The 288,358-nt window shown below is 41.9% G+C and overlaps 1 protein-coding gene across 3 annotated transcripts; it reads left to right on the top strand.

Moving 5' to 3' along the window:
- The first annotated feature begins 46,855 nt into the window (after nt 1–46,855).
- Nucleotides 46,856–287,103, top strand: LOC126442783 (ankyrin-3-like). 3 transcript variants are annotated; one of them, XM_050090818.1, is made up of 5 exons: nt 207,590–207,679; nt 225,610–225,760; nt 264,058–264,631; nt 268,854–269,000; nt 286,695–287,103. In XM_050090818.1, exons 3-5 carry the CDS (start codon nt 264,069–264,071, stop codon nt 287,080–287,082), a joined length of 1,098 nt encoding a protein of 365 aa, XP_049946775.1. In that variant the 5' UTR covers nt 207,590–207,679; nt 225,610–225,760; nt 264,058–264,068; the 3' UTR covers nt 287,083–287,103. The 3 variants fall into 3 exon arrangements, with proteins under 3 accessions (XP_049946774.1, XP_049946775.1, XP_049946776.1); XM_050090817.1 differs by lacking the exons at nt 207,590–207,679; nt 225,610–225,760 and adding an exon at nt 46,856–47,032; XM_050090819.1 differs by lacking the exon at nt 225,610–225,760 and having other exon boundaries at nt 207,615–207,679.
- Nucleotides 287,104–288,358: the final 1,255 nt, after the last annotated feature.

Here is a 288,358-nt window from a genome sequence, read left to right as displayed (position 1 = left end):
AATTGCACCTCATCAATATTGAAACACACAGCCTTCCATCCCTGCCTAGGCCTACAGTTACACTACTGGTGAGTCTCTCACTATTACCAGCATTTCAAGGCAAGATGGAGAGAATGCCAATAAAATTCACTGACAAGTATTTATCAGTAAATACAGAACAAAGAAATTTGCAGATCTGACAGCTACAATGAAAAGAGAACAGAAGTTTCATTAATTTCTCACAGTGTATTTCATATTTATCATCCCTTTTTAATTCACAGGACGGTAATATTTACCTGAAGGATCTATAATTTCTACTGTTGGCAATTGCACTTCTTCAACATTAAAACACTCACCCTTCCAGCCTGACCTGGAGTTTAATCTATGCTACAGGTTAGTCTGTCATCACATGCTAAAATTCAGGGCCAGATTGACAGACAGACATCAAAACACTCTGAAAAGTATGTATCAATAAATACACAACAAAGAAATTTATGTATCTGACAGCTAAAACAAAAGGAGAACATAATTTTCATTATTTGCTCACAGTGTAATTCAGATTTATTTATCATCCCTTTTTAATTCACAAGACGACAATATTAACCTGGTGGATCTGTAATTTCTACTATTGGCAATTGCACCTCATCAATATTGAACACACAGCCTTCCATCCCTGCCTAGGCCTACAGTTACGCTACTGGTGAGTCTCTCACCATTACCAGCATTTCAAGGCAAGATGGAGAGAATGCCAATAAAATTCACTGACAAGTATTTATCAGTAAATACAGAACAAAAAAATTTGCAGATCTGACAACTACAATGAAAAGAGAACAGAAGTTTCATTAATTTCTCAGAGTGTATTTCATATTTATCATCCCTTTTTAATTCACAGGACGGTAATATTTACCTGAAGGATCTATAATTTCTACTGTTGGCAATTGCACTTCTTCAACATTAAAACACTCACCCTTCCAGCCTGACCTCGAGTTTAATCTATGCTACAGGTTAGTCTGTCATCACATGCTAAAATTCAGGGCCAGATTGACAGACAGACATCAAAACACCCTGAAAAGTATGTATCAATAAATACACAACAAAGAAATTTATGTTTCTGACAGCTAAAACAAAAGGAGAACATAATTTTCATTATTTGTTCACAGTGTATCTCAGATTTATTTATCATCCCTTTTTAATTCACAAGACGACAATATTAACCTGGTGGATCTGTAATTTCTACTATTGGCAATTGCACCTCATCAATATTGAAACACACAGCCTTCCATCCCTGCCTAGGCCTACAGTTACGCTACTGGTGAGTCTCTCACCATTACCAGCATTTCAAGGCAAGATGGAGAGAATGCCAATAAAATTCACTGACAAGTATTTATCAGTAAATACAGAACAAAAAAATTTGCAGATCTGACAACTACAATGAAAAGAGAACAGAAGTTTCATTAATTTCTCACAGCGTATTTCATATTTATCATCCCTTTTTAATTCACAGGACGGTAATATTTACCTGAAGGATCTATAATTTCTACTGTTGGCAATTGCACTTCTTCAACATTAAAACACTCACCCTTCCAGCCTGACCTGGAGTTTAATCTTTGCTACAGGTTAGTCTGTCATCACATGCTAAAATTCAGGGCCAGATTGACAGACAGACATCAAAACACTCTGAAAAGTATGTATCAATAAATACACAACAAAGAAATTTATGTATCTGACAGCTAAAACAAAAGGAGAACATAATTTTCATTATTTGCTCACAGTGTATCTCAGATTTATTTATCATCCCTTTTTAATTCACAAGACGACAATATTAACCTGGTGGATCTGTAATTTCTACTATTGGCAATTGCACCTCATCAATATTGAAACACAAAGCCTTCCATCCCTGCCTAGGCCTACAAATACGCTACTGGTGAGTCTCTCACCATTACCAGCATTTCAAGGCAAGATGGAGAGAATGCCAATAAAATTCACTGAAAAGTGTTTATCAGTAAATACAGAACAAAAAAATTTGCGGATGTGACAACTACAATTAAAAGAGAACAGAAGTTTCATTAATTTCTCACAGTGTATTTCATATTTATCATCCCTTTTTAATTCACAGGACGGTAATATTTACCTGAAGGATCTATCATTTCTACTGTTGGCAATTGCACTTCTTCAACATTAAAACACTCACCCTTCCAGCCTGACCTGGAGTTTAATCTATGCTACAGGTTAGTCTGTCATCACATGCTAAAATTCAGGGCCAGATTGACAGACAGACATCAAAACACTCTGAAAAGTATGTATCAATAAATACACAACAAAGAAATTTATGTATCTGACAGCTAACACAAAAGGAGAAAATAATTTTCATTATTTGCTCACAGTGTATCTCAGATTTATTTATCATCCCTTTTTAATTCACAAGACGACAATATTAACCTGGTGGATCTGTAATTTCTACTATTGGCAATTGCACCTCATCAATATTGAAACACACAGCCTTCCATCCCTGCCTAGGCCTACAGTTACGCTACTGGTGAGTCTCTCACCATTACCAGCATTTCAAGGCAAGATGGAGAGAATGCCAATAAAATTCACTGACAAGTATTTTCCAGTAAATACAGAAGAAAAAAATTTGCAGATCTGACAGCTACAATGAAAAGAGAACAGAAGTTTCATTAATTTCTCAGAGTGTATTTCATATTTATCATCCCTTTTTAATTCACAGGACGGTAATATTTACCTGAAGGATCTATAATTTCTACTGTTGGCAATTGCACTTCTTCAACATTAAAACACTCACCCTTCCAGCCTGACCTGGAGTTTAATCTTTGCTACAGGTTAGTCTGTCATCACATGCTAAAATTCAGGGCCAGATTGACAGACAGACATCAAAACACTCTGAAAAGTATGTATCAATAAATACACAACAAAGAAATTTATGTATCTGACAGCTAAAACAAAAGGAGAACATAATTTTCATTATTTGCTCACAGTGTATCTCAGATTTATTTATCATCCCTTTTTAATTCACAAGACGACAATATTAACCTGGTGGATCTGTAATTTCTACTATTGGCAATTGCACCTCATCAATATTGAAACACACAGCCTTCCATCCCTGCCTAGGCCTACAGTTACGCTACTGGTGAGTCTCTCACCATTACCAGCATTTCAAGGCCAGATGGAGAGAATGCCAATAAAATTCACTGAAAAGTATTTATCAGTAAATACAGAACAAAAAAATTTGCAGATCTGACAACTACAATTTAAAGAGAACAGAAGTTTCATTAATTTCTCACAGTGTATTTCATATTTATCATCCCTTTTTAATTCACAGGACGGTAATATTTACCTGAAGGATCTATAATTTCTACTGTTGGCATTTGCACTTCTTCAACATTAAAACACTCACCCTTCCAGCCTGACCTGGAGTTTAATCTATGCTACAGGTTAGTCTGTCATCACATGCTAAAATTCAGGGCCAGATTGACAGACAGACATCAAAACACTCTGAAAAGTATGTATCAATAAATACACAACAAAGAAATTTATGTATCTGACAGCTAATACAAAAGGAGAACATAATTTTCATTATTTGCTCACAGTGTATCTCAGATTTATTTGTCATCCCTTTTTAATTCACAAGACGACAATATTAACCTGGTGGATCTGTAATTTCTACTATTGGCAATTGCACCTCATCAATATTGAAACACACAGCCTTCCATCCCTGCCTAGGCCTACAGTTACGCTACTGGTGAGTCTCTCACCATTACCAGCATTTCAAGGCAAGATGGAGAGAATGCCAATAAAATTCACTGACAAGTATTTATCAGTAAATACAGAACCAAAAAATTTGCAGATCTGACAGCTACAATGAAAAGAGTACAGAAGTTTCATTAATTTCTCACAGTGTATTTCATATTTATCATCCCTTTTTAATTCACAGGACGGTAATATTTACCTGAAGGATCTATAATTTCTACTGTTGGCAATTGCACTTCTTCAACATTAAAACACTCACCCTTCCAGCCTGACCTCGAGTTTAATCTATGCTACAGGTTAGTCTGTCATCACATGCTAAAATTCAGTGCCAGATTGACAGACAGACATCAAAACACTCTGAAAAGTATGTATCAATAAATACACAACAAAGAAATTTATGTATCTGACAGCTAAAACAAAAGGAGAACATAATTTTCATTATTTGTTCACAGTGTATCTCAGATTTATTTATCATCCCTTTTTAATTCACAAGACGACAATATTAACCTGGTGGATCTGTAATTTCTACTATTGGCAATTGCACCTCATCAATATTGAAACACACAGCCTTCCATCCCTGCCTAGGCCTACAGTTACGCTACTGGTGAGTCTCTCACCATTACTAGCATTTCAAGGCAAGATGGAGAGAATGGCAATAAAATTCACTGACAAGTATTTATCAGTAAATACAGAACAAAAAAATTTGCAGATCTGACAACTACAATGAAAAGAGAACAGAAGTTTCATTAATTTCTCAGAGTGTATTTCATATTTATCATCCCTTTTTAATTCACAGGACGGTAATATTTACCTGAAGGATCTATAATTTCTACTGTTGGCAATTGCACTTCTTCAACATTAAAACACTCACCCTTCCAGCCTGACCTGGAGTTTAATCTTTGCTACAGGTTAGTCTGTCATCACATGCTAAAATTCAGGGCCAGATTGACAGACAGACATCAAAACACTCTGAAAAGTATGTATCAATAAATACACAACAAAGAAATTTATGTATCTGACAGCTAAAACAAAAGGAGAACATAATTTTCATTATTTGCTCACAGTGTATCTCAGATTTATTTATCATCCCTTTTTAATTCACAAGACGACAATATTAACCTGGTGGATCTGTAATTTCTACTATTGGCAATTGCACCTCATCAATATTGAAACACACAGCCTTCCATCCCTGCCTAGGCCTACAGTTACGCTACTGGTGAGTCTCTCACCATTACCAGCATTTCAAGGCCAGATGGAGAGAATGCCAATAAAATTCACTGAAAAGTATTTATCAGTAAATACAGAACAAAAAAATTTGCAGATCTGACAACTACAATTTAAAGAGAACAGAAGTTTCATTAATTTCTCACAGTGTATTTCATATTTATCATCCCTTTTTAATTCACAGGACGGTAATATTTACCTGAAGGATCTATAATTTCTACTGTTGGCAATTGCACTTCTTTAACATTAAAACACTCACCCTTCCAGCCTGACCTGGAGTTTAATCTATGCTACAGGTTAGTCTGTCATCACATGCTAAAATTCAGGGCCAGATTGACAGACAGACATCAAAACACTCTGAAAAGTATGTATCAATAAATACACAACAAAGAAATTTATGTATCTGACAGCTAATACAAAAGGAGAACATAATTTTCATTATTTGCTCACAGTGTATCTCAGATTTATTTGTCATCCCTTTTTAATTCACAAGACGACAATATTAACCTGGTGGATCTGTAATTTCTACTATTGGCAATTGCACCTCATCAATATTGAAACACACAGCCTTCCATCCCTGCCTAGGCCTACAGTTACACTACTGGTGAGTCTCTCACTATTACCAGCATTTCAAGGCAAGATGGAGAGAATGCCAATAAAATTCACTGACAAGTATTTATCAGTAAATACAGAACAAAAAAATTTGCAGATCTGACAGCTACAATGAAAAGAGAACAGAAGTTTCATTAATTTCTCACAGTGTATTTCATATTTATCATCCCTTTTTAATTCACAGGACGGTAATATTTACCTGAAGGATCTATAATTTCTACTGTTGGCAATTGCACTTCTTCAACATTAAAACACTCACCCTTCCAGCCTGACCTGGAGTTTAATCTATGCTACAGGTTAGTCTGTCATCACATGCTAAAATTCAGGGCCAGATTGACAGACAGACATCAAAACACTCTGAAAAGTATGTATCAATAAATACACAACAAAGAAATTTATGTATCTGACAGCTAAAACAAAAGGAGAACATAATTTTCATTATTTGCTCACAGTGTATCTCAGATTTATTTATCATCCCTTTTTAATTCACAAGACGACAATATTAACCTGGTGGATCTGTAATTTCTACTATTGGCAATTGCACCTCATCAATATTGAACACACAGCCTTCCATCCCTGCCTAGGCCTACAGTTACGCTACTGGTGAGTCTCTCACCATTACCAGCATTTCAAGGCAAGATGGAGAGAATGCCAATAAAATTCACTGACAAGTATTTATCAGTAAATACAGAACAAAAAAATTTGCAGATCTGACAACTACAATGAAAAGAGAACAGAAGTTTCATTAATTTCTCAGAGTGTATTTCATATTTATCATCCCTTTTTAATTCACAGGACGGTAATATTTACCTGAAGGATCTATAATTTCTACTGTTGGCAATTGCACTTCTTCAACATTAAAACACTCACCCTTCCAGCCTGACCTCGAGTTTAATCTATGCTACAGGTTAGTCTGTCATCACATGCTAAAATTCAGGGCCAAATTGACAGACAGACATCAAAACACCCTGAAAAGTATGTATCAATAAATACACAACAAAGAAATTTATGTTTCTGACAGCTAAAACAAAAGGAGAACATAATTTTCATTATTTGTTCACAGTGTATCTCAGATTTATTTATCATCCCTTTTTAATTCACAAGACGACAATATTAACCTGGTGGATCTGTAATTTCTACTATTGGCAATTGCACCTCATCAATATTGAAACACACAGCCTTCCATCCCTGCCTAGGCCTACAGTTACGCTACTGGTGAGTCTCTCACCATTACCAGCATTTCAAGGCAAGATGGAGAGAATGCCAATAAAATTCACTGACAAGTATTTATCAGTAAATACAGAACAAAAAAATTTGCAGATCTGACAACTACAATGAAAAGAGAACAGAAGTTTCATTAATTTCTCACAGCGTATTTCATATTTATCATCCCTTTTTAATTCACAGGACGGTAATATTTACCTGAAGGATCTATAATTTCTACTGTTGGCAATTGCACTTCTTCAACATTAAAACACTCACCCTTCCAGCCTGACCTGGAGTTTAATCTTTGCTACAGGTTAGTCTGTCATCACATGCTAAAATTCAGGGCCAGATTGACAGACAGACATCAAAACACTCTGAAAAGTATGTATCAATAAATACACAACAAAGAAATTTATGTATCTGACAGCTAAAGCAAAAGGAGAACATAATTTTCATTATTTGCTCACAGTGTATCTCAGATTTATTTATCATCCCTTTTTAATTCACAAGACGACAATATTAACCTGGTGGATCTGTAATTTCTACTATTGGCAATTGCACCTCATCAATATTGAAACACACAGCCTTCCATCCCTGCCTAGGCCTACAAATACGCTACTGGTGAGTCTCTCACCATTACCAGCATTTCAAGGCAAGATGGAGAGAATGCCAATAAAATTCACTGAAAAGTATTTATCAGTAAATACAGAACAAAAAATTTTGCGGATGTGACAACTACAATTAAAAGAGAATAGAAGTTTCATTAATTTCTCACAGTGTATTTCATATTTATCATCCCTTTTTAATTCACAGGACGGTAATATTTACCTGAAGGATCTATCATTTCTACTGTTGGCAATTGCACTTCTTCAACATTAAAACACTCACCCTTCCAGCCTGACCTGGAGTTTAATCTATGCTACAGGTTAGTCTGTCATCACATGCTAAAATTCAGGGCCAGATTGACAGACAGGCATCAAAACACTCTGAAAAGTATGTATCAATAAATACACAACAAAGAAATTTATGTATCTGACAGCTAATACAAAAGGAGAAAATAATTTTCATTATTTGCTCACAGTGTATCTCAGATTTATTTATCATCCCTTTTTAATTCACAAGACGACAATATTAACCTGGTGGATCTGTAATTTCTACTATTGGCAATTGCACCTCATCAATATTGAAACACACAGCCTTCCATCCCTGCCTAGGCCTACAGTTACGCTACTGGTGAGTCTCTCACCATTACCAGCATTTCAAGGCAAGATGGAGAGAATGCCAATAAAATTCACTGACAAGTATTTTCCAGTAAATACAGAAGAAAAAAATTTGCAGATCTGACAGCTACAATGAAAAGAGAACAGAAGTTTCATTAATTTCTCAGAGTGTATTTCATATTTATCATCCCTTTTTAATTCACAGGTCGGTAATATTTACCTGAAGGATCTATAATTTCTACTGTTGGCAATTGCACTTCTTCAACATTAAAACACTCACCCTTCCAGCCTGACCTGGAGTTTAATCTTTGCTACAGGTTAGTCTGTCATCACATGCTAAAATTCAGGGCCAGATTGACAGACAGACATCAAAACACTCTGAAAAGTATGTATCAATAAATACACAACAAAGAAATTTATGTATCTGACAGCTAAAACAAAAGGAGAACATAATTTTCATTATTTGCTCACAGTGTATCTCAGATTTATTTATCATCCCTTTTTAATTCACAAGACGACAATATTAACCTGGTGGATCTGTAATTTCTACTATTGGCAATTGCACCTCATCAATATTGAAACACACAGCCTTCCATCCCTGCCTAGGCCTACAGTTACGCTACTGGTGAGTCTCTCACCATTACCAGCATTTCAAGGCCAGATGGAGAGAATGCCAATAAAATTCACTGAAAAGTATTTATCAGTAAATACAGAACAAAAAAATTTGCAGATCTGACAACTACAATTTAAAGAGAACAGAAGTTTCATTAATTTCTCACAGTGTATTTCATATTTATCATCCCTTTTTAATTCACAGGACGGTAATATTTACCTGAAGGATCTATAATTTGTACTGTTGGCATTTGCACTTCTTCAACATTAAAACACTCACCCTTCCAGCCTGACCTGGAGTTTAATCTATGCTACAGGTTAGTCTGTCATCACATGCTAAAATTCAGGGCCAGATTGACAGACAGACATCAAAACACTCTGAAAAGTATGTATCAATAAATACACAACAAAGAAATTTATGTATCTGACAGCTAATACAAAAGGAGAACATAATTTTCATTATTTGCTCACAGTGTATCTCAGATTTATTTGTCATCCCTTTTTAATTCACAAGACGACAATATTAACCTGGTGGATCTGTAATTTCTACTATTGGCAATTGCACCTCATCAATATTGAAACACACAGCCTTCCATCCCTGCCTAGGCCTACAGTTACGCTACTGGTGAGTCTCTCACCATTACCAGCATTTCAAGGCAAGATGGAGAGAATGCCAATAAAATTCACTGACAAGTATTTATCAGTAAATACAGAACAAAAAAATTTGCAGATCTGACAACTACAATGAAAAGAGAACAGAAGTTTCATTAATTTCTCAGAGTGTATTTCATATTTATCATCCCTTTTTAATTCACAGGACGGTAATATTTACCTGAAGGATCTATAATTTCTACTGTTGGCAATTGCACTTCTTCAACATTAAAACACTCACCCTTCCAGCCTGACCTCGAGTTTAATCTATGCTACAGGTTAGTCTGTCATCACATGCTAAAATTCAGGGCCAGATTGACAGACAAACATCAAAACACTCTGAAAAGTATGTATCAATAAATACACAACAAAGAAATTTATGTTTCTGACAGCTAAAACAAAAGGAGAACATAATTTTCATTATTTGTTCACAGTATATCTCAGATTTATTTATCATCCCTTTTTAATTCACAAGACGACAATATTAACCTGGTGGATCTGTAATTTCTACTATTGGCAATTGCACCTCATCAATATTGAAACACACAGCCTTCCATCCCTGCCTAGGCCTACAGTTACGCTACTGGTGAGTCTCTCAACATTACCAGCATTTCAAGGCAAGATGGAGAGAATGCCAATAAAATTCACTGACAAGTATTTATCAGTAAATACAGAACAAAAAAATTTGCAGATCTGACAACTACAATGAAAAGAGAACAGAAGTTTCATTAATTTCTCACAGCGTATTTCATATTTATCATCCCTTTTTAATTCACAGGACGGTAATATTTACCTGAAGGATCTATAATTTCTACTGTTGGCAATTGCACTTCTTCAACATTAAAACACTCACCCTTCCAGCCTGACCTGGAGTTTAATCTTTGCTACAGGTTAGTCTGTCATCACATGCTAAAATTCAGGGCCAGATTGACAGACAGACATCAAAACACTCTGAAAAGTATGTATCAATAAATACACAACAAAGAAATTTATGTATCTAACAGCTAAAACAAAAGGAGAACATAATTTTCATTATTTGCTCACAGTGTATCTCAGATTTATTTATCATCCCTTTTTAATTCACAAGACGACAATATTAACCTGGTGGATCTGTAATTTCTACTATTGGCAATTGCACCTCATCAATATTGAAACACACAGCCTTCCATCCCTGCCTAGGCCTACAGTTACGCTACTGGTGAGTCTCTCACCATTACCAGCATTTCAAGGCAAGATGGAGAGAATGCCAATAAAATTCACTGAAAAGTATTTATCAGTAAATACAGAACAAAAAAATTTGCGGATGTGACAACTACAATTAAAAGAGAACAGAAGTTTCATTAATTTCTCACAGTGTATTTCTTATTTATCATCCCTTTTTAATTCACAGGACGGTAATATTTACCTGAAGGATCTATAATTTCTACTGTTGGCAATTGCACTTCTTCAACATTAAAACACTCACCCTTCCAGCCTGACCTCGAGTTTAATCTATGCTACAGGTTAGTCTGTCATCACATGCTAAAATTCAGGGCCAGATTGACAGACAGACATCAAAACACTCTGAAAAGTATGTATCAATAAATACACAACAAAGAAATTTATGTATCTGACAGCTAATACAAAAGGAGAAAATAATTTTCATTATTTGGTCACAGTGTATCTCAGATTTATTTATCATCCCTTTTTAATTCACAAGACGACAATATTAACCTGGTGGATCTGTAATTTCTACTATTGGCAATTGCACCTCATCAATATTGAAACACACAGCCTTCCATCCCTGCCTAGGCCTACAGTTACGCTACTGGTGAGTCTCTCACCATTACCAGCATTTCAAGGCAAGATGGAGAGAATGCCAATAAAATTCACTGACAAGTATTTATCAGTAAATACAGAAGAAAAAAATTTGCAGATCTGACAGCTACAATGAAAAGAGAACAGAAGTTTCATTAATTTCTCAGAGTGTATTTCATATTTATCATCCCTTTTTAATTCACAGGACGGTAATATTTACCTGAAGGATCTATAATTTCTACTGTTGGCAATTGCACTTCTTCAACATTAAAACACTCACCCTTCCAGCCTGACCTGGAGTTTAATCTTTGCTACAGGTTAGTCTGTCATCACATGCTAAAATTCAGGGCCAGATTGACAGACAGACATCAAAACACTCTGAAAAGTATGTATCAATAAATACACAACAAAGAAATTTATGTATCTGACAGCTAAAACAAAAGGAGAACATAATTTTCATTATTTGCTCACAGTGTATCTCAGATTTATTTATCATCCCTTTTTAATTCACAAGACGACAATATTAACCTGGTGGATCTGTAATTTCTACTATTGGCAATTGCACCTCATCAATATTGAAACACACAGCCTTCCATCCCTGCCTAGGCCTACAGTTACGCTACTGGTGAGTCTCTCACCATTACCAGCATTTCAAGGCAAGATGGAGAGAATGCCAATAAAATTCACTGACAAGTATTTATCAGTAAATACAGAACAAAAAAATTTGCAGATCTGACAGCTACAATGAAAAGAGAACAGAAGTTTCATTAATTTCTCACAGTGTATTTCATATTTATCATCCCTTTTTAATTCACAGGACGGTAATATTTACCTGAAGGATCTATAATTTCTACTGTTGGCAATTGCACTTCTTCAACATTAAAACACTCACCCTTCCAGCCTGACCTGGAGTTTAATCTTTGCTACAGGTTAGTCTGTCATCACATGCTAAAATTCAGGGCCAGATTGACAGACAGACATCAAAACACTCTGAAAAGTATGTATCAATAAATACACAACAAAGAAATTTATGTATCTGACAGCTAATACAAAAGGAGAACATAATTTTCATTATTTGCTCACAGTGTATCTCAGATTTATTTGTCATCCCTTTTTAATTCACAAGACGACAATATTAACCTGGTGGATCTGTAATTTCTACTATTGGCAATTGCACCTCATCAATATTGAAACACACAGCCTTCCATCCCTGCCTAGGCCTACAGTTACGCTACTGGTGAGTCTCTCACCATTACCAGCATTTCAAGGCAAGATGGAGAGAATGCCAATAAAATTCACTGACAAGTATTTATCAGTAAATACAGAACAAAAAAATTTGCAGATCTGACAGCTACAATGAAAAGAGAACAGAAGTTTCATTAATTTCTCACAGTGTATTTCATATTTATCATCCCTTTTTAATTCACAGTACGGTAATATTTACCTGAAGGATCTATAATTTCTACTGTTGGCAATTGCACTTCTTCAACATTAAAACACTCACCCTTCCAGCCTGACCTGGAGTTTAATCTTTGCCACAGGTTAGTCTGTCATCACATGCTAAAATTCAGGGCCAGATTGACAGACAGACATCAAAACACTCTGAAAAGTATGTATCAATAAATACACAACAAAGAAATTTATGTATCTGACAGCTAAAACAAAAGGAGAACATAATTTTCATTATTTGCTCACAGTGTATCTCAGATTTATTTATCATCCCTTTTTAATTCACAAGACGACAATATTAACCTGGTGGATCTGTAATTTCTACTATTGGCAATTGCACCTCATCAATATTGAAACACACAGCCTTCCATCCCTGCCTAGGCCTACAGTTACGCTACTGGTGAGTCTCTCACCATTACCAGCATTTCAAGGCAAGATGGAGAGAATGCCAATAAAATTCACTGACAAGTATTTATCAGTAAATACAGAACAAAAAAATTTGCAGATCTGACAGCTACAATGAAAAGAGAACAGAAGTTTCATTAATTTCTCACAGTGTATTTCATATTTATCATCCCTTTTTAATTCACAGGACGGTAATATTTACCTGAAGGATCTATAATTTCTACTGTTGGCAATTGCACTTCTTCAACATTAAGACACTCACCCTTACAGCCTGACCTGGACTTTAATCTTTGCTACAGGTTAGTCTGTCATCACATCCTGAAATTCAGGACAGGATGGACAGACAGACCAATAAAACACCCTGACAAGTATTTATCAGTAAATACACAACAAACAAATTTATGTATCTAACAGCTAAAACAAAAGAATAGCAGAATTTTCATTATTTACTCACCGTGTATATCACATTCATTTATCACCCCTTTTTAATTCTCAAGTTGACCATATTTACCTAGGGGATCAGTTATTTCTACTGTTGGCAATTGCACATCATCAACATTAAAACACACAACTTTCGAGCATGACCTAGACCTCAGGCTGTGCTGCAGGCTAGTCTGCCATCACCATCTAAACTTCAGGGCAGTATGAACAAACTGACCAGTAAAATGCACTGACAAGTATTTACCAGGAAATACACACCAAAGAAAGTTACGTATCAGACAGCTAAAACAAGAGTAGAACTATTCATTCACAATGCATTCCACATACATTTTTCCATGTTTTTTAATTTGACAACACGGCAATATTTAACTGCGAGATCAGTCATTTCTAGTGATGGTAATTGAAATTCTCGCACATTGATGATGACGGTTCAATCCTGCGTCCGGCCATCCTGATTTAGGTTTTCCGTGATTTCCCTAAATCACTCCAGGCAAATGCCGGGATGGTTCCCTTCAAAGGGCACGGCTGACTTCCTTCCCCATCCTTCCCTAATCCGATAAGACCGATGACCTCGCTGTCTGGTCTCCTTCCCCTCACAACCCATCAAACTCCAACATTAATAAACACAAACCTCCAGGCTTACCCACAGCTATTGCTGCGCTACTGGTCAGTCTGCCTTCATAACCAACATTTCACAGCAAAATAGATAGACGTGCCTATAAATCACACTGACAAGGATTTATTGGTAAATACACATCAAAAACATATGCGTACCTGACATGTAAAACAAAAGGAGAACCGATTTTTCATTATTTACTCACAGTATATGTCACATTTTTTTAACATTCCTTTTAAATTCACGAGGCAGCTATATTTACCTGGGGAATCTGTAACTTATACTGTTGGAAATTGCATATCATCAATGCTAAAACACACAACCTTCCAGCCTGATATAGACCTTGTGATTAGGTCCAGGTTAGTCTGCAATCGCCACATAAACCTCATTGCTGTATGGACTGACAGACCAATAAAACACTCTGACAAGTATTTATCAGTAAATACACAACAAAAAAATTTGCATAACTGACAGCTAAAACAAAAGGAAAACAGAATTATCATTAATTACTCACAGTGAATTTCACATTTATTTATCATTGACTTTAAATTCACAAGATGACAATATTTACTGGGGCGGGGGATCTGTAATTTCAACTGTTGACAACTGCGCATCATCAATGTTAAAAGACACAACCTTCTAACCTGAGCTAGACCCTGAGATTTGCTACAGGTTGGTCTGTCATCACCTCCTAAACTTCAGGGCAAGATGGACAGTCTGACCAATAAAACACCCTCACAAGTATTTAACAGTAAATACACAACAAAAAAATTTGCATAACTTACAGCTAAAAAAAAAGGAGAACAGAATTTTCATTATTTTCTCACAGTGTATTACACTTTAACTTATCAAACCTTTTAAATTCACACTATGACACTATTTACCTGGAGATGTGTAATTTCTACTGTTGGCAGTTGCATAACATCAACGTTATTACACACAACCTTCCAGCCTGACGTAGTCCTTGGGCTTTGCTATAGGTTAGTCTGTCATCACAACCATACTTCTGGGCATGATAGACAGCCAGACCAATAAAACACTCTAACAAGTATTTCTCAGAATATACACAACAAACAAATTTGCTTATCTGACAGCTAAAACAAAAGGAGAACAGACTTTCATTATATACTCAGAGTGCATATCACATTTATTTATAACTTGTTTTAAATTTACAAAACACAATATTTAATTGGGAGATCAGTAACTTATACTGTTGGCTATTCCATTTCATCAACATTAAAACACACAAGGTACCAGCTTGACCTAGACCTTGGGTTTTGCTACCGGTTAGTTTGTCATCACCTACTAAACTGCAGGGCAGAATGGACAGACGAGGTAAAGCATTAAAAGAACAGACTTCCATTATTTACTCACAGTGCATTTCACATTTATTTGTTGTTGTTGTTGTTGTTGTTCTTGTGGTCTTCAGTCCCGAGACTGGTTTGATGCAGCTCTCCATGCTACTCTATCCTGTTCAAAATTCTTCATCTGCCAGTACCTACCTACAACTTACGTTCTTCTTGATCTGCTTAGTGTAGTCATGTCTTGGTCTCTCTCTACGATTTTCACCATCCGTGCTGCCCACCAATACTAAATTTGTGATTCCTTGATGCCGCAGAACATGTCCTACCAACCAATCATCTATAAAAGTTGTACCATTTTCAGTTCACAACACAACAATATGTAACTGGGCTGTCTGTAATTTCTACTGTTGGCAATTGCACTTTATCAACATTAAAACACACAACCTTCCAGCCTGACCTAGACCTTGTGCTGTGCTACAGAACAGTGTGTCATCACATCCAACAATTCAGGGCAAGAACCACAGACAGACCAATAAAATGCTCTGACAAGTATTTATCAGTAAATAGACAACAAAAAATTTGGTACCTGACAGCTAAAACAAAAGGTGGACAGAATTTTCATTATTTACTGACAGTGTATTTCCCATTTATTTATCATTGCTTTTAAATTCCCAAGACAACAATATTTACCCCAGCCTGACCTAGATGGTTCAAATGGCTCTGAGCACTATGGGACTTAACAGCTGAGGTCACCAGTCCCCTGAAACTTAGAACTACTTAAACCTAACTAACCTAAGGACATCACACACATCCATGCCCGAGGCCGGATTCGAACCTGCGACTGTAGCGGTCGCACGGTTCCACACTGAACTGCCTATAAGAAGCACTCGGCCACACCGGCCGGCCCTGACCTAGACCTTGGGCTACACTATAGGTTTGTCTTTCATGAGAACCTGAACTTCTGAGCAGGATGGACAGACAGACGAATAAAGCATTCGGGCAAATTTTTATCAGTAAGTACAGGACAGACAATTTTGGGGTACGAGCCAGCTAAAAGAAGATTACAGAAGTTTCAATATTTACCCACAGTATATTTCACATTTATTTATCATCACTTTTAAACTCACATAATGGCAATTTGTTCCAGGAAGATCAGTAAATTCTAGTGTTTTCTTTTGCACAACATTAACGTCAAAACACACCGCCTACCAACCTCACCCTGACCTTGGGCTTTGCTACGGATTTGTCTTTCATCACAACCAACATTTCGCTACAGGATGGACAGACAGACCAATAAAACACTCGGACAAGTATTTGTCAGTAACCTCACGACAAAAAATTTTGCATATCAGACAGCTAAAACGAGAGGAGAAAAGAATTTTCATTATTTACTCATAGTGTTTTTCACAATTATTTATCATCCCTTTTAAATTCACAAGACGACAATATAAACTTGGGGAATCTGTAATTTCTTCTGTTGGCAATTGCACATCATCAACATTAAAACTCACAACCTTCCAGACTGACCTATACCTTGGGCTGTGCTACAGGTTAGTCTTTCATCACAACCAAAATTTCAGGGCAGGATGGACAGACAGACTAACAATACACTCTGACAATTTTTTATCAAAAACTACACGCTCTAATATTCATGCTCCTGTCCTCGGTGCGATAGCAGTGTGAATGAGTAAGAGTCTTTCTGTATTTGATGATATGTGTGGTAGTTTGTAAGATTTAATTGCCAGCGCAATATGGCGAACTGTGTAAAATAATGGCTGGAAGTATCCACTGCAGAAGGAAAAAGGGCGGACAGTGCTTTGATACCAGCGGCATCATTAATTCGATGAGTAAATTCGATTAGATGCGATCATAATGCTCGATTCATTCACATCCTTTGTGCAGGGATATAGGAGCCTCTACATAGCGAAGGGGACGTTTGTGTGTGCTGAAAGCAGGAAGAGAAACCTCATTAGGTCCGCAAGGAAGACTGCATTCGATGTTATTCTGCGCTATTTTCCTAAACAGGTTCTATTAGGGCAAGAATTTCCGTGCATACAAGCTGACACATCAAGAAAGAGAGCGTTAACTATTTATGGGACACTATACAATTTCCGTGAGGTCGTCTCGGTTCTTATTTTTACATGGTCATGTGACATGAGTATAAGGTTGAGAATGTCGTTAGATGCGCTTGCGACGATCGCCCCGTCTGTGCTTAGACAGTGATCTATTTCCAAACAAGGAGAACGCTCTTACTATTAAGGGTGTTTTCAGAAGCCTGCCACGTTGTGGCGCCTGTGCTTTGAAAATAGGTCTTCGCTCCCGTACGATCGCAGCATCAGCGGCGCCTAGGCGACCACGCATTTGGAGAGAAATTTCTCAGGTGTGTCAAGTATGATGGGGATGCTGCCACGTCATGCGTGCGGGACCCGAACCCCAGACCACGTAAGATTCTTACGTGATATGGGCCCAAACGGACACCTGTGTGTGGTTTGACAGCTGACGGCGGGTTGGCCCATGGACGTCACAGAGATGCTGTGGCGGCCGCGGCCGAGGAGGTGTCGGGGCCGCGAGCTTCAGTGCCCGAGTGTTCCATTTGAATTGCGTTCAGATTTCTGCTGCACGATCTCTCACGTCGATATGCGCGTCACACACACACGTCACGAGCAGTGGAACAGCACTATCTGTGACATCGGTATCCACGCGTCAGAGGTGTCCCATTAGAAAGGCGATAGAGAGAAAGCTGTTGAACAGACGGGAGGGATGATAGCGCCATCTGATGCCGGTACTGTGTACTAGCTCAGTTGGGCTCTGGACCTCGTGGCAAACACGCCGGATGGCGGTAGTGCCTGAAATTGATTAAGTAAAGACTGGTCTTTTAGTGGTTCGCGTGTCTGTTGGCTCTGTGACATGACCCCAAGCATGTCAGAGTGTGTTTTTTTGTACCAGTGTAATAAATATACTCCATCCTTAAATAAATTGTTCCAAAATAAATAAAGCACACTCCTTCCTCTCTCCACCATCCCAGTGCAGGCTGAGTCCTTCTCCCACGAATCCCTAGGAGGAGGTGGCAGTCGGGTGACAGGTTAGTCCAAGTGTCCTTTCTTTCCCGCCATTTTCTTACGGTAGCAGAGGTAGCCCAATTCACCTCTCTTCCCGCCAAAATTCAAACCTCCCACCAGCTCCTAGGATGAGGTGAGAGGTTGGTGAAGGTAGTCCAAGTGTCCTTTCTTTCACATCATTTTCTTAGCCAAAATTCAAACTTGGCGCCAGTTCCTAGGAAGAGGTGGCGGTCGGGTGGCTTAGGTTACTGGAGGTAGCCCAAGTGACATATCTTCCCGCGATTTTCTTAGCTTAGTAGATTTAACTGTGGTCTGATGAGTTATTCTGTTTTAATTTGAACTTTCCGCCATGTTGGTGATGGAGAGGTGTGTGGCACTTTCCCGCCAGGGGCTGTGACAGGGCTTCCGACACTTGCGTCATCAGTGACGTCACGGACGTCATTTGGGGTAACCTAGTTTGGGGCGACGTCCTGTTCTGGGGTGACCTACTTTGGCGCGACGCCGGACTTGCGGTGATGTCCCCCTTGTCCGCCTACTGGCAGGATGTTAGAAAAGGAATTATGAGAGAAATCTGAGTCCGATCCTAGAATTTAAATTATTGTATTATTATGCGAGTGCATTCTTATGTATAAAATGTTTGTTGAAAGCCGTGTGTCACCAGTTTTCCGTATTATTTATCAAGAGATAATGCCTGGTTTGCCTACTCCCTATTCTTCGATAATACTGTGACTTGCCCCCCTCCCCCACCCAATTCCACTAGTTCATATCGTGGGTACGCCCTTCGCTATCACATTCATGGGGACAAACCGTAAGGATAAGGAGTCGTATGAATAAACAGAGGTTATTCACCAAAGCAGTTTCTCAGAGCAAAAGAATATTCTCTGAGAAAGTTTGCAGGTTCGGATGAATCAAAAATTGGGAGCGTATTCTCTGACGAGAGAGTTTCATCCCCACTTCCTCCCCACCTCCCTGAGAAGGTTCTCTGTGTGCGTCGTCTGCCGTGTCACGCACAGAACGCACGCGTAACGTCAGACTTCATTCAGCTCGCTCAAACAGGCAAACCGTTCAGTGTACGAAGATGGGACTGGCCTCAGTGTGTTCTGTAAAGAGTTGCACTATGTTTCGATTTCACTTTTACTTGCGACAACGAACTGTTCAGGCGATTAATGACAATTTAAAAAAAATGGGTTTTCTGCTATCTTATCGTATTAACGACATGCGGGAACCTCTTCTGTTACTGAAGTTAGGTGAACACATTATGTGAATGAAATCTTAAAATTACACTATTTTTCATCTACTCCAAACCAGAACTGTGGCAGAGTTTTCTAACACGAGATAATTTTGGTTGAATACGATGCGGAATGATCTGCTCGCGTGTCAAGGACGCAAGCGATCGCCCGTGGGGTTCGTTCCGAGAAACAGATCGCTAGGTTTGTAATCAACCAGCTATCAATTTTTCTGATCCGCCTATATTTTTAATGTAACAAGACATAAGATTTATGCTGTGAGAAGACATGATGAGGAATATCCGGAAATGTCAGCGGCACATTTGTTCTGCTGACAGACCGCAGTAATAGTTTCAAAAACAAACTGAAATAATACCTCCTTGACAACTCCTTCTATACCATAGATGAATTCTTGAATATGAGTAAATAAATCTGGAGATATAATATATGCATTTTGTGCCATTTAAGGGAATGGGATAGATAATAGAAATATTTAAGTATAGCACTACAATGCAAACAAAAAAAGACTTGTTTCCGGTGCACATTTCTTATGCATTTTACATGTTCCACATAATAACGGTTTTCCGTGCTATTGATCAATGGAATACGTAACTAACTAACTGTGTACACCAAAGTCTTCTCGTGCATCACTTTGAAAAAATGTTGTAATATTCACTTCGTTTGGAAGGTCTCCCCTCTTTTTTTTCACGATTTTCTCGAAGGAAATTCGCCAGGCAAGTGACGTTTTTTGTTGCAACACCCGTATAAGCTTCTACAGTTTCTTTCTTCTGTATTTCATCGGGTTACTTATACCTTCTTGCCTTCCAGGCAATGTAAACTCTGGCTTTACTGCCAAAAAGTCGGTAAAAATTAACCTCAACAGAACTTACTCAGATCGATGTATGATACAGAGATCACTTCAAAAAACGGAGAATGTTCTCGGCTTGTGATACGTTCTTCTAGATTCACTGATACGAAATCCGAGTGTTTTCTTTGTTTTGAGCGACTTTCCCCACCCCTTTACTCAAGATGAGGACGTTCTTGGATCGAGTGTATCCTCCGACACGCTTTATTTGTGCGAACCGGGGAGTGTTCTCCAAAATTTGGAATATAAAGTAGACTCTCCGTTTTATTCATACGACCGAAGGTCTCGATTTTGTATGTTGCACCAAACCATGATGACGCACACTCAGTGAGGTAATTCGGCTCAGAAATTTTCCCACTGGTTGGCGGCAAATATTGGGCTTGCAACAGTCTGTTTCAGAAATTGTTACGTTATTCACTCTGAAGCTGCAAATCGAGATGTATAATTCTATCCCAAATACAGCAACACTGCTTGTAACCAACGTTTACCCCACATGATGCAGTGTACTTTTTTCCGAGGTTTATACCTTATACCTGTGAATTTCTGAGGGCTTTTGGCAGAATCGCGTGGTGCCAAGACTTACTTAGGGCCTTTTCAATTAATGGGGCCCAACACTGTATCGTCAATCGGCAGAAACGTTGTGTTACATAGTGCTTGCGTGTTTATTTCTGTTTCATTTCTCTTTAATCTTCTCTCCTCCCACTTTGGGTGGAATATGACTGAGTAAGTTCTACCAAGCTTAGCCCGAATTATGCACAAATTATCTCCTGTTTTTTAATTTACGATTTCCCAAGACTATTTACAATTAATTTTCAAAGTTACTAAGGCCCCATATCGTGATTAAAGTACTTTAAAGAGAAAGCGCGTAATCCATTTGGAGTTGTGAATAATAACAAATCCAACACCACATTGCATTCCAGCATTGCCGATGGGGGCGCCACCAACTTGTAAGTCAGTTTCAGCCAGGTATCCAGATACTTTTGACCACATAGTGCATGTGAAGGCATCGTCAAGATTTATTGAAATTGATGTCCCATCCTGCAGATAGTGCAAAATCGCCTAAATCTACGACAGCAGGTAGGAAATGTGTTGTCCAGTCATTAAACAATCGAGCCACAGAATGAACATCAGTACAGTAGTTACATGTGTAGTGAATTTGATCTGAATATATGCTATGGAGGATACTGTTAGACATGGCCAAAGAGGAATAACATGTCTATGTTGGACAATCCATGTTCACAGGAAGATCATAAAACATCTTTGGAAGAACTATGTTATCAGTGAATACATTTATAAATAAATACATCTTTGGAAGAACAGTGTTATCTGTGACCACAAGGTGTAAACAGTATGTTTGTAGAAGAAGAATATGATATCATTCGTAAAGGAATACCCACGTCGCATGCAGGTTTAAATGAGAAACACGTCCATATATCATACATACCATGCTACAGAGAATTGCGAAAGTTTGCCATTAAAATATTTTTCGTTGTAACCAATATGTTGCAGAACACTATAGTGTCAGGCCTATGGCCTGAATGTCAAAGTTGATAGTGTAATGAATGAACATATTAGCAGCTCGAATTCGTACAGTCTCTGCTAATTCAGTTCTAGCGAGATGAGAAGCCGAGATAACGTGCAGTACTGCACTGGTGTTAAGGATACGAATTACATTGGCACAAGGACGATAAGGATGCCCCATTTAATGATATATTAACAGAAAAAACAATGAATAAATTCTAGTGTCCGATTTCACCCTCGGCTTTGACCACAGAATGAGGATTCAGATGCACAGAATTTATTTTCTGTTGTCGATATACATTGCCACCGCGGACATATGATGGTGGGGCGGCGTAGGTTTCTCCATAAAACGTCCTATAAATTTTGAATGCGGCCATATCGTTAGTACAGATAGATTCCCTTCGTATGTGTTGTGTATTTGGGACAGGTGTTTTGTAGACACCTTATCAATTTGCATTTGATACCTAGAATAAATTATTCTCAGAGCTTTGATGAGCAAGATGAGCTGGCATCACGTCACAGCACCGTCACATCAGCTTGTAATTACACTGTCTCTCTCGTCATGTAACATCAAATCGCTTAGTCCGTGTCAGAGTGTAGTATTGCAACTGAGAAACTACGGTTATTAATGGCCGAACCAAACCTCATAATGTATGTTCTTGATCAGTTATGTTTGTTGAAATGCTGAGACGTGGAGCAATATTTCAAAACATCGACATTTCTGTGCTATGAAAAAGAGGGCGTCTGTTCTGTTATTGTCATACCTGAATAATTTGCTTCCAGATATCTCACATTCCTTGTGTTAAAACATCTAGTGGAAATAACTCTAAACATTTACAATTTGCCACGAAAACGAAGTACAATAATTCAATGAAGATTAAGAAGATGCAGAACCACAAGATCCACTACTATAAGACGAGCGAGCGCCGCAAAATAGGTTAACTTACGATGATAGCAGACGATGATACCGTCGACACTTCCTTCCCGGGAAACCTTGGCCTGCCGTGACGTGACGTGACGTGACGGTCTGTTGATGACTTGTCTGAAAGCCGCCATTTCAAATGCATTGTGGAATGTTATGACTTGATATTACACGACTTGACGGCCAACGTGAACTGGTCTTAAAAAGAGTCATCCCGAGATCATGTGACAATTTCAGTTTAATGTTGACAACATGCGTAGCACGCGATGCACACTCCAGAGATTTTTCTACTCTGTGGCTTTGACCGACGTCTTATCTGAGTCACAGACGCTACTTAGAGGCGTCATCTGAAGGCAATGAGGTTTATTCCTAAACCAGAGAAGGTATCTCAGAAAAGAAAGATAATACACATACATACAATAACATCCCATTGCAGCTCACGCGATTAATTACATTGTTGAAATTGGGGTGACAGAAAAGAAAGTAACAACATAAAACACATACATGCATTAAATAAATTATTATCACAGTTTACACGAGCAAGTGAAAGAACCATAGACGGCCTTCAAAGTCCACTGCAATATCACTCGTAGTAAACTCGTAATCTACATCTACATGCTGGCCGAGTGGTTCTAGGTGCTTCAGTCCGGAGCCGCGCTGCTTCTAGTCGCAGGTTTGAATCCTGCCTCGGGCATGCATGTGTGTGATGTCCTTAGGTCAGTTAGGTTTAAGTAGTTCCTAAGTCTAGGGGACTGATGACCTCAGATGTCAAGTCCCATAGTGCTTAGAGCCCTCTACATCTACATGGACACTTTACAAATCACACTTACGTGCTTAGCAAAGGGTTCATCGAACCACCTTCACAATAATCCTCTATTATTCCAATCACGAACAGCGCGCGAAGAAACGAACACCTATATTTTTCCGAGCGAGTTCTGATTTCCTTATTTTATGATGATGATCGTTTCTCCAGATGGAGGTCGGCGTCAAAAAAATATTTTCGCATTTGGAGAAAAAACTTGGTGATCGAAATTTCGTGAGAAGTTTCTAGAACAACGAAAAACGCCTTATTTTTAATGATGTCCGCCCGAAATTCTGCATCACGTCTCTCCCCTATTTCTCGATAGTACAAAATGAGCTGCTCTTCTTTGAACATTCTCGATGTAGTCCGTCAATTTTATCTGGTAGGGATCCCACCCCGCACAGCAGCGCTCCAAAAGCGGACAGACAAGCGTAGTGTAGGCAGTCTCTGTAGTCGATCTGTTGCATCTTCAGCCAGTAAAACGCAATCTTTGGTTCGCTTTCCCCCACAACATTTCCTGTGTGTTCTCTCCATTTTATGTTGTTCATAATTGTGATTCCTAGGTCTATCTATACCTGGATCCCGCTCCAGCTACTGCCAGTTCTGGGTGCTGACGAGTCCTCTCCATTTGTTTCGGTCCTCCCACCACTTTTCTTCCTCCACATGCTGCCAGGTCACACCTCTCCTTTCCACAGATATTCTCACTCCCGTTTTCCACCGTGTTCTTGGGCGCCCTCTAGGTCTTTTTCCATCCATCTTTAGTTCTTCCATAATTTTGGGGAGTCTCTGCCCACACACCCTCTTAGCATGCTCGTACCATCTTAATCTCTTTTTTCTGTTTCTTCTCTCATGCATTCTTGTTTAAGGTCCTTTCTGATATCTACGTTCCTTACTCTGTCCATTCTTGTTTTTCCCTAAACTCCTCTGAGAAATTTCATTTTCCCTGCTTGCAGTTTGCTCCAGTCCCTTCCTGTCATTGTCCTTGTTTCTCCTCCATAGGTAACAATAGGGAAGCAATAACTCCCATACATAAGGAGTTTTGCTTTTTCTGAAACTTCATTATTCCAAATCAGGTGTTTTATTGTTTAGTAGAAATTACTTCCCTTCTGTAACCTCCTATTAATTTCGTTTGTTATTCTTCCATCACTAGACATTTCACTCCCTAAATAAGTGAAACTGTCTACCATGTTGAGGGGTTCTCCGTTCAAAGTAATATATCCATTGATCCCTCTGTCTCTTCCAAATACCATTACTTCACTCTTATCTTTATTTATTTTTAATCCATACCTTTTCATTATTTCCTTCCACACATCAAGTTGTAACTGTACATGTGCCTCTTTATCGCCCCATATTACCATATCATCTGCAAAAATAATCTTTCTGTCTTTTTCTTTTACCATATCTTTAACTGCCCTATTCATTTCTCCATCACAGCATTAAAAAGTGCAGTAGGTAGAATACTTCCTTGTTGAAGTCCTTGTCTTATTTCGAAGTATTCAGAGTTCCCTAATGATGTTCTAATTCTATAATTGTGTCCTTTGTACATTGTCTTCATTACATTAATTTATCCATGTTCCACATCTATTTTCTTCATTTCTTACCAGAGTCTTTCCCCGTTAACTGAGTCATATGCCTTTTCTATGTCGATAAAAACAATTATCACCCTTTTGTTACATTCCCAACTTTTTTCCATCAGTTGACAGATAGAAAATATTAGGTCGATTGTGCTTCTTCCTCTCCTAAACCCATGCTGTTCTGCACTCAGCTCCTTTTCTATCTTTCACTTATTCGATTTAGTAAAATTCTTTCAAAAATCTTGGCTATATGACCCATACATGTTATTCCTCTGTAGTTTTTACAAAGTCTTTTATTGCCATTTTTTAAGATGGGAACAACGCCTCCTCTTCTCCAATCATCAGGTACTTACTATTTTACACTTTGAAGGGTGTGTATTGTGCCACCACCTATCGGGTCTTCATGAAACTATGAGGGCTCAAGCGGAAGTATTCCACGATTCCCCACAACATATTCCTCATTTCTTTCAAGCAAAACTGGTGGAGGAAATCAAATGTGCTGCAAAACTTACTTAATGCCTCTGGTTAACCCTAAATTACAAATACTGTAATTACTCCGAAAGTACTAACTAGATTTTGAAGAGCGAAATGCTGTAGACTTGGTCTCTTTCAGAACTACGATACTAACAGCAGAAACTACAACAGTCGTATTGCAAAAAGCTAAATTGATACCGATATCCCTGCGATTGATATAACTATGAAAACAAACTATACGTCGTTCACTGAAGCCTTTCTCACAGTATTTAATATGGGGCAAATCGTATTACAGTATCTTAAACGAGTCCATAAATGTGACTTGTGGTGCTCAGCTGTATCACTGTGTGTCTTGGGATGAATGATCAGTGTGCTAGAGGTGGCTTCACTCTCTTTATGGGCGACTGTCGACAGCTCCACATGTGAGCGATCCTTCGTTGATTGGAGGCAAAGTGACTCTGGCGTCGGAAGGCTACGGCCTCTGTCATTTCATCACTAACACGTATTATGCACTTTGCTCACGATACAAAAGACAACCAAAAAACCCAAGATCTGCGGAGTACATGACATTCCTTCAGAGTCACTAAGATGCTTGGCTACGCCAGCCAGGATAAAACATTCCCCCCCTGGTGTGCAAGACATATGAGGCAAGCAACGTATCCTCAGAGTTCAAGAAGAATGTAACGATTCCTGTCCCAAGGGAGGCAGGTGGTTACAGGTGCGGAGACAGCGAAACTTCACTTACCCGGCCCTCCTTAATTCAGATATGTCGCTCATCTGAATAACTATATAGTATTGGATACTGCAGAGGGAACAATCGATGGTGACAAACATTAAATTTAAATACAGCCACTGGCATACAGAGATCCAAGCGCAGTGGCAGTTAACAAGTCAACATAGAGTTGTGTAGTTTCCTCTATTGGCCCGTCTGTTGCGAGTATACAGGGACATCAAAGAGAAGGGACGTGCTTGTGTCCACGGTCAACAAGATAGTTGTCTTGCAGAGGATGGATAAAGTAGAACTGTTGAACCAAATTGTTGTTTAATTTGTTGTTGGAGCTTCAACGATATCAGATAGGAAGAGGAAACGGAAAGAAATTGAACACCTTTGTTTCGACATGTTGAGTGCTTATGGTGATATTACTTCCTTTTGTTCGTCTTTGGCCAATGTAAACAATTCAGCAGCGACACCTGTGTGGTCCTGATGAGCACAAACAATGTACGAATACGTCTGAAATTAAATCCACCGGTTATTTCACTGTATAAAAGCCATTGAACTTCTTCTGTATCTTGGGAAAATTTAAGTGAAATGAACTTTCAATTTGTATGTTGCCATGAAAATAAATTTAACATGTTTTAATGGCATTTAACCAATGTCTTCTGTTTTTTTCATTTCCTGGTTACCCCTGTCCCACCTACACACACACCTGCGTCCACACGACTGCTCTGCAATTCACACTTAAGTGCCTGCCAGAGGACTCGCCGGACCGCCTCCGCACTCTGTCTGCACCGTGCCTTTCTCGAACTCCACGTGGATAAAACGACCACTTAAATCTTTCCGTGCGAGGTGTGTTGTCTCTTAGTTCAACACGGTGATCATTTCTCCCTGTGCACGTGAGCTTCAACAAAATATTTTCGCCTATCATATCCGTGTCACTCTGGCCCTATATCGCGATAACACGAAATGAGCTGCCCTTCTCTCAAACTTTTCGGTGTCTTCCGTCAGTCCTATCTGGTAAGGGTCGTATACTGTACAGCAACACTCCAGAAGAGAATGGACGAGATTCGTGTAGGCATTCTCTTCACAAGACCTGCTGCATCTTGTAAGTGTTCTGTCAGTAAACGCCGACTTCAGTTAGCCTTCCCCGTAACATTATCTAGTTTAAGTTCTTCGTAACTGTAATCTCTAGGTATTTAGCAGAATTGACGTCCTTCAGATTTGTGTGAGTTAACGTCTAACAGAAAACTACCGGATTCCATTTAGTACTCGTGTGGATCGAGTCAACTGCCGCTTCTCGCTTCAGACAGAAATTTTGTACTTTCCAGCTTCGTGTGGCGAGTGTTTCAAATTGAAAACTTTTGTTTATCGTAACTTCACACAAACGGATTTTTTCCAATAGCGTGAGAGATGTTGAATTCTTGGGCAGCATTTATACTTGCTTTGAGCTACATGCGGCTCGTGCGATGTGCGTTGGACACCCCTGATGTAGATTAACGACAACAGTGGGCGCTGTAACACATTCTTGGGTAACGACAGGTAGGACACCTGTTTTAGTCGATGACGTCTCGTCATTTACTGCGAACTGTGACCTTTCTGACAGGAAATCACGAATCCAGTCGCTCAACTTGGACGGTACTCCGTAGGCGTGCAGTTTGATTACAAACATGGTGTGTGTTCCAGAATCCTATAGCAAATCGACGCCACTGCTATGGGTCCGTAATTCAGCGGATTATTCCTGTTCCCCTTCTTGTGTACTGGTGCGACGTGTGCCGATTTCCAGTCTTTAGGTACGGGTCTCTCGTCGAACAAGCGATTGTATACGATTGCTAAGTACGGGGCAGTTACATCTGGAGACTAATTGGTGTACAATCTGGACCTGTGGACGTGCCCTCATTAAGTGATTGAAACTGCTTAACTACTCTGAGGATCTGGACTTCAAAGTTTCTCATACCTGCAGCTGTCATTGACTCTAATTCTGAAATATTTACTTAATCTTCGCTGACTTTGGGAAATCGCTTTTAGTGACTGTCATTGAAAACATCAGAATTCCTATCGCAGAGTGCGGGTGGTGGCTGTGTCTTTGGGCTGGTGTACTTTTACTACGACCAAAATCTGATTTTCTGCCAGTTTTCGAGACACACTTTCCTTGTGGGAACTATTTAACTCATCTCACGTAGTAATTTCCAGCTCCAGTAAGGACATCGCCAGTCATGATTTTGCGTTTTTTCTGTGTTGCGACATCGGTACCACACTTCGTAGTTTTCATGCACCAACAGAGTACCTGTCAAGTGAAGATGTCCATGACCCTAATTATTAGAAAAGCCAGTTAGTCCTGAGTACACATTACATTTTTACCGTTTCTGTTTGATCAATGTAAACCGCGTCTGAATCGTCTGATAAAGAATAGTGCCATCAAAAGGAAGTGAAGAAAGGCGGGGGAGAGGTCAGACACATTACACCAAATAGCTAAAACGGTTGTGACTAAGACGATACCTGAAAGTAACTCGTACAAAAACTTTATGATGCAGCCATGTTAAAATCTCAAGCACTTTGGAATTGCTATAAAGGTCCCCTAAAGCTTGGGAAACCTATATAGAATCGACTGGAAAGTCCACTACTTATCCATGTCAAAGACGATGGAATACACAACATAACCGCGGGACCTGTGCGAAACATCCTCGCTGTTACAGTTTTAAATAATGTATGTACTTTAAACTGTCTAGAAAACAAAAAGTCGAGTACTCCGGAATACTTAGCCATTTGGCGAAACCTCTCTTTCAAACTTTTTAACACTGTCTCAACGACAGGGTAGAAAAAATCGCTCCTATATGTCTCCTCCGACGGTTGAGCTCTGCAAACTAAATCGTCACCTTCATAATCAAATTGCTTCGCCTTCTTGCCAGTTCTCCTTTCTCCAAATTTTGGTCAAGTCTGCGAAGTTTCAGTTATCTCTTTCGCTGTTAGCTGCACATTAACGAAAACTCCTTCGCGGAAATTCCCAATAAACGTAATTAGACTTTCGAGAGATTTAGTTGCTACTTTCACGTCAACGTTTGCTGCTCGAACTGCCTTACTTGTTGCGCTAATGGCAAAGAGAAGACCGTACTATACGACAACGCCTACAATAAACTCGAAGCTTTTCAAACCGTTCACAGCAAGCGAGTGAGCTCCGCTCTTTGTTTTCGCTTCAACAGCGCCGTCGCTCACCTCAGGAAGGGCGCCTCTGACTTCTCTCGTCTGGCACTTTAACAGCTTTGACACTCTACACCATACTTTGACATCGACTATCTGAAAGATTCTTCACTGTTAAAGTTGGCGCCCTGCGCAATACGATTTCCCATCTCTGAGTGGATGCACTGAAAATAATGTATATTCTTTAAATTACACCAGAAAATGTGACTGCTTTTGCAGTAGATTTCGCCGCATCTAATAACACAAGACTGTGGCTGTCACATGGCGTATAAAATGCTCTTGGTTTGCACCTTGATATTCTGGCTTGAACACCACTTCGATAACCTTTTATAATCGATAACGTTGGCTTCTGCAATCATGAATATCGAGTCCTAGTTCATCTAGTTCCGACAAAACGGTTCCAGTCAAACTTTCTCCTGTTGTTGAAGTGACGCTCAGGAAGTCGAGGAAGTGTTATTCTACAGTCGCTGCGTCTTCTGATAAATTACAGACCTAACAATCAATGTCATTTGTTCCTTTGTGGCATGTATCAGGAGTACAATCAAGCACGTCAGAAACATATTTCCTTTCCTTTACAGAATTAACAATGGTGTTTTTTACTTTGTTGGCAACCAAATTTATGAGTTCGTTTTGAATGTTTTTTTTCCAAGACAATGGTCATGATTTTCTTGGGTCTTTACCACCTATAATGTTCATGCAAAACGGGGTCAAATTCTGCTGTCAATTCGATCAAACCAAGAAAACTACCATTATTTTCTTGATAGGGCACGTCGCTGCTTCCCTTTAAGGCCATAATACGTTGAACTAGGTACCTGATGGTGAGTGTAATGCTTCTTAGAACATGACGCTAATGTACTTTCTGTGACGCTTGATTGTTAGCGACAACAATGAGTAGAAAGGGCGCGGAGAGGGGCTGCGAAGCAATGAACCGAATATACGCATCGGCAACAGCCATGTGTTAATAAGCAGTACTGCAGTGCGTCGGTATCACAATAACCCTGGTTCCCTCGACTCTGGTGCGGGCATAATTTTCTGAGAGGTAGCCTACTCCAGAGGCCACAGTCGTGTCACAGTGATCGTAGAATTGAATTAAATTACCTTAAAATTAGTTTCACAAACATGTTACTTAATTTTTTCAGCTCGTCCGCAATAACAAAATTAGGACGACAGTCTTCGTATTACATTCGCATGTTCTGCGCGGGGCCCCTGGAAGCGCTGCCCCCTGTCCGAGGCCCCCGTAGCAGACTGCAGTTGGTACCTGCCGGCCTCGCAGCCGTTGGCAGCACTGACTGCGTGCCACAGCCCTGCCGCTTCAGGCTTCTGTCGCATTTGTAGCGAGTCGTGTCCAGTGTGACGTTCTGCGTTGGGGTTTCGTGCTGCTGCTGCTAGATCCGTGTCACACTCACATACTTAATAAGGTAAGGATTACTGTAACCATGCTTTCCCGAGGTCTTGAATTATTTCTTTCTGTTGTTTTTGCAAAGCCATCGTAGCTGTACGGTCTCATTTAATTCCCAATGGAGCCTATTGCGTATAAATCAAACCGCTTTCGGTCATTATACTCTCAAAATACTAGCGAACTTCCTATTATAAATCCTGGTATTTTAAAGTCCTACAGACATTCCCATTAATTCTGCTGTTTACAGACTTCAGGCATGAGTGAAAAGCATAGGCCTGGACGAGATTTCTTCTCTTATTCGCGCAATTTTGTTGAATTTTGTTTTGTTGAAATATAGTATTGTATTCGTACACATTTGATGCATAAAAGGGCTATTCTGTTTGTTAGCAATAACAGAACGGAATGGTGGAACATTGCTTCTGCAAGTACATACTGTTCAATGATAGAACTTGGACCACTTATGTATTAAGGAATTACTTTCCGCCAGGATACTGCGTAGACCTGGGACAGCCTGCTCCTATTGTTTTGTGGCTCGAAATCAAATCAAGTGAGACGCGTTTTGACAGTTCCGTACTGGTGCATTAAATCAGGTATATTCGAAGCAGTCAGCCGAATTTAGTACAACTAATCTGCTAGCTTCTTCCTCCCAGTCCCATGTTAGCAAACATCAGCACGTTACGTCACGCAAATGTGTTGTAGTACAGAACGCTTTTCCATTTAATTTCGATATTTGTCACTTTTCTAGAGTAATGTTTTTGGTGAAAGTCTGATGTGTAGTCAATAAGATAGATAAGGTTATCCTCCATTTCGTCTTTACTGAGTATGTGTAAGTGCAGAAATTAATGAATTCTTAAATTGACCCAGAATTGACCTTCTTGCTACAAATGTTGTCAAAATGCCCGTAGTTTTCACTTCTGTTAATAGTGTATCTCCAGACACTGACTGGCTACAAATATAAAAAAAGGAGCCGCTTTTCTAATAAGGGAGTATCTGAATGAAGAGTGCCCCACGTAAAGGACCAGTATTGAAACACTTTTACAGTAAAACCATCCATCCTCAGAACCTTTTCTGATAAGTCTTTGTCGTTGCTCAGAACGTTATCAAAATACAGTGTATCAGTTACAAGTCTTCGTGCAGAACTCAGATCTAACAGCCCACAGGTGTACTTCCGGTTCATAGTGTGTCCATTGGACACTACGAACAGGCAGTTCACCTGTGGACTGTTTCATTAACAAATACGTTGGGAGAAACTGAAGATTCACATACATGTTCTTGTCAAACCAAACGGGTCCTCCTGAGTAATACTTTATTAGGATAGATAATTATTCAACTGTTGCGGTTTTAAGAAGAACGCATTGTTACAGCTGTAGTTACCTACAGTATAAAGCGTGTTGCTGTTACGTAGAGAAAGCTATACATAGTTTATATCAGAGCAAGCAGGTATCTTGACATTAATACGTTAAGAGTAATTTCATCGTCTTTTGTGGAAGTAAATTAAAAATAGCAATGCAGGTGGTTGTAGACAAACTTCCGGGAAGAGGGGCTGATACGATAGCTTCTTCCCCACCTCTGTAAAATATTGGTTGTGCAGACCAACTGGTCTGTATACATACATACATACATACGTTAATCCTTATTCCATAGGTCATGAATACGACATTTCGTAATGACGTAGAATGTAACTTCAAGTTTACTTTACACAGAATAATTATTTTTTATAGTTAGTACTTCATATCTAAAAATTCATCTATTGAGTAGTTGTCATTCAGAAATGTTGTTAATCTGTCTTTACATGATGGTTGGTTATGTCAGACTTTTAATGCTATTTGGCAGATAACCAAAGAGTTTTGTGGCAGCATAATTCACCTCTTTCTGTGCCAAAGTGAGATTTGATCCAGACTAGTGAAGATCGTTTTTCCTAGTGTTGTAGCTATGCACTTCACTGTTATTTTTTAATTGACGTGGGTAATTAATGACAAATTTCGTAAGTGAATATATGTACTGTGAATATCCCGACTTCCTTAAATAAATGTCCTCAAGGTGATCTTTGGTGGGCTCAATCCGTTATTCTAATTACACGCTTTTGTGCAATGGATACTTTCTCTCTTAACGACGAATTCTCCAAAATGTGATGCCACATGTAAGAAGTGAATGAAAAGAGGCATAGTAGGCTAGTTCACCAATATGTTTCACCAAAATTTTCAATAACCTAAATAGCACAAGTAGCTGAACCTAACCATTTCAGCAAATTATGTATGTTTCTTCCAATTCAATTTCTTGTCAATGCAGACAACCAGAAATTGAATATTGTGCCTTAGCAACAGACTTTCGCTTATAATCTACACTCCTGGAAATTGAAATAAGAACACCGTGAATTCATTGTCCCAGGAAGGAGATACTTTATTGACACATTCCTGGGGTCAGATACATCACATGATCACACTGACAGAACCACAGGCACATAGACACAGGCAACAGAGCATGCACAATGTCGGCACTAGTACAGTGTATATCCACCTTTCGCAGCAATGCAGGCTGCTATTCTCCCATGGAGACGATCGTAGAGATGCTGGATGTAGTCCTGTGGAACGGCTTGCCATGCCATTTCCACCTGGCGCCTCAGTTGGACCAGCGTTCGTGCTGGACGTGCAGACCGCGTGAGACGACGCTTCATCCAGTCCCAAACATGCTCAATGGGGGACAGATCCGGAGATCTTGCTGGCCAGGGTAGTTGACTTACACCTTCTAGAGCACGTTGGGTGGCACGGGACACATGCGGACGTGCATTGTCCTGTTGGAACAGCAAGTTCCCTTGCCGGTCTAGGAATGGTAGAACGATGGGTTCGATGACGGTTTGGATGTACCGTGCACTATTCAGTGTCCCCTCGACGATCACCAGTGGTGTACGGCCAGTGTAGGAGATCGCTCCCCACACCATGATGCCGGGTGTTGGCCCTGTGTGCCTCGGTCGTATGCAGTCCTGATTGTGGCGCTCACCTGCACGGCGCCAAACACGCATACGACCATCATTGGCACCAAGGCAGAAGCGACTCTCATCGCTGAAGACGACACGTCTCCATTCGTCCCTCCATTCACGCCTGTCGCGACACCACTGGAGGCGGGCTGCACGATGTTGGGGCGTGAGCGGAAGACGGCCTAACGGTGTGCGGGACCGGAGCCCAGCTTCATGGAGACGGTTGCGAATGGTCCTCGCCGATACCCCAGGAGCAACAGTGTCCCTAATTTGCTGGGAAGTGGCGGTGCGGTCCCCTACGGCACTGCGTAGGATCCTACGGTCTTCGCGTGCATCCGTGCGTCGCTGCGGTCCGGTCCCAGGTCGACGGGCACGTGCACCTTCCGCCGACCACTGGCGACAACATCGATGTACTGTGGAGACCTCACGCCCCACGTGTTGAGCAATTCGGCGGTACGTCCACCCGGCCTCCCGCATGCCCACTATACGCCCTCGCTCAAAGTCCGTCAACTGCACATACGGTTCACGTCCACGCTGTCGTGGCATGCTACCAGTGTTAAAGACTGCGATGGAGCTCCGTATGCCACGGCAAACTGGCTGACACTGACGGCGGCGGTGCACAAATGCTGCGCAGCTAGCGCCATTCGACGGCCAACACCGCGGTTCCTGGTGTGTCCGCTGTGCCGTGCGTGTGATCATTGCTTGTACAGCCCTCTCGCAGTGTCCGGAGCAAGTATGGTGGGTCTGACACACCGGTGTCAATGTGTTCTTTTTTCCATTTCCAGGAGTGTATATTTATCAATGGTGTAATGCCATTTACTGTACAGAATTGTGTAAGCTGTTTGTTCTCAAAATTTAGTGATTCCATTTGCAGAGAACCACTTACTAATTTTCTGAAATAAATTAGCCTATTTACAATTTCTGCAGCTGATTCTTGCTTGTCATGTGTGATTACTTGTATCAATAGCAAAAAGAACTAGCTTTGCATCTTCATGAATATAGAGTGGCAAGTCATTAATATATATTCTGTACTGCTAATTTCAGCCTTCTGCATTCTTAGAGTTAAATGAGTCGAACCATATGTGCACCGTCCCACTCATACCACAATACTTCAGTTTATCTAGAATAATTTCATGATTTACACAATCAAAAGCCTTCGAGAGGGGACAAAATATCCCAATGGGTGATGTTTGGTTATTCAATGCATTTAATATTTGATCACTGAAAGCATATATAGGCCCATTGCATCTTCTTTTGAAAAGCCTTTCTGAAAACCAAATTGACATTTTGTTAGTACTTCATTGTTACAAATACGTGATGCTACTCATAAATACATTACTGTTCAAGAATTTTGATTAAAGCTGTCAGAAGTGAAATTGGGTGGTAGTTAGCATCAGACCTATCTCCTTTTTTTATGCAGTGGTTTAACAATAGCGGATTTGTCCATCTGGAAAAATTCCCTGTTGCATTGAGCTACTACATATGTGGCTGAGAATCCTTCTTATTTGTTGGGAACAAGCTTTAAGTTCTCTGTAGCAAAGCAAGAGGTCTAGGTTGGTTTGGAAGAAGATGGTATGGTTGAAAGACGAATAAGAGAATGAACGTGTACGCGAAATTGTACCGGCCATGACCTTCTTCTGTGCGGATGCACACACATTCCCTGAACTCTTACGGGACTCGGTAAGAAATCGACGAGTAGTGAGTGTGTTGGGGGTGGGACACTACGAACGTAGTGTGTGGTCATACAAGGTGAGAATGTGGGTCTCGCGGGAGGCGTGCGCGAGATAGGCCCTGCAGTCGCGCTATCCTCTGTGCCCTCGGTGGCTCAGATGGATGGTGTCTGTCGTGTAAGCAGGAGATCCCGTGTTCTATTCCCGGTCAGGGCACACATTTTCACTTCTCCTCGTGATATATATCAACGCCTATCATTAGCTGAAGGTATTAATCATTCTAATTTCGAAATAAAGGGTGGGGCTATGAATTCGTGTGTAGCATATACTTCATCATTAGAAGAAACCAGATGTAAACAAACACAAGCGCGATGATTGGTCAGCAGCCGTAGCTCTCGTACACTGGTGGTGTTCCACTCTTGGAAGTAGGGCCAACGTAAGTGTTCGATAGGTTATTACTATGTCAGTGTGGAAGAACCTTTCAGTCATTCTGACAAATTAACATCCATTAACTTCTATACTAATCGTACTTTACCTACGTAACTTTTATCTTAAAAATTGTGTACAGTCACATTCTCTAACCAGTACTTGTGCTCTGATGGTCTCGCTGTTCATACGTACCGCTAAAATGGACGACACTGCTTTGCGCTCCGTAGTGAAACGCAATTGCCGGAACACTGTCAATTTCGACAAACAAGTTGTTAATGTTCTTCACAAGATTACAGACAAAATCAACTTTTGACTTTTCTCGGGTAGGTCTATGTATTAGAAGCAAGGGAGGTGTTGATTATAAGCATGGCGTGATCGATAGCGTCGTAGACTGACCACAGTGTGTGCCGGCGGGCGGTGGTTCTACACTCGATGTGGTGCATTATTTTGTTTTTGTTCGGTTTGAACACCTAAATCATTTAAATATGGGATTAATCAAATGTATGGTAATTAACTCATATGTCACAATCATTTTTAAGAAAAATGCACATCTTGTAGTTTACAATTACATATCACACGAAAATTTCTGGTTTTCATTGCAAGTATACATTCTTAGTTACAGATATATTATAAAAGATTGCAAAAGATGGTTGACGATAAAACATAACGTGATTAAATTTTTTGGAGAAAAATTAAAAAGTACTGTTTGAATATGCCCATTGTTTTGTAGGACAGATGTGGTCTCACATGAGCCAGAGCGATAAATGTCGCAGAAAGATGGAAGACAATTTTGATGGCGTCGAGCACGCTGTACAAATGGATTATATTTAGAGTTGTGGTCGTAACACTGCAGTCTGAACCCGACAGAATCGATATGGAGCAGAGTTAAGGGAATTGTCGCGAGGAGTAACAAGACATTACGCTGTCAAACGTACTGCAACTAATGCGCGAAGCTTTGTGACACGTCGCTGCCTAACGATGGCGAACTGCAGAGCAGCACGTCACGAAAGAGTAGGAGGAGGAAATGTGGACATTTTTCTGGCTTGGGGTTCTGTCTCCGATAGACTCGTTATCAACCTAGCTGTACTGAAGTGTGTTCAGCGGTGTCAGATGTGGAAGGAGTTCAGAGATTACCAGACAACTGACTCCGATACCTTCAGTGGCTTAGTATTTTACTACATTGCGCTTTTACGCCACGCACAGCTCAAGTAGAAAAATTACCCTCGTTAGTCACGAATTTTCATCACTCCTGCTTTTAATTAAAATACTATGTTCGCTAATATCGATGGCATGTCATACTTTCCGTCCGGTCATCTGAGGAGAAAATCACCTGAGTTTTACCATATATTATTTCCTTCTGTTTAAAAATTCACATCCAAAGCTGTATTGTCCTCTGCTCGTCTCTTTCTACGTCTGAACCGCCACTGATCACACCAGTGCACGTTAGCTGGACCACTTGCCCGGCCAGCGCTGTCAAAGCTAAACGCGCCGGTAAAGCTGTTGTCCCGTATAACCGCACAAGTCGATAGGCACAGCATAAAACGAAACCTCATTATCGTACTTGATTGCACTTGTGACCGCTTGGCTTCCGCTCCACCTGAAACTAAATCCAATGAGGCTCCAGCAAACGCGGAAGAGTGCATAGTGTAATGTTTACATGAAGTTTATTGTGATAAACGGAGTATATTCCGATGTCCAGATTTGCAATACAGTCAACGCACTTTGCCGTTTATATCATGCCTTCCAAACTAAAACCTTAAACTGCTGGGGCACAACCACGTACCGTAAAACAAGACTCCGCACAGAGTGTCCCAGCGATGGCAAACACTGGCTTTGACCTGTGTCGTAGTTTCACGGGCTCTCTCTCTACTCTCAGTACAGAGGCAGAACACAACACTGACCTTTGTTTCCCTCCCACATTGTTGCTTCAAAGGCAGGGTGTGCTGACACTTTTCCGCAGCTTAGACTGAAACGGGAGAGTTTGTGATCTGCGAACCGTATGAATGTGTTGTGATAGAAATAATAGTCCTTGTTACTACACGTATTTTACGCATACTGCGTTTTCGTGAGTGGTTTATCCGGCACCTTCGTCGTCGGTCAAAGAAGATGGGCAGCGGTAGCAACAGGTGCGGTGTTTTCTTATTCCTAGTGTGGACACATCTCGTAGAGTACTGGTCCGTATTTCCTTTCACCAAATTCGTGCAGCAAGAATCGTCATGTGCTGTTAAATGTGCATTCAGTCTGCGTCGGTAAACAATATCTTTACTATTCACTCTTTAGGTGTTTCTTCTGATAATGTGATCTTCTGATGCAAACCTGTAAAGTGTCCTATGGAACCCAGAATTCAAATGATGGTCAACTCATCAGTATGCAAATGGACAGACAGTAATAAATTTGTCATCGGGATGGAAATTTCATTTTTAGCTACGTAATGCATACGAAGTTGTACGGAGAATTTTCCCGTCATTTACAATTAGCGGTAAGTCGGTGATTTCTCCCAAGACGTCAGTTGTGTCGTGTTGTGGTTGGTTGGAAACAGCAGTCGCGGTAGACGCCAGGTTACATTCAGCTTCCGCGAAGTGTAAATGGTGCATTTCGTAGTCCTTACTAAATTGCACGCCACGAAACACTTAGTGACACGTTTTAGGGTACATAGGTATTGGAAAACGGAAACGTCCTTCGCAATTGTGCAGTCCAGGCATGCAGTACGGAGCATTGGACAGCGTCTCCAGTACTTGGAGCTGGAACAACGGTTCTGCTCGCTTGGTCGGCTGTCTTCCTGTGAAGACAAACAAAGGAAATGGCGGAAGACCAGACTTTATGTGGGCCGTCAAGACTGGTTAAAAAAAGAAACTTATCGCACTGTTACCCCGTGAGTTGACGACATTTGCACGTGACCGTTATAATTATTTATGCATCAAAAAATGTAATCATTTGCCATGGCTCCTACTGGATATGAGGTCCTAAATTCCGTATTATGAAACAGCACCGTTTCAAGGCAACTGTACATGGAAGATTTTTTAAAACACGACACTTTCTTTCTGATGTGTTACAATCAGACGTCATATAAGGACGTATCGGCTGCTAAAGCCTTCATTACATTCAGTTTACGGTGCGGGGGCTGATCTTCCAGCGGTTGATTGAGGCAGCGGTTGTAAGCGTTGAGTTACAAAGCAGAGGGTAGCTACGGAGGTGACTCGCGTCCTACCATCTCACCTTCACGTTTCTTTATTAAGTTAATTGCAGTTAGTTCTTAGATATTAGACATTGTGTACATACAGTAGTTCCCTTTCTCTGGAGGCGTGCGTCTCAGGTCTGGGTTGTCATTGTCAATAATTTACAAATCTACATATTAAGTGTGAAACTCGCAAATGTGAATAAATATTCACACGTTGATCATCTGGAAAAGCAAATTGCCATTCAAAATAAAAAGCATAGAACTGAATGACACATTTGCCACAGAATAAAAAGGTAACGTAGTCTCAGCTATACATAAAATTTAGCCATATGTGAAGTGTACAAAATACAATTTACGGGCTAGTTTTTCTAGGCCACTTCTTTCCCAGACAAAAATCTCCCATTAAAGGCTGTCTTCAACCACCTATATTACGCTTTTCTTGATTTTATTACACAAAATGCTACAGATAGTGGCGTGTTTTCGAGAGATGCTAGCTGTGTTGAGGTTTCGAAAAGGCTTTACTTACTGGACACAAGGTAAGTGAGCTGATCGTTTACCTCACTTGTTAGAATGACTGCCCCTCCCCTTTTTTTCTGACTACGGACCAACTCCACACATCAGTTTTCAGATGTTTTAAAAATAAGTTTATTTTCTTGAGAAGCTTGAATGAGCAGGTTATTGCAATATGTGCTGGCTGGCTTAAGATTCTTTTTGCTTGTAAATCAGCAAGTGGTCTCACTTTTGGTGTTGATGAAGGTGTATTAGCAAGAGCAGTTGGCACAACTTTTTCAGTAAGTTTCGGAGCTAATTCTTGCCAACATCTCTCCCTTATCCACAGCCCGGTCCACATGAATGCAATACTTATGGCGTCAAAATAACGTCACGTTTGCAGAAACTCCTGTGAACTGTAAGTTGCCCTTAACACAGCTCCGAGATCACACCACAGCGCTACGGAAGGCGAAATACACTACTGGCCATTAAAATTGCTACACCAAGAAGAAATGCAGCTGATAAACGGGTATTCATTGGACACATATAATAGAACCCACATGTGATTGCATTTCCACGCAACTTGGGTGCATAGATCCTGAGAAATCAGTACCCAGAACAACCACCTCTGGCCGTAATAACGGCCTTGATACGCCTGGGCATTGCATCAAACAGAGCTTGGATGGCGTGTACAGGTACAGCTGCCCATGCAGCTTCAACACGATACCACAGTTCATCAAGAGTAGTGACTGGCGTATTGTGACGAGCCAGTTCCTCGGCCACCATTGACCAGACGTTTTCAATTGGTGAGAGATCTGGAGAATGTGTTGACCAGTGCAGCAGTCGAGCATTTTCTGTAAGCAGAAAGGCCCGTACAGGACCTGGAACATGCGGTAGTGCAGTATCATGCTGAAATGTAGGGTTTCACAGGGATCGAATGAAAGGTAGAGCCACGGGTCATAACACATCTGAAATTTAACGTCTACTGTTCAAAGTGCCGTCAATGCGAACAGGTGGTGACCGAGACGTGTAACCGATGGCGCACCATACCATCACGCGGTGTGATACGCCAGTATGGTGATGACGAATACACGCTTCCAATGTGCGTTCACCGCGATGTCGCCAAACACGGATGCGACCATCATGATGCTGTAAACAGAACCTGGATTCATCCGAAAAAATGTTTTGCCATTCGTGCACCCAGGTTCGTCGTCGAGTACACCATCGCAGGCGCTCCTGTCTGTGATGCAGCATCAAGGGTAACCGCAGCCATTGTCTTAGAGCTCATAGTCCATGCTGCTGCAAACGTCGTTGAACTGTTCGTGCAGATGGTTGTTGTCTTGCAAACGTCCCCATCTGTTGACTGAGGGATCGAGACGTGCCTACACGATCCGTTACAGCCATGCGGATAAGATGCCTGTCATCTCGACTGCCAGTGATACGAGGCCGTTGGGATCCAGCACGGCGTTCCGTATTACCCTCCTGAACCCACCGACTCCATTTTCTGCTAACAGTCTTTGGATCTCGACCAACGCGAGCAGCAATGTCGCGATACGATAAACCGCAATCGCGATAGACTACAATCCGATCTTTATCATAGTCGGAAACGTGATGGTACGCATTTCTCTTCCTAACACGAGGCATCAGAACAACATTTCACCAGGCAACGCCGGTCAACTGCTGTTTGTGTATGAGAAATCGGTTGGAAACTTTCCTCATGTCAGCACGTTGTAGGTGTCGCCACCGGCGCCAACCTTGTGTGAATGCTCTGAAAAGCTAATCGTTTGCATATTACAGCATCTTGCTGTCGGTTAAATTTCGCGTCTGTAGCACGTCATCTTCGTGGTGTAGCATTTTTAATGGCCAGTAGTGTATTAATAATAATAGTAACCTCAGAGTTTTTCAGATGATCCAGTTATCTGTAATGTACTGTCTGCAAGAAGCTGCATAAATATTCAGTCAGATCTTGATAAGAATTCAGAGCGGTGAAAAAACGGCAACTTGATTTATATGTTCATAAATGTAAAACTGTGCCTCCAGAAAACTAAAAAGTAATATTCTACGACTATATCATGGAGTCACTGTTGGAGTTGGCCGACACATAAAAAGTACCTGGTATGAGAAGGAATGAAGACATACGCTTAGTTGTAGGTAAAGCAGGTGACAGACTGCAGTTTACTGGTGGAGAGCGGTCAGCCTACAAAGGACTTTGCTTACAAACCACTCGTACCACCGGTTCTAGAATATTGCTCAAGTGTGTGGGACCCGCACCAGATACGACTAACTAGGGATACTGAACGTATACAGAGAAGGGCAGCACGAATTGTCATGGATTTGTTTGACCCGTAGGAGTGTAACGGAAGTACGCAAGTAACTGAACTTCCAGACTCAGACAGACCCAAACTATCCCGAGAAAGTCTATTAACAAAGTTTCAAGAACTGCCTTTAGATGGTAATGCTAGAAATATACTTACAACCCTCTACGTACCGCTCAGATAGGGATCGTGAGGATAAGATTACAGTAAGTACTAAGCGTACAGAGGCATTCATTCTTCCCGCGCTCCATACGTGAATGTAACAGGAACAAACCCTGACGACTGGTACTGTGGGACCTACTCTCTGCCGCGGTCGTTTGCAGAGCATGTAGATGTAGATGTAGATGAAGATGCAAATGTAGAAGATGCTGTTTAGCATCGTATTATCACAGCGTCTTCCGTAGTTTCGGGCAATTCTCGTTCTCATTTTCTTTTCTTTTTTCATCGCAGTGCATCTTAGTTTTCGTTACATCACAGACGCAGGATTTCTGCTGCAGATTTCTTCTGCACTTTTTCGAGCCGGCCTATTCATCCACAGTTGTGCCTACTTGTACTTCGGTCGATTCCAAGTTGAGCTCCCATTTTCTCTTTCAAAATTACCGAATGCTGTTTCTAATTTCAGCTCGCAAGTACTGTGGATTCCTATAAAATTTTAATGATTCCAGTGTAAGTGGATTGCCTGTAGCTATTTGTTATGATTTGCCTAAGGCTTCTGTGCATGTACTGTATTTGCAACATCGAGCGTTTCCTTAACTGTACTTTCCAGTTCCAAAACTCCTGCTGTTTATTCCCTCCAAAGTGTCTCGATAATGTCCGTACTTGGCTTACATACAGGGTGGCGCACGAAATGTGTTACCATTTTGTTTTTGAATATAAACTTTATTGTCAATACAATCTGAAAGGAACATATACTACAATGAGGAGCCGTCCATGGAGATTTGTTCTAACTGAGCACATGCTCAATATGTCCGCCATTGGGGAGCCAATTTTGTCCGTCATTGAAGCGAGCTGGAAGCCTGAGTGAAATGATCTGTACGTCGAAATGCTCGTGTAAAAACTCATAGTCCAGACCTCAATCCATGTGACTTTCTTCTTTGGGGGTACCTAAAGGAAAAAATTTCCCCGAAACGTCCACTTGATTTAATGGAGCTCAGAAAACTTGTTTTTCAAGCTTGCACTGAAATTGCGGAAGACATGTGCCGTAGGTAATCACTAACTTCAGTATTCGTTTGAAGGAAGGTCGGAAACGAACTGGCGGACATATTCAGTATGCGCTGAGTTAGAACAAATCTCCATGGGCGGCTCTTCATTGTAGTATATGTTCCTTTCAGATCGTATTGACAAAGTTCATATTCAAAAACAAAATGGTAACACATTTCGTGCGCCACCCTGTATGTTGCCAGTGAACATGGGCATTCGTTTTCGTAGATTAAAGAATTCCCTATGATCACCATCAGTCACATCCCCCATGCTTCTGTTCTAGCCACCTGGCAACCAGCCTTTCCCGCTCACTCTTTTCTGTTCTCCTTCTATCCCACTTAACCTGTTTCCTGCCTCTCCAAGTGCCGCGAGGTTTGAGGCGCCGTGTCACGGATTGCGCGGCCCCACCCGCCGGAGGTTCGAGTCCTCCCACGGGCATGTGTGTGTGTTGTTCTTAGCATAAGTTAGTTTACATTAGTTTAAGTAGTGTGTAAGTCTAGAGACCGATGGCCTTAGCTTCTTCAAATTGCGCAGTGTCGCCCTTGATTTTAAGTTCTGAACGTTTCTTCCACATCATCATCAATTTCTGAGCTCAGTGATTCTACTGTAGTCGTTAAGGTGCCATATTCGGCAACTAAATCTCAGTTCAGCTCCTCCTTTGACGCCAGCAAGTCTGCAGTCTGCCTTTAACTCTTCGCTGTGTGCTTATTCTTTTTATCAGCGTGGCCAAATTGGCCAATCATGTTCTGCTCAGAGCTACATGCTCTGCTGCCCTCTGTTCACTTATCGTTCCTTCAGCCTCGCCCGCACTCACACTTAGTAAATTGTGCACTCGACCCGAAACACTGCTAGCTGTGACTGGAACAGGCTGTGCACGTCCTAAATCTAAACATCTCCGCTGCACCACTGAAGTCTGGCTCACTCATTTGCCTCGCATCGGAGGAACCTGCTGTTTCATTTTGCACATTTTCGTCGCTAAAAGTGGGGAGAATATGTCCCTACACTTCTCTGTACCTTCGAAGTCTCTTTTCTAGGCATTTCGTCTACTCACCACCTTTTTTCTTTTCTCCTCGTACTGCTTTTGGAGCGACTACACGTAATTATTTTCGAATAACGCAAATGAAAATCTTATACAGAAAAAACACTATCTGAAACGGATTCACTTAAATAACATGCTAATTTTTTACCAAGTTCATCACACTGGCTAAACAGGAGCATTCATCACACGCAACCTAATAGAATGAAAATGAGCTTCACACGCAATTCCCAGCGCAAAATTATCGTCACACGAGCATTAATTACATTTAAAAAATCCACAATGAAAAGGATTACGACGAAAAGCTCCCGGAGTACCATAAACACACTTCACACAAAATTCAAAACAGACAACAAAGACGACACTTTCATAAAGCAAGCAACGACGCTGATCAACCACAATGAAGTATTTGTGTGAGATCTGTAGAAAATAAAATTTACGTGTTAGTGCACCCTAACAATGTTACAGCATCAACGTAAGATCCCTGGGGTGACCGAAATCCTGTGCAAAAGGGTCTCGCCATTATGAAGGCTACCTGTTCTCCGCAAAATTCAGATTTAATGGCAAAGTCGGTGTTCCGAATGAAACCTGTTCCTGACTTCAAATACCAACAACCACCAGGCAAACAGAGGTTATTTTCGTTTTCGTTTCATTGAGCACGCACCAGACACACAAACTTAGATTGTGGCTGAAATTCGTTCAAGTACTGGAAAAATAGCCGAGAAAACCACAACCTGTCAGGCTGTTGTATGAGCTAAGGAATGAAATATCCTCGTACTGGATACACAAGACAACATATTACAATTTTATTGATTGATTGCTATTAAGAACTGAATGATTTGAGGGAGCTTGACTAGGAAGCAGAGTGGCTCTATGAGGTGGTATGTAAAGAGCCACTCGACGTTTGTCTGAATTAAAACACACGAAAATATTAAATGGTGCTTAAACTTCGACATATGGTACGTCTCTCTCGAATGCAGCCTCCAAATGCGGAACCCAATCTGCCAAATATGGGGTAGGATTTACTTGATGCAGACACTGACCATCCATACATTATATAGTTTTGAAGAATGCTTGCTTGTTCTGCTTTTAAGTACACTGGGACAGAGAGCAACTACTTTCGGCAGTCAACTTCTGAGGACAAAGGCCCATTGCAAGAATTCACTATAAATCCAATAATTAGACAGTACAATTACTGAATAAGAGCACCTCTACTCTGTACTTGACAAAGAATTTTATGTTCGTTTTTGGCCTCTAATATGAGACACACAACTCGTGTGGGGAATGAAGTGGTTCTAGCACTACACATTCCACCCTCCAAAGGGACTTCACAGTTGAAAATATTCTTTCCACAACAATATTTGTGTATAGTACAGCAGGAGCAAAATTCACAAGCGTGTCTATATTTTTACATGAAGTACCTGTACTTTTAAGTGTGTGGAATATATCACACAGTCTCTTAACTGTTTCCAAATTAGCTTTTTCCAATTCCTCAAATTTCTGGGATACAATGTTCACGCATCGTATCTCGTCTGAAATGTTGCACATTAGTCTACTGCCTTAAGAATTATCAGAAAATTTAAAAGTTCAGCCCAAGAAACAGTATTTTTTTTTTTTGTGTTATCCAATGAGATGATTTCAGAGGTTGAGGTGGAGAACTCTACTTTTCCAAACAAGTCACAAAAGTGTCTTAGAATTGGTAAAAGGCTCGTATTTTGACTGAGTGAAAGTACCTTCTTTTCCAAGTTAATTAAAATGGTATTATTTCTTGAAGCAAGCTGAAACTGTGGTTATTTCCAACTTTTGGATTGAATTTAAAAAAACATTTTCAATGGGCATTGTGTGAAATGAAGCCAAAGAAGTGACTGACGGTTCTCGAAAATTTGTTTCAGCAACGTGGGACATGTATTCTGAGATAGAAAACAAGATTTCAAAGGTTCATACGTGTCAATAACTTTTGTAACTCCTGGCAACAATGACAACCATCTAGTTTTAATACTACCAAGAACTTTCCCGTATCCAGTATCAACGAAATCACAGAAAGATTTCAGTTGGTCCACACGTTGAGGGTAAATGTGTGTCGTGCTCAGTGTAACTTGTTTTAAGTTAGAGCAAGTAGTACGTGAGCCCAGGCACCGATGACCTCAGCATTGATATCCCTGTAACGTTCTTTAACGACAACTTGTCACACTCGTCCGTCATTTCTGGAGTAGGAAATGATCGATACGAATCGCGAAGCTCGCGCGTAAGTCACTGGCACTCAGCACGATGACGGAAGATGTGTTCACACCTCTCCTCGTCCCGTGACCAAAATGCAGCGTCTTTGTTCCATCTTTGCGTTCACCAAAAGCGGTACTGGGAAATCGGTTGACGAAATCCGGTTTTTGGGGCGCCAGGCGAAAGGGGGGGGGGGGGTGTTGCCAGCTGTATAGCGCGGTTCGAGATAAAGGACTGCGGCGTGGATGGGACGCAGGCGGTCCGGCAGTGCCGACACAGACGTAGACGCCCTGCTGCAGCCGTTCCCTCGCCTGCCGCGCGAGCTGGCAACGCCGCCCCGTGACGTCAGCGCTGGGTGGGGCAGCCGGCTGTCTGTGCGGTCCAGTTGTGACGCAGCAGCCTGGAGGGAAGCAGCGTGCCACGTTGTCCTGCCTGCCCAGACAGAGCTCGTGTATCTTGTGTCTCCACGGGAATACCTCAGAAAGGTAAGGCAGGAATTTATGGGAGCGGCGGATGTTCTGCACGCTTTTGTGTGGTTTTTGTCGCGTAACTCACTTACTGCTCTTGTCGAATACTTGTCTTAATTTGAAAAATTACGACCGCTACGAACAAAGGGGTGGCTAACAGTGTGTTAAATTACCGTCTTGAGTGTTCAGTACTTTATAGGTCGTTACTTGTGATATTGCTCCAGTCTGTGAAAACTTGAGCGAGAATAACGTGGAACGAATGGAAAATAACGCCACATTCAGTCGGCTAGTGTTTCGATGTGCCAGTGTAGATTTCCACGGAATTCACGTACAACAGGCATTTAAAATGAAAACCTCACGTTCTTGATTATGTTCGTAGGACGCAAGTTTACGAAAACCATCAAACGGAGAACTTTGTAGTAAGCGTGTTTTAGTGCGACAAGGCGTGTAGCGGCTTGCAGGCGTGGCAGAAATTTATTTTTTTATGTTTCGCGTAATGTGGCCGAATTCAGACATGTAAAATGTTGTCAAGATGTACTCATTCAGAGGTATAATCTCAAATTGCAGTTGTCACGCAGTAGGAGAAGTACCGAAGTTGGAAACATTGCGCGTCGCGAGGTAACGTGACTAAGGGCGCTGAAATACGCGGACGTTAGTCGGACAGTATTTCAGAATGAGGGCAGTTACAGACTTCCAAGAAACTGCACGCAAGACTACGAGAACTGGAGAGATTTTTCCGCTACCCCCCGGCCACGTTGTAGCTGTTCATGGAGTCAACTTAGACATCAGACGTATCGTTGTAGTTTATCAGTACCTACCTATTCGCGACGCAGTTTGCAGACAGTATCCCCACACCCTGTAGGGTATCTTCGTGGTTTAGCAATTTTAATGGCCAGTGGTGTATTATTCAGACAACATTCTGCATCACTAGAAATAAGTCTTCTCGCCACGGCAACTAAAGACAGTCTCTCTAATTTAGATTTTTTTCACAGTTTCCGGAAAATATTGAAGTTGCTTTTTTGAATTTGTACTGAGGCACAATTTTACTTTCACTGTGTAAAGGAGTGTTGTCGCTTTTTGAACTTTCATCAGGTCCAGTGTGTAATTTTGATTATGTGAGGCAAGTGTATGTGACACCCATTGCCCCGGGGGGAGGGGCGGTTTGAATGGAATAAGACGATTTCAAATGTGAAGAAACAGGACACCTGTTGCGTTACACAATTTTTATCGGAACTAGTGTGCTCTTTCTTCACATCGACATTCTTCAAAAACAGACGTTGAAAATGAACAAAACTCTAAACGACAAAACTGGTCGCTGCAGTGGACTCGGGGAACTGCTGGCGTAATCGGCGCCCAGCGCTACGAACAGAAACGGCAAACTTTCAGATTCACGACCCAGTTCTGGCGCTACAGCTGCAGGGTCGATGGCGTTTGCAGAAATGAAAAAGCAGGGAAGTCGACGTGAAGTGTTGCGGACAAATCCGATACGTGACGAAACCGAACGATGGACCCACGAGACACCTTTCAGTGTGCCACTTACATGCAGTTACCGCAGCTTGCACGGTGGTTGTCGGGAGGCGTGGACATCCGTCGTTTTCCTTTCAGTTCTTGCTCTGAGGGGGATAGCTTGTTGATGTACAGAGTATCCAATAATAAATCAAGACTCCAACGGACAGCTCTAAAACCGGCAGTGTACTTACAACGTGCAGCCCATATTTTTATAGGCAGGCACGTTGATGATTTGGCGCTGATATATCGATACTTTCCTCGATACATGGGGAGCAGATAACGGTATTTTACTAAATATCGATACATTGGATACTGTACATTTTAAAAATATCAAGTCATAGGCAAGCTCTATCATTCCGCAATCGACGTCTGTTAGAACCCGTCGTGCGGCCATCAGGACGTCGGAAACCCTTTCCCAGGAGCCACCTCAGTACAGGTGACAGCGGCGCCAACCCGCCGCCCTTTTATACCTTGTATACGCGATACTGCTGCAATCTGTATGTGTAGATATCGCTATCCCATGACCTTCTGTCAGCTCAGCCTGTCTCTGCCTGGAAGCACCCGGGTGGTTCTACAGCGCAAAAGACCTGCTGTCAATTAGAAATCAGACTACTCGAAATTGTACGTAGACGGAATAGATTTTAAATAAGCTAAACATTTATTCAAAACAACTGATGCCTTGTCATCCACAAACTAAATACTTTCCTTAGTGAAGTGTGGTTTCACATTTTAATGAACAATATGATCAAATAGCACACCATCGACTGCTAGACACATTTGGAATCGCTGTTTGAGCGAGAGAGATGTACTGGACTAGCTACATTGGATGATACGTTGTCGTGTGGTCTGGCGCGTATCATCTGACATACCTGGGGTTCATGACAGACTCTATCTTTCAGTGCTCCCCGTAGAAAGAAATCCATTTGAGTCATATCAGGGCACCTGGCTGGCCTTTGTACTGCAGCATTCCGTCCCATACAACGGCCAGGAAACTTTCCATTCATTGGTCGCTTTGGAGCAGGCGAAGAGTCTGGGCAGTGGTCGTGTTCGATCCACATACAGTGTCGCTTGTCCACGGAACTACCTCCAGAAGAATAGGCTCGATGTTAGTAAGAATATGTGCATACGTATTTCCATTTAATCACCCCGTGGAAGAAGTAAGGTCCCACAGTATAATTTCGTATCGTGCCAAATCATACATTGGTAATTCAATACCGCTAGTATTCTACCTGATGAAGCGAGCGCACATTTTCAGAATCGTTTGCCATGCACTGCAGCGCAGAAAGACAAAATTTTGAGCCACGTTCAAAATCACGTCCTCAGGAGTTCCCAGTGGAGTGTCAGATGGTAAGGGTGGCATTAATGTAAATGCGGGGTGCGAGAGACACTCGTCTGCCTGACCCCTCATTCAATGAACACAGGATATCTTAAAGAATACCCGGTCTGCATTTAAATTCCTTCGTCCGTTTCTGAAGGGTTGCCCTGCAAGGCAAAGGAATTTCTCGCTTTCGCAAATAAGTGTATGCTTTAGGTGACAGAGCTCTTAAAGTTAATGGATGGGCAATGTCCTCCGAATTCCACTTTGCCCTTTTATTTTCATTTAATAGACATCTTATTTGTGCCGGTGTAAAACACTTTGACAATACACTATTTACACTTTTGTGCAATACGGCTTTTGCTTTCACGTCAGATGACTCTTCTGCCCGCTTCAGCGGAAGAACACGTCGGAGATCTTTCGTTTTACTTCGTAAGGCTGCATCACATTTTTTAGTGCCGCTTCTTTCTGTGCATTCAGTTTTTTTAAAAGTTCAATCTCGGCCCTCAGTTCCTTAATTTCCAAATTCTTATTCACTACTTCAGTGGGTTCATGAACGCAGTCTGTACATGCGGTTCGGTCGACTTTCTTTCTTTCGGCGGCACAGTTTCTAAAGCTGTCAGAGATAGCTTTTGCAAACTTCTTACTCCACAGCATTGTGCACGTCTTCCGGATCTCTAAAGCATAAATTTAATTTTAATTTTATTATTCGTAAAATTACTTACCGAGTAGGCCTACTACTCCTAAAAATTACTATACAACTGCATTAATTTCTCACTAAAAATCAGATCAATTGACAAAAGCGATTAAATATGAGTGGCATAAGCGGCTGCAATAGCCCAGTTTGATAAAATGTAAATATACAATGTAAGAGGAAATACAGGTATACGAACCCTTAACCTCAAAGACGGGAGTCAGAAACCATACCACTACGCTGCGAAGTCAACTGGTGAGCATCAGCTATTGTTACAGAAGTAAATGTAAACAAATTACGCGAAATATGATGGTTTTGTCATTTTAACTATATACTAGCTTTAAAATACTCAACATATCGAGAATACTTAAAGAAACGGCTATTTCTAAGACAAATGTAGCTATTACATCCAGGAGGAAAAGCAAATACACTTGAGCAACATTATTTATTGCCTGTACAATATAGCGAGTCATTCACTCCCGTAAAGCAATATAGTAATGCGTCAAAAGGCATTGCATTTATGTGAATTCGTTTTTATTACGGTAATTTTTCAGTTTCAATTATTGAAAGTGTTATGTATGTGCAGACGTCTTACCCTTTCGTTTACATCGCCGCTTTCCGCAATTTCTTGTCCACGCCAGTTCTGAATGTTTATGCAGGGGATTGCTGCTGGTAATAACTTCTTTCTTGAAGGTAACCCCAGAAGCTCATTTCTCAAATCCCGTTCACAATCTTCTGGCCGATAAGGAGCTGACCACACACGTGCAGTTTTCACATTCACTTTGTCCTTGCGTTTGCACCGAACCATCCATTCACGTCGCAAGTGCTCATCCTTGGGAAACACGTGATAAGTAGCATCAGTCGTCGTCCGAGCACCATTGATGCAATGTGCCGCGGCACACTTACAGCGAGCCTTGATCGTGGCTGTCTCAAAATTGAATGCTCGGCGCTGCAGCCTCCTCCCCTCTCCGTGACGTCAAGGCGCGCGAGGGCGTCTGCGAGTTTTTTACTCGCTTGGGGCCGGAATGGCCTGCCTGCTTTTCCTATATGCCTCGGTTCCGAAATGCCGTGTCGGCGTTTCCGCGGCGCGCGCCTTAAATCGGTGGCGACGCACTGTGCATGCCCATCCGGGCAGCGTTCATTTTTGGGTAAATGAGTTGGCACCACTGCGAGACAGCAGACGATAGCCATCTCCCGAAACACGACATTGTGGAGTAAATTACATCAACACAGGAACAGAAATCAAAAGCCAAGGTTGCTACATAAATTACGAATATACATCAGTACCGAATAGCTGTTCATCTAAAGGCATTTTCATCTACAATTCCCTCCTAAATGGATGGATATATTCCAAAGCGATTATAAACGAAATGTGGTGCAATTATACCGGAGAACTGAAGACTTGCTCTTCCATTGTGTTTCCTCTAAGAGGTAAAAGTTCCCCTTGATTGGGTGGATTGAAGCGCAACCATTCTTGTGATACGAGTAATTTTTTTTGTTTTTACGGCAACAACTAATTTGTGTAATGTCGGCACTAGTTTTTAGCCATACAAAAGTCGCTATGGTTGATCAAATTACCTATTTTGAGAAACTGCTTGCAATGATGGATTTATACTCCAAATTTCGTAGTGCACTTTCTTGGCGGCTCTGGCAAACCGCGTGGTTTATTTTCGGTCGCCTTTGTCATGCGTCCAATAGCGGTAAGGCTGACTTGTGTGTAAACTACAATCCTTTCTCTTTGAGACGGGCAACATTAGCCCCCAGTTCTCTCTGTGCCGACTGTTTAATACAATCCGTGATTGCAACAGAGGTGACTGAGCCATTTTTACCCCAAAGATCGCAATTCTTTGCATTGTGCAGATTTTCCTGTGATGTGGTGCGCTTGTCGATCATCTCTGAATAACATATTCGTACATGTCCACAGAGCATTTCACACGGTGGATTACTGTCGACTGTTGAAGGAGATGGAAACGTGTGGAATAGGTTCCCATGTATGTGAGTGGACCTCAGCTCTTAAGTGACAGAACCCAGTATGTTGTCCTCAGTGGCGAGTGTTCGCCAGAGGCAGGAGTGCTCCAGAAAAGGGTGGTGGGGCCGCTGTTACTGTCTGTATACATAAATGGTCTGGTGGACAGGTATCTGCAGCTGTTTGCTGACTGTCCCCTAGTGTACAGTAAGATGTCGTCGTTGAGTGAGTGTAGGAGGACACAAGGCGAGTTGGACAAAATTTCTAGTTGGTGTGACGAATGGCAGCCATCTGTAAATGTAGAGAAACGTAAGTTGATGCAGGTGAGTAGGAAAAACAGACACGTAGTGTTGAGGTGTTCCGCTAGACACAGAGGCGTCGCTTAAATGTCTGAGCGAAAATTCGCAAAGTGATACGAAATGGGACGAGCGTGAGAGGACTGTGGTAGGGAAGGCGGGAGGTCGACTTTAGTTTGTTGGGAGAATTTTAGGAAAGTGTGGTTGGCCTGTAGATGAGGCTGCATGTAGGCCGCTGGTGCGACCTATTCTCGAGTACTGCTAGAGTGTTTGGTGTTCGCAACAGGTATAATTAAAGGAAGACAGCTATAGGACTGAGAGCTGAGCTGATATTTTTGCTACCGGTAGTTTAGAGTGACGCAGAGGTATTGTGCAGAAGCTTCAGGAACTCGAATCGGAATCACTGGAGGGGAGGCGAAATTCTTTTCGAGGAACTCTGTTGAGAAAATTTAGAAAACTGTTTTTTGACGCTGACTGCAGAACAATTCTAGTTCCGGCAATGTACACTTGAGACAAGGCGTGTGAAGATAGGGTGAGAGGTGTTGTCGCTCGTACAGAGGCATACAGGCAGTCGTTTCTCCCTCGCTCTACTTGGGAGCGGAACGGAAAAAGCAGTTGAGAACTTTTTATATGTACCAGTTACTAGTATTGTTTCATATGGTTGCTGCTCCACCTACATTGATTATTTTGTTCTGAATGCAGCAGTTTTATTAGGTCTGTAGTTTCTAGTTGGTATTTCACTTGTCTTTGAAGCTTCTTACTGGCTCTCTCGCTTGGCATCAGCCTTTAACTTGCATCAGCTGTGGAGAGAGGTTCCCGCGACATTGGTTAAAGTTCAGCAATGCCAGATCTATACAAGTATTTTGATATTTGTAAGTGAACATGCGATAATGAATCAACACTGTATTTCTTACAGGCACCTGATTTCTTTCTGGCATGATCTAATTTATGCATTGCATTAGATACAGGAAATACAGTACTTTTTTGAGACTGGTCTAAAGTTACGGTTTAAGTGTTTGTACTACAACTGAAAGAGAAATTTTACTCGGAAGCAGCGTAGCTGGTGTACACATTAAGTTTACTTAGACCTTTCTAAGTATAAATGTAAAGTTTTACGCCTTCTGTAGTGGTGTGTAACTTATTTTGTGTCCAGAATTTTCAGAAAATGCAAAAAGTTGCACAAAGTTAACACGACTGAGTATAGTAGTTGTGCAGGATGCCGCCTGCCACAGACCATATGGTGGGTTGCAAAGTTTGTAAGCAGATGGAAATGAATGTTCCAGTGGATGTATCTCTTGTTGCATGCATGATTATATGAGCACATGTGATGATTATTATGCAGCGGGTAGTTTGTGTGTGTGTGTGTGTGTGTGTGTGTGTGTGTGTGTGTGTGTGTGTGTGTGTGTCTGTCAGGGAGAGTCGACCTGGTGCCCTTGTTGTATTTGAAATATGTCGACCGACTTATTGTGTACGAAGGAGTGACTTTTATATCTTTTGTCGGTATGTCAGGAAATTTCCATGTTACTGGTCTGAATCACTTAGCTGTCTGGTGAGGAAATTGTATTTCAGTACTTAGAGATACGTTTAGTTTCTAGTGTTTTCTTCCTAAGTGACAGAAGGAATTGGTACCCAGAGAAGGTAGTTTCAGGGGTGTGTTTGAATGTAGATGAAGGATTGGGTGGCAACTGCATGCCGAGGTGAAAGGAGGCGGATCTGTGGAGTGAATTATGAGGAAAACCAAATGAATTTGTTAGGAGATGGAGTGCCCCTATTTTTAATGGGAGAAGGCTGAAGTTTTTGATTATGGGCTAGTGCTGTGGGTCTGTCTGTAATACGCTGGTTAACCCGTATCGCAGAAGCGAGATTTCTAGATTTGTGACTTGTCGCTCAGAAGAAGTGTATTCCGAATTGTTGGCAGTTTTGCGGCTGTGACAGTTTCTTTCATTTGGTGTGTGTGTGTGTGTCTCGATAGTAGAGAGTAAGTGTGTCGATGTTTTGTGCAGGAGCCTTTCTGATGCAGAGCGAGGCCGGAGGCTGATAGAGGCGGCTAAGGAGGAGGCGGTGGAGGAGGTGCGGGCGTTGCTCGCGGCTGGGGCGGACGTGGGGGCGAGGGGCGGGGGCGGGTGGACCGCCCTGCACTGCGCTGCATGGAGAGGCGACGCGGCTGTGATGCGGCTGCTGCTCTCTGCGGCGTCCGACCCCAACGCCAGGACTCAGTGGGGGCTGACGCCGCTGCACTTGGCGGCACTGAATGGCCAGGCAGAAGCGGCGGCTGCGTTGCTGCAGGCCGGAGCCGACAGGGGGGTGAGGACTGATAGTGGGAGCACCGCCCTGGACTTCGCCCGGCAGCGAAACCGGCAGCAGCTCGTCGAGATGCTAAGAGAGCATTAATACGTGCCAGTAGTACTTCATTGTACAGGGTATTAAAATAAAAAATTGAAAAAAAAAAGATCGCTTTCTCTATTCATTTCTACCTTTTGCAGTCCACACAATTACTCCAGTAACACCACAACTACTGCAACAACAGGAGACATCTGTAACCCAACGTGACAAACCTTCCTTTTCAGAATTCACTCTGTAAAACATTTCACAAGCAATTTCTGCAAAAGCTCGGCAACAATTGCAAAATACTCCCTCATTCATAAACTGCACTTCTCTCTCCCTCTCTGTCTTGTGTTTCTCGTCCCACATACAATATTCAAACAGCTTACAAGAATACAGCCGACCTCTCTCACAACCGCCTGCATTTCGAAATGTAAACACCCAATCTCTTCCAAGACACAAATGCGAGAATACCGGTTGTTGTGCGTTAATGTTAGTTCTTTGCACCAGTCTCCTACATTACCTAAATACTGCAAACTATTTGCTAGCAGTGTCTATGGTGCTACATCACATCACTGTGAACTGCACCATTCTCATATTACTGCCATATAAGCTGTTCAGTTAGAATGTATCTTCTCTTGCGACCTCACACTGAATTCACTTCTGTGCGTGCACTGCACAAGTACTTTTCATGTTTAATTGCAATGTCACATTGGTAGCAGTGCTCACACCACATCATGCTCACACCATCTGGGGCCTTCTTGCCAGCTCACCTTCAAATAAAGAGAATTGAAGAACCACCTAAAATCATTCGACTCCCAAACACCTCACTTGCTGCTCTTACAGAACAACCTACCATCTCTCAAGGAATTACACTCAATCACGTGGGACATGCAGCCATCACTGGAATTATACAGCAGTTTCGCCAAATTACACTTTTGCGTCTCTGTACACGCTTTGGAAGCAGACCACATTTAGAACATTCATTCCCCTGTCCGCTGTGATACAATTAGACTTGGCATCCCCGTGCGAGCATGTGTGACCAAAGCGGCAGACTGCATTCTGAACAAGAGCTTCTGTGGCCCTCATGTGGCGGCGTTACACACGGAAGCTCCTCAACATTCTCTGTGAGGAAGCAGCGGCGCCAGGAGACAGTATTGACTTGATGAGTGACCTCCGCGGCATTGATGAATACTTCAGGCTCTGCCAGTTGATCCTCAACATAAATAAATGTAATATACTGTGCATACACAGGAAAAGAAATCCACTACTGTACAATTACGCTGCTGATCACAAATTGCTGGAAACAGTCAGTTACGTAGGAGTAACTATCCAGAGCCAGCCTACGTGGAATGACACCACTTACTAAGAAACTGCGGCAGGTCTTTCCTCAGCAATTCCATAATCATATGTTTTGGGCTCCTAAATCCAAATTTAATGCTTCCTGCCCTGTAGTATGTCGACTTAAGAACGAAAGCTCAAAATTTTCCGACTTTTCTCAGATTTTAATTTCTTTCACAAAGACTACGTGTTTCTCAAAGTTGAAAACCCGACACAAAATTAAATTGGACAAACTCTTCTACAACATGCAGCAATCAGCAGTGATTTTCTGACAACGAGTGGTGACCGCGCTAGAGCGTCCTGAAAAAACGGTGACTCCCCAAAATTCGGATCGCGCCTAACGCCATTCACCTGTTGCACTCTGCTATTACGGCACTTTGGAACGGTAAGGCACGCGTCAGCAGACGGAAAACAGCCCAGAACTCCATCTGTGTTCTTCGCATCGTCAAACACAATAGCACTCACGGCAGACATCTGCTGTCCAAACAGACGTCATATATTTTGAAACGTGTTCGCATTTATTTAAACTAGTGCTTGTAAGTGTGTGGTTGGTATCTGAGAAATGGCTAAAATTTGTTTTGATAACGAAATACGTAAATCTCAGTCCAGTGCGACAGAAATGTGTAAAAATTAAATTTTGAACGGAAGTATGCGAAGCACATGCTACACGATGCGAAATCCAGGCTAGCCCGTACAGTGACCAATTTGCCTGCGAGAGCGCAGGTGGTTTTCAATGTAATTTATACATACCATTTATCTGCAAAACAGATAACTCGATTTAAAATATTGGTCCTGAATATTGTAAATCTTTATCTTCAGACTTGTAAACAATAACTGCACCAGATCTGCTATCGTATTAATAGTGCAAATGAAGATAAAATGTAACGCATCCCGCTTTGTGTCAAAACTGCTCCAAAATTCACAAGATAACGCCTTTCTGAAATAATTTAGGGATTCGGAAAGTCTGAAATGATAATTTCACAGATACATTCTGGTGTGAGGCGGAGGACAGTTAGAGTACCACAGCTGTTCCGGCCTTTTCCTGTTGCAGTCGCGATGCTAGAAATATCTTTGGACTACTCGTCTATTAAGAGCTCTGAATGGAAAGTAAGAAACCCGGAGAACATCTGGCGTGCATTTCGTCGCCATGTTACAGTTTTAGGTGGAACCTTTAACCTGTCACCTCTGCAGTGGGCGACATAGGTGGCCGAGACTGACGGCAGGGCCAGGGAATCGTGAGAAACTGATCCAAGTGCTTTACTCAAAAACTACCTCGGGCCATTAATCTGAGAAACGAGTCTTGAAGACAGCATCTTAGACATGCAAGTGACAAATAGACCCGAACTTTTCGAATCTGTTAGGGTAGAACGGGGAATCAGCTATGCCAAGACCGTTACAGTGTTACCGAATACGACCGTAACCATAAATAGAAAATAAGTTGGGAATATTATTGTGCTTAGCAAGAGCGACGAGAAACAGGCTTCAGGTTACCTTTCCTCTGCAGCAGCAACAGCGCTGGTATCAGTGGAAGAAGTTGAAGAGCATTGTGAAATACGCTTCAGACAGGTGTGTACCGACCAAATGCGTTTCAAGCCCGGTTTCACAGCGATGAGTTTACAGCACTTCTTTTCATTTAAGTATGCGTCTGCGCACGCCAGATCACGAGACAACAAAGAAATTTCCGAGATCCGAATTTCATCGATAAAAATGACGCCAAAGAAACAGTTATTTCCGGAAAGAGCAACATAATTGTAACATGTTGCATTACTCCCTACGTAACGAAAGCCCGTGTAAACATTCGGTCTTGTCTGTAAGGCAGAAACGCTTACGACACTGTTATTCACGTGCAAACAGCAACAGGTGGCGTCAGACAGCCCGCGCAGACGGCCGGCGCAGTCGCCGAGGGGAAACTGGCAGGTGGGGGAGCGACGCAGAATGCGGGCAGCGAATCCGGCAGAGGGTCGCGCATGCGCAGAAGCAGCGGCGGGGCGGGAGCAGGCGGTAGGGGCGGTCCGACCACGGCGGCGGAGAAAAGACCGGCCACACGACAGGGGGGCCGAAATTAAATCAGGACGATCACTTCCGGCATAAAATGTGTAATACTGTTTAGCGATTACTGCTCCAGTTGTACTCAACAGTTCCAAAGTCGGTGATGATCGCAGACACCAGCGTCCGGCTGCCATTTAATGTCCCAATATTACAAAGATATTTTCACCCGCTCTCGCAGCAATTTCGCAGTTATGTCAGAGCACGCTACATGTATCTAATGGCAGCCCACGATGTACTAACACTAAACATAACTTCGATAACAACCTCTGTTAAAATTAGTGCTCTGGATGATTTAATACATGTAATGTTTTATTTTTGCAGCAAGTCTCTCAATGACATCGTCTGACTTTCAAGCTGTCATTACTATCCATGCAGAAGTAAACAGCGCAACGGCAGTTCTTTTAAGGGATGGGTTTACACCTGAAAACGTCCAACTTTATCCCAGCAGACGTGCAATTGCATGTTCTGTCGCTGAGACATTCCGCTTAAATATTTACGCGCCATCCTGGACTGACGTTACACATGCACGATCGGACTATTTTTTTTAATCAGGATGTCCCACGTCTTTTGGTAAATGTGTGTATGCTAAGCACACGCTACACGATGCGAATTAGAGGCTACTCAGTATATCGAACAATTCGCCTGCAAGAGAGCAGGCCGATTTCAATCTAATTTGTATATGTCATTTGTCTGCTAAACAAATTACTCTGATTAAAATGTTGGCCCTGAATATTGTTAAGCTTTGTGTTTAGACTTCATTTACCTGTTTGAAACATCTGAAATGATATATTTTCACAGATACATTGTGACAGTCACTGTACCTTACAGTGGACATGAACGTTGATTCTAATTAAATTTGTTGGCCTAGCTGTGTGAACGGAACGCTCCTCTGTTCTGGAACCAGTTGCTATTAAGAGAGTGACGGAACTGTCAAAAACGTACGGCACAGGTCCAGCGCGACAGCCGTCTGGAGGCAGAAACGGTGCCAGCATCACAGAACCGGCAGACGGATTCGATACGCCCGCGCATGCGCAGAAGTACGCCTTCTGCTTCTCGCTCGGGTGGCCACCGGCCAAGTGGAGAGCTTCGTAATGCAGATTTTGCGCCTTTTGCGGTGAGTAACTCTTCACGAACACAGTAACTAAAGGATGCAGAAAAAGAGCCTGGAGGACGCATTGTCAAAGGCGTTGCGAATGTGGTCACCTCTCTAAACCTCTGCACTCCCTCCGCATCAAACAAGAGAGCTCCAAGGGAAAGATTTTTCAGCCATCGACTCAGAAGGTGCGACACCCTTCTGTGGCGCCCTGAAAAATCTGACTGCAGGTCTGGACACGGAAGCCGTAGGTGAGCGGCGCGCCGTTACACGCACTCACTGCACGCACTTCTCGCCAGTGTCGGCTTCGAGGCCTGACAGACTCCACACCACAGCGGGCTGTGAGTAGCTGTGCAGGATTACGACGCAGCCCCTGTCAGGTTCTCTGACCGTGACACTGTAGTTGTGAAAGCAAAAGGTCTACCTCGTCCCAAAATAATTGGCAGAGGATAATGGAAATTAAATTGTAACCTCCTCCACATAACATCGGTGAATATACATTTCATTGCTCGGTACAAACGCTTCTTCCGTAACGCGAGTGCGTCGCGGCTGAATCTTGCAAAATCCGGTGTTCGGAAATTATTTACAAATGTCGCCTACAGGATTGAAGTAAAGCGTGAACTTCATTTTGAATTATTTGAAACGTGTAAGAATAATTAGTAATTCTCACTACATCATTCAAAAAAATAATTCGTTCACGTGACATATCAGACAGTAAATAATACAAAACATGTTGGCAAGTCCTAGATACGACTTACTTATCTACAGAATTTTCATTTGGGGAATAGTAAACAGTCATGTATAAAATGCTATACAGGCAGCCATGTCCTCCAGATAAACTCATGTGTGTTAACTGGAGAAACACTGGCCACGGTGGCTGGAAAGGAACAAGTAGGGGCGAAGCCTTCGACTGCAGGCGACGGACTAACTGGGCGACATTTTGGAAGAAAATTTCCTCCAACTGACAGCAAAGCGAGGCCGTGGAGATGGTGTAAAAAGCGTGTGGTGACAAAGTTAAAAAAGAAACTGGAGAGTCGAAACGGAAAGAAACAACATACTGATGTTCAGTGTGTGATGTTGCGCTGTGCAAGGCAGAATGCTTTGAATCGTTTCACGCTCTAACAATATACCAGCACTTGCAAAGTAAGTTAGAAATCAGATTAATAATGTTGCTCACGCAGCATATGTTATCTTTATCGGGCAACATCAAAGTTATTCACTTTGGATGGTATCGTCAGAATGGAAATAATGAGGTCACTGCAAGAAGAGTCATTAATTTGGCACTTACGTTGAATGGATTCCCACGTAGATTTCGTCCAAGTCGTTATGGCTCATCTTGTTGATTCTAGGGTGATTCCACTTTGACTGCTAGAAGGTCCAGATCTGTGTTTTAGCAATATTTGAAGACCTAACAAATGCGTTTTTGCGGAAATTCTTAATGATCAAACAATCCCAGATCAGAATAATGGTATGGTAGAAGTAATTTTTGACTTGGTGTTCACGATCCACATTCTTATTAAACTTCTTGTAAATTCACATATACTTCTTCTTAATTGTCAAATCAAGAAAACGGTTTTGTATCAATCTTCGTATACTTGATTTCCACTTTAACGAAATACAAGACTTGACTGTTCTTTTATAAAGAGAAATAACAACTTCTGCCAAAGCGAAACAAAGACTGCTCTGTGCGCATTCGCGCCAAAGTGGTTACAATTAAGTCAAAGATTATGACAGTCTCACAGAAAAGAATACACACAAGAACCATATCACTGTAATATATCGATACATCAGAGTAGCTATACATTAATAAAAAAATGTGAATATTGTCACAAAAATATGTCTGTTACTTCGCAGAAAAGCAGTACGATATTACTGGCATCGAAAACTGGGGTTGGAATGCCGTAATGGTCACGTAAATAAAGAACCATTACAACACGAAAGCCAATTACGTATACAAATTATTTATAAAAAAATGTAAATTAATTTAGTTGTGTATTGCGATATTTTTTAATAAATACATTTGTTTGTTTTTTATAAAACATAAACCAGTCCAATATTCTTTCTACCTACAATAAATACTGCTGTAAAACTTTTTTTTCTTGTTTCAGCTACAAACTTGCAATAACAGTGTAAACTTAAGTGAAGTTGGTTACTATAATGTGTTACTTCATTTTAAAGTTTAATGTACAAGGTTAAAACGGAACATATGCGACGATTTATCTGTAACCGTTCGTGAATTTTGATTTTTTAGGAAAACGACAGAAAACCCCAGTCCGACGAGCTAGAATGTTGTTAAGAGTCCCAGACTTCGAAGTGTTGACTTGTTGTTCCGGTGAGAGGCAATAAGGCCAGGCTCACTCGATTACGGGGCCAGCGTGTGTGGCGGTGGTGTTATGACGTCACCACGGTGTGTCGGTTGATGACAGACTGAGGCAAAGAAACTGCAGGGACACTCACTGAGGTCTTGGTGACGCGACACAAAATAACAACTTTTTTCTTTTCCATTATCGTCACAATTATTGTAACATTTTCAATATGTGGAACGTTATACTGAAAGTCTAAACCGGATGTAATCACTTACCAAATGAAAGAAGAGGCTTCTGTACGTTTCAAAGCGTGCTTTTGGGCAGGGCATCTCCACTTAGCAAATAAAACACAGTTGTTGGCAGAGGAAATGGTGGCAGCCAAAAGACATTCATAACGTGCTGGAAAAGGACAGTGCCATTACTACAATTCATGTGGGGCTCTGTAGAAAACATTTGAGGCAGCAGAATGTAATGTTTAAAACGTTAATCAGATGTAATTTGTTATAAAATGAAAGTAACGAGTACTCATGATCCCTACTTCTCAAAAAGATTGTTCGAGTAGGGCATCTTCCATTTGCAGATAAAATGCAGTCATCGCCAGAGTAGACTGAAAGGCGTCCGTTAAATGCTGATAAAGAACAGGAGAATACCCCCTGTTACCACATTCCAAATAGGAAGCTGTAGACAATAGCCTTTGACGTTGCAGAGAGTAATATTAAAAAATGTTAACCACATGTAATTACTTATCCAGTGCTACAAGGAAGTACTTATTTCTCTTCATTTGGGCATCTTTCCTTGGCAAAAAAAAAATTTTAAAAATGCGGTCGATATCAGAATAAATGGCGGCAGCGACGTGGCGCTCATTAACCTGCTGGTAAGGAACAGGAGACAGCATTTGAGGCAGCAGGGTCCCATATGAACAGTGTCTGACCAGGTCTGTTTACCTACCAAGCGGAAGAAGGGAGGAGCAGCTGCGTCGCTGGAGGGTGTCCACGTGTTTGTCGTCGCTGCCGGGGGGAGAGAGGGGCGCTGGAGTTCCAGCGCCAGGAGGGTAGTTGTGAGTTGAGACGCCGAGCAGGGGACTCTGGGCAGTGCAGGCGTAAAGTTAAGAGCACCTGCGTTTGAATAAAGTGGTTTGTGTTTGAATGCTGTGAAACAGAGGAGAGAGATACGATTAACGGTTCAGAATGAAATGAGGTGTAAGGACATGAGAAGAGAGTGTGAAGAGGAATGAACGTAACATTTTTTTATTTAGTGGCACTGCAGTCGCGCTAGTTACATTAGTTTCATTGTTGAATTAGACAGCCATATCAAGGAAATTGAGATTTTTCATTAAAGATTGTTTCATTTTCACTGTGAGGGTTTTTTCATGTCTGTCAATTATTTCACTGACGTTTGTGGGAGGAAGATTTTGGTATCGCTGTCTTTCTTTGACAATGTTAATAAATGTTGTAATATGAAGTGCATACAGGTATTAATATATCTGATAATGTAAAAACATTTTGCTAAAGGCATATTTCACCAATTCCACGGTCCAAGCCATTTTTATTCAAAGCAGTGTCTCACTCAGTGGTGTGTATAAAACAGTTTGCTCGCTGTCTGGAGCATTCCATTAGGCTCTCAGCAACTGGAGTCAGAAATTTGCGACTGGAGCGCAGAGAGCAGCCAAGCACTGTGCTTCCAAGCAATTATATTACGAGGTGAGATGTTTCCATTTCAGGATCTGTTTGCTACGAAAATTATCAACGGACAGGGAACATTTCACGAACAGCATTACTTGCAGACCATTAACACACGGGGACTACTTTGCTTTTATTAATGAGATTAATAGTAAAGTTCAAGATTTAATCAGTTTACAGTTTTTACGGTATCAATACAGTAAGACAACATATCATCACGTTGGAACACATAAGAGACATGTTATTGCAGGGAAAAGAACAGCCACAAAAGAATGTGCATCATGCGATTAGAAGCATACCAACTGACTTACATAATTTCACCGCTCTGACTGACTATGGATCTTCAGTTACATCTACTAGTGATGCAGCGGGCAATAAACAAAATGCGAATAATTCTTGCTGTACAATCCCATTACAAAGGACTAAAGTTGGAGTATCAGTTTCACGAAAAAGTGTAGATGTAAAAACCACACACACACACGCACACACTTAAAATTTCTTGTTCACAGCCACACAATTTATGCAGATTTTTCGATCGTCCCACTTTTAACAACTGAAGTTAAGCTGCGTATGGATTTGTTAATAGAACGTGATGCGATTTCGGACTATGAAGGTGCATTACACTTTTAGCAGAGCATTTCAATACACGAATAGGAAATTAACGGATTAGACCTTTTTTCATACACAAAAAATAACCAATGGTACACATCATTTTTAACTGACACGTCTTTTGCCACCGACAATGCAGATGAAGGATTAAATTTCGACGTTTCGCAGACAGTCAAAGCCAAGGAAGACAGTCGTGAAGCAGCAACAGATGAACCAAACAACACACTCCATTGGACAGATTTTTCAGATCACCACTAATTCTGTCCCTACTGATGCAACTTAGCTCTCGCAACATTTAATTTTGAAGGATAAAAATCAGCCAGACAAAGTAAAAAAACTTGTTTCTTTCTCCAAGTCACAGCGTCTATGTCATCGTAAACCGACAGACACTGCAAAGTTAATACAAAAGAGGCAGCTGAGAAAAGGAAAACCCTACAACAGAAGGTGAGTCACATTAGAAAATTCGAATTTGACAAAAACTTTTATTTCAAACATGCCCATTGTCTTGTAAAGCAAAGAACAGGTGTCAGAAATTTGCATTGCTTTATAACGGACCATTCCGGAATCGACGAATCTCACTTCGGAACGTAGGACATCTTGAAACACTCACAAGGCAACCTCGCCATCGCACCCCCCTCAGTTTTAGTTATAAATTGACACAGTGGACAGGCCTTGAAAAACTGAACACAGATCAATCGAGAAAACAGGAAGAAGTTGTGTGTAACTATGAAAAAATAAGCAAAATATACAAACTGAGTAGTCCATGGGCCACATAGGGAACATAAAGGACAATGTTAGGTGATGAGCGCCGTGGTCTCGTGGTAAGAGTGAGCAACTGCGAAAGGTCCTTGGTTCGAGTCCTCCCTCCAGTGAAAATTTTACTTTCTTTATTTTCTCAAAGGTATGATCTGTCCGTTCGTTCATTGACATCTCTGTTCACTGTAATAAGTTTAGTGTCTGTGTTTTGCGACCGCATCGCAAAACCGTGCGATTAGTAGACGAAAGGACGTGCCTCTCCAAAAGGAACGGAAAACATTTGATCGCAAGGTCATAGGTCAACCGATTCCTCCACAGGAAAACACGTCTGATATATTCTTTACGACACTGGTGACGGCATGTGCGTCACATGACAGGAATATGTTGTCGACTCATCTAACTTGCACACTTGGCGAATGGGTGAAAAGATTCTTCTACCTTGCCCGATTTAGGTTTCCTTGTGGATGTGATAATCACTCCAAAAAAAGTGATGAAAACATAAGAGTTTGTCACATAAACTGCATCAAATGAATGCAACAGTTTCAGAGTCGCACAGTTTTCCCTGTGCTGTGTCAAAACATATGTTTTTTTTTTTTACGTTTTCAAATGTTTCCGTGCGAAGACCGTCAAATTCTGTATATGTCCAAGCAAATCTGAACATGTCCTCGAATTTTGGAGAGCGAAGTTGATTATCTGTGAGTGCCTGAACTTTGATAATTATCTGAAAATAAAAAATTAAAATTTTCACCCGAGAGAAGATTTGAACCAAGGACCTGTCGTTCTACAGCTGCTCACGCTAACCACGGCGCTCGTGAGCTTACACTCTGCTTGATGTTGCCTAACTTGTGTATGGACTACTCAGTTTGTATATTTTGCTTATTTTTTTCATAGTTCCACACAACTTCTTCCTGTTTTCTCGATTGATCTGTGTTCAGTTTTTCAAGGCCTATCCACTGTGCCAACTTATAACTAAATCTGAGGGGGGTGCGATGGGGAGGTTCCCTTGTCACAACGAAAGCTCCGAGAGGTCTTCATCACATCACCAATACAAAACCGTTCACTGTGTAATTGTTTGACTTTGTACTGCTCATGAACACAAAACCATACCGATACATAACACTTCGTTTGCTTTTATGTCAGCCGTTTGTAGGTAGAAATTAAACTTTTTCTGTAGGTTTTCTTTCATTGACATGTATGTGTACATGACAATAACATTTTTATCTCATACAGCACAAGCCATTTCGGATGTTTATTTTCACTGTGTCATGATTGTTACAGAGTATATACCATTCCGTGTTCTAACATAACTGAACCCGATCATTACAATACATCATTTTAAAAGCAAAAGTTACGTAAAAGAAGACAGTAACGACTCCTTCGCCAAAGACAAACGCATCACAAAAGATAAAAGCAACATGTGAAACAATAACATCGAATTTTGCCCGTGCTAATACATTTTCTCTTACAAGTTAAGGTACAGAAGTATGCAATAACGGATTCCAGATAGTACTGATTAAACAGGTATACAATGTATATTTGCGCAGGTATGACACGTACTGTCAACTATCGGAGAAGATATTTAATTTCTTCGTCTTCCACTGGGATACTCTAATCCTGAGCTATAACCAGGGTTTCTTCATTGACTGTAAGAATTTTACTCTGCGTCGTATGTGAAGACTTAAGGATTAATTTTAGATGGAGCATGTGTAGCAATGATTTATGGATTTTTGCAACAAAGATATGGTGAGATAATAGGAAGTGAGGATAGCGAACTTTTCATGATTATTATGCAGACGTTTATGATTTATAATATGAAGTGTGGCACACTGATGTTTGGGAGTGTTAGGTATTACGAGATGATTTAACCTTTGTAGCATGTTTTGATGATTGTGTTTTGGTGTGTTTCTCTGATGAATAGAATTTCTAATGAAACTTGCGAGCAGATAAAAACTGTGTGCCTGACAGAGACTCGAACTCAGGACCTTTGCCTTTCGAAGGAGAGCGTCTAAAAGTTTGGAAGGTAGGAGACGAGGTACTGACGGAAGTAAAGCTGTGAGGACGGGGCGTGAGTCGTGCTTGGGCAGCTCAGATGGTAGAGCACTTGCACGCGAAAGGCAAAGGTCCCGAGTTGGAGTCTCGGTCCGGCACACAGTTTTACTCTGCCAGGAAGTTTGATATCGGCGCACACTCCGCTGCAGAGTGAAACTCTCATTCTGGAATGTCTAATGGTTTGCGATAAGGTGTTACAAAGCGGCAAGACAAAACTATGAATTTACGGGAAGATAAACACTTTCTTTCAAACATTTACATGTTTTTCTTTGGGAATAACAACCTGAAGGATTGAAGACACTTATTACGATTTACTTGCTTTGATGAAAGTTGTGACTTTGCTCCCACTAATCGATTTTCTTCTCATTCACAGAATAATATCATTTATCATTCCTTTTTGCCCACATTTAATCGACTTCATCGGAAAGAGATAATTTCTTAATTATTTTTATTCTGCACGTTGACCATGACGACGCACACTTAGAGAGGTAATTCGGCTCAGAAAGTTTTCACTCTGGTATGCGGTAAGTACTGGGTGTCCAGCAGGCTGTTTCAGAAACTGTTACATTATTCAATCTGAAGCTGCAAATCGAAATGTACAATTCTGTCCCAAACACAGCAACACTACTTGTGGGGAACGTTTACCCCCCAGGAAGCAATGTACTGCTTTTCTACGACGTTAATACCACATACCTGTCAATTTCTGCGGGATTTCGGCAGAATCGGGTCGCGCCAAATTGGGTTGCCAATCGCCAGAAACGTTGTATTAGATAGTGTTTCCGCGTTTATTTCTGTTTCCTTTCTCTTTAATCTTCTCTCCTCCCACTTTGGGATTCCGAGATTAACCCCTTTTCCTCTTCCACTTTCCTCAGCAGCGACGTCCCTGCAACAGTGCCGCTCTCACTCCAGCCTAGCGACTGGAGAACTGAAGTCGGCGTCTGAACGAGATCTCTGTCACGGCTGGAGTTTAGCGTGGAATACGACTGAGTAAGTGCTGCCAAGCTTAGCCCGAATTATGCACAACTTTTCTCCGGTTTTTTTAAATTTACGATTTCCCAAGACCATTTGAAATTTAATTCTCAAGGTTACTGCGACCCCATGTGGTGATTAAAGTACTTTAAAGAGAAAGCGTGTAATCCATTTGGAGTTGTGGATGATAACAAATCGAACACCACATTGCATTCCAGCACTGCTGATGGGGGGCGCCACGAACTTGTAAGTCATTTTCAGCCAGGTGTCCCGATACTTTTGACCTCATAGTGTGTGTGAAAGCATCGTCAAGATCTAAAATGGATGTTTCAGCATCAAGAAAGTGCTTAATGGTCCAAGTCAACGACAGACAGGCAGCAAATATGGTTTCCAGTCATTAAACAGTCGAGCCACAGAATGAACATCAGTACAGTAGTTACATGTGTAATGAATCTGATCTGAAATTATACTATGGAAGATACTGGTTGACATGGCCAAAGATGAATAACATGTCTATGTTGGACAATCCAAGTCCACAGGAAGATCATAGGTACATAAAATCAAACATCTTTGGAAGAACTATGTTATCTGTGAATACATTTATAAATACATCTGTGGAAGGGCAGTGTTATCTGTGAGCACAAGGTGTAAAAAGTATGTTTGTAGCACAAAAATATGACATCATGCCGAAAGAAATACCCACGTCTTTACTGGTTTAAATGAGAAAAATGTCCATGGTTCACACATACCATGGTACAGAAAATTGCGAAAGTTTGCCATAAAAATAGTTTGCGTTGTAATCAATATGTGGCAGATCATTACAGTTTCAGGCCTATGGCCTGAATGCCAAAGTTGACAGCGACATGAATCAACACACCGGCAGCTCAAATCCGCGCAGTCTCTACTAATTCAGTTGTAGGGAGATGAGGAGCCAAGATAACATGGGAGTACTGCACTGGTGTTAAGGATGCGAATTACATTGGCACAAGGATGATAAGGACGCCTCATTTAATGATACATAAACGGAAAAAAACAGTGAACATATTCTAGTGCCCGATTGCACCCTCCGCTTTGACCATAGGGTGAGGATTCACACGCACAGAATTTATTTTCTGTTGTCGACACACATTGCCACAGTGGTTGTGTATCCTTGGGTTGGCATAGGTGTGTGCGTAAGATAGATTCCAATCGTATGTGCTGTGTATTAGGGACAGGCGTTTTGCAGACACCATAACAAGTTGCATTTTATACTTGGAATAAATTGTTCTCTCAGCTTTGACGAACAAAATGAGCAGACATCACGTCGCAGCACCGTCACGTCAGCGTGTATTCACACCGTCTGTCACGTCATGTAACGTCAATTCGCTTAGTCTGTGTCAGAGTACAATATTTCAATTGAGGAACTAAGGTTACTAATGGCCAAAGCAGACCTCATAACTTGTGTTCTTTATCAGTCTTGTTTGCTGAAGTGCTGAGGCGTGAAGCAACACCTCAAAACATCGACATTTCTATGTTATGGGTGAGTGCGCGTCTCTTCTGTTAATTCCAAACCTAAATAATTTTTCGCTTTCACATATCTCACATTGCTTGTGTGAGAACATCCAGTGCAAAAAAACCTCCAAGTCGGCATCGAACATTTACAATTTGCCGCGAAATCAAAGCACAATAAGAAAATGAAGAGAAAAAAGTTACAAAAGCACAATATCCACTACTATACAACGAGTTAACTTACGCTGATAGCAGATGATGATACCGTCGACACTTCATTCCCTGGAAACCGTGACCTGCCGTGACGTGACGTGACGTGACTTGACGTGGCGGTCTGTTGACGACTTGTCTGAATGCCGCCATTTGAAATGCATTGTGGAATGTTTTCACATGACGAGACTTGACGGCATCCCGAGATCATGCGACAATTTCAGCTTAATGTTGACAACATGCACACCACGCAATGCTCACACCAGAGATTTTTCTACTCTATGGCTTTGATCGACGTCATATCTGACTCACAGATGCTACTTAGAGGCGACATCTAAAGGCAATGAGGTTCAATCCTAAACCAAAGAATGTATCACGAAAAAGACAGATAATATACATACATACAATAAAATTTGATTGCAGCTCATGCGATTAATTACATAGCTATAAGCTATATTGCAAATAAATTGAGGTAACAAAAAAGAAAGTAACAACATAAAAAAACATACATGCATGAAACAAATTATCACAGTTTACGCGTGCAAGTGAAAGCACCATGCATGTCCTTTAATGTCCACTACAATATAACTCGTAGTAAACTCGTAATTTACATCTACATGGACAGTTTGCAAATCACACTTACGTGCTTGGCAAAGTGTTCATCGAACCATTTTTCACAATAATCCTCTATTATTCCAGTCTGAAACGGAATGCGGAAGAAACGAACAGATGTACCTTTCCGAGCGAGACGTGATTTCCTTATTTTATGATGATGATCGTTTCTCCCTGTGGATGTCGGAGAAAAAAAAATGTTTTTGCATTCGGAGGAGAAAGTTAGTAATTGAAACTTCGTGGTAAGGTTCTGCCGCAACGAAACATGCCTTTATTTTAAATATGGCCGCCCCAAATTCTGTATCATGTCAGTGACACTCCCTCCCCTATTTCTCGACAATACAAAATGTGCTGCTTTTCCCTGAACATTCTCGATGAAGTCCGTTAATTCTACCTGGTAATGATCCCACACTGCACAGCAGTATTCTAGAAGAGGACGGACAACCGTAGTGTAGGCAGTCTCTCTAGTAGATCTGTTGCATCTTCAGCCAATAAAACGCAGTCTTTGGTTCTCCTCCCCCACAATATTTCCTATGTGTTCTTTCCAATTTATGTTGTTCGTAACGGTGATTCCTAGGTATTTAGTTCGATTTCCGGCCTTTAGATTCGACTGATTTATCGTCTAACCGAAGTCTAACCGATTCCGTTTAGCACTCATGTGGATGACCTCACACTTTTCATTATTTAGGATCAATTGCCAATTAATACGAATTGTGAACTCTGTGACAGGAAATCACGAATCAAGTCACTGGCCAGCCTGTGACGATATTCCATAACCACGCAATTTGACTACAAGCCGCTTGTGACATACAGTGTCAGCTGTCTTCTTGAACTCCACAAAGACGAAATCAATCGGAAATCCCTTGTCAATGCCACTCAATACTTCGTGTGAATAAAAACTAGTTGTGTTGACTTCGAGATAATTCATAATGTTCGAACACAATATATGTTCCAAAATCCTGCTGCAAATAGACGTTGGTAATATGGCCCTGTAAACTGATGGATTACTCCTACTGCGTTTCTTAAGTATTGGTGTGACCTGTGCAAGTTTCCAGTCTTTGGGTTACGAATCTTTCGTCGGGGAGTTTCAACACTCAGTTTCGCTACATTCCTGTGTTGACTAATCTCAGTATATGTTTTGGTGCTCGTTATGCGAAAGTGGGTGTTTCGGGCAGGGACAATTTAAAATCAAACACAACAATGGCAAAATGACATAATTAGAAACATATGGGGAACGTATACATACAGATTCCAGACAGAACAACACAAGGAATTCTAAAAAGTTTTCAAAGCAGAAATAACAGGTTACAAGCAGTTGTACTTCAAAGATTCAAAAGGCAAACTGACTATCAACAACAAACACAACTCTGAATTACTAGCAAAATGCTCCAACAACCTTCTAAACTGCGAGGAACCAACACAAAGACAATCTTTCAGACAGCCTCTAAAGGAAATCCCGCCTTGAGAATCATATAACTGCATTAGACTGAACAATACACTGGCCAGCCGAAAAACAACAGGGCGCCAGAAGAAGACGGAGTATTGGCTGAGATGTGAAAACTAGGAGGGAGCGGGCAACTGAAACCTTTTACGAGGTTACGAAATACTGCTGGGAGAAAGGAGGAGTACCGGACGACTGGAAGCAAGCCACAATCCATCCGCCACGTAAGAAGGGAGACAGGACAGGCACACACATATGTTGTTCAAATGTGTGTGAAATCTTATGGGACTTAACTGCTAAGGTCATCAGTCCCTAAGCTTACACACTACTTAACCTAAATTATCCTAAGGACAAACACACACACTCGTGCCCGAGGGAGGACTCGAACCTCCGCCGGGACCAGCCACACAGTCCATGACTGTAGCGCCTGAGACCGCTCGGCTAATCCCGCGCGGCACCCACATCTACCGAGCTCCCTAATGAGTAAGACAGAAGACCAAGCAGAACGCACAACTGGCGAGTACCAAGCGGGGTTGAGGAAAAATAGTTTTTCCCCAGTGCAAATTCTTAACTTGAAAACACAGAACAATGAAGAACCTCAATACAGTCGTTACATTCACTGATTTCAAAAAATCTTACAGTTCTGTAAATAGACAGAGTATCCTTAACACTGGAAGAAGCAGGTGCTGACAAAATCAGCAGACAGTCAGTCAAACAGACACTTACAGACACAACTTCTAAAGTTAAATTACTAAGGAAATTTCTGAAGCCTTCAGAAGTAGCACAGGAGTTGGGCAGGGCGACGGCGTCTCACAGATCCTCTTCAGTATGATCTCAGACAAGGTCACGAGAGAGAGGAATAAAGAACTACAAGAGAAAAACATCGACCGAATCCTTCTAGTAGATTGGGCAAGAACTGACGTGGAATGTCTTGTTTCTTTTCTGACTATATTGCTATGATTTCTAAGGATAAAACAGATGCAAAGATAATGATAGGAACACTGTACAAAACTGCATCTCCGACCTGACTACAAATACCGAAAACGAAAACAGAATCCATTGAACATAAACACAATAGAGAAAAATATATACAAACACAAGATGGAAACGTCCAAAGAGTTGATACGTTTAAGTATCGAAGAGAATGGATACAATCAAATGGGTTAGATAACACTACAAGCAAAGAAAGATCGAGGAAAACGGAATTAACAAACAAAATGACCGAAAACTGATATAATAAGAAATCAATATCATTCCAGGCAAAAACTTAACGCTACGCAACAGTAATTAAACCGGATGCAATATGCACATTTGAATGCCCAACACCGAGTACAAGAGGTGAAGAAGAAGAACTGGAAAAGCAGAAAAACTTCAGAGCCACAAAAGAACAAAGGTAACAGCTTGACGAAGAGGAGAAATGAAAAGCTACAGAGAAACATAGGAACAATCGCAGACATAATAAGAAAGAGGAGATGAAAGTTTTACGGTCATATTTATAGAATGAATGACAACAGGCTAACGGAGAAAATCTTTAATTTCATTTCGAAATTAAGAAACACCACGAGATGGCTGGAAGAGACAAGAAAGAGCCTGAGAAAACTAAACCTCACAGAAGACACCAGACAGGACAGGGAAAATTTCAGGCTAGTGATCAATGCTGTGAAATTTCTTATCCAACAACAAAACTCACAACCTAGGACAGTGATGCCAAATGAACAGAGCCGGCCGGTGTGGCCGAGCGGTTTTGAAGCGCTTGAGTCCGGAATTGCGCGACCGCTACGGTCGCAGGTTCGAATCCTGCCTCGGGCATGGATGTGTGTGATGTCGTTAGGTTAGTTAGGCTGAAGTAGTTCAAAGTTCTAGGGGACCGATGACCTCAGATGTTAAGTCCCAATGTGCACAGAGCCATTTGAACCATTTTTGAACCAAATGGACAGAGGCAGGCCGTCAGCCAATGCATATAGAGATTCTGGGAAGGATACAAATAATGTACCACTGTCTTGGGTTCCAAGCTGTCTATAGTTGACCGAATTCAGTAATAAAAAACTTAGCAAACTTAAGCTGGACACAAGCAGGAAATAAGGAGTAATCAACACAGAATACCTAAAAGAAGCGCTGAAGAGGTAAGGAAAATTCACGAGAAAATGCCAAATGTTGGAACCGATCACGAGAATTGAGCTACATATTTCAGTTCAAGATATCGAGTCCAAGTTTCACTATTTTCAGCGTTTCTGCACTAAGGGAGTGCAGTTCTTTGTTACAGGATTTCTATTCTTGATGTCGCACTCTGTACTACTGCGACAAATAAGAAATTCTGGAATCAACAACTAAACTTGACGTAGATATCTCAAGTGCAGAGACAAGAAATAAAAAATCCTAAAAAGTAATAACAATACACACTTAATGAAATGTCAGGGAAAATAACGCACCGTGCAGTAGAGACCTACAATTTACCTATATGGGCCTGGCTGTCCTCTTAGTCTCCTGCCTAACCTCGCCCTCATAAATCGTGCAGTTTGCGGAAAAATACAGCCGAATATTCGTGGGAATCAAGATTATAAATATGCGAGCTAACCGTTCCATTCGCACCAATTATGCTGTTCTTTCGATTCCTGCCCGACCTCACATTCGGAAATAATATCTTATTGGGAAATAAGTAGCTAAATATTTTATGAAAACCAAGTATGAAAAATACGATTGCTGCTTGATTCACTGGCATCAGTTTAAGCTGCGCGCTGAGGTTGCGGTGCTGCCTAACCGTACTCTCGGAAATCGCGACATATTTACAACAATCGGCACAGTTTACTTCAGGCACTGAGACAACCACAGATAACATTTAATGACGGGACACTTTCATCTTTCGCATCGTACACCGCTGATGTCACACACGACATCGCTGGTCAACGCTGACGGGTGGGATAGGACACTAGAATTGAACCAAAGTAGTACTTAATGCCTGAAATTCATATCTAGGCTGGTGGAAAATCTTGTAAAAATAAATTATGCCTTACGATAGGTCCATGGAGGACGCGTGTTTCAAGAAACCATGGCGATGTGCTAACGTTGTCGAGCATTATCCAAAAGATGGAATGAAGAAAGCACTTGGCATGGTAGCTTTGTAGGAATATTTATAATCTGCAGATGCCCGATCTTCCTGTAATTAAAAGATACATAAAATTAATCTTTCTCCTACACAGACTGCCTTAGACAGATTCGTATGAATTATCCGCTCAACTGATTTGTAAAATTATATTATTCTTAATATAAGTGCTGTGTCTAAGATCTCCATATTTATTAAACATGCAGGAGTCGAGAATTCATGTTACGCATGCGCAGGAAGGTGCAGTCATTTCGGGGGCCGTGCTTTGGCAGACAGCAGACGCTGGTCGGTGACTCGGCACAGACCGCTGCCGCTGCTCCGCGCTGTTGCCGCATTTCTCTGTCTCTGCAGACTCTGCTGGCAACGGGGACAGCAACGGCCGCCTTGCTCGCCTTTAGACTCAAACCGTTGCTGGGATACGGCGTGGGCCGATGACGAGAGCCGTGTATTGTTGACAACTGTGTCACGTCTTCATTTGTCTTGTTTACTGTAATGGGGTACAGTTGATTGAACAATCATTTTTGAGACGACCTTAGTGCAAATTTTGACAAAATGAGTTAAGAGCGGTAACGGATCCTACACACATAGATACATTTTTTTTTTTTTTTTTTTTTTTGTATGAGAAGAGCTTTATTCCAGATATTGTAAATGTGTTACTGTGACTCGTTATAGCGGCATCATTTATGAAAGGGCTTTACTCCTGGAACAGCGCCCTTTCAATGGTGATCATAGTAGCATGCCATCTACCGAATACTTAATGCACTATATCTTTACGTTTCTCTTTCCGTAGTTGAACCGTTGCTATTTCTGAAGAAGCGTTGTGAAATGTAAAAATGACTCCAAGTATTGTGTTGGAGAGTAGTGACAGTACCAAGAAAGAAATAAAGAAAGAAAGAAAAACGTATTGTTGGAAAACATGAGCAGAACACTGTAAGAACAGCCACAGTAATTTGTCATGAGTACACTAACCCTTTCAGCCATCTTCCTTTATACATTTTGAACACAGTAGTTACATTCAGACGTGGCTTCTAAACACACACATTCACGTCCGATTCCAAAGTTGAGGAATTTTTGAAGGCTGTCGCCCTGTTTCCTGTATCTTTTTGTTTTTCGTGTTCTGTGCTGTACTCTACGATAATTCATCATTACTTGGGTACGAATTAGGGTTGCACAGTCTCCTCAGACACGTAGATAGCGGTTGCACAGAATGTATTGTTACAGTAGAGCAGTGCAGGGCCGATGGGGGTCGACTACTCAAGTCGCATACGTGACGGCGCAGCAATAAATGCGCCGTGAGTGGCAGCGTTAGGCAAAGTGAGAGGCTTACAGCGCGTGTCACGTGACACGCCACTACAGCGCGACACGCACGTGCCGCACGGGTGTCCAGAGCACACTGCGACGCGCACACCACACCTCACACGCGCCGGCTGGCGACGCTCTGCGCTGACAGAACAGAGGCGCGCGCAGCCTGTTATCTTCCTCAAACGATTTTACAGAAACTATTCACTGAAAATGTTTGATTTTTGCCTTACTTGTATCGTTGTATGTCAGCTTCGTGGCGAAGTGCCCATCACCTCGCTAATGACCATTCTTATAGTGATGTACACAATTTTAGTAAGACACTACGCAAAATCAAAAAGTTTGCAATCAAAATTAGGGATCGCTGTGATTTTGCGTTTGGTGAGTATTACACCATATGTTGCTGCATATGAAATTTAGCTAACATGTAGAATTTTCGCTTAGATTTCTATCTGCCTCCGATCTCGAGAAAATGGATCCCACGTAGTGCGCTCACTCCCGATCTCACGCCCGCGAGAATGAAATACTCACAACATTTCTCGTATCTCATGTCTCGAGACATCGAAACGAAAGTTTGGCGAATGATAGCACACAAGGAGGAGAGTGTTTTGCCAACTCTTAAGCACACGGAACTTTCTAATCTATGGCGATATATCAGTACTTATACTTCCCATTCTATTTACTTCATTCCAGTGACTGTAATTTTTTAAGAGTTATTGGCAGCTAGCGAAACAAGAGCTTCCTAGTATGAAAATAAACATGAAATTTCTTCTTGTATGTTACTGCAAACCGACTGTTGCTCTGTGATTGCCAATTACTTGTTTAATGAGGCACTCCGTTTCGGAATTCTGTCTCAATAGCTGCTGTGAGATGAGTTTGGCAAATTACACTGTGACAAAGGACGTACAATTAAACCAGTCACCAAGAGAAATGTGGCCGTTACTCACGAACGGTAATGCTTCTTCGAAGGAGAATAGGTTGACAATTAACACAAAAATAGATTGCCAATTCTGTTGGAATTTAGGTGGAATTCCAGTAACCCTCAGTCGTTTAATGATCAAGGTAAGAGCATATGGACTATCAGAGCAATTGTGTGATTGGATTGAAGAGTTCCTAGATAACAGAACGCAGGAATGTCATTCTCAATGGAGAGAAGTCTTCTGAAGTAAGAGTGGTTTCAGGTGTGCCGCAGGGGAGTGTCGTAGGACCGTTGCTATTCACAATAAACATAAATGACCTTGTGGATGACATCGGAAGTTCACTGAGGCTTTTTGCAGATGATGCTGTGGTATATCGAGAGGCTGGAACAATGGAAAATTGTACTGAAATGCAGGAGGATCTGCAGCGAATTGACGCATGGTGCAGGGAGTGGCAATTGAATCTCAGTGTAGACCAGTGTAATGTGCTGCGAAGATCCCTTATCATTTAGCTACAATATAGCAGGCCAGCAACTGGAAGCAGTTAATTCCATAAATTATCTGGCAATAGGCATTAGGAGTGATTTAAAATGGAATGATCATATAAAGTTGATCGTCGGTAAAGCAGATGCCAGACTGAGATTCATTGGAAGAATCCTAACGAAATGCAGTCAGAAAACAAAGGAAGTACGTTACAGTACGCTTGTTCGCCCACTGCTTGAATACTGCTCAGCAATGTGGGATCCGTACCAGATAGGGTTGATAGAAGAGATAGAGAAGATCCAATGGAGAGTAGCGCGCTTCGTTACAGGATCATTTACTAATCGCGAAAGCGTTACAGAGATGATAGATAAACTCCAGTGGAAGACTCTGCAGGAGAGACGCTCAGTAGCTCGGTACGAGCTCTTGTTGAAGTTTCGAGAACATACCTTCACCGAAGAGTCAAGCAGTATATTGCTCCTTCCTACGTATATCTCGCGAAGAGACCATGAGGATAAAATCAGAGAGATTAGAGCCCACACAGAGGCATACCGACAATCCTTTCCCCGAACAATACGAGACTGGAATAGAAGGGATAACCGATAGAGGCAGCACATGACAGGCATTGAATTCAATTTCTAGTTTCTGTTTGAACGTAAGGAATTCATTTACACACGAAATGCAGAAGGTGTTACAGGCATAGAGAACAATGACTACGTATACAAGTAATGAAAATCCACATAATTATAAAAAAACCTCAAAAATTAACTATAATACACAGAAATAGAAAGGGCAGTTTTAAAATGCAGGCAGAGGCATGATTTGAGTTGCTTTTCCTTATACAGGAAGATAAAGCTGCTTGGAGTATTAGTGGCATCTACAGTAAAACTTGAGCAGGATAAAAAAATCAAGAGAAGGTACACGTAACCTACAGGGTGGCTGCTATTAAGGTTTCTGCTGCTTGGGCGGGCCGCCACGAGAAAGGAAAGGAGCGACCGGAGGACAAAGACACTTTGCGAAAACATTCGTAGGAGACATCTGGCAGATAGTCCAGAGGGATTCTTGTGGCATGTGGATTACACCAGGTGCAAGACACAATCCGTACCTCCTCTGCGTGACGTCAACCGTAATGTTACCGACGACAGTGACACGAGATCGGAGACATTAGACACAGTTTCCCGAAATTCCTTCAGCAAAGAAGACCAACTAAGTATTCCAGCTTTCGAGTCAACAACAATTGACATCCTGAGTAACATGGAATTAGATATCCTTCATGTACCGAAGCAGCTTCAAACACTCAATAAGGACAAGTCTTCCGGTCCACATAGCATGTCATTCAGGTTCCTATCGAGAGTGTGCTGGTATAACAGCTCCGCACTTGAGTCTCTCTACGAATTATCCGTACCAAAAGATATTAAAATACATACAGTCTGTGCCTTTGCACAATCTGAAATTATTCTGTGGAGTGGAGCATATTGTCAAGCAAATGTGATTTGAGTTTGTGTATGGAGTTCATTTCCGTATCTAGATTTGTTTTTCTTCACTCAAGGTTCAAATGGCTCTGGGCACTATGGGACAGAACTGCTGTGGTCATCAGTCCCCTAGAACTTAGAACTACTTAAACCTAACTAACCTAAGGACATCACACACATCCATGCCCGAGGCAGGATTCGAACCTGCGACCGTACCGGTCGCGCGGTTCCAGACTGAAGCGCCTAGAACCGCTCGGCCACCTCGGCCGGCTTCACTCAAGGTTTATTCGGCTGAATAAGTCATCCCTTTCATTGTCACTAGATGACGGATAGTGTAAGTCATTCCACATCCTACTATTACACTCATAAAGGTTTTTGTTGCTTCCAGACTGTTGTTAATCGCTGATAACAAACTCCCTAAGTGGATAAGTCTACTGTGAAGGTGTTGACAGAATCCTCAACTACGTAGAAAGCTGGCTAAAAGAGCGCTAATCGACGTATGTACGAAATACTAAATAGTACTAAATTGCTAATATTTACTATGCTCTTTCAAGCTAAGCAACCGTTAAAGGAGGCCGTACTTACAGACGATGTGAGAGTGGTGTTTGAGGAACCCTGATAAACGTTCTGTTTAACTAGCACTGCTCGCAGAGTAGACGCAGAATGCGTGCTCTCCTCTCCTTCAATCCACGCCAAACACAGTACAGAACGATATGCTCCTCCGAGTGAAATGAGGAATAATTTGTTACATTGGGCTCTGTACCGGCATGTATGCTGCTCTGTAGACCTGTGAGCTTCGCTTTACATTCCTGTGACGGCATCCACATGTGTAGTACTTTACCAGAGCACTTTGCTTTATCGAGACGCATGGTTCATTTATTAATAGCGCGATAGCTACACATGCGACATAACTCTCTATGTAGTTAAAGTCTACATGCACTGTAGACTTAAAATCTCTATCAGTGCATAAGATCGTTTTTTCTTTCATTAATATACCACACCTTATGTTTACACTTCCAAGTCGTTTCTAGTGGATTCGTTTCGCTAAATAATACGCCTAACTTCTGGGGATTGAGTTTGACAGTCGGTGGCGTCACATCGGCCGTGTACTCGCGTTGTGTAATGTTCCTCCCTCGATATGGGGTGGACCCCCGCAGCACAAAACACTGTCTTCTCCCATACGTCACACTTACGACTTTAAATGACTAGCAACTGGGCGTTGTTCAAATGTTGCAAGCACTCGAGTACCCGCGACACAAAAACTGCGAAACAAGCCTCGAATTGGCACAACGTCGCCGTGTTAATTCTGCAGACATTTTGACGTCAGCCGCAGACGCAGGTCGCAGCAAAGCAGAGGACGATTTCACTTCCAGGTCCGCTCCCCGTGTCCTGCCAACCACGCAGCTTTCAAGCTGCTCCCGCGCTTGCTTGTTGCTGCTAAAAGTGAATGGAAACGGAAAGAAATAGAAAATTCAGAACTATCAGTCAGACTTCGTTTATTACATTTTCAAACGTGAAATTAACTCTCCCGATCTCGGATATGCCAAAGTCGAAAAAGTTTCCTTTCTTCGCACCCGAAATCATGTTCCGTGTTCTTCACAGAGTACTATTACTGACCTCCATTGGACTGGCACTCAGTACAAAATAAACAACACTGTATCTCAGGCAGTAATTAGAGTTAAATTACGTTGAAACAAGCTCAGAGCAATAACAGAAGACGGTTTTACAGTTTCTGGCGATAATATTTACAACGTATCGTTTCATTGTCCATAAGCTACACTTTGCAAAAAAAAAAAAAAAAAAAAAAAATGGTTCAAATGGCTCTGAGCACTATGGGACTTGACATCTATGGTCATCACTCCCCTAGAACTTAGAACTACTTAAACCTAACTAACCTAAAGACATGACACACATCGATGCCCGTGGCAGGATTCGAACCTGCGACCGTAGCAGTCGCACGGTTCCGGAATGGAAAGGCTAGAACCGCACGGCCACCGCGGCCGGCCAATACTTTGCAGTTTGTTGTGATGAACATTGAGCAATAATTTCAAAACGTAGCAGATAAAACTTTCTTCACAGATTTAGGTAGGCTTTTATTTTCTCTTGCTTTCATACAGTTATCCTCTAAGTGAACTAACGGAATATTGTTGCTTATTGTGAAACAGACAGTTGTAGCTACTGAGATACCATGGTGAAAACAGGAACGAACGTAACGTTATATTTAATGAATCTGGCAAACGTAAGAGGACCAAAGCAAAAGTCTGGAATATTTACAGAGGCATCTGTCGTTATGACTTTGTAGATTTTTCTGTTTTGTCGGTGACAGTGTGGTGAAGACCGATGACATGAATTTCTTTTCTACTGTAACTTTAAGGTATTTTTATAGGTTTAGATTTCCGTTGCACCATTTTAAACTCAGGGATTTTCAATTACGAGGTGAACAATTCTTTTGGCGTTACTTGTGACTGGCCAAGCTGTTTGCTCGTCATCTGTTGGAGACTTGTTTTCATTTTAGAGCTGACCGTTCCTTTACCAGTCGGTTGTGTTGTATCTGACAAATACGTAGCATCTGTAATGACTGTCCTTATGGTAATGGGAAACAAAATGTTGCTAATAATTAATGCTTTTATTAGGTACTGTAATTAGAGCCATTAAGGATTGATACTATTTCGTGACGCATTCGCATGTGTGACGTGTGTTCCTCCCCGGACACAGTGCCAGAAAGGTGCCCCTGGCTGCCCCGGAGAGCGGCTGGGGTTTCCCCCGGCAGGGCTGAGCGGTCAGCGGCGGCGGGGCGTACGGCTCTGCGCACTGGCGGGAACCCGACTCGAGGCAGGCGGGCATTCTTAAACACGGTACCAGCTGCAGCTGTTCAGCGACAAACGGCGCAGCAAGTGCGATCACATGAAATAATCACCGCAATGCGCTGCGTCTAATCAAATGTCAACCACAACTGCATCAACAAAAACATACGAGTTAGGTGTTACAGCAAAACTAATAACAATTCAGATATTGAATGCTGTACTCGAGCACCGTCAAACACGTGTCTGGCCAGGCTATTGTCGCAGCCGCCACTGAGCTGCGCTTTACCGACAGCGTCCTCTCACTGAGCGGACGCGTCTGACATCGGCAGATGGTCTCTCTCCACTGCGACGCACCTCAGGTCGCCCCCAAACACTACGTGTTTGTGGTTTTCTGCCGTAAGGCCGCAGATTTGTAGCCTAAATAACACAGTTCAGGCTGCTTTGCTTTCGGTTCCTAAAGGAGCGAACGGAAAAGTACACTGTGATCTGGTGCAGGACACAACAAACGAGCAGCCTTCAAATTGTGGAAAATATGCTGTACTATGAAAGAGTACAGTACTACCCGACATAGAAAAGGTTTGCCTCGTTCGGGACAGTAATACCCATTGTGTAACAACATACTTCGTTGTTCTCGTCAGAACAGCTGTTTCATTGTAACACAACTGTATTCACTACACTTAAACCGGTTACTAGTGTACAAAATAAGGACAGTTTGTGTATTTGCTTATCCGTATGCGCACTTCCTTCAAAAATAGATCCCTATATCTAGTTTTGTGATGTTTGAGAAATGAGTGAATGGTTTGTTGCTTGCTGACCACAGATAGTGGATGTAGAACCTGTAATTATCTTTGATACAGTCCTCTGGTCGCCTTTGGGAGAGCCAAAGAAGCATTCCAGACCACTGGAGGGCCTGGAGTGTGTGGCTGGCCAGTACAGTAACAGGACCCTCCCCCACTGGTGAGGGAGCGTGGGGTGGCCTGGCGAACGGCCGTGTCCCGGCACTCTGGCGCTGGTTCCCCAAGTTGAAACACCTGTTTTCAGTGCGCTCCGTAGAACCACAGAATACGGGAATGGTATGCGTGTGGAACATTTAAGAGCAGCCAGAAACAATGATTTCCCTTTTCAGAATATATATATATATATATATATATATATATATATATATATATATATATATATATATATATAAAAAACGTTATGGTGGGAGATTCATGTAAAGGAAGGTAGGTAACACTCATGGGGAACTTGGGATTTTTTGCAGTGGGCAATGGTCTCAATGACACCACGTGTGGTAATTTTAAGCTGAGATACTTGCGTGTATAAATTTAAGCTGAGAATATTTAAGAATTTTCTTGTACGGAATTTGAATCGGAAACAAGCACTTCCACATGGTGAGTACTGACTGTTTCAATCTGGCGAAGAGACAATGGAAAACGGATGTGCGTGTGCAAACCTTCACTTGAGGACCCGTGTGTGAGATAATTAACTACTCAGGGCACCAAAATAACCATTATTAACTAGATTCGTGTAAAGCAAGCTAGAAATTTTGATTGAGAGAGAAAAAGGTTAGTTAACCATTTACCCAGCAACACAATGAGGCTTACAGTGCAGTGGGAGATGAGTATAAATCCTCCAGAGTCTGTGGCAGGTCCGTAGGAACGGTTTCGTCTGAAATTTAATCCGAAGCTCTCTGACTTATTAATCTGCGTAGAAATTTAATTGTTGGGAAGATTTGATACGTACAGGCTAAAGTCGGTTGTTCTGTTTTACTTACATGTTTAACCTGTGTAATTTGAATGCAGAAACTTAGTTACAAGTACTGTACCAAAAAGCAATAATTATCCTTGAATAACCTAACCGTTAGTAAATTCTCTAGGTTATTAATCAATCAGTATAGGAGAGTGTGTGTGTGAGAGAGAGAGAGAGAGAGAGAGAGAGAGAGAGAAGTAATGGATATCCGTCCCATTCCAGAAAATCCAGAAAGTGCACTATAGTAATAAGGGAAAACAGTAAGAGACCACAGGATATTGAAATGCGTACGTAATATCATGTCCATGGGGCAGACAATTCCTTGTTTTCTCCTATGCTTGAATGTATTGAACGAAATTCTTCACCATTGTGGTGGTAGAATTTCAGAAAATAAAAGATGATTGCAGCTGTCCTTGACGATGTGAACTCACCAGACTTTTTGACAAGTAGTGCAGAGTATGCATTCCTTACGGACGCCTGTGAAATCGTGAGGAGCAGATTGCACGTAGAGGGATGTTCAAGAGTCTCGTGCACGGCCAGTGAAGGCTTCGTAGATGATTTATTAAGCGGCCAGGATTACGCTCGTTGTGCAAAGAAGTGCGGGATGGGAAGTGCTGCAAGCATATTACACCAAAAAAAGACTGGGCGTGTAGGGATGGCGACAAAACTTCTCAAAGAGTAAATTGCAATACAATTACGTAGCAAATTATAAAAAGATGTAATCGTTTCTTTACATGTCAAAGCCAGCTACCGACTAGGGCACCTTCCCTTTGCCGAAAAAATCCAGTCGATGGCAGGATGAACGGTAGAAATCTCAACGCGCTCATTAACCTGATGAAGTAGAGGAGAAGAACCGTGTTATTATATCCCAAATAGGAATCTGGAGATAGTCTTTGACGTAGCAGAATATAATATTAAAATCGTCTACCAGATGTAATTACTTACCCAAAGATAGAAGGCTCATTTCTCTACATTTAAAAGCCTCCTCTCAAACACGGTATCTTCCCATTGAAAATAAAAGGCAGTCGATGGCAAAGTAAATGGTGGCAGCTAGAATACACTCGTCAACCTGCTGACAAAGAACAGGAGAACAAACCTGTTACTGGACAGGTCTACTGGGAGTTTGTTATTTGCATTTCTGGATTTTGTACGCACTTCCTTAGCGTATGGCTCAGACACTAAGCGACAACTGTGAGTCGCTTATTATTCGCGTGCAGTCTTTGGTCAGAGCAGCTGCGTCGCTGGAACGTGTCCACGTATTTGTCGTCGCTGCCGGGGAGGGAGAGGGGCGCTGGAGTTCCAGCGTCAGGAGGGTAGTTGTGAGTTAAGACGCCGAGCAGAGGACTCTGGGCAGTGCAGGCGTAAAGTTAAGTGCACCTGCGTTTAAGTAAAGTGGTTTGTGTGAAACAGAAGAGAAAGATAAGGGTTCAGAAAGAAATGAGATGTAAGGATATTAGAAAAGAGTATGAAGGTAACATTTTTTATTTGGTGGCACTGCAGTCAAGCGTAGTTAGATTCATTGTTGAATTAGACGGCCATATCAAGGAAATTGAGGTTTTTTTAAAAAGATTGAATGAGTTTCACTGTAACGGTTTCTTCATGTCTGTCAATTGTTTGTCCCACATTTTTGACAGTGAGCGTCTGATAACAATATTGCCATTTGTCAATGTTAATGCGTGTTGTAACATGAATATCATACAGTTAATTACATATTAGATAATGTAAAAACAGTTTGTTAAAGGCATATTTCACCTAAGAGCATTTTCATATAAAATCGTGCCGCACTCAGTGGTGTGTATAAAACAGTTTGCTCGCTGTCTGGAGCACTGCACTGGGCTTTCAGCGACTGGAGTCAGAAATTTGCGACTGGAGCGCAGAGAGCAGCAAGGAGCGCGTTTCCAAGAAATTACATTACGAGGTGAGACATTTTCATTTCAGGACCTGTTTGCTACGAAAATCGCCAACGGACAGGGATCATTTCAACAATAGGATTATTTGCAGATCATTAACGCACGGGGACACTTTGTTTTTATTAAACAGATTAATAGTAAAGTTCAGGATTTAATCAGTTTGCACATTTTTACTATATGAACACAGTAACCGAGCGTGTTATCCCGTTATTGCAGCAAAAACAACAGGCACAGTGGAATGTGTACCATCCGGTTGTAAAGACACCAACTGACTCACATAATTTCAGCGCACTGACTGACTATGGCTCTCCGGTTACATCGATTACTGATGCAGCAGGTAGTAAACGCAATGCGAATAATTCTTGCCCTGCAATCCCATTAGAAAAGACTAAAGTTAGAGGAGCAGTTTCAGGAACAGGAGTAGATGTAAACCTACAGAAACATCTAAAATTTGCTCTTCATGGCCACAGATTTTATACAAATTTTTGGATCGACCCACTTTTAACAAATGAAGCTATGCTAGGCATGGACTCCTTGACAGAACACGAACCGATTTTGGTCCTTTAGGACTCTTCTATTGTACTACGCAACAATAACGAACAAGTTGCATTACAGTTGCAGCAGAGCATTTCAACGGACGAACAGCATATAAACAAATTACAGCTTTTTTCATACTCGAAGAATACACAGTGGTGCACACTATTTTTCACTACCCGTCTTTTGATACTGACACTGGACATGAAGAATTTAATTAGACGTTTCGCAGATAATGGAAGCCAAGGTAGACAATTATGAAGCAGTAACAGAGGAAGACAAACAACACACTGAATGGGACAGACATATTCAGATTTTTCAGGACAGCATTAATTCAATTCCTAGTGATTCAGCTTTGCTCTCGCCACATGTAGTTTTGAAGAATATAAATCGACCAGACAAAATAAAAGAACTAATTACTTTCCCCAAGTCACATTTTTTACGTCATCGTGAACTGATTGAGATTGCAGTTACTAATATAAAAAAAGCAATTGGGAGGAGGAAAATGCTACAAAAGAAGATAAGTCGCACTAGAAAATTCAGAGTTGGACAAAAAGTTTTGGTTCGAGTATATCCATTATCTTGTGGGGCAAACAAGTGTCAGAAACTTGCAGTACTTTATAACGACCGTTTCGGATTCGACGAATTCCACTTCCCAACGTAGTACATCTTGGAACTCTCAGAATGAAAGCTTGGAGAGGTGTTCATCACATCACCAATACAACATCGTCCATTGAACAATTACTTGACTTTCTACTCCTTAATGACGACAACACCACACCTTTATACAGGGGAACTATAATCAAAGTTAAACTTTCAAAACGCTGTCGAAATAACACCACTCGTGAGAATAACGTCGAATTGCAACGGAATATTATAGGAGAAGGGGGGAAACGTATGGCAGAAGAAAAAAACACGTCGCCCTGCAGAAGTTTCGGACACTGAAGGGTTTGAAAAAAGGCGATGACTGCCGTGGGTCTGGAGAAAAAGATTCCGAAATTCGAAAGACGGATTATTTTGGTGTGCAACCTGGTAGAGGGCGGAAACGAACTGGTTCGACGTCAGTGGAAGCAGCGGCCACAGCAGTGCAGGAGGAGGCGAGTGGCGGAGTGCAAACGTGTGGAGCACGGAGAACTGCCAGAACGTTGGACACACCCGAGAGCACGGCGCGTAAAATCCTACGAAACATCGTTCTTTGCTATCCATTCAGAATTTCCCATGTGCACGAGTTGCTTCTTGCTGATCTGCCAGCAAGAGAGACCTTTGATTTAGAATTTCTTGTCCGCACGGAAATGGACAATGATTGACCGTGGAAGATTTTGTGGATAGACGAAGCCCACTTTCTTCAGACAGGATATGTCAGTACACAGAATTGTCGAATATGGGCAACGGAAAATCCACACGCAAACTAACCAGTACCACTTCATCCTGAAAAGGTCTCTGTGTGGTGCGGGCTTACGTCATGGTTTTTCATAGCACCATAATTTTTGGAAGAGACAGGTGCTTCCGGTCCTGTTACCTGTGCCGTCACTGGAAAGCGCTATCAGTGTCTTTAGCGCAACCACGTCATTCCAGCTCTCCAACAGCGTGGATGTGTGGATGGGATCATTTTTATGCAAGATGGCGCACCTCCGCACACTGCAAATCCAGTTAAGCACCTGCTGAAGCGCCATTTCGGAAATGCTAGAATTATCAGCCGCCATTTTCCTACAGCCTGGCCGTCCAGATCACCTGATCTCTTGATCCGTGTGACTTCTGGCTGTGCGGCTGTCTGAAAGATGTTGCGTTCCGTGTTGAGACTGCGAACTTAGCTGCACTGAAGGCACGCATTGTGCAACACATTCTGAACGTGATCCCGGAAACGCTTTGAACAGTTGTGGAACGTGCTGTTTCTCGACTTCAACTTGTTGCGCCGGCCGAAGTGGCCGTGCGGTTAAAGGCGCTGCAGTCTGGAACCGCAAGACCGCTACGGTCGCAGGTTCGAATCCTGCCTCGGGCATGGATGTTTGTGATGTCCTTAGGTTAGTTAGGTTTAACTAGTTCTAAGTTCTAGGGGACTAATGACCTCAGCAGTTGAGTCCCATAGTGCTCAGAGCCATTTGAACCATCAACTTGTTGCACAAAACGGTGGACAGCATATTGAATATGTTTTGCGCCAGTCACAAGGAAATTAATAGTCAGATTTGATTTTGATTCATGCTTTTTATGCTGTTTTTGGCCTCAGGACAATTAAAAACCGATTTTTCCCAATCCATGTGATGTGACCTTGCCCCGGTGGATGGGCTTACGTAGCTAACAGTACCACACCGGTACACACTGACTAGTACAGTTTCTTTGGCATCAAACGTACTCCTTAGGCATTGTTGTATAATTCATTTGTCATTTGTAGTCGACCACATTAAATTATGATGCCTACAGCGCCATGTATTGCTATATTTTGTAACTATTTATTTTTCTACTGCCATGCGATTTCCCCTTTCTCCGATAATATTCCGTTGCAATTTGACGTCATTCTGCCCAGCGGTGTTATTTCTACAGCACTCTGAAAGTTTGACTTTAATTATAATCACACAGTACATCAGGTACGTTCTGACAACACGAATCTCATTTTTTTCATGACATCAACCCTTTGTACACAGTAGTTAAACTTTTTCTACAGGTTTTCCTTCATTGACATGTAGGTGTACATGACAATAACATTTTTCCCTCATAAAGTACCATAAGTACAAGCCATTTCGTATGTTTAATTTCACTGTGTAATGGCTTTTATGTAAATAGATACAACGATTCTTACAGAGCATATACCACATGATGTTCTAAGATAATTAACCCAGATCTTTACAGTCCATTGTTTTACAAGCAAATCCTACGTAAAAGAAGACAGCAATGATTTTTTCGTCAAAGACAAAGGCATCACAAAAGATAAATTCAACATGAGAAAGAATAACATCGAATTTTGTGCGTTGTAATGCATTTTCTCTTACAGGCTAACGTACAAAAGTATGCAATAACGGATTCCAGATAGTACTGATTCAACAGGTAGACAGTATATATTTGCACAGGTGTAACACGTACTGTCAACTATCGGAGAAGATATTTAATTTAATCGTCTTGCACCGAGATACTGTAACACCGTGGTAGAATCAGGGTTTCTTCATTGACTGTAAGGATTTTGCTGTAGGTGTCGTATGTGAAGTGAAGACTTAAGGATTAACTATAGGTGAAGTATGTGTAGCAATGATTTATGGATTTTTATAATGAGGATATGGTGAGATAATAGGAAGTGAGGATAGCAAACTTGTTATGATTATTATGCAGACGTTTATGATTTATGATATGAAGTGTGGCATACTGATCTTAGGGATTGTCAGGGATTACGTGATGATTTTACCCTTGGTGTGTGCTTTGTTGATTGTGTTTTGGTGTGTATCTCTGATAAGTAATATTTATAATGGCTTCTGATAAGGTGTTGCCAAACGACAACACAAGGCTATGAAGTTACAGGAATATAAAACTTTCTTTCAAAAATATGAATTTTTTTGTTTGTGAACAACAACGTGAAGGATTGGAGACTGTTATTGCCGTGTACTTGCTTTGATGAATTTGTCACTTTGCTTGTGCTAATGAGTCTTTTCTCATTCACAGGATAGTACCGTTTCTCATAACTTTTCGGCTGTTTCTCATTCGCAGGATAATACCGTTTCTCATAACTTTTCGGCTGTAGTTAACTGATTTCATCGGAAAGACAATATTTCTTAATTATTTTCATTCTGTACATTAACTTTACTTGTTCATAGTTACTAACTACTCGTCTTGATAATACTTAAATTTTGCATTTGGGGTAATTATAAGTAACTGGCACGTGCGTAGGTTAAGGTTTTGTGAACACATTTTTATTTTATTTTCTTTACTGACTGACACACAACAGATAATTATAACAATTCCAATTTTTCTCTACAGCAATAAAATGTTATTCACACTCGCTCCCTGTCCTTCCCTTTAGCCTGTATTCTTATGCGCATTTACTGGAGTATATAAAAACATACACTCTGCAGAAATCACTATTGTACTCTTGCATAACAACACCAGTGGTCGACTTGTGCTCGTGTAAAAAGTAAGAAGACTGATAACAGTGTTTGCCTGTTGATATTTCCCAATGCACTGTACATGTAATGCATTACTTCATTTTAATGTTTCTTTTCTTTCACAGTGTAAAACAGATTTCGATTATGATGATTATGTTTGAGATGTCACTACCGACATATCTGTAATTTCGATATTGGTAAGAAATGTTTGTTATTTTTTGTCATTTAATCTGAGAATTCACCATATTTAGATAAATCTGTATGCTTTATTTTCTTTCACTGTATTGTAACAGAATATAAGTACTTTGTGAAAACAGCACATTTATGGACTTGAGTAGAGTTATTCTGTGCACTGTGAGAAAGTTCGAAATATTATAAATATTTTCTTTACCACGACATGCCAAGTCAATTATCGTGATTTTAGATGACTTCATAGACATTTTACTAAAGTGACATGGAGGTGCCTTTTGTGAGCGGTGTCGCTCTGAGTTGTCACTGGATTTATTATAGACACGTACTGCACCCACTAAGTGTGCTCTCAGTCGCCTCCCAAACAATCGCGATACGACGCTTTCACACGATGGGATATTACAGCGTCATAAGTGCTGGAAGACTCTTCAACATGTGTCACTTCGTTTACTGTGCACACTCGTGTCAACAGCTTCGCGTATGAAAACCACGAAAAGTTATTGCTTCGATACATATTTGCTACGACTAAAAGACAATGTAATCACAATCAGTTACACGAGATTTTGTGCAAAATAACGACAAAGAAAAATACCATGAATGTCATTTTTTCCCACAATTAATGACTTTGCTGCTACTGCACACTAATGTAGTGGACATTTTTTTTACCCTGTGCACACTTCTTTCAAACTGGATGTAATGTATTCTAAGTACACCTGAGCACCAATATAAACAACATTTGTAACTTTACTTGGAGTGTACCTGAGCACGAAATGTACATAGCCTTCTGCAATTTATAAGCGACTTAGCACCACTACTTTTTATCACTTGTTTACAGTGAATATGTGCACGTCCCATGTATATATTGCATATTCCATAATCTTTTTTATGTTTCTTTACAAAATACAATACTACTGCGTGGCTTACTATTATTTTCGTATAATATGACACAGGCGAATGTTTCAGTACAATCTTTGCCATATGTAAAAATCCTCCTGCAAAATTCTGGCCGGAGAGGCTGTGGAATAGTGAAAGAGATCTACTGGGAGTTTGTTATTGGCATTTCAGAAATGTATACGTACTACGTAAGTCTCACTTTTGATTTGTCGTGAGTAGTTCTTTCCCAGGGAAATTTTGAGAAAAATTAACTGACAACCATGTCATACACCATGAAATATGCTATAAAGACATATAAGCTCCAATGGCGTAATCCTGAGCCCTTGTTAGGAATGCCGAAACTGCCTTTGTCCCCCACCACTCACTCCAAAAATTGGGGGAGGGTAAAAGGTTGGCAACAGGAAGGAGCATCCCGCGACCCTAAACCACTGACAGATTAACGTACTGACGCCGAGGTAGGGAAAAAAGAAAAAGAGCAGACAGTTTAAATCTCAACACCATTTTAGTTGATATGTTACAGTGCCCAGTCGGTAACATCCCAAAACAACTGTAATGCATTTCAACTCTCGTTTTTCTACGGGTATTAACCGAAATACGAAATCTTGTTAATCACCGCAGATAATTTTTGATAGCAGGTGTTCCAGACGTAGTGACGTTCGAATTACTGATTAAAATTGCTATATAAATCGCTGGTGTGTTTTGTGACCAATTTCTAGCGACATTGCTAGCGATATATCGGTCGCGTGTGTGCTGCTAGATGAACTCGTCGTCGGCGAACCTGTCACATCGTGGGATACACAACTGTGCAAATGACGCTCACTGCTATAAGTTACGCATCGCCGAAATGAAACACAGCATTAAACAATGACGAGTATAGCTTTTGGATGATATTTCCACCTTCTGACGGTATAAAACTTCCTTATTCTATATTAATATCATGATTTTGGTCTTAAGTCAACAATGTTGGGTAAAATTAGACATTGTTAAGTGATGTCATGGCCAAGATCTATTGTAATGGATGCCCCAGCGTGCAGAAAGTGCAGAATCGTAAAAATCTATGGCAGACTGGTAGCAAATAAGTTTTCCAGTCATTAAACAATCGAGCCACAGAATGAACACCAGGGCAGCAGTTACACGTGTAGTGCGTTTGATCTGAAAATATACTACGGAAAATAATGGTTGACATGGCCAAATACGAAAAGCATAGGTTGTAATTCCATGATGGACAATCCATGTTCACAGGAATATCATAGGTACATAAAATCATCTGTTAATAGTGACCACAAGGTGTAAATAGCATGTTCATAGCACAAAAATGTGACAGCATGCCGCAAGAAATACCCACATCATATACCGGTTTAAATGATAAAAATGTCCATGTGCCATATATAACCATGGTACAGACAATGGCGAAAGTTTGCGATTGCAATATTTTGCGTTGTAAGCGATATGTTGCACACCACTATAGTGTCAGGTCTATGGCCTGAATGGCAAAGCTGACAGCGGAATGAACCAACATATCAGCAGCCCGAATTGGCGCAGTCTCTACTGATTCAATTCTAGGGAGGTGAGAGGCCAAGATCATGCGACAGTACTGCACTGGTGTTAAGGATACGAACTACACTGGCACGAGGACGATAAAGACGCCTCATTTAATGATACACAAACAGAAAGAAACAATGAACAAATTCTAGTGTACGATTTCACCGTCGGCCTTAATCACAGAGTGAGCATTCAGATGCACAGAACTGATTTTCTGTTGTCGACACACATTGCCATCGTGGGCACGAGATCTGGGGTCGGCATAGGTTTGCCCGTAAAACGTCCTATAAATTTTGAATGCCGCCGTATCGTCAGTACAGATAGATTGCCCTCATATGTGCTGTGTATTTGGGACAGGCGTTTTGTAGACACCATAACAATTGGCATTTGATACCTAGAATAAATTGTTCTCTTATCTTTGATGAGCAAAATTAGCGGGCATCACGGCATGGCACCGTCACGTCATTCCGCTTAGTCCGCGTCAGAGTACAGTACTGCAGCTGAGGAACTGAGGTGATTAATGGGTAAAGCAAACCTCATAACTTGCGTTCTTGATCAGTTTTGTTTGTTGAAGTACTGGGATGTGACACAACATTTCAAAACATCGACATTTCCGTGGTTTGGGAAAGCGGACATTTGTTCCGTTATCGTGAAACGTAAATAATTTTTTGCCTTCAGATATCTCACGTTGCTTGTGTAACAATATCCAATGCAATAAACATCCAAGTCGTTATGGTACATCTACAATTTGCCACGAAAACAAAACACAATATCGAAATATAGATTAAGAAGTTACAAAAGCACACAATCCACTACTACAACACGAGTGAGCGCGGCAAAATAGGTTAACTTACGATGTTAGCAGGCGATGATGCCGTCGATACTTCCTTCCCGAGAAACCTTGAGCTGCTGTGACGTGACGTGACGGTCTGTTGACGACTTGTCTGAATGCCGCCGTTTGAAGTAAATTGTGGAATCTTTGGATCTGACATGACAGGACCTGACGCCCAAGGTGAACTGGTCTTAAAAAGAGTCATCCCGAGATCACGCGACAATCTCAGCTTAATGTTGACAACTAGTGCAGCACGAAATGTTTACTCCAGAAATTTTTCTACTTTATGGCTTTCACCGACGTCATATCTGAGTCACAGATGCTACTTAGAGGCAATATCTGAAGGCAGAGGGGTTTATTCCTAAACCAAAGAATGTATGACAGAAAAGAAAGATAATAAACATACATATAATAAAATTCCATTGCAGCTCATGTGATTAATTACATAGCCAAAAGTTTTATCGCAAAAGAAATTGGGGTAACAAAAAAGAAAGTAACAACATAAAAAAAACACATGCATTAAATGAATTATTACCACGTTTATGCGAGCAAGTGAAAGAACAATAAACGGCCTTTCAAGTCCACTATAATATCACTCGTAGTAAACTCGTAATCTATATCTACGTCTACATGGATACTTTACAAATCACACTTACGTACTTGGCAAAGGGTTCATCGATCCACTTTCACAATAATCCTCTGTTATTTCAATCTCAAACAGCGCGAGAAAAAAACGAACACCTACATCTTCCCGAGCGAGTTTTGATTTCCTTATTTTATTATGAGCACAGTAACCAGTCGTCGCAGTGCGTGTGTGGAGATACACTGAGCTGTAAGAAAAGGAACAACGGTTATGCATGGTCCAGTTGTTTACATTCTGTGTTCTTTACATTGTTTCCATTTTACTAACGCCCGTTTACACTATTTTGTGGCAAAATAGATGCAACCTCGCAAAATACCCAACTGTTGCTTCACTTTTGGCCAGCAGGGTATTTGCAGTTTGTACTATCACATTGTGAAGTGTGGTGTTCAGTTGTGACAGTCAGAGAGCAGACATGTTTACACTGAGTGGGCCTCCTGGCTTGATGAGTGGTACCCTGAGGAGCTGCTGTGTGATGGACTGAAGTGGATGTAGCTCTTAGAGCGAATTTTTCAGGCTGCAGTGGAGTGTGCGCTGATGTGGAACTTTGTGGCAGATTAAAAAATTGTGTGCAGACTGGGACGTCTGCATTTCTCTGGCAAATGCTCTACAAACTGAGCTACCCGGCCACGTCCTGTGACCCGTGTTCAGGGCCTAGCGCGCCCCCTGATTTCCAAACACTCCACTGCCAACTGAAACATTCATTCCCGAAATGATCTCCTGCCTTGGCTGAGCCGAGTCTATGCAATCTTTCAGGAGTGCTAGTCCTGCAAGTTTCACATGAGGATATATGTGGAGTTTCAATGGTAGGAGATTTACTGGTGAAAGTAAGGCTGTGACGACTGGCTGTGAGCCATTCTTGGATAGCTCAGTAGGTAGAACACCTGTCTGTAAGCGGCACAGCTCCCTGGTTTGAGTCCCAGTTCGGCACATTGTCTTACTGATTTCTGAGAACATTTCTCGTGGAGAACAGTGGTCTGGCAGAAAGTAAAACTGACACGGAAGACAGCAGTCTTTCGCGGTGGGGAAACTTCCAGAACAGCTCTAACCTCTATGGATTAGTATTGTAAGGTAATAATGGTTCGTGCAAGTCCGCACTGAAGCTCAATACGGATGAAATCACTGTCGTCCTTCACTACTGAACGTAAGCCGCTCACATTCTATTATCTGTTAAGTGGTATCACCATCAACCGAACCATACTAGAGTATAAATGGGACACGGGATTGCTGCTAGGTACACGATCGCAGAGCTTAAACTGTCTTCGTTTACCTGTATGCAAACATTTTTCGATTGCTTTTAATTAAACTTGTGACTGCAGATCTTCACTGAAATATCAGCAAGATCAGGTGGAATGTTACAGTGTGCGCTCTCCCCTGCATGATTTTTACTATTTTTTATGTACTGATAAGGGAATATTTTCTGTATTGTCAATGCCAGCGTTTAAAATTTATGCAGTGTTTCCCTGCCTCCCCCCCCCCCCCCCCTCCTCATCTCAACAGGATTGCGTATGAAGGAAGACTTCGCTAGTCACACTAAGCATTTGTTTCACATTTGCAAGAACACTGGTAATTTATGTGTATATATGTGGAAATAACCGTGTCTTCCAGTGCCGTGAAAACATTGCCGTAGCCTGACATTGAGGTGGTGAATAGCACAGTTAAACCTAAATTCAATCTTGTTATTAGCGAGAGATATCATTAAGGAATGTATCTATTGGCATGGAAGTGTAAAAATCGCTAGGTCCTTAATGAAGGTTGTGTCAAATGTTAGATTATCCAGCCAAATGCAAAATATTCTTCCAAGTACTTAACAACAACTTTTCTTTTCCTGCATCAGAAAACCTTTATATCAAATTACATGTTGTACCACCGTTGCCAACCTGTTCATGTACACTGTACGTTTAATGTAACAAACTTGCAGGAGGATGATACAGTTATTTAATCATCAATTTTAGTGGGAGATCGATATGCCATTTTCTTCATTTATTGTAATGTATGAAAATGTGTTTCTTTGCTTAAGTGTGTGTGTGTGTGTGTGTGTGTGTGTGTGTGTGTGTGTGTGTGTGTGTGTGTGTGTGTGCATATGAGAGAGAGAGAGACATAGACAGAGAGAGAGAGATAGAGAGAGAGATAGACAGAGAGATAGATAGATAGATAGAGAGAGAGAGAGAGAGAGAGAGAGAGAGAGATATATATATATATAGAGAGAGAGAGACAGTAATGGTACTAATTCAATGTTTCCCATTTTGCTCTAATTTTTAATGATCAGTTCAAAATGGTTGAAATGGCTCTAAGCACTATGGGACTTAACATGTGAGGTCATCAGTCCCCTAGACCTAGAAGTACTTAAACCCAACTATCCTAAGGACATCAGACACATCCATGCCCGAGGCAGGATTCGAACCTGCGACCGTAGCAGCAGCGCGGTTCCGGACTGAAGAGCCTAGAGCCACTCGGCCACTACGGCCGGCGAAGAACGAGTAACAGATAGCATCAGCTTGCGTATGGAAAGGCAGAAGACACATGTAGGCAGTGACAAGTTATGTGGCTTTAAAGGTAAAATTGTCGATGGTATTAAAAATATAAATAATGGAACATAATAATAAAGTGCTGCTTACTTTGTGGGAATGTGTGTTACTCATGACGTTGACAACAGTCGTCCCATTCGTTGCAGGTGGGTCCAGAATGGAGCCATCGAGTAATTCTGATGCTCGCTGTATCTAAAAAAGTGTTAAGTCATCAGTTACAACATCGCTCCTCGTCGTCATTTACACATTTATACTCTGCGAATTGGGTCTTCTGATGCGCCACTTACACCGGATCGTAAGAAAGCAAATACGAACGTAAAAGCATCTGCTGACAGTTCCCAATTGTTTGCTTGTATCCGTGAACGTTTGTATACACTCTAGGCAATAGAAGAGAACACGATAAAATAAGCATATATATACACTTTCACTGACTCCCACACAGATTTGACTCAATTGTTACAGCTCTGGTATAAAACTCTGGTATTCACGTAAGATTATTCCGCATGCTGGGTGTGTTGTTCTACGTCAAGCAAACTAAATGTAATAGGAAAATAAAAATGTATTATTGGATGTCTCAATTTTTATGCAAGTGTGCAGCACTTGTCACTAAACTGCAGCTCCCTTCTTCCTTCGCACTAATCCAAAGTCTTGCAACTACGTCACTTGACACTTTAGCTTCTCGTTACAACTAATGAGAAAATTTGAAAGTGGAACACTAATTTCTGATGAGCGACATAACCTGAAGAACAGATAGAATTTACACACTGCAACTGGAGAAATTTATGCCAGCTTCTGTGCCTCAAATAGTTCCTGACGCCTGCAGTGACATATGCAAAGCACAGATTTCATTAAGGTACGCGTAAGGAAGATAATGCCAGTAAAGTACAGTAACTGAAATGTGAAATGCACATAAAACCTCTCAATAAGGCTATTTGACAAAACTTACCGCACTGTCGATGGAGCACAAGGCGTGAAACGTCATCCATAGAATGAGATGTTGCTCATCCTTGATAGTCATTGTCCATTGAAAGACGTTCGTGGGTTAAGGTAGTTGGTAAGCAGGCAGCGTTCCACTTTCGGGGGCTTATCTGACGCTTTGTGCAGATCGTGGTCGTGGCGATACTGTGCTGCCAGCGATGCGGGCCGCGGACGGCTCCTCCACCTGCTGGGCGGAGTCGTTTGCCGTGTGAGGCTGTGAGGAAGAGCCGTGGAGTGCACGTGAGCTCCGTGATGCTGGAGGAACTGTCGTGGCACTCATGTTCTGTTTTGGTTACACTATTGTTTTGGGTCTCGTGTGAGACTGACGCATGAGAGCGTCCAGCTGGAATATAACGTGTAGCCGATTCATTAAGAGAAGTTAGAGTTGTACGTTGTAGGAAATACATTGAGATGAACTTCTGTGAGAGTGTTATTCCAACGGAACGAGAAAAGTCTCTTTTGGCATGTTCAGTACAGTGGATTGAAGTTCACAGGAGAGAAGCTGTGTCACGGTTCACGGGTGCTGAGCAGCAGCACCACTGCAGCGTCGGTGTTACACGGCGACACCGAGAGGAGCACGACACCCAGTCAGGTACGGAGACTGCGGGTCTACGACTTGTGGACTGTTTCAGTGGCCTGTTCCTAACACCACCATTAGGGACATAAAAACCAAGCAAACATTCAAAGCAGGCATAACATGACCGAAAGAAAAAATATTTTGAGGTATTTGGTTACGACATCAAAAGCGTATAAAATCGGTGACACACGCATTATGTAACTACAGCTGATTTGAACATAGGCCACGAGACTGATAAGCTTCTTCACAAATTTTTAATTTTGAATTACTCAGCACTACACATTTTTGTTTTTGTAGACTTGCAGGAAAATTTATTGTGCTGTTCCTCTTTAATAAAAAAAAAAATACGAAAGCTTGTGGTTCTTCAGACTGTTCCCTCCTAACAGGATGCATCTAATGAATTTATAATCTTTCTTATGTCTCTGGTTGGACTTTTTAGTGTTCCGACTGTTTCCTATTGAGCATGTTTCCCTTATGCAGTAGTGTTACATTATCGTCTGACCATTCCATAGCTCACACTAGAAAACTTCAACAATAAAAGTAGTTTGTGTGCAAAACAGCACGCAAACGCAAGTGCAAGTCAAACAATGGTATGAAACTTGCGTGGCAGATTAAAACTGTGTGCTGGACCGAGAGTTGAACGTGGGTGCTCTGCCTTCCTCAGGCTGGGTCTCTATTGACTGAGCTACCCAAGCATGACGCGTGATCCATCCTCACAGCTTTACTTCCACCAGTGCCTCATCTCCTACCTTCCAAACTTAACAGCTCTGCTGTGAAACTTGCATGACTAGCTCTCCTAGAAGAAACGATATTGCACAGACATGGCTTAGCTACAGTGTGGAGGATGTTGTCAGAATAAATTTTCACTCTGCAGTGGAGTACGCCATGTTCAACCCGCCAGGGCAGCCGAGTGCGCTGACGCTCTGCTTCCTAGACTCGGGTAGGCCCGCCGGCCGCGGATCGAATCCAACCGGCGGATTAACAACGAGGACAGGTGTGCTGGCCGGCCTGGATGTGGTTTTAGGCGGTTTTCCACATCCCGCTAGGTGAATGCCGGGCTGGTTCCCACGTTCCGCCTCAGTTACACGGTTCGCAGACATCTCAACACGTTCGCACTATTCCACGGATTACACTAGTGCGCTAATTCCACGCGGGGGGGGGGGGGGGCGGAAGGAAGGGCATCTGGCCACCTCTTGAAATTAACATGCCACACCCGCTTAACCAGCAGAGCACGCCAGTCGGGATTAATTCTTGGAAAGAGACAGACTGGAGGTCGCCGTGTTACACTATACCCTACCTAACATACATGTGATTAATACGGTAGTTCACTAAAATTATACACAACGTACAAGAAAGAAGCAACAGAAAGACTTTATCCGTACAAGTGTTTGATATAGAGCTACCTTACTGCATGTCGCAGCCACAGACTCGGCGTTTTTGGTGCTACATTCAGTGTGGTGCACTGGGAAATCATGTCGCAATGCGACTGCAGCATAATCTTTATTCACACAGAGAAGCGGAAGTCTGATCATGTGCATTATAAATTAAATAGCGGTGGCTATCCCTATTTTTCCTGTAGCGAAAAGACGGACGACATATGAGCTGCGACCATTTTTGTAAACAAGCGAAGTGGCCTTCCATTTATCTCTACGCAGAATTAACCCAGATACTTTCTGTGCATCAAATGGAGGTTGTTAACCTCCATTTGACAAGCCTGTACAACATCTGCCAAACTTCAGAACGGGATTCGACTCTTCCAGCGACGTGATGACATTAAGAATCTGCAGAGGCCTTACTAGTAAACGACACACAGCACCTCTGTGTCACTGTCCGTGTGATTCCTGTACTGCGTATCTGAATGCTGGCTTCTTAGGCATTGCTGTCCTGCGATTATACCTTTACACAGCACCCTGTCTCCCTCCAGTAGCCAACGCACATCACCTGTCTCCTAACTGCAGATGTGTGAGTACTGCCACCATACAAACTTCGCGTATGTTGTACGAAAACACATAACAATGCAACCTGGCTGATACAGACACTAATGCCGAGAAACCACGAGGAAAGAGAATACATATATGCCTTTCTCCATACCAACTCCCAAATATAAATAAAGAATTCGAACTCAGGATTTCAAACATAAACGAACGCAGTCGGGGAGCCGTAGTGCAGATGCATTCCCAGCTGCTGATTCTCAAACACATCGCTGCTGCAGAACCGACTGGTCAGATGTGTACAGTTACCGTTTCCTGTGAAATACATTAGTAGTTTCTCCGTGAATTCGTCGGGAGTCTACGGAACTGATGAATAAACCCTCCACTTGTTTACTCAATGCCGATATTCAGCCTGCGTAATTAAACGATTTACAAGTAGGACCTGAAGAGAGTTTTGAGGTGAAGCAAAGTCAGAGCACAGTTTTCAGATTACACTACGAATCGAGTGGGTATTCTTTAAAAAAAAAAAAAGAAATACACTGTGGACTGTGCATCTGAATGCAGTTTGTTTATTGGCTGATGAATCCATATCAGGTGAGTGAAGCGAGTTAGTCAGCCGAAGTGGCCGAGCGGTTCTAGGCGCTACAGTCTGGAACCGCGCGACCGCTACGGTCGCAGGTTCGAATCCTGCCTCGGGCATGGATGTGTTAGTTAGGTTTAAGTAGTTCTACGTTCTAGGGGACTGATGACCTCAGAAGTTACGTCCCATAGTGCTCAGAGCCATTTGAACCATTTTTGAAGTAAGTTATTTTTCCCCATAGCTGACCAGAAGACATGGCAGTACTTCTTAATTGCTAAATATGAGTAGGAATTTGATGTATAACGTAAATTCCTTCCCCTCTTCTCTCTGTCCATCTCCTACTCCCTCTCTCTTTGTCCATCTGCCACTCCCCCCCCCCCCCCTCCCCTCTGTGCATGACCTCCTCTCCAAGTCCTCCTCCACCCCCTGTCTATTCCCACTTCTCTGTCCTCTTACCCCCCTCTCTGAGCTCAAGCCTCGTTTATTGTTATTGAGAACAAAACCTCGATTGGGAACTGAAGCCACTTATAATGAACATGTACGCTAGTTGAGACCATTGGTATACAGTGTGTTAGAGACAGCTGTCCCCATGCTGGATCTGTGAAGACAGTAGCTGTAATGAGAGTCTTTGTCATGGTTTTAATTTGTGAGTGGTTAGAATTACAAAGTTAAGGATTCTGTAGTGTTTTCCTAATAATAAGCCGATAAGCCATAAATACCAGTTTCTTGTTTCTGTAAAAACGATGGCGAAGAAGAAAACAAAACAGTACAATACTGTGTACACAATTTGTCTTTGAAATTATACATAAAGAGAAAGAATATATAAGGGAGAAACAATTTGTCTAATGGGTTACACGCCCCCTTATTGTAGTTCAAACTGTGGGAAAGATACCGAAACAACACATTTTCACAGTACAGCACACGATTTTCTTTCACACAGTCGGTTTTAACAGAAAACCTACATGTTGCCATTTAGAAAAATATGTAACCTAAACCTGACAAAATGTTTGTTAGGGTTTAGTATAGAAATTCGAAATAAATCGCTCAAGCACTTTTCGAGGGTTTTGGTAACAAAGTATCCCCTTTTAATGTTCATTAGAGCATTGTGCATAAATTTCAAGTAATTCACTCAAGAACTTTTCCAGGTATTTGGTAAATATATTTATGTATCATATATATTAAAATTGGTTGTTTGTTAGAGTATCATGTAAATATTTGATGTAATACACTGAAGATTTTTGGCAACAACATTTCCCCTTTATAGATTAAAAGTATATTTGTTTGTTATATACATTAAAAGTATATAGCCTATGTCCATTCAATAGTTCATGGAAGTATTGTGTAAAACATTGAACTATATCAGTTGAGAACATTTCGAGATGCTTGGTAACCTCCTTTCCCCTGTAAATGTTAGAGAAACATTTATATGTTATAATTGTGAATGAAGTACATAGTATATATCCAACTAAATGCTGATGAGAGTATCAGGTGCAAATGTGAAGTATATCAGACAAGAGCTTTTAGAGACTTTTAATAAAAACTTTTCCTCTTTACATGTTATGTATGTCCTGTATCTGTCTGACCATTCATTAGAGTATCATGTGATAAGCAATGACTTGTCCTTGTATAGTAATACAGATTAAAATTTGCGCCAACCCCCTCTTAAAATTTCTTTGATGTGTGGCCCTTAAGAAGTATTGTGTTTCAAACTTTAAAAAAATTAACAGCAAATTTTTATGCAATACAAGAAGAATTTAGATAAAAGTCTTTAATCACAAGATTTGTTGAGTGCTAAATAGTTGTACCGTGTCTGCTTCTGCCCGCTGTTACCCCTTATGTCCCTCCTCGCACCGGCCAGTAGCAGTGCCTTTGCTGCATATGCACACCCCCATCTGGCAGTCACATGGAGTCTCCCCCGCATCGTGCTGGACATCTGCACACGCTGATGCCGCCAGTAGCATCCATACAATGTGCTGCTCGCCACCTCTACATGCAGCCCAGTGCAGAGGCGTCATCCCATCCGAGTCCCTGACGTTGACACCTGCCCCGGCATCAATCAGGCACTTGACAGTTTCTTCGTGGCCATTCACCACTGCTTCATGCAGAGCAGTGTCGCCACTGGCGTCTGTCGCGTTGACTGGCGACCCTGCATCCAGGAGTGCCCGCACTTGGCCGGTCTGACCCTGAGATGCTGCAATGATCAGCCTCCCAGCCAGCATCTGCTTCTGCTCCTCAGTCAGGATCCTGTAAATCACATTATGATTTACATCAGTTTTAGTATAGCAGCAGTGACATGAACATGACCTCCACAACGTATCTAAAACAAACACACACACACACACTCACACACACACACACTCACACTCACACAGAGAGAGGGGGTTCGGAGATCCAAAATGTTACTCTGTGGAAACCTTGTTTGAAATCAGTCATATAGGTAGTCAAGTAATGGCTTGAGTGTCAGAGCTGAGAAGGAAATGAATGCACTTATCAGCAGGTCGAACTCGTTCAGTCTCTACTAATTCAGTTGTAGGGAGATGAGAAGCCAAGATAATGTGACAGTAGTGTACTGATATTGAGGATGCAAACTGCATTGGCACAAAGACGTCAAAGACACCTTATTTAATGATACATAAACAGAAAAAAATAATGAATAAAGTCTAGTGTCCGGTTTCACGCTCTGCTTTGACCTCAGAGTGAGCAGTCAGGACGACGTGGAGTTGGTTGCTCGTAAAGCATCCCATAAATTTTGAATCTCGCAATGTAGTTAGTACAGATAGATTCCCTTCGTATTTGCTGTGTATTTGAGGTAGGAGTTTTCTAGACACCAAAGCGTTTGCATTTGGTACCTGTAATAAATTGTTGTCTCAGCTGTGATAAGCAGAATGGGCGGGCATCACGTCACGACACGGTGACGTCAGCCCGTATTCACACTGCGCGTCACGTCATGTCACGTCAGTTCCATCTCAGAGCACAGTATCGCAATTGAGGAACTAACAACGACAAAGGTTATTAATGGCCAAAACAATGTTCATAACCTGTGTTCTACATCAGTTTTGTTTGATGAAGTGCTGAGCAGTGAAACATTTCAGATCGTCGACCTGTCTGTGCTACGAGAAAGTGGGAGTCTGCTCTGTTATGGTAAAAACTAAATAATTTTTCGTTTTCAGATGTCTGACATTGCTCGTGTAAGAACATCCGAAAGAAAAAACAATGAAGTCGACATGCAACATTTGGAATTTGCCACAAAAACAAAGCATAATAATAACAATAAAGATTACGAAGATACAAAATCACAGTATCCGCTGTTATAAAACGAGTGAGTGCGGTAAAAATAGGTTAATTTACAATGTTAGCAGACGATGATGCCATCAAAACTTTCTTCCCGAGAAACCTAGACTAGCCATGACGTGACATGACAGTCTGTTGACAACTTGTGTTAATTCCGCCGTTTGTAGTGCATTGTGGAATGTTTTGACGTGACGTGATGTACTTGACGGCGAACGTGAACTCACCTTAAGCTAACAGCGTCGTCCCGAGATCGTGTCACGGTTCCAGCTCAATGTTGACAACAGGCGCAGCACGCAGTGCTCACTCCACAGATTTTTCTTCTCTCTGGCTTTGACCGACGTCATGTCTGAGTCACAGACGCTACTTAGAGGTGACATCTGAAGGCAACGAGGCCTATTCCTAAAAAAACGAATGTACCACAGAAAAAAAGATAATGCACACAAATACTATAAAATTGCATTGTAGCTCATGCAATTAATTACATAGCCACCAGTTACATCGCAAAGGAATTGAGATAACAAGAAAGCAGGTAACAACAGAAAAAAAGCATACATGCATCAAATAAATTATCACAGTTTACGCGAGCAAGTGAAAGAACCATATGCCGCCTTAATAAAATCCACTAGAATATCACTGGCAGTAAACTCGTAATATTGTGGAAGAGCGGTAATACTTAATAATAGGGACTGAATCTAAGGGGATATCGCGAAAAAGTGGGAGTTCTTGCCGGGTACAAACTAAAATCTAACGCAACAACCGCGAAATGAGATAAATAGTAGCGTGCAGGAGACGTATCGATACAGACTTCAGTCAGAAAAATACAAGGGAATTTTAAAATGCTTTCAAAGAAGTAATAACAGCGAACAAGCAGGTGGGCCTTCACTTCAGATATTCAACAGCCAAACTGATTATCAACAACAAACACAACTCTGTATTACAAGCAAAATACTTCAAAATCTTGTAAACTGCGAGGAACCAACACAACCACTAATTTCCAGACAGCCTCGAAAGGAAAACCCACCTTCAGAGCCACTACACCGCAGTAGACTGAACAATACGGCCGGCCGAGGTGACCGAGCGGTTCTCGGTGCTTCAGTCTTGAACCGCGCCACCGCTACGGTCGTAGGTTCGAATCCTGCCTCGGGCGTGGATGTGTGTGATGCCCTTAGATTAGTTAGGCTTAAGTAGTTCTAAGTTCTAGGGGACTGATGACCTTAGAAGTTAAGTCCCATAGTGCTCAGAGCCATTTGAACCATTTGAACAATACGCTGGGCAGCCAAAACACAACAGGGTGCCAGAAGAAGACGGGATATTGGCTGATTTGTGAAAACTAGGAGGGAGTGGGCAGCTGAAACCTTTTACGAGGTCACGAGATACTGCTGGGAGGAAGGAGGAATACCGGACGACTGGAAGCAAGCCACAATCCATCCGCCACGTAAGAAGGGAGACAGGACGGGCACACACACTTACCCAGCTCCATACTGAGGCCTCTGCTGAGTAAGACAGAAGACCAAGCAGAGGACACAACTGGCGAGTACCAAGCGGGATTGAGGGAAAGTAGTTTTTGCACGGGCCAAATTCTTAACTTGAAAACAGTCCCCACGATCACAAAAATGCAGAACCTGAACACAGTCGTTACATTCGCTGATTTAAAAAAAGCCAACGATTCTGTAGACAGACACTGGAACAAGCAGGTGTTGACAGAACCATTCAAACAGGCACTTACAGACACAACTTCTAAAGTTAAATTCCTAGGTGAAGTTTCTGAATGCTTCACAATTACAACAGGAGTCCGGCAGGGCTATGGGCTCTCGCCGATTGCCTACAGTGTGATCTCAGACAAGGTCATGAGAGAGAGGTCAAGAACTACAAGAGAAAAACATCGAAGGAATCCATGTAGAACAAGAAAGGCCAAGATCTGACGTGGCATATGTTGTTTCTGCTGACGAAATTGTAATGATTTCCAACGAGAAAATAGATGCAAAGGTAATGATAGAAACACTGTACAAAATTGTAGCTAAAACCGGACTCATGTAATTGAAAGATACATATAATTACTGTTTCTGCTACACAAACTGCCTTACACAGCTTAGAATCAACAATCATCTCGACTAGTTTGCAAAAGTATATTACTCTAAATATAAGTTCTGTGTCGCAGATCTCCACATTTATTAAACATACAAGAATCGACAATTAATGTTATGCATCAGCATCGGTGCGCGTGCTTTGGCAGAAACCAGACGCTGGTTGGTGTCTCACCAGATGTCTTACTGCTGCCGCTGCTCCGTGCTGTTGCCGCGTTTCTCTGTTTTTTAAGGATTATCTGGGAATTTGGACAGGAACAGTCGTCTTGCTCGCCTTTCCACTCCACTCAAACCGTTGCTAGGCTACGGCATGGGCCAAGAGGAGAGGCATGTATTGTTGACAACTGCGACACGTCACGATTTGTCTTGTTTACTATAAAAGAGTAAAGGTCATTTTCGAAGGGGCCTTACTCCAAATTTTGATAAAATGAGTTACGAAAGGCAACATATCATATAGACATAGATACATATTTTTACGTGAAATGGGCTTTGCGACTCAGTCAGAGTGACGTCATTTACAAAAGGCCTTACTCCTGGAGTAGCGCCCTTTCAATGGTGAGCATATTCGCGTGCCATCTACCGAGTACTTAATGTACTATATCTTACGGTTCGCCTTTCGTAGCTTAATAGTTGTTATTTCTGAACATGTGTTGTGAAATGTAAAACGAATTCAAGTATTGAGTTGGAACATAGTGAAAATACAAAGAACAGAAAAAAAGAGAGACCTAATGTTGGAAATTATCAACATAATGTTATAAAAATAGCAATAGTGAACTGTCATGAATGTACTATCCGTTTGAACCATGTCTCTTTGTGCATTTTGAACATAGTACTTTACGGTCACGTGTTGTGGCTTCCAAGCACGTAGAAGGATTGCACAATGATACATCCGAAGCTTTATTTCCAGGAGGGTCTGTTGTTTTTAATTTTCATAATATTTGCACTGGACAATTAGCTGTTAACAGGAAAAAACATAGACATTCAACATTTGCTTGATCGATGATAATGATCGATGAATCCATTTTATAAACTTTGATTAGAGTTATACAACTGAGAAAATGAATGGGTAAAAACAAGAAACAATTGAAAACACTACTAAAACGTAACTTGACTATGGATATGAGTTACTTATTCAAGAAAAGGACGTTACTCCAAGATTTTGGACTCATTATGGATTGCAAATCTTAATAACTGCAATAATGGCAAACTATCCATTTCGTCCTGTTCTTTAAACAGCGGAGAGCCCGTCCTGTTACATTCAACATACTCACTGGCAGAATGTTTTCGTTCGCTCCTGAAAACTTACGAATTTGTAGTAATGCCTTTTCATGGATAAAAACACAGAAATCGCTCAGTCAAGGCGAATCCTTCACTACGTTCAAGTTATGGAAGTCGGTTATGAATTTCTGGTTTGTTGCACACGTCTAGGCTGAGGAGCAAGTCTGTACGGTGATGGAACGAGTCTCTACATCAAACTAACGTCTGAAACCTTAAGAACAGATAAAATTCCCACGAATAGTACCCAGATGTCAAACCGCTAATTAGTTAACAGTACAACACATGAATTTGCTTAATTTTTATACAAGGAGCCACATCAGTGTGCAAGGAGTGAGTCATGAAAAATTCTTCAGATTAGACTTGAAAGTGCGTGAATTCCTGCTGAGATTTGTTTATTCTTGCGGTAGTTTACTGAAAATGGAGAATACTGCACGCCCGAGTCAAGGAGATGCGGTCGAAATGCAGGGTGGATTTCTGTCTTGTATCAGCTGAGTCAAAGCTGTTCATCCTCGGGGAAAAACCACGCGCTGTTAACTACAGACGAAGTGGAAATATACATTTAGAGGGCCGCGTCGGAGCTCCCACACTCTCGAACAGGGGTCAAATGGTTCAAATGGCTCTGAGCACTATGGGACTTAACTGCTGAGGTCATCAGTCCCCTAGAACTTAGAACTACTTAAACCTAACTAACCTAAGGACATCACACACATCCATGCCCGAGGCAGGATTCGAACCTGCGACCGAAGCGGTCGCGCGGTTCCAGACTGAAGCGCCTAGAACCGCTCGGCCACACCGGCCGGTGAACAGGGGTCGACCACAGTTTCGTGAACTTACGCCACATTTTGCGCGAACTGCCGTTTTCTGAGCCAAGAAGAGCCTTTGAGAATGGAAAAAGCTACACCAGAATATAACGTTGTTGGTCATAAGCTGATCAGAGTAAGCAATGTAGATTAATTCTCGTGTTGGGCTATCACTTATTTCAGATACTCTTCCAGTGATAAATACACCAGTGTTAAGTTTTTGAACAAGATACTGAACGTGCGCTGTCTATGTCAGTTTACCACCTATGAATTTGGATTGTTCGGACTGAGTAATGATATGCATATTACATCTGATCAATATGTCAGTGTTAGTTCAGTTGTTCTCCAGAAACCGTAAAATTTGAGTCTTATTTTGATTTAGCATCAGTTTCTTCTCTACAGCCAATGAACTTACACCATCAACTGCCCTCTTTGGTTCAGTGCTTATGTTGCACTCAGTATCCTTCACCACCAAAAAATCACTCAGAAAGCAGGGGTATCTCAGAATTTGTTGTAATATCCAGACCTACATTAATACTCCGCAAGCCACCTGATGGTGTGTGGCGGAGGGAATTTCTGGTACCACTAACTGATGTCCCCTTCGCCGTTCCACTCGTGAATGGCGCCTGGAAAGAGTGATTGTCACTAAGCCTCTGTGTTGGCTCTAGTTTCCAGAATTTTCCCGTCGTGCTCATTTCGCGATATGTCTGTGGAAATACGTAATATGTTGACCGACTCTTCCTGGTAAATCCTCTTTCCAAATTTCGGCAGTAAACCACCCGTGATGCATAGCGCCTCCCTTGTACCCACCGCCACTGGAGCCTGTTGCGCATCTCTGTAACGCTCTCTCGCCGACTTAGCTGTCCCGTGGCGAAACGCGCCGCTCTTCGTTGGATCTTCTGTCAGCCCTACCTGGTAAGGGTCCAAGGTGCAAGAGTCGGTCGAACAAGAGTGGGTTCCTTATCTGCGTTCACTCTTTGCCGCTACTGTCGTTGCTCGTGACGAATACATACAAGTCCTTTTCGGACCTGTTTTCTTACGGACGGCTTAAAAGGTCACTTGTCCACTATTGTCACTGTGTTAGATAATTAATTCACTTAACGCTATTATACCCTAATGATTCACGCACCTTATGAACCCCCCCCCCCTCCCCCCAATTGCAATCAATTCCGAAACGAAGAAAGCCACATACGCAAAAACAAAAACCGCAATATCCGTCAAGGAATCGAACACAGAGTCATCGCTCATGAACCAGGTGTCTTGGTCACTCGCTTAGCGCCGCTTTCGCTGGAGCGTGTTTACCTTCATGCGTGTAAAAACGGCAGTCGTAAAAGTTTCTTTCCTTGATTTTTCGAAAAATACACGTTTTAGGACAGCACATATAATGATCAAAAATGTTCAGTTTACAATTATCTGCCGATCCAGTTCACTTTGAGTCCTTTAGTGTCATGTACTTTAATAGCGATTTTCTCAAAATATTGGAGGCAATGAGCCTAAATATCTTACAGTCCTTACTTTCTGTACGTACACAAGGGACTGTCAACAATGAACCGGTTGGCTGTGCCTGACGTTCTTCCCTTGTATCTGATTGTCGTTGTTTCCTGTTCAGCGATCAGTTACCTCTGTACCTACCATTTCGATATTCGCGCGATGATTGAAAGGTGGGCTCGTGTTCTGATCTTCCGCAGTGAAATCATTTCGGAAGACTGAATTCAGTATTTTGGCCGTCTCTCTGTTTTCCCTGTTTTCTCTGGTCTCTGAGTGACTGAATAACTGATTTCGAACCGATTAATGATTGTACGGAGGACCAAAACTTATCAGCACTTTTATTCAAGTCGGTTGATAAAATTTTACTGTCAAGGTCATTAAACGCCTAATTGCCCTGCTGATGCTCATTTTCGCTTCATTCAGTTTTTGTTTGTCAGGAAGATTTTGACTTCTCTTGAGTACTTGATGAAAGTCTCTTTGCTTACGTAGCAATTTCCTAATGCGTCTATTAAACGACGGTGGGTCTTTCCCATCCCTTAACACCTTGCTCAGAACATACTTGTCTAAGCCATATTGAAGGACGGTTTTGATTTTTTTCCATTTGTGCTCCACATCTTCGTTCTCAGAATTAATGTTTGATTACACACACATTCTACAGTGTGTATCTTCTCGTTCTTGCTAAGACCTTTCTTGACTTTCCTTGAGATATCCGTAGTCATAGTTGCTATCATAGCATTATTATCACTGACACCCTCCGCTCCGTTATCTGATCGATGAATTTTGTGACTAGGAGGTTTAAGACGTTAGCTTCACGATTTAGTTGCCTAATTACCTGCTCGAAATAATGTTCGGGTAAGACATTCAAAATAATATCAACAAATGCCTGTCTCTGGTACAGTTTTAATTACGACAAGTGGGCAGTGTATTGTAGTATGCGTTACTGTACAGCGTTTAAAGTTAAAGCGACTGGTTAAGAAAGTTAAGACTGACTTTACTGTGGTCATAGAAAACTAGATCCCAACGTTTGTTATTTTTTGAAAGAATAGAAGTGGAGTCATAGTGTATTCGTTAATGGTGTTTTGTGATTACGTTGGTTTGGTATTTTCAATACTTTATGTACAGAATACTGTCTTTCCATTTTGGTACTGTCGATTAAATTCTATAATAGAGTAACTGAAGCGGAAGTGTGTCCTTCCTGACTGCTGTACCTCGCAGCACTCACTGCAAGTTTTAAAAGTGCTCATCACTGTATCTCCTCCACTGTCCAAGTTCGACGTGAGTAAACAGTTTACATTGTTTCTACTTCTTTCTTCACTTATTAAAAGTTTTTACATTTTGGTGGCATTTTCTTGCTTCACATACTGCAAAAGCGTAAGAAAATTCATCTTCAGTCTCTCTTCACAAATACTGCATTGTAAGTATTGTAGGTGTACCGTATTTCTGCCGCTCTTTCAAGAGTCAGCTCTATGTGAGCTAAAATTTACAGACGTGAAATTTTTATCAAAACCAAAGAAAAAATCGATTTGTGCGACAATCGGCTATAGTTACCGTAAACCCTCGGTCCCTTCTACACCGTTATAACCGGTTTCTACTGGATTAGCCGGCCGTTGTGGCAGAGAGATTCTAGGCGCTTCAGTCTGGAACCGCGCGACCGCTACGATCGCTGGTTCGAATCCTGCCTCGGGCATGGATGTGTGTGATCTCCTTAGGTTCAAGTAGTTTTAAGTTCTAGGGAACTGATGACCTCAGATGTTAAGTCCCATAGTGCTCAGAGCCATTTTTCTACTGGATAATGTTGACAGGAGTCTACTGGGGCACATTTGTGTGTGGCACCCGTATATGATAATAATATTAACGTAAACTAAAATGAAACTAGTATATTGTAAACGATGTATGTCTCTGACTGCCTTATAATGCGGATCGCTGACTGCGCGACCGCAGAGCCAAAGTTACTGCTTCTGGTCTGAGGTTGCAGTGTGGGAGTAAGGGAGCGCTTGGCTCACAGTAGTGTATGAGGGAAGGAGGATGGAGTAGGCAGTGTTTGTGGTGTGTGTGCTCTGTGAAGCCACCAAGTGTAAGATTAACGTAGGAATTACGAGAACATGTAAGCAGAAGTCTTTTCGCAAGCAAGATAAAGCTGTTAAATATTTATGATGACTCTCGTTTTGCCAGCGCGTTTGTGTAGATGAGTTGACTGATAGTTTGTAATTGTTGAGTAGCCCCACGATGTGGTTAAACTGATTTGATGAAAGGGCTAGTTAGATATTTCTCCTTTCTAATGGTTCGAAGATTTGTTAGCACAGCTGTATGTAATCAGATGATTTGTATTTATGCCTTTTTAGTGATGTTAGATGATATTTGCTGTATAAATCTCGTCGTTTGTGACTCAATTGGTAAATATGGTGTATTTTTCTGAGAAGTGTAATTTCACGCGTCAGATGTTTTGAAAAGCGAAAGTTAACTTGCAATATAATTTCACAAAAAAATCTGTGTTAGTAATCCACGACAGTCAGTACCAGCAGCGTCCAAGTCATATGTTTTTCAAAGACGTTGGATTTTTCGTGAATGTTTTATCAGCCGAAAGAATTTCACGTACATTTCAAAGTATTGCGTCCGGCATTGCATACCACTGAGCCAGTAGCTAGCACATTTTTATTTTTTTGCATAAGAGACAACAACGTATCGCATTCCACCGCTGTTGTTTTGGAAGTAAGGCAATTTTATTTGTTTGTTACGTGCACAGGCGCTCAGTTAAGTATCACACAGATTTTAAAACAACGTTACAAATCCCTGACGCAGCGTACAATGTAGTAACACACAAAGCAAGAGTTTTCCTCAGCTCAGGCATTCGCTGGAGCAAGCGAGAGGACCATCTCCAAAAACGAATAACAAAAAAGGATCGTTTAGTGGTGGAAAGGCGCCAGGGCCAGATGAGACACCTGTAGCATTCTACAAAGACTGTGCGCAAGAACTCGCTCTCCTCCTAGCAGAGTTTATCGTACATCGCACCGGAGAGCGCCTGGCGATTGGGAGAAAGCGCGGGTCTTTCCCGTTTTTAAGAAGGGCGGTAGGACAGATGCACACAGTTATGGACCTATATCGTTGACGTCAGCTATAGCAGAATTATAGAACACGTTTAATGCTCACGAATTACGACGCTTTTGGAGAACGACAATCTCCTATAAGACACGAATTTGCAAACAGAGATCCTGCGAAACTCAGATCGCTCTGTTCCTCTATGACATCCACAGCGCCGCTCAGGTTGACGCCGTTTTCCTTGAATTCAGGAAGGCATTTCACTCCGTCCAGCAATGCGCGTTCACTGAAAAAAAAAACAGCTTATCAAACATCGGACCATATGTGTCCTTACAGACAGAAATCAACACGTCGCTCTTAACAGAAGAAAATCGAGAGACGTGAAGCTCATTTTCGGAGTGCTCGAAGGGAGTGTGAGGCGATAGTTAATGTTGCAGCGTATGTAAGTGATGTAGTAGAAAGCGCCAGAAGATGTTGAAGACTGTCTGCAGGTGACACGTCTGTCTCCAAGGAAGCAGCGGCGCCAGAGGACGGTATCGGTTTGCAGAATGACCTGCTGGTTATGAAACTAAATAAATGTAATGTGTTGCTCATACATTGGAAAAGAAATACTCTACTTAGAACTGCACCATTTATGACAAATTGCTGGAAACATTATCCACCGTAAAATGTCCGGGGATAAGTATGCAGAGCGACCTTAAATTGAAAGATCACACAAAATAGACAGTAGGAAAAGCAAACGCCAGACTGAGATTTATAGGACGCATCTTCCGGAAATGTGAGTCATCCATAAAGGTTGTGGCATATAACGCACTTGTTCGACAGAACCTTGAGTACTGCTCGTCAGTCTGGGATGCTTCCTGGGTAGGGCCGGCAGAGGAGACAGGGAACACCCGACCAAGACACGCCGCAGCGTCTGGTCCCCGCAGCACAGTCTTGGCAGACGATACAGGAGAGGCAGGCGTCATGCGTCGCAGAGAGGTTTACTATTCCAGTTTCCAGGGAGCACTTCCGGAAGAGTCGGGCGACGTGTTGCAGAGCTATTTACGTCTTCACGTATGCGCCAGGGACACTTTGAAGTAATGGTGCGGTATCCCATCGGGTGGTCTCAAAGAATCTCCTGCTCCCTTTTCGCCGTATTTATAATAGTATGACTGTTACGTGGTATTAAAATTCATGGAGAAGAAATAAAAACTTTGAGGTTTGCCGATGACATTGTAATTCTGTCAGAGACAGCAAAGGACTTGGAAGAGCAGTTGAATGGAATGGACAGTGTCTTGAAAGGAGGATATAAGATGAACATCAACAAAAGCAAAACAAGGATAATGGAATGTAGTCTAATTAAGTCGGCTGATGCTGAGGGAATTAGATTAGGAAATGAGACACTTAAAGTAGTAAAGGAGTTTTGCTATTTGGGGAGCAAAATAACTGATGATGGTCGAAGTAGAGAGGATATAAAATGTAGGCTGGCAATGGCAAGGAAAGCGTTTCTGAAGAAGAGAAATTTGTTAACATCCAGTATTGATTTAAGTGTCAGGAAGTCGTTTCTGAAAGTATCTGTATGGAGTGTAGCCATGTATGGAAGTGAAACATGGACGATAAATAGTTTGGACAAGAAGAGAATAGAAGCTTTCGAAATGTGGTGCTACAGAAGAATGCTGAAGATTAGATGGGTAGATCACATAACTAATGAGGAAGTATTGAATAGGATTGGGGAGAAGAGAAGTTTGTGGCACAACCTGACCAGAAGAAGGGATCGGTTGGTAGGACATGTTCTGAGGCATCAAGGGATCACCAATTTAGTATTGGAGGGCAGCGTGGAGGGTAAAAATCGTAGGGGGAGACCAAGAGATGAATACACTAAGCAGATTCAGAAGGATGTAGGTTGCAGTAGGTACTGGGAGATGAAAAAGCTTGCACAGGATAGAGTAGCATGGAGAGCTGCATCAAACCAGTCTCAGGACTGAAGACCACAACAACGACTGTTACGTGTTATCGTTCACCGTCATGCACGATGCAACCAAATGGCTGGTTAAAGTATTGTTTGTACTATTTTTAAGTATATGGCATTTAATGTTTGTTATACAAAATTCTGCGGAACTGTATCCATATTTTGCTGCATCCAATGTACGTTATATCAGTTCCTTTTGCGACTGTAATAAAAGTCTTGTTACGAGAAAGCGAATTTCGCTTTATTTTAAACCATCTCCAGCAGTGTTCGCGTGAATTATGAACAGTTCTCATGCTTGAACTCAGTACTATAAAAGGCATTAACTATTATCGATATTCATGGTTTGTTTCTTACCCCATTCTTCCCGCTCGTCTACACGTGTGTGGCTGAATTTTGCACACTACGCTTTGTCCAACGCTAAGCATTGCATTGGGAAGAACCGTTTCCGTCTCGCCATTTCGCTTAGTTTATTTTGTATACTGTGGGATGCATTCGTTTTGGTTTAGTTTTGGTGGTGGTGGCAGCTCCGACTGTCGGCCTCGTCAAGGAGGGCGGAGGAGGGGGCAGAGGTCCAGGGCGCCCTCTCGCCCTCGACTTGAGAAACTGCTGCAAAAAGGCCGAAGAACCGGCAGTGGTCAACGGCATGAGGATGCAGGAGGCAGTGGGAGCCGGTTGTGTTGGCACTTAGTAGGCGATGAAACACCTTGTCACTGCAAACATTTGTAAGGGGAAGTACGTATTTGTTGGAAAAACGTAACTACGGTTGTATAAAACAAGCATTACAGTCACTGAAAATGACAGAAGCTTGAGTATGAAAGGGAATCTTATATATACGATATATACTAAGATGTCCGAAAGAACAGATACCATCTTAGTATATATATATATATATATATATATATATATATATATATATATATATATATATATATATATATATAAGGCTCACCGGCCACTGGACCATCTTCTTCTTCTGTGCGGATGCACAAACAGTGCCCGAACTCTTACGGGAATCGGCAACGCGCCGCGAGTAATGAGTACAATGGTCGGGGGCACTACGAATGTAGGTTTGGCGGGAGGCGCGCCACAGATAAATCCCTGCAGCCGCGCTATCCTCTGTGTCCTCGGTGGCTTAGCCGGCACGGTAAGCTCAGCGTGTTCGGTCAGAGAGGCGCTAGCCAACTGTAATAAAAAAACTGAGTAAAGGAAACAACGATCAACTTGAACGGATGTCCAGACCAAACGCAACGAACGATACCGAACAAAAATGAAAAAAAAAGATGGATAGAGCGTCTGCCATGTAATCAGGAGATCCCGGGTTCGAGTCCCGGTCGGGGCACACATTTTCATCTGTCCCCGTCGACGTATGTCAACGCCTGTAAGCAGCTAAGGGTGTTCATTTCATTGTCATAAAGGGAATCTTGGCGATACTTTTTTGTTACTCTTTTTCGAGATGGCCTTCTCGCTTGTTCGAGCGAATGTCTGGACTGAGCAAAACTCTTGATTTGTGTGTTAATATAATGTACACTGCATCAGAGCCATGGTAGAGTCGAAACCGTTTATAACGACGTAGAAGCGACCGACGATTTGCGGCAGTTACAGCCGATTGTAGCACAAACCGGGCAGCTAAGTTACAGTACACTTACAGTATATACAACGCAGTATTTGTGGAGAGGGACTGAAGAGGAATTTGTCTTATGTTTGTGCAGTACGTACAGCAATAAAATGCCATCACAATGCAAAAACCTTCAATAACTGAAGCAAGAATTAGCAACAATGTAAACTGTTCACTCATGTCGAATATGGTCTTGGATACTGAATGAGATAAAGTGTTGAGCACCTCTAAAACTTGCAGTGAGTGCTGTGTGGTACACCTCGGCTTCAGTTACTACATTATAAAATTTAGTGAACAGTACCAAAACGAAAAGACTTTCGCCTACGTTGAATGTGATGCAATGTACCTAACACACTGGGAACGTTTAACACTGGTAACCACGAAACATCAGTAGCGGATACACCGACCGCATAGACACCCCGTCCCCACCCCACCCCCAAAGAACGAAGTTGGAGCTCGGCAGTTACTCGCACTGCCGCGCAGCACGCCCCCGCTGCAGAGGGTGCACGGCTATGGCTGCCGCCTCCCGGGTGACCTCCTCCATCTTCGCCTTCAGCGGTCCTTCTGACACGCTGCAGCCACCTCACCTACCAGCAGCTACACAACTGCACTTTTTCTAACCATTGTACGTCTGCAAACCTATGGAGTGCAAATACGTTCCACCCCTTACCGCTATTCCTATTCCGCACAGCACGTGTCAGCCATGTGAGCATTATATAAGTATCGCGTGTGTTAATTGGCTCGGAGAAGAACGTTTTGACGGTATTTTTTGCCGGTATCTACTCACGTTTTCCGGAAGATTTTCTCACACAATCGGCTTCTTCTCAGCAGTGTAGAGTAACATCAGCTGGAGGCAGCAGAGACAGTGAATGTGCCGGGTGCGAAACAGGGGCCGTGCGGATGCGTTAAAATACTGGAACTGTCCAGCGACTGGCAGTGCGACTCACACGTGGCAATGGACGTGCATTTCGAAACTGGAGGGATTCGCGAAGCTGTGCTGTGGCTGGATTTTAAAAATCTAACGCTGCGTCAAATTTCGATTCACTCTCATTTCTTTATCGTTCTCCTTTACTTCATACAACCGCCATTACTCGCGGGAGAAATAAAACTGCCAACATTCCGCGATGCAAACAGCAGCGACAAAGCTCTGTCGGTTGCAGGAGACGGAAAGTTCACGAAGAAATAAATTCAACGTATACATTACTACTATCTGCATTTGCGAGTTACATCTAAATGTGCTCATAATCGGTACACTTTAGTTATGCGGATCTGACGCTGGTTTCACGATTTTGTGTGTCGCGTGCTTCCGTTCTAGCGACGTGGCGGAATATAGGCGGACGATCGGGCTGGGAGTCGTTCAGTGACATATGTGCAGCGTACGTAAAAACTGAATAATTAAAAAAAAACAATTTGATCAAAAGTGCAGGGCGGAAAGACAGTATGAAGATAGGAGTTTGAGTACCCCAACTAAGGGTCGCAAATCAGTATTTTCGGCGCTCCAGGAACACAATTAAAATCTGACATGGGGACGTCTTTTCTCAAAATGAAAGGTAAGTCACAGAAAATGTACACCTGAACACAGTCCTTGGACTAGCCAGTCTTCAGGATGAGAACAAGAAAAAATTAAAAGATCACATACACTTTTGTCATACTTAGCCGACGTACCAGATAGTACTTCTCTAGAAATGAAGACAATCATATATCCATGTTTAATGTTTGAAGGTGTCTTAATAAGATTAAAGTAAATGAAAAATGAGCCAAAAAATTAGTCACCACTTAATTAACGTAAGTATGTCGTAGCAAATGACATAATGATAATCGAATTCTCAAGAGTCATAGAAAGTGCTGGAAACGGCAAAATGACGGAATGCGTTGGTAGCAATGTACAACTTTAAAATTAAGTAGACGGTAAGTACGTGAAAGAAAATGCGATACATTTAACCAAGGTGTTACTACGTAAGATGTAAAATACGTTTCTTGATTACAAAAAGTCCTCGACCGAAGTAGTAAATGTATAAATGTCGTGACAAAAGCGTCTGTCACATTATTATGGGGCGACATATGAGCCGCTACACCATCGGTATTAATGAAACGAGAGACAATGCACCATTGATCAGTTCCCAATGCACTGACAATGAAACACAACTTTTAATGGCGTCGGTCGCATTGCTCCTATCATCGTGAGTAGAGACGAAATAATTTTATGGCGTCTGTGATGTGGAAGTGATGACTCAGAGAGCGACGAATAGTGTGAGATCGACTGCTCTCTGTACCTCGATGTATACCTGCGACACAGTAACCTACGGATCCCAGTTGCCCTCATTTGTTCTATTTACCTACAGTTTTGACTGAAATGTGGTGAATTTTGCCTGAAGTCCTCCATATGGGTATCTGATACCTGCTGCAAGTTTCCATTGTTGGTACTGAGCAGTCGAGATGAACAGAACTACAGAGACGAGGACAACACGGAACACAACATTCAGATAAGGAAAATTTCGGAAACCGTTTTTCTCTAATCATGTGGTTATATGTTAAACAGTAATCGGCTTTGATAGGGTCAACAAACGTCGATGTCCCGAGCTTCATAAATTTTACACGCATGGTCTCTGCAATGCAGCTGTCCTTGACGAAGAGAACTCATCAGTCTTTGTGTAATATGAAGAGGAGACATTAACAAACAGTGCAGAGTACGGATTCCTGACAGACGCCAGTGAAAACATGATGTGGTGGAGGGGAGATTGGAAGTAGAAGAATGTTCAAAGTCTCGTGCACGGCCATTGAAGCGTTCACAGCAGATTTGTTAAGCGATCAGGATTACGATCGTTGTGGAAAGAAGTGAGAGATGGGCGCTGCTGCAAACACATCTCACCAAAAAATATCAGGCGTTCAGACATTGCGACAAAACTTGTCAGAGAGTGAACACACAGTCACACCGCTGTGCACAGAGTCAGGGGGTGTCTTGTCTCCGGCCACTGTTTGCCGTGGCCCTCCCCACTAAGCGAGAGGCTGGCTGTGGCTATAAGCACATTTCCAGGATCGATATAGCAGAGTTTGCGTGATAAGACAGAACTTCTATTGGCAGATCGGCTTGCAGAGACTGCCCTAAGTACTACGTAGTAGCAGTCCTTCTGTTTGACGTTCACAGAAACGGACTGAGTACCAGATACGCTTCCCTACGTAAGTAAATTACTGGGAAATCGGAGGTTCGAATACTAGAGAACAATTTTATCATCGCAAATGTACCACAGATGTGTTTGTCCCATATTGGGCAATGACGTCAGGAGAGTATGTAGATATACAAATCTCGCCAATGTGTGGTACAGCTTTGCGATGTCGACTGTTGAAACACGAAGCATAGCACGTCTAATAAGAGGAAATATAAATGACAGCTTTGGTTTTCATGGTCATCAAAAAAATTGCGGGGTTGTTTCGATATATAGCAAGAATGTGAAACCGACTACGGTAGAATTTCGAGATGTACTACGCTACAGGAATAGTACCAGCATGTGGCCAACAGAGATCACGTAATCCGTTAGCCGAGGCGAACACAAAGCCATGAGGAGTATATGTTTTGCGCTTGTAGCGAGGTGAGCTACACACGATCGGACAGATATCTACCATTTACACGCTTTCAAAGCTTGTTAATATCAATACTAACAAAAAGAGTCGTATTGAATGGCGAAAAAAATAATCTGTCCAGAAAAGCGTGATCTTTTTAGTGTACTTAATGTATTGTTCTAGTGAGAAGCTAAAAGGCCCTGCTCACTTGATTCCAGGGCTAGCATATGTGGCAGTGCAGAACTGTTCGTAACGAATGAGACGCGAGTCTGGATGTTAGGACGTCACCATAGGGTATCAGCAAGAGACGCCTGCCGTTGCCTTTAGTTAATGAAGTACTATAAAAATAAATAAATAAATAAAATAAAAATAAACTGCACTCACTAAACTCTTGATAGTACGAGAGAAAATAATAAAAACTTTTTCTTTTCGCGTCAGAATGGAAAATGCCATAATAAGGACAACATATCAAGCTATCAGCTCCTAGAAAACGAGTAAGGCCAGAATAATTACATGTAGGCGACAGAGTTGGAAACGGTTACAAACAAACGGATGAGATGCTTTTAGAGTGTATCGAAGCTAGAGCCAGACGAAAAATAAGCTCTCGAAATTCCTTAACTTCCTACAACGACGGAGCTGCTCGGGTGCTGAATGTATTGTCTTAGGGTGGCCAATAATAGACCAAGCTCTGTCGCTTCCAGAATACTTGCAAACTATAATATCCAGTTTTCTATGCTAGCAAATTCGTCTCAGATGCTGGTTTGACGGCGGTGAGTTTTCTGCACTGCTAATGGTGCATTTGCTTGCCGAGGGCCAAAAAAAACACATGGGAAAACGGTGAAGATATTATGAAACCTGAATATGTTTAGGACGACAATGCGAGAAAACAGTTAGTAATAAATGTAAATATTCGCTGCAGTGTTTTAGGGAAAATTAATTACGTTGTTTATATTCAGGTACAACCAAGCGACATCAGTTCCGTGAACAGACAGGCCCCAGAGATGACAATGTGCGGCAGCGACTTGTACCGCCACGCCTGCTGTTGTCTTTAGCGTCGAGAAGCTACAAAGGATCTCCGAGACCTGATGACGTTTCAAGCATGGTGTAAGCAGCGTCGCAGACATCGTCACCTTGTTTACCGTTTTAGTTAGTTTGATGGGGGAGGGAACCAAACAGCCAGGTCATCGGATTAGGGAAGGACGGGGAAGGAAGTCGGCAGTGCCCTTTCAAAGAAACCATCTCGGCATTGACCTGAAGCGATTCAGGGAAATACGGAAAACCTAAATGGGGATGGCCGCATGCGGGTTTTAACCGTGGTCCTCCAGAATTCGAGTCCAGAGTGCTAACCGGTGCATCACCTCGTTCGGTCTACCGTTTTAAGCACATTCATTTTATCGAGGAATGAGTGCGGAGCTCTTGAGATTGCGGGCAGCACGTCATGTGTAACGGTGCCGGATGACAAAACATCGCTCCAACAACACTGCTCACGTTTGCTTTTTTTCACATACGTCACTGAATGACTTGTAGAAGAGACGTCCGCCTATGTTACTCCACGCCACTCGAACGCCAGCACGGGTTCCACAAAATCGTAAAAGCAGCGTCGGATTCACAAGGACACGGTACTGACTTTGAACGGATTTAATCGCGATCGCAGACCGTAGAAATATAGAAGGTTGAGTTTATTTTTCCGTTAATTCTCCGTCTCCTGCGGCCCACAGAGCTTTGTCGCTGCTTCAGCGACTGATTGTTGCTGCTGGCGCTCCACAATATCGGCAGTTCATAACATTCTCGCGAATGATGGCGGTTTCATGGAGAAAATGAAAACGGGAAAAAAATTATAACAAATGCACAATCACCAGTCAAACTTTATCCAAGTTGTAAGCGAGTAAACTTTTAAACTGTAAATTACCCCGGTGGGGCATGCCTAACTGTATGTAATCTATATAAACCAGCATTTAGAGTTAGGTCTTCTACACACAAACTCGAAAAGGTATCGCTCTGTCCAATCGAAATTACGCGTCGTATTCTTCAATGAAAAATGCTACTGACTTCTACTAATGACTTGTGGTGTCTTGCTCGCATAACACTTCAACCTTTCGACAGCAAACGATTGTGTACTACTTTACACACTCTGTCCGCACATAAAAGCACTGCAATATTTCGCAGTAGTAATGGGCGAACTATAAAGATTTATCGCTTCTTAATTATCATGTCGGCATTCTCATACGTAATGTGAGCTTCGAGCACCGGTTTGTTAACATGCAGTGATAACGTTTTATTGCTGTGAAATAGCGGTTAAAACTCGATTGCAGACGTGGAAAGCGAAAGTCGTCGTTCGTTCCAACAGAAACTACCTACCGTATTCATCACTAGAAAATGATATTAACTGATATAAGCCACAATAATCTACATAATCGTTCTCTTTCCAAAGCTAATTGGTTTGTAGGCTCATCATCGTAGAATGAGGAAAGTCAGGAACTAACCAATAAGTACCCGACATAAATTGAATATAAAATTGTTAATAATCATTCCGGTCGTAACAAAGTATTATAAAGATCGTTTAAATTGATGATATTGATACCTACAAAATATACTGGTGTTCGAGTGTGATGATATGCTCGATAAGGAGACATAAATGATTAGATACAGCGAAACACGTCGCGCGTGCTCCAGGGAGACAAGACGTGAAATACGTTTCTTGATTACAAAAAGTCCTTCTAGTAGAGTGGTGCACGCAGAAATGTCGGACAAGAGTGTCTGTCACGCTATTGTAGGGCAACGCATGAGGCCCCACAGAACAGGTATTAGTGAAATCAAGCACCGTTGGTCGGTTGCCAAAGCGTTTAAAATTAAAGACGAAATAAATTTATACTGTCTATGATGTTGAAGTAATGTTTCGGAGCAGCATGAATACGGTCAAATTGATTACTCTTTCTTAGTTCGATATATATCTACGACACAAGAACGATACTCTATGGAACCAAGTAGCCCCTACTCCTTCTCCTGACCAGAGGCAAACACTATTCTACTTATTAACTGTTTTGACAATACTGAAATGTGGTGAATATTGCTTCTAGCCCTGCGTCAAGGTGGGCTAACAGAATCGGATACCAGCTGCGAGTTTCCATGTTTGTACTGAGCAGTCAAGACGAACGGCGCGACACAGACGGCGTCCACGCGGGACACAACATTGGGATGACCAAATTTCGGAAACCACTTCTCTGTAGTCCTGTTTACATGTTAAACCTTAATCGATTCTACTAGCCGGAACAAACGTCTGCGGTACGTTCCAAGATTCATACGTTTCAGACCCATGGTCTCCGCTGAGCAAACTATCGACGATGAAACGAACTTGGTGGTGTTTTCGTATTGCGAAACGAATAGGTCAACAAGTAATGTAGAGTACGAATCCCTTACGGACGCCAGTGAAAATATAAGTTGGAAGAGTATGATGAGGTCAGACGTAAGGGGATGTTCAAAAGTCTTATCCACGTCCACTACATCGTTAGCGGCTCCTCTGTTAACCGAGCAGGATTACGCTCGTTGTGGAAAGAAATTCAAGGCGGGCACTGGTGGAAGGGTTTTGCACCTGAAAAGATTAGGCGTTTAGGGATGGCCAGAAAACTTGTGATCGAGTAATCAATCAGTGTTGTGTGCTGGAGCCTATGCCCCTAAGCGAGAGGTTGGCTGTGGGTATAAGGACATTTGCAGCATCGATATTGCAGTGATTCCGTGATAAGACAGAACTGCTATTGGCAGATCGATTTGCAATGACAGCCCTATGTGGAATGTATTAACAGTCCTACTATTTTACTGTCAAAGAGACGATTTGAAGACGTCACGCACATCCCTAAATATGTATATTACCAACAAATCAGAGATTCAAACAGTAGACAATAATTGTATGATAGCAAATTTCTCGCAGACGTGCTTGTCCCAGACTGAGGAATGATTTAGAAAGAGTGCATAGATATACAAATCGCACTGACTTGTGGGACAACTCTGCGATGCGACACGAGGGACAGCTCATTCAATAAGAGGAAATGAAAATGATAACTTTTGTTTCACGTGATAATAAAAAAAAATTGTCAGAGTGTTTTAATAAATGGCAGGAATATGAAGGACACTACGGCAGAATTTCGAGGTCGGCCTAGGGTACGGAAAATAGTGTGTGTCCAAAGTTTTACACTGGCCAACGAGCGGCAAATAACGCATTCAGGCACCGTGAATGAAGCTTTGGTGGCGTTCGATCACGCGACCGGCTCTGCCCAGCAACAGGACAAAAGAATATGGATGACACAAAGTTTTTATTCTAATTTTCTACCGCCGTTTGTCTTGAACGTGATCTTTGTTCTCATAGATGCAGTGTGTGAAGGTCCTGGATAGATCTTTTTTTTCAGTTGCCTTTTACTAATGGAACGTGTATAAGCAGAGAAGCAACTACTGGACACATTGCCCCAAGGTAGGAAACAGTTTCTCACACGGCCTTTAAATTCCGCATCGGCACAAAACAGATGATATTGTATACTGTTTTTATTACATTTTCACAATCCATGCCTGTTGACAAAATACACGTTGATAATACATATACGATTAAGATTTCGCCTCGACTTAAGACGAATCTTTCTAGCCATTGCAAGTCTTCATAATCTTGGGGCGTAAAAATACGTTACACCTCTTACCACGCATCGCGTGTCATCCAGGTCAGCATAATAAAGTAGAATCAAATGCGTTACCTGGCACGGATAAATATGTTTTGACGGTATTTTTTGACGATTTCCATTCGTGTTTTCTTGAAGATTTTCTCACAAAACCTCTTCCCCCTACTCCTCAGAAGTTTAGGATACCATCAGCTGGAGGCAGCTGTGACAGAAGGCCAACCATGAATGTGCGGACTGCGAAATAGCAGTGTCCGGATGCATTAAAACAGTGCAACTAGCCAGCGACTAGGAGTTCAAAAATGGCTCTGAGCACTATGGGACTCGACTGCTGTGGTCATAAGTCCCCTAGAATTTACAAGGGAACCCCCCCATCGCACCCCCTTCAGATTTAGTTATAAGTTGGCACAGTGGATAGGCCTTGAAAAACTGAACACAGATCAATCGATAAAACAGGAAGAAGTTGTGTGAAACTATGAAAAAAATTAATAAAATATACAAACGGAGTAGTCCATGCGAAGATAGGCAACATCAAGGACAATGGGGAGCAAGAAGCGCCGTGGTCTCCTGGTTAGCGAGAGCAGCTACGGAACGAGAGGTCCTCGGTTCATTTATTCCCTCGAGTGAAAATTTTAATTTTTTATTTTCAGTTTATGTGACAAACTCTTATGTTTTCATCACTGTTTTGGGAGTGATTATCACATCCACAAGAAAACCTAAATCGGACAAGGTAGAAGAATCTTTTTACCCATTCGCTAAGTGTACAAGTTAGGTGGGCCGACAACATATTCCTGTCATGTGACACACATGCCGTCACCAGTGTTGTATACAGGGTTATTACAAATGATTGAAGCGATTTCACAGCTCTACAATAACTTTATTATTCGAGATATTTTCACAATACTTTGCACACACATACAAAAACTCAAAAAGTTTTTTTAGGCATTCACAAATGTTCGATTGTGCCCCTTTAGTGATTCGGCAGGCATCAATCCGATAATCAAGTTCCTCCCACACTCGGCGCAGCATGTCCCCATCAATGAGTTCGAAAGCATCGTTGATTCGAGCTCGCAGTTCTGGCACGTTTCTTGGTAGAGGAGGTTTAAACACTGAATCTTTCACATAACCCCACAGAAAGAAGAAAGAAATCGCATGAGGTTAAGTCGGGAGAGCGTGGAGGCCATGACATGAATTGTTGATCATGATCTCCACCACGACCGATCCATCGGTTTTCCAATCTCCTGTTTAAGAAATGCTTCTGCTTTAGCCTTTTCCGTAAGATTTTCCAAACCGTCGGCTGTGGTACGTTTAGCTCCCTGCTTGCTTTATTCGTCGACTTCCGCGGGCTACGCGTGAAACTTGCCCGCACGCGTTCAACCGTTGCTTCGCTCACTGCAGGCCGACCCGTTGATTTCCCCTTTCAGAGGCATCCAGAAGCTTTAAACTGCGCATACCATCGCCGAATGGAGTTAGCAGTTGGTGGATCTTTGCTGAACTTCGACCTGAAGTGTCGTTGCACTGTTATGACTGACTGATGTGAGTGCATTTCAAGCATGACATACGCTTTCTCGGCTCCTGTCGCCATTTTGTCTCACTGCGCTCTCGAGCGCTCTGGCGGCAGAAACCTGACTGAAGTGCGGCTTCAGCCGAACAAAACTTTATGAGTTTTTCTACGTATCTGTAGTGTGTTGTGACCATATGTCAGTGAATGGAGCTACAGTGAATTTATGAAATCGCTTCAATCATTTGTAATAGCCCTGTAGAATATATCAGACGTGTTTTCCTGTGGAGGAATCGGTTGACCTATGACCTTGTCATCAAATGTTTTCGGTTCCCATTGGAGAGGCACGTCCTTTCGTCTGCTAATCGTACGGTTTTGCGGTGCGGTCGCAAAACACAGACACTAAACTTATTACAGTGAACAGAGACATCAATGAACGAACGGACAGATCATAACTTTGCGAAAATAAAGAAAGTAAAATTTTCAGTCGACGGAAGACTTGAACCAAGGACCTCTCGTTCCGCAGCTACTCACGCTAACCAGGGGACCACGGCGCTCCTGGGTTTATGTTCTCCTTGATGTTGCATATCTATCGCATGGACTACTCAGTTTGTATATTTTACTAATTTTTTTCATAGTTCCACACAACTTCTTCCTGTTTTCTCGATTGATCTGTGTTCAGTTTTTCAAGCCCTATCCACTGTGCCAACTTATAACTAAATCTGAGGGGGTGCGATGGGAGGTTCCCTTGTTAGAACTACTTAAACCTAACTAACCTAAGGACATCACACACATCCATGCCCGAGGCAGGATTCGAACCTGCGACCGTAGCGGTCGCGCGGTTCCAGACTGTAGCGCCTTTAACTGCTCGGCCACTTCGGCCGGCCCGACTAGGAGTGTGATTATGACATGTGGGAATGGTTACGCATCTCGTAAATGGCAGGCGACGCGACGTTCTTCTGTGGGCATATTCGAAAAACTTTTCCCGCTTTCCTTTAGGCCAGGAAACCGCCGTCACTCGCGAGGGAGTGGACCTGCCGACATTTCGGAGCGCCAGCAGCGACAGTCATCAGCTGAGGCAGTGGCAAAGCTCTGTCGGCCGCAGGGACGGAGAACTGGCGGAAAAACGTATTCGGCTTAACTGTGTATAGAAGAGTGTATTGGGAGAGCAAGCCATGACAAAACTCTACCATCTGGTGAGGAAGATGTATGAGACAGGCGAAATACCCTCAGACTTCAAGAAGAATATGATAATTCCAATCCCAAAGAAAGCAGGTGTTGACAGATGTGAAAATTACCGAACTATCGGTTTAATAAGCCACAGCTGCAAAATACTAACGCGAATTCATTACAGACGAATGGAAAAACTGATAGAAGCCGACCTCGGCGAAGATCAGTTTGGATTCTGCAGAAATGTTGGAGCACGTGACGCAATACTGACCCTACGACTTACCTTAGAAAATAGATTAAGGAAAGGCAAACCTACATTTCTAGCTTTTGACGATGTTGACTGGAATACTCTCTTTCAAATTCTAAAGGTGGCAGGGGTAAAATACAGGGAGCGAAAGGCTATTTACAATTTGTACAGAAACCAGATGGCAGTTATAAGAGTCGAGGGGCATGAAAGGGAAGCAGTGGTTGGGAGGGGAGTGAGACAGGGTTGTAGCCTGCCCCCGATGTTATTCAATCTGTATATTGAGCATGCAGTGAAGGAAACAAAAGAATAATTCGGAGTAGGTATTAAACTCCATGGAGAAGAAATAAAAACTTTGAGGTTCGCCGATGACATTGTAATTCCGTCAGAGACAGCAAAGTACTTGGAAGAGCACTTGAGCGGAATGGACAGTGTCTTGAAAGGAGAATATAAGATGAATGTCAACAAAAGCAAAACGAGGGTAATGGAATGTAGTCGAATTAAGTCGGATGATGCTGAGGGAATTAGATTAGGAAATGAGACACTTAAAGTAGTAAAGGAGTGTTGCTATTTAGGGAGCAAAATAACTGATGAAGGTCGAAGTAGAGAAGATATAAAATGTAGACTGGCAATGGCAAGGAAAGCGTTTCTGAAGAAGAGAAATTTGTTAACATCGAGTTTAGATTTAAATGTCAGGAAGTCGTTTCCGAAAGTATTTGTATGGAGTGTAGCCATGTATGGAAGTGAAACATGGACGAAAGATAGTTTGGAGAAGAAGAGGATAGAAGCTTTCGAAATGTGGTGCTACAGAAGAATGCTGAAGATTAGATGGGTAGATCACATAACTAATGACGAGGTATTGAATAGAATTGGGGAGAAGAGGAATTTGTGGCACAACTTGACAAGAAGAAGGGACCGGTTGGTAGGACATATTCTGAGGCGTCAAGGGATCACAAATTTAGCATTGGAGGGCAGCGTCGAGGGTAAAAATCGTAGAGAGAGACCAAGAGATGAATACACTAAGCAGATTCAGAAGGACGTAGGTTGCAGTAGGTACTGGGAGATGAAAAAACTTGCCCAGGATAGGGTAGCATGGAGAGCTGCATGAAACCAGTCTCATGACTGAAGACCACAACAACAACAACTTTGTATAATATTTCGCACTTGTGTTTTAGGCAAAAGTATTTAAAGTACTGTTATCAACGCTAAACTGAGGGATGCAAACTTTTTTATTTCATACAAAGGCTTTACGTATTCTGCCATCAAAGAGACTGCACACATCTGATTTTGCAACAGTAATTACAACCTGGACAGCAGCTGTAATCCAGAGCAACTCGTCGAATCATTTACGTCCCGGCGCGGGGAAACAGAGTCGGAGACATCGGCATGTTCCCTGCCAGCACGACGGCAGTGATACGGTACCCAAAAAAAAGGGCGATGGACATTTTAAAAATAATCCTGAACTGCCACTAAAGTTTACCTCGGCAAGAACACGGACAGCGTCTGACGCAGGAATGCCGTTGCGAGCCACTCCCTTCCCAGTTGTAACGGAATTCTCGGCCCTCAGGTTTCGTGCCAATTTATAAACACCGCGTCATTTTGGTTGTTCGTTTATCTCGTACTGACGAATGACAGAGGTGTGACGCGGAGGGAAATGCGATTACGATGATGAGCTGCACGCTTTTCTTAGCTGCGGCGTAATCGGAGGAGCGCAACACTTCTTATCGTGTTTTCTGTGAATTAAGGAGGACAACACTGTGCTCTTTCATCCTGCAAGTTTTGATATTTACTTCGAAGCATCGTTCTGAACGAAACAAAAGTAGTAGGCGACATTCACTGAAATGTTCTGACTACCTGTGACGCTACCTATGTACAGTCAGGCAGATGAAAGATTCTAATAGTGCACAGTAGTTTCGACTCAGTGACTGCGTTTTCCCTAATTGGGACATGGTTTCCAAAGATTTGCATTACATATACGGCGTGTGCCAATTTGTAGTACAGATTCCTAGTAGTATGGACTTTTCGGACACGTCGGGTAGAGGACACCAAACTTCGTACGAGAACCTTGAAATGATAAATCTCTTCTCTATTGTCATCCAGGCAACTTTCATACTGAGCTGATACGTGGCTGGAATGTGTAAGAAATCACAGTACTACGTCGCAGAGGAAGAAGCAAACTGCAACGAAAACTCTTTGGCAACGTTCACAGAAACGGGCTGGGTACCAGATACGCTTCCTAATGTAAGTATATTACGGAGAAATCGAAGATTCGAATACTACAGAACGATTCTATCATCGCAACTGTCCCGCAGACGTGTTTGTCCCATATTGGGCAATGAATGACTTCGAGAGAGTATCTAGGTATACAAATCGCACCGATGTGTGGTACAGCTTTGCGACGCCGTCTGTTGAAACACGACGAATGGCACGTTTAACAAGAGGGTATAAATAATGACAACTTTTATTTTCGTGGTTTTTCAAAAAATATTGCGGAATTGTTTTCATATACACCAAGAATGTGAAACAGACTACGTTAGAATTTTGAAACCATAAGGAGTATAAGGTTTGCGCTTGTAGCCCGGTGACTTAAAAACGATCGGCCAGATATCCGCCATTTGCACGCTTTCAAAGAGGGTTAACACAGACACTAGAAAAAAAAGTGTCGTACTAAACGGAAACAATCACCTCTTCAGAAAATCATGCATCAAGGAAAACATGTCGAGCAGTCAGCCCTTGCAACACAAGTAAGGCCTGAATAAAGACATGTAAGCGACAGAGTTGCAGACGGTTACGTACACACCACTGAGATATTTCTAGAGTGTACTAAAGCTAGAGACAAACAAAAAGTATGCTCTTGAAATTCCTTAACTTCCTAAAACGACGAAACTTTTCGAGAGCCAAATGTATTTTCTTAGTGTGGCGAATGACAGACCAAGCTGTGTCGGTTCCAGAATACATAATTTCATAGGCAGCTTTCCAGGTAAGCAAATTCGTCTCAGGTTTTACGGTGGTGAGTTTCCTGCTCTGCTAATGGTGCAATTTGCTTGCCCACGGCCAACAACACGTGTGAAAACAGAGAGGGTATTACGAAACCTGAATATGCTTTGGACGATAATGCGATAAACAGTTAGCAATAAATGTAAATATTCGCTGTAGTATTTTAGGTAAAATTAGTTGCGTTATTTATATTGAGGTAAAACCAAGGTACATCAGTTCCGTGGAAAGGCAGGCCGCAAGAGATGGGAACGTAGAGCAGAAACTTGCAACGGCACCGCGGCTACAGTCCTTCCTTGAGGGGCTGCAGAGGATTTCCCCGACTTGGTTGCGATTCGAGCATGGGGGGGAAGCAGCGTCGCAGACATCGACGCCTTCTTTGGCAGCACGGCTGCAGCCGGCTGGAGCAGAGAGAGGCGATGGAGAGATTCGTCCGAATCTAACGCGCCAAACACGCCGAAAGCATTTGTATCCAGAATGCCGCTGCGAGACACTCCGTTCGCAGTTGTAACGAAATTTTCGGCGCAGTACTGCTTTCGCGACATTTCAAAAATTCACCTCTTTGTAATTGTTCGTTTATGTACTGCTGAAGAAACGAAAACCTCTGAACTAATTACGATGGTGAGTCTATGAAACATTTAGTTTTGGAAAGAGAACGATTATGGAAATTATTGTTGATTATATCAGTTAGTATCATTTCCTGGTGACGAATAAGATAGATTGTTACTTTCCACGTCTGCATACGAGTTTTAGCCGCTGTTTCAGAGCAATAAATCATTGTCTCTCCACGTGAACAAATCGGTGGTCGGCACTCACATTATGTATGTGAATGCCAACAAGATAAGTAAGAAGTAAGAAGACGTTGAATCTTTATAGGTCGTCCATTACTATTGCGAAAATATTGAAATGCTTTCAAATGCGAACAGAGTGTGTAATATAGCACACAATAGTTTGCTGTAGGGAGGTGGAAGTGTTATGCTAGCGTGACGCCACAAGTGATTACTGGAAGTCAGTAGTATTTTTCATTGAAGAATACGATGCATAATTTCGATTGGACAGAATGATAACTTTGGCGAGTTTGTATCTGAAAGGCCTAACTCTAAACGTGGGTTTATATAGATTAAATACAGTCATGTGCGCTCCACCGACGTTATATATCGCTTAAAGGTTTACTCGCTTCTAACTCCGATGAATGTAAAGTTTGACTGATGGCTGTGCATTTACTATCATTTTTCCGTTTTCGTTTTCTGCATCAAACCGCCATTATTCGCGAGAAAGTTAAAACTGCCGACATTGTGGAGCGCCAGCACCAGCAATAGGTACCTGAGGCAGCGACAAAGGTCTGTGGGCTGCAGGAGACGCAGAATTAGCGGAAAAATAAACTCAGCTTCTATATTTCTACGATCTGCAAGCGCGATTAAAAGTGCCCAACGTCAGTACCGTGTCATTATGCGAATCTCACGCTGCTTTTACGATTTTGTGTAATCCCTTTTGGTAGGCAGTCAGTGACGCGTGTGAGAAAACGCAAACGTAAGCAGTGGCGGTTGAGGGGGTTTCGCCATCCTGCACCGCTACACATTATCAGACATGACACGACAAGGGTGCTGACCGCAGTCTCAATTCTTCGATAAAATGAAAGTGCTTAAAAGCGTAAAATGATGGAATGCTGTGGTAGTGTTCTTTTCCTTCGAAATACAGCAAGAAATCCGGCATCGGTGACCATGTTTCGGCAGTCGATATGATAGCGTTTACATGACGAACCAGAAACGGTAGCGGCAGATCGGTTTATGAAAAGCACATTCGTTAGCCGTTTGTAGAACTGTTACATAACGTTTTATATTTTGTTTGACACAATGAAAGCGATTATTAACATATCGTTACATTTTCGAAGCAGAAACAGAGAATCAGATATTTTATTTTTACGCTGAACATTTCTCCTCCGTTCGGCATTTACAATTTTCTGCAAAAAGATATAAGAATTTCCGTGTCCATTACTATGTACAAGGTCCTTGGTCGTTGTGTGACAGAATGGCCCCCGTAGACATTTTTTTCGCGCTGTTTATTCCGTTCAACGTCTTATTCCTTATATCAAAGCTTACGACGGGAAGTCGCATGCTGCCATCTGTCGGCCATCGACTACACTGCGTCCTCTGTAACTCCTTTCGCAGTTACTTTCTTCTGCAACACTGGGCGCCATCACAACGTCTTTTGATAGCGCTCTTTGGGGTGCGAATCACGCACTTCCAAGAAATAAAAACAGAACATTCGTACATAAAAATCTCTTGTGGTGGGCAACGAGGGAGGGCTGTAGCCTATTTATATGAAAGAAGGTAAATTGAGACAACTGTGAGCCGACAAGACCGCCACACCAGAGAAACAGGAAGTTGCGAATTCAAATCCGCCTCCACACAGCACCAGAGAATATCGTATAACGCAGTCAGGAGTCGTAGAATAAATTTCGGACTGTTTTCGTTCTCGAGCGAAGCGTTGCTCAGCCCTTTCAAATAAGTAGTAGCATATTAAAGCATAAAATAAGTTTATATTTCGTATTTCTTTTGAAAAGAATGGAAATAAATAAAGTTTTTTTCGTCACATTCCAACACTCCCCGGAACATCTTTTCTTTTTTCCTGAGAGGAAAAAAATTGATTTCAATGTCAGGTGCAAGTATATTGCCTACGAAGTGTACTTTTCAACTACTCAAAATAATACGTGGCATTAATTTTTCTTCAGTTCTTCAGTAAAAGGTCACAGTTCGTAGCATGGAGTAACAAGAGGCATAAGCAGTTAGGTGCGACACTGGAAGATACATCATCTGAATGGAGAAAGAGCCAAATTAACAACCGGCGGCAGTCTTCAGAGAAAGCGGTCGCGGACCGCGTGTTACGAGCGATCGACTGTCTGGCGGATCTTGAAACGGCAAATCTGAACTACATCGACAGCAGCGGGAGGCAAAGAGCGGAAAAGTTCTGTTACGTAGGAGGACTACCCAGAAATCTGTGGGCGGCGATATGGCACCGGGTGGACAGATTAAAATCTGCGTAACTGGTCAGTGAGTGGGACACGTTACTGGAATGCATCTTACAACCGGCAGCAGACGCGAAATGACGTCTGCCTTTTTCATAGAGGATCAAGTTTTGCACGCAAATCATACAGACGTGTTAAGCACCTAATACTACTAGAGATGTACCTTGTAAAGGCGGGCCAAGTTTCATAGGTGAACGTAATTTGCTTGACGCTGGGTTTAGAATGAGGAAATACAGTAACTAACGAACAAGTGCCCGACAAAATTGAATGTAAAATTGTTAATAATCGTGCCGCTCGTAAAAAAGTATTATACAGAGCGTTTAAATTGATTGTATTGATACCGAGAAAATATACTGGAGTTGAAAGGTGAGTAAATATGGAAATGCTGGACAAAGGGAAATAAGTGATTACATACAGCAAAACACGTCGTGCGTTGTCTTGGAGACAGGGGTGCCTTGTGACGTCACCCCACACTGTGGGCTGCTGCTGCATCTGTAGACGAGTCTCGGCAGCCGTGGCCGCCATTAAGATTTCACGAATGACTCAGCTGCCACTGCAGCTCGGTGATGGCAGATATCTGAAGCCGAGTCTCAGTATTTTGTGCCCGTTGTTCTTTGTTGGAAAATCGCAGCATTCATTCACACTATGCAGTACTTAACTCGGTTTTCGTGTGCACTATTATATACAATGTCCGTGATCGCCGCGTGTCACAAGATGCCCAGTAGACATGTTACTCTTTTCCGCGCTGTTTATTTCTTTTTAGCGTCTTATTGTTTATATCACTGCGGGACACTGCAAGTCGCCTACTGCCATCTGTCGACCAACGGCTACACTGCGTCCTCCGAAACTCCTTTCGCAGTCAACGTCTTCTGCCACGCGAGGCGCCAATAGAACGTGTCTTTCCGTATCGCTGGTTCGGCGCGAATCACACATTTTCGTGAAATGAAAAAAAAAAGTAGAAATCTGTTTTTGTGTACGTGGAGAGAAGGCTGCGGTCTTTTAGCATGAAAGGAGGTAACACGAAATATGAAATAACTGTGAGCGAACAAGACTGCCACGTCACAGAGACAGGCGGCTGCGATTTCAAATCCGTCAGCACACAGCGCCAGAGAGTATCGCGTAACCCAGTCTGGCGGTGTGGAATAAACTTTGGATTGCCTTCGTACGACCGTAGCGATGGCCAGCGCTTTCAAATAAATTTGTATTACAGATATGGGATAAGTTGATTTTTTTGTACTGCCTTTGTAGAGAATGGAAATAAATAGATTCCTTTTTTCGTCACAGCGTTCAACACTACACAGAACATTTTTTCTCGTCCGAGGTAAACTCTGAATTGAATATCGGGTTCGAGGCTACTCGCTAAGAACTGTTACTTCCATCAGTTTAAAATAATAGTCTACGTTGCATTAATTTTCATTTAGCTCTTCGGAATGCAGATAACCATTCATGGCATGGAGTAACAAGAGGCATCAGTCATTAGAATAAACGTTGGAACAAATGTTATGTGACAGGAAAAGGAGCTAAGTTCACAATCGGCGGCAGACTGCAAAGAAAGCGGTCGTGAAACACGGACTGGGAGCGACTGTCATTTGGCAAACCTTGAAACGGAAAGTCTAAAATACATAAACTGGATATAAAGGCCGTGCACGTTCTGTAATAATCTGTGGACGGCGAAACAGCTCACTCTGGACAGATTACAATGGCGTAACTGATCAGTGACTACTGTGCACGCACGTTGCAATCGGCAGTATATGCGGGGATGAGCTATGGGCGGAGTTTCGGACATACGTTCGCCGCTTCAAGTAGGGAGAGATTCCGACGCGTATCTTAAACAGAGATAAGGATTGACGTCTGTCTTTTTCGTAGAAAATTAAGTTCTGCGTGTAAATGACAAAGACATGTTATGCACCTAATACTTCTAGAGATGTACCTGGTAAAAAGGTCCAAGTTTCGAAGGTACGCGTGATTTGCTTGACGCTACCTGAGCGTAGAAAGAGGAAATGGGGTAACTAGCAAATAAGTTATTGATAAAAATTGAATGTAAAATTGTTAATAATAATGCCCCTCGTAGGGAAGTATTATACAACACGTTTCATTTGCTTATACTGATAACAAAAAAAAAAACAACATACTGACGTTTCAGGTATGAGCAAATAGAGAATTGATCAAATGCAGCGAAACACGTTGTGGGTGGTGAACCGAGACAGGGGTGCCTTCTGACGTCACACCTCAGTGTGGGCTGCTGTGCGGTTGCTACGGCTGTAGATGCGCCTCAGCCGCTGTGGTCACGGCCAAGGTTTCATGAACCACTCGGCTGCAACGGTAGCTCTGTGTTGCCACTATTCTACAGCCAAATCTCGGCACTGACTGGTTGTTTGTTGTTGTAGCCACCAAAATTGCAGCAATTATTCACACTGTGCAGTATGTAATTCGGTTGGCCCTCTTACTAAATATTGAGTTCATAAAGTTACAGATGAATTCCATGTAGATGTAATCACAAAATCATTCTTATGCCGCAACAGAAAATGCTCTGACTGTAGAAATTGTATCCTGGATGATGGCATGCTAAACGCAAAACTGCTATTTTGCTCGTTCTTTACCTAAGAAAGATACGATAGTAGTAATAGAAACAGACAACTTGGACATGAGTTATGGCCTCAGTTAAGTGCAGTTCACAAGAAGTAGTCAGAATCAGTTGTCTGTAAAATGAGAAGTGGCAAGGACGAAAACTTTAATCAGTTTGTCCATCGAGGGTATATTGCAGATTTCTGTGATAGCTCTTAGTTCCACTGCGCAGTTTATTGTTTAAAATTGTCATAGCATTAAACCGCCAGGAACGTTGAGTTTGACTGCTAGTTGCCGTTTTCGTTACTTCTTTTCATTTTCGTTTATATCGTAGAATCCCTTATACTTGGAGGAAATTTGAATTTAACTGCCATCATTCCGTGGCGGCAACAGCAACAATCGACCGCTGATGCAGCGATAGAGCTCTGTGGGTCGCACAGTACGGGAAACGGCCGGAGAAACGAGACGAGACATATTCATTGCTGCTTTCTGCAATTGCGATTAATATCGACAGTAGCACACGATTAATACAATAGTTTTACAAGAATGTGATGCATGTATCGTAATCAAAGTCTTAACTGTATTGTTCGCCGAAACTTTCAAAAATGACCATTCTACGTGAATCTATTGTGAAACGAATCAAAATTATATACACCTCTTAACCGAGCCAGTCAATTTACTTCCTCGCATAGTCAGTCAGGATGCCCGTGTGTAAATAGTGTCTTTGCATTAAGCTTTTAGAAGATGTTCACTACAACAACACCTTGCAATGTCATTTTACTTACGAAATTTATCTCAGCAAACTAGAAGTGAATCATGTCGATGTGTGTAGGTTACCTGGCCCCATAAACTGAGTGGCTGTGACGTAAAGTCTTAATGTTATCTCGTTATATGCATACGACAGAGTAACCAATCTGACCCTTGGATGGGACAGTGTGCTGATACGAATTGTTAACCTCTGTCTGGGGAAACAAATAATCGCTTTTAGTTTCTCCTGACCAGAGACTTCTATCATTCTACTTACTAACAATGACAACAATATCGGAAGGTGGTAAATGTTTCCCACATTCCTTAATGTAGGTGAGCGACAAGAATAAAATACTTGCTGTAAGTTACACGATGGCGATATCGAGACATCAGTATGAACCATGCAACAGAATTCTTTGCGGAGGTTTCAAACACATGGTGGCATTACACTAGGCCCTGAATCACAGCTATCGAACTGATTCGGTCAATTTAAGAGTTTAACATGTGTGTCTGTGCACGATTTTCGCTGCATGCTTACTAAGATTGCAAGGGGGGACGGGAATGGTTACCTCATCCAAACCAAGCGACAGACGTGGATACGTATGGGACACTTATCCATAGCTTTCATACTGACTGCATGCGATGAAAGAGTTGAATTTATGAAATGTTATACATTATGAATCCATAAACAGCATAGGGAGCTCCCTAAAAGCAAGTAGCTTGAAAGACTTTGTGTACGAGGCAAACGTTGATATTATTCTAGTTACAGAAGTAAAGGTTACTGCACTACACGATGTATTGGGATACAGCGCTGTAATTAATGCTGGAACTGGAGATGAATTAGAGACCGTGATACTCGCGAAAGAGGGCATAATAGTGGATCACGTTGAAAACTCACATGTAATACAGTTGTAGCTTGTACTGTTTACAACACCTGGCTATTTAATATATATGTTCCACCTGGTAGCAGTAAACGAGCAGAGTTTCTTTAAATACGAAATTGTCCCTCTCTTCAGATTTCATTAAGGTAATATCATTTTGGCAGAAGATATCAAAGGCGTTCTACGTCCAAGAGGTCAATCTCCTAATCGGAACCCTTCTATTGAATTATAAAACGTAAGACAAGTGTACCATTAAATTAACACGTAGAGCACAAAACAGCGACATGGCTGGGTTTACATTAATTATTAACTGCTTGGAAGGTCGCTCGTACAGGCTACACCTGTGGAACAGAGACCAACGTGCTGCACACAGAAGTGTGGCGCAGCAGCTGCACTGAGCACGCTGCACTCGCGTGCACAGCTGATGTGGAGCGACAGGGCGCCCACCACACCAGGAGTCATGACGGAACCTCAACCCTGCACACCTACTGCCACATGCCGAATGCTGCGACCGTTCCCGCAAAAATATGCAGGAATGGGAAGGTAACTTCACATCCTATATTTCTTTCCTCAGTTTGTGGACAATATGCACGAAAGTAAACTGTCTCCAGAAGGTGTGCTGCCTTTGGGATATGTGCTGTCCTTTGGAGGAGAGCTGTATTTAGGAAATGTGCTGTCTTTGCAAGGTGTCCTGCATTTGCAATGTGTGCAGCCTCCACAAGGTGTGCTGCCTTTGCAAGGCAGTTGTTCTTTGCAAGGTGTTCTCCTTTGCAAGATTTTCTGCCATTGCATTCTGTCCTGTCTTCGCAAGGTGTGCTACTTTCGTGAGGTGTGCTGCCTTTGCAAGCTGTTCTGCCTTGACACAGTGTGTAGCCTTCGCAAGGTGTGCAGCCTATGCTAGGTTTTCTGCCTCTACTATCAGAAGATGTGCTACCTTCACAAGATGTGCTGGCTTCTCAAGGAGTGCTGCTTCACAAGAAATGCTGCATTAGCTAGGTGTGTTGCCTTCACAATATGCGCTGCCTTTGCAAGGTTACCTTGCGGAAGCTGCATATCCGGTGAAGGCAGTCAACCTTTCGAAAGTAGCAAACCTTGCAAAGGTAGCACAGCATGCAAAGGAAGAAGACCATGTGAATAAATAAGACACTGCAAAGGCAGTACATATTGTGAAGGAGGACCAACTTGTGAAGGCAGCACACCTTGTGAAGCCAGTACACTGTATAAATGCAGCATACAGTATGAAGGCAGCACACATTGTGAAGAAGCCGGCCGCGGTGGCCGACAGGTTCTAGGCGCTTCAGTCAGGACCTGCGCAACTGCTATGGTCGCTGGTTCGAATCCTGCCTCGGGCATGGATGTGTGTGATGTCCTTAGGTTGGTTAGATTTCAGTAGTTCGAAGTTCTAGGTGACTGATGACCTCAGATGTTAAGTCCCATAGTGCTCAGAGCCATTTGAACCACAATGCGAAGACAGAATCACTTGTGAAGGCTGCAAACATTGCAAAGGCAGCACACATTGTGAACATAGCACACTTTGCTAAGGCAGCATACCTTGTGAAAGCTGCACAGATTGCGAATGCTACACATCTTGAAATCACTGCAAGCATTGCAAATACTACAAATTTTATGAAGGATGCACACCTTGTAAAGGCTGCATACCCTGCAAAAGCAGCACATGCTGCAAAGGCGGCACACAATGAAAATGCAACACATGTTCAAATGCAGCACAGACTGCAAAGAGGCACATGCAGCAAAGGAAGCACATGCTGCAAAGGCAGCACATGCTGCAAAGGCAGCACACATTGAGAAGCCTGAAACACACTGGAAAGGCAGCACAAACTGGAAAAGCAGCATATACTGGAAAGGAAGAACACACTGGAAAGGCGCAGACATTGGTAAGGCATCACAAGCTGGATAGGCAACACTCACTGGAAACGCAGAACACACTGCAGAGCCACATCACTTGAAAACCACACACAGTGTGAGGCAGCACACGCTGCGACTGCAGCCTTACCAGTGTGTGATGCCTTCCAGTACGTGGTGCCTTTCTAGTGTGTGGTGCCTTTCCAGTGTGGTTCAAAATGGCTCTGAGCACTATGGGACTTAACATCTATGGTCATCAGTCCCCTAGAACTTAGAACTACTTAAACCTAACTAACCTAAGGACAGCACACAACACCCAGTCATCACGAGGCAGAGAAAATCCGTGACCCCGCCAGGAATCGAACCTGAGCGTGGGAAATGAGAACGCTACCGCACGACCACGAGCTGCGGACTCCAGCGTGGTGCTTTCCACTACGTGTGCTTCTCCAGTGTTGCTGCATATTAAATGTGTGCTTCCTTTCCGATGTGTGCTGCCTTCCCAATATGTGCTGCCTTCCCAATGTGTGCTGTCTTTAAAATATGAGGTGACTTTCCAATGTGTGTTGCCTTTCTAATATGTGCTACCTTTGCAGCATGTGCTGTCATGGCAGTATGTTCTGCCATTGCAGCGTGCTGCTGCCACAGCAGTGTGTGCTGCTATTGCAGCGTGTTCTGCCGTTGCAGCATGTGCTCCTTTCCAATTTGTGCTGCCTACCATTGTGTGTGGATTTCTAGTGTGCACTGCTTTTCTAGTGAGTGCTGCCTATCCAGTTTGTGATGCATTTCCATTGAGTGCTGCCTTTCCAGTGTGTGCTGCATCTCCAGTGAGTCCTGCCTGTCCAGTTTGTGATGCATTCCAGTGTCTGCTGCCTTTATAGTGTGTGTTGCATATCCAAAGTGTGCTGCCTTTATAGTGTGTGCTGCATATCCAGGTTGTGATGCATATCCAGGGTGTGCTGCCTTTCCAGGGTGTGTTGCCCTTCCAGGGTGTGCTGCCTTTCCAGGTTGTGCTGCCTTTCCAGGGTGTGCTGCCTTTCTGGGGTATGCTGGCTTTCCAGAGTATGCTGCCTTTCCATGGTGAGCTGCCTTCCCAGTGTGTGTGATTTTGCTGTGTGTGCAGCCTTTCAAGTGCGTATGGCTTTCCGATGTATGTGCAAGCTTGTGCTGCGTTTGCAGTGTGTATTACCTTTCCAGCATGTGCTACCTTTCCTGCATATCCTGCCAATGTAGCGCATGCTGACATTACAGCATGTGCTGTCATAGGACCACATGCTGCCATAGCAGCGAGTGTGGCTATAGAGGCATGTGCTGTTATAGAGGGAGGTGCATGCTGCCTTTGCAGCATTTGCTGAATTCCCAATGTATGCTGCCTTTTCAGCGAGTGCTGGCTATGCAGTGTGTACTGCCATTGCACCAGGTGCTGCCTTATCATCATGTGCTTCACAGCATGTGCAGTGTTTGCAGGGCCTGCTGCCTTTGCAGTGTGTGCTGCCTTTGCAGTGCATGTTTTCTTTGCAGTGCCCACTACCTTTTCAGCGTGTGCTGCATTTAAAGTGCAGGCTGCCTTTGCCATGCATGGTGCCTTTCCTTTGTCTTCTGCTTTTCTAGTGTTTCCGGCCTTTCAGTGTGTGCTGCCTATCCACATTGTGACACTTTACAGTGTGTTGTTATTTCATTGTATGCTTGTTTCACAGCGCATGCTGGGTTTCAGTGTGCAGTACCTTGCCATTGTGTGACGCCTTTCCAATATGTGCTGACTTTTCAGTTTGTGCTGCCTTTCTGAGCATGGGCTGCCTTTGCAGTGTGTGCTGCTTAGTATTGTGTGCCGCCTTTGTAGCATGTGCTGCCTTTGTAGTGTGTGCTGCCATTGCAGCATGTGCTGCTGTTGCAGCGTTTGCACCCTTTGCATGGTGTGCAGCCTTTGTAGCATATACAGCCTTTGTAGCATATGCAGCCATTGCAGCATGTGCTGCCTTTGCAGCTTGTGCTGCCATTCCATTGTGTGCTTGTTTTATAGCACATATTGCCTTTACAGTGCGTGCCGCCTTTCCAAGACAGCAAAGACAGTACGATTTCCAAAGGCAGTACGCCGTGTGAAGATAGCACATCTTGTGTAGACAGCATGACTTGCAAAGATGGCACACCTTGCGAAGACAGCATGTCTTGCCAAGACAGCATGTCATGGCAACACAGCACGACTTGCATAGGCAGCACACCTTGTAAAGGCAGCATGACTTAAAAAATCAGCTCACCTTGTGAGGACATCACACCTTGCGAATGCTGAACTCGTTGTGAACAAAGCTCGCCTTGCGAAGACAAATAGCCTTACAAAGACAGGGCGGCTTGCAAAGACAGCACGCCTTGTGATGGAGGAATGCATAGCAAAAGTAGTACTCCATGTCAAGGCAGCCAACCTGAAGAAGGCAGCATACCTTGCGAACGCAGCACACCTTGCGAAGGCAGCACGCCTTGCTAAGACAGCACGCCTTGCCAAGACAGCACACCTTGCAAAGGCAGCACACCTTGCGAAGGCAGGACGCCTTTCAAAGACAACACGCCTTGTGAAGGCATCATGCCTTTTAGGGCAGCATGCCATGTGAAGGCAGCACTGCTTGCAAAGGCAGCACATCTTGCAAAAACAGCACACCTTTCAAAGACAGCAAACCTTGCAAATACAGCATGCATTGTATAGACAGCTCACCTGGCAAAGACAGTACACCTTGCAAAGACAGCAAACCTTACAAAGACAGCATGCCTTGCAAAGAATTCACGGCTTGTAAAGAATTCATGCCTTGCAAAGATGGCACACATATCAAAGATGGCACACCTTGCCATGATGGTACACAATTCCAAGACAAAACACCTTGCATAGCCCGAACAGCATGCCTCGACAAGGCAGGAGACCTTGACAAGACAGCATGCCTTGAGAAGACAGCACGCCTTGCCAAGACAGCACACCTTGCCAAGAACGCATGCCTTGCCAAGACAGCATGCATTGCCAAGACAGCACACCTTGCCAAGACAGCACACCTTGCCAAGACATCACACCTTGCGAAGACAGCATGCCTTGCAATGATGGCACACCTTGTGAAGACAGCTCACCTTGCGAAGACAGCACACCTTACGAAGAGAGCACGCCTAGCAAAGACAGCACGCCTTGCTAAGACAGCACGCCTTGCCAAGACAGCAAACCTTGCTAAGAAAGCATGCCTTGGTAGTACATCATGGCTTGCTAAAACAGCACAGCTTGCTAAGACAGCAAACCTTGAGAAAACAGCACACCTTGTGAGTAAATGATCACTTTTTGTTGTAGCTGTGATATTCATAAATTTTATGATGTGCATTTACTGAATAATAATTGTCACAGTGATTTTTTGGTACGTCTGTCCCTTGTGCCCTAAAAGTTAGCTGGTGTTGACAGACAAATCTGCAGCAATGCCCCAGGTCTCCGCCAGGCTGAGACGTTGTGTGTTTTAACATTGGTGTTGTGCTACTGCCAACAATAGAAATTATAGATAACACAGGTAAATATTGTCATCTTGTGGATTGAAATGAGATGAATAATAAATGTGAATTTCATTGTGAGTAAATGATGAAATTTCTGATCACTTTTTGTTGTAGCTGTGATACTCATAAATTTTTTGTTGTGCATTTACTGAATAATAATTGTCACAGTGATTTTTTGGTCTGTCTGTCCATCATGCCCTAAAATTTAACTAGTGATCAGAGACTAAGCTGTAGCAGTGCCCAAAGTCCAGGTCAGACTCGGCGGTTGTGTGTTTGAGTTTGACGTTGGGGTATTGCCAACAGTAGAAATTATAGATAACAGAGGTAAATATTGTCTCCTTGTGGATTAAATTGGATGATAAATAAATGTGAATTTAACTGTGAGTAAGTATTGAAATTTTTGTTTTCTTTTTGTTTTAGCTGTCAGATACGTAAAATTTTTTGGTGTGCATTTACTGATAAATACTTGTCACAGTATTTTATTGGTCTGTCTGTCCATTGTGCCCTAAAATTTAGCTGGTGGTGACAGACAAATCCGTAACAATGCCCAAGGTCTCCGCCAGGCTGAGACATTGTGTGTTTTAACATTGGTGTTGGGTTACTGCCAACAGTAGAAATTACAGATAACACAGGTAAATATTGTCATCTTGTGGATTTAAATGGGATGATAAATAAATGTGAATTTCACTGTGAGTAAGTACTGAATTTTTTGTTCTCCTTTTCTTGTAGCTGTCAGATACGTAAATTTTTTTGTTGTACATTTACCGATAAATATTTGTCACAGTATTTTATTGGTCTGTCTGTCCATCGTGCCTTAAAATTTAACTGGTGATGACAGACTAAGCTGTAGCAATACCCAAGGTCTCCGCCAGGCTGAGACGTTGTGTGTTTTAACATTGGTGTTGTGCTACTGCCAACAGTAGAATTTATTGATAACAGGTAAATATTGTCATCTTGTCGATCAAAATGGGATGATAAATAAATGTGAATTTCACTGTGTGTAAATATTGAATTTTTTGTTCTCTTTTTGTCGTAGCTGTTGGATACGTAAATTTTTTTGTTGTGTATTTACTGATAATTATTTGTCACAGTATTTTATTGGTCTGTCTGTCCATTGTTCCCTAAAATTTAACTGGTGATGACAGACAACGCTGTAGGTATGCCCAAGGTGTATGTCAGACACGGTGGTTGTGTGTTTAAGTCAGACGTTGGGCTAATGCGAACAGTAGAAAATATAGGTAACACAGGTAAATATTGTCATCTTGTGGAATAAATTGGGATGATAAATAAATGTGAGTTTCACTGTGAGTAAGTATTGAAGTTTTTGTTCTCTTTTTGTTTTAGCTGTCAAATATGTCAATTTTTTTGTTCTGCATTTACTGATAAATATTTGTCACAGTATTTTGTTGTTCTGTCTGTCCATTGTGTCCTAAAATTAAGCTGGTGAAGACAGACAAATCTGTAGCTATGCCCAAGGTCTACGCCAGGTTGAAACGTTGTGTGTTTTAACATTGGTGTTGTGCTCCTGCCAACAGTAGCAATTATAGATAACTCATGTAAATATTGACATCTTGTGGATTGAAATGGGATGATTAATAAATGTGAATTTCGTTGTGAGTAAATGATGAAACATGTGATCACTTTTTGTTGTAGCTGTGATATTTGTAAATTTTTTGTTGTGCTTTTACTGAATAATTATTTTCACAGTGGTCTTTTGGTCTGCCTGTCCATCGTGCCCTAAAATTTAACTGGTGATGACAGACTAAGCTGTAGCAATGCCCAAGGTCTAGGTCAGACTCGGCAGTTGTGTGTTTGAGTTTGACGTTGGGGTATTGCCAGCAGTAGAAATTACAGATAACAGAGGTAAATATTGTCATCTTGTGGATTAAAATGGGATGATAAATAAATGTGAATTTCACTTTGAGTAAGTATTGAATTTTTTGTTCTCTGTTTGTTTTAGCTGTCAGATACATCAATTTTTTTGTTCTGCATTTACTGATAAATATTTGTCACAGTATTTTAATGGTCTGTCTGCCATTGTTCCCTAAAATTTAGCTGGTGATGACAGACAAATCTGTAGCAATGCCCAAGGTCTCCGCCAGGCTGAGACATTGTGTGTTTTAACATTGGTGTTGTGCTACTGCCAGCAGTAGAATATGATAGATAACACAGGTAAATACTGTCATCTTGTGGATCAAAGTGGGATGATAAATAAATGTGAATTTCACTGTGTGTAAATATTGAATTTTTTGTTCTTATTTTGTTGTAGCTGTTGGATACGTAAATTTTTTTGTTGTGTAATTACTGATAAATATTTGTCACAGTATGTTATTGGTCTGTCTGTCCATTGTTCCCTAAAATTTAACTGGTGATGACAGACAACGCTGTAGGTATGCCCAAGGTCTATGTCAGACACGGCGGTTGTGTGTTTAAGTGTGACGTTGGGCTAATGCCAACAGCAGAAAATATAGGTAGCACAGGTAAATATTGTCATCTTGTGGATTAAATTGGGATGATAAATAAATGTGAGTTTCACTGTGAGTAAGTATTGAATTTTTTGTTCTCTTTTTGTTTTAGCTGTCAGATATGTCAATTTTTTTGTTTGGCATTTACTGATAAATATTTGTCACAATATTTTGTTCGTCTGTCTGTCCATTGTGCCCTAAAATGTAGCTGGTGAAGACAGACAAATCCGTAGCTATGCCCAAGGTCTCCGCCAGGTTGAAACATTGTGTGTTTTAACATTGGTGTTGTGCTACTGCCAACAGTAGAAATTATAGATAACACAGGTAATTATTGTCATCTTGTGGATTGTAATGGGATGATTAATAAATGTGAATTTCATTGTGAGTAAATGATGAAACATCTGATCACTTTTTGTTGTAGCTGTGATATTTGTAAATTTTTTGTTGTGCATTTACTGAATAATAATTGTCACAGTGATTTTTTGATCTGTCTGTTCATCGTGTCCTAAAATTTAACTGGTGATGACAGACTAAGCTGTAGCCATGCCCAAGGTCTAGGTCAGACTCGACGGTTGTGTGTTTAAGTTTGACGTTGGGCTAATGCCAACAATAGAAATTAGAGGTAACACAGGTAGACATTGTCATGTTGTGTGTTAAATTGGGATGATAAAAAAATGTGAATTTCACTGTGAGTAAGTATTGAATTTTTTGTTCTCTTTTTGTTGTAGCAGTCGGATACATAAATGTTTTGTTCTGCATTTACTGATAAATATTTGTCACAGTATTTTATTGGTCCGTCTGTCCATTGTGCCCTAAATTTAGCTGGTGATGACAGACAAATCTGTAGCATTGCCCAAGGTTTCCGCCAGGCTGAAACGTTGTGTGTTTTAACATTGGTGTTGTGGTACTGCCAACAGTAGAAATAAAAGATAACACAGGTAAATATTTTCATGTTTTGGATTGAAATGGGATGATTAATAAATGTGAATTTCATTGTGAGTAAACGATGAAATTTCTGATGACTTTTTAATGTAGCTGTGATATTCGTAAATTTTTTGTGGTGCATTTACTGAATAAGTATTGTCACAGTGGTTTTTTGGTCTGTCTGTCCATCGTGCCCTAAAATTTAACTGGTGATGACAGACTATGCTGTAGCAATGCCCAAGGTCTAGGACAGACTCGGCGGTGGTGTGTTTGAGTTTGATGTTGGGGTATTGCCAACAGTAGAAATTATAGATAACAGAGGTAAATATTGTCATTTTATGGATTAAAATGGGATGATAAATAAATGTGAATTTCACTGTGAGTAAGTATTGAATTTTTTGTTCTCTTTTTGTTTTAACTGTCAGATACATCAATTTTTTTGTTCTGCATTTACCGATAAATATTTGTCACAGTATTTTAATGGTCTGTCTGCCATTGTTCCCTAAAATTTATCTGGTGGTGACAGACAAATCTGTAGCAATGCCCAAGGACTCCGCCAGGCTGAGACATTGTGCGTTTTAACATTGGTGTTGTACTACTGCCAACAGTAGAAATTATAGATAACACAGTTAAATACTGTCATCTTGTGGATCAAAATGGTTTGATAAATAAATGTGAATTTCAATGTGTGTAAATATTGAATTTTTTTTTCCCTTTTTGTTGTAGCTGTCGGATACGTAAATTTTTTGGTGGTGTATTTACTGATAAATATTTGTCACAGTATTTTATCGGTCTGTCTGTCCATTGTTCCCTAAAATTTAACTGGTGATGACAGACAACGCTGTAGGTATGCTCAAGGTCTATGTCAGACCCGGCGGTTGTGAGTTTTAGTTTGACGTTGGGTTAATGCCAACAGTAGAAATTTTAGGTAACACAGGTAAATATTGTCAATTTGTGGATTAAAATGGGATGATAAATAAATGTGAATTTCACTGTGAGTAAGTATTGAATTTTTTGTTCTCTTTTTGTTTTAGCTGTCAGATATGTTAATTTTTTTGTTCTGCATTTACTGATAAATATTTGTCACAGTATTTTGTTGTTCTGTCTGTCCATTGTGCCCTAAAATTTAGCTGGTGATGACAGACAAATCTGTAGCAATGCCCAAGGTCTCCGCCAGGTTGAAACGTTGTGTGTATTAACATTGGTGTTGTGGTACTGCCAACAGTAGAAATTAAATATAACACAGGTAAATATTTTCATCTTGTGGATTGAAATGGGATGATTAATAAATGTTAATTTCATTGTGTGTAAATGGTGAAATTTCTGATCACTTTTTGTTGTAGCTTTGATATTCGTAGGTTTTTTGTTGTGCATTTACTGAATAATAATTGTCACAGTGATTTTTTGGTCTGTCTGTCCATCGTGCCCTAAAATTTAACTGGTGATGACAGACTAAGCTGTACCAATGCCCAATATCTCCGCCAGGCTGAGACGTTGTGTGTTTTAACATTGGTGTTGTGCTACGGCCAACAGTAGAAATTTTAGATAACACAGGTAATTATTGTCATCTTGTGGATAGAAATGGGATGGTAAATAAATGTGAATTTCACTGTGAGTAAGTATTGAGTTTTTTGTTCTCTTTTTGTTTTAACTGTCAGATAAGTAAATTTTTTTGTTCTGCATTTACTGATAAAAATTTGTCACTGTATTTTTTGGTCTGTCTGTCCATTGTGCCCTAAAATTTATCTGGTGAAGTCAGACAAATCTGTAGCAATGCCCAAGGTCTCCACCAGGCTAGGACATTGTGTATTTTAACATTGGTGTTGTGCTACTGCCAACAGTAGACAATATAGATAACACAGGTAAGTATTGCCATCTTGTGGATTGAAATGGGATGATTAATAAATGTTAATTTCATTGTGAGTAAATGATGAAATTTATGATCACTTTTTGTTGTAGCTTTGATATTCGTAGATTTTTTGTTGTGCATTTACTGAATAATAATTGTCACAGTGATTTTTTGATTTGTCTGTCCATCATGCCCTAAAATTTAACTGGTGGTGACAGACTAAAATGTAGCAATATCCAAGGTCTAGGTCAGACTCGGCTGTTGTGTGTTTAAGTTTGACGTTGGGCTATTGCCAACAGTAGAAATTATAGATAACACAGGTAATTTCTTTCAGCTTGTGGATTAAAATGGGATGATAAATAAATGTGAATTTCACTGTGAGTTAGTATTGAATTTATTGTTCTCTTTTTGTTTTAGCTGTCAGATATGTAAATGTTTTTGTTGTGCATTTACTGATTCCTATTTGTCACAGTGTTTTATTGGTCTGTCTTTCCATTGTTCGCTAAAATTTCACTGGTGATGACAGACAAATCTGTAGCAATGCCCGAGGTCTAGGTCCGACTCGGCGGTTGTGTGTTTGAGTTTGACGTTGGGTTATTGCCAACAGTAGAAATTAAAGATAACACAGGTAAATATTGTCACCTTGTGAATTGAAATGGGATGTGTAATAAATGTGAATTTCATTTTGAGTAAATGATGAAATTTCTGATCACTTTTTGTTGTGGCTGTGATATTCGTAAATTTTTTGCTGTGCATTTACTGAATAATAATTGTAAGAGTGATTTTTTGGTCTGTCTGTCCATCGTGCCTTAAAATTTAACTGGTGATGACAGACTAAGCTGTAGCAATGCCCAAGGTCTCCGCCAGGCTGAGACGTTGTGTGTTTTAACATTGGTGTTGTGCTACTGCCAACATTAGCAATTATAGATAACACAGGTAAATATTGTCATCTTGTGGATTGAAATGGGATGATAAATTAATGTGAATTTCACTGTGAGTAAGTATTGAATTCTTTGTTCTCTTTTTGTTTTAGCTGTCAGATGCGTAAATTTTTCTGTTGTGCACCTATTGATAAATAATTGTCACAGTGTTTAATTCGTGTGTCTTTCATCATGCCCTAAAATTTTGCTGGTGATGACAGACAAAACTGTAGCAGTGCCCAAAGTTTATATCCGGCTCTGAGGCTTTGTGTTTTAACATAGATGATTTGCAATTGCGAACAGTAGAAATTACAAATCCTCTCAGGTAAATATTGTCATCTAGAGAATGGAATGGTGATGATAAATATATGTAAAATATAGGGTGAGCAAATAATGTAAATTCGGGTATCCTTTTCTTTTAGCTGTCAAATACGTAAATATTTTTCTGTGCACCTACTAATAAATACTTCACAGCATGTTTTATTTGTCTCTCTTTGTATCCTACTCTAAAGATTAGGATGTGATAACAGACTAACCTGTAACAAAACCCAAAGTATAGGTCAGGCTGGAGGTTGTGTGTTATAACATTGATGTTGTGCTATTGGCAACAGTAGTAATTGCAGATAAGCCAGATAAATATTGTCATCTTGGGGATTAAAATGGGATGATTAATAAATGTGAATTTCACTGTGAGTAATTATTGAATTGTTTGTTGTCATTTTATTTTAGCTGTCAGATACCTAAATTTTTTTGTTGTGCATTTACTGATGAATAATTATCACAGTGTTTTATTGGTCTGTCTGTCCATCGTGCTCTAAAATGTAGCTGGTGATGACAAACTAAGCTGTAGCGCAGCCCAAGGTCTAGGTCACAGTGGGAGGTTGTGTTTTTAAGTTTGACGTTGGGCTATTGCCAACGGTAGAAATTACAGATCACCCGGGTAAATATTGTTGTCTTGTGGAATAAAATGGGATGGTTAGTAAATGTTATTTTCACTGTGAGTAAACAATGAAATATCTGTTCTCTTCTTGTTTTAGCTGTCAGATACATAAATTTGTCTCTTGTGCACCTACAGATAAATAATTGTCACAGTGTTTTATTGGTGTGTCTTTCATCATGCCCTAAAATTTAGCTGGGAATGACAGACTAAGCTGTAGAAATGCCCAAGGTTTACATCAGGCTCTGAGGCTTTGTGTTTTAACGTAGATGATGTGCAAGTGCGAACAGTAGAAATTACAAATGCTCCACGTAAATATTGTCGTCTAGAGAATGGAATGGTGATGATAAATAAATGTAAAATACAGTGTGAGCAAATAATGAAAATTTGGGTCTCCTTTTCTTTTACCTGTCAAATACGTAAATCTTTTTGCTGTGTGCTTACTAAGAAATATTTCACAGAGTGTTTTATTTGTCTGTCTCTTACTCTAAAGATTGGGATGTGATAACAGGCTAACCTGTAACAAAACCCAAGGTCTAGGTCAGGCTGGAGGTTGTGTGTTATAACATTGATGTTGTGCTATTGGCAACAGTAGAAATTGCACATAACCGAAGTAAATATTGTCATCTTGTGGATTAAAATGGGATGATTAATAAATGTGATTTTCACTGTGAGTAAATAATGAAATTCCTGTTCTCTTTTTGTTTTAGCTGTCAGATACGTAAATTTTTTTTTGTCCGTTTACTGATAAATAGTTGTAACAGTATTTTTTGGTCTTTCTGTCCATCATACCCAACAAATTAGCTGCTGATGACAGACAAATCTGTAGCAGAGCCCAAGGTCTAGGTCAGGGTGGGAGGTTGTGTTTTAACATTGCTTTTGTGTTATTGCCAACAGTAGAAATTAACGATAACCCATGACAATATTGTCGACTTGAGTATAAAAATGGGATGATTAATAAATGTGATTTCCACTGTGAGTACATATTGAAATTTCTCTTCTCCTTTTGTTTTAGCAGTCACATATGTAACATTTTTTATTTTGCATTTACTGATAAATAATTGTCACAGTGATTTATTGGTATGTCTGTCCATCGTGCCCTAAAATTTAGCTGGTGAAGACAGACTAAGCTGTAGTGCTGCCCAAGGTCTAGATCAGGCTGGGAAGTTGTGTGTTCAACACTGATGTTGTGCTATTGCCAACAGTGGAAATTACAGATAACCCAGGTAAATATTGTCACCTAGTGAATGGAAAAGGAATGATAAAGAAATGTGAAATACACTATGAGTAAATAATGAAAAATCTGTCTCCTTTTGATTTAGCTGTCACACACATAAATTTTGTTGTTGTGCATTATCGATAAATAATTGTCAGAGTGTTTTATTGGTCTGTCTGTCCATCATGCCCAAAAGTATATAGTTGGTGATAACAGATTAACCTGTAGCACAAACCAAGGTCTAGGTCAGGCTGGGATGTTGGGTGTTTTAACATTGGTGTTGTGCTATAGCCAACAGTACAAATTACAGATCCTCCAGGTGCATTTTGTCGTCTAATGAATGGAGGATGGATGATAAATAAATGTGAAACACACTGAGAGTAAATAATGAAAAATGTATCCCCCTTTCGTCTTCCCTGTCACATACATAAATTATTTTGATGTGCATTTATTGGCAAATGATTGTCAAGTCGTTTTATTGGTCTCTCTGTCCATCATGCCCTAATATTTGGCTGGTGATGACAGACTAAGCTGTAGCAGAGCTCAAGGTCTAGGTCAGGCTGGGAGGTTGTGCGTTTTAAAATTGGACATGTGCTATTGTGAACAGTAGAAATTACAAATCCTCCAGGTAAATATTGTCGTCTAGACAATGGAATGGTGATGATAAATAAATGTGAAATACAGTGTGAGTAAATAATGAAAATTCGGGTCTTCTTTTGTGTTAGCTGTCAAATACGTAAATCTTTTTGCTGTGCACTTACTAATAAATACTTCTCAGCATGCTTTATTTGACTGGCTCTCTATCCTACTCTAAAGATTAGGAGGTGATAACAGATAAACCTGTAACAAAACCCAAGGTCCAGGTCAAGCTGCACGTAGCGTGTTATAACATGATGTTGTGCTATTGGCAACAGTAGAAATTGCAGATAACGCAGGCAAATATTGTTGTCTTGTGGATCAAAATGGGATGATTTATGATTTGGAATTTCACTGTGAGTAAAGAATGAAATATCAGTTCTCCTTTTGTTTTAGCTGTCAAATACGTAAATATTGCTGTTGTGCATTTACTGATAAGTAATTGTAACAGTGTTTTTTTTTTGTCTGTCTGTCCATCGTGCCCTAAAATTTAACTGGTGATGACAGACTAAGCTGTATCAGAGTCCAAGGTCTAGATCAGGCAGGGAGGTTATGTGTTTTAACATTGCTTTTGAGCTATTGCCAATGGTAGAAATTTAAGATAACCTAGGACAATATTGTCGACTTGTGAATTAAAGTGCAAAGGTTAATTAATGTGAATATCACTGTGAGTAAATAATGAATTTTCTGTTCTCTTTTTGTTTTAGCTGACACATAGGTAAATTTTTTTGTTGTGCATTGAAAGGCAAATAACTGTAAGAGTGTTTCATGGGTCTGTCTGTCGATCGTGCCTTAAAATTTAGCTGGTTGTGACAGACTAATCTGTAACAATGTCAAAGGTCGAGGTCAGGCTGGGAGGTTGCGTGTTTTAACACTGATGTGCTATTGCCAACAGTAGAAATTACAGATAACCCATGTGAATAATGTCGTCTAGTGAATGGAAAAGGGATGATAAATAAATGTGAAATACACTATGAGTAAATAATGAAAAATCTGTCTCCTTTTGATTTAGCTGTCACACATGTAAATTTTGTTGTTGTGCATTTACCGATAAATAAGTGTCAGAGTGTTTCATTGGGCTGTCTGACCATTGTGCCCTAAAATATAGTCGGTGATAACAGATTAACCTGTAGCAAAACCCAAGGCCTAGTTCAGGCTGGGATGTGGTGTGTTTTAACATTGATGTTGTGCTGTTGTCAACAGTAGAAATTACAGATAATCCAGGCAACAACTGTCGTCTTTTGGATTAAAACTTGATGTTTAGTAAATGTGAATTTCACTGTGAGTAAATAATGAAATTTATGTTCTCTTTTTGCTTTAGCTGACGGATACATAAATTTTGTTATTGCCATTTACTGATATTTAATTGTAACAGTGTTTTTTTGGTCTGTCTGTCCTTTGTGGTCTAAAATTTAGCCGGTGATGACAGACTAATCTGTAACAAAACCCAAGATTTATGTCAGGCTGGGAAGTTGTGTGTTTTAACATTGACGTTGTGCTATTACCAACAATAGAAATGATAGATAACCTATGCAAATATTGTCACCTTGTGTATAAGTATGGGATGATTAATAAATGTGAATTTCACTGTGAGTAAATAATGAATTATCTGTTCTCTTTTTGTTGTAGCTGTCAGATACATAAATTTTTTTGTTGTGCATTTACTGATAAATAATTGCCACAATGTTTTATTGGTCTGTCTGTACATTGTGCCATAAAAATTTGCTGGTGATAACAGATTAACCTACAGCAGAACCCAAGATTTATGTCAGGCTGGAAGGTTGTGTGTTTTACCGTTGATGTTGTGCTATTACCAACAATAGAAATTATAGATAACCCAGGCAAATATTGTCGTCTTGTGGATTAAAATGGGATGATTAATAAATGTGAATTTCACTGTGAGTAAATAATGAAATAGCAGTTCTCTTTTTGTTTCAGCTGTCAGATACATAAATTTTGCTGTTGCGCATTTACTGATAAATAATTGTAACAGTGTTTTTTTTGGTCTGTCTGTCCATCGTGCCCTAAAATTTAGCTGGTGATGACAGACAAACCTGTAGCAAATCCAAATGTCTAGTTCATGCTTGAATGTTGTGTGTTTTAATGCTAGTAAAGTGCAATTTGCAACAGTAGAAATTGATGATCTCCTATTTAAAAGTTGTTGTGTTGTGTATTTTAATGGGATGAAAATAAATGTGAAATGCACTGTGAGTAAATAATGAAAATTCTGTTCTCCTTTTGATTTAAATGTCAAGTATGCAATTTTGTTGTTGTGCATTTACTGATAAATACATGTCAATGGGTTTTATTGACATGTTTGTCCATTTTGCGGTGAAATGTTCGTTATGATGTGGGACTGACGAGTAGCGTAGCTATAGGCGGAGGTGAGGACGAAAGTTTGTGTATTTTAATATTGATGATGTGCAGTTGTCAACAGTAGAAATTACAGATTCCACAATTAAACATTGTCATCTTGTGAATTAAAAAGGTATGATAAGTAAATGTGAAATTTACTGTGGGTAAATAATGAAAATTCTGTTCTCCTTTTGGTTTTCTGTCAGATACGTAAATTTTTCGGATGTGCATTTACTGATAGATACTTGTCAGAGTGCTTAATTGGTCTGTCTGTTCATCCTGCCTGAAGTTAAGGCTCTGATGACAGAATCACCAATAGCAAACTTCGATGTCTAAGTCAGGCTCGAAGCTTGCGTGTTTTAACGCTGATGATATGCAATTGTCAGCAGTAGAAATTACAGATCCCCCAGGCAAATCTTGTTGTGTTATGAACGAAAAAGAATGATAAATAAATGTGAAATTCTCTGTGAGTAAATAATGAAATTCTGTTCTCCTTTTGTTTTAGCTGGCAGATATGCAAATTTATTTGTTGTGCACTTAGTACTAAATACTTCTCAGAATGTTTTATTGGTCTGTCTCTCCATCCTGCTCTGAAGATTAGGAGGTGATGACAGACTAACCTGAAGCAGAGCCCAATGTCTAATCCGTGCTGGAAGGTTGTGTGTTTTAATGTTGATGAAGCGCAGTTGCCAGCAGTAGAAATTACTGATCTCCCAACTAAATATTGTCATCTTGGGAATTATAAAGTGATGTTAAAAAGATGTGAAATATACTGTGAGTAAATAATGATAATTCGCTTCTCCTTTTGTTTTAGCTGTGAGATACGGAAAATTTTTTGTTGTATTTCCACATACAAAAATGTGTCAGAGTGTTTTATTGGTCTGTCTGCCCACCCTGCCCTGAAGTTTAGATGGCGATGGCAGACCAATCTGTATCAAAGCCCAATGTCATGGTCAGGTGCGAACATTGTGTGTTTTAATGTTGATGAATTGCAGATGCCGTTAGTAGTAATTACTAATCTCCCAACTAAATATTGTTGTCTTGGGAATTAAAAAGTGCTGATAAATAAATGTGAACTGAACTGTGAGTAAACAATGAAGATTCTGTTCTCCTTTTGTTTCAGCTGTCACATACATAAATTTTTTGTTGTGTATTTACTGATAAATACTTGTCTGAGTGTTTTATTGGTCTGTCTGTCCATCGTGCCCTGAATTTTAGGCTGTGTTGACAGAATAACCTGTAGCAGAAACCAAGGTCTAGGTCAGAGTGGAAGTTTGTGTGTTTTAACATTGGTGATGTGCAATTGTCAATAGTAGAATTTAAAGACCCCCCCAGGTAAAAATTGTCATCTTGTGAATTAAAAAGTAATATTAAATAAATGTGAAATACACTGTGAGTAGAAAAAGAAAATTCTGTTCCCCTTTTGTTTTATCAGTCAGATACGCACCATTTTTCTGTACATTTACTGATAAATATTTGTCAGAGTGTTTTATTGGTCAGTCTGTCCATCCTGCTCTGAAGTTTGGGTTGTGATTACAGACTAACCTGTAGCAAAGCTTAAGGTCTAGGTCAGGCTGGAAGGTAGTTTGTTTTAATGTTGATGAAGTGTAGTTGCCAGCAGTAGAATTTACAGAATTTAGCTGTCAGATGCGCAAATTTTTTTGTTGTGTATTTACTGATAAATACTTGACAGTGTATTTTATTGGTCTGTCTGTCAGCCCTGCCCTGAAGTTGAGGTTGTGATGACAGAATAACCTGTAGCAAAGACCAAGGTCTATGTCAGGCTGGAAGATTGTGTGTTTTAACATTGATAACGTGCAATTGTCAACAGTAGAATTTGCAGATCCCAGAGAAGCCCAAGGTCTAGGTCAGGTTGGTAGGTCAGGGTGGAAGGTTGTGTGTTTTAATGTTGATGAAGTTCAATTGGCAGCAGTAGAAATAACTGATATCTCAAATAAATATCGTTGTCTTGTGAATTAAAAAGGAATGACAAATAAATGTGAAATACACTATGAGTAAATAATGAAAATTCTGTTCTCCTTTTGTTTAAGGTGTCAGAATGTAAAGTTTTTTGTTGTGTGCTTACTGATAAATACTTGTCAGAATGTTTTATTGGTCTGTCTGTTCTTCCTGGCCTGAACTTCAAGTTGTTATGACAGACTAATCTGTAGCAAGGCCCAAGGATAATGCCAGGCTGAAGCGTTATATGTTTAACACTGATAATGTGCAATTGCGAACAGTAGTTGTTACAGATCCCCAAGGTAAATATTGTCATCTTGTGAATTACAAAGGGATGATAAATAATTGTGAAATACGCAGTGAGTAAATAATGAAAATTCTGTTCTGCTTTTGTTTTAGCTGTGAGATACGGAAATTTCTTTTTTGTGTATTTACTGATAAATACTTGCCAGAGTGTTTTATTGGGCTGTCTCCCCATACTGCCCTGAAGTCTAAGTCGTGATGACTGACTAACGTGTAGCAAAGCCCAAGGTCTAAGTCAGGCTGGAAGGATATGTGTTTTAACGTTGATGATGTGCAATTGCCAACAGAAGAAATTGCTAACAGTACAAATTAGAGATCCCCAGGTAAATATTGTCATCTTGTGAATTTAAAAGGGATGATAAATGACAATTAATCACTCTTAATGTTACAACCCTTGCTTTTAATTTTGGTTAATTAGATTTTTCTGTATGCTGAATGAGTCCTTCTGACAAACATGTCTATTCTCATTTCTTAACATTTTTCATGTAGCCATTTTGCCTTAGCTTCCTTGCACTTCCTATTTGCTACATTCCTAAGTGAACTTTATTTATTTATAAATTGTGTCTGTACAACTGCTCTTCATGTTAACTAAATTGTGATATGAGTCTATATCTGTTTTTGGGTATGCATTACAATCCAATATTTGATTTCATTGTGTAATTTACCTGGGATCTTTCCTGTATCTCCCTGCCATTTTGAAGTATAACCATTCCTCCTGTGGTTCTTGAACACGGTTTTCTCTGTTACTAGCTGCAATTTATTGCTGGACTCAATTAGTCATTCTCCTCTCTCAATCATACTACCAAGTCCATATTCTCTTGTTAGCCTTTCTTCTGTTCCTTCTCCTACAACCACATTCCAGTCTACCATGAGTATTAAATTTTCCTCTCTCTTTATATACAGAGTTAGCAGTTCTTCTTCTTCTTGTAAATTTCCTACACCGTGCAGTGTCTCTCACATCGAAGTTTCCATCTACCCCTGTTTTGTCCTCTTCTTACATATCCCTGTCCTGCAATGCCAGTCACACTCCACTGTTCCAATGTAACTGAGATACTTGAATTAGTCTGCAATGGGATAGAACTCAAGTGTGTTCAAAGCAGTTCTAAGTCGTTTAGAAAGATATTTTGAGAAAATTATCATCTTGTGCAGAAAATGATTATTTCTCCAATTTTGGTAGAGCAGACGTGCCAGGTATAGGAAAAGCTCCAATTTATTGGAGTGTCTGACTGGTTTCTCCTATTTGCGGTTAATGGTGCATTGTACTGCTTAATAGCCACGTGTTTGTAAGCGAACTGTATTTCACTATGTTTGGGTGGTTTTCCGTTGGATGGTATGTGTGAAGAGACGTGTTTGAGAGAAGTCGTTTAGTTACTTTGTGGTTGGGGATTAAAGCATGCACTAAGGGATAGTAGCGTTGCATTGAATTATTGTGGTTGTATACGTGTAGCCTACCATAGCATGGAGGAATAGTTACTTAATGATATTTGATTAGTATTTCTTATGTGACTTCGGCGTGAGCGTTGTAGTATAGTAAATTCCGGAAATCTCGTTGGATGCATGGAGTGTGCAGGCTATATTAAAGAGAATGGGTGTCCTACATGACAGTTATTTGTTGAGAAACAATCGGAAGTTTATTGAGAATTTGATAGCTTTTCACCTTGTCCCTAAATGACAAATCAAGAACTGTTTGTTAGAGAACACCGTAATTCTCTCTAAAAGAGATCATCGAGTGTTGCTTTTTGAGTTTTAAATATTAGTGGGTCATGGAGGTCTACCTCTGAAGTGGCTCAGCTTTTTTTTATTATTTAAAGTTCATATCGTTGAAAAGTGGCGGTGACACTCAGGTATTTTTTATTACTTATTATTTTTCCGCTTAGAGGGGTATTGGGTAGAGAACCAGCACTCGTAAAGTAAAATGCTAACTTGTACCTGTAAACCAATCAATTGCAGGAATTAAAGAAATAGCTGTTTTTAAATTGAAAATGTCAGTACCCAACTTGTGCCTTATCCCCAAACTACTTCATGAAAAATATTTAAAGGCATCTTTCAAAGCAGACTAATATCTCGAATATATCTTTTCATAATGAAGCAAATCCAAAACACAATAAAGTAAAAGACTGCAATATTCAACGACCTATATAAACCTCCTTGGGAATATTGGTAAAAACAAAGTTCAAAGAAAGTAAAGAGAAAGTATAGCCTAGTATTTTTCAGTTAATAACTTGCAACAAAAAGAAAGAAAATTAATGTTTATTTAGACATGGAAAGTAAGTTTATATTTTATCTGAAAGTGATTAATAAAACATTATTCCATTTAATTCTGAAACATAGAGAATGACAAAACAGTTTACTACAGTAAAATGTCAATAGACTCAAGGATACTGCTGTAGACGAGCACTCATGGAGACATGCATCTCGCAGGCCCCGAGGAATCGCTTCCGCATGGAGGTAAAACATTTTTACCTCCATGAGACTTGCGTCTAGGGGACGCCAAGGAATTGGGTCTGCTGATTGGTTGAGGCTAAAGAAGTCATCAGGGAGACAGAACGTGTGTAGCAGTGCTGCCTGGTGACAAGAAGTGTAACGAGCTCTATTGACATTAGTGACGTCGCTCACCTGTTGTTTAAAAAGCCATTACATGTAGATCTGCACACAGGTGTCATTTTGTAACGTCAAATAAGTCCAGATTATTCAATGGAGCTTAACTTATCGGAATTAAATGTAAAAATTAGGTTCGAATGCGAATGACAAACTAACCAGGTTGTAGCCATGGCAAATGCGGAAAAGCAGACCAAATATATGTAATAGTTACATACATATTCCTTGCATTTTCTGCAGTTTATGTATGATATTGTTCATAATATGTATCAAAATATTCTTGGAATGCTTATTCATTAACTATATTTTCCGATTTTACCTTGTTCTTTTAGGTTTTATTGCGAGAAGTGCGATAAATATGGTACCTTCAAATATAATGCAAACATAAATATTAGGCAATGTCATATGTCCGTTTGTCACCACAACAATTGTCCCGCACTCAAACTTTACGAGTTCCACAACTAACGAAATTATCACCCTCTCTAGGCCTCAGATAGTATCATAGAGAAGTCCATAGAATAGATTTCCTGAGGAGGGGGGGGGGGGGTCGCAATATTGTGCCCCTGGCAAACTATGCATTACGCTTCAATTTAGGTCGTTGTTATGTAAACAAAGAAGTATATGTCAGTGTTATGCACGAACTGCATCTTCCTATACCTTAACTAGTTTTTCAGAAACCGGGATATGTTCATATGCCATTGTGATAAACAATGTTGAATTAGGAATTGTTAATAGATTAATAGGTCTAGACAATACTCACATCTCCAAGTCGTGAGACTGTTATAGATGTAGGTCAATGGCAATCACAGTTTATCAGTTACAGTGAAATGTGTAACAAAACATTTGAGATAAATCACAAAGTTTCAGAGTGATACCGCATGTTTTAATGTATTAGACATTCACTCATAGTTCTTTTACATATTCTGTCTTACAAACATAGGGCCTAGTCCGCTAGCTACAATACGGTATGTGGTGGTGGGTATCTTGTATGACATTTCTCTAAATTTTCTCAATAGTGTTGCATGTAAAGAACATGTTTGTCCAAGGTTTTCAAATTTGAGTTCATGAAGCATCTCCATAATACTTGCATGTTGATTGAGCCTACCAGTAAGAAATCTAGAAGCCCACTTCTGAACTACTTGGTTTCTTCCTTAAACTGACTGGGGATCCCAGAAATTCGAGTGGTACTCCAGAATGAATTGCATCAGTGTTCAATACAGGTGGGTTTCTCTCGACTTGTGGTCTGAGCGACACTCCCCTCATTCCCAGTCTTCCCAAATGTATTCATCTTCCCAGAGGAAGGAACTACGAGTACAGAAAGCTAGAAATAGTTTTTTTACTCAACTGTTGTTTCTTCTAATAGTTCATACAAAACATTTTATAATTTTTATAGAGCACCATCAGCTGTTCATGTAACTGTAAAGTTAAATATCTGTTTAATATGAACATTACTGTTATCCAGTACATGCATCCTTGAGTCCAAACATTATGATTAATTATAGGAGAGGAGGCTAATGGGATACTCTTTTACTTTATATTTATTTTGGATAATTTACTTTAAATCATTCTCAATCACAATTTGAATTTATTTGTGGTCATTGGTTTCGACCACTTTTGTGGTCATCTTCAGACCCATTGGCAGGGGTTGTCTATGGAGCAGAACTCCATATGGCAGTAAATCACTGTTTCAGAAGTAATTACATTTATTTAATATTGGGGCTTCCAGTTTTCTGTCTGATGCCTGTCAGCAACCTGTTAGACTACAGGGTGTTAAATAAAGGAACAGTCATGGAGATCAGCACCACCAATCATGGATAAAATTCTGATTTTGCACCAGAATGTAAATTTCTATTCTGAATCCAAGGCAGAGAAACAGTCTGTGCAAGTATTATGGCATTTAATTTCACAAATAATCCTTAATTCACAGTTCTTATTAACACCAAATAAAATTAGGGGGTTAACATATTGACATGAGAGTGTAAAACTCTAAGACAATGAGGAGGCTTCTGTAAGATGTCAGACTATCACTTTTACACAATTATCTTACTCACATGGATAAAAGTTCCGTCATAAGATTCCACATCAAATCTGAATAGAATCCCATGCTTTTGATTACTGCCTCTATCACTATTGTCAGGGGCCAAGTCTGACTGTCATAAAATAGTGAGGTTCACACTTGTGCCCAGTGGACACAATGCGATTGGCTGAATTACATCATGGAGAAAGCATATGCTAAAGCAACACCCTCTGCATCCATAGGTCACATTTTCGCAAGCTGTCCAGCACAGGTTGCAGTGCCATAACTTGTAATAGGTGGTGAACTATGTGAAGTTTTTCTCCGTAATTTTTCTTTCTGAAGTGCATGCTTCCACACATTGCTTAATTATACTGATTAATTCGAAATTGTGTGAAAGTATTGTGTTATATTCAAATATACTGCCTCATGTGCAACATGTGGTCTGTTCTTGTATTAGAAAATAGCAAATAAATAAACTGACAATTACATAGCCAGCGTGTGTATTGTTGTGATCACTTAGTCTAATTTCAGCTGCTTCCGTAATTACAGAGACCAAACAGCTAGAAATATGGGCCAGATCCTCATCTGCTTAAAGTCTATCTTGCATTTACTCACTAAACAGTTCTCAGAAACTGCTGATTTTCATTTTTTCATGCTTAAGGTGATGATCAACACAGCAATTAGCAGTAGTTTGTATAGGCTGTCTCACATAACTGATACCATAATCACAAGGAATATTACAGCCTGAGAGTATGTTTGTCAGGTCACAACCTTCCTTTAATTTTCCTTGGTGACAAAAAGACTCTTCTGATTCCTTGCCTCTTTACACTCTAACTTACCCATTGCACCACAGAATGGAAGCCATGCTGTGTCTTTGTCCTCATGACTTGGCTGATGATTTCGTCAACAGATTTGACCTAATTTCATATACAGAATGTTTGTTTGGAGGGAGGGGGGAGGGGGTTGGATTGGGCAAGAGCAATGGGAAGCTGAGGAGGTATGTTCAAGGGTAGAAGTAAAATAAATAGTGACTAAACGGTGGTGGCAAGGGGGCAGGGGGTGGTTTTGAATCTTAATAAATACAAACCAGAAGAGATTGTGTCACAGAATTATGACAAGACTACAGACTACATGTCATAAGGCATGATCCCAATTTATACAGCAGTGTTCTATCTGAATTAATAGCAAACTTACTTCCAACTTGGAATTTGCATAGACAGCAAAGACATTTATTACATGCCTAATACTGCAAAGAATTCAAACATTATAAACAATATCATGCTTTGCTGAATATGCAAACACACACAACAATTCAATAATAATCATGAGAATAAAAAACATTGTTTGTACTATATATATATATATGTATATATATCAAAACAAGCGTAGAAGGAAAAACGCCTTCAGTTGATTCCAAAATCACAGGGCAGACTAGTATCACAAAGACCATTAGACTACTCCTAATGACTGCCAATACCAATCATTATAAGATGATATCCAAATTCACCTATTAGTGTTGACATTGATAACCATCAAAACATATAGAGTGTATTTTCTGGAGTGTAGTTCCACAATCAAAGAAAGATATTCCTCTCTTCTACTCTTATTTTGTACACCTCCATGCCCCAACCCTCCTTCCACCGTGTTCTGCTCACATCTTTCCTTGATCATGAATGCTCACTTTACCATGTGCCGTCCACCCCCCCCCCCCCACACCACCCTGTCCCAATGATCTGTCTGAACGTTGACCCCTTGCCTCAAGTGATGCAAATGTATTATCGACTGCCACTCACCCTATGGTCAGGCCAGACCCACCACATCAGATACACTAGAAGGTGCCTCAACAGCAGAACCTGTGGTGAAACAAATGATACCCGAGCTGTTCCAAGCAATGCACCAGTTTCTCCGCCACCATTACACCTGAAGACAGCTGACCGTAGTTAAAAGCACCTTGAGCCAATCATGAACTGCAGCCAGCTCCTCTTGTGTCCAACACACACCCTATCCATCCTACCGTTTCTAACTTAAGAATTAAACTATAAAAACAAACAAAAAAAAGCTAAATATGTGACTTACTAATGTTTGACAGAGTCTGATGGCTTCTCCACACTCGAATAACATTATATTGCATATATTATGTGTTCTTACCTAAGTGCTGGAATAATTTAATAACCTGTTTAGGCACTTTAAAGAAATTTCACCTTCAACTTATTATGTGTATGTGCAATACCTAATAGACTTATAGTAAGCTTCTATTCCCTATTTTAAGTTTATTAATACCAGAGATTACTGGTTCTCATTTACATAAGCTGAGATTAATTTGGAAGCCTCTCACCACATCCCCCTTGTCCCTTCCCTTCCTTCTGTCTCTTGCCCATACCACCTGTACTAATACTGGACTTTTGTTCCAATGTGAACTTTGCACTCTCAATTGTGATTATTAGTTTTCCTAAAGGAATAAAAAATCATTTAGCATGATGTACTGTTTTTATGGTTTTTCAGTTGATTTTTGTTAATTATCTGTCAAAATATGACAAATGAACTCAGCACTTCTACAACCAAGTCAATTAGTGGTATGTAATAACAGCTAATTATGTGATGGGAGAATGCTGTGAGTTGAGAGCTCCAAAGTTATGATAGATAACACTTGGCATGATACTCTGAAGTAAAGTTTTTTTCTCTGGTATGTTAACTTATTTGCCTATGAATCTAAGTACGCTTAATGTGTCATACATATTTTGTGATGTTTCTGAGCAGATATTCTGATGATGGGCAATGTCTGAAATGCATTACTAATTAGTCGTCAAAAGTGGCTAAAACATATACTGTTGTTTGCTTAATATTTTCTGGTGATTTACCCATAATTATTTAATCCTTGCATGCTTTTTCCTTTTGCATTTATTTTAAAAAATAAAAGTAACTTCCTATACAGATATAATGGTACATTGTACATGGAAATTCAATCTGCATTTTTTGTTTCATGGTCCTGCCAGCTTGTATTTATTTTATTTATTTTTAATTGAATTATTATATTTTTTTCTGTTTTCAGTGTGTTCACTTAAATTATGAATAATTTAAAAGTACATAAAACATGAATCATACAACTTGCTGAAATACTAAGAAGAACTTCCAGAATTTCTGTAGAATGGGTTAACACTATTATTCTGATCACTTTACAGAAAATTATTGAAACAATCATTTTAACTCTTTCACTTTACAATTTATTACTGTATTTGGTGGGATGAATTTGTATAAGATACATTACTTCTTGAAAAGCTGCCTGCAACCAAAACTTTTTTATTGAAAATGTATGTACGATATTATGCAAGTGTTTATTTAGGCAAATAGTAATATTATTTAAATAAACTGAAAGTTAGTTGTTTCTGTACGCTGCAAGATTTTGAAATATATTCCAATTAATTCGCAAAATTTACTTCTTTTATGCAATTTTCAAGTGCATCTTTACTTCAATGATACTCTTTACTTTCACTTGCCTCTTTTTTTTCCATCACCTCAGTTAACTACCTTCATTTCTTTCTTTTACAAATGTCTGCCAAGTCATCAGGTGTAGCCTGTCTAACCCATAACCAGTGTGGTGGGGTAATACGAGTGCCAGGGAATTTTGTTTATGTTTAGATTGAATGCTTGTAAAATTGTAGTGCTGTAGGTCTGCATACTTTGCACTCTGAACTGTAAAACCAAGTGGTTGTGTTTAGAGCAGGTAAGTTTGGGGCCAGACTGACCCCACCACACTGCTTGTGGGATTTCTCTAACGAACTGTTTCCTGTTCCTATAGACTGAAACGATGTTATATTCTCGTAAAGAAATGAAAATAAGTGATCAGCTCGATGAATGGCTACAGTCTATCCTTGACTAAGTACAGCTACACACACTGATTAACCAGAACATTTTGACCACCTACCTAATAGCACGGATAACAGTGACGAGGCATTTTTGCATGGAATCGACGAGGCCTCGATAGGTCACTGGAGGGAGTTGGCATCACATCTGAGCACACAAGTCTCCTAATTCTTGTAAATTCTGGGGAGTGAGCTCTGATGCCATGTTCAAGTTCAATCGCGTGCCAGTCTGTGTGATGGGCAAAATCAAGTATGTCTGTACGATCACCCTGTGTGAACAAGTTCTTAAATGCACAAGGTAGAAAATGAAGAGGTGTTGGAAGAGGTCATATATTGATCTAGCACTTACCAGGCATCGGTCCTCCATAGGTCTCCAAAATTCTTGTTCTGAATGCAGCCTCTGGTCATTCGATGTAATGGGTAATATTTTCGGAGAAATTCTAAGGGCAATGAATGATTTTTTCTTCTTTTTGTGAATCCATCAGAGGTGGGATATAGGACTGCAGCTGGCTTCAAATTCTTGTGAAAAACCTTGTACCAAACAGCTGTTTTTCTTTTTATAAATCCTTTACTATATGCAGCTAGTTTCGGCATCCCATTAATCTTAAGGCTATACATAAACCACCAGATAAATGTATCACATAGTTGGTCTGCATTATGCAGGTGCCACCGGTTTTTGTTACTAGATTCCACGGACTTCAGACTGATGTGGACACCTCGGTCGTAAGACAACTAGTTATATTTCTACAATTATATGCACGGTATCCATTCTTTCAGACACCCAAAAGAACAGTCACTGTGCATACAATTGGATCTACACATAGCCTAGCTTGGCATTGGGGAACTTTCTTCAGTTCAGATGCACTCATACACTCAGAGCCATTTGCAGGAATATCTCACAGACACGGCGAGTGAGAGGGACTGCTGTAGTGAGGGTACTAGTGCAGTAGTAGTGACATATGGAATTTTGGGTCAGATGGGAGACTTGCTGAGGTAATCCACATAGTCGTGATGGGCACCGTGTCTGGGTAGTGAAGTAGTCAGTGCAACTGCCTCGAGAGCAGGAGAGATGGGTTCAAATCCTGATCCAGTAAAAATTTTCTTACGTCACCATTGATATAGGTCAATACAGTAAGAAAGCACTTAATAAAATTATCATAGGCTAATACTTTTATGTCAGAGGCATCCACATGGAACTGAAGGAGACATTCACAGCATCTAATAAAAAACTGCTGGGACCTGCACAATGCAGACCAACTATGTAGACATGTTTATCTGGTGGTTTGCATACAGCCTTAAGATGGCTGCCATTGGGTCACCAAAATTACATGCATGTAATAATGGATTGATCGTAGAAAAACAGCTGTTTGTTACAAGGTTTTTCACAAGAACAAATGAAAAAAATTCTGAAAAACCAGACTATTTCTCCAACAGAAAATACCTGATTGGTGATATGTGTCATGCAATTTAAGCCATCTTGAGATTATTATCCTATTCAGCTTTCTTGAAGTAAAAATGTATTTACAATGATGCCTACACAAGTTAATCTTTTCTATAACTTTTGCAAGCTTTATAATAAAATTTGTATGAAAAGTTTACTGTACATGTTTACTTATCCTGTAACTACAGCTAACTGATGCATAACATAGTGCTATTGTGATGGGTTTACTCATATGTTAATTCAACCGACAGATTTGGTTCTTAAGATTTCAAGAAAATATAACATTTCCATATACTATGTACATGTCAGAACCGTTTAAATGTAAACATTTAAATTATAGTGAGGAGTATGTGATTTTTAACATGCTTCACAAGTTTGATTTTAATTGCTTTAACCAAAGAAAACTAGGTTGAACCTCTTGCACAGCCCACTTTTGTATATTATCCCCTAAATGTCACAAAGTTGCCAGCAGCCATGGCAGACGGCTCTGCTGTGGCTGGTGTTGTCCTCACAGCACTTACCATGTTAAGTAATTACTAGGCATTAACTGAACTATTGGGCAAAAACATTCCATTAAAGGAAAATTCCTCAGACAGGCATTAGAATTTTGGCTGCACTTTTTAAACAAGACTTCTAGATGTGTATACTTCATGCTCGAGGTCCTGAAAAGCTGTTAACACATCGACTGCAGTACTGTCACTAAAAGCCACACACCTGATGCCATATGCCTGGCGACAAAACATCTATCACAAAGAATGTCATAACTGACATGTTAAATATAGAAAATTAGACCAAGAAAGTCAGCAAAACAGATTCTCGGGGACTGTTTTAATATAAAAAATAATATCTAGAACTGAATAAACAATTTTCAGCATGGCCAAGCAAATTTTGCTTTTTGACTTCATTCAGTTGTCAACTGGAAAACATTCGTACTGTAGGATTCTGGTGAATACTTATACTTTACCTGTGAAAAATAGCAAAACCAATTGAAATGACTATGTACATGGTCCAATTAATGTTATAGTTTAGTAGATATTTCAGTTACATTTTGTTAACTATATGCAATAGGATAAATGAGTAAAAAGAAACACACAAACAGTGACATTTTCTTTATTAAGTACACTCGGATTTCCATATCACCCTGAGGTACCGAGTATGATGAGTTACTCATTTTTTTACATGGCGAGTTTCCCCAGTAGGCCTATAACCCATGATACACAAACATGCACACACAACTGTAGGACAGATAAATTTAATTCTTAGAGTATGTGTGATCAATGCCAACATGTACACTCAACACTTCAGTGTCAGGTTGCACCAAAGCACTAGCAACAATTGACTTTTCAGCCAGGGTTGGTTTACCAAAGACACTTTTTGGACTGAAGATCTCTTTCTTTGATGTTCGTCGAACTGGCACCTTCTCATTGGTGGCACAGTTTGACCTCCTTTCTTGGAGCAAGGGTTAACAAGTGACAGCAATTTCTTCCCACAGCTTCAGAATTTGCTCACTATCTCCCGGTATGTCTAAATTGTTCCTTTTGTTAAGAGAAATCTGTTACACATGAAACTGGATTAAAAAAAATTGTTCCTATGGCTCTGAGCACTATGGGACTTAACATCTAAGGTCATCAGTCCCCTAGAACTTAGAACTACTTAAACCTAACCAACCTAACGACATCACACACATCCATGCCCGAGGCAGGATTCGAGCATGCGACTGTAGCAGCAGTGCGGTTCCGGACTGAAGTGCCTAGAACCGCACGGCCACAAAGGCTGGCAAACTGGATTCCAATCTGGGTTCCATGCATTGAGTGATACAAAAAAAAAAGTTTCTACACAATTTATGGACAGTAAAAATAAAGTTTATTAATTACCCATTGTTGATTACAATGATTGTAACTTTCATGTCTTCTAAGACTAGACCATTAATACAAATAATCCTTTCATGTGAACTGAAGGAAACTTTGCAATACAACATTGCACCAGACTACTGAATGCACAAAGAACGAAATTCTATAGTTTTACCAGAAACATTCCTACTATTGAATAGTAAAAACTTATTATTATGCGGTGTTTCTTACCGTCCATTGACTGGAATACGATCTTTTCATCTGCAGTTTGAACCATGTGCTTTTTCTCCACATGTGCTCTCAAATTAGCCAATGCATTGAAAGAATAGCTGCAGTCGTCTTGTGGGCACTTAATCTTACCTTCTGTATTTGGCTCTACATCGTGCATTTTCCTGATGTGTGCGTATAAAGTTTTTCGAAGCTGGAATGCTTTATCACACACAAAACACGTGTTTGAATCTGCCATTATAAACATAGGCCTAGAACACACAACAGTGAAGTACTATAACGAGTTAGCCACACAATGTATCGACAGACAAATGGCCTCGTTTAAAGAACTGTGTGTTTCAGAAAGTAGCAACGATCTGGATTGGCTGATGTGGGAGACAAGATCATGGCACGATGTGACCAATCAGCAAAGCCAATTCCTCGGCGTCCCTTAGACACAAGTTCCATGAGCGCTCGTCTGCAGCAGTATCCTTGACTCTATTGACATTTTATTGTAGTTAATTGTTTTGTCATTCTCTACGTTTCAGAGTTAAATGGAATAACATTTTATTAATCACTTTCAGATAAAACATAAAATTACTTTCCCTGTCTAAATAAACATTAATTTTCTTTCTTTTTGTTGCAAGCTATTAACTGAAAAATACTAGGCTATACTTTCTCTTTACTTTCTTTAAACTTTGTTTTAACCAATATTCCCAAGGAGGTTTATATAGCTCATTGAATATGGCAGTCTTTTACTTTATTGAGTTTTGGATTTACTTCATTATGAAAAGATATATTCGAGATATTAGTCTGCTTTGAAAGATGCCTTTAAATATTTTTCATGAAGTAGTTTGGGGATAAGGCACAAGTTGGGTACTGACATTTTCAATTTAAAAACAGCTATTTCTTTAATTCCTGCAATTGATTGGTTTACAAGTACAAGTTAGCATTTTACTTTACGAGTGCTGGTTCTCTACCCAATACCCCTCTAAGCGGAAAAATAATAAGTAATAAAAAATACCTGAGTGTCACCGCCACTTTCCAACGATATGAACTTTAAATAACAAAAAAAAGCTGAGCCACTTCAGAGATAGACCTCCGAGACCCACTAATATTTAAAACTCAAAAAGCAACACTCGATGATCTCTTTTAGAGAGAATTACGGTGTTCTCAAACAAACAGTTCTTGATTTGTCATTTAGGGACAAGGTGAAAAGCTATCAAATTCTCAATAAACTTCTGATTGTTTCTCAACAAATAACTGTCATGTAGGACACCAGTTCTCTTTAATATAGCCTGCACATTCCATGCGTCCAATGAGATTTCTGGAATTTACTATACTACAACGCTCACGCCGAAGTCACATAAGAAATACTAATCAAATATCATTAAGTAACTATTCCTCCATGCTATGGTAGGCTACACGTATACAACCACAATAATTCAATGCAACGCTACTATCCCTTAGTGCATGCTTTAATCCCCAACCACAAAGTAACTAAACGACTTCTCTCAAACACGTCTCTTCACACATACCATCCAACGGAAAACCACCCAAACATAGTGAAATACAGTTCGCTTACAAACACGTGGCTATTAAGCAGTACAATGCACCATTAATCGCAAATAGGAGAAACCAGTCAGACACTCCAATAAATTGGAGCTTTTCCTATACCTGGCACGTCTGCTTTACCAAAATTGGAGAAATAATCATTTTCTACACAAGATGATAATTTTCTCAAAATATCTTTCTAAACGACTTAGAACTGCTTTGAATACACTTGAGTTCTATCCCATTGCAGACTAATTCAAGTATCTCAGTTACATTGGAACAGTGGAGTGTGACTGGCATTGCAGGACAGGGATATGTAAGAAGAGGACAGAACAGGGGTAGATGGAAACTTCGATGTGAGAGACACTGCACGGTGTAGGAAATTTACAAGAAGAAGAAGAAGAAGAAGAACTGCTAACTCTGTATATATAGAGAGAAGAAAATTTAACACTCATGGTAGACTGGAATGTGGTTGTAGGAGAAGGAACAGAAGAAAGGCTAACAAGAGAATATGGACTTGGTAGTTTGATTGTGAGAGGAGAATGACTAATTGAGTCCAGCAATAAATTTCAGCTAGTAACAGAGAAAACTGTGTTCATAACCACAGGAGGAGCAGTTATACTTGAAAATGGCAGGGAGATACAGGTAAGATCCCAGGTAGATTACATAATGAAATCAAATATTGGATTGTAATGCATACCCAGAAACAGATATAGACTCATATCACAATTTAGTTAGCATGAAGAGCAGGCTAAAGTTTAAGGGGCTCCGGAAAGGCTCAAACTCATGAAAAGTTCAATTTTTACTTTTTTGCGTTTTCTGAATCTGCAGACTATTACCTTTTAATAGATATATAATTTATTCAATTCCGAAGACTACAACTATTTTTAAATTTTTTTTGAAATGTGTTCTACATGGGCGTGACCCACTGTGGCGATGTTAAACTGCTGTCAAATGGTGTTATTATTAACGTCCGTGTTCATCAGGTACATTTTAGTGATCTGAGATAAAGTATGTGTTGTGGCTAACCTGTGATGGTTCAATATATATCGCTGGTGTGATTGTCGATTGTTTCATGTTTATTTACTCTCTCGCTATCTCGGAAATATTCGTAATTAATTCTGTTTCTTGAGTCTCTGTTTTGTTGAAGTATAATAACGAGGAAAAGTAAAGTTATTAGAAATCCTCTGAAGGCTTTTAGGAAAAGGAGAAATGTTGGAAAGCCAAAGGTATGTGTTATTACTGTAAACAATAAAGACGATAACCAAGTGAGTGAACCTAACCTCTCAAGTACACCTGCCCATAGCAGTCAAAGTGGGAAAGAAAATACTTCACAGAAGAAGCTTGGTTCAATGAGTGAAAACTATGAATGTTTTATGGGCAAATCGGATGTGAATGAAATATTTGATATGTCGGTTCTCAAAGGAATTTTTTCAAACTGTGTAAGATGTATTCATTGTAGTGAAGTTGGTCTGGAACTCTCCATAATAAAGCACGTAGGACTTGCTTGTGAAATACAACTGAAATGTGATAACTGTTCATACAAGACCACCTTTTGGAACAGTGTTGCAGTAACTGCAACTGAAGAAAATGGTAGCAAAATCTACGAACACAACAACGAGCGATGCTTGCTTTAGACAAGGAACACCTTCGGGCTGCAGACAGGGCTGTAAAGAGTCTAGAAATACAAGCAAGAGTAAACAGGAGGAGGAACAAGAGGAAGCTGGAGGAGGAGTTTGCAGAGGATGAAGATAATCCATCCTATGGACCTGGAATGCACTAAAAAGTTAATCCAATCTTTGTCGCTCGATTCCCAAAACTTTTATTTTCTCATACTAATTACATGTTTTCTAAGGATCTTCCAAACATATTTGTTTCAAACTTTCAGTAAATGTTACACAGTACCTTCTGCATGATTTAACACAGCCTTTTTCCAAAAAACTGTATATTTTTGAATATATAAATAAAAAATTGCAAAAAAATGTTGTGAATTTTCATTACAACTGAAAAAAAATCATCTTTAATAACTGAACTAAAATTTTGTAAAATCCCTGTGTTAAGTTGTAGCCCATATTCCAATAAATATTCTATAAAAAGTTCAACTTCCTACCTCAAATACTTTGTGAGGAAAGATGTAATTTATAAGCGTTATTTTAACATTGCAAGTATAGGGCGTTCCGGAGCCCCTTAAGAGACTAGTCAGGAAGAATCAGTGCAGAAACAAGTAGGATATGGAAGTGCTAAGAAATAAAGAGATATGCTTGAAGTTCTCTCAAGCCATAGGTAGTATGATAATGAATATCTCTGTAAGCAATTGTGTTGAAGAGGAATGAGCATCTGTGAAAAGGGCAACATCAAAAGTTGGAAAAAAGTGAGTCAAGTAAGGTAACTATGAGGTAACAATGGATAACAGAAAAAATACTTCAGTTAATTTATGAAAGAGGAAAATACGAAATATTCGGTTAAATTAAGGAATAACAAGGTGTGGTCGAGAAGTAGTGCAATTAGTTGTTTCCTGATGCCCCTGTTGGCCTGAGCATTTCTCTGATGGCAGGGAATGGTGTAGGAGTTATCAGCCTTCCAGTGCTGCCTTCTACAGTTTGCGCTGAGCTGTGGAAGCGTCAGCATCATTGTTTGCATAAACCCTTGTTCAGTGCTTCTGGCATCACACAAGATCAGTTAACTTTGAAGCAACACCATTCAATCAAGTTTTGTTCCAAACTCAAGAGAGCTGTGGTTGAAACTTGCAGAATGATTCAAGAGGCCTACAGGGATACTGCCATATCTTACTCACAAGTTTTCAGGTTGCTAAAACAATTTAACAAGGGCTGGGAAGTAGTTACTGATGAAGCCCGCTCTAGATAGCCATCAACAAGTACCATTGTGTGACACGTGTGCGTGCCTTGTTGAATGCCAACATATATGTGTGTGTTCGGTGACTAAACGACATGGGACTGTGTTTAACACCATTACTGATGATTTGAAGACACATGAAGCGTGTGCAAAATTTGTTCCAAAAATGTTGAGTGACAACTAGAAGTGCAACTGTTTGGAGATGGTGACAAAACTTGTAGAATGGCTGTAGAGAGACCCAGGTTCCTTAGACACTCTCATCAGTGGCGATGAGACATGGCTTTTTTGGTAGGACCCAGAAACGAAGTGACGAAGCTCAGTATGAGATACTCTCATGTCTCCCAAGACCGAGAAAGAGAAATTCGAAAATGAAAACCATGCTTGTCATCTTCGTTGACACGAAAGGCTTAATCTATTCAAAGTTTATACCACAAGGAATGGCTGTGAAAGCAGCATACTACCTCAGAGTAGCAGATCTAGTCACCTGTACAAGGCACATGTGGAAGTTGTATCAGGACAATGCACTGTGCCACATCACTCTATTGATTCAGGAGTTCCTAGCAAAGCACAACTTGGTAACGCTGCTGCACCCGCTGTACTGTTCAGACATTGTAGAGTCAGACTTCCTGTTTCTGTGTGTGAAAACCAAGAGGGAGGGGCTCTGTTTTAATAGCATTGAGGACATCCACAAGGCAATAAGATGAACTCTGAAGGAAATTCCAGTCACCGCCTTCCAGGAAGACTACCAAGCATGGGGTATTGCTGGAAGTGTATCATTGCTCAGGGCAACTACTTTCAAGAATTTAATAGATTTTACGATTTGGATCAACAAATTTTGTTGTACAGACGCAATTTATAAATAAATAAAGTTCACTTAGGAATGTAGCAAATAGGAAGTGCAAGGAAGCTAAGGCAAAATGGCTACATGAAAAACGTTAAGAAATCAGAAAAGACATGTTTGTCAGAAGGACTCACTCAGCATATAGAAAAATCTAGTTAACCAAAATTAAAAGCAAGGGTGGTAACATTAAGAGTGATATGGGAATTCCATGGTATATGCAGAAGAGAGAGTGGATAGGTGGAGAGAGTTGATTGAAGGTCTCTGTGAGAGGGAGGACTTGCCTGATGATGCATGATGTCAGAATCTCTAAGGTCGTTGGGGGAAGCAGCAACCATATGACTACTCTCTTTGGCATGTAGAAGGTAGAGATTGGCAACATACAGTCAGACTGTGCATATACCATCACAGTGTATTTCACATTTAATTGACATTTATCATCCCTTTTAAATTCACAAGATGACAATATTTACCTGGGAGATCTGTAACAACTGCTGTTGGCAATTGCACATTATCAGTGTTAAAACATATAACGCTTCAGCCTGGCATTATCCTTGGGCTTTGCTACAGGTTAGTCTGTCATAACAACCTGAAGTTCAGGCCAGGAAGAACGGACAGACCAATAAAACACCCTGACAAGTATTTATCAGTAAACACACAACAAAAAAGTTTATGTTCTGACAACTTAAACAAAAGGGGAACAGAATTTTCATTATTCACTTACAGTGTATTTCACATTTATTTGTCATTCCTTTTTAATTCACAAGACAACAATATTTAGTTGGGATATCAGTAATTTCTACTGCTGGCAACTGAACTTCATCAACATTAAAACACACAACCTTCCACCCTGACCTACCAACCTGACCTAGACCTTGGGCTTCTGGGGGATCTGCAATTTCTACTGTTGACAATTGCACATTATCAACGTTAAAACACACAATCTTCCCGCCTGACATAGACCTTGGTCTTTGCTACAGGTTATTCTGTCATCACAACCTCAACTTCAGGGCAGGGATGACAGACAAACCAATAAAACAGACTGTCAAGTATTTATTAGTAAATACACAACAAAAAAATTTGCACATCTGACAGCTAAAACAAAAGGAGAACAGTATTTTCATTATTTACTCACACTATATTTCACATTTATTAATTAATCCTTTTCCATTCACAAGACGACAATATTTACCTGGGAGATCTGTAAATTCTACTGCTGGCAACTGCACTTCATCAACATTAAAACAAACTACCCTCCAGCCTGACCTAGACCTTGAGCTTTGCTACAGGTTAGTCTGTAATCACAACCCAAACCTCAGAGCAGGATGGACAGACAGACCAATAGAACACTCTGACAAATATTTATCAGTAAATTCACAGAAAAATGGTGTGTATCTGACTGATAAAACAAAACGGGAACAGAATTTCCTTTTTTTACTCACAGTGTATTTCACATTTATTTAATATTACTTTTTAATTCACAAGATGACAATTTTTGCCTGGGGCGTCTTTAAATTCTACTATTGACAATTGCACATCACCAATGTTAAAACACACAAACTTCCACTCTGACCTAGACCTTGGTTTTTGCTACAGGTTATTCTGTCAACACGTTCTAAAATTCAGGGCACGATGGACAGACAGACCAATGAAACACTGAGACAAGTATTTATCAGTAAATACACAACAAAAAAATTTACGTATGTGACAGCTGAAACAAAAGGAGAACAGAATTTTCATTATTTACCCACAATACATTTCACATTTACTTATCATACCTTTTTAATTCACAAGATGACATTGTTTAATTGTGGAATCTGTAATTTCTACTGTTGACAACTGCACATCATGAATATTAAAACACACAAACTTTCGTCCTCACCTCCGCCTATAGCTACCCTACTCATCAGTCCCACATCATAACCAACATTTCACCGCAAAATGGACAAACATGCCAATAAAACCCATTGACGTGTATTTATCAGTAAACACACAACAAAAAAATTGCATGCTTGGCATTTAAAACAAAAGGAGAACAGAATTTTCATTATTTACTCACAATGCATTTCACATTTAATTTTCATCCCTTTTAAATAACAACACAACAACCTTTAAATGGGAGATCATCAGTTTCTACTGTTGTGAATTGCATTTCACCAACATAAAAACACACAACATTCAAGCATGAACTACACCTTTGGATTTGTTACAGTTTAGTCTGTCATCACCGGCTAAATTTTAGTGCACAATGGACAGACAGACCAATAAAACACTCTGAGAATTATTTATCACTAAATGCACAATAAAAAATTTACGTATGTGACAGCTAAAACAAAAGGAGAATAGATTTTTCATTATATATTCTCAGTATAGTTCACATTTATTTATCATACCATTTCCATTCACGAGACGACAATAATTACCTGGAGAATCTGTAAATTCTACTGTTGCATTTGCACATCATCAATGTTACAACACAGAACGTCCCAGCCTGACATTGACCTTGGGCATCGCTACAGCTTAGTCTGTCATCACCAGCTAAATTTTAGGGCACGATGGACAGACATACCAATAAAACACTGTGATAATTATTTATCAGTAAATGCAAAATAAAAACGTTTAGGTATGTGACAGCTAAAACGAAAAGAGAACAGAAATTTTATTCTTTACTCACAGTGAAATTCACATTTATGAAACGTCCCATTTTAATCCAAAAGATGACAATGTTTGCCTGGGTTATCTGGAATTTCTACTGTTGGCAATAGCACAACATCAATGTTAAAAACACAACCTCCCAGCGTGACATAAATCTTGGGTTTTGCTACAGGTTAATTGGTTATCACCAACTAACTTTTAGGGCACAATGGACAGACAGAACAATAAAACCCTGTGGCAATTATTTATCAGTACATGCACAACAAAAACATTTATGTATCTGACACCTAAAACAAAAAGAGAACAGATAATTCATTATTTACTCACAGTGAAACTCACATTTTTTAATCATCCCATTTTAATCCACAAGATGACAATATTTACTTGGGTTATCTGCAATTTCTACTGTTGCCAATAAGACAACATCAATGCTATAACACGCAACCTCCAGCCTGACCTAGACCTTGGGCTTTGTTACAGGTTAGTCTGTTTTCATCTCCTAATCTTTAGAGTAGCATAGAGAGACACACAAATAAAACACTCTGTGAAGTATTTATTAGTAAGTGCACAGCAAAAGGATTTACGTATTTGACTGCTAAAAGAAAAGGAGACCCAAATTATCATTATTTACTCACACTGTGTTTCACATTTATTTATCATCACCATTCCATTCTCTAGACGACAATAATTACCTGGAGGATTTGCAAATTTCTACTGTTCGCACTTGCACATCATCTACGTTAAAACACAAAGCCTCAGAGACTGACGTAAACGTTGGGCATTGCTACAGCTTTGTCTGTCATCACCAGCTAAATTTTGGGGCATGATGAAAGACACACCAATAAAATACTATGACAATTATTTATCTGTAGGTGCACAAGAGACAAATTTATGTATCTGACAGCTAAAACAAAAAGAGAACAGATATTTCTTGTTTACTCACAGTGAAAATAACATTTACTAACCATCCCATTTTATTCCACAAGACAACAATATTTACCCGGGCTATCTGTAATTTCTACCATTGGCAATAGCCCAACATCAAACTTAAACACACAACCTCCCACTCTGACCTAGACCTTAGCTTAGTTTGTCATCACCAGCTACATTTTAGGGCACGATGGACAGACAGACCAATAAAACACTGTGATAATTATTCATCAGTAAATGCACAACAACAAAATTTAGGTATCTGACAGCTAAAATAAAAAGACAACAAACAATTCAATATTTACTCACAGTGAAATTCACATTTATTAATCATCCCATTTTAATTCACAAGATGACAGTATTTATGTAGGTTATGTGTAATTTCTACTGTTGGCAATAGCACAACACCAATGTTAAACACGCAATGTCTCAGCCTGACGTAGACCTTGGGCATTGCTACAGATTTGTCTGTCATCACCAGCTAAATTTTAGGGCACAATGGACAGACAGACCAATAAAATACTGTGACAATTATTTATCAGTAAATGCAGAGCAAAAAAAATTGTGTATGTGACAGCTAAAACAAAAGGAGAACAGATTTTTCATTATTTACTCACAGTGTATATCACGTTTATTTATCATCCCTTACTAATTCACAAAATGACAGTACTTACCTGGACGATCTGTAATTTCTACTGTTGGCAATTGCACATCATCTGCGTTAAACCACACAACCTTCCAGCCTGACCTAGACCTTCGGCTTTGCTAAAGCTTAGTCTATCATCACCACATAAATTTAAGGACACGATGGGCAGACAGACCAATAAAACACTCTGACAAGTGTTTACCAGTAAGTACACAATAAAAAGATTTGCGTATCTGACAGCTAAAACTGAAGGAGAACAATTTTCATTATTTACTCACAGTGCATTTCACATTTATTTGCCATTCCTTTTAATTTCGGAACACAATAATGTGTAACTGCCATATCTGTAATTTCTACTGTTGGCAATTGCACTTCTTCAACATTAAGACACTCACCCTTCCAGCCTGACCTGGACTTTAATCTTTGCTACAGGTTAGTCTGTCATCACATGCTAAAATTCAGGGCCAGATTGACAGACAGACATCAAAACACTCTGAAAAGTATGTATCAATAAATACACAACAAAGAAATTTATGTATCTGACAGCTAAAACAAAAGGAGAACATAATTTTCATTATTTGCTCACAGTGTATCTCAGATTTATTTATCATCCCTTTTTAATTCACAAGACGACAATATTAACCCGGTGGATCTGTAATTTCTACTATTGGCAATTGCACCTCATCAATATTGAAACACACAGCCTTCCATCCCTGCCTAGGCCTACAGTTACGCTACTGGTGAGTCTCTCACCATTACCAGCATTTCAAGGCAAGATGGAGAGAATGCCAATAAAATTCACTGACAAGTATTTATCAGTAAATACAGAACAAAAAATTTGCAGATCTGACAACTACAATGAAAAGAGAACAGAAGTTTCATTAATTTCTCACAGTGTATTTCATATTTATCATCCCTCTTTAATTCACAGGACGGTAATATTTACCTGAAGGATCTATAATTTCTACTGTTGGCAATTGCACTTCTTCAACAATAAAACACTCACCCTTCCAGCATGACCTGGAGTTTAATCTTTGCTACAGGTTAGTCTGTCATCACATCCTGAAATTCAGGACAGGATGGGCAGACAGACCAATAAAACACCCTGACAAGTATTTATCAGTAAATACACAACAAACAAATTTATGTATCTAACAGCTAAAACAAAAGAATAGCAGAATTTTCATTATTTACTCACCGTGTATATCACATTCATTATCACCCCTTTTTAATTCTCAAGTTGAGCATATTTACCTAGGGGATCAGTTATTTCTACTGTTGGCAATTGCACATCATCAACATTAAAACACACAACTTTCCAGCATGACCTAGACCTCAGGCTTTGCTGCAGGTTAGTCTGCCATCACCATCTAAACTTCAGGGCAGTATGAACAAACTGACCAGTCAAATGCACTGACAAGTATTTACCAGGAAATACACAACAAAGAAAGTTACGTATCAGACAGCTAAAACAAGAGTAGAACTGTTCATTCACAATGCATTCCACATACATTTTTCCATGTTTTTTAATTTGACAACACGGCAATATTTAACTGCGAGATCAGTCATTTCTAGTGTTGGTAATTGAAATTCTCCAACATTAATGATGACGGTTCAATCCTGCGTCCGGCCATCCTGATTTAGGTTTTCCGTGATTTCCCTAAATCACTCCAGGCAAATGCCGGGATGGTTCCCTTCAAAGGGCACGGCTGACTTCCTTCCCCATCCTTCCCTAATCCGATAAGACCGATGACCTCGCTGTCTGGTCTCCTTCCCCTCACAACCCATCAAACTCCAACATTAATAAACACAAACCTCCATGCTTACCCACACCTATTGCTACGCTACTGGTCAGTCTGTCTTCATAACCAACATTTCACAGCAAAATAGATAGACGTCCCTATAAATCACACTGACAAGGATTTATTGGTAAATACACATCAAAAACATTTGCGTACCTGACATGTAAAACAAAAGGAGAACCGATTTTTCATTATTTACTCACAGTATATGTCACATTTTTTTAACATTCCTTTTAAATTCACGAGGCAGCTATATTTACCTGGGGAATCTGTAACTTATACTGTTGGAAATTGCATATCATCAATGCTAAAACACACAACCTTCCAGCCTGATATAGACCTTGTGATTAGGTCCAGGTTAGTCTGCAATCGCCACATAAACCTCATTGCTGTATGGACTGACAGACCAATAAAACACTCTGACAAGTATTTATCAGTAAATACACAACAAAAAAATTTGCGTAGCTGACAGCTAAAACAAAAGGAAAACAGAATTATCATTAATTACTCACAGTGAATTTCACATTTATTTATCATTGACTTTAAATTCACAAGATGACAATATTTACTGGGGCGGGGGAACTGTAATTTCAACTGTTGACAACTGCACATCATCAATGTTAAAAGACACAACCTTCTAACCCGAGCTAGACCCCGAGATTTGCTACAGGTTAGTCTGTCATCACCTCCTAAACTTCAGGGCAAGATGGACAGTCTGACCAATAAAACACCCTCACAAGTATTTAACAGTAAATACACAACAAAAAAATTTGCATAACTTACAGCTAAAAAAAAAGGAGAACAGAATTTTCATTATTTTCTCACAGTGTATTACACTTTAATTTATCAAACCTTTTAAATTCACACTATGACACTATTTACCTGGAGATGTGTAATTTCTACTGTTGGCAGTTGCATAACATCAACGTTATTACACACAACCTTCCAGCCTGACGTAATCCTTGGGCTTTGCTACAGGTTAGTCTGTCATCACAACCGTACTTCTGGGCATGATAGACAGCCAGACCAATAAAACACTCTAACAAGTATTTCCCAGAATATACACAACAAACAAATTTGCTTATCTGACAGCTAAAACAAAAGGAGAACAGACTTTCATTATATACTCACAGTGCATATCACATTTATTTATAACTTGTTTTAAATTTACAAAACACAATATTTAATTGGGAGATCAGTAACTTATACTGTTGGCTATTCCATTTCATCAACATTAAAACACACAAGGTACCAGCTTGACCTAGACCTTGGGTTTTGCTACCGGTTAGTTTGTCATCACCTACTAAACTGCAGGGCAGAATGGACAGACTGGCCAATAAAACACTTTGACATGTATTTATCAGTAAATACACAACAAAAATTTTACGTATCTGAGAGGTAAAGCATTAGGAGAACAGACTTCCATTATTTACTCACAGTGCATTTCACATTTATTTGTTGTTGTTGTTGTTGTTGTTCTTGTGCTCTTCAGTCCTGAGACTGGTTTGATGCAGCTCTCCATGCTACTCTATCCTGTTCAAAATTCTTCATCTGCCAGTACCTACCTACAACTTACGTTCTTCTTGATCTGCTTAGTGTAGTCATGTCTTGGTCTCTCTCTCTACGATTTTCACCATCCGTGCTGCCCACCAATACTAAATTGGTGATTCCTTGATGCCGCAGAACATGTCCTACCAACCAATCATCTATAAAAGTTGTACCATTTTCAGTTCACAACACAACAATATGTAACTGGGCTGTCTGTAATTTCTACTGTTGGCAATTGCACTTTATCAACATTAAAACACACAACCTTCCAGCCTGACCTAGACCTTGTGCTGTGCTACAGAACAGTGTGTCATCACATCCAACAATTCAGGGCAAGAACCACAGACAGACCAATAAAACACTCTGACAAGTATTTATCAGTAAATAGACAACAAAAAATTTGGTACCTGACAGCTAAAACAAACGGTGGACAGAATTTTCATTATTTACTGACAGTGTATTTCCCATTTATTTATCATTGCTTTTAAATTCCCAAGACAACAATATTTACCCCAGCCTGACCTAGATGGTTCAAATGGCTCTGAGCACTATGGGACTTAACAGCTGAGGTCACCAGTCCCCTGAAACTTAGAACTACTTAAACCTAACTAACCTAAGGACATCACACACATCCATGCCCGAGGCCGGATTCGAACCTGCGACTGTAGCGGTTGCACGGTTCCAGACTGAACTGCCTAGAACGACTCGGCCACACCAGCTGGCCCTGACCTAGACCTTGGGCTATGCTATAGGTTTGTCTTTCATGAGAACCTGAACTTCTGAGCAGGATGGACAGACAGACGAATAAAGCATTCGGGCAAATTTTTATCAGTAAGTACAGGACAGACAATTTTGGGGTACGAGCCAGCTAAAAGAAGATTACAGAAGTTTCAATATCTACCCACAGTATATTTCACATTTATTTATCATCACTTTTAAACTCACATAATGGCAATTTGTTCCAGGAAGATCAGTAAATTCTAGCGTTTTCTTTTGCACAACATTAACGTCAAAACACACCACCTACCAACCTCACCCTGACCTTGGGCTTTGCTACGGATTTGTCTTTCATCACAACCAACATTTCGTTACAGGATGGACAGACAGACCAATAAAACACTCGGACAAGTATTTGTCAGTAACCTCACGACAAAAAATTTTGCATATCAGACAGCTAAAACGAGAGGAGAAAAGAATTTTCATTATTTACTCATAGTGTATTTCACAATTATTTATCATCCCTTTTAAATTCACAAGACGACAATATAAACTTGGGGAATCTGTAATTTCTTCTGTTGGCAATTGCATATCATCAACGTTAAAACGCACAACCTTCCAGACTGACCTATACCTTGGGCTGTGCTACAGGTTAGTCTTTCATCACAACCAAAATTTCAGGGCAGGATGGACAGACAGACTAACAATACACTCTGACAATTTTTTATCAAAAACTACACGTTCTAATATTCATGCTCCTGTCCTCGGTGCGATAGCAGTGTGAATGAGTAAGAGTCTTTCTGTATTTGATGATATGTGTGATAGTTTGTAAGATTTAATTGCCAGCACAATATGGCGAACTGTGTAAAATAATGGCTGGAAGTATCCACTGCAGAAGGAAAAAGGGTGGACAGTGCTTTGATACCAGCGGCATCATTAATTCGATGAGTAAATTCGATTAGATGCGATCATAACGCTCGATTCATTCACATCCTTTGTGCAGGGATATAGGAGCCTCTACATAGCGAAGGGGACGTTTGTGTGTGCTGAAAGCAGGAAGAGAAACCTCATTAGGTCCGCAAGGGAGACTGCATTCGATGTTATTCTGCGCTATTTTCCTAAACAGGTTCTATTAGGGCAAGAATTTCCGTGCATACAAGCTGACACATCAAGAAAGAGAGCGTTAACTATTTATGGGACACTATACAATTCCCGTGAGGTCGTCTCGGTTCTTGTTTTTACATGGTCATGTGACATGAGTATAAGGTTGAGAATGTCGTTAGATGCGCTTGCGACGATCGCCCCGTCTGTGCTTAGACAGTGATCTACACTCCTGGAAATGGAAAAAAGAACACATTGACACCGGTGTGTCAGACCCACCATACTTGCTCCGGACACTGCGAGAGGGCTGTACAAGCAATGATCACACGCACGGCACAGCGGACACACCAGGAACCGCGGTGTTGGCCGTCGAATGGCGCTAGCTGCGCAGCATTTGTGCACCGCAGCCGTCAGTGTCAGCCAGTTTGCCGTGGCATACGGAGCTCCATCGCAGTCTTTAACACTGGTAGCATGCCGCGACAGCGTGGACGTGAACCGTATGTGCAGTTGACGGACTTTGAGCGAGGGCGTATAGTGGGCATGCGGGAGGCCGGGTGGACGTACCGCCGAATTGCTCAACACGTGGGGCGTGAGGTCTCCACAGTACATCGATGTTGTCGCCAGTGGTCGGCGGAAGGTGCACGTGCCCGTCGACCTGGGACCGGACCGCAGCGACGCACGGATGCACGCCAAGACCGTAGGATCCTACACAGTGCCGTAGGGGACCGCACCGCCACTTCCCAGCAAATTAGGGACACTGTTGCTCCTGGGGTATCGGCGAGGACCATTCGCAACCGTCTCCATGAAGCTGGGCTACGGTCCCGCACACCGTTAGGCCGGCTTCCGCTCACGCCCCAACATCGTGCAGCCCGCCTCCAGTGGTGTCGCGACAGGCGTGAATGGAGGGACGAATGGAGACGTGTCGTCTTCAGCGATGAGAGTCGCTTCTGCCTTGGTGCCAATGATGGTCGTATGCGTGTTTGGCGCCGTGCAGGTGAGCGCCACAATCAGGACTGCATACGACCGAGGCACACAGGGCCAACACCCGGCATCATGGTGTGGGGAGCGATCTCCTACACTGGCCGTACACCACTGGTGATCGTCGAGGGGACACTGAATAGTGCACGGTACATCCAGACCGTCATCGAACCCATCGTTCTACCATTCCTAGACCGGCAAGGGAACTTGCTGTTCCGACAGGACAATGCACGTCCGCATGTATCCCGTGCCACCCAACGTGCTCTAGAAGGTGTAAGTCAACTACCCTGGCCAGCAAGATCTCCGGATCTGTCCCCCATTGAGCATGTTTGGGACTGGATGAAGCGTCGTCTCACGCGGTCTGCACATCCAGCACGAACGCTGGTCCAACTGAGGCGCCAGGCGGAAATGGCATGGGAAGCCGTTCCACAAGAGTACATCCAGCATCTCTACGATCGTCTCCATGGGAGAACAGCAGCCTGCATTGCTGCGAAAGGTGGATATACACTGTACTAGTGCCGACATTGTGCATGCTCTGTTGCCTGTGTCTATGTGCCTGTGGTTCTGTCAGTGTGATCATGTGATGTATCTGACCCCAGGAATGTGTGAATAAAGTTTCCCCTTCCTGGGACAATGAATTCACGGTGTTCTTATTTCAATTTCCAGAAGTGTATTTCCAAACAAGGAGAACGCTCTTACTATTGAGGGTGTTTTCAGAAGCCTGCCACGTTGTGGCGCCTGTGCTTTGAAAATGGGTCTTCGCTCCCGTACGATCGCAGCATCAGCGGCGCCTAGGCGACCACGCATTTGGAGAGAAATTTCTCAGGTGTGTCAAGTATGATGGGGATGCTGCCACGTCATGCGTGCGGGACCCGAACCCCAGACCACGTAAGATTCTTACGTGATATGGGCCCAAACGGACACCTGTGTGTGGTTTGACAGCTGACGGCGGGGTGGCCCATGGACGCCACAGAGATGCTGTGGCGGCCGCGGCCGAGGAGGTGTCGGGGCCGCGGGCAGCAGTGCCCGAGTGTTTCATTTGAATTGCGTTCAGGTTTCTGCTGCACGATCTCTCACGTCGATATGCGCGTCACACACACACGTCACGAGCAGTGGAACAGCACTATCTGTGACATCGGTATCCACGCGTCAGAGGTGTCCCATTAGAATGGCGATAGAGAGAAAGCTGTTGAACAGATGGGAGGGATGATAGCGCCATCTGATGCCGGTACTGTGCACTAGCTCAGTTGGGCTCTGGACCTCGTGGCAAACACACCGGATGGCGGTAGTGCTCTACCGTATCTTCCTTCGCCGTCGGCGTTGTCGTGGTTACCGTGAGACACCGTTATACCAGGAGGGAAGGCGCGTCGATCTTAGAGCATGAGATATGATGACCTTAAGCCATTGACAACACACAACGGTCACGGTAGCACCTGATTCCAGAATAGCTGCAGTAGCTAAGATCTACGAACTATCCCCTGTTGACCAGGTCCCCAAAACTTAACTCGTAACGAGATCCCTTCAAAGTAAATTGTCATAACGATCGTCTATAAAGGCTTCGTACAACGAGAAGAAATGTTACGGTTGATGGAATAATAACAGATACGACCAAACTGTCTTGTCTCTTCTGTTTTATTTAACATAACTTCGTTCACAGTTTCATTTCGCATTCACCACTCATTCACCGAAACCCTTTGATGAACAATTTTGGTTGCTTAACACCTACAGTCAATGATAATGATACAGCTTTTCTCCTTTTTATAAATTGAAGCCCGCTCTCCGTGATATAATAAAAACAAAAAAACCGGTCTCAATACCGCGTCCCTCGTGAGATGCGAATAGACTTATCCCGGAATTGACCGCCCTGTAGGTGTACTCAATTTAATGACCACACTTCGCTGTCCGCTATTTCGCGTAATTGAATGTCCATTTGTTAGTCTGATTATACACTGTAGCTATTTAAAATTCGCCCCTATATTTCTCACAACGCACAATTAGCACTTCGTTACTTTTTTTTTTTCCTAAGAGTAAACGGAAAAAAAGACGCCGTATCATCGGCTTAGTCGATATAAAGGAAAACACCTTAATATGCCCAATTTTACCTCTTCTTATAGGATCGGCTACCTTACTCATTAATTTACTACATATTTTTCCAATAACACTAAACAGGTATCGCCGTTATATTTTAATTGTATTCAAAAGCATGTTACTACTATTATGACCAACCAAATCGTCACAAATCGCGCGGCGTGCGTTTTTAATGATAACTTTATGCTATTCAATTTCCGTTACAGCTATCTTGACTCGTAATGTTACAGTGCCTCAAATTGATTAAGTAAAGACTGGAGCAGGATTTCGACATTTGGTGATTAGCGAGCGTGTTTGCAGAGTCTTTTAGTGGTTCGTGTGTCTGTAGGCTGTGTGACATGACCCCAAACTCCTTCTCCCACGAATCCCTAGGAGGACGTGGCAGTCGGGTGACTTAGGTTAGTCCAAGTGTCCTTTCTTTCCCGCCATTTTCTTACGGTAGCAGAGGCAGCCCAATTGACCTCTCTTCCCGCCAAAATTCAAACCTCCCACCAGCTCCTAGGATGAGGTGAGAGGTTGGTGAAGGTAGTCCAAGTGTCCTTTCTTTCACATCATTTTCTTAGCTTAGTAGATTTAACTGTGGTCTGATGAGTTATCCTGTTTTAATTTGAACTTCCCGCCATTTTGGTGATGGAGGGGAGTGTGGCACTCCCCCGCCAAAATTCAAACGTCCTGCCAGGGGGGTGTGAGGAGGCTTCTGACACTTGCGTCATCAGTGACGTCACGGACGTCATTTGGGGTAACCTAGTTTGGGGCGACGTCCTGTTCTGGGGTGACCTACTTTGGCGCGACGCCGGCCTTGGGATGATGTCCCCCATGTCCGCTTACTGGCAGAATGTTAGAAAAGGAATTATGAGAAAAATCTGAGTCTGATCCAAGAATTTAAATTATTGTATTATTATGCGAGTGCATTCTTATGTTTAAAATGTTTGTTGAAAGCCATGTGTCACCAGTTTTCCGTTTTATTTATCAAGAAATAATGCCTGGTTTGCCTACGCCCTATTCGTCGATAGTACTATGACTTGCCCCCCTCCCCCACCCAATTTCACTAGTTTATATCGTGGGTACGCCCTTCGATATCACATTCATGGGAACAAACCGTGAGGATAAGGAGTCATACGAATAAACAGAGGTTATTCACCAAAACAGATTCTCAGAGCAAAAGAATATTCTCTGAGAACGCTTGCAGGTTCCTATGAATCAAAAATTGGAAGCGTATTCTCTGACGAGAGAGTTTCCTCCCCACTTCCTCCCCACCTCCCTGAGAAGGTTCTCTGTGTGTGTGGCCTGCCGTATCACGCACAGAATGCACGCGTAACGTCAGACTTCATTCAGCTCGCTCAAACAGGCAAACCGTTCAGTGTACGAAGATGGGACTGGCCTCAGTGTATTCTGTAAAGAGTTGCACTATGTTTCGATTTCACCTTTACTTGGGACAACGAACTGTTCAGACGATTAATGACAATTTAAGAAAATGGGTTTTCTGCTATCTTATCGAATTAACGATATGCGGGAACCTCTTCTGTTACTGAAGTTAGGTGAACACATTATGTGAATGAAATCTTAAAATTACACGATTTTTCATCTACTCCAAACCAGAACTGTGGCAGAGTTTTCTAACACGAGATAATTTTGGTTGAATACGACGCGGAATGGTGTGCTCGCGTGTCAAGGACGCAACCGATCGCCCGTGGGGTTCGTTACGAGAAACAGATCGCCAGGTTTGTAATCAACCAGCTATCAATTTTTCTGATCCGCCTATATTTTTAATGTAACAAGACATAAGATTTATGCTGTGAGAAGACATGATGAGGAATATCCGGAAATGTCAGCGACACAGTTGTTCTGCTGACAGACCGCAGTAATACACTCCCGGAAATTGAAATAAGAACACCGTGAATTCATTGTCCCAGGAAGGGGAAACTTTATTGACACATTCCTGGGGTCAGATACATCACATGATCACACTGACAGAACCACAGGCACATAGACACAGGCAACAGAGCATGCACAATGTCGGCACTAGTACAGTGTATATCCACCTTTCGCAGCAATGCAGGCTGCTATTCTCCCATGGAGACGATTGTAGAGATGCTGGATGTAGTCCTGTGGAACGGCTTGCCATGCCATTTCCACCTGGCGCCTCAGCTGGACCAGCGTTCGTGCTGGACGTGCAGACCGCGTGAGACGACGCTTCATCCAGTCCCAAACATGCTCAATGGGGGACAGATCCGGAGATCTTGCTGGCCAGGGTAGTAGACTTACACCTTCTAGAGCACGTTGGGTGGCACGGGATACATGCGGACGTGCATTGTCCTGTTGGAACAGCAAGTTCCCTTGCCGGTCTAGGAATGGTAGAACGATGGGTTTGATGACGGTTTGGATGTACCGAGCACTATTCAGTGTCCCCTCGACGATCACCAGTGGTGTACGGCCAGTGTAGGAGATCGCTCCCCACACCATGATGCCGGGTGTTGGCCCTGTGTGCCTTGGTCGTATGCAGTCCTGATTGTGGCGCTCACCTGCACGGCGCCAAACACGCATACGACCATCATTGGCACCAAGGCAGAAGCGACTCTCATCGCTGAAGACGACACGTCTCCATTCGTCCCTCCATTCACGCCTGTCGCGACACCACTGGAGGCGGGCTGCACGATGTTGGGGCGTGAGCGGAAGACGGCCTAACGGTGTGCAGGACCGTAGCCCAGCTTCATGGAGACGGTTGCGAATGGTCCTCGCCGATACCCCAGGAGCAACAGTGTCCCTAATTCGCTGGGAAGTGGCGGTGCGGTCCCCTACGGCACTGCGTAGGATCCTACGGTCTTGGCGTGCATCCGTGCGTCGCTGCGATCCGGTCCCAGGTCGACGGGCACGTGCACCTTCCGCCGACCACTGGCGACAACATCGATGTACTGTGGAGACCTCACGCCCCACGTGTTGAGCAATTCGGCGGTACGTCCACCCGGCCTCCTGCATGCCCACTATACGCCCTTGCTCAAAGTCCGTCAACTGCACATACGGTTCACGTCCACGCTGTCGCGGCATGCTACCAGTGTTAAAGACTGCGATGGAGCTCCGTATGCCACGGCAAACTGGCTGACACTGACGGCGGCGGTGCACAAATGCTGCGCAGCTAGCGCTATTCGACGGCCAACACCGCGGTTCCTGGTGTGTCCGCTGTGCCGTGCGTGTGATCATTGCTTGTACAGCCCTCTCGCAGTGTCCGGAGCAAGTATGGTGGGTCTGACACACCGGTGTCAATGTGTTCTTTTTTCCATTTCCAGGAGTGTAGTTTCAAAAACAAACTGAAATCATACCTCCTTGACAACTCCTTCTATACCATAGATGAATTCTTGAATATGAGTAAATAAATCTGGAGATATAATATATGCATTTTGTGCCATTTAAGGGAATGGGATAGATAATAGAAATATTTAAGTATAACACTACAATGTAAACATAAAAAGACTTGTTTCCTGTGCACATTTCTTATGCATTTTACATGTTCCACATAATAACGGTTTTCCGTGCTATTGATCAATGGAATACGTAACTAACTAACTGTGTACGCCAAAGTCTTCTCGTGCATCACTTTGAAAAAATGTTGTAATATTCACTTCGTTTGGAAGGTCTCCCCTCTTTTTTTTCACGATTTTCTCGAAGGAAATTCGCCAGGCAAGTGACGTTTTTTGTTGCAAAACCCGTATAAGCTTCTACAGTTTCTTTTTTCTGTACTTCTTCGGGTTACTTATACCTTCTTGCCTTCCAGGCAATGTAAACTCTGGCTTTACTGCCAAAAAGTCGGTAAAAATTAACCTCAACAGAACTTACTCAGATCGATGTGTGATACAGAGATCACTTCAAAAAACGGAGAATGTTCTCGGCTTGTGATACGTTCTTCTAGATTCACTGATACGAAATCCGAGTGCTTTCTTTGTTTTGAGCGACTTTCCCCACCCCTTTACTCAAGATGAGGACGTTCTTGGATCGAGTGTATCCTCCGACACGCTTTATTTGTGCGAACTGGGGAGTGTTTTCCAAAATTTGGAATATAAAGTAGACTCTCCGTTTTATTCATACGACCGAAGGTCTCGATTTTGTATGTTGCACCAAACCATGATGACGCACACTCAGTGAGGTAATTCGGCTCAGAAATTTTCCCACTGGTTGGCGGCAAATATTGGGCTTGCAACAGTCTGTTTCAGAAATTGTTACGTTATTCACTCTGAAGTTGCAAATCGAAATGTATAATTCTATCCCAAATACAGCAACACTGCTTGTAACCAACGTTTACCCCACATGATGCAGTGTACTTTTATCCGAGGTTTATACCTTATACCTGTGAATTTCTGAGGGCTTTTGGCAGAACCGCGTGGTGCCAAGACTTACTTAGGGCCTTTTCAATTAATGGGGCCCAACACTGTATCGTCAATCGGCAGAAACGTTGTGTTACATAGTGCTTCCGTGTTTATTCCTGTTTCATTTCTCTTTAATCTTCTCTCCTCCCACTTTGGGTGGAATATGTCTAAGTAAGTTCTACCAAGCTTAGCCCGAATTATGCACAAATTATCTCCTGTTTTTTAATTTACGATTTCCCAAGACCATTTACAATTAATTTTCAAAGGTACTAAGACCCCACATCGTGATTAAAGTACTTTAAAGAGAAAGCGCGTAATCCATTTGGAGTTGTGAATAATAACAAATCCAACACCACATTGCATTCCAGCATTGCCGATGGGGGCGCCACCAACTTGTAAGTCAGTTTCAGCCAGGTATCCAGATACTTTTGACCACATAGTGTATGTGATGGCATCGTCAAGATTTATTGAAATTGATGTCCCATCCTGCAGATAGTGCAAAATCGTCTAAATCTATGACAGCAGGTAGGAAATGTGTTGTCCAGTCATTAAACAATCGAGACACAGAATGAACATCAGTACAGTAGTTACATGTGTAGTGAATTTGATCTGAATATATGCTATGGAGGATACTGTTAGACATGGCCAAAGAGGAATAACATGTCTATGTTGGACAATCCATGTTCACAGGAAGATCATAAAACATCTTTGGAAGAACTATGTTATCAGTGAATACATTTATAAATAAATACATCTTTGGAAGAACAGTGTTATCTGTGACCACAAGGTGTAAACAGTATGTTTGTAGAAGAAGAATATGATATCATTTGGAAAGGAATACCCACGTTGCATGCAGGTATAAATGAGAAACACATCCATATGTCATACATACCATGCTACAGAAAATTGCGAAAGTTTGCCATTAAAATATTTTTCGTTGTAACCAATATGTTGCAGAACACTATAGTGTCAGGCCTATGGCCTGAATGTCAAAGTTGATAGTGTAATGAATGAACATATTAGCAGCTCGAATTCGTGCAGTCGCTGCTAATTCAGTTCTAGCGAGATGAGAAGCCGAGATAACGTGCAGTACTGCACTGGTGTTAAGGATACGAATTACATTGGCACAAGGACGATAAAGATGCCCCATTTAATGATATATTAACAGAAAAAACAATGAATAAATTCTAGTGTCCGATTTCACCCTCGGCTTTGACCACAGAATGAGGATTCAGATGCACAGAATTTATTTTCTGTTGTCGATATACATTGCCACCGCGGACATATGATGTTGGGGCGGCGTAGGTTTCTCCATAAAACGTCCTATAAATTGTGAATGCGGCCATATCGTTAGTACAGATAGATTCCCTTCGTATGTGTTGTGTATTTGGGACAGGTGTTTTGTAGACACCTTATCAATTTGCATTTGATACCTAGAATAAATTATTCTCAGAGCTTTGATGAGCAAGATGAGCTGGCATCACGTCACAGCACCGTCACATCAGCTTGTAATTACACTGTCTCTCTCGTCATGTAACATCAAATCGCTTAGTCCGTGTCAGAGTGTAGTATTGCAACAGAGAAACTACGGTTATTAATGGCCAAACCAAACCTCATAATGTATGTTCTTGATCAGTTATGTTTGTTGAAATGCTGAGACGTGGAGCAATATTTCAAAACATCGACATTTCTGTGTTATGAAAAAGAGGGCGTCTGTTCTGTTATTGTCATACCTGAATAATTTGCTTCCAGATATCTCACATTCCTTGTGTTAAAACATCTAGTGGAAATAACTCTAAACATTTACAATTTGCCACGAAAACGAAGTACAATAATTCAATGAAGATTAAGAAGATGCAGAACCACAAGATCCACTACTATAAGACGAGCGAGCGCCGCAAAATAGGTTAACTTACGATGATAGCAGACGATGATACCGTCGACACTTCCTTCCCGGGAAACCTTGGCCTGCCGTGACGTGACGTGACGTGACGGTCTGTTGATGAGTTGTCTGAAAGCCGCCATTTCAAATGCATTGTGGAATGTTATGACTTGACATTACACGACTTGACGGCCAACGTGAACTGGTCTTAAAAAGAGTCATCCCGAGATCATGTGACAATTTCAGTTTAATGTTGACAACATGCGTAGCACGCGATACACACTCCAGAGATTTTTCTACTCTGTGGCTTTGACCGACGTCATATCTGAGTCACAGACGCTACTTAGAGGCGACATCTGAAGGCAATGAGGTTTATTCCTAAACCAGAGAAGGTATCTCAGAAAAGAAAGATAATACACATACATACAATAACATCCCATTGCAGCTCACGTGATTAATTACATTGTTGAAATTGGGGTGACAGAAAAGAAAGTAACAACATAAAAAACATACATGCATTAAATAAATTATTATCACAGTTTACACGAGCAAGTGAAAGAACCATAGACGGCCTTCAAAGTCCACTGCAATATCACTAACACGTATTATGCACTTTGCTTTCAAATCCTCACGATACAAAAGACAACCAAAAAACCCAAGATCTGCGGAGTACATGACATTCCTTCAGAGTCACTAAGATGCTTGGCTACGCCAGCCAGGATAAAATATTCCCCCCCTGGTGCGCAAGACATATGAGGCAAGCAACGTATCCTCAGAGTTCAAGAAGAACGTAACGATTCCTATCCCAAGGGAGGCAGGTGGTTACAGGTGCGGAGACAGCGAAACTTCACTTACCCGACCCTCCTTAATTCAGATATGTCGCTCATCTGAATAACTAAATAGTATTGGATACTGCAGAGGGAACAATCGATGGTGACAAACATTAAATTTAAATACAGCCACTGGCATACAGGGATCCAAGCGCAGTGGCAGATAACAAGTCAACATCGAGTTGTGTAGTTTCCTCTATTGGCCCATCTGTTGCGAGTATACAGGGACATCAAAGAGAAGGGACGTGCTTATGTCCACGGTCAGCAAGATAGTTGTCTTTCAGAGGGTGGGTAAAGTAGAACTGTTGAACAAAATTGTTGTTTAATTTGTTGTTGGAGCTTCAACGATGTCAGATAGGAAGAGGAAACGGAAAGAAATTGAACACCTTTGTTTCGAAATGGTGAGTCCTTATGGTGATATTACTTCCTTTTGTTCGTCTTCGGCCAATGTAAACAATTCAGCAGGGACACCTGTGTGGTCCTGATGAGCACAAACAATGTACGAATACGTCTGAAATTAAATCCACCGGTTATTTCACTGTATAAAAGCCATTGTACTTCTTCCGTATCTTGGCAAAATTTAAATGAAAATAACTTACAATTTGTGTGTTGGCATGAAAATAAATTTAACGTGTTTTAATGGCATTTAACCAATGTCTTCTAACTGTTTTTCTTTCATTTCCTGGTTACCCCTGTCCCACCTACATACACACCTCCGTCCACACGACTGCTCTGCTATTCGCACTTAAGTGCCTGGCAGAGGACTCGCCGGACCGCCTGTCTGCACTCTGTCTGCACCGTGCACTTCTCGAACACCACGTGGATGAAACGACCACTTAAATGTGGTGTGTTGTCTCTTAGTTCAACACGGTGATCATTTCTCCCTGTGTAGGTGGGCGTCAACAAAATATTTTCGGCTATCATATCCGTGTCACTCTGGCCCTATATCGCGATAACACGAAATGAGCTGCCCTTCTCTCAAACTTTTCGGTGTCTTCCGTCAGTCCTATCTGGTAAGGGGCCTATACTGCACAGCAACACTCCAGAAGAGAACGGACGAGTTTCGTGTAGGCATTCTCTTCACAAGACCTGCTGCATCTTGTAAGTGTTCTGCCAATAAACGCCGACTTCAGTTAGCCTTCCCCGCAACATTATCTATGTGTCTTCCAGAATCCTATAGCAAATGAACGTCAGTGATATGGGTCCGTAATTCAGCGGATTATTCCTGTTCCCCTTCTTGTGTGCTGGTCCGACGTGTGCCGATTTCCAGTCTTTAGGTACGGGTCTCTCGTCGAGCAAGCGGTTGTATACGATTGCTAAGTACGGGGCTGTTACATCTGGAAACTAACTGGTGTACAATCTGGACCTGAGGACCTGCCCTCATTAAGTGATTTAAACTGCTTAACTCCTCTGAGGACCTGGACTTAAAAGTTTCTCATTGACTCTAATTCTGGAATATTTACTTCATCTTCGCTGAATTTGGGAAACTGCTTTTAGTGACTGTCATAGGAAACATCAGAATTCCTATCGCAGAGTGCGGGTGGTGGCTGTGTCTTTGCACTGGTGTACTTTTACTACGACCTGATTTTCTGCCAGTTTTCGAGACATACTTTCTTTGTGGGAACTATTAGATTCATCTCGCGTAGAATTCCACGCTAAATTTCCAGCTCCAGTAAGGACATTGCCAGTCACGATTTTGCGTTTTTTCTGCCTTGCGACGTCGGTACCACACTTGGTAGTTCTCATGCACGAAAGGCGTACCTGTCGAGTGAAGATGTCCATGACCCTAGGCATTAGAAAAGGCAGTTAGTCCTTAGTACACATTACATTTTTACCGTTACTGTTTGATCAATGTAAACCGCATCTGAATCGTCTGATAAAGAAGAGTGCCATCAAAAGGATGTGAAGAAAGGCGGGAGAGAGGTCAGACACATTACACCGAATAGCTAAAAGGGTTGTGACTAAGACGATACCTGAAAGTAACTCGTACAAAAACTTTATAATGCAGCCCTGTTAAAATCTCAAGCACTTTGGAATTACTGTAAAGGTCCCCTAAAGCTTGGGAAACCTATATGGAATCGATTGGAAAATCTCCGACTTATCCATGTCAAAGACGATGGAATACACAGCATAACCACGGGACCTGTGCGAAACATGCTCGCTGTTACAGTTTTAAATAATGTCAGTATTTGGAATAAGTTTAGTCATTGGTATAAGGGTACTTGTGGGAATAAGAGGAAACATTTTTATAAACTAACCGAACGATGTGAAATAATAATCGTGGATTATGCATGATACGTTCATGTTTCCTGAAATGTGTTTTGCATTCGGACTGTTTGTCCCGGTTTGTACGAGTGGCAGAGGTCAGGGACTGTCAGTGCATCCACGTAACCTGTAACTTCCTCTCGAAGGACATTTTCAGTTATGGTGAGCACGTTAGATCATGGTGGCTCTAGGTAAATCAGAATTGAAGGTGGCAATGGCAGATATGTCTGTCGTTTCAGAAGGTATACTCGATTAGGAAAGTCAACTTGTACAATGGCAGATATAGCGGATAACTGCAGTGGCCACAGACATTATCTGTTACTGTGCTGTATACAAACTGTCCAGTTAATAAGTGCTTTACAACAAATAAAATTATTTTTGTAGCAAGGTGGTATGAAGAGGGAGACTCTTATTCCTGTTTAATAACTTAGCTTCGTAGAATATAGGTGTGAAGCTCGCCACCCGCCATACCCTTTTGCGTGTGACAGTTGTAAGTCTCCTTTAAGCAAAATTTTCCGCAAGTAGCAAAATTTTAGTGCAATACTAATATGGAATGACAGAAGCCGGTTAAAAAGCTTTCTAACGATACCTCGTTTACCCCAGTACGATTAGTATGTGTTGAGAAAAAGAGATGTTGGCTTGTCTACTAGTATGAAAAATAGGCCTTAATTTGAGGACGAAATTTCTTGGGGTTTACGATTGGAGCACAGTTTTATATGACCGTGAGACACGGACTGTCTGAAACCCAGAACAGAAGAGAAAAGAAGCATGTAAGACGTGGTGCTACAGAAGAATGTTGATAATTAGGTGGACTGATAAGGTAAGGAATGAGGAGGTTCTCAGCAGAGTCGGCGAGGAAAGGAATATATGGAGAAAACAATGACAACAAGAAGGGACAGGATGGTAGGACAGCTGTAAAGACATGACGAAATAACTGGCACAGTGCTAAGGGGAGCTGTAGAGGGCAAGAACCGTAGAGGAAAACAGAGACTGGAGTACAGCCAGCAAACAGTTGAGGACCTGGGTTGCCTGCGCTACTCTGAGGTGGAGAGGTTGGCGGACCGCATCAGACCAGTCAGAAGAGTGATGAGTGAAAAAATAAACAAATAAAAGCTACAGAGTGTGGAGTAGTGGTGAAGAGAGCGATGATGATACTCAATGACAATGACTCAGAAACGTCAAGATGTGAAGGGGACGTCAGACAAGAAGTGATAACTGATTACAATGGTTCCGGTTCGGTAATTTCGTGGTCCGTTAATTGCAGTGTAGATAGGAGCAAATTCCGTTCGACACGAAATCTAGATGTAAAAATTTCTTTGGAGATTCTCCGCAATCATTTAATGGCATCACTTTTTTATGACAGCTTGCTACAAAGATGGCGAGCGAGACGAACAAATGTGCTGAATAGTTCATAAACGCACACGCAGGACACATTAAAACAGCGATCGTTTGTTCGCAAATGGGTAGAAAAAAGTATGGGGGAATTTTAATCTTTATTCGCTATCTTATTCCTCTCAGGGTTTATTTACAGAGTGAATTTTGAAATGTACTATTTGAGGTTCCTTCGTTTTAATGACAAGAGTGTTTATTCAAAATGACTCTGGTATTCCCGCTGAATTGTGTAGATACAGATCTGTCATTGATCATCTATACAAAACATTTGAGGAGGCTTTTTACTCCCGGACATGAGTTATCCAATCATGAATCGCTGTTAATTGTGGAAAGGGCGGGACGTCTATCAATCTCGCATTCATATTAAATAGTTTCGCTTGTGTAAAGCAGGTAGCGGTTCTTTGTGACACTTCGTAACTTGCAGTGGAAAAGACATTGTGTTTAAGCCACAATATAGTGAATATCCTCTAGTGTCTAAAGTCTTTGCTTCACCGATGTTTTAACAATGGATATACTTTGTCTACCGACAGGTTCCATATTATTAATGGGCGGTTCGATTTTCTCGTTTCTAAAAGCAGTGGCTGCATTGGAACTGTTAGTATTAACGGGAAAGAAATGCCAACGGCTTCGAAGGAGGCAAAACTCTGGAGAGGTAAATGTAAGACCTCTTATAGAGGGAAGGTGACGGCAGTGCGGTGGCGAGACAGCAGAGACGTGTACACGCTTCCCCGTGTTTACAGCGGCGAGCTGCGGCAGACTGAGGAGATAAAAGTGCAGTGGAAACCTGGAGTGATCCTGGAGCGCAGGGACAGAACGGCTGGCGTTGATTCAGCTGACCAATACGGGACCAGTTATTCGGCCACGAGCAAACGTCTTAGAAAATATATATGCAGCGATTTGGCCATTTCATGGACGTAGCAGCTCTGAATCCGTACCTGTTGTACAACCGACTTGGTGGTAAAATTTCGAAGACTTGAGTTTCAAATGAACCTCACAGAAAGAGGCAGTATCGATTTCAGCTGATCCTCTCAGCACGGAACCTTGACAGGTGTCGGTGCCGACACGTCTGGTGGGACGACATCTTCCAGAATAACACACACAGTCTTTCGCGTAAAAGCAGGCGCCGACGCGAAAATGTCGTGTATGTTGCCAATCGGAAAAAAGCGAGAAGAAAAGCACGTGTGTTTTATGTAGAGTGCGAAGTTGAGGTTTGTGGAACACGATGCTTTGAACAGTATCATACAAAATCTAATTTGTAATAAATTTGTTCGACAAACCTGCACATACACTGATTCCACCAATATTATACTCCAAAATATCGAAACAAATACGAATTATATTTATTTTTATAAAAAGATCGTTATTGTGGAAAGCTGGAAACTATTTTCTAATAACAGTCGCCCAGTTTGAAAAACTCGCGCCAAAGCGCCGACCGAGGTGATTCTGTGACGTAACCTACAACTTACTCGTGAAGCAATAATTTGTATAACTGCAGCTGGCTCCTCTTAAAGAAAGAGAACGTAAACACATACACTCCTGGAAATGGAAAAAAGAACACATTGACATCGGTGTGTCAGACCCACCATACTTGCTCCGGACACTGCGAGAGGGCTGTACAAGCAATGATCACACGCACGGTACAGCGGACACACCAGGAACCGCGGTGTTGGCCGTCGAATGGCGCTATAGTTCAATTCTTTTATCTTGGCGGTTCGCGCGTGCCCGCCCAGACGCGGTAGATTGCTGCGTTGCCAGTTGTACGCGCCAAGAGAAGCAGCGCAATAGTATAGTTCGCAAACTTACGTTTAGGATTGAGCGCGCAGTTTATGAAGTAAAGCCACCACGGCCGCATTAACCCTTTCGCTGCTACAGAGACGTGGTCCCCGCATTCCGCGATTTTGTCTTCATTGCACTGCTCGCCTGTGCAGACACACGGTGATTCGACTCCTTTGACACACTTTATCATTCGATTTCACAAAAACTATTTGCCCCCAAAATTTGATTTTTATACATCTTCTTGACGGATACCTTCCCCCCATAACTTACTTAATTTTGTTTCGATGTTCAATGCAGGTATTGTGCAGCATTAGATGTAGTAAAGAAGTAAACCATTGCACGAAATTTTGAAGAGTTTGCAGAGGTAAAAGTCAAAAGCGTATACTTTCCGTATGATGATTTTAGTTGCCACTAGAAATTTCAAAAAATTACATTCAAACGAATAAAATTCATGAAGTAAGACACTTCGATATTGTTTTTAAATAAAGAAAATAGTAAGCACTGGACAAGATTTGAACTTAGAATCTTTTGCTTATCATTCAAACACTTTAACCATTACGCTAACGCAGCTTGTCATACAATACATTTCCCGAAGGACTTTAAACTATCACGCAAAATACCGACAAATACTGTTGGTATGACTGTGAATTACTCACGTTTCGTCGAAGTACAACAGGAAATAAACAAATACCGCTATTCTTTATTGCGAAAAAGCTGTTAGTGAGAATGATACGAACACCTTTCCTTGCTATCGCCTGAATTAGGAGGCTTGCTGCTTGTTTGCTTTAATTTATTAATAGAATATGAAGCAATTAGTATAAAGAATGCTTTTTCCAAACTTTCTTTCATAGAAAGTCTGCTATCAAGACATTGCTTTTGTTCAATTACTTTATTTATGACTAAACGTTTCTAAAACTGAAGACACTCGTCCGTGCTCTGCACTGCAGTCGAGCTCTGGCAACGTCGTTCTCTGTTGATTGGCTGACTGTGTTTTGTGACGTCAGATGCGCAGAACTAACCTAAACTCGGCCGCCGTCATAAATGACGCGCACTTTAGCTGCGCAGCATTTGTGCACTGCCGCCGTCAGTGTCAGCCAGTTTGCCGTGGCATACGGAGCTCCATCGCAGTCTTTAACACTGGTAGCATGCTGCGACAGCGTGGACGTGAACCGTATGTGCAGTTGACGGACTTTGAGCGAGGGCGTATAGTGGGCATGCGGGAGGCCGGGTGGACGTACCGCCGAATTGCTCAACACGTGGGGCGTGAGGTCTGGACAGTACATCGATGTTGTCGCCAGTGGTCGGCGGAAGGTGCACGTGCCCGTCGGCCTGGGACCGGACCGCAGCGACGCACGGATGCACGCCAAGACCGTAGGATCCTACGCAGTGCCGTAGGGGACCGCACCGCCACTTCCCAGCAAATTAGGGACACTGTTGCTCTTGGGGTATCGGCGAGGACCATTCGCAACCGTCTCCATGAAGCTGGGCTACGGTGCCGCACACCGTTAGGCCGTCTTCCACTCACGCCCCAACATCGTGCAGCCCGCCTCCAGTGGTGTCGCGACAGGCGTGAATGGAGGGACGAATGGAGACGTGTCGTCTTCAGCGATGAGAGTCGCTTCTGCCTTGGTGCCAATGATGGTCGTATGCGTGTTTGGCGCCGTGCAAGTGAGCGCCACAATCAGGACTGCATACGACCGAGGCACACAGGGCCAACACCCGGCATCATGGTGTGGGGAGCGATCTCCTACACTGGCCGTACACCACTGGTGATCGTCGAGGGGACACTGAATAGTGCACGGTACATCCAAACCGTCATCGAACCCATCGTTCTACCATTCCTAGACCGGCAAGGGAACTTGCTGTTCCAACAGGACAGTGCACGTCCGCATGTATCCCGTGCCACCCAACGTGCTCTAGAAGGTGTAAGTCAACTACCCTGGCCAGCAAGATCTCCGGATCTGTCCCCCATTGAGCATGTTTGGGACTGGATGAAGCGTCGTCTCACGCGGTCTGCACATCCAGCACGAACGCTGGTCCAGCTGAGGCGCCAGGTGGAAATGGCATGGCAAGCCGTTCCACAGGACTACATCCAGCATCTCTACAATCGTCTCCATGGGAGAATAGCAGCCTGCATTGCTGCGAAAGGTGGATATACACTGTACTAGTGCCGACATTGTGCATGCTCTGTTGCCTGTGTCTATGTGCCTGTGGTTCTGTCAGTGTGATCATGTGATGTATCTGACCCCAGGAATGTGTCAATAAAGTTTCCCCTTCCTGGGACAATGAGTTCACGGTGTTCTTATTTCAATTTCCAGGAGTGTATTTGAAGCATGAGAAAATATATCTCGTTTGCTCTCTGTTCCTGTCATGATGGACAGTCTCTTTGACACGTAACAATTTTATATGTAGCTTAATGATTCACAGATTCTTACACTTCTATCGGTGTTCTAATAGACGAATATTTCTTTCAGAGTAATTGTTTTTGCTTCAAGAGCGAATCTGTTGTAAGATTCTTGCCGTTTTTGGCAGAGATGTAGCAACAATTGTGGAATTGATGTGATCCGTGTTGGAAAAGTTTCATTGTTTTTGATGTCTTATTACCACATTTCTGTGTTTTTCATTTCATCAACAGTTGTGTTGGCTTATTTGGTACCTTACGTAACGCAGATACTGCATTCCAGAGAAGTTTCCCATGTCTCTCGTTCATTGATCCGACTGGAGGTGTTGTGAACAAAACTTCACGTCGTCTTTCTGCTGAAGGTCAAGCCTTCCGCTGTTTACTAGCCTTTTTGATTCCCTTGTAAGAAAACGACATCCTTCATTAAATATATGTTACTTACAGGAGAATCGTAAGTAAAACGTCCCGAAATGTACCACTTCATACCTCCCACGGTCCTTAGGAAATTCAAAAAAAATAAAGAGGTGTAATGTTTTAGTTACTGCAGATTTTTACAGCATTAAGACGTTCCCTGTTGAAAAACTGTGTTACAAATGAATATAAATGATGATATTCGCATTCCTCGTATATCGCATTCAGAACTATAGCTTAGTGTCCGCTTTGAGCGCTGCTGTCAGGGGTGTATAGAGAGCGGGAAGGAGTGTCGGCAGTGTGTGTGTCGGACTGCGGCGACATCCACCACGAGGGTGGCAGAGGCGGGGGCCGCCCCCTGCACGCGAATGAGGCGCTTCTGTCTCCAGCTCCGCCTCCCTCCCTCCCTCCCCCCATTTTCCCCGTCTCTGTCCATCTGCCTGTCTATCTGTCTAGGTATCTGAAGGACGCAGCATGTTATCTCGGAAGGAGACTTACCGACAGGTGTGGGAGTAGCTTGAGACACGCCTCAGGGATGTGTGTTGCATGCACCACTGTCCACGTCGTATGCTAATGACCTTGGAAGCAATGTTAACAGTCAGGCCACAGTTTGTGGAAATGATATATTATCTATAATGAAGGAGTGTCTGAAAGAAGCTGTACAATTTTTTATTCATATCTTCACATGATTTCAAAGTAAAGCAGGATTTGACAAATTGCTTTAAGTGGGCAGAAATGGAAAATCGTGTGAAAGTGGTTCGACGAACACTCTGTCATCCACTTCAGTCTGTTTTGCAGAGAAGGTACGTACAAAATTGTGCTCTTAAAAACACGCAAAGACGTCGTAGTCTAAGGTTGTTGTAATATTAATGAGTCACTTTTGGAATCAGTCAACTCATACAAAGACATGAGTGTGGCACACTGAGGTGATATAAAATGGGAATATCACATAGGCTCAGTTGTAGGTAAACTAGATTGCAGAGTGGACGAGACACTGGATGAATGCGGTGAGTCTACAAGGGAGACACCTTACGGAACACTCGTGTGGTCCATCCTAGACTATCGCTCGGGTGTGTGGGACCCATTACAAAGAGAACTAACAGGGAATATTGAACGCGTACAGAGAAGGGTAGTGGGAATAGACAAAGTAGTGTTGGCGTGAAAGCCTGCTTACAGGAAATTCCAGAGCCAGCAGTGGCTGAGCAGGGCTCAGCCGGCGTGGAGACGTGTGCCCAAGTTCTGCGAGGGCTCTCCCACACCCTCCCCCCCAAAACTCCCAGTCCATCCTCCAACACAGCTCACATATATCCGTGATGTTCAAAAGAATTCTAACTTCCGTCATTAACGCAGTACCAGTGCATCAGTAGACTGTTACCGCAGGGGACCTACTGTCGCTGTAGGAAAATAGTTAGTTGGAGAAGAAATCTTAATAGTTATGGTTATTACAAAAATAATAATAATAAGACTGCTACGGGAATCCTTCCAATTCAATGAAGTTCAAAATCAGGTAAGGTTCACAAATTTTGTTCAGGATATACGCTTCAATGTTTTCATCACTCGACTGTGCTGTGTGTTCACAAGAAATTAACTGAGTTGTAGGTTATAAACACAAAGGGTATACACAAAACATCTTTTCCTCGCTATTCGAAGAGCAAATTCATGAATAGTATCTTCAGAACTCAATTTTGCAACCACGCCGTGTTCTATTGACAACATGGCCGACATGTTGCTTCGGAAATAATTCTTGACGTGCTTTGAACGTGGAAAGCTTGTTTCAGCGGAGGCGACAGTTCCTGGCACGGCTGGCAAAATACTGTGAGCGATGTAAATCCCGTGAAGCGGGTTTGCAGCGTCATTCGAGTATTTCAGTATTAACGTAGGAGTTTTCACGTCATCGGGCGCCATTTCTCTGAGCACATTAATTTCTGTCAAGACAGCTGAAGCAACAATGTCTTTCGAACATTCACAACTTATGTTTACACTTAGCTCTTTCTCAAGGTTTGTAGACAGCATTTTCAATTCTTCGTCCTATATGTATTTTAAACTGTCTAGAGAAAACAAAAAGTCGAGTACTCCGGAATACTTAGCCATTTGGCGAAACCTCTCTTTCAAACTTTATAACACTGTGTCAACGACAGGTTAGACAAACTCGATTATATATCTCTCCTCTGAAGGTTGAGCTCTGCGAACCATGTCGTTACCTTCATAATCAAATTGCTTCGCCTTCTTGCCAGTTCTCCTTTCTCCAAATTTTGCTTACATCTGTGAAGTTTCAGGTATCTCTTTCACTGTTAATTGCACATTAACGAAACCTCCTCCGTGGAAATTCCCAATAAACGTAACTAGACTTTCGAGGGATTTAGTTGCTACTTTCACGTCAACGTTTTCTGCTTGAACTGCCTTACTTGCTGCGCTAATGGCAAAGACAAGGCCTACAATAAACTCGAAGCTTTTCAATTCGTCCACAGGAAGTGAGTGAGCTTCGCTCTTTGTTTTCGTTTCAACAGCGCTGTTGCTGACCTCAAGAAGGGCGCCTCTGACTTCTCTCGTCTGGCACTGTAACAGCTTTGACACTCTACACCCTACTTTGACATCGACTATATGAAAGATTCTTCACTTTTCAAGTTGGCGCCATGCGCACTAAGATTTACCATCTCTGAGTGGATGCACTGAAAATAATGTATATTCTTTAAATTACACCAGAAAATGTGACTGCTTTTGCAGTAGATTTCGCCGCATCTGATAACACAAGACTGTGGCTGTCACATGGCGTATAAAATGCTCTTGGTTTGCACCTTAATATTCTGGCTTGAACACCACTTCGATAACCTTTTATAATCGATAACGTTGGCTTCTGCAATCATGAATATCGAGTCCTAGTTTATCTAGTTCCGACAAAACGGTTCCAGTCAAACTTTCTCCTGTTGTTGAAGTGACGTTCAGAAAGTCGAGGAAGTGTTCTTCTACAGTCGTTGCGTCTTCTGATAAATTTACAGACCTAAGAATCAATGTCATTTGTTCCTTGTGGCATGTATCAGGAGTACAATCAAGCACGTCAGAAAAATATTTACTTTCGATTACAGAATTAACAATGCTGTTTTTTACTTTGTTGGGAAGCAAATTTATGAGTTCATTTTGAATGTTTTTTCCAAGAAAACGGTCATGACTTACTTGAGCCTTTACCCACCTCTAATGTTGCTGCAAAACGGGGTCAAATTTGCTGTCATTTCGATCAAACCAAGAAAACTAACATTATTTTCTTGATAGAGCTTGTCACTGCCTCGCTTTAAGGCCATATTACGTTGAACTAGGTACCTGATGGTGAGTATAATTCAGTTTAGAATCTGACGCTAATGTTCTTTCTCTTTTTCCAGTAGTTCAAGGTCAGTATGATCAACACCACTCTGTTGTTTCAAATTACCTCGCATTCTGTCCACTTTCTTGTACTGTTTATGTTGTTAAATTATTGTTCATGATCTTGAATCCGATTTTCTAAATGAACCCAGCCACGGAGTCCATCGCCTGATATCTTGTATGAAGTAGAGATGGGCAAACTGAAACACGTAACTGTATCGAAAGAAATGAAACAGTACAATGTAATGTTTCGATACGCTGTTTCGAAACAGTGAAACAGTTTGTGTTTTGTAATCTAATAAACCTATACATTTTATCTTGAATGTCTACTGTATAAGTATGTACATATAAACACAAATGAGGTGTGAGAGCGCTAATCATATCGCAGGAAGAATGAAACTATCACTTAGCCGTATTGGCAGTTTCGTATTTCCTGCAGCAACTGCACTGCTTTCGTGTCGTGTGACTTTCATGCTTTTCAAATGGCTGAGGACAGCTATGGCTGAAGATACAAGAACCACCACGAACGGAACTGGAGATGGGAGCAAACTGCAGAAACTACGGATATGCTACTGGGAGTCCCACATTCCTTTAGTATGGGTAATATACCCATCCTGTTAATTTCCATGCACACAAAGGGAATCATTGTGGATAATAGGCACAGTGACTATAGACTCACAAATAACGCCAAATAATTAGAATTAATAACAAGATATAACAGAAAAAAATTTTGTCTTTCAAGGTGTTTCGAACCGTTACTATAAATACACCATGCTCCCCAGCCCTTCCCGTTCACCATTACACTGTAAGTGATATGTCAAACAGATTGCTTGCAATTATACTTACATCAAATTTATGTATATGTCTAATAACTGTCACTCTACGCCTTTTTTTTATTCAAAATGTTGTAGTCTTACTTGCGTTTCTTAGTATGATTACTGTACATGAACAGAGAAGGGTTTGTTATAAAAAAAGTGTAATTTAACTGAATGATTTTCACATATTTATTATTTTGAATGTGAATAGTATGCGTTGTTTTATTGTTTGGTTAATGTTTATAAAGCAGATGTTACGCCATTTCGGAATAGGACAGTCAGCTAGAAACGAAGCTTTATTTTCGGATATCTTAAGCTTCATGCTATTTGCTGCAAAAAGATTTCGACGCTCTTGAAAGTGTTTCATGAAGTGGTATGTTGTGTTTCAGTACCTGTGCCGAGCCCGAATCTCGTCCGACACAGAGCAGAATGAAACATCACTGTTTCGATACAATTAGTCCGTTCCAAGCACAGGTGGACTGAAACAGCCTTATTTTGAAACAACGATACAGTTTCTGAGTCTTGTTCGACATCGAATCTGGTCCGGTTATCCGAGACAGGGGCGGAATGAAACACCACTGTTTCGAAACAGTGAACCACAGCCGTTCGGAAACACTGAAACAGTTCCACGTATCGATACACTGTATCGAAACACAGAAACACTGGCCAAGTCTAGTTTGAAGGAGATCGAATATGTTTACAATAAAAACAAAGAACGTTGTCGGTAGGTTTCGAATACATAAGCCATTTACGATCATTGTTTTTCTCAATTTGGTAAACTTCTTATATTAAAAATGAGTTGAAAATTTTCTTTCATTCTCGTTTAAAGGATACTCAAAACTTACAATTTTAGTAGGGCCTTTATGTAAAATTTCACTTATCATTGTGGATGTTAACCTATTAGGTCAAGTGCCTGGGTCCAAACTCGTCATTGCTTCACAACTGCTAGCAGTAGGCCTACCCGCATGTGGGACAGCTGGGGGTCCGTGTTCCAGTGCTTGTGTTCACTTGCATCTGAAGCACCACACGATGAGAGGCTGCTGTTAACGACATGGCCTTTTAAGCACGCTTAACTCTCACTGTCTGACGTTGTTGGTCGGAGAAATTTTCCGGAAGCGCCTTTTTGTGAGTTCGAAAACTGTTCAGTTGTAGCTTTTTCTTGATCTTTTGAATACATGAATCGTATTTTTTAAATCTGTCCCTTTCAGGAAAGGTTTCCCTGTTGGCACTTTGAAATCCACAGGACAGGGAAAAACACTGTATCTTGACACACAGTGCACACACAACACGTGAAGTGGGAAAGTACGGCAGGCATATGTTTCAACTGACGACAATAAAACAATCATTCTGTGGGAAACAACCTGCTGACGAGTGGGATGTAATGCTTCATTGTTATCCACAGCAATGAGTAGAAATGGCGCGGACAGGGGCTGAGAAGCAATGAACCGAATATATGCATGGGCAACAGCCATGTGTTGACAATAAACAGTACTGTAGCGCGTCGGTATCACAATAACCCTGGTTCCCTGGACTCCGCTGCGGGCATAATTTTCTGAGAGGCACTCCAGTGGCCACAGCAGTGTCACAGTGAGCGTAGAATTGGATTACATAGCTCTAAAAGTACATTCACAAACGTGTTACTTTATTTTTTCTGCTTGTCCGCAATAACAAAATTAGGGCGACAGTCTTCGTATTACATTCGCATGTTCTGCGCGCGGCCCCTGGAAACGCTGCCTCCTGTGTGAGGCCCCGTAGCAGACTGCAGTTGGTACCTGCCGGCCTCGCAGCCGTTGGCAGCACTGACTGCGTGCCACAGCCCAGGCGTCTGTCGCATTTGTAGCGAGTCGTGTCCAGTTTGACGGTCTGCGTTGGGATTTCGTGCTGCTGTTTCTGCGCCGAGAATTTCTTCTGCTACACCCGCACCCTTAATAAGGTAACGACGACTGTTTTCATGCGTTCCTGTAGTGTTGAATTATTTTCTTTGTTTTCTTTTGGTTTGTTTTTGCAAAGTCACGGTAGCTGTAAGGTTTCATTTACGTTCACTATGGAGACTATCGCTTATAAAGCAAACCGCGTTCGTTTATTACGCTCTCAAAATACTAACGAATTTCGTATTACAAATCTTATTTTAAAGTCCTACCGACATTCCTATTAATTCCGCTGTTCTACGGACTTTAGGCATGAGTGAAAAGCATTTTGTTGAATTTTTTTTCCCGAAATATAGGTTCGTATTTGTACACAAGTGATCCATAAAAGGATTATTCTGTGTTAGGAATAACAGAACAGAATGACGGAACACTGCTTCTGAATATAGATAAGATGCTATGGCAACTTCGACTATTGAGGAATTAAACAATTACTTTCCGTCAGGATAGTGCGTAGACCTTGGAACAGTCTGATCCTATTCCTAATGGTTTGAAATCAAACCAAGCTAGACGCATTTTGACAGTTCGATAGTGGAGCATTGAATCCGGTATTTCCCGAAGCAGTCAGCTCCACGAAAACTGCCGAATTTAGTACAACTAATCTGTTAGCTTCTTTCTCCCAGTCCTGCATTAGCAATCGTCAGCACGTTAAGTCACGCAAATGTGTTTTAATACAGAACGCTGTTCCATTGAATCTCGATATTTTCACTTTTCTAGAGTAATGTTTTTGGAAATACGGAAGCTTCCGATCCCACCCGTCTGCTTTGACCAATGACGTCACAAATATGGCGGAAACAAAAACAAACACACCCACTTTTCACAAGAAGCCTAATGACACTAACGGGACAAGCGCGGGAAATGGGGTGTTTTTGGTGGGGGGCAAACTAAATATAAACAAATTTAGACGCCTTGCGTAGCTACGACGTGTAAGTGAAGACAGCCATGCATGAATACCCACCTCCCCAGGGGTCGTAACCCCTGCAACCCATCGAAGATAAAGATGCTTCAGTAGCTAATTAGTGTTTTTTGTCTTTAAAAAAAAAGTCTCACGGGATAGAACGAACAGATCAGAAAGATAAATGTAATAAACTAAAACAGAAATTCGAGGAAACAGATAATTAAAATAAGTAATCAGTGTTTTTAAATTTAAAAAAAAACTTACGAGATAGAACGAACAGATCAGAAAAGTAAATAAAATAAGATAAAACAGAACTGGAGACAGCCACACTCAATCCAAACTCCGCGCCCTCATGACGTCACACACGACGACACCCTTACGTCACGGTTGAAGGCCGACGCCTGGGATCGGACGCTTCTGTCGACCCATGTTTTTTGGTGACAAGGTAGTCTGTTGGGTAGTCAATAAGACAGATAATGTTGTCCTCCATTTCGTCTTTGTTCTATATGTGTAAGTGCAGAAATTAATGAATTATTACGTTGACCAAAAATTGATCCTCTTGCTAGAAATGTTGTCAAAATTCCCGGCGTTAGGGACTTACTCTTCACTTCTGTTAATAATCGTGCATCTCCAGGCAGTGACTGTGCCGTACACTTACCAAAAAAGTAGTCGGTTTTCTGCTGAGGGGGTATCTGGATGCGTGAAGCAGTGCTCCATGTAAAGGACCAGCACTGAAACACTTTGGCAGTAAAACCAGCCACCCTCAGAATCTTTTCTGATAAGTGTTTGTCAGTGCTCAGAACGATATCAAAATACAGAGTATCAGCTACAAATCTCACTGCAGAACTCAACTATTATATATATTCTTGAAGGAACAGTCCATAGCTGTACTTTCGGTTCATAGCGTGCACGTGGGACACTACGAACAGGCAGTTCACCTGTGGAGTGTTCCATCAAAAATTAAGCTGGGAGAAACTGAAGATTCACATACATGTTCTTATCAAACCAAACGGGTGCTGCTGAGTAATACTTTATTACGACAAATAAAGAATTATTCAACTGTTGCAACTTTAACAAGAACGCATTGTTACATCTGTAGTTGCCTACAGTATAAAGTGTGTTGCTGTTGCGTAGAGGAAGGAATACACAGTTTATATAACAGCAAGCGGATCTCTTGTCATTAATACGTTGGTAGTAATTTTATCGTCTTTTGTGTAAGTAAATGAAAAATAGTAATGCAGGTGGTTGTAGACAAACTTCCACAAAGAAGGGCTGATAAGATAGCCACCTCCCTGAAATATGGGTTGTGTTGACAAATTGGTCTGCATCCATAGATACATACATACATATATTGATCCTTGTTGCATAGAGCATTAATACATTTCGTAATGATGTGGGATGTGTCACTTGAACATAAGTTTTCTTTACACAAAATAACAAATATTTTTATAGTTAATACTTCATGTCTAAAGATTCATCTATTCAGTAGGAGCTGTCATTCAGGAATAATTTTATTTTCTTTCAAATTTTGTTAGATATCTGCCGAATTTTTAATGCTATTTGGCAAATGACCAAATACTTTTGCGGCAACATAATTCACACCTTTTCATGACAAAGTGAGATTTAATCCAGAGTAGTGAAGGTCATAGTTTCTTCTAGTGTTGTAGCTATGCACTTCGCTGTTACTTTTGAATTGGGGTGGGTCATTAATGACAAATTTCATAAATGAATATACGTACGTCGAAGGTACTGTGAATATCTCAAGTTCATTAAATAAACGTCCACAAGGTGATCTTCGGTGGGCTCCAGCTGTTAGCCTGATCACACCCTTCTGTGCTATGAATACTTTTCCTCTTAGTGACGAATTGCCCCCAAATACGATACCATGTATAAGCAGTGAATGAAAATAGGCATAGTAGGCTAATTTAATGATGTTCATCACAAATATTTTGCAATAACCGCAGTAGCGTAAGTAGCTCAACCTAACTATTTCAGCAGATCATCGATGTTTCTTCAAACTCAATTTCTCATCAGTGTACACATCCAGAAATTTTGAATACCCTGCCTTAGCAACTGACTTCTTTTCATAGCCTATATTTATCAGTGTTATGCCATTTACGGCACAGAATTATATTCACTGTTTTTTCTCAAAATTTAATAAGTGTCCACTTGCAGAGAACCACTTAGTAATTTTGTGAAAGACATTATTTACAATTTCCTTGAGTGTGATTACTGTACTTGTATCATTAGCAAAAAGAACTAGCTTTGCATCTTCATGAATATAGAGTGGCGAGACATTAAAGTATATTAAGACCAATAAGGAAACAGACTGAACTCTGTGGGACACTGTTCTTGATACCTCATCACTTAAAGGACTCTGCTGGTTTTCGCAAACTATTTGTACTGTTGATTTCAGCCTTCTGATTTCTTCCAGTTAAATATGAATTAAACCATTTGTTCACTGTCCCACTCAATCCACAATACTGAAGCTTGTCTAGAAGAAATTCATGATTCACACCATCAAAAGACTTTGAGAGGTCACAAAATATTCCAATGGATGAAGTTCGGTTATTCAGTGCATTTAATATTTGATCAGTGAAAGCACATATATAGCATTTTCTGTTGAAAAGTCTTTCTGAAAACCAAATTGACATTTAATTAGTACGCCATTTTTACAGATAAGAGATTCTGCTCCTGAATGCATGACTTTTTCAAGAATTTTGGATAAAGATGTCAGAACTAAGACTGGGTGGTAGTTGTTAGCATCAGACCTATCCCCTTTTTATGCCGTTGTTGAACAACAGCGTATTTCAGTCCATCTGGAAAAATTCATATCTGGCTGAGACTCCTACTTATTCGTTGGGAACAAGCTTTCAGTACTCCGTAGCACAGCAAGAGGTCTAGGTTGGTGTGGAGTAAGGTGGTATGGCTGTGAGACGGGTAGGACAATGAACGTGAATGCGAAATAAAGGGTGGGGCTACGGGGTTCGTATGTAGCATGTACTTCATCATAAGAGCAAACCAGATGTAAACAAACGCAAGCGGGATGATTGGTCAGCAGCCGTAGCTCTCTTACCACTGGTGGTGCTCCGCCCTTGGAAGTAGGTCCAACTTAGGTGTTAGATAGCTTATTAGTATGTCAGTGCGGAAGAACCTTTCAGACATTCTGACGTATTAACAGCCATCAACGTCTATCTTAATCTTACTTTACCTACGTAACTTTTATCTTAAAAATTGTGTACAGTCAAAGTGTCTGTAACCAGTACTTGTGCCCTGTCTCGCTGTTCAATACGTACCGCGAAAATGGACGACACTGCTTCCTGCTTCGTAGTGAAACACGCGCGTGGAACACCGTTAATGGCGAGAAACAAGTAGTTAATGTTCTTCACAAGATTACAGACCAAAATCAGCTTTCGACGTTTTTCGAGTAGGACTATGTATCAGAAATAAGGGAGGTGTTAACTACATGCGTGGCGTGACAGACAGGGTCGTAGACTGACCATCGTGTGTGCCGGCAGGCGGTGGTTCTACGCTCCATGTGGTGCGTAATTTTCTTTGTTCGGTTTGAATACCTAAAACATTTAAATACGAAACTCATCACATGTACATATACATCTATATGGTTACTCTGCAATTCACACTTAAGTGCCTGGCAGAGGGTTCATCGAACCATTTTCATACTACTTCTCTACCATTCCACTCTCGAATAGCGCGTGTGAAAAAGGAACACCTAAATCTTTCCGTTCGAGTTCTGATTTCTCTTATTTTATTATCATGATCATTTCGTCCTACGGAGTTGGGTGTCGACAAAATATTTACACATTCGGGAGAGAAAGTTTGAGATTGAAATTTCGTAAATAGATCTCTCCTCAATCAAGACTGCCTTTGATTCAGTTACTCTCAGCCCAACTCACGTCTCATATCAGTTACACTCTCACCCCTATTTCGCGATAACACGAAATGGGCTGCCCTTCCTTGAACTGCCTGGTAAGGATCCCATACCACGCAGCAATATTCCAGCAGAGGATGGACAAGTGTGATGTAGGCTGTCTCTTTAGTGTCCTGCCAACATAGCGCAGTCTTTGTTTCGCCCTCTCCACAATATTATCTATGAGGTCATTCCAATTTAAGTTGCTCGTAATTGTAAGTCCTATGTATTTAGTCGAATTGACAGCCCTAAGATTTGTGCGATTTATCGTATACCCAAAATTACTCGGATTTCTTTTAGTACCCATGTGGATGACCTCGCACTTTTCTCTGCTTAGTGCCAATTGCCACTTTTCACACCATACAGAAATTCTCTCTAGGTCGTTTTGTAGTTGGAATTGATCGTCTAATGACTTTACTAGACTGTAAATTACAGCGTCATCTGCAAACAATCTACGGGGACTGCTCACATATCTCCTAGATCGTGTAGGTAAATCAGGAACAGCAGAGGGCCTATGACACTACCTTGCGGAACGCCAGATATCACTTCTGTTCTACTCGATGATTTACCGTCTATCGCCACGAACTGTGACCTCTCTCGGAGAGGAAATCACGAATCCAATCACACAACTGAGACGATACTCCATAGGCACGCAATTTGATTAATACTCGCTTGTGAGGAACGGTATCAAAAGCCTTCTGGAAATCTAGGAATATCGAATCGATCTGACATCCCTTGTCGACAGCACTCATTACTTCATCGGAATAAAGAGCTAGCTGTGTTGCACAAGAACGATATTTTCTGAATCCGTGTTGGTTATGTATCAATAAGTCATTTTCATCAAGGTGATTTATAATGTTACAGTACATTATGTGCTCCAGAATCATCCTGCAAATTGAGGTCAGTGATGTGGGTTGGTAATTAAATGGATTACTCCTATTTCCTTCCTTGAGTATTGGTGTGACCTGTGTTAGTTTCCAGTCTTTAGGAGCAGACCTTTCGTCAAGTGAGCAGTTGTATGTGATTGCCAAGAAAGGCGGTATTGTGTCTGCATACTCTGAAAGGAACCTGATTGCTATACCATCTGGACCGGAAGAATTGCCTTTCTTAAGTGATTCGAGTTGTATCGGAACACCTAAGATACCTACTTTTATGTCACTCTTGCTAACAGCTGCTGTGGTTTTTCAGAGGCACCACCATCGGCAACTTCTCCATCGCTATCGCGCAGTGGCGGTGTTGACTGTTTTTTGCCACTCGTGTACTTTACATACGACCAGAATCTCTTTGGGTTTTCTACCATACTTTCAGACAATATTTCATTGTGGAAACTATTAAAAGCATCTCGCATAGACGTCCGCACTAAATTTCGAGCTTCCGTGAAACGTAGCCAGTCTTGAGGATTTTGCTTTCGTCTGAATTTGGCATGCTTTTTTCGTTGCTTCTGCAACAGTGTTCTGATGTGCTTTGTGTACCATGATGGATCAGTCCCGTCTCTTATTAACTTAGATGGTATGAATCTATTGCTGTCGATACTGTATCTTTGAATTTGAGCCATATCTTTTCTACACTTACATAATTAGCTTGGGAGGAATGGACTCTCTCTTAGGAAGGCATCAAGCGAATTTTTATCTGCTGTTTTAAATAGATATATTTTGCGTTTATTTTTAGTGGTTTTGGTTGATATGTTTTTGAGCCATATATGGCAATTAACTCATACGTCACCAATTTTAAGAAAAATGCACATCCTGTAGTTTACAATTACATGTCACACGAAAATTTCTGGTGTTCATTGCAAGTATACATTCTTAATTACAGATATATTATAAAAAGATTGCAAAAGATGGTTGAAGATAAAACATTACGTGATTAAATTCTTTGGAGAAAAATTAAGAAGTGCTGTTTGAATATGCCCATTGTTTTGTAGGACAGATGTGGTCTCACATGAGCCAGAGTGATAAATGTCGCAAGATGGAAGACAGGGTTTGCTGTTGATAACGCAACATTAAATCGATTCTTTACATTCCATTTTGTACTACCGTTTATTATTGCTGCAATGGCAGCAATTCATTTATTTTTCCTCCACCAAACAGGATCTTATTTTGATGGCGTCGAGCACGCTGTACAAATGATTATTTTTAGAGTTGTGGTCTTAACACTGCAGTCTGAACCCGACAGAATTGATATGGAGCCAAGTTAAGGTATTTGTCGCGAGAAATAACAAGACATTACGATGTCAAACGTACTTCAACTAATGCGCGAAGCTTTGTGACACGTTACGAAAGAGGAGGAGGAGGAAATGTGGACATTTTTCTGGCTTGGGGTTCTGTCTCTGATAGACTCGTTATCAACCTAGCTGTACTGAAGTGTGTTCAGCGGTGTCCGATGTGGTAGGAGTTCAAAGATTACCAGACAACTGACTCCGATACCTTCAGTGGCTTACGTATTTTACTACATTGCGCTACTAAACTGCGCTTTTACGCCACACGCAGGTCATGTGGAAAAATTACCCTCGTTGGTCACGAATTTTCATCACTCCTGCTTTTAATTAAAATACTATGTTCGCTAATATCGATGGCATGTTATACTTTCCGTCCGGTCATCTGAGGAGAAAATCACCCCAGTTTTACCATATATTATTTCCTTCTGTTTAAAAATTCACATCCAAAGCTGTATTGTCCTCTGCTCGTCTCTTTCTACGTCTGAACCGCCACTGCTCACACCAGTGCACGTTAGCTGCACCACTTGCCCGGCCAGCGCTGTCAGAGCTAAACGCGCCGGTAAAGCTGTTGTCCCGTATTACCGCACAAGTCGATACGCACAGCATAAAACGACAGCTCATTATCGTACTTGATTGCACTGGTGACCGCTTGGCATCTGCTCCTCCTGAAACTAAATACAAAGAGGTTCCAGCAAACGCGGAAGAGTACATAGTGTAATGTTTACATGAAGTTTATTGTGATGAACGGACTATAGGCCGATGTCCAGATTTGCACTACATTCAACGCACATGCCTTCCAAATTAAAATCTAAGGCTGCAAGGTAACTTCAGCACAACCACGTACCGTAAAACAAGACTCCCCACCGAGTGTGCTAGCTATGCCACACACTGGCTTTGACCTGTGCCGTAGTTTCACGTGACTCTCTCTCTACTCCCAGTGCAGAGGAAGAACACAGCACCGACGTTTGTTTCCCTCCCACATTGTTGCTTGGAAGGCAGGGTGTGCTGACACGTTTCTGCAGCTGCGACTGAAAGGGCAGTTTGTGATTTGGTGAAGTGTATGAATGTGCTGTGATGGAAACAAACTAAATAGTCCTTGTTACTACACGTATTCTACGCATACTGCGTTTTGGTTAGTGGTTTATCTGGCTTTTTCGTCGTCTGTGAAAGATGGGCAGCGGTAGCAACAGGTGCGGTATTTTGTTATTCCTAGTGTGGACACATCTCGTACAGTACTGGTCCGTATTTCCTTTCACGAAATTCGTGCAGCAAGAATCGTAATGTGCTGTTAAATGTGCATTCAGTCTGCGTCGGAAAACAATATATTTACTATTCACTCTTTAGGTGTTTCTGATCATGTGATGTTCTGATGCAAACCTGTAAAGTGTTATATGAAACCCAGAATTCAAATGATGGTTCACTCACCAGTATGAAAATGAACAAAAAGAAATAAATTTGTCATCGGGATGGAAATTTCATTTTTAGCTACGTAATGCATACGAAGTTGCACGGAGAATCTTCCCGTCATTTATAATTAGCGGGAAGTCAGTGAATTCTCCCATGACTTCAGTTGTGTGGTGTTGTGGTTGGTGGGAAACAGCAGTCGTAGTAGACGCCAGGTTATATTCAGTTTCCGCGAAGCATAAGTGGTGCATTTCGGAGTCATTATTTATTAAATTGCACACCACGAAACTCTGTGATATATTTTAGGGTACATAGGTATTGGAAAACGGAAACGCCCTTCGCAATTGTGCAGTCCAGGCATGCAGTACGGAGCATTGGACAGCGTCTCCAGTACTTGGAGCTGGAACAACGGTTCTGCTCGCTTGGTCGGCTGTGTTCCTGTGGAGACAAACAAAGGAAATGGCGGAAGACAAGACTTGATGTGGGCCGTCAAGAATGGTTAAAAAATAAGAAACTTATCACATTGTTGCTCCGTGAGTTGACGACATATGCATGTCATAATTCTTTATGCATCAAAAAAGTAATCATTTGTCATGGCTGCTACTGGATATGAGGTCCTAAATTCCGTATTATGAAACAACACTGTTTCAAGGCAACAGTACATGGAAGATATGTAAAAACACGTCACTTTCTTTCTGATGTGTTATAATCAGACGTCATGTAAGGAAGTATCGGCTGCTAAAGCCTTCATTACATTCAGTTTACGGTGCGGGGGCTGATCTTCCAGCGGTTGATTGTGAGGCAGCGGTTGTAAGCGTTGAGTTACAGAGCAGAGGGTGGCTACGGAGGTGACTCGCGTCCTCTCATCTAAGAGATATTTTCTCACCTTCACGTTTGTAAAGTTTCTGGGACTTTTTTATTGAGTTAATTGCAGTATGTTCTTAAATATTCGATAATGTGTACATATAGTACTATATTACGCATTTCGTCATTTTATTACAACAAACGTTACCGATAGTGGCGTGTTTTTTATATGCTAGCTGTGTTGAGGGTTCGAAAAGGCTTTACTCATTGGACACAAGTGAGCTGATGGTTTACTTCGTCTGTTAGAATGGCTGCCCGCCCTTTCTGACCACAGGCCAACTCCTCACACTAGCTTTCAGAGCTTTTAAAAATAAGTTTATTTTATCGAGACACTTTAATGAGCGCGTTACTGGATTCTCTGCTGACTAGCTGCAGATACTTCCGGCTTGTGAATCAGTAAGATGTCTCACTTTTCGTGTTGATGAAGGCGTATTACCAAAAAATTTGGCACAACTTTTTCAATATGTTTCGGAGCGAATTCTTGCCAACAATTTACTCTCTCCCTTATCCACAGCCCGATCTACACGAATGCAGAACTTCTGTCGTCAAAATGACGTCACGTTTGCAGAAACTCCTGTGAACTGTAGGTTGCCCTTAACACAGCTGCAAGGTCAGACCACATCTCTGAGACGAAATATTAATAGTAACCTCAGACTTTTTTCAGATGACCCAGTTATCTAAGATGTATTGTCTGAAAGAAGCTGCATAAATATTCAGTCAGATCTTTATAAGATTTCGTAGCTGTGGAAAGACGGCAACTTGATTTAAATGTTCATAAATGTAAAACTGTGCCTCCAGAAAACGAAAAAATAGTATTCTACGACTATATCATCGAGTCACTGTCGGAATCGGCCGACACATAAAAAGTACCTGGTATGAGATGGAATGACGACATACGCTTAGTTGTAGGTAAAGCAGGTGACAGGCTTCCGTTTACTGGTAGAATACTGGGGAAGAGCAGTCAGCATACGGTTGACTTTGCCTACAAACCACTCGTACCACCGGTTCTAGAATACTGCTCAAGTGTGTGGGACCCGCACCAAATAGGACTAACAAGGGACACTGAACGTATACAGAGAAGGGCAGCACGAATGGTCACAGGTTTCTCTCACCCGTGGGAGTATAACTGAGATACGCAATGAACTGAACTTCCAGACTTGTAAAGACAGACCCAAACTATCCCGGAAAGTCTGTTAACAAAGTTTCAGAAACCTGCTTTAGATGGTGATGTTAGGAATATACTATAACCCCCTACGTATCGCTTACGTAGAGATCGTGAGGATAAGATTAAAATAATTGCTACACCTATAAAGGCATTAAGTCATTCTTCCCGCGCTCCATACGTGAATGGAACAGGAAGAAACCCTGACAACTGGTATTGTGGGACGTACTCTCTGCCATGGTGGTTTCTAGAGTATGGCTGTAGATCTAGGTGAAGATACTGGTGTAGAAGATGCGTTGTATTGTCGTAGCGTCTTTCGTAGTTTCGGGCCATTCTCGTTCTCATTTTCTTTTCTTTTTTTCATCTCAGTGCATCTTAATTTTCGTTTATCACAGACGCAGGACTTCTGCTGTAGATATCTTCTGCACTTTGAGCCGGCTATTCATTCACAGTTGTTCCTACCTGTACTTTGGTCGATTCCAAGTTGAACTCCCATTTTCCCTGTCCCAGTTATCTAATTTTGTTTCTCGTTTCAACTCGCGAATACATTAGATTCCTAAAATTTTTAATGATTAGAGTTCAAGTGGTCTGCCTGTATGTGTTTATCATTCGCTTAAGGCTTCTGTGCAGGTTCTGTGTCTAGAAGTCGAGCGTTTCCTTAACTGTACTTTCCACTTACAAAACTCCTGCCGTTTTTTCTCACCAAAGTGTCTCGGTAATGCCCGTACTTGGGATTACATATGTCGTCAAAGAACATTGGCATTTGTATTCATTGCGTCCACCGGATGATAATGACGTATTTGCAGCTACACGTGCAAACTGAGGCAGTCTGTTAGTGGTAGATGAGTGGAACTCAGACATCTGACGATAGTGAAATGACATTCTTTGAAGCCGAGACATTGAAGTTTGGCGTCGGACCACGGTGGAATCCTCTTTTTGACAAGTATTAGGACATTCTTAAAGTAGTTTGAATAGTTACTGGGAGTTCTTTCAGAAGCAAATGGGTTCGTTTTACCGGCGATGATCTTAAGAGTTAATAAACTTTTCCTGAATCGCCGTTTTTATACAAAGCATCAGGAAAAGAAGGGTGAAGTACGAATAAAGTTTCGTAACTGTTTTCGACGTCCATTGGTAACAGGTCTGCTGAAATTTCGATAGAGTTACATCTGGCAGCTGCCGTGTAGCTCACACAGACTATTTTTCTTCTCACACGCCCTTCGGGTTGAAGAAAACGTTAAATTATCCTTCGTGATGAAGTGCGCTAACTGAAAGGTGAACCTCGCACCGATTCACGCGAAATAGTGGCACGCACTGCGAGGGTAATCGTGTGGCTAACTTTCTTCAAAAATAAAAAAAAATTAAAATCCAAGTGCGGCGTTCAGAGATCTGTTTAGTACAGTAGTACGACACACTTCGAATTACACCCGAAAATATCAGCGTTCAAGGGTTCGCACGGCTTTTAAGTACAAAACATTTTGAGCATTTCAAATCAAAATGCCTGGATGTGAGAACGTACCGTCGTAATCTTAAACTAGTGTAAACTCTAATGCAGTTCTCACTAGCTACATTCTGTATTATGTAGCTTATAATTTTATAATCAGTTTGGTGTTTTAATTAACGAAAATAGAAAATTTATATTTTTTATTTCTAATCGGATGAAAACGCGTAATCACAAGAAGTTAAAATCCGCTACAAAAAAGTGCGAGTTTTCAAGTTTTAAATGAAGTACAACCTGATTGCTCGACATTGAGTAGTACTGTTGGTGTACACTACAGTTTCTTCTTGAGTGTATTTTTGTTCTGTCGTTGCAACTACAAAAATGCGTGACTTTTTTCACCAGACGCGTTTCGCTTTGCTGACGAAAAATATCAGCTGTACCTTAGTAAAGCGAAACGTGTCCGGTGAAAAATCACGTATTTTTGTAGTTGCAACGACAGAACAAAAATACGCTCGAGAATTATGAAGCAACTACAAACACTATGGCCACACAAATGAAGAATTTATAGTTTCTTCATTTGAATGTAAGTAATTTTTCAGTTTACTACAAACTTTTAATTACGAAGGTCCGCATTTTGGCGTTATTAGTAAATAAAAAACCAGTATTGGTTAATGGCGCTCGGGAATCTTCAAATTCTATTTTTGTTGTTTAGAACTGAATCGTACTTCATCAGGAAACTGATTTCCGAAGACTGATTCTGAAGCCCTGTAAGTGTGTGGAGAGTCAGAGAGGGCAGAGCAGAGCGGCTGGTCAGGCCGCCTGGAGGGACGCCGTGTGTGTCGCGAAGCGCGGCCGGACAGCCCAGCCTGGAAGTAAATGTGACGGAGAAGGGGAGGGTCCAGTTCGACTCTTGGCTCTGGGCTACGACGTCTCGTCGGGCAGACATGAACTGTGGCTGCCGTCTTCTTGTAGCAAGAAAGACGACTGACTAAATTTTTCGGAAGGCTAACTGCGCGGCAGATGTGTCGCCACGAGAGAGCGGCAGCAGAGCCAGCGGCACGGGCCACGGATTGAAGGGGAGCAGGCGCTCCGTACCCAGCACGTGGTTCCGGTGGACGTATTCCTGAAACACTCAAAAATATTCCATTACAAGGTACATAATATTTAAATCAAAAAAATTACGTCAGCGTAACGAATGTAAACACAACAATTTGCAATAAACCTGTCACGAGTACTCACAACGGCCACTTTCACCCAGAAGCCATACTTCCCCATTCATCGCATCTTTCAGAGCGATTCTTGGCTAGGTGCCTTACCAGGATAATTTCTTCTCATACTTTTTTATTTAGTCTTATTCCCTCCAGGCCGTTATCGTAAGATTCCGATCTCGCCGTTTCTCCTCTTACAAAGATTGCTCTTCAGATATGACTCAATGGCCTTGTGAAACCTTTACGTAGATATCGAAACATACGGTTGACGACAATCTTACCACTGATATACGGGTGTACAGAATGTTTTATACCAGGCGAGGGTGTTCCAGCCTTCTCACTGCCTACGCTCTTATCTTCGCTTCCAACGTTACCGGCACGTAGTGGCGTTTCCCGAACAACACTTGACCTTCACGTACTGGATCCTTGCAATATGCTTTTGCATTACACGTATCTGACGCAGATCTATTTTCCGGTGTTTAAGTTAGAATTTCCATCACTCTTCTTTTTAATTACAACACTACGTTAGCTAAGAACGAGAGAATCCTACGCATTCTGTTCAGTCAGCCAAGAAGCGAGCAGTATTGCTGGAATAGTACCGAACATTACTTGATTCTCTTCAAAAACTAAAGGACATTCTAAGTTACGTATATTGTCTGCTCGTCCCTTCGTACGATTTAACTGCAACGTTCAGATCACGGCAGGTTAGTTGGACCAGCTCGCTGGACAGTGCTGTACAAGTTAGATCCGCAGCTAAAGCTGTGGTCCCTTAGTATCGCTCAGCCGACGTACGGGTAACGCACAGCGCAAAACGTATCCTTACTGCACTGCAGTCAGCTCGGCTGCCGCTCCTCGTGAAACGCGACTCGGTGAGATCCCATCAGAAGCGGAATAACACACAGTGTAATGTTTACATCCGGTTTACTCTTATGATGGTCGCAGTATAACGGCCAGCTAATGTATTTGGTACTGTAAATACCAGAGCTTCTCATGGCAGTCTGTTTCACTTAAAGAGCGAAACCGGGCAAAAACATACTCAATGCGACCGGTGGCTATCGTCAAAAACTTCCACAGCCGTTCCAGACACGGCTAGTCGCTGCTGAGCCGAGCAGTGGGGACCCGGCGGCAACCAGACGGCGGCGCTCTGCTGTTCCCGCCAGCAGACCCAGCTGCAAGAGAGGCCGGCCGGATTTGCCGTCTGCACACACTGAACAGTTCTCGGACTCATTTCACACACGAGGAAGCGGGGTATTTGCGAAAATTGCGATAAACAGGACACTGGACAAAAAGAAACTATTCTGCATATACCACTGCATTGCTTTACTAAAATACATAAAAACTAAACTTCATACACATAAAAAACACATTCTAACAATGCACTTCAAAACATGCTTGTAATGCCACTGCTTCATATGATAATTCATTGTTTTTCCAGAAACTGACTACAATTGAAAATACTGAGAAGCTGATAGAACGATTTCTGACAGATGAACGATAATGTACACGTCAAAAACACGCAAACCGTTTAGCTACTGTATGGCGTGCACTGCTACTGACTTTGTACTCGTTTCTGTAGTGCTTTCGTTGCCAGCACATTAGCCGTTACGACAGTGTATTAGTTTTCGCCCGGACGGGGGCTTGAACCTGGGACCCTTTGGTTGAAGGTCTAGCGCTCTACCGACTGAGCTACCCGGTCCCTCGGCCGAGCGTTGTAGTACATGCTGCATGGTGTGCGAGTGATTCACGTGTCGTAATTACTGGCTTATGGCTCCAACGGCGACTTCACCGACTTCCAGAATACCTAACAGCTTCGAAAGCTTTGACTAGATTAGTAGCAGATTGCAGAAATCCTTGCAGGTGAGAGCTTCATAACGAGTCTCAACTATTACAATTGCTTCAATAGTTTGTCGTAAAACGCTTTTTCCTAACAATCCAAAAGGAATTCACAGTTGAAAATACTCTTTCCACGACAGCATTTGTGCCTGGTAAAGCACGAGAAAACCTCACATGCGTCTCTATATTTTTACATGAAGTACCTGTACTTTTAAGTGTGTGGAATACATCACACCATCTCTTGAGTGTTTGCAAATTAGTTTTTTCCCATTCCTCAAGTTTCTGGGATACAATTTTGTTCAGGCATCCTGTCTCAACTGAAATGCTGCACATCAGTCTACTGTCTTAAGAATTTCAGACAATTTAAAAGTTGAGCCCAAGAAACGGAAATTTTCAGTGTCACCCAATGAAACGATTTCAGAGGATGAAACACACAAGTTCCCTTCTCTAAATAAGTCACAAAAGTGGCATAAAACAAATTGACAGCTGGCTCGTACCGGACTGAAAATGCCTTCCTTTACCCGGTTAATTAAAATCGAAAAACTAGCTGAAGTTTGAAGTTTACCAAATTTCCTGTCACCGATTATTTTCTTTAAGCAGCTCTAACTCTTCACCTGAATGTGTAACTGAAATCGTGGTTCTTTCAAACTTTTGGATTGAATCTGGAAATATTTTCATTAGCTTTGTGTGAAATGAAGCCAAAGACGTGTCCGTGGGTCTCACAAAATTTGCACCAATGTAAGACAGCTATCCTGAGACAGAAAATAAGATTTCAGAGGTTTGTACAGATCAATAACTCTTGGGACTCCCGGCAACAATGACAACCATCTAGTGTTAACACTACCTAGAACTTGTTTGTATTCAGTATCAACGAAATCACAGAAGGATTTCAGTTTCCCCACACGCTGAGTGTAAATGTGAAAATACTGGAAAAATTTGATTCGCTGTTGTTTCTGTGTCAGTGGGGAGAATTTCTGCGCTCGACCTCCGCTCTGTGCCACGTGGACAGCACAATGGATGCCTTCAGTGCTCATCTCGAGAACGCCGTTCAGTTTGCAATAAACATTGTTTGTTCCTGCCATCTTGTGCCTACCAACGTTGAAATTACAATTATATGCACGAAATGTGACAATCTCGTAAACTATATTTTTCTTTTTTAAAATACCCAGACTAGAGCTAGCCAATAATGCTACCGATTCTCCGCCATTGTTCTGAACAGAGATTACGTTGCACTGACCAGCTTTCTGCACGAATGAATTATCTAGCTAGAATCGGCACCAGCTTCCAGGTTTTGTCATTTGATGCATCATCAGCCATCACAGGGACATTGCATCTTCAAATCCGGACTGAACTTTAACGTACTGCGTAAGGCCATAAAACGTTCATTAAGATGGACTCGCATTTTGTCCTAGAACATATGCGTTTCTTCTCAGACAGGTCTCTGATGACAAGAACCATGCAGTCCTTTAACGGAAAATACGTGTAAGTACGTGTATGTTTTGCGGTAACGGTGCTTTTCTCTTCGCCTGTTTGTAATTCATTCGTACTAACAAAGTAAGTTACACTGTCAGTTCCCGAAGAAACAGCCAACAGGTGCTCCATTTTCTTCGTGTGATGCGTTATATCGGCAAGCCCTCCATGTTTGTTCAGTGGAAAAAACTGAACGACGCAGCACACATTTTACCTTCGCATAGTCGTGGTTTCCTTCAAAAAAGCGAACTCGTCTTCCATGGCTTCCCCATATTAAAGGGCACGAGTTAGTTTCACACAACGCACAACAGAGAATGGAGCGCACTAAATAAAGTTTCCCGAATCTAGTGTTGAAACTGCCGTCTGCTTCTCATTGTTCTCTCAAACAGTCCGAAGACATCGTGTCGGTCGCATCTACTGCAAATGTATGTCATCTACCAGTGAATGGCTAGTTCGTAACTGCAAGTACAACTGCACGTCGATAGCCCTGTAACGTTCTTTAACGAAAACTTGTTACATCCGTCCGTTATTTCTGCAGTAGTAAGTGATGGATACGAATCGCGAAGCTCACGCTTGAGTCACTTTCACCGAGCGTGATGACGGGAAATCTTCTGTCCACACCTGTCCTCATCCTGTGACCAAAATACAGCTTCTGTATTCCATCTTTGAATTCTACACAAAGCAAGACTCACGAAAATGTTAAAAAAAAGTCTGTCATGCGAAATTGACGTAGAAATAATTAAAAACACAAAATGAAACAAAATGTCACTTCTGATTACGAAAAAGCCGGGGCATTTTGCCTCCCATTGGATAGTCAACGGGACACAGAACGAAAAAATTGGCCATTCCCATTAAAGACGGGGCTTCTGGTGACGCTAGCCTAGGTCCTAGTGTGTACATGCCTTAAAATGGCTTCTACATGAGACACCTCATCGGAAAGACGAAAACAGAATTTCGCAAACTGCTTTTCGGTCTCGTGGTTACATGTTAAGGCCTGAAACGCATTTGCTGCCCAGTTTAATATGGCACCAGGAAAAGAGCTGTTACGTTATCTGATTTAGTCTGTGCAACTGCTGTTGCAATGCACGTAGACGAGGTGTAAATAGTTGGTCTAATATTTCTGCTTGTCCTTCACTGTACAAAAAGCCACTCCGTCCATATTACCTGAAAGTTTTTAAAAATAAGAAGAAACCTCTCAGCCCAAGCACGTTTCAAAACCGGATGCGTTTACATGGAAGCGAAAATAGATTGCGGAATTGGAAAACAGGCAACTAGAAGCGGTTTCCAAAAATCGATTTTTAAGGCTTTACATAACCACGCAGAAGAGGTATCGGGAAGTCGACATAAGAACGTCGGTTTTTGGAACGCCATGCGAAGGGGGTGTGTGCTGCCAGCTGTATAGCGCGGTACGAGATGAAGGGACTGTGGCGGGGGTGGAGGCAGGCGGCCCGGCAGTGCCGACACCGACGTAGACGCCCCGCTGGCCCTGCTGCATCCGTTCCTCGCCTACCGCAGGCCCAGCTGGCAACGCCGCCCCGTGACGTCACAGCTGGGTGGGGGCAGCCGCGCGCCCCGGCTGTTGGTGCGGCCCAGTTGTGACGCAGCAGCCGTACGGAGAGCAGTGCGCCGCCAGAGCATCTCTTCTCCGCGAGAGTTCCAGGGGAAGGTAAGGCGGGCAGCTGGCCTGTGCTGGAGTTTCAGGGAGCTGTGGATGTTGTTCTGCACGCTTTTGTCTGGCTTGTCGCCTAACTCACGGCAGACCTGCTCCTAATCCATTGTCGTACTTTAATTACAAAATAGAATTGTTGCGAACAAACGAATGGCGAATAGTGTGTTAAATTTCACTGTCGAGTGTTTAATAATTCGCTGCTTGTTATTTGCCGTAATGCTGCAGTCATCTGATCGCCGAAAGCTTCCATTAGAATAATGTGGAACGAACGGAAAATAGTGCCAAATTGCGTCGGGCATTGTTTCGATGTGCCTGTAGTCCTTCGCAGGTATACGTTCTGGGTGTTGACAAATTTTTAAATTCAGATAAATGTGATAGCTCGAAATTAATAACGTCTGCTATCTAACAGCTATGCTCAACACATTCATCAGCAGCTATCCATAATAACAATAATAATAATAATAGTAGGCATCACGTCTCTGCAAAGAGGAAGAAATGGTTTTGTTGATTTTGTTGTTCTGTCCATAATTAAGTAGTTTATGGTAAGAACGGAATAATGTTTGAGCTTCCACTACCCTCCGTTTCGCGTTTTTTGTGTAACTTTTCGTGGTTTTGTATTTTTTCGGTAAGGTTCCTAATCCATGTGTTGTTAGTTAACTAATAAATTTCTGGGCCGAAAATCGGGCGTTGTTACGTTGCATCCACTTGAAAACTTACGGTTATTATACACTTCCCTGTTGGCTTGTAGTCACGCTTGATTTCGTCATTTTCTGTGACAACGGATTTCGTATTGAATGCCGTAAATTCTTTTCGGCCAACTTTTTCCAGGTAATTTTCCTTTCTGTTAGCACTTAATACACGTTCAATAGAGTTCATGTTGCTACTCCACTGGAAAGCCGATTTGTACACAGTAGACGGCCAACTCCAGACATAAACAGCCGTTTGCGTGAATGATTAAATTCAGTTGGTACCATTTGCCGACAAGGTCACTTAACTAGAAGACAAGTGAGGCGCTAAGAGCCGTAACGGCGAAGAGCAGTTAGTCTTCGACCCCCTATATTTAAGTGAACATCAGAGAAACCAGTGACAGCTCTCAGAGTTCAGATATAAGTACAATGTGGCCCTACAGTACACATAAACTGACCCAACAGATGTCAGAAGCATAAATCAATGCTACTGCCTAACAATCGACGAATAGGTGCTTCATGGTTCTCAGCCCCACAAATGTATTACTGTACGATAAATTCCGAAACATCTCGTTCAGAATCTCAGAAAATAAGTTTTTGTTTCCCTCAGTATAACATACGCTGATGTCCGATCTGAGTTTACTATGTATAGTGTGTGTCTGTGGAGTATGCTGCCGCTAGCGGGATTTATGGCGAACGTAGATAAATTTGCTGCCGGGTGCTACCAAGTGGTGGCATTGACGTAACGAGTAATTGTTCATCAAACCCTATGTATTAGGCCGGTAGGGAATTAAACGTCACGCCAGTTGCGCATGCGCAGAAACTTGTGTAAGGCCCGTTCCCGCCAAAAAACCACGGGGCTGGGCCTCCGTTGCCACGTGCGTCGCTCTTTGCACACGAACCGGTGCCGCGCCGCCAATCACAGAACGCGCTGAGCGTGACGTCACTCACACAACCCCGGGCCACACGAACTTTCGCCGAAGCGCTCTGGCGTAGACGCGGCGGCAGGTATGAAACACTTACCATCCGATTTAAAGGAAACGGTTCGGTGAAAAAATTTTATGCTTCTGCGTCTTACGGTCTGATGCATTTTGTCGATAAAGGACTGAATTTCTTTTCGTTATTCGTCGTGGTTGCGTGCTCCATCGTATTTACGTAAACCATTACACGAATTTTTAATGAGCTTTCAGCCATTGCGTGGGCTTTGCCTTTAGTTCATTTCAGGTAATACATTATTGCGTATGAAATACAGTCAACATACCGAAATTGTTTTTAAAGTTGAGAGCAGAGCGGTAGCTACCACCGTTCTCGAGATATTCAGTGGTTCGTCGGCGGGTCGCCCGCCATGCGGCGCACACTTGGCCCTGCTCCTCGTCAACCACATGGCTGTTATCGGCCCCAGATTTCCTAAACCGTTCAAGAAATCGAAACTTTCTTTTTTTTGCGAATGGTAACTTCTAATGAGTCCATGATAAATATCCAAAATTTATTTACCTATCGAGATGTGAAGGTAAATACAGTTCTTCAACATGGATCGATTTAATTTTTTAAACGGCATTTCATAACAAGTGAAATGAGAATTAGTGACATGGAACACTTTAATATTTACAATACTCTAGATTGACGTACAGAAGTTAAACAGATACTAAGTTGATGGTATGTCATAAGATGTAATTTGCTAAGTATCTACAGCTGTTGATCGTTTCCTTTGGTAAGTAATGAATCCTTTTTTCTTGCTGCAGTGTACTTCATTTGCTAAAGACGCGTTTTGCCCTTTGCTTTAAAGCATCTTTGGTGGAATGTAGAATGATTCAGTTTGTTTTGATATGTGACGCTTCTGGATTATAAAAGTTAATCATATTTTTGTGTGAAAAGGTAATTACTTACACTTAAATAGTTTTTGGCGCAAATCTGCGTTTCTTCTCACGTGGTCAACACATTTTTGTGTTAACTCTTTTTTTTCTACTGTCAGTAGCTGTTGACATTTTACCAAAAGCTGTAATTTAAGGTCGTAACTACAGTGTGTTCAATTCATGTCTCCTCTTCTTTCGTTTATGTACATGCTGCCAACCCAACGAATTATATGCTGAAAACTGTTTGTTTACTTCTGTTCAGTGAGAGTTATAGAAAGTTGGAAGTGAATGCAATAATTATCAGTGGTTGAAAAGTTTGGTGTGCAGCTGATTTCAGTTTTGGTTTAAGTGTTTTGTGGAGTTCATGTAAGAGTAATTCACTACTTACATTAACAGATACAATAGTAGAATAACATTTCAAAGGAGGATGATTATTATCAGAATACTAACACCCAACCCCTTTGTCCCTACTCTGACATGAACCCTTCCAAAAATATTTAAACAAAAAATCGAAAATCAGCTGAACATGAAAACTCTTAATACGCTCTGGCAGATACTACATTCAAATTCAACGTCCTACAACGCACCCTAACTAACTACACACACACACACACACACACACAAAGGGAACAGACTTCAGTTTCAGCATATACTTCGTTAGGTTGCCAACGTGTAGATAAACAAATGAAATAAGAGACATAAATTGAACACACAGTAGTTACGAATCTGAATTAATTTTTGGTAAAATATCCACCGCTATTAATAGAAGACTAATTGTGCTCCACACCAAATAGCGCAAAGAATATTGAAATTGTAAAGAAAAAAAATTAACGTGAATATGTGCTTATGTCGCAGCTTTCAGTCAGTTCATCCTCTGTAGAAATCAAACCTGCATTTGGATTGGACTTCCTTAACTCTTGTGGAGGAAGGTGTGCAGTATTCTGCTGCATCCATTTTCAATAAGCTACCGCTCGAATTCAAAAATCTTAGTAGTACATCACGCGCTTTCAAATCGAAATCGAAGTGTTTCCTCATGGGTCCAGTCCTTCTATTCTGTCGAAGATTTCCTTGAAAAATGGAGGTGATTGTTGTTGTATTGTTGATTGGCTTTATGGATTGACTTTTTCGCGTTCGTTAACATTTTTTTTGGTCATCACTTTTATGTTGTAATTTCATGTACTGACAGTCTCCATGACCTTGGAGATTTGCTCCTCAATTTGACCCTACGGAGCTTGACGTGTAAACAATAAAATAAACAATAAGAAAAAATGTGTGTGTACTGCCAGTGCATTCTAAAGTCATGGATAATACGTAGCCATTCATTGTTTGTTGTTTCATGAAGGAATATATGTCTTATGGAAAATGCTACAAATGGCAGAGTGGCCAAAATGGTTATTAACCAGTGTGTGTGTGTGTGTATGTGTGTGTGTGTGTGTGTGTGTGTGTGTGTATACGACCCGGGAGATCAGGGAAAAATCCGGGAATTTTTTCATCCGGGAGAAAACTGGGGAAAACCCGGAAATATTTTAGAATTCCGGGAATTTTTCACAGTTTTAGTTTTCAGTTAAATTTTTTATAACTTCGATTGGTAAGAACCAACGCTCTAACAAAGGCTGTTGCTGTATCTCGCTACTGTAGCATAATACTGCAGCAATAAAACGTGAACGACAGAATAGAAAACGAAAATAACACTAGAGTGGCGAAGGAAATGCGCCATGTACAGTATACAAACACAGTGCTCATACAAGCGTCTGCCAATAGCAAAATGTGTGAAAGGCTTTAGGAAGACCTCGTGACAACACATTGCCTCCGATGAGCGTGACGTCACAACTGCTTACATTAGATCCTTCTGAGCAGTTGCGAGCGAGCTCTAGCGCAGTTGAGTCGCGTATGAGCAGTACCTTCTCCCGTTTCTGGTTACAGAAGTGTGGCAGTTAGTTGTATGAGCAATAGCAGCAAGCAGCCAGGTGCTACCCGGGAAAATTTCAATGACGCGCCTAAGCTGGCACATTCACGCATGCGTAACAGGCCCGGGTCTAGGGGACGAGTGGCAAACCGGAGTATCTGTCCCGGTCGGCAATTTCGTGGGGGGGGGGGGGGGGGGGTAAAATTCGTATTCTTGACGAAAAAGACATCGTTTCTCAAAGCGCCTAGCATCCAGCGCACGTTGGTCTATCGAGTCTTCATATGATTTTGAAACGCATCACTGTAGGATTTTGAACTTTTTTGAACAAATTATAAGTCGATTTCTGAATGAATCATAAGTTGAATTTCTGTATGCGTGCGTAGTGTACGTGATGTGTATGCCAGGGGAATCCCCGTCGCATCCAGAAATAAACTTTCCTGCAGACAAAAGGGGACAGGGCTACACAAGCTGGGCGGAACAAAGCCGAACGGGTGAATGCCAATCGCTGTTTATATGGTTGACTAAGATTGCGAATCATCAGCGTTGTTATAATTACAAGCGAAATCCATAGGCTGAGACTACCAGAGTGGAAATAAACGAGTAACAGGAATAAGAGGTAAGAAAGATTACTTACCTTCTCGGTGTATCCATGAAAAGGAAATTTTGACATGAAAGTTTTGGCCAGACGGTTACACTAGTAAGGGCGAGTAGTACAGTCTCTGGATAGCAGCCGCTAAACCTGTATTCTGGTAGTGGCGCTGAAAACGCGTTGTACGAACACGTAATAACGCCTAACCGGAGAGTAAACGTGGGATAACTAAACCGGTGATTGCGGTAGGGTTAGTGGAGTTAACCAGAGAATAATTTTTGACACTGTCAGAAATAGTTACAAAATAAGTGATAACAAGGTTGTTTGTTCGGACGAGGAATGAGAAGAAACGGGGACATCACACATATTACGGAAAAATATGACTATTCCAAATTTATATCAATTTTCGTACTACTACTTTTCGATCTCATGCTTGAGAGGCTAGAGAGTGTGATTGAAATGTGTAACTGTTTCCTAACACAAAAACGTTTTGCTTGTAGGTGGCCTAATAACGAATTTGATATTGGTACTTTGTGAATTATATTATGTGGTGTTATAAAAAAAATGCCAAAACATACTGTTTATTTGGTCTGTGTAAAAACTGCTGCAATATTAGGCAGGCCTATTTCGTTTAGCAGACAGTGACAAAATACGCGTAATCGAGAAACCACACCAGTCTTGGTTACTATTTGTATTAACAGCTTTTTTTCAATACTAGACAGCGACATGTTGTTTTCTCATGTAGCAAAACGTTTGACGAACTTTGATGAGGTAATAGATTCTTTCCCAGAAGCACGCCATGAAAAGCTCTAGCAAGAGTAGGGAGAAAAATACTAGGACTTACGGATTGAAGAAATGTGTACTGTCTTGCTTGTCTCTTGTCTTTACTGGTTTTATGTATCCTGTATATAATTTTGTCACAAAACAGCACGTTGTTGGCTAATAAGCAATAAAGAGTGAAAATTTTGTAAAGAGTTCTTGTTCTTCGGGTTACAAATAATCCCATCCAATATTAATTCCGCGTTTTTGTAGGAGGGGCAGGTGAGACAGCGCAGGACATTTTAATTTCCAGTGTCTTGAATATAGTTTGATGGCTTTCATTACACAATATTCCACGTTTGAATTTCACAGAGCGAAATACTGTGACGAGCGATAGAAAAATGCTGTGTGAAGAGGCGTGGCATTGCACTTTGGCACACTTCTGACCAAATAACATGTCCACATTTCCTCGAATACGTGTGTTCTATGGATCAGACCCTTCAGAAAGATGTGCGCTACAAAATGAATATATTTTTTGAAAAAATGAAAAAAAACACTCTTCTATTACCCCGGTTCGGAAATATCGTAGATACGGGGGCTATGCACAGAGCAGTCTTGAGTTGTGGCGGAGAGGTGGGTAGTCTCCACGTGGCTCATGTTTACGTTTTAGTGATTTTGCTGTTCCTCTTCGTCTATTCCTCTCGCGTCAAATGAAAACAAAGCGGTTTTTTTCTGTGCCCGGGAGCTATCAAGTGAAATAAAATATTCACATAATTACGGAAGGCCAAAGTTTATTAGTTTCAGACTATTTTGTTTTCACCTTTCTGACAGTCAACTATTAATCGCCTTGCAGAACAATGAAGTTACTTTTGTCGGTTTGTTAAAGAAATTTGGCTTTATTAACCTTTCTCGCAGAGAGGGTTAACTTATTTGAAACGAAGTGTTTATTTCCACATTATTAGCTAGTTTTAACTGTTCACTGAATTTCAAGTGCACATTTTCATCTTCTAGCACGTTTGGCATTATGCCATAATAAAGAACCAAACATGAGATGATACAGTACCGGTACTCCAAAAAATTTTCATCCGAATCAGGACATGCAAATGTGCACTATAAGCCGAATTATGCATTTTAGTATGGTGCACGAAATTCCCATGCTCTTGGAGTATTCTCTAATGTCTTTCTCTTTTGTGACATAGTGTAAGATCTTCCAATGTTTTACACATACGAACATTCGGGCTTCCTGCGTCATCGTAGCTGCGCAAGCGCAGTGACGCCTCTTACCTGTCGCTCTCTGGCAACTGCTGAAACGATCCTATTTCTAACAGGTCGTGGGAAAATGCGAATGATTGTTTGAAAAGAGTTACTTAATAGTAAATTTCCTTTTACGCAAGATGATGTATGTGCGAGAATGTACGATGGATGTCTTAAATCATGGAGCATTTGATCTGATTTAAAAATCAACCCTTTTAGGACGACCATTTAGAATAATTTCGAGCCCAGACCAGACACTTATGTCGTTGCTACAAATTTTACTGGCCCGTTTATGTAGTGTATCTTAAAAGTGACACGCGCAAAAAAGAAAAAAAAGAAAATAAACATTATATGTAAAATTTTAACTTCTCTTGCAGTTTATTAATCTTCGACACGAATATGTGAAAGCTTTCTTTTTCTTGTAGCAACACTATGTATGTTAATTTAAACCATGAGCGTTTCGTGTTTTTTGTGTGTTGGCGCTACTTGACAGTAATGTTCCTGTTTGCTGCCTACATCACGTGTCCTGTGCTCTGAATATCCACTACATCGACTGGCGAGATCACGTGACATGAGCTATGCCTGGCTTTGAAAAGCGCATCGCAATCTCGATTTCAATGCTTCAGAAAGTAACGTGGTGTTTGGTGGCATTCGAATTGATACTTTCGTAACAAGAAAATATACAGTATACATGTTGCTGCGCATCAGCCATCTTTCCTATAAGCGTTTTTTTTTCCTTGAATTTAGTTTCCTAAAGTGCCAGGAAATTTTACGCTGGTGTATAAAACCACAACCATTCAATGGATTGATAAGTTTACAAGTTTCGAGGAATAGTATGTCACTTAACACAGAAAGTGTATTTTCACCCGGGAGAAAGTTTATTTTTTACCGGAAAACCCGGGAATTCTTTTTCTTTGTGCACGTATACACCCTGTAATAACCATTTGCTGACAGTCGCGATAAGAAAACTGCGTTCAAGTCGTAACTTTTCCCTAACATAGGCTGTTTGCAGAAACTGATATATACACAAATAAGTCACAAGTATATGTGCTAGAGGCTACATTAAACAAATATTCTGGCAATAAATATGCAACTGACGTACGTAATGAAAAGTGATACTTGCTGTTGGGCTTAATTAATAAGAAAAAAAATTCGTCTGTGTGTTGATAGTGTTCCACAGTAGTGTATCCTCTGCAGGCCTCTTCATCGCCACGTAATTACTTCATCCTACATCCATTCTAATCTGCTTACCATTGGCAAGCCTCGGTCTTTTTCTACAATTAAGCCTCCATTACCAAACTGACGATTCCTTGATGCATCATAATATTCCCTGTCAACCAACTCCTCTTGTAGACAAGGTTTACCATAATTTCCTCTTCCTCCTCTATTTAATTCAGTAACTCTTCTTTAGTTATACGATCTTCGTATCTAATCTTCAGCATTCTTATTTATTATCACGTTTAGAAAGCGTCCATTGTCTTCTTGACAGAACTGTTCATTGTCCATGTTTCACTTACATAGCTGAAAGAGACTACGCTCCACACAAATACCATTATGAAATACCACTCAACCATTAAAATTTATTCGATGTGGACAAATGTTCTTTTTCAGAAACGCTTTTCTTGCTACTGACAGTGTGGATTTTGTATCCTCTCTACTCCTGCTTTCTCAATAACTGCTTCCCTTCAAAGTCATTGCAGTTTGGTTTCTTTACAAGCTGTAGATAATCTTGCATCTTGTTGTTTACCACTGATACCTCCGGAGCTTCAAAGAGTGTCTTTCAGTTAATTTTGTCAAAACCTGTCTCTAAATATGCAAATGCTATAAACATTGGTTTGCCTTTCTTCAGTCTGTCTAATTAGCTAAGTGGTAGGATCAGTATTGTATCTCGTGTTTAGACATTTTACAGGAATCTAATATTGCATTCATATCAGTTCGTATAGCCCCTCCCCCTCTCCTCTCTACTTACTCCTTCCACCATATATCCTTCTCTTATTTGATTAGTTCTGGGTACCCAAATGAGCTTTCGGCAGTTGCTTCTCCTTTTAGCAAAGTTTTTTTTTCTTATTTAGTGTCGGCATCCAAGTTTTCCAAGTGCAAAATCGCTTTTGCTATTTTCGATTCGGTCAGCATATTTTTAGACATCTCTCTTCCCCATGGTCTACTTTATTTTCTATGTTTTTATATTTTTTGTCTATTAAATTGAACATTCGTGTTTTATCCAATGATTTCAATTGTACCTTTTTCCGATTAATGTTCTCCGCTGCATTCAGCACTTCTTCTCTCAATGAAGATATGTATTCGTATTGTAATCGATTCCTTCCTCTCTTTCAATCAGCTATTGCCTGTAACATTAACGAAAAACTCTGCGCCTTAACTTCAGGTTCCACATCCTTAATCTGCTTCCGTTTACTGTCATTTTGCGTAGTTGTAAACTGCAGTCCGTAACCAATACATTATCATCTGTACGCGTCTGTACCAGCAAATGGCTTACAGTTTAAAATCTGGTTCGAAAACTGTTACAAGGCCGGCCGCGGTTGCCAAGCGGTTGTAGGCACTTCATTCCGGAACCGCGCGACTGCTACTGTCGCAGGTTCGAATCCTGCCTAGGGCATGGTTGTGTGTGATGTCCTTAGGTTAGGTTTAAGTAGTTCTAAGTTCTAGGGGACTGATGACCTCAGATGTTAAGCCCCATAGTGCTCAGAGCCATTTAAACCATTTTTTTCTGTTCCAAGTATGTATTATTGTTTCATGGTTATCGAGCAAAGTGTTTGCGGTCATTACATTATGGTCTGTGCAGAATTCTATCAGATGGATTCCCCTTTCATCCCTTCCCCCTAAGTCTATAGTTTCTTACTATTTTCTCTTTTTATACCTGCTACCGTATTCCAGTCTCCCACCACATTTTAAATTTTTGTCCCCCTTAACTGAGAAATCTCTCTCATCGTACATTGTTTCAGTCTGTTCATTGCCTGTGGTGTGAGTGTTAGCGTTGTGTCTATCTTGGTAATGATATCAACGTTAATGGCAATTTGGAGACGGAGCAGAATGAATGTTGTGGTTCTCTTCATTGGTAGTTGCAACAGCCAACTCACGCTACTGTCAAGTAGTAAATGTGAGTACAATCGTAGCATGCTTTCGACTGCGATAGTAAACGCAAATTACGAGTGTATTACGGTAGACTTCGGAAGCAATTGCCGGATATCTGGTGGTGGTGCTGTTACAGTGAAGCACCGAAATCTGGAGAATGTCGACTTTCACTGGTGAATGTCAACATTCACGTAGTCACTTAGTGTATGTCCGAAATATTTGCTAAACACCCTAATTTCTGACTTAAACCGGTAAATGTTCACATTCACCATGCACTAATGGTGATAGTTTAACATGTTGGAGATTTATATTTTCTCCTCCGTAATTCAGTCGCCATAAAACGTCACAAATACGACGTAACTTTTTCGCCTCTTTCTGAAAGGAATGACCGAGAACTTAAAATACACAGTACATTCTACATGAGAAAAGAAAATAATAGTTATAAAAAATTACTTAATTATATGATTCAAATCTTATTTATTGCAACAACTTGAACTATTATGACACTTCGAATTGCGCAAGAGTCCCTTGCTTTTACAACTGCATTTACTTGTGGAACTCTTGCTTTTGCAACGACGCCTTGTATAGTCTTGCCCCTCCCCCCCCCCCCCCTTCTAGAATTAGCTGCAGCTGCTTCTCCCAGCGACATTTCTTGAAAAGAAATCTCATCTATGGAAAGTAACTTGCGTTTACAAATTACGAACTGATTACGTGTGTAAAGCTGCATGAAGGTACCATTTTTATTTGCCAGTTTATAGAAGTCGGAATCTTCTATTCCCGCAACAGCCGCTAACACATTTCGGCTATCTGTAAGACCACGGTCGACATCAGGGACTCGTATTCGTACGTTATCACCAATTTGAGCAGGAGGAAATTGTTTTTGTGAGGTTCGTAACATCTTTGTTGCTTGCAGTAGAAGATTTTACTTCGCGGCCGCACGTTTTGTAGAAATCAACTCGTGTTTTTCAGACAGAATTTGATGTGAAGACGTTGTAGGTTGTAGGTCCTCTTCAATATTTTTCTTTGGAATGTGGTTTTCGGTATGACCACAGCTAAAGTTTTTTATATAAGCATTAACAGCTTCTTCAAGCTATCTTTCACTTCCAGAAGTATTGGCAATTCCTTAGAGTTCTTCAGTTTCAATATTTGCTATGTGTTCGCCAGGCAAAAAAGACGATGCTATGCCTCTTCTTGTTTTAACGCCAAACATGGCTTCATAAGGACTTTGGCGTTTTCCTTCGTGGTATGTAGTGTTATTGGCAAATTGAACAAAGGATAAACCATCTGACCATTTGTGTCGTTACCGTTCATCTATGCAGGTAGCGTATTCTGTATATCCTGAATGGCCCTTTCAACTGAGTCTTGTGTGACTGTGACAAGGCTTTCCATGAACTATTTTAAAATCTTTCCACATAGCGCATATTTCGGATATGACTTGATTACTAAAGTCTCTACCATTATCTGACTGCAATATTGCTGGTGCACCAAATGTTAAAAATATTCAAAGAACGTGATGCGCTACTTCTTCAGCTCTTTTAGTTTTCAAAGGTCGTAGCTGGACAAACTTAGTTAAATGATCTTGACACACCATTATGAACATTATTCGCCATCTCTGTTTGACTGCAGATCTATCAGATCAACTTGACATCTTGAGTGTAATTCAGAACTAACCATTGGCTTCACAACAATACCTTTCTTAGGTGCACTGCGTTTCATTTGACCCTGTTTGCATAAATTTAAATACAACATTACAAGTTCATACGTAATATTTTTGTATTTAACTTGCAACTCTTCAAGCATCCGTGTTCTTCCTCGTTGGCCTATTCAGATGTGTGTTTCATATACTAGACTATACCGTAGAATTCTTCATTGGTAAGATAATACTGCATGTTCGTTTCCCCTGGTTTTAATGGTACAAGTAACTTCTCTTCATCATTAATTTTTAAAACATCAAAACGTTTTAATCGTCAGTGATCCAAAGGTGTGTTGCATTTAATTTTAGCGGAAACCACTTCAGAAAGCGTTTTAGAACATATTTCTTGAAAAATAAAAACAGGGTGTCTTCTCCATTACCCGCAATTAATGCATTTAACTTTACATGAAAAAGATGACGATTTACTGAAGTATCCATTTAGCATAAATTAGGGTACCGGAAAAAAATTAAGAAAACGTTGCTGGCGTTATCAAAGCTTGCGTAAGACTGACAAAGCTGATTGACTCCGAGCAGAACAAAGGATTTGGCGGGAGAGAGCCAGTCGCATGTTATTTTGACTCTTCCGGTTTGGACCTCCACCAGAACATATCTGTGATTGTCGACACACACACACCGGAGAGGGTCCGAATGTACAACAGTGTAATGAAATATTCGAGCTTTCACCGACGTATTCGGTATCTGTTGACATTCACCGGAGAAAGTCGACATTCTCCAATTTCGGTCATTCACGGTGACGGTGATATTGGAAACACAATATTTTACAAAAAGCTGAACAAACTACCGTATGTTTTGTAGGACATGAAGCCTTCGCCATAAGGCATATTTCATGAACACCTGTAGTCGGAAGGTGCTAAATCGTGAGAGGATATTATGCTTGTATATCTTCTGTATAAACGAGGTAACTTAACAATGAATCGTGAACACGGCAGGGTTGCTTATAATGTTGTAAAACATAGCTGACATTTTAATTTCTCAAAGCACTACAGATGAAACTCGCATATCTACATTCGTTTAAGGTTGTCACAAGGCGTGAACGGGCAGCTCAACCGGCTTCCACGTCGGAATCCTCCTTCGGGATATAAACTCAAAAGCCAGAATATTCGGGTGTGGTTGCCGTTTTGCTAAAAGGCGCAGAAGCAAATAATCCGGCTGCAAGGCTGAAACACTGAGGAGACACACAGCCACAGAGAGAGAGAGAGAGAGAGAGAGAGAGAGAGAGAGAGAGCGGTCTGCCACCGGGGAGCGGCCGCCCGCCGCGGCCAGCTGAGGCTCCACAGAGGCCGGGACTTCCCCGGGCAGCTGGCGCAGTGCAGCCACACCCGCGGAAAAAAAGTACCTGTTGCTGTGTGGGAGAGGAGAGTGCGGCAGCGAGGCTGACGCGACGACGGAGCGCAGAATGGCATTCCTGCCACCAGATTCCAGTTACGGAAAATGAGAACAGATGTATCGACACACACTTTTTAAAATAATTGTTTTTTTGCACATTTTCTTCAGAACACACTCAACACAATGAAGAGGAGTACTTTTCAGCTGAGCGTGCAAATCTCAACACTTTCCATGAGACAATGCTGCCTTGAAATCACGGCAGCTTTCATCGTAATTGAAATAAGTGTACAGTCCGTTTTTAGTAGATCAACTGAAGCTCTGTTTCGCTCATCCCTCAGTGTAATGTTCGTCATGGAGAAAACTTTCTTCATGAATGCATTTGAAGAAAATGTACTTTAAAACACTTCACAGTCTTGATGCGCCAATCATTTCTATAATGCAGACTCACCTCAGTAGTGTTGTCAAAGCAGCCAACTTTGCTCTCCTCAAGTGCTCGTTCCCTCCCCCAAAAGAAATGGGAAACCATAGCATTATCTACACCAAGGAAATCAACAATGCCAAGTGATCGGCCTAATTTCAAAATATTTTGAAGCACAGGATTTTTCCAAGTGATATGCAATCCATTAAGGACAGAAAGTTAGTCATAACAAAACCGAACTATTTATTTCAATATTTCACACAGACTTTATATATGTCTGCATTTTTCCAGTCGTGTTTCTTTCATCTGGGATCTGGTCCTCCAATTTGTCTTCCAACTGTTGCACCTTATAACAAAAAACGATAATTTATCCTACGTTCTGCCTCCATTTTTATTTTCTCCATCGCACAGTATACTTCACAAATTGTTTCTTCTTTTTTTTTTTTTTTTTTTTTTTTTTTTTTTTTTTTTTTTTTTTACTTCAAAGTTGACTACACCCTTCGAAGAAATATCATTTCAGTTTAATAAGTCACAGCTGCAAAATACTAACGCGAATTCTTTACAGACGAATGGAAAAACTGGTAGGAGCCGACCTCAGGGAAGATCAGTTTCGATTCCGCAGAAATGTTAAAACACGTGAAGCAATACTGACTCTACGACTTATCTTAGCTAGATTAAGGAAAGGCAAACCTACGTTTCTAGCATTTGTAGACTTAGAGAAAGCTTTTGACAATGTTGACTGGAATACTCTTTCAAATTCTGAAGGTGGCAGGGGTAAAATACAGAGAGCGAAAGGCTATTTACAATTTGTGCAGAAAGTAGATGGCAGTTAAGAGTCGAGGGACATGAAAGGGGTTGGGAAGGGAGTCAGACAGGTTTGTAGCCTCCCTCCGATGCTATTCAATCTGTATATTGAGCAAGCAGTAAAGGAAACAAAAAAGTTCGGAGTAGGTATTAAAATCCATGGAGAAGAAATAAAAACTTTGATGTTCGCCGATACATTGTGTCAGACAGCAAAGGACTTGGAAAAGCAGTTGAACGGAATGGACAGTGTCTTGAAAGGAGGGTATAAGATGAAAATCAACAAAAGCAAAACTAGGATGATGGAATGTAGTCGAATTAAATCGGGTGATGCTGAGGCAATTAGATTAGGAAATGAGACACTAAAAGTAGTAAAGGAGTTTTGCTATTTGGGGAGCAAAATAACTGATGATGGCCGAAGTAGAGAGGATATAAAATGTACACTGGCAATGGCAAGGAAAGCGTTTCTGAAGAAAAGTTTGTTAACATCGAGTGTAGATTTAAGTGTCAGGAAGTCGTTAGTGAAAGTATTGGTATGGCGTGTAGCCATGTATGGAAGTGAAACATGGACAATATATAGTTTAGACAAGAAGAGAATACACTCCTGGAAATGGAAAAAAGAACACATTGACACCGGTGTGTCCAACCCCCCATACTTGCTCCGGACACTGCGAGAGGGCTGTACAAGCAATGATCACACGCACGGCACAGCGGACACACCAGGAACCGCGGTGTTGGCCGTCGAATGGCGCTAGCTGCGCAGCATTTGTGCACCGCCGCCGTCAGTGTCAGCCAGTTTGCCGTGGCATACGGAGCTCCATCGCAGTCTTTAACACTGGTAGCATGCCGCGACAGCGTGGACGTGAACCGTATGTGCAGTTGACGGACTTTGAGCGAGGGCGTATAGTGGGCATGCGGGAGGCCGGGTGGACGTACCGCCGAATTGCTCAACACGTGGGGCGTGAGGTCTCCACAGTACATCGATGTTGTCGCCAGTGGTCGGCGGAAGGTGCACGTGCCCGTCGACCTGGGACCGGACCGCAGCGACGCACGGATGCACGCCAAGACCGTAGGATCCTACGCAGTGCCGTAGGGGACCGCACCGCCACTTCCCAGCAAATTAGGGACACTGTTGCTTCTGGGGTATCGGCGAGGACCATTCGCAACCGTCTCCATGAAGCTGGGCTACGGTCCCGCACACCGTTAGGCCGTCTTCCGCTCACGCCCCAACGTCTTGCAGCCCGCCTCTAGTGGTGTCGCGACAGGCGTGAATGGAGGGACGAATGGAGACGTGTCGTCTTCAGCGATGAGAGTCGCTTCTGCCTTGGTGCCAATGATGGTCGTATGCGTGTTTGGCGCCGTGCAGGTGAGCGCCACAATCAGGACTGCATACGACCGAGGCACACAGGGCCAACATCCGGCATCATGGTGTGGGGAGCGATCTCCTACACTGGCCGTACACCACTGGTGATCGTCGAGGGGACACTGAATAGTGCACGGTACATCCAAACCGTCATCGAACCAATCGTTCTACCATTCCTAGACCGGCAAGGGAACTTGCTGTTCCAACAGGACAATGCACGTCCGCATGTATCCCGTGCCACCCAACGTGCTCTAGAAGGTGTAAGTCAACTACCCTGGCCAGCAAGATCTCCGGATCTGTCCCCCATTGAGCATGTTTGGGACTGGATGAAGCGTCGTCTCACGCGGTCTGCACGTCCAGCACGAACGCTGGTCCAACTGAGGCGCCAGGTGGAAATGGCATGGCAAGCCGTTCCACAGGACTACATCCAGCATCTCTACGATCGTCTCCATGGGAGAATAGCAGCCTGCATTGCTGCGAAAGGTGGATATTCACTGTACAAGTGCCGACATTGTGCATGCTCTGTTGCCTGTGTCTATGTGCCTGTGGTTCTGTCAGTGTGATCATGTGATGTATCTGACCCCAGGAATGTGTCAATAAAGTTTCCCCTTCCTGGGACAATGAATTCACGGTGTTCTTATTTCAATTTCCAGGAGTGTAGAAGCTTTCTAAATGTGGTGCTACAGAAGAATGTTGAAGATTAGGTGGGTAGATCACGTAACTAATGAGGAGGTATTGAATAGGATTGGGGAGAAGAGTTCATGCACAACTTGACTAGAAGAAGGGATCGGTTGGTAGGACATGTTCTGAGGCATCAAGGGATCTCCAATTTAGTATGAGAGGGCAGCGTGGAGGGTCAAAATCGTAGAGGGAGACCAAGAGATGAATACACTAAGCAGATTCGTAGTGGGAGATGGAGCTTGCACAGGATGGAGTAGCATGAAGAGCTGCATCCAACCAGTCTCACGACTGAAGACCACAATAACAAGTGCAAGGAAAATTAAACATAAAATTCCACTAAAATAAGTTGTGTTCCTGAACTAAACACACCCTTCAAGTTGTCTTTGATGTAGCTGGGGCAATCATCTACACTAGGAAAGTATGGTACAATTATTTTGTATCAACAAATTGAAAGAACTCTTTCAACTTGGATAACCTTTAAGATGAATTTGATAAATAGTTGAAAGTCTTTATTACTAACATTTCAGTATCTGTTGACATAGCGTTCGTACCACATTTAAAACAATTATGGAGTATATGTGCGCAGCAATTTGATTTCACTCTCCCACGATTTTCCTTTTTTAAGTGAACATAGTTCCTCTTCCCACAGTTTGCATTTGCATTGTGTACAGTAAAACTTGAAACCTTGTGTTTTGGAATCGAGAATTCTGTGCTTGCTCATGGAAGCAGCTTACATAAATTGGATAACTTTTTTGATTAGGCTACCTTTGTTGGAAGCGTCATATAATGCCTCACATTTTGTTTTCCCACTCGTGATTTTACTTGCAGCTGTCGAATTCGGGCATAACTGAGAAGCCGGCCGGTGTGGCCGTGCGGTTCTAGGCGCTTCAGTCTGGAACCGCGTGACCGCTACGGTCGCAGGTTCGAATCCTGCCTCGGGCATGGATGTGTGTGATGTCCTTAGGTTAGTTAGGTTTAAGTAGTTCTAAGTTCTATTGGACTGATGACCTCTGATGTTAAGTCCCATAGTGCTCAGACCATTTGAACCAATAACTGAGAAAAACACTTGTACATTGCAGTGAGAGCTGACATAGCTATGATGTTGTTTAACTGCGTGAAATGCGAATGTAAGCTCAGACTAGTTATCTGTAAACGAAAAAGAAGTAATAGTAATAGCGTTTTTGTAATCGCCTAAGCAGGTCTATTATCACCTTGAAAATTAGAAATGTTTAAATTGCATTCAACGATTACATTCTTCTTGAAGTCTGAGGGTATTTCACCTATCTCATACATCTTGCTCACCAGATGGTAGTGTTTTGTCAGGACTGGCTCTCCCAAGGCCGTCAGTAGTTCTAATGGAATGTTGTCTACTCCCGGGGCCTTGTTTCGTCTTAGGCCTTTCAGTGCTCTATCAAACTCTTCACGCAGTATCGTATCTCCCATTTCATCTTCATCTACATCCTCTTCCATTTCCATAATACTGTCCTCAAGTGTTCCCCCTGCGGGTCCGGGGATTAGAATAGGCCCGAGGTATTCCTGCCTGTCGTAAGAGGCGACTAAAAGGAGTCCATCCCCCTCACGGGGGTAGTTAGCGCCTGCGTCCGGAGACGGACGGTTCCACGACCTATAATCGTGGTCTTTTTGGTTTTTCACTTCTCGTTTCTTCCTTCCTTTTGTTGGTTCCTTTCTTTGCTCTTCTCCACCTCACTGTCTTCCTTACTCTTTCCCTTGACTTCTCCTTGCCTTCTCATTGCCTTTTTCTCCTTGCCTTCTCATTGCCTTTTTCTCCTTGCCTTCTCATTGCCTTTTTCTCCTTGCCTTCTCATTGCCTTTTTCTCCTTGCCTTCTCTGGTCTCCGCCTCGGCGTTTGAGACAGTCTGTCCTCTTTCTCCCTCTCTCTCTTCTTTTTCCTCTTCTTCCTTCCTCCCTGTGCGTGCCTGAAGGCCGACCCACGCGTTCGCACGCGTAGCAGGTGACGGGGTAACGCGTAAGTCCCCGCCCTGGGTAGACATGTAAGGCACGCGCGTACCCCCTGGTAAAGGCCAGGCCCGGGGAGGGGTGATTGCCTGAGCTGATACCTTCTGACCATGCCGATTGGTCCCTCCGTCTGTTTCTCGGGAGGTGTGACCTGAGGTGTAAACATTCACCTAAGGCGGGAGTGCCCTCTGAGAGGGTCCCCACAAGGAAGGAGCGCGCCATCGGAGATGCTGGCAATCATGGGGGATTCCTCCGCAATGGATTCTACTCCATCTCTCTCGACTTCGACCCAAAAACGGAAACGTGACCAGCCAACAGTGACAAAAGTACTACCGCCTGCCCCACAGTTCCTCGTAGTTTCTCGATCTGAGGACGGAAAGGATTTTTCCTCTGTCAACCCTTTCGTTATTCAGAAGGGCGTAGATGCCATAGCCGGATCTGTCAAATCTTGTACCAGGTTGCGTAACGGCACCTTATTACTAGAAACTGAGAGTGCCTTTCAGGCACAAAAACTGCTTCGGGCCACCCTCCTGTACACGTTCCCTGTCCGGGTGGAGGCCCACCGAACTTTGAATTCGTCTCGTGGTGTAGTCTATACTAGCTCCCTCGACGGATTCACTGACGAGGAGCTTCAATCTTTCCTCGCTGAGCAGGGCGTGACGGCTGTCCATAGGGTCATGAAAAAGGTCAACAATGACCTTGTACCGACCCGGACACTTTTCTTGATCTTCGATAGTGTTACGTTGCCATCGCGCATCAAGGCGAGCTACGAGGTTATTTCTGTTCGCCCCTATGTCCCGACACCTACGCGCTGCTACCAGTGTCAGCGTTTCAATCACACTCGACAGTCTTGTTCCAATGCGGCTAAATGTGTCACTTGTGGCAGGGATGCCCATGAGAGTGACTATCCACCTCCGTCTCCTCGTTGTGTGAACTGTCAGGGTGACCATGCCGCATCCTCCCGCGACTGTCCTGTCTATAAGGAAGAACGCTGTATCCAAGAAATTCGGGTCAAAGAGAAAGTGTCCACCTCGGCTGCTCGCAAGCTATTGGCTAGTAGGAAGCCCACGCTGCTCCCAGCGGGGAAATACAGTACTGTCCTCGCCTCTCCTCGGACTACCCGGGAGGTAGCAACCCAGACATGCGATCTGACCTTCAGCACCACGGTCGTCCGTTCGGCCAGTGCTAAGATCGCGCGGTCGACGTCTCCTCTTCCTCCCATCACCCCACAGACACCAGCACCTTCCTCAGCTTCTGCTAAGACGAAGACATCGAAGTCAGATGCACGGGCCTTCAAGAAGGAACCATCCCGTGCAGACTTCCTCCGTACCTCGACCTCCCAGCCTTCGACCGGTACTTCCACGAGACGTCCTTCCAAAAAGGCGCATAGGAAGCACAGTTCTCCTTCTCCGCCACGGCGCATTTCTTCTCCTGCGCCACCCAGCGGTTGCCGCCCCAGGCCGTCATCCGTTTCGCCTGGCCGCACCGCTGGTAGCCGTACATCCGGCCGTTAACCGGCGGAGGAAGCTCCCCCTCCCGGCCATCCTCCCGAGATGGCCGATGACCCTATAGACCCAATGGACGATGACTGTCCGCCTACTGATAGCGGCGGCAGTGCTCACTCGAAGCCAGGCCCTCAGCGGCCTTCGAGGTGACCTCTCATCTTCCTTTTCTTACGATGGCACTTATTCACTGGAATATTCGCAGCATTCGCTCCAATCGAGAGGACTTGAAGTTGCTGCTCCGCTTGCACCGTCCGCTCGTCGTAGCCCTCCAGGAAACGAAGCTACGCCCATGCGATCCAATTGCCTTGGCACACTACACCTCTGTGCGTTTTGACTACCCCCTGTGGTAGGTATCCCAGCTCATGGAGGAGTTATGTTGCTGGTCCGGGATGATATTTACTACGATCCCATCACGTTGCACACAGGCCTGCAGGCAGTTGCCATCCGCATTACTCTTCCCACTTTTACGCTTTCCTTTTGTACCGTTTACACTCTATCGTCATCTGCCGTTACCAGGGCAGACGTGATGCAACTTATTGCTCAGCTACCTGCACCATTTTTGTTAACTGGAGACTTCAATGCCCACCATCCCCTTTGGGGCTCTCCAGCATCCTGCCCAAGGGGCTCCTTGTTAACAGACCTTTTCAACCAGCTCGATCTTGTCTGTCTCAATACTGGCGCCCCTACTTTTCTTTCGGACACATCACACACCTATTCCCATTTAGACCTCTCTATGTGTACTCCACAACTTGCACGCCGGTTTGAGTGGTATGCACTTTCTGATACATATTCGAGCGACCACTTCCCGTGTGTTATCCATCTCCTGCAGCATACCCCTTCTCCGTGCTTCTCTAATTGGACCATCTCCAAGGCAGACTGGGGGCTCTTCTCTTCCAGGGCGACCTTTCAGGATCAAACCTTCACAAGCTGCGATCGTCAGGTCGCACACCTCACGGAAGTCATTCTCGCTGCTGCTGAATATTCCATCCCTCACCCTCCTTCTTCTCCACGTCGCGTACCGGTCCCCTGGTGGACCGCAGCATGTAGAGACGCTTTACGTGCTCGTCGACGTGCTTTACGCACATTTAAACGCCACCCTACAGTGGCGAATTGTATCAATTATAAACGATTACGTGCTCAGTGTCGTCGTATTATCAAAGAAAGCAAGAAAGCCAGCTGGGCTGCTTTCACAAGCACCTTCAACAGTTTTACTCCTTCTTCTGTTGTCTGGGGTAGCCTGCGCCGGCTATCTGGCACTAAGGTCCACTGACCAGTTTCAGGCTTGAAGGTCGCGAATGACGTCCTTGTGGCCCCTGAGGCTGTCTCCAATGCCTTCGGCCGCTTTTTCGCAGAGGTTTCGAGCTCCGCTCATTACCACCCTGCCTTCCTCCCCCGCAAACAGGCAGAGGAGGCTAGGCCACCTAACTTCCGCTCCTCGAATTGTGAAAGTTGTAATGCCCCATTCACCATGCGGGAACTCGAAAACGCACTTGGCCGATCACGGTCCTCCGCTCCAGGGCCAGATTCTATTCATATTCAGATGCTGAAGAACCTTTCTCCTGCGGGTAAAGGTTTTCTTCTTCGTACATACAATCGCATCTGGTTTGAGGGACATGTTCCCGCATGCTGGCGCGAGTCTATTGTTGTCCCGATTCCTAAGCCGGGGAAGGACAAGCACTTGCCTTCCAGTTATCGACCTATCTCGCTTACCAGCTGTGTCTGTAAAGTGATGTAGCGAATGGTTAACTCTCGATTGGTTTGGCTGCTCGAGTCTCGACGCCTACTTACCAATGTACAATGTGGATTTCGTAGGCGCCGCTCTGCTGTTGACCATCTGGTTACCTTGACGACCTTCATTATGAATAACTTCTTGCGGAAGCGCCCGACCGCGGCTGTGTTCTTTGATTTGGAGAAGGCTTACGACACCTGTTGGAGGGCGGGCATTCTCCGCACCATGCATACATGGGGCCTTCGCGGTCGCCTCCCTCTTTTTATTCGTTCCTTTTTAATGGATCGACAGTTCAGGGTACGTGTGGGTTCTGTTCTGTCCTGTCCGACACCTTTCGCCAGGAGAATGGGGTGCCACAGGGCTCAGTTTTGAGCGTCGCTCTCTTCGCCATCGCGATCAATCCAATAATGGATTGCCTCCCAGCTGATGTATCAGGCTCCCTTTTCGTGGACGATTTTACCATCTATTGCAGCGCGCAGTGTACACGTGTCCTGGAGCGCTGTCTTCAGCGTTCTCTTGACCGTCTTTACTCCTGGAGTGTCGCCAATGGCTTCCGTTTTTCTGCCGAGAAGACGGTATGTATTAACTTCTGGCGCTACAAAGAGTTTCTCCCACCGTCCTTACGACTCGGTCCCGTTGCTCTCCCAATCGTGGAGACAACCAAATTTTTAGGCCTTACATTTGACAGGAAACTTAGCTGGTCTCCACATGTGTCATATTTGGCCGCCCGTTGTACCCGTTCTTTAAATGTCCTCCGTGTTCTCAGTGGTATGTCGTGGGGAGCGGATCGAACCGTCCTACTTCGTCTATATCGGTCGATCGTCCGCTCCAAGCTGGATTATGGGAGCTTCGTATACTCCTCTGCACGGCCATCCATCTTACGCCGCCTCAGCTCCATACAACATCGGGGTTTGCGACTTGCGATCGGAGCATTTTATACCAGTCCCGTAGAGTGTCTTCATGCTGACGCTGGCGAATTGCCACTCACCTACAGGCGCGATATACTGCTTTGTCGGTATGCCTGTCGGCTACTGTCAATGCCCGACCATCCGTCTTATCGTTCCTTTTTTGACGACTCTCTTGACCGTCAATACGGGTTGTATGTCTCTGCCCTGCTACCCCCTGGAGTTCGCTTTCGTCGCCTCCTTCAACACCGTAATTTTTCACTCCCTGCAACCTTTCGAGTGGGCGAGAGCCGCACGCCACCTTGGCTCCAGGCTCAGGTCCGCGTTCACCTTGACCTCAGCTCGCTCCCAAAAGAGGTCACCCCTGGTTCGGTCTACCACTCCCGTTTTTTGGAACTTCGTTCGAAGTTCATCAACATGACTTTCATTTATACAGATGACTCTAAGACCAATGACGGGGTCGGGTGTTCCTTTATTGTCGAGGCACAAAGTTTCAAATACCGGCTCCATGGCCTTTGTTCGGTCTTCACAGCTGAGCTCTTTGCCCTCTACCAGGCTGTTCTTTACATCTGCCGCCACCGACATTCTGCTTATGTCATCTGCTCAGATTCCCTGAGCGCCATCCAGAGCCTCAGTGATCCGTACCCGGTTCACCCTTTCGTACACCGGATCCAACGCTCTCTTCAGCAGCTGGTGGACGTCGGTTCTCCAGTTAGCTTTATGTGGGTTCCTGGCCATGTCGGTATCCCTGGGAACGAAGCTGCAGATGCCGCGGCCAAGGCTGCGGTCCTCCAGCCTCGGACAGCTTCTTGTTGTGTCCCTTCGTCCGATTTTAGCAGGGTCATTTGTCGGCGCATCTTATCGCTGTGGCATGCCGATTGGGCTGCACTTACCGACAACAAGCTTCGGGCCTTAAAACCTCTTCCCGTGGCTTGGACGTCCTCCTCACGCCCTTCTCGGCGGGAGGAGGTCGTTTTAGCCCGGTTAAGAATTGGACACTGCCGGTTCAGCCATCGCCATCTGCTGACGGCTGCGCCGGCGCCGTTCTGCCCATGTGGGCACTTGCTGACGGTTAGACACATTTTAATGTCCTGTCCAGATCTTAACACACTGCGCCTCGATCTTAACCTGCCAAATACTTTCGATGCCATTTTAGCGGATGACCCACGAGCAGCTGCTCGTGTTCTTCGTTTTATCAATTTGACAAACCTCGCTAAGGACATTTGATGATGCTGTTTTTTAATCCTATGCCTGTCAGTCTGTCTTTTATCGTGTTTTCCCTTTTAGTTGTTGTGGTCAACTTGTGCCTCGCGGTGCATTCTTAGAGTAGTCAGGGCGCTAATGACCATTGAAGTTGTGCGCCCTAAAACCACAAAAAAAAAGTCCTCAAGTGCATCGCCCTTTTATAGACCCTCTATATACTCCTTCCACCTTTCTGCTTTCCACGCTTTGCTTAGAACTGGGTTTCCATCTCAGCTCTTGATATTCATACAAGTGGCTGTCTTTTCTCCAAAGGTCTCTTTAATTTTCCTGTCGGCCGTATCTATCTTACCCCTAGTGAGATAAGCCTCTATATCATTACATTTGTCCTCTAGGCATCCCTGCTTAGCCATTTTGCACTTTGTGTCGATCTCATTTTTGAGACGTTTGTATTCCTTTTTGCCTGCTTCATTCACTGCATTTTTATATTTTCTCCTTTCATTAATTACATTCAATATTTCTTCTGTTACCCAAGGATTTCTACTAGTCCTCGTCTTTTTACCTACTTGATCCTCTGCTGCCTTCACTACTTCATCCCTCAGAGCTACCCATTCTTCTTCTACTGTACTTATTTCCCCCGTTCTTAATTGTTCCCTTGCGCTCTCCCTGAAGCTCTGTACAACCTCTGGTTCTCTCGGTTTATCCAGGTCCCATCTCCTCAAATTCCCACCTTTTTGCAGTTTCTTCAGTTTTAATCTACAGTTCATAACGAATAGATTGTGGTCAGTCCAAATCTGCCCCTGGAAATGTAGTAAAATGTAAAACCTGATTCCTAAATCTGTCTTACCATTATATAATCTATCTGAAACCTGTCAGTATCTCCAGGGTTCTTCCATGTATACAACCGTCTTTCATGATTCTTGAACCAAGTGTTAGCTATGATTAAGCTACGCTCCGTGCAAAACTCTGCCAGGCGGCTTCCTCTTTCATTTCCTAGCCCCAATCCATATTGACCTACTGTGTTTCCTTCTCTCCCTTTTCCTACTTTCGAATTCCGATCACCCATGATTACTAAATTTTCGTCTCCCTTCCCTACCTGAATAATTTCTTTTATCTCATCATACATTTCATCAATTTCTTCATCTGCAGAGCTAGTTGGCATACAAACTTGTAGTACTGTAGTAGGCGTGGCCTTCGTGTCTATCTTGGCCACAATAATGCGTTCACTATGCTGTTTGTAGTAGCTTACCCGCACTCCTATTTTTTTTTATTCATTATTAAACCTACTCCTGCATTACCCATATTTGATTTTGTATTTATAACCCTGTATTCACCTGACCAAAAATCTTGTTCCTCTTGCCACCGAACTTCACTAATTCCCACTATATCTAACTTTAACCTATCCATTTCCCTTTTTAAATTTAACCTACCTGCCCGATTAATGGATCTGAGATTCCACGCTCCGATCCGTAGAATGCCAGTTTTCTTTCTCCTTATAACGCCGTCCTCTTGAGTAGTCCCCGCCCGGAAATCCGAATGGGGGACTATTTTACCTCCGGAATATTTTACCCAAAAGGACGGCATCATCATTTAACCATACAGTAAAGCTGCATGCCCCCGGGAAAAATTACGGCTGTAGTTTCCCCTTGCTTTCAGCCGTTTGCAGTACCAGCACAGCAAGGCCGTTTTGGTTAGTGTTGAAAGGCGAGTTCAGTGAATCATCCATACTGTTGCCCCTGCAACTACTGAAAACGCTGCTGCCCCTCTTCAGGAACCGCACGTTTGTCTGGCCTCTCAACAGATACCCCTCCGTTGTGGTTGCACCCACGGTACGGCCATCTGTATCGCTGAGGCACGCAAGCCTCCCCACCAACGGCAAGGTCCATGGTTAATGGGGGGATCTTATTACTAAGTTTCGTTTAACGTAACTTTTAAGATATTCAAACGTATTAGCAGCCACCAACGTTTTTCTTAACCACGCTTCAGCTACGTAGTTTCTATTTCAAACATCGTGTGCAGTCACGGGCCCTGCAGCGTTGTGCTCCCACTGTCGCGCAGTACGAAAATGGCCGAGGCCGCTTCCTGTTGCGTGGTGAGGCGCGCGCGTGGAACACGGGTAAGAAGTGCCGATAAATTGGCTGTTCTTGCTGTTTGTCATAAACTTTGAAGTTTTCCGAGGGACTGTCACATATAGCTACAACGTAACTAAAAGTGAAAGTACAGCGGAGCGTAATGGCTTGGTTATTTATTGCAATACATGGTTCACTGGTTCAAGTACTGCGCCTCGGGCAGGTTTGTCTCGTTCAGTTTGAATTACCTGCATCTCGTATTTGTAAAATTCATCATTTTTTATGAATAATGCACAACTTCTTGTTTTTAACTGCATATTGCACGCGAAATTTCATTTCAATTATAAATTCTCAACTATCGATATTTTATGAAAGACAGTTTACAAATTAGGAAAACATAACAATTTAATTATTCTGTGCAAAAATGAAAAGCTAAATACTCCTTATTTGCACGGTGTCCGTTGTTCTATGCCACAGATGTGTCGTAGAAACATGAATAACACTCATTTTCACAGCATCGTGCACAGCATACAAATGCTGCATCTCTTACTGTGCCATTACAGTATGAACCCAACAGAAGTGACCTGGAGCCGAGTGAAGTTATTTGGCCCCAGAAATGAAAAGACTGGTAAGCTCCCAGACGTACTGGAACTAACGCACGCAGCTCTTTCGCCGGATCGGCCCGCGCAGTGCCAGCGTGAAAGTGTGCCGACTTTGAGCTGTAATATCTCGGGCAATCGTTTTTGTAAAGAAATAAAATTTGGCCTGCCATCTTGGACAACTTCATGCGTTCTCCTAAGAACAATAATGAAAAGAACTTTACGAGCCATACTCAGCCAGAAAATTGTAGGTAAATCGGCCAAAAAATTAGGCACCCGAAAAAATTTCAGTTTGGCTTCTTGCATCTCGTGAACTAATGCTATGACGAACGTGAAACTTGGCATGTAGTACCCTAACAACAAAAGGTTCTTAAATACAAAGTTACATTTCCAAAGCACTTTTCAGTACTGAATGAATTAAGCAAAGAATTGAGGATTTCGTAAAAACGTCAAAAATGCGGTATTTTCATTCCGATTTTGCTAAAAATATAACTGTGCTCCATAGAACATACCAAGCTGTACAACTGGAATGAAAGTTAGGCGCGAAAATCATGCCCGAAAACAATGTAAACTTCGGGTTAGCATGTCTAGTAGTGTGAACGCATGATGAAAATGAAATTTAGAGTGCAATAGATTGACTGCACAACGATAAGGAATAACAATTTTTATTCCCCTACTATTTTCCAATAATCCACAAATTAGTCGAAAATATGATTTTCATGAAAAGATGAAAGCAATGTGTATTACACTCCTTTTTCAAATACCGTTTTCTGTTAATGTTTCAAAGCCATTCTCATTCGAACAACAAATTTTAAGCTCCCCATCCTCCCCAGAACAAAGAGTTTAATTTTCAGTATTGACCGACAACAGAGGCAAAGTAGCAAGAAAAATCGCACTGAGAAAACAGTTTTGACTTTGGCGTGTTGTTTCTCGTTGATCGAAGCCGTTTAAATCAGTTATGGAAAACGTGTTTTGTTGTACAAGTAGACCAAGTGTGATATACATTTGTACTGTTAAGGATGAAGGAATATGTGTCCATGTTACGTGTTAATAATTTAAATGTACCGTATGCAGATTAATGGAAGGGTTTTGTTATACTGCCGCAATGTACTCGGCGTAATTACATTTTCCACAGTACAGATATTGCGCCATCTCAATCACCATTGGGTCCGTTCATTTGCCAGTAAACTGCTACATATGAAGTCAGGCTTCGTTTAAATAATTTTACACTTGTTGCATCTACCGGGCTTTGGCGGAGATAAAAATAGGTTTATATTTCTTACATTTTTGCCTTTTTTTAGTGATTAATTCAGAAGTGTGAATAAATTTTCTCAGATTTAGTTCCGAATGATGAGTAATGCTTCTTTGTATGATTAGTCTCAAACCAGGGTGCAACGCGTAATGGAACGTCGCAAGTTTTGCATCAGTCTCTAATTTCCGGCGCACTTACTGTTCCGTGCAAACTGCGCATTAGCGTACTTTCCTGCGAATGTTCACTCACAACAGCCGGGAAATGTCTCCGTGTGAATCGCAGAGGATTCTCGTCATCGCAGTACCTTCCCCTACGAGCTTTCCTCCGCTCTGTAGCATATTTTTCTACCATCTCCCTTACGAGAGAAAGGTGGAACTCTGCTGGTGCCAGTTTTCGCCCTGTTACCACCGGTGGAGAGCATGAACATTTAGAATGCACAAATCCAGAATGTGAAAAAAATTCTTCTTACACCATTTACGCCCTGATTCCACTGTGCTCGGTTAAATGTCACAACGGTCAGCTGCACCCATACTCGAATTGTTCTCTACAATACATTGCGGTTTCTCTATTTTTTCGTCAGTATTTGTCAGTCTTCTCTGTTTCAACCATTCGTGTTGTGTGACTTGGGGTCATCATGTACACGTCTCTCGTATCGCACCACTTGATAGCAAGGGCCTTGTCAGTGGACCTAAACTCAGTTTCTCCTCGTTTTAATTTCGTCTGCAGTTTTGGCATGTTAGGCCTGTTCTCACGAACTGTGCCACATGCGGCTGTACCATGATGTGAAGCCAGAGGAACAGGCCCGGCTGCAGTACCAGCCAGTCATTGACATACAGAATATGACCCTGTTCCAAATATAAAATACACCCACTGTGACAGTTACACAGTCCGAATGTCTTTGTTCCGAATCTACTTCGCTTGGTTGGAATAACTTGCTTAGAAGATATTCGTCCTTCGAACAGCAAGAGACTTTCGTCTATACAAATCTTGTGATGTGGGCGACATGAATTACGAAATGTCTTACGAACTTTGCCAAAACTAGTCCTAATTTTCAATGGACTGTCGCTTCCAGTACTCGCAGAGTTATCACTGAAGTGTAAGATTCCCAGAAGTAGACAAAAACGGTCTCTGGACATAATTTCGCTGAAAACTGGTGTGTTCAAAAGTGTATCTCTGGACCAATAATCAGTTAATTTTAACTTCTGAACTTGCGCCATTAGAAGGCAAACAGCAACAAAACGATACATCTCCTCAAATCCAGTGTCTTTCCATTTTGACAGTCGAGAATTGACAAAAAAAATGGTTCAAATGGCTCTGAGCACTATGGGACTTAACATGCCGAACGGACCACTCAGGATTGGCATCACGTTCTCTTCACCGATGAGTGTCGCATATGCCTTCAGACTGTCGCCTGAGACGTGTATGGAGGCAAACCGGTCAGTCTGAACGACGTATGCCGCTGGTGGACACGGAAGGCGCCGTAACTGCTGAGAGTTACGTGAATGCCATCCTCCGACCGATAGTGCAACCATATCGGTAGCATATTGGCGAGGCATTCGTCATGGTGGACGACAATTCGCGCCCCCATCGTGCAGATATTGTGAATGACTTCCATCAGGATAACGACATCGCTCGACTAGTGGCGAGCACGTTCTCCAGTCATGAACCCTACCAAACATGCCTGGGACAGATTGAAAAGGGCTGTTTATGGACGACGTAACCCACCAACCTCTCTGAGGGATCTACGCCGAATCGCCATAGAGGAGTGGGACAATCTGGGCCAACAGTGCCTTGATGAACTTGTGGATAGTATGCCACGACGAAAACAGGCATGCATCAATGCAAGAGGACGTACTACTGGGTATTGGAGGTATTAGTGTGGACCACCACCTCTGAAGGTCTCGCTGTGTGGTGGTACATCATGCAATGTGTGGCTTTCATGAGCAATAAAAAGGGCGGACATGATGTTCATGTTGCTGTCTACTCCATTTTTCTGTACAGGTTCCGGAACTCGTGGAACCCAGGTGAGGCAAGACTACTTTTGGTGTGTGTGTGTGTGTGTGCACTTCAAATAACTGACATCGGCAGTTGAATCAAGATTATTTCGTGAGATTAACGATTCTTCCCTTTGACTTTTATTGAAGTTAGAATTTCGCCTCGTGTAGGTTTTTCAGAGGCATTTATTATACAGAGAAACTTTCTACCAAAAAGTCTGTGGCAAAAAAAGTCAGTAGAATGGGGAAGCAGTCAAAGTAGCAAATTTTTACATTTTATTTATATGATTAATTTCGGGCCGAGACCCATTTTCGAATCATAGCATTTACGAACATATCAAAAATGTTCGTAGTACATTTTTGAAACGTTCGGAAAACCCATTTCCGATTGTTACGACGATTTCAAATTGGGTGTCGGCCCGAAACTGGTCATCGAATGAATAAAAAGTAAAAATTTGCAACTTGGACTGGTTTTTTATGCTACTGATGAATAGTAGTTGTTGCCCTAAGGTACTGCAACATGCTGGAAGCTCGCAAAAGAAAATGTGTTTGTAAGGTGCAGTAGCTGCTGTTAATTTTTTCCAGAGGAAATCTGTTTCTCACACGTAAAACACTCCAGAATGATTGCAGCTTGCCGTACTTCAGACATTTGGTGGGTGATTTGGTACATTTGGTGGGTGATTTGGTAAATGTAATCGATACCTCTTGACTTTTGACTAGCTTTTTCCACTCAACTGATAAGTCATTCGACGGCTATTCACGGATATGGGTTCTGACTTTGAGACACGAACAGGTTTTAAGCAGTCCTTTAAGGACTGCATGGTTTTCGGAGGTTGGTGGTTTGAGTGGGGAAGCAGAGCCACTTCGCCGGAGGACAGGAGAATCTTGCGTGTGTCTTTTTCAGCAGGAAGGCCGTCCTGGTTTTTAGCCGGGCGACGTGTCTCATATGTTACCTACAATGCAATAGTGTTGCACAATCGCAGTTCCCCGACTAAGTGCATAATGAAACTCATCGTATGTGTCAGTATGGGCACTGACTCTGTTGTGAGTAATTCTGCCCATTAATCACTTCACGATGTCTGCATACAGGGGAAAAAAAAACAAATGACGAAAACCGACGTTTGATAGACACACAGCCGTCAATTTATGAAGCCTCACAGTTGCATTTGTGTGCGCTGGTGACGTGATGACGTTCAGAGGGAGCACATGGTCGTAATAAGGACTGGAAAAGCCACACTATGGGTTTCTTCCAGTATTTAACGACCCTTAAGTTCTAAATGTTCCTTTCAGCTCTGCAGGAAGTTTCAGTACAGTAATGCAAAGTCTATAGTTACCGCAGATGGATGATGTATTGCTCATAATTACGGACTCGTTATGTATCACCCGAGTTGTTTACGTGTGAGAGCAGCAAGGCTCTTATATTTACTGGAGAAACCAATCAGTTACAGTCTTTTAAAAGGTAGTGTGATTCTTCCTCCTCCCAAACTGAGTCTCATTTATTTACACCATTGAAACGACTGTGAAGTGCATGGCAGAGGGTACATCCATCGTATCACTTACTAGGAGTTCCTCATGGTCCATTCACGTTCAGGGGTGTGTGAAGAATCATTAAAGTGCCTCTGTGTGTGCAGTAATCAGTCTAAACTTGTCTTCGTGATCTGTGCGAGAGCCATACGAATGGAGTTGTGATGTATTCGCAGAGTCAGGATTTGACGTTGGTTCTACAGACTTTCTAAATGTGGTTTTATGGAATATTGTGTCCTCCAGAAATAACCTGCACTCAGTGCAGTCCTTAGCTCCTCGAAAAGCACGCAGAATGGCAAAATTCTGGGCTGATTTAACAATTGCGGCATTCCAATAAACCTTGAAAACAAAAGTCAGTGAAATCACTCACCCAGACCCAGTATAGAAACATTCCTATAATGCATATAATGTCTCGTAATCTGCACGAAACACGCCGTGCAGTGTTTGTGTACGAAATAAAATGTTCACATGCGAGTATCTCCTAAAATAAATCACTCTCAAATCTCGAGCGTTCACAAAATATTCAGTTCTGTAGTCGCTCTTTGTCAACGGCAAGAGAATAATAAAAACGCGCAAATTTCTTTATTTTGGAATAAATTTGATCAGCGCGATTTAACACAGGCGTTTACCAGAAGATGGCTCCCGAACGACTTAATCGACTCCTATATCGGAGGCACAAAGCCATACTGATACGCACGGGATATGCTTAATTCCTATCGGCTAATATATTAAACAGCCAACCAAATCATTTCGACCACTTGTATACTCAGGTATTTTCAATGTCAGCCAATCAGATTACTGCAGGTAATTTAGACAAGAAATCACGTAATTCCGAAACTAAATAATGAAGACAAAATTAGATTCCATTCCGCAACATAAATTACTTACAAATTTAATACTCAACTCCCTTCTGGCTGCCTTTTACAAAACCAAACTAAGTCGGACATACGTCACAAATTCCACTATTCTACAAGAAATGTTCTCACACATACATTTACTTAATTTCCATAAAATTTCAACGTATCTCCTCAGACCCTGCAAAACACTTAAATAACCCAAACACAATGAAATAATAATTTTCCAGAGTACTTTTTATTTAGTCAGAAATCTGTGGTAATGAAACGAAGGAAGATTCCAGACAATTAGATGTTGTGGACGTGTACTTCTGGTTGTAGTTTCAGTTGATGCTATACATGAATCCATCACAGTCGTCCCTTAGGTAAAAATTTATATCTTCGAAAGTACTCAAGTTGTTCACTTGAAATCAGCTGTGTCAGCTTGAGAACCAAAATTCTGCTCTCCTCCCAGCTCCGTGGTAAGCTACGCCTTCGATAAGATGACAATTCGGAATAATTAGCTACATTGCAAACCCAGAGAGTGGTTGAAAAAGTGTTCATATAGCTGACATGGCCAGTTTCATCTGGTAGTTCCATTAAACTGATAGTGAATAAACAGTTGATCAGCCACTCACGTCTTGCTGCATCAGTGACCTGCCAGTCATCCGTGTACTGCTTGCCGTGGAGTGCATCCTTCGTTGGACCAAACAGACGGAAGTCGGAAGGTGCGAGATGCGGGTTGTTCAGCTCTGAGTGATCCACCGGTCACCCTGAATGAGAGCACGTCCCCACATCGCAGGAGTCACAGCCGTCTGCAGCTGACCGACACGTGGAGGTCGGCCAGATATGCACAACCTTGCTGCGACGATGGCGCTGCTAGGCCAGGCGTGGATCACCAGTAAGCTCTTCTGACGCTGACACACCTCGCACTACGACTCACGGTGCTTCTGTTCACTGCCAAATCTCCTCAGACATTCTGCAAGCGGGTATGAAGATCTCCGATGCTGTGGTTTTCATCCGAAAGAAACTCAGTGACAGCTCTCTGCTTGGGTCGCACCTCCTTTACGGACGCCATTTTGGATGCTACATATGGTGCTGTCAGCTGATGGAATTCCATGAAGCTGTAGGGGCTGAAGCAGAAATGTTCCACGATGTCTCACAAAATTTCGCATTTTTCCAACTGAAATTGGCCGAGTAAAAAGTGTAGCGTTGCAGATCGAACGCCCCCGTAATTTTATAAGTAGCTCAGTTGGACGATGATTGTGCTTACGTATTTTAATCTGGGTCCTTGATCTTGATGTGGCTAGATTCTTCACAATGCCTGTCTTCGTCTCGCCATCTGGTAGCAAGAAATGCGTGTGTTTGAGAATAGCTCCTCCTTAGATTTCTCCCTGAGGTCACTGGAAATTTGTTTAATATCGTTCTCGGCCGAAAACACTAACATCTTATTGCTATCTGAGCTGCACAGTGAAGTCGCTACCACAGCCAGGACAGACACACAGCCAAACCAGTTACAGAAGTACTGGCTTGCACGTCAACTAGTTCCGAAAATGACGAAGAGATTAAGGAAATGCTTTTTGAGAGAAAAGAAATTGGTCAGATCCTTAAGCGAGATGAAAACTTGTGATGGGGCACTCGAAATCGATAGTCGGAATACGAACTGGAAGAAAAGTTTGGGGAGAAAAGAACTGAAGTAAGGGAATGAAAGGGGAAGCTGCCTGGCAGAATTTTGTTTAGAGCACAATTTAACCACTAACAGTTTGTTTGAATCATGAAAGACAATTGTGTACATGTTAGGAGTCAGAATGCACCTCACTATTTGATACATACTACATAGTCCTAATATTTACTATTACTTAACAAATAAAAATGTGCTCGGATGGAACCTTCTTCTCTCATAATGACTCTGGAAGTTGCTAATGTCCATTCCAATCAGCTGGAAATTTATTTCCTGAACCAGAGATTACGAGTTGCAATTTTCATTTTAATCAACGACGTGGAAAGAAGTCCCCCTCTTAAGAAAAATGAAGAAAGACATTGTTATCTAACAATCTATAGAGAGTACGATATATTGTCTTAGAAATATTGGATCATGGTTGGCTGTCTATTCAGAAAATACTATCTGAAAAACTAGTTTCGTCGATTATTTGCCTATTTCTGGACCAGTTGGTTGATAAAGACCAGATGCCATCAGACACGTGGAATCACAGTGGAAGGCCCCATCACATCAAAAACGCCTCTGAGGGGTGGAAGAAAGTGATACACTAATATCAAAAGCTGTCAAATGTTTTCTCATTAATAAAAAACCTTCGAGAGTGCGTCGAGTGCTTTCGCTGATTAATTTCTAATTTGGATGGAAAAAGAATAAAGAAGTTTGCAATTCATACTGATGAGACGACTGTAATGATTCCAAATTGATGGCACCGTGAAGTCGTTTCTGACTTGTGTGACACACACACGGAAATTACACTGTAGAAGAAAACATCGCCACCACTGGAAGTTATACGAGGGCAGTTCAATAAGTAATGCAACACATTTTTTTTTCTCGGCCAATTTTGGTTGAAAAAACCGGAAATTTCTTGTGGAATATTTTCAAACATTCCCACTTCGTCTCGTATAGTTTCATTGACTTCCGACAGGTGGCAGCGCTGTACGGAGCTGTTAAAATGGCGTCTGTAACGGATGTGCGTTGCAAACAACGGGCAGTGATCGAGTTTCTTTTGGCGGAAAACCTGGGCATCTCAGATATTCATAGGCGCTTGCAGAATGTCTACGGTGATCTGGCAGTGGACAAAAGCACGGTGAGTCGTTGGGCAAAGCGTGTGTCATCATCGCCGCAAGGTCAAGCAAGACTGTCTGATCTCCCGCGTGCGGGCCGGCCGTGCACAGCTGTGACTCCTGCAATGGCGGAGGGTGCGAACACACTCGTTCGAGATGATCGACGTATCACCATCAAACAACTCAGTGCTCAACTTGACATCTCTGTTGGTAGTGCTGTCACAATTGTTCACCAGTTGGGATATTCCCGCTGGGTCCCTCGTTGTCTAACCGAACACCATAAAGAGCAAAGGAGAACCATCTGTGTGGAATTGCTTGCTCGTCATGTGGCTGAGGGTGACAATTTCTTGTCAAAGATTGTTACAGGCGATGGAACATGGGTTCATCACTTCGAACCTGAAACAAAACGGCAATCAATGGAGTGGCGCCACACCCACTCCCCTACCAAGAAAAAGTTTAAAGCCATACCCTCAGCCGGTAAAGTCACGGTTACAGTCTTCTGGGACGCTGAAGGGGTTATTCTGTTCGATGTCCTTCCCCATGGTCAAACGATCAACTCTGAAGTGTATTGTGCTACTCTTCAGAAATTGAAGAGTGTTCGTAGGCACAAAAATCTGAACGAACTTCTCCTTCTTCATGACAACGCAAGACCTCACACAAGTCTTCGCACCCGAGAGGAGCTCACAAAACTTCAGTGGACTGTTCTTCCTCATGCACCCTACAGCCCCGATCTCGCACCGTCGGATTTCCATATGTTTGGCCCAATGAAGGACGCAATCCGTGGGAGGCACTACGCGGATGATGAAGAAGTTATTGATGCAGTACGACGTTGGCTCCGACATCGACCAGTGGAATGGTACCGTGCAGGCATACAGGCCCTCATTTCAAGGTGGCGTAAGGCCGTAGCATTGAATGGAGATTACGTTGAAAAATAGTGTTGTGTAGCTAAAAGATTGGGGAATAACCTGGTGTATTTCAATGCTGAATAAAACAACCCCTGTTCCAGAAAAAAAATGTGTTGCATTACTTATTGAACTGCCCTCGTACAAATATTGAAAAGTAGTTTAATGCACGTTGTACTCATTGGAAAGCTAGTAAACAACTTTAATGATGGACGAAATGAGACCACTTCCTCACGGTTTTCCTGGGAAACGACACACAGACAGCTAAATACCTGTTGCAATTTGTGGAACATTCGGTAATGAAGACCGGTAGGGCTACCTTAAAGGTCATGCCTCTCCCAGGGCACCATCACGGCACTCCGATTGAGAGAGACTCTATGAAGAAAAACCTGTGTGGGTGGACAGCAAACAGAAAACCCGTGCAGTAGGCACAAATGACAAGCAGCCACATACTCATTCGCCCTTCGTCTGCAGACCTGCTGCTGACCACTGCACGGTGTGTGGTCGAACCACTGTCCTCCCGAATGTGAGTCGAGTGTGTCTCACCGCCGCGCCCTGCATATCCAGTCCACTACTTGCATTTCACGCACGTTTCTCTGCCGGTTACATGGCGCAGACACGCACGAAGATTGTGTCTCCAAAATATGCTGAAGGTGATCGGGACTATGGCTCTCTGTCTACTAACAATTCAGACGCGGTCCCGCTCAGTATCTTGGCAAATTTGTGATGACCTAGAAAACCGTTTGAGTGAAAGACTCTGCGGAAGCTCAGTGTAAACTACAGTCGCATTGCGAGTGTCACAATAAAGTAGAATACTACACCACTGATCTCAGGATACATTAAAGATTTATAAGACAATGACGTCTGATTCTTAGACGAGGAACATGTCGATGCTCGAAGACTGTATGGAAATGTAAATGGCTTTACAGCTTTTCCCGCTTCGTTCATTTACATGCAGCACCACTTGGATGTAGGAAAATACGGTAACAATACCTGTAAACAACAGTAAAAAGTCGTTCATTTTGCGATTACAACGCCAGTGTCAAGAGTTTTGAGCCTATAACATTGAGTGCATACTTGGTATGGCGAGGCGAAAAAAACGGCAAAGCGATATAAAACGCAAGCAAATGTACAATTAACTAATGAGGGATGGGAAAGGAAGACTTGGGTTGGTCGGGTGGCTTCCAGAGGCCTGCAGTGTACGTGTTGGCCTGCGACCCTGCGCTGACCTCCGGCGCTACGCTCTGTTCAGCACTGCCTCGGCGTCTCCATCCACGTCGAGCTGGCGTGACAGAAGCCTTGGGACGAATCCTTAGGCGCTCTCCCGGCACCGTAACGGTCCGGCAGACCTCTTACGCTGGTGGAATGGAGGTGCTAATTCGGGAAGATTCGAAAAAAGTGGACGCCGTGCTCGCGAAACCCACTTGTCTGAATCAAGGAAACCAGTTCACACTGTAGGGTGTGGAACTATTTCACTGACTCCGTCGTTTGCCCCCTCATACGACCAGGAGAGTCAAGAGTGATGTCGGAGCTGTGATAGAGCTTACTTTGGTTTAACCATGACATATCTGTCATCTAATAACTATCCGAACGTTCTGTGGGGCAAAGATGCTATACAAACACGTCCACGCCAAAAGGAGATATAAATATATATTTGTGCGAAAGTTCCATAACACACGTTCTGGAAATGGAGGCAACGAGTTTCATTCCTAAACTGCTCAACCTGGAAATACCTGGGTACACCATAGCTTGCAACATTCGGATAAAATGGCGACATGATTTATGATTGTATTATGCAGCATTGTTTACCACGGAGGTGGGCGCTGAATCTTTTTCTTAAGAAAGAAGACACAGATATCAATCTGTTAAAAATAGAGTTAAACTTACTAATGAATTTAGACTTACAGTGGTTCAGAACGGTTCAAATGGCTCTGAGCACTATGGGACTTAACATCAGAGGTCATCAGTCCAATAGAACCTAGAACTACTTAAACCTAACTAACCTAAGGAAGTCACACACATCCATTCCCGAGGCAGGATTCGAACCTGCGACCGTAGCAGCCGCGCGGTTCCGGATTGAAGCGCCTACAACCACTCGGTCAAGGCAGCCGGTCAAGTTTAATCGTCCCTACCCTGAGACATTCACCGAGGAAACTGACTTCTGCATGACATGTACATTGCTTCTGATCAGGTGTCACGGATCTGAGGAAGTTGAGATAAGGAGGAAGAAAATATTTGTCAGAGGTGCCACGAGCTTCGATTTAAATATAAGTCCTGTAATTTTAGGGCTGAAAGACGTTTGTTGCTTTGCCAATTTTTTTGCTAAAATAAACCATCTTTTGACTGAGAACGATAACATTTTTAGAAGGTGAAAGCAGTCTATCGTAGCACCGCTCTGGTAGTTAGTAACTGTAGGTAATCACGAAGCAGTACGGACCCTTGTCATTTGAAGAAAACTGGTGACGCTGCAATTGATTTAGGGTGGACAACACTTTCACAGCTGCTGTTTCATACAGGTATGCATGCGCCTCGTACAAGTGTTGAGGGTGCAGTGTGAGGGCTGCTCAGTGGCACTGTGTTTCAGGACCACCCACCATGTCGGCAGTTACGGAGGTTCAGAACACCACAACCGAGGCCCTGGCCGCCCTGCTAGACGGGGGTGACGGCGCCCTGGTGACGCTGGTGGCGGGCGAGACGAGGGTGGCGGCTCACAGGGCCGTGTTGGCGGCCGCGAGCCCCGTGTTCGCAGCGATGTTCGCGCACGACATGCTGGAGGCCAGCTGCGGCCAGGTGAGCATCGACGACGTGGAGGGCCCGGTGCTGAAGCTCCTGGTCGCCTACACGTATACCCTGCAGGCCCCCCAGCTGCCCGACACGGCCGCCCAGCTGCTCTCGGCGGCCGACAAATACGGCTTGTCGGCCCTGAAGGCTGCCTGCGAGCGGCAGCTGATCTCGCAGTTGGCCGTCGAGACCGCAGCGGCGACGGCCGTCACGGCAGTGAGGCACTCGAGCCCGGACGCCACCAGGGCTGCCGTCGCCTTCATAAAGGACCACCTGCAGGTGATGGCCACGCGGGGCTGGGCGGACGCTGTGCTCGAGTACCCGCAAGAAGTCATTGAAGTCTGCAGTATGCTCGGTGAGCCACCGGCAGAAGCCAGGTAAGCACGATTCCCTTTTTGGCAGTGCTAGTGTGAATTTGACGTCGTCCTTGCTTTGTTCGTCATGGGTTTCTTTGCTGCCTACGTTGCGTAACACCTTAACTTGATCTAATTACTGATCATCAGTCACGATGCTAAGTCTCTCGCTGTTTTCACTTCTACTGCTTCTATCAATTTCGCCTTTCTCTGATTTACTCTGATTCCCTGTTCTGTACTCATTAGACTGTTCATTCCATTCAGCAAACCCTGTAATTCTTCTTCACAGTCACTGAGGGAATCAGTCATCAACAAATCTTATATCATTTCACCCTGAATTTTAATTCCACTCTTCAATCTTTCCTTTATTTCCGTCATCGCTTCTTCGGTATATAGATTGAACAGTAGAGGCGAAAGATTACATCCCTGTCTGACACCCTTTTTAACCCGAATACTTCGCTCTTGGTCTTCCACTGTTAATTTACCTTCTTGTCTCTTGTACATATTGCAAATTACTCTTCTCCTTTGCCTTACCCGTATTTTTCTCAGAATTTCAAACATCTTGCAACATTTGATATTACCGAACGCTTTCGCCAGGACCACAAATCTATGAACGTTAAGAAAGTCAATTTTCTTTTCCGTTCTCCTGTGTATTATGCTTCTTAGCAACTGGGTTGCTTGAGCTGTTAAGCTGATTGTCCGATAATTCTCACACTTCTCTGCTCTTGCAGTCTTCCAAATCGTGCAGATTATATTTCTCTCAAAGTCAGATTATATGTTGCCAGACTCATACATTCTACACACCAGTGTGAATAGACCTTTTGCCACATCCTCCAATGATTTTAGAACTTCTGATTGAATGTTGTCTATACCTTTTGCCTTCTTTGATCTTAAATTTTCCAAAGCGCTTTTTAAATCTGATTCTAATCACCAATATTTTCCATACAGACTCCTGTTTGTTCTTCTGTCACGCCATCAGACAAGTTGTTCCAATCAGAGAGGCCTTCAGTGTACTCTTTCCAACTATCCGATCTCGCCTCTGTATTTAACACTGGAATTCCCATTGTGCTCTTAATGTTACCAAGCTTGCTTTTAATTCCGTGGAAGATTGCTTTGAATTTTCTATATGCTGCGTCAGTCGTCCCAAGAATCATTTCTTCTTTGATTTCTTCACATTTTTCGTGCAGCCATTTCACGTTAGCTTCTCTGCACTTCCTGTTCATTTCATCCTTAAGTGACATACTTCTCAATTACTGATTTTCCTGAATATTTTTGAACTTCTGTCTTTGATTGATCAACTGAAGGATTTCTTATGTTTCCCATGGTTTCTTCGCAGTTAGCGTCTTTGTACCTACGTTTTTCTTTCCAACTATTGAGCTGTTAATTATCGCAGTATATGTAGCCTCAGAGAACATAAATCTCATCTCTTCTTTCCTTAGTACTACTGTATTCCACTTCTTTGTACATAGATTGCTCCTGACGAGTCTCATAAAATTCAGCCTACTCTTCATCACTGCTAAATCGTTATGAGTCTATATCTACTCCTGGGTACGCTTTACAGTCCAGTATCTGATTTCAAAATCTGACTTTAAACCTCCCATGTTTCGGTCCTTTTTCAAGTATACCCCCTTGTCTCAAGATTCTTGAATAGACTATACCAGCTATTACTAGGATAAATTTACTATTGAACTTAACTAGCCTTACTTCTCTCCTATTCCTATTATCAAGTACATATTCTCGTGTAACCGTTTCTTCTACTCCTTCGCCTACGGTTGCGTTTCAATCCCTCACTATACCAGCTATTACTAGGATAAATTTACTATTGAACTTAACTAGCCTTACTTCTCTCCTATTCCTATTATCAAGTACATATTCTCGTGTAACCGTTTCTTCTACTCCTTCGCCTACGGTTGCGTTTCAATCCCTCACTATACCAGCTATTACTAGGATAAATTTACTATTGAACTTAACTAGCCTTACTTCTCTCCTATTCCTATTATCAAGTACATATTCTCGTGTAACCGTTTCTTCTACTCCTTCGCCTACGGTTGCGTTTCAATCCCTCCATGACTATCACATATGTACCGAATTACCTGTTCAATATCCTCATACTTTCTCTCTCTTCACCTTCAACTTGCGACGTCATCATGTATACCTGAACTATGGATGTTGTTGGTTTGCTTTCGATTCTCACGAGAACATCTATACTCATCCGTTCACAGTATCTCACTTTCTGCCCTGCCTTTCTATTGATACTGAATCCTACTCCTGTTATCTGCTGCTGTCGCTACTACCCTATTCTCATACGACCAGAAATCCTTTCCTTTCCTTTCCTTTCCTTTCCTTTCCTTTCCTTTACTTGTCTTTCCTTTACGCGTCACTGACACGCACTACAGCTAGATACGTCCTCAGCATTTCCCTTTTCTTATTTTCTAGCTTCTCAACCACATACAAATTCCTTACTTTCCACATGACGACTCGTAGAACGTTATCCGTTTGTTGATTAGTCAACTTTTCTCCCATGGTCACCTCCCCCTTGTGCCTCCTCGCCTGGAGGTTTGAATGGGGGACTAGTCTTGCCAATGGAGAGTCTGTACAGCACAGACTTACTGAATCACATGCCTCATTGACGGACGTTATATATCTTTAAGCAGTGGTTTACATTGCCTTCTGTATCCTCATGTTGTTGATCATTGCCAATTCTTCCTCATTTGGGAGCAGTTTCAGACCTCAAGGGAAAGAGAGTGCCGTGAACCTCTGTCGGCCCCTCCGCCCTCTTTGGAAAGGCTGTTGGCTGAAAGAGGGTGACACCTGATGCTGGAAAAGTCTTCAGACACCAATGCTGATGATTCGTATTCAAAATTCAAGTAATGGTGAGGTTCAAACCTAGGACTGAGGACTTTCCTGATTACGAAAAAAGACGCTACCCATGGGTGACTGGCCCCAAAGAGCAGGGTGTGACTCCCTGAGATATCCAGTCAAGCAGGAGCTATGAGCACTGCGGCTACTCATGCACACTGGAGGCAAACAAGAAGAGAATACTCCAGCCAGCACAGTATCATTGTCACACTCAAGGCTGTGCCTTACAATCACATTTCCTTCTCGTCTCTGTTCAACTATCGCCCCGAATTTTTTCCGTGCATTCCCTTTTACAAAGGAGACAGGAAATCTCTGCCCCCCCCCCCCCCCCTGTATTTTTTGAAGTTCCATGTGGCGTTACCAGAGGTCGTCCACGGAATCCTATGAGGTTTTCCGCTACTGGGATACAGCAGATTATATTCGCTGTCCACCTACAGGTGTACGACATATCTCCCACAACGTCAGTATTGATGTGACGTTTCCATCCAGCTATCATTTGTTGCCTCTGTCTCTCGGATACATATGCTCCATACAAGTCTATTTTGTTTCCTTTCCAATTAAAAAAAAAAATCCATATTCAATAGACTACAGGTTACTTCACAAGTTGTAAACATTGTCCATCAGATAAAATTGCATACACTGCATAACCCATATTTTTTCTTTTAATGGTGGCCTCTACTGCAAACTGCTCAACACGAAAATTGTTGTTTAAGAAACACATCACCACTGCTGTCTTTTCAATGAATCGAATTGTGGAGACATTACATGCATCTATACAGTTCTATTTGCTTTACTGAAATGCAAATTTTGAATATACTCTCGATAACTTTTATAGCATAGCTCTTGTAATTCTTGTCCATCTTCTTCATTCCCTTGGGCTTCACATCAAACAGCGCCTGCATATCCATGACCATATTGTTTCAACAGTAAGTTGATACCCCAACTTATCAGTTTGTTTCTCTATCGCTGGATCTCTCTCTCTCTCTCTCTCTCTCTCTTCCTCCAGTGATATAATTCAGCATCCATATATCAGTTTTCAAATTACCTCACAACCAAAAGTAGCAGCCAGTTGACTGTAACTGCTTCTAAATTCTGTCTGATAGTTGTTCTGTGAGGGCAGCAAAATTGTTGGCCCTTATGTTTGGGATCTGGTTTATGCTTCATGGTGAACAATTTGTTGTTTTGCATCTTAGGCTACGCCAATGGGGAATGTAGCAGAAGTAGTGCAGAAAAAGATCAGTTAATTGGTGGCACAGTCAGGTTAAGTGAGGGGCTGGTGTTGTTGGCACTGAGTGTTCTGTTGCCCCGGTGGACAGTCCCTCAGCTGTACCGCCTGCAGTGAGCCCCTGTGTGAACACGCCCACCCACACAGTGTTTCTCTGTGCAGCTCGCCGACCGCCACAGGGGGCGGGTCCACCCCCAACTCTGACAGTCAACCCCACAGCGGCCACAGCCGGTCTCCTGCTGCAGCTGCGCCTCCCACGTCTGCCCGACACACCCCTCCACCCGATGACGCAGCCGTCTCTCGCTTCCGGTGAGTTGTTGCCACACGTGCCCAAGTCTTACCCTCGCAGTACTGCTTATTTTGGCATTAACCAGCCGATATAGTAAATAAAATAAAATACAGATTCCTTCAGTTTTTGGATAGAGGTTACAGTTGCCATTAAACATTACTCCTTTCTCAATTTTTTGGCTATGATATTTTGAAGATTGAGCACATACGCGGAAGATTTCTCGTTCTCTGTATTTGCAGTGAGAATTACGTTCAGTTCAGTCACTCAACTGTAGTTACGTATTGTTCGTATTGTTCAGGAAAAATAACCTTGTTTCACAAAGCACGTAGCATGTAGAGCACATTGGTCTATCGATTATTCAAAAGAGTTTGAAGCTCATCCCTGTTGCTTTTTGAACATTTTTGATCACATTCTAAGTTGATTTCTGAATGAATCGTAAGTTGATTTTTGAATGCGTGCATAGTGTACGTGATGTACCTGCCAGGGGAATCCTCGTCGCATCTGGAAATAAACTTTCCTGCAGACAAAAGGGGACGGGGCTACACGAGCTGAGTGGAATAAAGCCGCACGGGTGAATGTAGTATGTGTATGTGACTGACTGGTATGCAGATGATGAGCGAATAGCTACGTCCATAGATTCAGACTACCAGAGTGGTAATGAACGACCGACAGGAATAACAGATACGAAATATTAACGTATTATCCAGATACGAAATATTAACGTATTATCTTGTCGCTGTATCAAAGAAAATGAAAGTTCGACAAAGTTTTTGACCAGGTCGCTACACTAGAGAGGGCAAGTTGTACATTTCCTGGTTAGCAGCCGCTTAAGTTCCATTCTGGGAGCAGCGCGGAAAACGCGTTGTACGAACACGTAATAACGCCTAACCGGAGAATAATCGCTGGATAATTACTAAACCGGTGATTCTGGCAGAGTTAGTAGAGTTGACTGGAGAATGAGCTATGACAATGATAGGAATAGTTACAGAATTAGGGATGAGAAGCTTTTGTTAGAACGAGGAAGAGTATTAGACAACACTTCGGTTTTTCTTGTAGCAAAACATTTGACGAATTTTGATGAGGTAACAGATTCTTTCGCAGAAAGGAAAGCACGGCGTGTAAAGCTAGTGCGAGATTAGTGAGAAAAGAACGCACAGATTGAAGAAATATGTACTGTCTTGCTTATCTGTTGTCTTATCTGGTTTTGTGTATCCTGTATTTCATTTTATGTCACACAGAACAGAAAGTTATTAGCAATTAGGCAATAAAGAATCCAAATTTTCTGAAGAGTTCTTCTTCTTCCGGTTACAAATAATTCCATCCAGTATTAATTGTGACGTTATTTCCTTTAAAATCAAAGGACATTTTAATTTCCGCTGTCCTGAATGTACTTCGATGGCATCCGTTACAAAATACACATTTGAGTCCCACAGTGCGAAGTGCAGTGATGTGCAGTGTGAAGAGGCGTGACACTGCACTTCAGCACACTTAAGACCAAATAACGCGTCTTAAATTTCTTCGTTCGAAGTTACATGTTTTATGCATAGGACTCTTCAGGAAGAAATGCTCTACAAAATGAACATTTTTTGACGCCCTATCTCAAGCGCTCGAGGGACCGGGGGGGGGGGGGGGGGGTTGGGTTATCTGTGTTCACATTTAGTGACTTTGCTGTTTCCTCTTTGTTCACTGCTGTCATGTCAAATGAAAGAGAGTGGTTTCTGTGGCTGGGAGATATCAAGTGAATTAAAATACGTTCACACAATTATGGAAGATTAAAATATGTCATTAGTTCCAGATTTTAATACAATTTCCACCTCTCTGACAGTCAAGCATTAATTATCTTGCAGAACAATGAAGTTACTTTTGTCGCTTTGCTGAAGTAATTCGGCTTTTATTGATCTTTTCCGCTGAGGCAGCCAGTTTGTTTGAAACAAAGTGTTCAATTCCACACTATTGGCTAGTTTCAACTGTTCGCTGCATTTCAAGGGCACGTTTTCATCTTCTACAGGGTGTATACGACCCGGGACAACCGAGAGATCTGGGAAAAACTCGGGAACTTTTTCATCCGGGAGAAAACCAGGAAAAACCCGGGAATTTTTTAGAATTATGGGAATTTTTCATTGTTTTAGTTTTCAGTTAAATTTTTGTAATTTTGACTGGCAAGAACCATTACTCTAACAAATGATATTATTGTATCCCGCAACTGCAGAATAATACTGCAACAATGAAACTTAACGAGAGAAAAAAAACCAAAATAACTTAAAATGCAAACGAAATGCGCCACGTACGACGACGACACAGTCCTCATGCAAGCGTCTGCCAACAGCAAAACGTGTCAAAGGCTTTGGGAAGGCTGTGCAATACTTCATAGCAACAAATTCCCTCCGATGACCGTGAAGTCACAACTGTTTACATTACATTCGTGTTAGCAGTTACGAGCGAGCTCATGCGCATGCGCAGTTGAGTCGCGTTTGAGAAGCAGATTCTCCCGCTTCTGGCTACAGGAATGTGGCTCTCCGCTGTGCAAGCAGTCGCAGCAAGCAGCTAGATGGTACCAGGAAAAGGGGGCGCCAAATTCATATTCTCAAGGAAAAAAACTTGTTTCACAAAGCGCCTAGCATCCAGCGCACGTTGATCTATCGATCATTTATATGATTTTGAAGCGCATCCTTGTTGGTTTCTGAAAACATTTTAAGTTCATTTCTGAATGAATCGTAAGTTGATTTTTGAATGCGTGCGTAGTGTACGTGATGTCTCTGTCAGGAGAATCCTAATCGCATCTAGAAAATAAACTTTCTGCAGACAAAAGGGGATGGGGCCGTACGAGCTGAGCGGAGTAAAGCCGAACGGATGAATGCCAGTCGCTGTCTGATTATGTGGTTGATTGGGTTTTCGAATGTTCAGCTTTCTTATAATTCGTAGCGAAATCCATAGATTCAGCCTACCAGAACGGAAATAAACGACTGCAGGAATAACAAGTGGGTAAGATTACGTATTATCTTCTCGTTGTATCCAAGAAAATGAAATTTTGACAGAAACTTTCTGCCCAGATTGCTACACTAGTAAGGTCCAGTTGTACAGTCCCCGGCTAGCAGCCGCTTAAGTTGTGATTCGGAAGTAACGCAGAAAACGTTTTGTACGAATTTGTAACAACGCCTAATGGCAGAACAATTTAGGGGTAACTAAACCGGTGATTCTGGCAGGGTTACTGAAGTTAATCGGCGAACAAATTTTGACAGTAGCAGGAATGTCCACAGAATTGGTGATGACAAGATTGTTAGAACGAGGAAGCAGAATAAACTGGGACATCACACAAATTATGGAAGGACGAGACTATTCCAAATTTATATAAGAATTTCGTAATACTACTTTCCGATCTCATGCTTGAGAAACTGGTGCGCATGAATAAAATGTGAAACTATTTCCTAACATAAAGCTTTCTGCTTGTTGTAGGCCTAATAGGCATTTGATATTGGTACTTAGTGAATTACATTCTATCGTGTTTTAAAAATGACCATTTGTGTCAAAACAGTCTCGATAATTTGGTGTGTGTGTGTTACAAAATTTGCTACAATATTAGAAAGGCCTGTTTTTTTATTTAGCATCCAGCGACAAAATAGACGTGATCAGATCCAGAAAACACCAATCTTGGGTATAATTTGTATTAACAGCTTTTTCAGTATTAGATAACGAAATTTCGATTTTTCATGCAGCAAAAAGTTTGGCGAACTTTGGTGAGGTAATAGATTCTTGTGCAGAAAGCAAAGCATGCCATTTAAAGCTGTAGCCAGATTAGAGAGAAAAAATGCTAGGAGGTAAGTATTGAAATGTGTACTTTCTTGCTTGTCTCTTGTCTATATTGGTTTTATGCATCCTATATTTTACTTTTGTCACACAAAACAGGAAGTTATTAGCTATTAGGCAATAAAGAGTCCAAATTTTCTGAAGAGTTCTTGTTCTCACGATTACAAATAATCCCATCCACTATTAATGGCGAGTTTTTTTAAAAAAATAAAGAGGGGCAGGCTGTCAAACTGGCTGACTGGGAGCAGGAGAGGCACCACAGGACATTTCTATTTACACAGTCCTGAATATAGTTTAATGTCATCGCTTACAAAATATACCCGTTTCAATTCCACAGAGTGAAATACAGTGACGTGCGATAGGAGAATGCTGTACGAAGAGGCGTGGCACTGCGGTTCGGCACACTTCAGACCATATAACATGTCTTATATTTTCTCGAACACGTATGTTTTTGTTTCAAATTTTTCAGAATGATGTGTTTTACAAGATGCCCTAGGGTACTTTCGAAAATTCGATTTTTTTGGTGTTGACCGGTTCGCAAATATCGTAGATGCGAGGCTGATGCGCAGAGAAGTCTGAACTACAGTGGGCAGTCACCACGTGGCCCGTGTTGACGTTCAGTGGTTTTCCTGTTTCTCCTTCGTTTACTCTCGCGTCACATGAAAGCAAAACGGATATCTTTGGCCGGGAGGTATCAAGTGAATTAAAATACATTCACATAATTACTGAAGGCAAATATACATTATTAGTTTCAGATTTTATTTTGTTTCCACGTTTCTGACATCAAGCACCAATCGCCTTGCAGAACAATGAAGTTATTTTTGTCTGTTTGCTAAAGAAATTTGGCCTTTATTAACCTTTTCTGCAGAGGCATCCAATGTATTTGAAACGAAATTTTTAATTCCACAGTACTGGCTAGTTTCAACTGGTCGCTGCATTTCAAGTGCAAGTTTTCATCTTCTAGCACGTATGGCATTATTCCATAATAATGAACCAAACATGAGATAATGCAGCACTGGTACTCCAAGAAAATTTACGTGTGAATCTGGACATACGAATGTGCGCTTTAAGTAGCAGTTTAAATGTGCACATTTTAGTATGGTTCACGAAGTTCTGATCTCTTGGAGTACCCTGTGACGTCTTACTGCTTTTACAACGTAATGTAAGATCTTTCAATGTTTTACACGTACGCACATACGGGCTTCCTACGTCATGTTAGCTGCGCAAGCGCGGGGCGCCTCTTACCTGGCGCTCTCCGGCAGCTGCTGGAACGAACCTGTTTCCAGCAGGTCGTGGAAAAATATTGCTAATGCTGGTTTGAAAAGCGTTAATTTCAAAGTAAATATCCTTTAACGTAAGTTGGACTATGCGCGAGGCTGTACCATGAAATTCTCAAATCACAGAGTGTTTGACTCCATTTAAAAATCAACTCTTTAATGACAAACCATGTAGAAGAATTTCGAACCCTGAAGATCAGACATTTATGTCATTATTAAAAATTTTACTGCCACATTTGTGTGATGTGTCTTAAAGTGTAACACGCGCAAAAATCAACATTATATCGAAAGATTAGCTTCTCTTGCAGCTTATTAACTTTAGTGACCAATATTATATGTGGAAGCTTTGCTTCTCTTGTAGCAACACTATGTATGTTAATGTAAGCCGTTAACTCGTGTGTTACCGCTGCTTAACAGGGGTGTTGCTATTGGCTGACTACGTCACGCGTCCTATGCCCTGAATACTCGCTGTCATGAGCTGGCGAGATCACGTGACATGAGCTGTGGCTGGCTTACAAAAGCGCATCGCAATCTCGATTTCTGTGATTCGGAAAGTAACATGCGGTGTTTGGTGGAATTCCAATGCGTGCTGTCGTAATACGAAAATACGCAACGTACATGTTGCTGACATGAAAGATATTTCCAAAACGTGTATTTTTCCCTGAGTTTCGTTTTCTAAAGTGCCAGGAAATTCTAAGCCCATGTCCAAAACCATAACCATTCAAAGGATTGATAAGTTTTGCACTTCCGAGGGAAAATATACTGTCACTTAAGACGGAAAAAGTGTTTTCACGCGGGAGAAAGTGTATTTTTAAGCGGGAAATCCGGGAAAAATCCGGGAATTTTTTTCCTTGTCCATGTATACATCCAGTATTAATCAAATTTGATACGTGTGAAGTATCGTCTCTGTTGTGTGACTGGATTCTTGATTTCCTCGCAGAGATGTCAACAAAGAAGTCATATACGGCGTTCCGCAAGGTAGTGTCATAGGCCCTCTGCTGTTCCTGATTTACATAAATGATCTAGGTGATAATCGGAGCTGCCCCCTTAGATTGTTTGCAGATGATGCTGTAATTTACCGTCTAGTAAAATCATCAGACGATCAATTCCAATTACAAAATTTTCTAGAGAGAATTTCTTTATGATGCGGGAAGTGTCAGTTGGCACCAAACAAAGAAAAGTGCGAGGTCATCGACATGGGTACTAAGAGGAATCCGCTAAATTTTGGGTATACGATAAATCGCACAAATTTAAGGGCTGTCAATTCGACTAAATACCTAGGAATTACAATTACGAGCAACTTAAATTGGAATGACCACATAGATAATGTTGTGGGAAAGGCGAAACAAAGACTGCGCTTTGTTGGCAGAAACTCGGAAGATGCAACAAACCTACCAAAGAGAGCCTGCATTACACTTGTACGTCCTCTGCTGGAATATTGCTGCACGGTGTGGGATCCTTACCAGGTACGATTGGCGGAGGACAGCTAAAAAGTGCAAAGAAGGGCAGTTCGTTTCGCGTTATCGCGCAATATGGGTGAGAGTGTCACTGATATGATGCGCGAGTTGGTGTGGCAGTCCCTGTAACAAAGGCTGTCTTCTTTCCGGCGAAATCTGTTTACGACATTTCAGTTGCCAGCTTTCTCTTCCGATGGAAAATATTTTGTTGACATCCACCTATGTAGGGCGAAATGATCAACATAATAAAATAAGAGAAATCAGACCTCCAATGGAAAGATTGAGGTGTTCCTTTTTCCTACGCGCCATTTGAGAGTGGAATGGTAGAGAAATAGTATGAAACAGGTTCATTGAACCCTCTGCCAGGCACTTCAGTGTGAATTGCAGAGTAAACATGTAGATGTAGATGTTGATTCCCTCCTGTATAGAGATTCAAGTACTTTCTGCTTTGATTGACCAAGATAATCAGCTGCAGATTTGATTGACTTTGGAATCCACTGAACATTTAAAACCTTCCTGCACCTCAGGCAGGCAACAGAAGCACACCCATTTCCACTCGCAGTCATGGAAGACAGAGAGAATTAGTGTTGAAATTATATCAGGGGCAGGCAACAAACAGAAATTTTTCAATTTTCGTGCATACAAATCATGCGGGTAATAACGCGTAATTTAGCACAGGAAGTACATACCTACAAGTAAAAAAATTTTAAAAACGCTACATATAAGATGACAAACACCTACATGTGCTACATGCACACTGAAAACATCATCGACAGTGTCGAATTGTATACTTAGTGTCCAGGATAATAGTATTAATAATGCAGCACATGCTGATATCAAACTCCGTATGCTCCGTAGAGAATGTGAAACAAAGCAGAAAAATATAGAACGCCAAGATGACATGCAAGACTTGGAAAGGTAAGAAGTGGGGAAATGTTTGGGATGGAAACACGCCGGCCGCGGTGGCCGTGCGGTTCTAGGCGCTACAGTCTGGAGCCGAGCGACTGCTACGGTCGCAGGTTCGAATCCTGCCTCGGGCATGGATGTGTGTGATGTCCTTAGGTTAGTTAGGTATACTTAGTTGTAAGTTCTAGGCGACTGATGACCTCAGAAGTTAAGTCCCATAGTGCTCACAGCCATTTTGTGATGCAGCGTCAAGGGTAACAGCAGCCATGTCTCCGAGCTGATAGTCCGTGCTGCTGGAAACGTCGTCGAACTGTTCGTGCAGATGGTTGTTGTCTTGCAAACGTCCCCATCTGCTGACGCAGGGATCGAGACGTGGCTGCACGATCCCTTACAGCCATGCGGATAAGATGGCTGTCACCTCGACTGCTAGTGATAAGAGGCCGTTGGGATCCAGCACGGCGTTCCGTATTACCCTCCTGAACCCACCGATTCCATATTCTGATAACAGTCAATGGATCTCAACCAACGCGAGCAGCAATGTCGCGATACGATAAACCGCAATCGTGATAGGCTGCAATCCGACCTTTATCAAAGTCGGAAACGTGATCGTACGCATTTCTCCTCCTTAGACGAGGCATCACGACGGCGTTTCACCAGGCAACGCCAGTCTACTGCTGTTTGTGTACGAGAAATAGGTTGGAAACTTTCCTCATGTCAGCACGTTGTAGGTGTCTCCACCGGCGCCAACCTTGTGTCAATGCTCTGAAAAGCTAATCATTTGCATGTCACAGCATCTTCTTCCTGTCGGTTAAATGTCGCGTCTGTAGCACTTCATCTTCGTGGTTTAGCAATTTTAATGGCCAGTGGTGTATTATTCAGACAACATTCTGCATCACTAGAAATACGTCTTCTCGCCACGGCAACTAAAGACAGTCTCTCTAATTTAGATTTTTTCACAGTTTTCGGAAAATATTGAAGTTGCTTTTTTGAATTTGTACTGAGGCATACTTTTACTTTCACTGTGTAAAGGAGTGTTGTCGCTTTTTGAACTTTCATCAGGTCCAGTGTTTAATTTTGACTATGTGAGGCAAGTATATGTGACACCCATTGCCCCGGAGGGAGGGGCGGTTTGAATGGAATATCAAATGCGAAGAAACAGGACACCAGTTGCGTTACACAATTTTTATCGAAACTAGTGTGCTCTTTCTTCACATCGACATTCTTCAAAAACAGACGTTGAAAATGAACAAAAATCTAAACGACAAAACTGGTCGCTGCAGTGGACTGAGGGAACTGCTGGCGTAATCGGCGCCCAGCGCTACCAACAGAAATGGCAAACGTTTAGATTCACGACCCAGTTCTGGCGCTACAGCTGCAGGGTCGCTGGCATTTGCTGAAACGAAAAAGCAGGGAAGTCGACGTGAAGTGTTGCGGACAAATCCGATTCGTGACGATACCGAACGATGGACCCACGAGACACCTTTCAGTGTGCCACCTAAATGCAGTTACCGCAGCTTGCACGGTGGTTGTCGGGAGGCGTGAACATCCGTCGTTTTCCTTTCAGTTCTTGCTCTGAGGGGGATAGCTTGTTGATGTACAGAGTATCCAATAATAAATCAATACTCCAACGAACAGCTCTAAAACCGGGAGTGTACTTACAACGTGCAGCCCATATTTTTATAGGCAGGCACGTTGATGATTTTGCGCTCATATATCCATACTTTCCTCGATACATGGCGAGCAGATAACGGTATATTATTTTGTGTCGATATATCGGATACTGTACATTTTAAAAATATCAAGTCATAGGCAAGCTCTATCATTCCGCAATCGACGTCTGTTAGAACCCGCCGTGCGGCCATCAAGACGTCGGAAAGCCTTTCCCAGGAGCCACCTCAGTACAGGTGACAGCGGCGCCAACCCGCCGCCCTTTTATACCTTGTATACGCGATACTGCTGCCATCTGTATGTGTAGATATCGCTATCCCATGACCTTCTGTCAGCTCAGCCTGTCTCTGCCTGGAAGCACCCGGGTGGTTCTACAGCGCAAAAGATCTGCTGTCAATTAGAAATCGGAAACTAGTCGAAATTGTACGTAAACGGAATAGATTTTAAATAAGCTAAACATTTATTCAAAACAACTGATGCCTTGTCATCCACAAACTAAATACTTTCCTTAGTGAAGTGTGTTTTTACATTTTAATTAAGAATATAGTCAAATTGCACACCATCGACTGCTAGGCACATTTGGAATGGCTGTTTGAGAGAGGGAGATGAACTGGACAAGCTACATTGGATGATACGTCGTCGTGTGGTCTGGCACGTATCATTTGACATACTTGGGGTTCACGACACTCTATCTTTCAGTGCTTAGGCGAAAACACTTGCTATTGCGTGGAGCGGCGTGACGTCAGGACGAGGACCCTGGCGCGGCGCAGCCGTATGCTTACACGGCAAATGTGCCGCACCACAGACTCGGTGCCATGTTACTCGTTCATTTTACTTTTGCTTTCATTCGATACGCATCTGTAAAAGTCAAAACCAGGGGCATGACAGGTTTTGTACACATTAACAGTAAATAAATAAGTTGAAAAATAACTCGCTTGTTTGATGAAGAAGCAAATACGAATGCAGTCTGTTTCTACTGCCGTTTACCAGACGACGATGCAATCCATAACTGCTTCCTCTATGCGGCACATTTCTTCATTGCTTCCAACTTTGCTTCTTGACTGAGATGCCTAATCCTTACAAATGTTCACGTTTTTACATAAAGAGTAATAACTGGTTCATGAACCTCAGGAAACTTGTCTTTTGTAATAGAGCACAGAGACTTTACGACATTTTTTTGTTTACACGCCCCATTTCCATGAAAAGCAGCAAATTCTTCTTCAAACAGCAACACTGTTGTTTTCCCATGCTGGCGTTGGAGTGTAAAGACCACCACGAGATGTAATTGATATCCAGTCTGCAGCATGATCTCCTTCACTTTTTGCTGCTGGAAAGCCTAGTGATTTATCAATGTTGTGGCACTTAAATGCAATATAGCCTGAAATGTATTTTGCCGCATCTGGAAGAACATTTGAGATTAGAGTCGTCCCCCATTGTTACCACATGTCGCTAAATTTTCTTCCACATTCAGTTTCTGGGATTTCTCATAGTGGCGCTTCGTCAACAACATATACACAGAGGTCACTGGTAATGAAACTTAGGGATGCAGGATCCGGGTCGACGTCACACTGGGAAGATTCCGTGTTTAATTCTTTAGTAACTGGTGTGTTCCCAGAGAGAGAGAGAGAGAGAGAGAGAGAGAGAGAAATATCACTTGCATTACCTGTCAGTATAAGGAGACATACCCTGTTCCTTACTTAAATAGGTGTAGGATTGTTAAAAAATATACCTAATTCTCGTGTTCTAGAGAAAAAGTTTTCCTGGCAATCTTGATTCAGCCTACAAGTTAATATATAGCTAACTTACACACTTTTCATACTTTCGAAAAAACCAAGGAGAGATATTTTATTGTAGTTATAAAACCTTTTTGGAAAGGCAACATTCTTTCTTTGTCACCAACGCGCATTGTTGGACAGATATCTAAGAATCTGTTCAAAGTATTTTCTCAAATTGAGAGATTGATTCCAAACCCACTACACAAGAATGAGCATTCATATTTTGGATCTCTAGAGTTCAAGACATCAAAGATGTCGTTAACGATTTCAATAAAATTACTTTCAACGTCTTCATGAAGAACACACTTCAAAGCCTGAGCTGTTTGTCGTGAAAATAATCGCGCTGCCATCTGTACATTCTGCCTTGCTTGTCGAGTCACGTTTAAGCGCGCTACAGTAATGTGGTGTGTTACCGTTAAGTCACTCTCCTGTTGCTTTAAAAGTTCCTGTGTAGCTGCCTTAGATATTTTGGACCCATCAGGCAGCGTAATGCCTGTATCCAAGAAACGGTTCCGTAATAACTTTAACAGGTGTGGTGCACCGAAGAAAACCCATACATTCGTTCACAGTATAATTTCGTATCGTGCCAAATCATACATTGGTAATTCAATACCGTTAGTATTCTACCTGATGAAGCGAGCACACATTTTCAGAATCGTTTGCCATGCACTGCAGCGCAGAAAGACAAAATTTTGAGCCACGTTCAAAATCACGTCCTCAGGAGTTCCCAGTGGAGTGTCAGATGGTAAGGGTGGCATCAATGTAAATGCAGGGTGCGAGAGACACTCGTCTGCCTGACCCCTCATTCAATGAACACAGGATATCTTAAAGAATACCCGGTCTGCATTTAAATTCCTTCGTCCGTTTCTGAAGGGTTGCCCTGCAAGGCAAAGGAATTTCTCGCTTTCGCAAATAAGTGTATGCTTTAGGTGACAGAGCTCTTAAAGTTAATGGATGGGCAATGTCCTCCGAATTCCACTTTGCCCTTTTATTTTCGTTTAATAGGCATCTTATTTGTGCCGGTGTAAAACACTTTGACAATACACTATTTACACTTTTGTGCAATTTGACTTTTTCTTTCGTATCAGATGACTCTTCTGCCCGCTTCAGCGAAAGAACACGTCGGAGATCGTTCGTTTTACTTCGTAAGGCTGCATCACATTTTTTGGTGCCGCTTCTTTCTGTGCATTCAATCTCGGCCCTCAGTTCCTTAGTTTCCAAATTCTTATTCACTAGTTCAGTGGGTGCATGAACGCAATCTGTACGTGTGGTTTGGTCGACTCTTTTTTTTTTTTCGGTGACACAGTTTCTAAAGCCGTCAAAGCTCGCTTTTGCAAACTACTTGCTCCACAGCGTTGTGCACGACTTCCGGATCCCTAAGGAATAAATTTAATTTTAATTTTATTATTCCTAAAATTATTTACTGAGTAGGCCTACTATTCCTAAAATTTTTGACCAAGTACTATGCAATTGCATTAATTTTCACAAAAAATCTGATCAATTGATAAAAGCGATTAAATATCACCGGCATAAGCGGCTAAAACAGCCTAGTTTGATAAAATGTAAAAATACAATGTAAGAGGAAATACAGGTATACGAACCCATAACCTCCAACATGGGAGTCAGAAACCATACCACTATGCTGCGAAGTCAACTGGTCAGCATCAGCTATTGTTACAGAAGTAAATGTAAACAAATTACGCGAAATATGCTGATTTTGTCATTTGAACTATATACTAGCTTTAAAATAGTCAACATATCGAGAATACTTAAAGAAACGGCTATTTCTAAGACAAATGTAGCTCTTATATCCAGGAGGAAAAGCAAATACACTTGAGCAACATTATTTATTGCCTGTACAATATAGCGAGTCATTCACTCCCGTAAAGCAGTATAGTAATGCGTCAAAAAGCATTGCATTTATGTGAATTCGTTTGAATTACGGTAATTTTTCAGTTTCAATTATTGAAAGTGTTATGTATGTGCAGACGTCTTACCCTTTCGTTTGCATCACCGCTTGCCACAATTTCTTGTCCACGCCAGTTCGGAATATTTATGCAGGGGATTGCTGCTGGTAATAACTTCTTTCTTGAAGGTAAGCCCAGAAGCTCATTTCTCAAATCCTGTTCATAATCTTCTGGCCGATAAGGAGCTGACCACACACGTGCAGTTTCCGCATTCACTTCGTCCTTGCGTTTGCACCGAACTATCCATTCACGTCGCAAGTGCTCATCCTTGGGAAACACGTGATAAGTAGCGTCAGTCGTCGTCCGAGCACTATTGATGCAATGTGCCACGGCACACTTACAGCGAGTCTTGCTCGTGGCTGTCTCAAAACTGAATGCTCGGCGCTGCAGCCTCCTCTCCTCTCTGTGACGTCAAGGCGCGCGAGGGCGTCTGCGAGTTTTTTTACTCGCTTGGGGCCGGAATGGCCGGCCTGCTTTTCCTATATGCCTCGGTTCCGAAATGCCGTGCCGGCGATTCCGCGGTGCGCGCCTTAAATCGATGGCGACGCACTGTGCAGGCCCATCCGCGCAGTGTCCATTTTTGGGTAAATGAGTTGGCACCACTGCGAGACAGCAGACGATAGCCACCTCCCGAAACACAACATTATGGAGTAAATTACATCAACACAGGAACAGAAATCAAAAGCCAGGGTTGCTACATCTATTACGAATATACGTCAGAACCGAATGCCTGTTCATCTGAATGCATTTTCATCTACAATTCCCTCCTAAATGTATGGATTATATTCCGAAGCAATTATAAACGAAATGTGGTGCAATTATACCGGACAATTGAAGACTTGCTCTTCCATTGTGTTTCCTCTGAGGTAAAAGTTCCCCTTGATTGGGTGGATTGAAACGCAACCATTTTTGTGATACGGGAAACTCGCCATTTCACGCGTTTTATTACTCAGATTCTTACTTCCTTTTTGTCATTGTGTGTACAACGTTATGCGAATCGGTTATTTAGTGTGGTGTCAGGTGTTAGAAAGGTTACTGGTATTTTAAGAGTATCAGCGATTATTTGTTTACTGTAAAAATGGGTTACCGCATTTGTATTAAAATTTGCTATGAGAACGGATTAAAATGCATCACGGTTTTAGAAATATTATATACTGCTTTTGGTGAGTATACTAAGAGTGAAATAGGTGTTTACGACTGGTACAAACCTTTAGAAGAAGATGAGGATGACGAGAAGGTCATAATAGAAGACGAACTGAGAGTTAAACCAAACGATGCGTAAACCAACACTCGATCGTCTCGGTGACAGATGGCCGAGACCAGTGAAATGTGAATGTCACGTTTCTGACGGTAATCTTCGGTTTTGACAGTACAGTGCACGACGACTCCTTGTCCCAAGATGAAACGGCCAGTAGGCAGATCTTCTCACCAGCTCAACCCCGATGGCTTGAAGCAACGCGGAAAGGTGTCCGGCTTTGTGGCGGAACAATTCATTGCTTCTGCACTGCGATAACGCACCTGCTCACAGTTCGTTGCGTGCTTGTGCGTGTTTGGCTAGAAACAATACTGTAGTGATGTCCTTGGCCCCACGTTCGCTCCATGAGTGACATTTTGTTCCCAAAAATAAAGACAAACCTTAAAGAGCTGTCTTTTACATAAGAGATGAGATTCAAACTGCACCTCTGAGAGAACTAAACACTACTGCAAGGATTGTACCAGAATAGTTTTAAGCATTGGAAGAAGCACTGGAATTAATGTATAATATGTAATGCGAAATATTTTGGTGAAGACGACATTGATGTAGACTAATAAATAAACCAAGTATTGGATTCAACATTCACCGCTGTTGCTTGGACTGTCATATTGTCCATTTTGGTGCCAACGTCACGACCCTGTCACCGTCTTCTAAGAGGAATGTCGTTGGTTCACCACCCAAGTTTCGTCGACAAAAAAGAGTTCTGTTAATTTCCTGACTTGTATCAAGTATTTGCATTGCCAGTCAGTAATGACTTCTCTCTAGAGGGACCTTCTCTTTACTTAGAGGTCTGTTGCAAGTAAATCGCGTTTCATGCAGTGTCTTACGCTAAACAGCTTTCTTCCAAGGAAAATAATTTACTTTTGTTTTTACGGCAACAACTAATTTGTGTAATGTCAGCACTATTTTTTTAGCCATACAAAAGTCCCTATGGTTGATCAAATTACCGATTTTGAGAAGCTGCTTGCAATGATGGATTTATACTCCAAATTTCGTAGTGCACTTTCTTGGCGGCTCTGGCAAACCGCGTGGTTTATTTTCGGTCGCCTTTCTGATGCGTCCAATAGCGGCAAGGCTGTCTTTTGTGTAAACTACAATCCTTTTATTGTGATAGGCAACATTAGCCCCCAGTTCTTTCCCTTCCGACTGTTTAACACAATCTGTGATTGCAGTAGAGGTGACTGAGCAATTTTTACCCCAAAGATCGCAATTCTTTGCATTGTGCAGATTTTCCTGTGATGTGGTGCGCTAATCGATCACCTCTGAATAACATATTCGTACATGTCCACAGAAGAGGATATAAAAACATGTGGAATAGGTTCCCATGTATGTGAGTGGACCTCAGCTCTTAAGTGACAGAACCCAGTATGTTGTCCTCAGTGGCGAGCGTTCGCCAGAGGCAGGAGTGCTCCAGAAAAGGGTGGTGGGACCGCTGTTACTGTCTGTATACATAAATGGTCCGGTGGACAGGTATCTGCAGCTGTTTGCTGATTGTCCCATAGTGTACAGTAAGATGTCGTCGTTGAGTGAGTGTAGGAGGACACAAGGCGAGTTGGACAAAATTTCTAGTTGGTGTGACGAATGGCAGCCATCTGTAAATGTAGAGAAACGTAAGTTGATGCAGGTGAGTAGGAAAAACAAAACAGCAGTAGAGGTGTTCCGCTAGACACAGAGGCGTCGCTTAAATGTCTGAGCGAGATTTCGCAAAGCGATACGAAATGAAATGGAACAAGCGTGAGAGGAATGTGGTAGGGAAGGCGGGAGGTCGACTTTAGTTTGTTGGGAGAATTTTAGGAAAGTGTGGTTGGCCTGTAGATGAGGCTGCATGTAGGCCGCTGGTGCGACCTATTCTCGAGTACTGCTAGAGTGTTTGGTGTTCGCAACAGGTAGAATTAAAGGAAGACAGCTATAGGACTGAGAGCTGAGCTGATAGATTTGCTACCGGTAGTTTAGAGTGACGCAGAGGTATTGTGCAGAAAGTTCAGGAACTCGAATCGGAATCACTGGAGGGAAGGCGAAATTCTTTTCGAGGAATTCTGTTGAGAAAATTTAGAGAACCGTCTTTCGAGGCTGACTGCAGAACAATTCTAGTTGTGGCAATGTACACTTGAGACAAGGCGTGTGAAGATAGGGTGAGAGGCGTTGTCGCTCGTACAGAGGCATACAGGCAGTCGTTTCTCCCTCGCTCTACTTGGGAGCGGAACGGAAAAAGCAGATGACTGCAGTCAGTTGAGAACTTTTTTATATGTACCAGTTACTACTATTGTTTCATATGGTTGCTGCTCCACCTACATTGATTATTTTGTACTGAATGCAGCAGTTTTATTAGGTCTGTAGTTTCTAGTTGGTATTTCAATTGTCTTTGGAGCTTCTTACTGGCTCTCTCGCTTGGGATCAGCCTTTAACTTGCATCAGCTGTGGGGAGAGGTTCCCGCGACATTGGTTAAAGTTCAGCAATGCCAGATCTATACCAGTATTTTGATATTTGTAAGTGTACATGCGATAATGAATCAACACTCTGTTTGTATTTCTTACAGGCACCTGATTTCTTTCTGGCATGATCTAATTTATGCATTGCATTAGATACAGGAAATACAGTACTTTTTTGAGACTGGTCTAAAGTTAGGGTTTAAGTGTTTGTACTACAACTGAAAGAGAAATTTTACTCGGAAGCAGCGTAGCTGGTGTACACATTAAGTTTACTTAGACATTTCTAAGTATAAATGTAAAGTTTTACGCCTTCTGTAGTGGTGTGTAACTTATTTTGTGTCCAGAATTTTCAGAAAATGCAAAAAGTTGCAGAAAGTTAACATGACTGAGTATAGTAGTTGTGCAGGATACCGCCTGCCACAGACCATATGGTGGGTTGCAAAGTGTGTAAGCAGATGGAAATGAATGTTGCAGTGGATGTATCTCTTGTTGCATGCATGATTATATGAGCACATGTGACGATTATTATGCAGCGGGTAGTTTGTGTGTGTGTGTGTGTGTGTGTGTGTGTGTGCGTGTGTGTGTGTCAGGGAGAGCCGACCCGGTGCCCTTGTTGTATTTGAAATATGTCGACCAACTTATTGTGTACGAAGCAGTGACTTTTATATCTTTTGTCGGTATGTCAGGAAATTTCCATGTTACTTGTCTGAATCACTTAGCTGTCTGGTGAGGAAATTGTATTTCAGTACTTACAGATGCGTGTGGTTTCTAGTGTTTTCTTCCTAAGTGACAGAAGGAATTGGTACCCAGAGAAGGTACTTTTAGGGGTGTGTTTGAAAGTAGATGAAGGATTGGGTCGCAACTGCATGCCGAGGTGAAAGGAGGCGGATCTGTGGAGTGAACTATGAGGGAATGTGCCAAATGTATTTGTTAGGGGATGGAGTGCACCTGTTTTTAATGGGAGATGGGTGAAGTTTTTGGTTATGGGCTAGTGCTGTGGATCTGTCTGTAATACGCTGGTTAACCTGTATCGCAGAAGCGAGATTTCTAGATTTGTGACTTGTCGCTCGGAAGAAGTGTATTCAGAATTGTTGGCAGTTTTGCGGCTGTTAGTTTCTTTCATTTGGTGTGTGTGTCTCGATAGTAGAGAGTAAGTGTGTCGATGTTTTGTGCAGGAGCCTTTCTGAGGAGGAGCGAGGCAGGAGGCTGATAGAGGCGGCTAAGGAGGGGGCGGTGGAGGAGGTGCGGGCGTTGCTCGCGGCTGGGGCGGACGTGCGGACGAGGGGCGGGGGCGGGTGGACCGCCCTGCACTGGGCTGCAGCGAGAGGCCACGCGGCTGTGGTGCGGCTGCTGCTCTCTGCGGCGTCCGACCCCAACGCCAGGACTCAGGGGGGGCAGACGCCGCTGCACTGGGCGGCATGGAATGGCCAAGCAGAAGTGGCGGCTGCGTTGCTGCAGGCCGGAGCCGACAGGGGGGTGAGGACTGATGGTGGGAGGACCCCCCTGGACTACGCCAGGGAGGAAAACCATCACGAGATCGTCGAGATGCTAACACAGCATTAATACGTGCCAGTAGTACTTCATTGTATAGGATATTAAAATAAAAAATTGAAAAAAAAAGATCGCTTTCTCTATTCATTTCTATCTTTTGCAGTCTACACAATTACTCCAGTAACACCACAACTACTGCAACAACAGGAGATATCTGTAAACCAACGTGACAAACCTTCCTTTTGAGAATTCACTCTGTAAAACATTTCACAAGCAATTTCTGCAAAAGCTCGGCAACAATTGCAAAATACTCCATTCATAAACTCCACTTCTCTCTCCCTCTCTCTTGTGTTTCTCGTCCCACATACAATATTCAAACAGCTTACAAGAATACAGCCGACGTCTCTCACAACCGCCTGTATTTCGAAACGTAAACACCCAATCTCTTCCAAGACACAAATGCGAGAATACCGGTTGTTGTGTGTTAATGTTAGTTCTTTCCACCAGTCTCCTACATTACCTAATTACTGCAAACTATTTGCTAGCAGTGTCTATGTTGCTACATTACATCACTGCGAACTGCACCATTCTCATATTATTGCCATATAAGCTGTTCAGTTAGAATCTATCTTCGCTTCGGACTTCACACTGAATTCACTTCTGTGCGTGCACTGCACAAGTACTTTTCGTGTTTAATTGCAATGTCACATTGGTAGCAGTGCTCACACCACATCATGCTCACACCATCTGCAGCCTTCTTGCCAGCTCACCTTCAAATAAAGAGAATTGAAGAACCACCTAAAATCATTAGACTCCTAAACACCTCCCTTGCTGCTCTTACAGAACAAACTACCATCTCTCAAGGAATTACACTCAATCACGTGGGACATGCAGCCATCACTGGAAGTATACGGCAGTTTCGCCAAAGTACACTTTTGCGTCTCTGTACACGCTTTGGAAGCAGACCACACTTGGAACATTCATTCCCCTGTCTGCTGTGATACAATTAGACTTGGCATCCCCATGCGTGCATGTGTGACCAAAGCGGCAGACTGCATTCTGAACAAGAGCTTCTGTGGCCCTCATGTGGCGGCGTTACACACGGAAGCTCCTCAACATTCTCTGTGAGGAAGCAGCGGCGCCAGGAGACAGTATTGACTTGGTGAGCGACCTCCACGGCATTGATGAATACTTCAGGCTCTGCCAGTTGATCCTCAACATAAATAAATGTAATACACTGTGCATACACAGGAAAACAAATCCACTACTGTACAATTACACTGATGATCACAAATTGCTGGAAACAGTAAGTCACCTACCGTAAAATATCTAGCAGTAACTATCCAGA

This window comes from Schistocerca serialis, unplaced genomic scaffold (assembly GCF_023864345.2).
Source record: "Schistocerca serialis cubense isolate TAMUIC-IGC-003099 unplaced genomic scaffold, iqSchSeri2.2 HiC_scaffold_1407, whole genome shotgun sequence".
NCBI classification, from domain to species: Eukaryota; Metazoa; Arthropoda; class Insecta; order Orthoptera; family Acrididae; genus Schistocerca; species Schistocerca serialis.
Note: the sequence above shows the minus strand (reverse complement) of the source record. Positions and strands in the feature narration are given on the sequence as shown.

Excerpts from the sequence above, each read along its gene's own strand:
- LOC126442783 (XM_050090817.1), top strand. The coding sequence starts at position 264,069 with ATGTCGGCAGTTACGGAGGTTCAGAACACCACAACCGAGGCCCTGGCC. Across the intron at positions 264,632-268,853 it reads GAGCCACCGGCAGAAGCCAG|CTCGCCGACCGCCACAGGGG; the intron begins GTAAGCACGATT and ends TTCTCTGTGCAG. Across the intron at positions 269,001-286,694 it reads GCAGCCGTCTCTCGCTTCCG|GAGCCTTTCTGAGGAGGAGC; the intron begins GTGAGTTGTTGC and ends TGTTTTGTGCAG.